The sequence below is a fragment of the Musca domestica genome, unplaced genomic scaffold (genome assembly GCF_030504385.1).
Source record: "Musca domestica strain aabys unplaced genomic scaffold, Musca_domestica.polishedcontigs.V.1.1 11, whole genome shotgun sequence".
Classification (NCBI taxonomy): Eukaryota; Metazoa; Arthropoda; class Insecta; order Diptera; family Muscidae; genus Musca; species Musca domestica.
Window position 1 is genome coordinate 7,139,897 of NW_026712133.1, and position 288,358 is coordinate 7,428,254.

General features: G+C 34.5%; 2 protein-coding genes and 2 long non-coding RNA genes across 13 annotated transcripts; 2 read left to right on the forward strand and 2 right to left on the reverse strand.

Moving 5' to 3' along the window:
• Nucleotides 1-58,687: 58,687 nt before the first annotated feature.
• LOC131805801 (uncharacterized) lies at nucleotides 58,688-59,737 on the forward strand. Its single transcript, XR_009343831.1, has 3 exons — nucleotides 58,688-59,228; nucleotides 59,289-59,507; nucleotides 59,617-59,737. It is a non-coding gene; the product is annotated as an uncharacterized LOC131805801 (long non-coding RNA).
• A 2,229-nt stretch (nucleotides 59,738-61,966) lies between these two features.
• On the reverse strand, nucleotides 61,967-64,334 carry LOC131800372 (uncharacterized). The gene is made up of 4 exons (XM_059130381.1): nucleotides 63,231-64,334; nucleotides 62,952-63,170; nucleotides 62,706-62,853; nucleotides 61,967-62,647 (listed from the first exon to the last, which is right to left on the reverse strand). Exons 1-4 carry the CDS (start codon nucleotides 63,384-63,386, stop codon nucleotides 61,986-61,988), a joined length of 1,185 nt encoding a protein of 394 aa, XP_058986364.1. The 5' UTR covers nucleotides 63,387-64,334; the 3' UTR covers nucleotides 61,967-61,985.
• A 138-nt stretch (nucleotides 64,335-64,472) lies between these two features.
• On the forward strand, nucleotides 64,473-241,780 carry LOC101898679 (nuclear pore complex protein Nup154). 6 transcript variants are annotated; one of them, XM_059130342.1, is made up of 16 exons: nucleotides 64,476-64,715; nucleotides 64,772-64,931; nucleotides 64,998-65,074; nucleotides 65,131-65,287; nucleotides 109,074-109,378; nucleotides 109,431-109,603; nucleotides 158,525-159,218; nucleotides 159,276-159,618; nucleotides 159,683-159,931; nucleotides 160,012-160,167; nucleotides 160,254-160,654; nucleotides 160,719-160,864; nucleotides 160,921-161,428; nucleotides 209,233-209,699; nucleotides 241,372-241,494; nucleotides 241,560-241,780. In XM_059130342.1, the coding sequence occupies exons 1-16, from the start codon at nucleotides 64,620-64,622 to the stop codon at nucleotides 241,690-241,692; spliced, it is 4,188 nt and encodes a 1,395-aa protein (XP_058986325.1). In that variant the 5' UTR covers nucleotides 64,476-64,619; the 3' UTR covers nucleotides 241,693-241,780. The 6 variants fall into 6 exon arrangements, 5 of the variants coding, with proteins under 5 accessions (XP_058986335.1, XP_058986325.1, XP_058986341.1 ...); XR_009344012.1 differs by lacking the exon at nucleotides 209,233-209,699 and having other exon boundaries at nucleotides 64,473-64,715; XM_059130352.1 differs by lacking the exons at nucleotides 241,372-241,494; nucleotides 241,560-241,780 and adding an exon at nucleotides 210,362-211,156 and having other exon boundaries at nucleotides 64,474-64,715.
• LOC101898382 (uncharacterized) lies at nucleotides 73,037-77,077 on the reverse strand. Of its 5 annotated transcripts, none has more exons than XR_009344015.1 (6): nucleotides 76,856-77,076; nucleotides 76,600-76,660; nucleotides 76,464-76,542; nucleotides 76,402-76,416; nucleotides 73,256-73,318; nucleotides 73,037-73,205 (listed from the first exon to the last, which is right to left on the reverse strand). It is a non-coding gene; the product is annotated as an uncharacterized LOC101898382 (long non-coding RNA). The 5 variants fall into 5 exon arrangements; XR_009344017.1 differs by adding an exon at nucleotides 76,720-76,787 and having other exon boundaries at nucleotides 73,256-73,320; nucleotides 76,399-76,542; nucleotides 76,856-77,059; XR_009344016.1 differs by adding an exon at nucleotides 76,720-76,765 and having other exon boundaries at nucleotides 73,256-73,320; nucleotides 76,399-76,542; nucleotides 76,856-77,050.
• Nucleotides 241,781-288,358: the final 46,578 nt, after the last annotated feature.

The window sequence follows — 288,358 nt, forward strand, 5'->3', positions numbered from 1 at the left end:
GTTTTTTCGTATAGAAAAAAGTTCATGGGCATGAACTGTTTTTTCGTATAGAAAAAGTTCATGGGCATGAACTGTTTTTCGTATAGAAAAAAGTTCATGGGCATGAACTGTTTTTTCGTATAGAAAAAAGTTCATGGGCATGAACTGTTTTTTCGTATAGAAAAAAGTTCATGGGCATGAACTGTTTTTTCGTATAGAAAAAAGTTCATGGGCATGAACTGTTTTTTCGTATAGAAAAAAGTTCATGGGCATGAACTGTTTTTCGTATAGAAAAAAGTTCATGGGCATGAACTGTTTTTCGTATAGAAAAAAGTTCATGGGCATGAACTGTTTTTTCGTATAGAAAAAAGTTCATGGGCATGAACTGTTTTTTCGTATAGAAAAAAGTTCATGGGCATGAACTGTTTTTTCGTATAGAAAAAAGTTCATGGGCATGAACTGTTTTTTCGTATAGAAAAAAGTTCATGGGCATGAACTGTTTTTTCGTATAGAAAAAGTTCATGGGCATGAACTGTTTTTTCGTATAGAAAAAAGTTCATGGGCATGAACTGTTTTTTCGTATAGAAAAAAGTTCATGGGCATGAACTGTTTTTTCGTATAGAAAAAAGTTCATGGGCATGAACTGTTTTTTCGTATAGAAAAAAGTTCATGGGCATGAACTGTTTTTTCGTATAGAAAAAGTTCATGGGCATGAACTGTTTTTTCGTATAGAAAAAAGTTCATGGGCATGAACTGTTTTTTCGTATAGAAAAAAGTTCATGGGCATGAACTGTTTTTTCGTATAGAAAAAGTTCATGGGCATGAACTGTTTTTCGTATAGAAAAAAGTTCATGGGCATGAACTGTTTTTTCGTATAGAAAAAAGTTCATGGGCATGAACTGTTTTTTCGTATAGAAAAAAGTTCATGGGCATGAACTGTTTTTTCGTATAGAAAAAAGTTCATGGGCATGAACTGTTTTTCGTATAGAAAAAAGTTCATGGGCATGAACTGTTTTTTCGTATAGAAAAAAGTTCATGGGCATGAACTGTTTTTTCGTATAGAAAAAAGTTCATGGGCATGAACTGTTTTTTCGTATAGAAAAAAGTTCATGGGCATGAACTGTTTTTTCGTATAGAAAAAAGTTCATGGGCATGAACTGTTTTTCGTATAGAAAAAAGTTCATGGGCATGAACTGTTTTTTCGTATAGAAAAAAGTTCATGGGCATGAACTGTTTTTCGTATAGAAAAAAGTTCATGGGCATGAACTGTTTTTCGTATAGAAAAAGTTCATGGGCATGAACTGTTTTTTCGTATAGAAAAAAGTTCATGGGCATGAACTGTTTTTTCGTATAGAAAAAAGTTCATGGGCATGAACTGTTTTTTCGTATAGAAAAAAGTTCATGGGCATGAACTGTTTTTTCGTATAGAAAAAAGTTCATGGGCATGAACTGTTTTTTCGTATAGAAAAAAGTTCATGGGCATGAACTGTTTTTTCGTATAGAAAAAAGTTCATGGGCATGAACTGTTTTTTCGTATAGAAAAAAGTTCATGGGCATGAACTGTTTTTTCGTATAGAAAAAAGTTCATGGGCATGAACTGTTTTTTCGTATAGAAAAAAGTTCATGGGCATGAACTGTTTTTTCGTATAGAAAAAAGTTCATGGGCATGAACTGTTTTTTCGTATAGAAAAAAGTTCATGGGCATGAACTGTTTTTTCGTATAGAAAAAAGTTCATGGGCATGAACTGTTTTTCGTATAGAAAAAAGTTCATGGGCATGAACTGTTTTTTCGTATAGAAAAAAGTTCATGGGCATGAACTGTTTTTTCGTATAGAAAAAAGTTCATGGGCATGAACTGTTTTTTCGTATAGAAAAAAGTTCATGGGCATGAACTGTTTTTTCGTATAGAAAAAAGTTCATGGGCATGAACTGTTTTTTCGTATAGAAAAAGTTCATGGGCATGAACTGTTTTTCGTATAGAAAAAAGTTCATGGGCATGAACTGTTTTTTCGTATAGAAAAAAGTTCATGGGCATGAACTGTTTTTCGTATAGAAAAAAGTTCATGGGCATGAACTGTTTTTTCGTATAGAAAAAAGTTCATGGGCATGAACTGTTTTTTCGTATAGAAAAAAGTTCATGGGCATGAACTGTTTTTTCGTATAGAAAAAAGTTCATGGGCATGAACTGTTTTTTCGTATAGAAAAAAGTTCATGGGCATGAACTGTTTTTTCGTATAGAAAAAAGTTCATGGGCATGAACTGTTTTTTCGTATAGAAAAAAGTTCATGGGCATGAACTGTTTTTTCGTATAGAAAAAAGTTCATGGGCATGAACTGTTTTTTCGTATAGAAAAAAGTTCATGGGCATGAACTGTTTTTTCGTATAGAAAAAAGTTCATGGGCATGAACTGTTTTTTCGTATAGAAAAAAGTTCATGGGCATGAACTGTTTTTTCGTATAGAAAAAAGTTCATGGGCATGAACTGTTTTTCGTATAGAAAAAAGTTCATGGGCATGAACTGTTTTTTCGTATAGAAAAAAGTTCATGGGCATGAACTGTTTTTTCGTATAGAAAAAAGTTCATGGGCATGAACTGTTTTTTCGTATAGAAAAAAGTTCATGGGCATGAACTGTTTTTTCGTATAGAAAAAAGTTCATGGGCATGAACTGTTTTTTCGTATAGAAAAAAGTTCATGGGCATGAACTGTTTTTTCGTATAGAAAAAAGTTCATGGGCATGAACTGTTTTTTCGTATAGAAAAAAGTTCATGGGCATGAACTGTTTTTTCGTATAGAAAAAAGTTCATGGGCATGAACTGTTTTTTCGTATAGAAAAAAGTTCATGGGCATGAACTGTTTTTTCGTATAGAAAAAAGTTCATGGGCATGAACTGTTTTTTCGTATAGAAAAAAGTTCATGGGCATGAACTGTTTTTTCGTATAGAAAAAAGTTCATGGGCATGAACTGTTTTTTCGTATAGAAAAAAGTTCATGGGCATGAACTGTTTTTTCGTATAGAAAAAAGTTCATGGGCATGAACTGTTTTTCGTATAGAAAAAAGTTCATGGGCATGAACTGTTTTTTCGTATAGAAAAAAGTTCATGGGCATGAACTGTTTTTCGTATAGAAAAAAGTTCATGGGCATGAACTGTTTTTTCGTATAGAAAAAAGTTCATGGGCATGAACTGTTTTTTCGTATAGAAAAAAGTTCATGGGCATGAACTGTTTTTTCGTATAGAAAAAGTTCATGGGCATGAACTGTTTTTTCGTATAGAAAAAAGTTCATGGGCATGAACTGTTTTTTCGTATAGAAAAAAGTTCATGGGCATGAACTGTTTTTTCGTATAGAAAAAAGTTCATGGGCATGAACTGTTTTTTCGTATAGAAAAAAGTTCATGGGCATGAACTGTTTTTTCGTATAGAAAAAAGTTCATGGGCATGAACTGTTTTTTCGTATAGAAAAAAGTTCATGGGCATGAACTGTTTTTTCGTATAGAAAAAAGTTCATGGGCATGAACTGTTTTTTCGTATAGAAAAAAGTTCATGGGCATGAACTGTTTTTTCGTATAGAAAAAAGTTCATGGGCATGAACTGTTTTTTCGTATAGAAAAAAGTTCATGGGCATGAACTGTTTTTTCGTATAGAAAAAAGTTCATGGGCATGAACTGTTTTTTCGTATAGAAAAAAGTTCATGGGCATGAACTGTTTTTTCGTATAGAAAAAAGTTCATGGGCATGAACTGTTTTTTCGTATAGAAAAAAGTTCATGGGCATGAACTGTTTTTTCGTATAGAAAAAAGTTCATGGGCATGAACTGTTTTTTCGTATAGAAAAAAGTTCATGGGCATGAACTGTTTTTCGTATAGAAAAAAGTTCATGGGCATGAACTGTTTTTTCGTATAGAAAAAAGTTCATGGGCATGAACTGTTTTTTCGTATAGAAAAAAGTTCATGGGCATGAACTGTTTTTTCGTATAGAAAAAAGTTCATGCCCATGAACTTTTTTCGTATAGAAAAAAGTTCATGGGCATGAACTGTTTTTTCGTATAGAAAAAAGTTCATGGGCATGAACTGTTTTTCGTATAGAAAAAAGTTCATGGGCATGAACTGTTTTTTCGTATAGAAAAAAGTTCATGGGCATGAACTGTTTTTTCGTATAGAAAAAAGTTCATGGGCATGAACTGTTTTTTCGTATAGAAAAAAGTTCATGGGCATGAACTGTTTTTTCGTATAGAAAAAAGTTCATGGGCATGAACTGTTTTTTCGTATAGAAAAAAGTTCATGGGCATGAACTGTTTTTTCGTATAGAAAAAAGTTCATGGGCATGAACTTTTTTCTATACGAAAAAAGTTCATGGGCATGAACTGTTTTTTCGTATAGAAAAAGTTCATGGGCATGAACTGTTTTTTCGTATAGAAAAAAGTTCATGGGCATGAACTGTTTTTTCGTATAGAAAAAGTTCATGGGCATGAACTGTTTTTCGTATAGAAAAAAGTTCATGGGCATGAACTGTTTTTTCGTATAGAAAAAAGTTCATGGGCATGAACTGTTTTTTCGTATAGAAAAAAGTTCATGGGCATGAACTGTTTTTTCGTATAGAAAAAAGTTCATGGGCATGAACTGTTTTTCGTATAGAAAAAAGTTCATGGGCATGAACTGTTTTTCGTATAGAAAAAAGTTCATGGGCATGAACTGTTTTTTCGTATAGAAAAAAGTTCATGGGCATGAACTGTTTTTTCGTATAGAAAAAAGTTCATGGGCATGAACTGTTTTTTCGTATAGAAAAAAGTTCATGGGCATGAACTGTTTTTCGTATAGAAAAAAGTTCATGGGCATGAACTGTATAGAAAAAAGTTCATGGGCATGAACTGTTTTTTCGTATAGAAAAAAGTTCATGGGCATGAACTGTTTTTTCGTATAGAAAAAGTTCATGGGCATGAACTGTTTTTCGTATAGAAAAAAGTTCATGGGCATGAACTGTTTTTTCGTATAGAAAAAGTTCATGGGCATGAACTGTTTTTCGTATAGAAAAAAGTTCATGGGCATGAACTGTTTTTTCGTATAGAAAAAAGTTCATGGGCATGAACTGTTTTTTCGTATAGAAAAAAGTTCATGGGCATGAACTGTTTTTTCGTATAGAAAAAAGTTCATGGGCATGAACTGTTTTTCGTATAGAAAAAAGTTCATGGGCATGAACTGTTTTTCGTATAGAAAAAAGTTCATGGGCATGAACTGTTTTTTCGTATAGAAAAAAGTTCATGGGCATGAACTGTTTTTTCGTATAGAAAAAAGTTCATGGGCATGAACTGTTTTTTCGTATAGAAAAAAGTTCATGGGCATGAACTGTTTTTTCGTATAGAAAAAAGTTCATGGGCATGAACTGTTTTTTCGTATAGAAAAAAGTTCATGGGCATGAACTGTTTTTTCGTATAGAAAAAGTTCATGGGCATGAACTGTTTTTTCGTATAGAAAAAAGTTCATGGGCATGAACTGTTTTTTCGTATAGAAAAAAGTTCATGGGCATGAACTGTTTTTTCGTATAGAAAAAAGTTCATGGGCATGAACTGTTTTTCGTATAGAAAAAGTTCATGGGCATGAACTGTTTTTTCGTATAGAAAAAAGTTCATGGGCATGAACTGTTTTTTCGTATAGAAAAAAGTTCATGGGCATGAACTGTTTTTCGTATAGAAAAAAGTTCATGGGCATGAACTGTTTTTTCGTATAGAAAAAAGTTCATGGGCATGAACTGTTTTTTCGTATAGAAAAAAGTTCATGGGCATGAACTGTTTTTTCGTATAGAAAAAAGTTCATGGGCATGAACTGTTTTTTCGTATAGAAAAAAGTTCATGGGCATGAACTGTTTTTCGTATAGAAAAAAGTTCATGGGCATGAACTGTTTTTCGTATAGAAAAAAGTTCATGGGCATGAACTGTTTTTTCGTATAGAAAAAAGTTCATGGGCATGAACTGTTTTTTCGTATAGAAAAAAGTTCATGGGCATGAACTGTTTTTTCGTATAGAAAAAAGTTCATGGGCATGAACTGTTTTTTCGTATAGAAAAAAGTTCATGGGCATGAACTGTTTTTTCGTATAGAAAAAAGTTCATGGGCATGAACTGTTTTTCGTATAGAAAAAAGTTCATGGGCATGAACTGTTTTTTCGTATAGAAAAAAGTTCATGGGCATGAACTGTTTTTCGTATAGAAAAAAGTTCATGGGCATGAACTGTTTTTTCGTATAGAAAAAAGTTCATGGGCATGAACTGTTTTTTCGTATAGAAAAAGTTCATGGGCATGAACTGTTTTTTCGTATAGAAAAAAGTTCATGGGCATGAACTGTTTTTTCGTATAGAAAAAAGTTCATGGGCATGAACTGTTTTTTCGTATAGAAAAAAGTTCATGGGCATGAACTGTTTTTTCGTATAGAAAAAAGTTCATGGGCATGAACTGTTTTTTCGTATAGAAAAAAGTTCATGGGCATGAACTGTTTTTTCGTATAGAAAAAAGTTCATGGGCATGAACTGTTTTTTCGTATAGAAAAAAGTTCATGGGCATGAACTGTTTTTTCGTATAGAAAAAAGTTCATGGGCATGAACTGTTTTTTCGTATAGAAAAAAGTTCATGGGCATGAACTGTTTTTTCGTATAGAAAAAAGTTCATGGGCATGAACTGTTTTTTCGTATAGAAAAAAGTTCATGGGCATGAACTGTTTTTCGTATAGAAAAAAGTTCATGGGCATGAACTGTTTTTCGTATAGAAAAAAGTTCATGGGCATGAACTGTTTTTTCGTATAGAAAAAAGTTCATGGGCATGAACTGTTTTTCGTATAGAAAAAAGTTCATGGGCATGAACTGTTTTTCGTATAGAAAAAAGTTCATGGGCATGAACTGTTTTTTCGTATAGAAAAAAGTTCATGGGCATGAACTGTTTTTTCGTATAGAAAAAAGTTCATGGGCATGAACTGTTTTTTCGTATAGAAAAAAGTTCATGGGCATGAACTGTTTTTTCGTATAGAAAAAAGTTCATGGGCATGAACTGTTTTTTCGTATAGAAAAAAGTTCATGGGCATGAACTGTTTTTTCGTATAGAAAAAAGTTCATGGGCATGAACTGTTTTTTCGTATAGAAAAAAGTTCATGGGCATGAACTGTTTTTCGTATAGAAAAAAGTTCATGGGCATGAACTGTTTTTCGTATAGAAAAAAGTTCATGGGCATGAACTGTTTTTCGTATAGAAAAAAGTTCATGGGCATGAACTGTTTTTCGTATAGAAAAAAGTTCATGGGCATGAACTGTTTTTCGTATAGAAAAAGTTCATGGGCATGAACTGTTTTTTCGTATAGAAAAAAGTTCATGGGCATGAACTGTTTTTCGTATAGAAAAAAGTTCATGGGCATGAACTGTTTTTTCGTATAGAAAAAAGTTCATGGGCATGAACTGTTTTTTCGTATAGAAAAAAGTTCATGGGCATGAACTGTTTTTTCGTATAGAAAAAAGTTCATGGGCATGAACTGTTTTTCGTATAGAAAAAAGTTCATGGGCATGAACTGTTTTTTCGTATAGAAAAAAGTTCATGGGCATGAACTGTTTTTTCGTATAGAAAAAAGTTCATGGGCATGAACTGTTTTTTCGTATAGAAAAAAGTTCATGGGCATGAACTGTTTTTTCGTATAGAAAAAAGTTCATGGGCATGAACTGTTTTTTCGTATAGAAAAAAGTTCATGGGCATGAACTGTTTTTTCGTATAGAAAAAAGTTCATGGGCATGAACTGTTTTTTCGTATAGAAAAAAGTTCATGGGCATGAACTGTTTTTTCGTATAGAAAAAAGTTCATGGGCATGAACTGTTTTTTCGTATAGAAAAAAGTTCATGGGCATGAACTGTTTTTTCGTATAGAAAAAAGTTCATGGGCATGAACTGTTTTTTCGTATAGAAAAAAGTTCATGGGCATGAACTGTTTTTTCGTATAGAAAAAAGTTCATGGGCATGAACTGTTTTTTCGTATAGAAAAAAGTTCATGGGCATGAACTGTTTTTTCGTATAGAAAAAAGTTCATGGGCATGAACTGTTTTTTCGTATAGAAAAAAGTTCATGGGCATGAACTGTTTTTCGTATAGAAAAAGTTCATGGGCATGAACTGTTTTTTCGTATAGAAAAAAGTTCATGGGCATGAACTGTTTTTTCGTATAGAAAAAAGTTCATGGGCATGAACTGTTTTTTCGTATAGAAAAAAGTTCATGGGCATGAACTGTTTTTTCGTATAGAAAAAAGTTCATGGGCATGAACTGTTTTTCGTATAGAAAAAAGTTCATGGGCATGAACTGTTTTTTCGTATAGAAAAAAGTTCATGGGCATGAACTGTTTTTTCGTATAGAAAAAAGTTCATGGGCATGAACTGTTTTTTCGTATAGAAAAAGTTCATGGGCATGAACTGTTTTTTCGTATAGAAAAAAGTTCATGGGCATGAACTGTTTTTTCGTATAGAAAAAAGTTCATGGGCATGAACTGTTTTTTCGTATAGAAAAAAGTTCATGGGCATGAACTGTTTTTTCGTATAGAAAAAAGTTCATGGGCATGAACTGTTTTTTCGTATAGAAAAAAGTTCATGGGCATGAACTGTTTTTTCGTATAGAAAAAAGTTCATGGGCATGAACTGTTTTTTCGTATAGAAAAAAGTTCATGGGCATGAACTGTTTTTTCGTATAGAAAAAAGTTCATGGGCATGAACTGTTTTTCGTATAGAAAAAAGTTCATGGGCATGAACTGTTTTTTCGTATAGAAAAAAGTTCATGGGCATGAACTGTTTTTTCGTATAGAAAAAAGTTCATGGGCATGAACTGTTTTTTCGTATAGAAAAAAGTTCATGGGCATGAACTGTTTTTTCGTATAGAAAAAAGTTCATGGGCATGAACTGTTTTTTCGTATAGAAAAAAGTTCATGGGCATGAACTGTTTTTTCGTATAGAAAAAAGTTCATGGGCATGAACTGTTTTTCGTATAGAAAAAAGTTCATGGGCATGAACTGTTTTTCGTATAGAAAAAAGTTCATGGGCATGAACTGTTTTTTCGTATAGAAAAAAGTTCATGGGCATGAACTGTTTTTCGTATAGAAAAAAGTTCATGGGCATGAACTGTTTTTTCGTATAGAAAAAAGTTCATGGGCATGAACTGTTTTTTCGTATAGAAAAAAGTTCATGGGCATGAACTGTTTTTTCGTATAGAAAAAAGTTCATGGGCATGAACTGTTTTTTCGTATAGAAAAAAGTTCATGGGCATGAACTGTTTTTTCGTATAGAAAAAAGTTCATGGGCATGAACTGTTTTTTCGTATAGAAAAAAGTTCATGGGCATGAACTGTTTTTTCGTATAGAAAAAAGTTCATGGGCATGAACTGTTTTTTCGTATAGAAAAAAGTTCATGGGCATGAACTGTTTTTTCGTATAGAAAAAAGTTCATGGGCATGAACTGTTTTTTCGTATAGAAAAAAGTTCATGGGCATGAACTGTTTTTTCGTATAGAAAAAAGTTCATGGGCATGAACTGTTTTTTCGTATAGAAAAAAGTTCATGGGCATGAACTGTTTTTTCGTATAGAAAAAAGTTCATGGGCATGAACTGTTTTTTCGTATAGAAAAAAGTTCATGGGCATGAACTGTTTTTTCGTATAGAAAAAAGTTCATGGGCATGAACTGTTTTTCGTATAGAAAAAAGTTCATGGGCATGAACTGTTTTTTCGTATAGAAAAAAGTTCATGGGCATGAACTGTTTTTTCGTATAGAAAAAAGTTCATGGGCATGAACTGTTTTTCGTATAGAAAAAAGTTCATGGGCATGAACTGTTTTTTCGTATAGAAAAAAGTTCATGGGCATGAACTGTTTTTCGTATAGAAAAAAGTTCATGGGCATGAACTGTTTTTCGTATAGAAAAAAGTTCATGGGCATGAACTGTTTTTTCGTATAGAAAAAAGTTCATGGGCATGAACTGTTTTTCGTATAGAAAAAAGTTCATGGGCATGAACTGTTTTTTCGTATAGAAAAAAGTTCATGGGCATGAACTGTTTTTTCGTATAGAAAAAAGTTCATGGGCATGAACTGTTTTTCGTATAGAAAAAAGTTCATGGGCATGAACTGTTTTTCGTATAGAAAAAAGTTCATGGGCATGAACTGTTTTTTCGTATAGAAAAAAGTTCATGGGCATGAACTGTTTTTTCGTATAGAAAAAAGTTCATGGGCATGAACTGTTTTTTCGTATAGAAAAAGTTCATGGGCATGAACTGTTTTTTCGTATAGAAAAAAGTTCATGGGCATGAACTGTTTTTTCGTATAGAAAAAAGTTCATGGGCATGAACTGTTTTTTCGTATAGAAAAAGTTCATGGGCATGAACTGTTTTTCGTATAGAAAAAAGTTCATGGGCATGAACTGTTTTTTCGTATAGAAAAAAGTTCATGGGCATGAACTGTTTTTTCGTATAGAAAAAAGTTCATGGGCATGAACTGTTTTTTCGTATAGAAAAAAGTTCATGGGCATGAACTGTTTTTCGTATAGAAAAAAGTTCATGGGCATGAACTGTTTTTTCGTATAGAAAAAAGTTCATGGGCATGAACTGTTTTTTCGTATAGAAAAAAGTTCATGGGCATGAACTGTTTTTCGTATAGAAAAAAGTTCATGGGCATGAACTGTTTTTTCGTATAGAAAAAAGTTCATGGGCATGAACTGTTTTTCGTATAGAAAAAAGTTCATGGGCATGAACTGTTTTTCGTATAGAAAAAAGTTCATGGGCATGAACTGTTTTTTCGTATAGAAAAAAGTTCATGGGCATGAACTGTTTTTTCGTATAGAAAAAAGTTCATGGGCATGAACTGTTTTTCGTATAGAAAAAAGTTCATGGGCATGAACTGTTTTTTCGTATAGAAAAAAGTTCATGGGCATGAACTGTTTTTTCGTATAGAAAAAAGTTCATGGGCATGAACTGTTTTTCGTATAGAAAAAAGTTCATGGGCATGAACTGTTTTTCGTATAGAAAAAAGTTCATGGGCATGAACTGTTTTTTCGTATAGAAAAAAGTTCATGGGCATGAACTGTTTTTTCGTATAGAAAAAAGTTCATGGGCATGAACTGTTTTTTCGTATAGAAAAAAGTTCATGGGCATGAACTGTTTTTTCGTATAGAAAAAAGTTCATGGGCATGAACTGTTTTTCGTATAGAAAAAAGTTCATGGGCATGAACTGTTTTTCGTATAGAAAAAAGTTCATGGGCATGAACTGGTTTTTCGTATAGAAAAAAGTTCATGGGCATGAACTGTTTTTCGTATAGAAAAAAGTTCATGGGCATGAACTGTTTTTTCGTATAGAAAAAAGTTCATGGGCATGAACTGTTTTTTCGTATAGAAAAAAGTTCATGGGCATGAACTGTTTTTTCGTATAGAAAAAAGTTCATGGGCATGAACTGTTTTTTCGTATAGAAAAAAGTTCATGGGCATGAACTGTTTTTTCGTATAGAAAAAAGTTCATGGGCATGAACTGTTTTTTCGTATAGAAAAAGTTCATGGGCATGAAAAAAGTTTTTTTTTCGTATAGAAAAAAGTTCATGGGCATGAACTGTTTTTTCGTATAGAAAAAAGTTCATGGGCATGAACTGTTTTTTCGTATAGAAAAAAGTTCATGGGCATGAACTGTTTTTTCGTATAGAAAAAAGTTCATGGGCATGAACTGTTTTTTCGTATAGAAAAAAGTTCATGGGCATGAACTGTTTTTCGTATAGAAAAAAGTTCATGGGCATGAACTGTTTTTTCGTATAGAAAAAAGTTCATGGGCATGAACTGGTTTTTCGTATAGAAAAAAGTTCATGGGCATGAACTGTTTTTCGTATAGAAAAAAGTTCATGGGCATGAACTGTTTTTTCGTATAGAAAAAAGTTCATGGGCATGAACTGTTTTTCGTATAGAAAAAAGTTCATGGGCATGAACTGTTTTTCGTATAGAAAAAAGTTCATGGGCATGAACTGTTTTTCGTATAGAAAAAAGTTCATGGGCATGAACTGTTTTTTCGTATAGAAAAAGTTCATGGGCATGAACTGTTTTTTCGTATAGAAAAAAGTTCATGGGCATGAACTGTTTTTCGTATAGAAAAAAGTTCATGGGCATGAACTGTTTTTTCGTATAGAAAAAAGTTCATGGGCATGAACTGTTTTTTCGTATAGAAAAAAGTTCATGGGCATGAACTGTTTTTTCGTATAGAAAAAAGTTCATGGGCATGAACTGTTTTTTCGTATAGAAAAAAGTTCATGGGCATGAACTGTTTTTTCGTATAGAAAAAAGTTCATGGGCATGAACTGTTTTTCGTATAGAAAAAAGTTCATGGGCATGAACTGTTTTTCGTATAGAAAAAAGTTCATGGGCATGAACTGTTTTTCGTATAGAAAAAAGTTCATGGGCATGAACTGTTTTTCGTATAGAAAAAAGTTCATGGGCATGAACTGTTTTTTCGTATAGAAAAAAGTTCATGGGCATGAACTGTTTTTTCGTATAGAAAAAAGTTCATGGGCATGAACTGTTTTTCGTATAGAAAAAAGTTCATGGGCATGAACTGTTTTTCGTATAGAAAAAAGTTCATGGGCATGAACTGTTTTTTCGTATAGAAAAAAGTTCATGGGCATGAACTGTTTTTCGTATAGAAAAAAGTTCATGGGCATGAACTGTTTTTTCGTATAGAAAAAAGTTCATGGGCATGAACTGTTTTTCGTATAGAAAAAAGTTCATGGGCATGAACTGTTTTTTCGTATAGAAAAAAGTTCATGGGCATGAACTGTTTTTCGTATAGAAAAAAGTTCATGGGCATGAACTGGTTTTTCGTATAGAAAAAAGTTCATGGTTTTTCGTATAGAAAAAAGTTCATGGGCATGAACTGGTTTTTCGTATAGAAAAAAGTTCATGGGCATGAACTGGTTTTTCGTATAGAAAAAAGTTCATGGGCATGAACTGGTTTTTCGTATAGAAAAAAGTTCATGGGCATGAACTGTTTTTTCGTATAGAAAAAAGTTCATGGGCATGAACTGTTTTTTCGTATAGAAAAAAGTTCATGGGCATGAACTGGTTTTTCGTATAGAAAAAAGTTCATGGGCATGAACTGTTTTTCGTATAGAAAAAAGTTCATGGGCATGAACTGTTTTTTCGTATAGAAAAAGTTCATGGGCATGAACTGTTTTTTCGTATAGAAAAAAGTTCATGGGCATGAACTGTTTTTTCGTATAGAAAAAAGTTCATGGGCATGAACTGTTTTTCGTATAGAAAAAAGTTCATGGGCATGAACTGTTTTTTCGTATAGAAAAAAGTTCATGGGCATGAACTGTTTTTCGTATAGAAAAAAGTTCATGGGCATGAACTGTTTTTTCGTATAGAAAAAAGTTCATGGGCATGAACTGTTTTTTCGTATAGAAAAAAGTTCATGGGCATGAACTGTTTTTTCGTATAGAAAAAAGTTCATGGGCATGAACTGTTTTTTCGTATAGAAAAAAGTTCATGGGCATGAACTGTTTTTTCGTATAGAAAAAAGTTCATGGGCATGAACTGTTTTTCGTATAGAAAAAAGTTCATGGGCATGAACTGTTTTTCGTATAGAAAAAAGTTCATGGGCATGAACTGTTTTTCGTATAGAAAAAAGTTCATGGGCATGAACTGTTTTTTCGTATAGAAAAAAGTTCATGGGCATGAACTGTTTTTCGTATAGAAAAAAGTTCATGGGCATGAACTGTTTTTCGTATAGAAAAAAGTTCATGGGCATGAACTGTTTTTTCGTATAGAAAAAAGTTCATGGGCATGAACTGTTTTTTCGTATAGAAAAAAGTTCATGGGCATGAACTGTTTTTCGTATAGAAAAAAGTTCATGGGCATGAACTGTTTTTTCGTATAGAAAAAAGTTCATGGGCATGAACTGTTTTTTCGTATAGAAAAAAGTTCATGGGCATGAACTGGTTTTTCGTATAGAAAAAAGTTCATGGGCATGAACTGTTTTTTCGTATAGAAAAAAGTTCATGGGCATGAACTGTTTTTCGTATAGAAAAAAGTTCATGGGCATGAACTGTTTTTCGTATAGAAAAAAGTTCATGGGCATGAACTGTTTTTCGTATAGAAAAAAGTTCATGGGCATGAACTGTTTTTCGTATAGAAAAAAGTTCATGGGCATGAACTGTTTTTCGTATAGAAAAAAGTTCATGGGCATGAACTGTTTTTCGTATAGAAAAAAGTTCATGGGCATGAACTGTTTTTTCGTATAGAAAAAAGTTCATGGGCATGAACTGTTTTTTCGTATAGAAAAAAGTTCATGGGCATGAACTGTTTTTCGTATAGAAAAAAGTTCATGGGCATGAACTGTTTTTTCGTATAGAAAAAAGTTCATGGGCATGAACTGTTTTTTCGTATAGAAAAAAGTTCATGGGCATGAACTGTTTTTTCGTATAGAAAAAAGTTCATGGGCATGAACTGTTTTTTCGTATAGAAAAAAGTTCATGGGCATGAACTGTTTTTTCGTATAGAAAAAAGTTCATGGGCATGAACTGTTTTTTCGTATAGAAAAAAGTTCATGGGCATGAACTGTTTTTTCGTATAGAAAAAAGTTCATGGGCATGAACTGTTTTTCGTATAGAAAAAAGTTCATGGGCATGAACTGTTTTTTCGTATAGAAAAAAGTTCATGGGCATGAACTGTTTTTTCGTATAGAAAAAAGTTCATGGGCATGAACTGTTTTTTCGTATAGAAAAAAGTTCATGGGCATGAACTGTTTTTCGTATAGAAAAAGTTCATGGGCATGAACTGTTTTTCGTATAGAAAAAAGTTCATGGGCATGAACTGTTTTTTCGTATAGAAAAAAGTTCATGGGCATGAACTGTTTTTTCGTATAGAAAAAAGTTCATGGGCATGAACTGTTTTTTCGTATAGAAAAAAGTTCATGGGCATGAACTGTTTTTCGTATAGAAAAAAGTTCATGGGCATGAACTGTTTTTTCGTATAGAAAAAAGTTCATGGGCATGAACTGTTTTTCGTATAGAAAAAAGTTCATGGGCATGAACTGTTTTTTCGTATAGAAAAAAGTTCATGGGCATGAACTGTTTTTCGTATAGAAAAAAGTTCATGGGCATGAACTGTTTTTTCGTATAGAAAAAAGTTCATGGGCATGAACTGTTTTTTCGTATAGAAAAAAGTTCATGGGCATGAACTGTTTTTTCGTATAGAAAAAAGTTCATGGGCATGAACTGTTTTTTCGTATAGAAAAAAGTTCATGGGCATGAACTGTTTTTTCGTATAGAAAAAAGTTCATGGGCATGAACTGTTTTTTCGTATAGAAAAAAGTTCATGGGCATGAACTGGTTTTTCGTATAGAAAAAAGTTCATGGGCATGAACTGGTTTTTCGTATAGAAAAAAGTTCATGGGCATGAACTGGTTTTTCGTATAGAAAAAGTTCATGGGCATGAACTGTTTTTCGTATAGAAAAAAGTTCATGGGCATGAACTGTTTTTCGTATAGAAAAAAGTTCATGGGCATGAACTGGTTTTTCGTATAGAAAAAAGTTCATGGGCATGAACTGTTTTTTCGTATAGAAAAAAGTTCATGGGCATGAACTGTTTTTTCGTATAGAAAAAAGTTCATGGGCATGAACTGTTTTTTCGTATAGAAAAAAGTTCATGGGCATGAACTGTTTTTCGTATAGAAAAAAGTTCATGGGCATGAACTGTTTTTTCGTATAGAAAAAAGTTCATGGGCATGAACTGGTTTTTTCGTATAGAAAAAAGTTCATGGGCATGAACTGGTTTTTCGTATAGAAAAAAGTTCATGGGCATGAACTGGTTTTTCGTATAGAAAAAAGTTCATGGGCATGAACTGTTTTTTCGTATAGAAAAAAGTTCATGGGCATGAACTTTTTTCTGTACAAAAACAGTTTTTCGTATAGAAAAAAGTTCATGGGCATGAACTGGTTTTTCGTATAGAAAAAAGTTCATGGGCATGAACTGGTTTTTCGTATAGAAAAAAGTTCATGGGCATGAACTGTTTTTCGTATAGAAAAAAGTTCATGGGCATGAACTGTTTTTTCGTATAGAAAAAAGTTCATGGGCATGAACTGTTTTTTCGTATAGAAAAAAGTTCATGGGCATGAACTGTTTTTTCGTATAGAAAAAAGTTCATGGGCATGAACTGTTTTTTCGTATAGAAAAAGTTCATGGGCATGAACTGTTTTTTCGTATAGAAAAAGTTCATGGGCATGAACTGTTTTTCGTATAGAAAAAAGTTCATGGGCATGAACTGGTTTTTCGTATAGAAAAAAGTTCATGGGCATGAACTGGTTTTTCGTATAGAAAAAAGTTCATGGGCATGAACTGTTTTTCGTATAGAAAAAAGTTCATGGGCATGAACTGTTTTTTCGTATAGAAAAAAGTTCATGGGCATGAACTGTTTTTCGTATAGAAAAAAGTTCATGGGCATGAACTGTTTTTTCGTATAGAAAAAAGTTCATGGGCATGAACTGTTTTTCGTATAGAAAAAAGTTCATGGGCATGAACTGTTTTTTCGTATAGAAAAAAGTTCATGGGCATGAACTGTTTTTTCGTATAGAAAAAAGTTCATGGGCATGAACTGGTTTTTCGTATAGAAAAAAGTTCATGGGCATGAACTGTTTTTTCGTATAGAAAAAAGTTCATGGGCATGAACTGTTTTTCGTATAGAAAAAAGTTCATGGGCATGAACTGTTTTTTCGTATAGAAAAAAGTTCATGGGCATGAACTGTTTTTTCGTATAGAAAAAAGTTCATGGGCATGAACTGTTTTTTCGTATAGAAAAAAGTTCATGGGCATGAACTGTTTTTTCGTATAGAAAAAAGTTCATGGGCATGAACTGTTTTTTCGTATAGAAAAAAGTTCATGGGCATGAACTGTTTTTTCGTATAGAAAAAAGTTCATGGGCATGAACTGGTTTTTCGTATAGAAAAAAGTTCATGGGCATGAACTGGTTTTTCGTATAGAAAAAAGTTCATGGGCATGAACTGGTTTTTCGTATAGAAAAAAGTTCATGCCCATGAACTTTTTTCTATACGAAAAAAGTTCATGGGCATGAACTGGTTTTTCGTATAGAAAAAAGTTCATGGGCATGAACTGGTTTTTCGTATAGAAAAAAGTTCATGGGCATGAACTGGTTTTTCGTATAGAAAAAAGTTCATGGGCATGAACTGTTTTTTCGTATAGAAAAAAGTTCATGGGCATGAACTGTTTTTCGTATAGAAAAAAGTTCATGGGCATGAACTGTTTTTCGTATAGAAAAAAGTTCATGGGCATGAACTGTTTTTCGTATAGAAAAAAGTTCATGGGCATGAACTGTTTTTTCGTATAGAAAAAAGTTCATGGGCATGAACTGTTTTTTCGTATAGAAAAAAGTTCATGGGCATGAACTGTTTTTTCGTATAGAAAAAAGTTCATGGGCATGAACTGTTTTTCGTATAGAAAAAAGTTCATGGGCATGAACTGGTTTTTCGTATAGAAAAAAGTTCATGGGCATGAACTGGTTTTTCGTATAGAAAAAAGTTCATGGGCATGAACTGGTTTTTCGTATAGAAAAAAGTTCATGGGCATGAACTGGTTTTTCGTATAGAAAAAAGTTCATGGGCATGAACTGTTTTTCGTATAGAAAAAAGTTCATGGGCATGAACTGTTTTTCGTATAGAAAAAAGTTCATGGGCATGAACTGGTTTTTCGTATAGAAAAAAGTTCATGGGCATGAACTGTTTTTCGTATAGAAAAAAGTTCATGGGCATGAACTGTTTTTTCGTATAGAAAAAAGTTCATGGGCATGAACTGTTTTTTCGTATAGAAAAAAGTTCATGGGCATGAACTGTTTTTCGTATAGAAAAAAGTTCATGGGCATGAACTGTTTTTTCGTATAGAAAAAAGTTCATGGGCATGAACTGTTTTTTCGTATAGAAAAAAGTTCATGGGCATGAACTGTTTTTCGTATAGAAAAAAGTTCATGGGCATGAACTGTTTTTTCGTATAGAAAAAAGTTCATGGGCATGAACTGTTTTTTCGTATAGAAAAAAGTTCATGGGCATGAACTGTTTTTTCGTATAGAAAAAAGTTCATGGGCATGAACTGTTTTTCGTATAGAAAAAAGTTCATGGGCATGAACTGTTTTTCGTATAGAAAAAGTTCATGGGCATGAACTGTTTTTCGTATAGAAAAAAGTTCATGGGCATGAACTGTTTTTTCGTATAGAAAAAAGTTCATGGGCATGAACTGTTTTTTCGTATAGAAAAAAGTTCATGGGCATGAACTGTTTTTCGTATAGAAAAAAGTTCATGGGCATGAACTGTTTTTTCGTATAGAAAAAAGTTCATGGGCATGAACTGTTTTTCGTATAGAAAAAAGTTCATGGGCATGAACTGTTTTTTCGTATAGAAAAAAGTTCATGGGCATGAACTGTTTTTCGTATAGAAAAAAGTTCATGGGCATGAACTGTTTTTTCGTATAGAAAAAAGTTCATGGGCATGAACTGTTTTTCGTATAGAAAAAAGTTCATGGGCATGAACTGTTTTTTCGTATAGAAAAAAGTTCATGGGCATGAACTGTTTTTTCGTATAGAAAAAGTTCATGGGCATGAACTGTTTTTTCGTATAGAAAAAAGTTCATGGGCATGAACTGTTTTTTCGTATAGAAAAAAGTTCATGGGCATGAACTGTTTTTCGTATAGAAAAAAGTTCATGGGCATGAACTGTTTTTCGTATAGAAAAAAGTTCATGGGCATGAACTGGTTTTTCGTATAGAAAAAGTTCATGGGCATGAACTGTTTTTCGTATAGAAAAAAGTTCATGGGCATGAACTGTTTTTTCGTATAGAAAAAAGTTCATGGGCATGAACTGGTTTTTCGTATAGAAAAAAGTTCATGGGCATGAACTGTTTTTTCGTATAGAAAAAAGTTCATGGGCATGAACTGTTTTTTCGTATAGAAAAAAGTTCATGGGCATGAACTGTTTTTTCGTATAGAAAAAAGTTCATGGGCATGAACTGTTTTTCGTATAGAAAAAAGTTCATGGGCATGAACTGTTTTTCGTATAGAAAAAGTTCATGGGCATGAACTGTTTTTCGTATAGAAAAAAGTTCATGGGCATGAACTGTTTTTCGTATAGAAAAAAGTTCATGGGCATGAACTGTTTTTCGTATAGAAAAAAGTTCATGGGCATGAACTGTTTTTCGTATAGAAAAAGTTCATGGGCATGAACTGGTTTTTCGTATAGAAAAAAGTTCATGGGCATGAACTGTTTTTCGTATAGAAAAAAGTTCATGGGCATGAACTGTTTTTCGTATAGAAAAAAGTTCATGGGCATGAACTGTTTTTTCGTATAGAAAAAAGTTCATGGGCATGAACTGTTTTTCGTATAGAAAAAAGTTCATGGGCATGAACTGTTTTTCGTATAGAAAAAAGTTCATGGGCATGAACTGTTTTTTCGTATAGAAAAAAGTTCATGGGCATGAACTGTTTTTTCGTATAGAAAAAAGTTCATGGGCATGAACTGTTTTTCGTATAGAAAAAAGTTCATGGGCATGAACTGTTTTTCGTATAGAAAAAAGTTCATGGGCATGAACTGTTTTTTCGTATAGAAAAAAGTTCATGGGCATGAACTGTTTTTTCGTATAGAAAAAAGTTCATGGGCATGAACTGTTTTTTCGTATAGAAAAAAGTTCATGGGCATGAACTGTTTTTCGTATAGAAAAAAGTTCATGGGCATGAACTGTTTTTTCGTATAGAAAAAAGTTCATGGGCATGAACTGTTTTTTCGTATAGAAAAAAGTTCATGGGCATGAACTGGTTTTTCGTATAGAAAAAAGTTCATGGGCATGAACTGTTTTTCGTATAGAAAAAAGTTCATGGGCATGAACTGTTTTTTCGTATAGAAAAAGTTCATGGGCATGAACTGTTTTTCGTATAGAAAAAAGTTCATGGGCATGAACTGTTTTTCGTATAGAAAAAAGTTCATGGGCATGAACTGTTTTTTCGTATAGAAAAAGTTCATGGGCATGAACTGTTTTTCGTATAGAAAAAAGTTCATGGGCATGAACTGTTTTTTCGTATAGAAAAAAGTTCATGGGCATGAACTGTTTTTTCGTATAGAAAAAAGTTCATGGGCATGAACTGTTTTTCGTATAGAAAAAAGTTCATGGGCATGAACTGTTTTTTCGTATAGAAAAAAGTTCATGGGCATGAACTGTTTTTTCGTATAGAAAAAAGTTCATGGGCATGAACTGTTTTTTCGTATAGAAAAAAGTTCATGGGCATGAACTGTTTTTCGTATAGAAAAAAGTTCATGGGCATGAACTGTTTTTTCGTATAGAAAAAAGTTCATGGGCATGAACTGTTTTTTCGTATAGAAAAAAGTTCATGGGCATGAACTGTTTTTTCGTATAGAAAAAAGTTCATGGGCATGAACTGTTTTTTCGTATAGAAAAAAGTTCATGGGCATGAACTGTTTTTTCGTATAGAAAAAAGTTCATGGGCATGAACTGTTTTTTCGTATAGAAAAAAGTTCATGGGCATGAACTGTTTTTTCGTATAGAAAAAAGTTCATGGGCATGAACTGTTTTTTCGTATAGAAAAAAGTTCATGGGCATGAACTGTTTTTCGTATAGAAAAAAGTTCATGGGCATGAACTGTTTTTTCGTATAGAAAAAAGTTCATGGGCATGAACTGTTTTTTCGTATAGAAAAAAGTTCATGGGCATGAACTGTTTTTCGTATAGAAAAAAGTTCATGGGCATGAACTGTTTTTCGTATAGAAAAAAGTTCATGGGCATGAACTGTTTTTTCGTATAGAAAAAAGTTCATGGGCATGAACTGTTTTTCGTATAGAAAAAAGTTCATGGGCATGAACTGTTTTTTCGTATAGAAAAAAGTTCATGGGCATGAACTGTTTTTTCGTATAGAAAAAAGTTCATGGGCATGAACTGTTTTTTCGTATAGAAAAAAGTTCATGGGCATGAACTGTTTTTCGTATAGAAAAAGTTCATGGGCATGAACTGTTTTTTCGTATAGAAAAAAGTTCATGGGCATGAACTGTTTTTTCGTATAGAAAAAAGTTCATGGGCATGAACTGTTTTTTCGTATAGAAAAAAGTTCATGGGCATGAACTGTTTTTTCGTATAGAAAAAAGTTCATGGGCATGAACTGTTTTTTCGTATAGAAAAAAGTTCATGGGCATGAACTGTTTTTCGTATAGAAAAAGTTCATGGGCATGAACTGTTTTTTCGTATAGAAAAAAGTTCATGGGCATGAACTGTTTTTTCGTATAGAAAAAAGTTCATGGGCATGAACTGTTTTTTCGTATAGAAAAAAGTTCATGGGCATGAACTGTTTTTTCGTATAGAAAAAGTTCATGGGCATGAACTGTTTTTTCGTATAGAAAAAAGTTCATGGGCATGAACTGTTTTTCGTATAGAAAAAAGTTCATGGGCATGAACTGTTTTTCGTATAGAAAAAAGTTCATGGGCATGAACTGTTTTTTCGTATAGAAAAAAGTTCATGGGCATGAACTGTTTTTCGTATAGAAAAAAGTTCATGGGCATGAACTGTTTTTCGTATAGAAAAAAGTTCATGGGCATGAACTGTTTTTTCGTATAGAAAAAAGTTCATGGGCATGAACTGTTTTTCGTATAGAAAAAAGTTCATGGGCATGAACTGTTTTTTCGTATAGAAAAAAGTTCATGGGCATGAACTGGTTTTTCGTATAGAAAAAAGTTCATGGGCATGAACTGTTTTTTCGTATAGAAAAAAGTTCATGGGCATGAACTGTTTTTTCGTATAGAAAAAAGTTCATGGGCATGAACTGTTTTTCGTATAGAAAAAAGTTCATGGGCATGAACTGTTTTTTCGTATAGAAAAAAGTTCATGGGCATGAACTGTTTTTTCGTATAGAAAAAAGTTCATGGGCATGAACTGTTTTTCGTATAGAAAAAAGTTCATGGGCATGAACTGTTTTTCGTATAGAAAAAAGTTCATGGGCATGAACTGTTTTTCGTATAGAAAAAAGTTCATGGGCATGAACTGTTTTTCGTATAGAAAAAAGTTCATGGGCATGAACTGTTTTTCGTATAGAAAAAGTTCATGGGCATGAACTGTTTTTTCGTATAGAAAAAAGTTCATGGGCATGAACTGTTTTTTCGTATAGAAAAAAGTTCATGGGCATGAACTGTTTTTTCGTATAGAAAAAAGTTCATGGGCATGAACTGTTTTTCGTATAGAAAAAAGTTCATGGGCATGAACTGTTTTTTCGTATAGAAAAAAGTTCATGGGCATGAACTGTTTTTTCGTATAGAAAAAAGTTCATGGGCATGAACTGTTTTTTCGTATAGAAAAAAGTTCATGGGCATGAACTGTTTTTTCGTATAGAAAAAAGTTCATGGGCATGAACTGTTTTTCGTATAGAAAAAAGTTCATGGGCATGAACTGTTTTTTCGTATAGAAAAAAGTTCATGGGCATGAACTGTTTTTTCGTATAGAAAAAAGTTCATGGGCATGAACTGTTTTTTCGTATAGAAAAAAGTTCATGGGCATGAACTGTTTTTCGTATAGAAAAAAGTTCATGGGCATGAACTGTTTTTTCGTATAGAAAAAAGTTCATGGGCATGAACTGTTTTTTCGTATAGAAAAAGTTCATGGGCATGAACTGTTTTTTCGTATAGAAAAAAGTTCATGGGCATGAACTGTTTTTTCGTATAGAAAAAAGTTCATGGGCATGAACTGTTTTTTCGTATAGAAAAAAGTTCATGGGCATGAACTGTTTTTTCGTATAGAAAAAAGTTCATGGGCATGAACTGTTTTTTCGTATAGAAAAAAGTTCATGGGCATGAACTGTTTTTTCGTATAGAAAAAAGTTCATGGGCATGAACTGTTTTTTCGTATAGAAAAAAGTTCATGGGCATGAACTGTTTTTCGTATAGAAAAAAGTTCATGGGCATGAACTGTTTTTTCGTATAGAAAAAAGTTCATGGGCATGAACTGTTTTTTCGTATAGAAAAAAGTTCATGGGCATGAACTGTTTTTTCGTATAGAAAAAAGTTCATGGGCATGAACTGTTTTTCGTATAGAAAAAGTTCATGGGCATGAACTGTTTTTTCGTATAGAAAAAAGTTCATGGGCATGAACTGTTTTTTCGTATAGAAAAAAGTTCATGGGCATGAACTGTTTTTTCGTATAGAAAAAAGTTCATGGGCATGAACTGTTTTTCGTATAGAAAAAAGTTCATGGGCATGAACTGTTTTTCGTATAGAAAAAAGTTCATGGGCATGAACTGTTTTTCGTATAGAAAAAAGTTCATGGGCATGAACTGTTTTTTCGTATAGAAAAAAGTTCATGGGCATGAACTGGTTTTTCGTATAGAAAAAAGTTCATGGGCATGAACTGTTTTTCGTATAGAAAAAGTTCATGGGCATGAACTGTTTTTTCGTATAGAAAAAAGTTCATGGGCATGAACTGTTTTTTCGTATAGAAAAAAGTTCATGGGCATGAACTGTTTTTCGTATAGAAAAAAGTTCATGGGCATGAACTGTTTTTCGTATAGAAAAAAGTTCATGGGCATGAACTGTTTTTTCGTATAGAAAAAAGTTCATGGGCATGAACTGTTTTTCGTATAGAAAAAAGTTCATGGGCATGAACTGTTTTTTCGTATAGAAAAAAGTTCATGGGCATGAACTGTTTTTTCGTATAGAAAAAAGTTCATGGGCATGAACTGTTTTTCGTATAGAAAAAAGTTCATGGGCATGAACTGGTTTTTCGTATAGAAAAAGTTCATGGGCATGAACTGTTTTTCGTATAGAAAAAGTTCATGGGCATGAACTGTTTTTCGTATAGAAAAAAGTTCATGGGCATGAACTGTTTTTCGTATAGAAAAAAGTTCATGGGCATGAACTGTTTTTTCGTATAGAAAAAGTTCATGGGCATGAACTGTTTTTCGTATAGAAAAAAGTTCATGGGCATGAACTGTTTTTCGTATAGAAAAAAGTTCATGGGCATGAACTGTTTTTCGTATAGAAAAAAGTTCATGGGCATGAACTGTTTTTCGTATAGAAAAAAGTTCATGGGCATGAACTGTTTTTTCGTATAGAAAAAAGTTCATGGGCATGAACTGTTTTTTCGTATAGAAAAAAGTTCATGGGCATGAACTGTTTTTCGTATAGAAAAAAGTTCATGGGCATGAACTGTTTTTTCGTATAGAAAAAAGTTCATGGGCATGAACTGTTTTTCGTATAGAAAAAAGTTCATGGGCATGAACTGTTTTTTCGTATAGAAAAAAGTTCATGGGCATGAACTGTTTTTTCGTATAGAAAAAAGTTCATGGCATGAACTGTTTTTTCGTATAGAAAAAAGTTCATGGGCATGAACTGTTTTTCGTATAGAAAAAAGTTCATGGGCATGAACTGTTTTTTCGTATAGAAAAAAGTTCATGGGCATGAACTGTTTTTTCGTATAGAAAAAAGTTCATGGGCATGAACTGTTTTTCGTATAGAAAAAAGTTCATGGGCATGAACTGTTTTTTCGTATAGAAAAAAGTTCATGGGCATGAACTGTTTTTTCGTATAGAAAAAAGTTCATCCCATGAACTGTTTTCGTATAGAAAAAAGTTCATGGGCATGAACTGTTTTTTCGTATAGAAAAAAGTTCATGGGCATGAACTGTTTTTCGTATAGAAAAAAGTTCATGGGCATGAACTGTTTTTTCGTATAGAAAAAAGTTCATGGGCATGAACTGTTTTTTCGTATAGAAAAAAGTTCATGGGCATGAACTGTTTTTTCGTATAGAAAAAAGTTCATGGGCATGAACTGTTTTTCGTATAGAAAAAGTTCATGGGCATGAACTGTTTTTTCGTATAGAAAAAGTTCATGGGCATGAACTGTTTTTTCGTATAGAAAAAAGTTCATGGGCATGAACTGTTTTTTCGTATAGAAAAAAGTTCATGGGCATGAACTGTTTTTCGTATAGAAAAAAGTTCATGGGCATGAACTGTTTTTTCGTATAGAAAAAAGTTCATGGGCATGAACTGTTTTTTCGTATAGAAAAAGTTCATGGGCATGAACTGTTTTTTCGTATAGAAAAAAGTTCATGGGCATGAACTGTTTTTCGTATAGAAAAAAGTTCATGGGCATGAACTGTTTTTTCGTATAGAAAAAAGTTCATGGGCATGAACTGTTTTTCGTATAGAAAAAAGTTCATGGGCATGAACTGTTTTTCGTATAGAAAAAAGTTCATGGGCATGAACTGTTTTTCGTATAGAAAAAAGTTCATGGGCATGAACTGTTTTTTCGTATAGAAAAAAGTTCATGGGCATGAACTGTTTTTTCGTATAGAAAAAAGTTCATGGGCATGAACTGTTTTTTCGTATAGAAAAAGTTCATGGCATGAACTGTTTTTTCGTATAGAAAAAAGTTCATGGGCATGAACTGTTTTTTCGTATAGAAAAAAGTTCATGGGCATGAACTGTTTTTTCGTATAGAAAAAAGTTCATGGGCATGAACTGTTTTTCGTATAGAAAAAAGTTCATGGGCATGAACTGTTTTTTCGTATAGAAAAAGTTCATGGCATGAACTGTTTTTTCGTATAGAAAAAAGTTCATGGGCATGAACTGGTTTTTCGTATAGAAAAAAGTTCATGGGCATGAACTGTTTTTTCGTATAGAAAAAAGTTCATGGGCATGAACTGTTTTTTCGTATAGAAAAAAGTTCATGGGCATGAACTGTTTTTTCGTATAGAAAAAAGTTCATGGGCATGAACTGTTTTTTCGTATAGAAAAAGTTCATGGGCATGAACTGTTTTTTCGTATAGAAAAAGTTCATGGGCATGAACTGTTTTTCGTATAGAAAAAAGTTCATGGGCATGAACTGTTTTTTCGTATAGAAAAAAGTTCATGGGCATGAACTGTTTTTTCGTATAGAAAAAAGTTCATGGGCATGAACTGTTTTTTCGTATAGAAAAAAGTTCATGGGCATGAACTGTTTTTCGTATAGAAAAAAGTTCATGGGCATGAACTGTTTTTTCGTATAGAAAAAAGTTCATGGGCATGAACTGTTTTTCGTATAGAAAAAGTTCATGGGCATGAACTGTTTTCGTATAGAAAAAAGTTCATGGGCATGAACTGTTTTTCGTATAGAAAAAAGTTCATGGGCATGAACTGTTTTCGTATAGAAAAAAGTTCATGGGCATGAACTGTTTTCGTATAGAAAAAAGTTCATGGGCATGAACTGTTTTTCGTATAGAAAAAAGTTCATGGGCATGAACTGTTTTTTCGTATAGAAAAAGTTCATGGGCATGAACTGTTTTCGTATAGAAAAAGTTCATGGGCATGAACTGTTTTCGTATAGAAAAAAGTTCATGGGCATGAACTGTTTTTCGTATAGAAAAAAGTTCATGGGCATGAACTGTTTTCGTATAGAAAAAGTTCATGGCATGAACTGTTTTCGTATAGAAAAAAGTTCATGGGCATGAACTGTTTTCGTATAGAAAAAAGTTCATGGGCATGAACTGTTTTCGTATAGAAAAAGTTCATGGGCATGAACTGTTTTCGTATAGAAAAAAGTTCATGGGCATGAACTGTTTTCGTATAGAAAAAAGTTCATGGGCATGAACTGTTTTTTCGTATAGAAAAAAGTTCATGGGCATGAACTGTTTTCGTATAGAAAAAAGTTCATGGGCATGAACTGTTTTTTCGTATAGAAAAAGTTCATGGCATGAACTGTTTTTTCGTATAGAAAAAAGTTCATGGGCATGAACTGTTTTTCGTATAGAAAAAGTTCATGGGCATGAACTGTTTTTTCGTATAGAAAAAAGTTCATGGGCATGAACTGTTTTTTCGTATAGAAAAAAGTTCATGGGCATGAACTGTTTTTTCGTATAGAAAAAAAGTTCATGGGCATGAACTGTTTTTTCGTATAGAAAAAAGTTCATGGGCATGAACTGTTTTTTCGTATAGAAAAAAAATTCATGGGCATGAACTGTTTTTTCGTCTAGAAAAAAAGTTCATGGGCATGAACTGTTTTTCGTATAGAAAAAAGTTCATGGCATGAACTGTTTTTTCGTATAGAAAAAAGTTCATGGGCATGAACTGTTTTTTCGTATAGAAAAAAGTCATGGGCATGAACTGTTTTTCGTATAGAAAAAAGTTCAGGGCATGAACTGTTTTTCGTATAGAAAAAAGTTCATGGGCATGAACTGTTTTTTCGTATAGAAAAAAGTTCATGGGCATGAACTGTTTTTCGTATAGAAAAAAGTTCATGGGCATGAACTGTTTTTTTCGTATAGAAAAAAGTTCATGGGCATGAACTGTTTTTTCGTATAGAAAAAAGTTCATGGGCATGAACTGTTTTTCGTATACTGTTTTTTCGTATAGAAAAAGTTCATGGGCATGAACTGTTTTTTCGTATAGAAAAAAGTTCATGGGCATGAACTGTTTTTTCGTATAGAAAAAAGTTCATGGGCATGAACTGTTTTTTCGTATAGAAAAAAGTTCATGGGCATGAACTGTTTTGTCGTATAGAAAAAAGTTCATGGGCATGAACTGTTTTTTCGTATAGAAAAAAGTTCATGGGCATGAACTGTTTTTCGTATAGAAAAAAGTTCATGGGCATGAACTGTTTTTCGTATAGAAAAAAGTTCATGGGCATGAACTGTTTTTCGTATAGAAAAAAGTTCATGGGCATGAACTGTTTTTTCGTATAGAAAAAGTTCATGGGCATGAACTGTTTTTTTCGTATAGAAAAAAGTTCATGGGCATGAACTGTTTTTTCGTATAGAAAAAAGATTCATGGGCATGAACTGTTTTTTCGTATAGAAAAAAGTTCAGGGGCATGAACTGTTTTTTCGTATAGAAAAAAGTTCAGGGGCATGAACTGTTTGTTCGTATAGAAAAAGTTCAGGGGCATGAACTGTTTTTTCGTATAGAAAAAAGTTCAGGGGCATGAACTGTTTTTTCGTATAGAAAAAAGTTCAGGGGCATGAACTGTTTTTTCGTATAGAAAAAAGTTCATGGGCATGAACTGTTTTTTCGTATAGAAAAAAGTTCATGGGCATGAACTGTTTTTTCGTATAGAAAAAAGTTCATCCCATGAACTGTTTTTGTATAGAAAAAAGTTCATCCCATGAACTGTTTTCGTATAGAAAAAAGTTCATCCCATGAACTGTTTTCGTATAGAAAAAAGTTCATCCCATGAACTGTTTTCGTATAGAAAAAAGTTCATCCCATGAACTGTTTTCGTATAGAAAAAAGTTCATCCCATGAACTGTTTTCGTATAGAAAAAAGTTCATCCCATGAACTGTTTTCGTATAGAAAAAAGTTCTGCCCATGAACTGTTTTCGTATAGAAAAAAGTTCTGCCCATGAACTGTTTTTCGTATAGAAAAAAGTTCATGGGCATGAACTGTTTTCGTATAGAAAAATGTTCATCCCATGAACTGTTTTCGTATAGAAAAATGTTCATCCCATGAACTGTTCTCGTATAGAAAAATGTTCATCCCATGAACTGTTTTTTCGTATAGAAAAAGGTTCATCCCATGAACTGTTTTTTCGTATAGAAAAAGGTTCATCCCATGAACTGTTTTCGTATAGAAAAAAGTTCATGGGCATGAACTATTTTTTCGTATAAAAAAAAAGTTCATGGGCATGACGGTACCGACGGTCCAGGCAGAGCATAAGCAGAGCATTATGCAGACCTCCCCAATCTCCCGTAGAGGAGTGTCTGCACCTGCGGTCGAAAGACCTCTGGTTGAGCCCAGGAGCACCTGAGGGGTATCTCCTACCGTTTGGGACGAAGATCCCGGATTAGGTGCAAGCTCTGCGGTGCTATTCTCCCGTAGAGGAGAAGCAGAAGCTTTTAGATCGGCCGTAGAGCTGTTCGATTTGGCTGGCAGTGTCGGTGCAGGTTCCCGTAGAGGAGCGGCAGCATTGCTAACCCCGCGTATGTCGGAGTCTTGGGAGCCCAGAAGAATAATGGCATCCTCGACACATCTCTCTTCATCCGACATTGGGATGTTCTACCGTAGTGTCAAGACTACCATTTATGGTACAGAGCGGACGAGAATTTAAGCATGCTTCAATTCTTGTTAGCAATGTAGAAAACTCTTCAAACGTATATTTGAAATTTTTAGCCATTTTCCAAAAATGAGTTTTAAAGCTTTTAACCGCAGCTTCCCAAAGCTCTTGAGGAAAACTTTGATCGGAGTTTATGACGAATTTCATTTAATGCTTGCTTAAATTCCCGTTCTATCTCTCGAGATGCACCAACGAAGTTAGTGCCGTTGTCCGAGAAGATAATTTGGGTACAAGTGCGTTTCTTTGCTAAAACGCACAATTTGCAATGTCTTATGGTTGACCTAATCAGTGAAGTAGCGCGAGGAATCCAGTACTCCATGCGAAGCATACGGAGCATTAATTGGTTTCCTCCATGAAGCGAATCTATATGAATTTGTTCCAACAACAGTCTTGCGAATTTACTATGATAAGCTAAGAGAATAGGATGCCGTTCAGAATAGGAGAGAGTCGGAGACTGCGATAGGCGTCCATTCAATCTCATTACCCCTTCTTTATCCAGAAATGGATTTAGAGATAAAATAGCACTTTAAGGATTAAGTGGTCGGTTATGAAGTAAGGCATAATTTTCCTCTAAATATTATGCCTTTTGAGCAAGCGCAGCAAGACGGAGCGGAACGCTCATAATGATATTTACCTCTATGAAGAGAATGCGTATTGTGGAAAGATCGAAAGATATATGCAATGGCACGAAATGCCCTATCTATGGAAGAAAATCTATTTAAAACATCATCATAGTCTTTGATAAAAGTGACATGACTTTTAACAGGACGAAGTTCGACTTCAGTGTCAACAGAAACATTTTGAATTTCCCAGTTAGAACTATTAAGGCTTAGCCAATGAGGACCGTGCCACCAAATTTGAGAAGAGGCCAACTCCGAAGGAGAAAGCCCCCTGCTACCTAAATCAGCAGGGTTGTCTTCAGATCGAACATGAAACCATTTATTTTGCCCAACATTCTCTTGAATGCGACATACCTTATTTGCAACGAAAGTAGACCATGTAGATGGAGTCTTTTGAAGCCAAGAAAGGACGATCGTAGAATAGGTCCAACAAAAGATATTATTAAAAGATATGTCAATTTCACTCAAAATACCCTTGACAAGTTCTGATGCTAATACAGCACCGCATAATTCTAAGCGAGGTAGGGAAATGGACTTAAGCGGAGCTACTTTTGTTTTGCAAGTCAGCAAATTTGTGAAAATTTTCCTATTTGAAGCAACGACACGAATGTACGCTACCCCCGCTTATGCCTTTTCCGAGGCATCAGAAAAGACATGAAGTTCGACATGACAAAGAGGTGAATATTGGACCCAACGAGGAATGCATATGGAATTAACACCTTGATAAGAAATAACAAATTTTTCCCATTCGCGTTCTGTCGAAGACGGAAGCGAATCGTTCCAACCAATGTTGTCTAGCCAAATATGCTGCATGATGATTTTTGCTACAACAATTACTTGGCGATGGTTGACAAAACATCCCGTTTAGTATATTTGGACTGGTGTTCCAGCGGGTTTACACTGAAATAGAAATGCCCAGCGGTTTTGAACTATTAGCTTCCACGAATGTAAGAAGCTTAGCATCATATAGGTGATCTAAGGGAAGACAATCTAAAATTTCTCGATTATTGGCTGTCCATTTAGGAAGTTCAAACTTCGCTGAAGAAAGAGCACCAATGAGTTGGTCTCTTGATTTTTGCGCTGTCTCCAAATCGTGATAACCGGCCAAGACGTCATATACGTACATGCACTTGCGAAGGATATGTGCAGCTAGCGGAAATTCATTTTCTGTATCATCGGCCAATTGAAGTAAAGTCCGAATCGCAAGATAAGGAGCACAGTTTACTCCGAAGGTTACTGTTTGAAGTTCAAAGTCTTGAACCGGTTTGTTGGAAGAATCCCGAAATAAAATTCGTTGGAGTATGAGCAGAATCGACCAGAATCTGCCTGTACATTTGCGTTATGTCGCAATTGAATACAAATTAAAAAAGTCTCCATTTTAGAATAAGAAGGACTAGGTCCAACTGAAGAGTTGGACCGACATAGAGAATATCTTAAAACTATTCCCGTTGGAAGTCTTGTTCGAGGCATTGAAAACCACTCGAAATTTTGTTGTTTGTTTATCCGGATTAATAACCGGATGGTCAGGAAGATAGAAAACTGTAGAGCTTGCTGACGAAGTCGAAACCAGTCTCATGTGGTCTAATTCTAAACATTCCCGGACCACCCCATCGTAAATGTTTTTAATTTGCGGTTTTCTTAGGAGTGAAACATCATTTCGAAAGAATTGTCGTAAGCAATTGGTCCTAGAATGACCAAGTTGGCCTGCGAATAGAATTTGCGTGATTTGACATCTCGTGATGTAAAAGTGTGTGATGTCGCTTATTGCATTTCCCACAATTGTGTTTACTTACACATTTCTTAACTTCATGACCAACCGTCAGACAGTTCAGACAACAATTGAAGCGTTTGAGCACTGAAAAACTACCTTCTATGGATAATTTTTTGAACTCTGGACAAAAACGCAATGGATGAACCAATTTAGGACAGAGAACGCAAGATTTAAACGAAGAAGCGCTAGAAGACACAGAAGGTACGGACTTTGTTAGGTGAGTCCGCACTTTTTTCTCAACCTTTTTTGACGAGTCAATGCCACGAATGTCTCGGAGACAATAAGGGTCTGAATCCTTTCCGTAAGAAAACTATCCAAATCCTTCCAATCAGACAAAGCCGACTTGTCTTTGACTGTTTGTTCCCATAGCGAGACCGTGGAATTTCCCACAAAATCATCAAAACACCGAATATCTGGGGGTACCGTTTTATGGGGGATATACGATATCGTGGACCTATATAGACAATTCTTTTTCAGAGGGTAAAGTACTCACAGGGAACTTCTTGTGTGGATTTTCAGAAAATTCCGTTGAAAAATGTTGCTAAAATCATCAAAATACCGAATATCGCGGGGTACCGTAATATGGAGGCTACACGATATCGTGGACCTATATAGATAATTCTTTTCCAAGGAATAAAGAACCCACAAAGAACTCCTTGTGTGGATTTTCAGACAATTCCGTTAAAAAATGTGGCTAAAATCATCAAAATACCGAGCATCGGGGGGTACCGTTATATGGGGGATATACGATATCGCGGACCTATATAGACAATTCTCTGTCAGTGGTAAAGTGCTCACAAAGAACTCCTTGTGTAGATTTTTAGGCAATTCCGTTGAAAAATGTGGCTAAAATTGTCAAAATACCGAATTCGCGGGGTACCGTTATATGGGGGATATACGATATCGTGGACCTATATAGATAATTATTTTTCAATCTATAAAGTACCCACAAGAAACTCCTTGTGTGGATTTTCAGACAATTCCGTTAAAAAATGTGGCTAAAATCATCAAAACACCGAATATCTGGGGGTACCGTTATATGGGGGATATACGATATCGTGGACCTATATAGACAATTATTTTTCAGAGGGTAAAGTACTCACAGGGAACTTCTTGTGTGGATTTTCAGAAAATTCCGTTGAAAAATGTTGCTAAAATCATCAAAATACCGAATATCGCGGGGTACCGTTATATGGAGGCTACACGATATCGTGGACCTATATAGATAATTCTTTTCCAAGGTATAAAGAACCGACAAAGATCTCCTTGTGTGGATTTTCAGACAATTTCGTTAAAAAATGTGGCTAAAATTATTAAAATACCGAACAAAGGGACTTCTTGTGTTGAATTTCAGACAATTCCATTAGAAAATGTGGCTAAAATAATCAAAATGCCGAATATCGGGGGATACCGTTATATGGGGCCTATACGATATCGTGGACCGATATTGCCCTTCTTCGAACTTGACCAGCCTGCAGACAAAAGACAGATCTGTGCAAAATGTTAGCTTCCTATCTAAATTCGTTTTGACTGTAGCGTGATTACAACAGACGGACGGACATGGCTTAGAATTTTACGCTGATCAAGAATGTATATACTTTGTTTGGTCTAAACTGATTATTTCGATGAGCTACAAACGGAATGACGAACTTAATATACCCTCTATGCATGGTGGAGGGTATAAAAATGGATTTTTAGAAAAGACCACAAAAACTACCAACTATTAGATTGTAATGATTTGCTTCCATTTTATAATAAAATCTACAAGACAAATTTTCTTTTTATACCCTTCACCATGGTATGGAGGGTATATTCAGTTTGTCATTCCGTTTGTAACACCTCGAAATATACATATTAGACCCCACAAAGTATATTCTTGATCAGCATAAAGCATATAAAGATATCGATTTAGCGATGTCCGTCTGTGGAAATCACTCTAGCTTCCGAACGAATTGAAGTAGATTGATAAAACTTCACTCAAATGTATATTATATCTACAGGACTTTGGGTATTGAAAATGGGCCATGTAGGTCCACGTTTTGGTATTGCCCCCATATAACGGTATGATTTTAGCGACAATATTCATCCGAATTAATTCAAATTTGATATTTGAAATTCGAAATGGATGCTACAGCTTGTGACAGAAAATTGTCTGTGCAGGTCCACGTCTTCGTATAGCCCCCATATAACGGTACCTGAGGACATTCGGTACTCTGATGCTTTTAGCGACATTAATTAACGGAATTCTTTCAAATTTGGTATTTGAAGTTTGAAATGAATACTACAGCCTATGACAGAAAATTGTCTGTTCAGGTCTAGGTCTTCGTATAGCCCCCATATAACGGTACCACCCGATATTCGATATTTTAATAATTTTAGCGATTTTATTCACCGGAATTGTTTCAAATTTGGTATATGAAGTTCGTAATGGATGCTACAGCCTAAGACAGAAAATTGTCTGTGCAGGTCCACGTCTTCGTATAGCCCCCATATAACGGTACCTGCCGATATTCGGTATTTTGATGATTTTAAAGACATTTTTCACCGCAATTGTTTCAATTTTGGTATTTGGAGTTCATAATGAATACTACAGCCTATGACATAAAATTGTCTGTGCAGGATCACGTCTTCGTATAGCCCCTATATAACTGTACCTCCCGATATTCGGTACTTTGTTGATCCTAGCGACATTATTCACCGGAATTGTTTCAAATTTGGTATTTGAAGTTCGTACGGATACTACTATTTTTAAGATTTTAACAGAATTTTTAACGGATTTTATTGTTTTTGAGAATTGCCAAATTCGTTCCAAATGGTGGAGGGTATTCAGAGTTTGGTCCGGCCGAACCTACAGCTCTTTTTACTTTTTTGCTTTAAGTTTTTTTTTCTTGCTGAAAGTCAATATTTTCTTTGGAAACTTTCCTTGCAAAATTGGCACAAATTCGGTTGTTAACGGATGACAAGACAGGAATAATTGATCAAAATGTCTTAAAATGGCTTTTTTAACCTTGGCTAACTTAATGGGGCAAATAGCTGAACAACATACACAAATGAAAAACAACTTTACTGCCATATTCGCTACTTTTGTTATTTGTATATATGTTCATTCAAATGCAAATCACCTCCAATCTTGGTTCAATGAACACTAAGACTTTGTAAAGGAACTTCGATTTACAATTGGAGACAACAAGCGGATTTGGCGACATAATTCTAAGCAAACAAAATCATAATCCAAAAATTATGTTTTGTGACGAAATTGTACACAGAAATATTTCTCCAAATGATCTTCAAAAATTCAAAAAAAAATGGAAATTTGATTAAAAAATTTCAAATGCGAATCTAATCTAAAATTACCACCAAAAACTAACCCAAAATAAAGAAGAAGAATAAAATTGATTAAAAACCAAGATAATTGTCTTTGTTCAATTAACTAACACAAAGGTCAAATGTGCTGAATAGCTTTGTATCACACGTGTTAATTAACCATAATCGATCGACCCGAGTGGTGTAGCGTACACGTAACTAAGAAGAACGACCTATCAACTTATGTAGGTTTATAACATGTTTCATTAAGCATGTGCTTATGATCGGATGACAAACAACGAGAAAGTAGTAGAATGGAAATATGTCAATAGCATAAATATGTACAAATAATTATATACGATTCTAACACCGAATAATGCAATTTTAAATTATGAAATGAATGCGCATATTTGTTGGTAGATTTTGTTTTAAATTTCTCATACGAACATGAAAAAAAAAAAAACAGTAAAGAAAGTTCCAAAGTCGGGCGAGGCCGACTTTATGATACCCTACACCACTTTGCGAATTTAGTAGAGCTCCACATAACAATTAAAAGTTTTAATGGGAGAATTCAATCATACACGCCATGATTATAATTATAATTTAAAGTTCAAAGGACTAAATGTGCCGAAGCATTTGTATCTTTTAAATTCGGACTTGTATAGACCATTTGGTGCAAAATAATTTGAAATCATATAAAGATATATGTGGGAGCTATATCCAAATCTGAACCGATCTCAATAAAATTTGGCAAAGATATTTCTGAGCTGTATTTGATATATCTCCCTGAATATAGTTGTTACGGAGTGCATATTATGATTGTGGGTAACAAATACAACAAATCGGATAAACAATATATATGGGGGCTACAGCTATATCTTAACCGATTTCGATAAAATTTGGCATACTTATTTATTTTCAGGCCTAATTTGGTTGTATGTGCAAAATGCCATACTATTCGGGCCGATATTACATGTTTGGTGCACAATAAAAGGCAAATCGGACGAAGATATATATGGGAGCTGTATCTAAGTTTTTACCGATTATCTCTAATTTCAATAGGGTTCGTCCTTGGGCCAAACAAATGATTTGATCCTAATCGGATAATAAATGCGACCTGCATTTTGTTCACAAGAATACATGGACAGACGGACGGACTGACATGCATAAATCAACTCAGAAAGTGATTCTATGGAGATCCTCAAAAGTAACTCTCCATGTTACAAACAAATTCACAATGACATAATACCCTGACCACCTTGTGGTGTAAGGTATAACAAATGTGAAAATAGGAATATAAGAAAAATAAAATGCACCAAATTCTCTTTATGTTTTTGTTTCTGGCAATTTTTGGAAAAAATGAAAATTGTCTGTGCAGGTCCACGTCTTCGTATAGCCCCCATATAACGGTACCTGAGGATATTCGGTACTCTGATGCTTTTAGCGACATTAATTAACGGAATTCTTTCAAATTTGGTATTTGAAGTTTGAAATGAATACTACAGCCTATGACAGAAAATTGTCTGTTCAGGTCTAGGTCTTCGTATAGCCCCCATATAACGGTACCACCCGATATTCGATATTTTAATAATTTTAGCGATTTTATTCACCGGAATTGTTTCAAATTTGGTATATGAAGTTCGTAATGGATGCTACAGCCTAAGACAGAAAATTGTCTGTGCAGGTCCACGTCTTCGTATAGCCCCCATATAACGGTACCTGCCGATATTCGGTATTTTGATGATTTTAAAGACATTTTTCACCGCAATTGTTTCAATTTTGGTATTTGGAGTTCATAATGAATACTACAGCCTATGACATAAAATTGTCTGTGCAGGATCACGTCTTCGTATAGCCCCTATATAACTGTACCTCCCGATATTCGGTACTTTGTTGATCCTAGCGACATTATTCACCGGAATTGTTTCAAATTTGGTATTTGAAGTTCGTACGGATACTACTATTTTTAAGATTTTAACAGAATTTTTAACGGATTTTATTGTTTTTGAGAATTGCCAAATTCGTTCCAAATGGTGGAGGGTATTCAGAGTTTGGTCCGGCCGAACCTACAGCTCTTTTTACTTTTTTGCTTTAAGTTTTTTTTTCTTGCTGAAAGTCAATATTTTCTTTGGAAACTTTCCTTGCAAAATTGGCACAAATTCGGTTGTTAACGGATGACAAGACAGGAATAATTGATCAAAATGTCTTAAAATGGCTTTTTTAACCTTGGCTAACTTAATGGGGCAAATAGCTGAACAACATACACAAATGAAAAACAACTTTACTGCCATATTCGCTACTTTTGTTATTTGTATATATGTTCATTCAAATGCAAATCACCTCCAATCTTGGTTCAATGAACACTAAGACTTTGTAAAGGAACTTCGATTTACAATTGGAGACAACAAGCGGATTTGGCGACATAATTCTAAGCAAACAAAATCATAATCCAAAAATTATGTTTTGTGACGAAATTGTACACAGAAATATTTCTCCAAATGATCTTCAAAAATTCAAAAAAAAATGGAAATTTGATTAAAAAATTTCAAATGCGAATCTAATCTAAAATTACCACCAAAAACTAACCCAAAATAAAGAAGAAGAATAAAATTTATTAAAAACCAAGATAATTGTCTTTGTTCAATTAACTAACACAAAGGTCAAATGTGCTGAATAGCTTTGTATCACACGTGTTAATTAACCATAATCGATCGACCCGAGTGGTGTAGCGTACACGTAACTAAGAAGAACGACCTATCAACTTATGTAGGTTTATAACATGTTTCATTAAGCATGTGCTTATGATCGGATGACAAACAACGAGAAAGTAGTAGAATGGAAATATGTCAATAGCATAAATATGTACAAATAATTATATACGATTCTAACACCGAATAATGCAATTTTAAATTATGAAATGAATGCGCATATTTGTTGGTAGATTTTGTTTTAAATTTCTCATACGAACATGAAAAAAAAAAAACAGTAAAGAAAGTTCCAAAGTCGGGCGAGGCCGACTTTATGATACCCTACACCACTTTGCGAATTTAGTAGAGCTCCACATAACAATTAAAAGTTTTAATGGGAGAATTCAATCATACACGCCATGATTATAATTATAATTTAAAGTTCAAAGGACTAAATGTGCCGAAGCATTTGTATCTTTTAAATTCGGACTTGTATAGACCATTTGGTGCAAAATAATTTGAAATCATATAAAGATATATGTGGGAGCTATATCCAAATCTGAACCGATCTCAATAAAATTTGGCAAAGATATTTCTGAGCTGTATTTGATATATCTCCCTGAATATAGTTGTTACGGAGTGCATATTATGATTGTGGGTAACAAATACAACAAATCGGATAAACAATATATATGGGGGCTACAGCTATATCTTAACCGATTTCGATAAAATTTGGCATACTTATTTATTTTCAGGCCTAATTTGGTTGTATGTGCAAAATGCCATACTATTCGGGCCGATATTACATGTTTGGTGCACAATAAAAGGCAAATCGGACGAAGATATATATGGGAGCTGTATCTAAGTTTTTACCGATTATCTCTAATTTCAATAGGGTTCGTCCTTGGGCCAAACAAATGATTTGATCCTAATCGGATAATAAATGCGACCTGCATTTTGTTCACAAGAATACATGGACAGACGGACGGACTGACATGCATAAATCAACTCAGAAAGTGATTCTATGGAGATCCTCAAAAGTAACTCTCCATGTTACAAACAAATTCACAATGACATAATACCCTGACCACCTTGTGGTGTAAGGTATAACAAATGTGAAAATAGGAATATAAGAAAAATAAAATGCACCAAATTCTCTTTATGTTTTTGTTTCTGGCAATTTTTGGAAAAAATGGAACTCCGCAACGCTATGTCAAGTGGATCTTTTGTTATTGTAATATTTTGGTTTGTTATTTGAATCATTAGTAGCTCCAAGTACTACCACCGTTCAGAAACTCCCAACTATTAGATTGTAATGATTTACTTACATTTTATAATAAAATCTAAGAGACAATTTTTCTTTGCTTCAATTTTTTTTTCTTGCCTGTTGGAAGTCAATATTTTTTTGGAAACTTTCCTTGCAAAACTGGCATAAATTCGGTTGTTAACGGATGAAAATCTGAACAACATACACAAATGAAAAATTCCAAAATTCAACATACTTTAATAACTTTATCATTCAAAGAATAATATATATCTATCATTCAAAGAATAAAAACGAGGTCTATGTCTCTACTTATGTAAGAGGAAATTATGGCAACTCAATACACCACCAACTTTAGCAGCTCAATTCGCCGAAACGTGTATAAGGCAAATCACTTCAAATCATGGTTTATAGTCTTTCAGAAAAACAAAATCTAATAAAACAAAATAAAAATATTATTTTCCCACAAAAAAATGCAACCTAACCAGGATCCGAACCCAGGTCTCCAGGTAACGAGTCAACGATGACCACCACCAGGCTACGGCAATCCTGAGTATCGGAGCGACGTACAGGGTATAGAATTGCATGAAACATGCAACTCTGTTATAAGAGCATCTAACAATACAGAATGAGAGTTCTATAAATAAAACAGCATTCATTGTGTTGAAATGCAAATTCGTGAAATGTAATTATACAGCGAACGTTCATAGCTAACAGTGGACTAGCCACACAGGCAATCAGTGGTGTCAAACCTTAGTATTTATAATATACAAAAAATCTACATGCCCACTATATCTTATTGATCCTGACTTCTGACCAAAACATACTATTATAATGGTTACATTTATCAAAATACCGAGAACTTTCCAAAAAGTAAGTACCATTAATAATGATATATTATCCATTGCCTATCAAAATGTCTATGGTATTTGGTCTATAATATCGAAATTACATGCTGACAGTATTAGCTTCGAACATCATATCTTATTAATGAGTGAGACCTGGTTAAACGAACCTATTTTAAACTCTGAAATTCACTTTTTGATTTTGGTTTTTTCGAAATAAATTGCATCCGTAACACCTATTGTTAGAACCTAAAAATCAAAATTAATTTTCCATTTCCGAAAACAAACTATGAGCAGTCATGTGAACTTATGCATAACAGACTGGTATATCCTCTTAACTTACGATTTAAGTGCGATATTTTTTTACAAAAAGTTATACGATTTAGTTGATATTTGCGTGCCGAAACTGTTAGTAAGGACGCTTTCTGGGCCACTATGGAACCCTATAGTTTTGGCGAAGGCTAAAAGAGTGAAAAATAAATAGTAGTAGAAGACAGAATCAGCTATTTACTGCGGAAGATATTCTATAGCACGCTCTGAATATACTATTCTAAATAATATATGCTATTCAAACTTTCCTTGCCAAACTGGCAAAAAATCGGTTGTTAACGGATGAAAAGACAGGAATAATTGATCAAAATGTCTACCGGGTGACTGACTTTTTTAACCTCCGGCTAACTAAATGGGGCAAATAGCTGAACAACTTACACAAATGAAAAATTCCAAAATTCAACATACTTCAATAACTTTACTGCCATATTCGCAACTTTTTTTATTTGTATACCTATCATTCAAAGAATAAAAACGACCATTAATAATGATACATTATCCATTGCCTATCAAAATGTCTATGGTATTCGGTCTAAAATATCGAAATTACATGTTGACAATATTAGCTTCGAACATCATATCTTGTTAATGAGTGAGACCTGGTTAAACGAACGTACTTTAAACTCGAAATTCACTTTTTGATTTTGGTATTTTTGAAATAAATTGCATCCGTAACACCTATTGTTAAAACCTAACAATCAAAATTAATTTTCCATTTCCGAAAACAAACTATGAGCAGTCATGTGAACTTATGCATAACAGACTGGTATATCCTCTTAACTCGCACTTACGATTTAAGTGCAAAATTTTTTTACAAAAAGTTATACGATTTAGTTGATATTTGCGTACCGAAACTGTTAGTAAGAAAGCTTTCTGGGCCACCATGGAACTCCATAGCTTTGGCGAAGGCTAAAAGAGTGAAAAATAAACAGTAGTAGAAGACAGAATCAGCTATTTACTACGGAAAATATTCTATAGCACGATCTGAATATGCTATTCTAAATAATATATGCTATTGAAATTATCTCACTAAACTCAAAAACAACTCTAAACAGAATCCGAAATCTTTCTAAAAATTTGTCTATACGGAACGCAAATCCACTGATGTTCCACCAAATTTAAAGTACGGCAATGTTGAATAATGTGATAAGACTCTTATAATTAACTTGTTTGCAAATTTTTCAGTACTACATATTCTAAAAACAAACAACTGCAGTAACTACTCCTTCAAAATCAACTGTGATCAATCAACATCAACATCAATTGCACTATTAAATATTAATATGTTTTTAAATGGATTGAAAAATTTAATGTATGGCTATCAATGCTTCTATTACTCAAGCTGTTTTTCCTGATGTTTAAAAAACGTCGTTCCACTCATGGCACAATTACAAAAGGTAGAGCTACCCCCTAAATATGATTTTGTTTTGGTGCCCTTAGGGTAGGAAAACATAAAGCGCATATTTGACTGGCTTAAGTCATCGACTGGCTTCTTCGTAGAGGAACAAAGGAGTTTTACGTTGACTTATTTCGATTTTGACCGTAGGCTCCTTTTTTCTTTTCCGAAGAAGCCAGTCAATGACTTAAGCCAGCCAAATGAGCGCTTTATGTATTCCCACCTTTATTCTGTCAAAATATATACACATTTTGTGTATGTGTGTGTATGGTTTTGAATAATAAATACAATAATTTGAATACATAAAACGCTTTTTTGACTGGCTGGCTTCTTCGGAAAAATGTATACTTTTTTTTAAATTAAAATTATTTATTGAAAATTAATTATTTTGTTTACATTTTTGGACACATAACTCTGACACTTACAAAAACAAATTTGTTTGTGGTTGTTGTTACGATTGTTGTACAACAACACTTTTTGTTACTATGATTATTCTACTATGAGCAATTCCAAAGTTTTTAGAAAAATTAATTACTGAAAGCATTAACCACTAAATTCTATTGTTTCTCCCTATCAGTACGGATTTCAAAAAAAGTATTCTACAACAACGAACCTCATTCCATTCATTACCGTAGTAAATAGAGAATTTCAATCCACACAGACTTCAGCAAGACATTCAATAAGTTTAATCATGAACTATTACAAATATCTCTTAAAAACATTGGATTTACAACTGGATTTTCTCATATCTCATTTCATATTTGCATTATGGTGCATTATTAATCTTAGGAAATTAATTATTCGAAATGCAATCTGAGATTTACAAGAAAAAATTATGGGATACTTGTTACACACATGGTGACTATTCTCTGGAAAAATGTGATACCTTCGTTGATCTTGGAGTCGTATTGAATTGTAAACTTAACTTTAATTATCATATTTCTGTTTCTATAAACAAAGCAAAATCAGTTCTAGGTTTTGTAAAACGGTCTTTTCTTTTTTTTTTTGAAAAGTTATACATGTTAATTTTAAGCCAAATTCTAGACTATTCTTCGGTCATATGGGGTCTTATTTATAAAACACACAGCGACCGCATCGGGTCTGTCCAAAAACAATTCCTACTTTTCTGCTTACGATGTTTGAACTTCTTATATGATAATCTTCCACCATACACTGAGAGACTCTCGTTGATCAAGTGCCAACTCTAGAAGCCATAGAAAAATGGTAAATGTCTCATTTCTTTTTAATGTCATTATGGTTGATATTTCAGCTGGTTTTCTTGTTAACAACATCAATGTTCCTCAACGTACCACCCGCCACTATGTACCACTAGCAATTCAATTCTCCAAAATGAGCTATGCAAATGCTGATCCTTTTACATGAATGCAAAAGATTTTAACGCATTTTATAATTTTATTGATATTGCAATGGCTCTTAGTACTATAAAAAGTAAAATAATAATGTTTTTAAATTTTAATTATATAATTATCATTAATACATATATAGTCTGTAAGGAATTATCCATACACTAATTAAATAAATAAAATAAAATTTATCCAGGTGGTTCTCAACACGCTTTTGCATAGTCAACATGCTGATTAAGGCAGCCGACCCACTCGACTTGGAAAACACATTAAATCGTTTTTGAAGAATCCCACTAGAATAATGGCGTATTTTTCGATGTCAACATGTAATGCACACATATATCTTATTATGGAGTAGTTTATAACTGTCAAGTATCTTTCAGTTGATTTTATTTTTATCATTTTAGAATTGAGTGACTTCAATATTTTCACTTATACCTCTGGAACGATATAGACTACATCTGGGGATCTATATTTTTATTAGTCTATGTTACCAATTCACTCTTATTGGTGTTTAAGTTAATAATAACATTTTGTACAAAATATTGGTTATCTTGCACACTTATTATTGTTTTGTCATGGTAGAAGAATAGAGATAGTCACATCGACACAGCAGCTGGGACAATAAACTGTAATATGTTCGAAATGTAAACAATGGGTAAGTTTGTATTTTATTGATTATTTATTTTCTTTATGATAAAAAATTGTTTAGTCAGTTGTTGAGTTGACAATTGTTCAACCTCTAATTGGCGACATTGTTCGAAGTCCATTGCGATTTTCTCTAAAAGGAATCGAAAGTTCAATAGCCTCGACGAAACTTAAAAAATCCCCGGGTAAAGATAGAATTACTCCAAATATGCTCAAGAAATTACCAACACCGGCCGTTAAATTATTGTTATTCATATTTAATAGCATTCTTCGAGTAGGGTACTTCCCGTCTGTATGGAAAGAATCTGAAATAGTTATGATTCCGAAACGTGGAAAAGATCCAACGGAGATCAAATCGTATAGACCCATACTGTCAAAGTTGTTCGAAACAACATTACTAAGAAACTAAACTCCCCATATTATATGTAGCAATATTATCCCCGACCAACAATTCGGCTTCCGTAAGAACAACAGTACTATTGAACAAGTGCACAACATAGTCACAAACATTAGAATGCGTTTATTTATAGAAATTTCCCAAGCCTTTGGCACAGTTTGTCATCTTGAAATTCTATACAAAATTTGCGAAACTACCTAAGAACACTAATAAACTTTGTTGTAGTTATTTGTCAAATCGTACATTTGTTGTTAAATCGATAGACGTACTTTCAAATTCAAGAAAAAATATTGGCTGGCGTCCCATAGGGTAGTATTCAATCGGTCCAATTCTGTATGTGTTACTTATGCCGATATGCCCACAACCAATAAAACTCTCACCTCAACGTTTGCTGATGATACTGCTTTCATTAGCATACACAAGGATTCTATGATAGCTCAGAAAAACTACAAGACCATGCAGATCTTCATTGGTAATTGCAAGCAAGTGCATACACGTTACTTTTCTTCTAAGACGTGAACTTTGCCCCACAATAAAAATCTTCAATACTCAAGTTCCACAGAAAGATAAAATTTCTCGGAACGCACCTGAACCGAAGACTTACATGGAAGCAACACATCGACGCAAAAATCACGCAAATTAAACTAAAAAAGGCCAATCTTGAGTGGTTAATTGGTATACGTTTTCAATTTAATTAGAATACAAAGTCCTCTTATATAAGACTGTAATAAAGCCATTTTGGACTTATGGCATGCAGCTCTGGGGCACAGCTAGTGTCTGTAACGTAAGTAAGCTACAATGAAGACAATCGAATATTCTTCGATATATTACAGATGCAGAAGAAATAAAGAAGCTTTGCCGAAAGTACTTGAGCAAACTATCCGAGCACCCAAATAGCTTGGCCCGCCAACTTCTATTATTCGGAGGACACGATAGACTGCGTAGACGAGACACTCACTCTATCACATAGTTTATGTTTGTCTTACTCTCTTATTATTTTCAGCTCTTGTCTGGTAAATTGAACGTTTTTTTTCGTCGCCCACTGTTATACTTCTATAAATGGAAGCCGCTTCTGTGAAGAAATCGATAAGACTATTACTGTAATCCGCAAGATGATTAGATATAACTGTATCTAAACAAAGTAACATTATATCCGTAAGACTATTCCTGTAGTCCGCGAATCACTTAGATATAACTGTATGAATTACATACTGAATTAATTCACCGATATAACTGTATCCACAAAATATAGGGTGATTGTATTGATTGTATTATAAAAAGCATAGTACGTAATTAAACCCTCCACCTTGGAAAGGAAGGTATATTAACTTTGTCATTCCGTTTGTAACATCCTTAAATATTCACATAGACCCCATAAAGTATATATATTCTTAATCAGCATAAAATTCTAAGTCGATTTAACGATGTCCGTCTGTCTGTCTGTTGAAATCACGATACAGCCCACATTTTTTGACGTAGAGCGCCAAAACTTAGCAGAGCAGTTGGTATTGTGTCTAGGATGGTTGGTATTGAAAATGAGATATATCGGTCCACGTTCTGGTACAGTCCCCATATAGCGGTACCTCCCGATATTCGGTATTTTGATGATTTATGCCACATTCTTCACTGATTTGTCTAAAAATTGGTATTTGTGAGTCATAATGGGTCCTAGTTCGTGTGGCGAAACATTGTATGTATAGGTCCACGTTTTGGTATAGTCCCCATATAACGGTATCTCCCAATATTCGGTATTTTGATGATTTTTGACACATTTTTTACGAATTTCTCTGAAAATTTGGTAGTTGTAGATCATAATGGGTCCCAGTTCGTATGGCGAGTCATTGTAATTATAGGTCCACGGTTTGGTATAGCCCCCATATAACGGTACCTCCCGATATTCGGTAATTTGATGATTTTTGCCACATTTTTTTCACGTATTTGTCTGAAAATTGGTATTTGTAGGTCATAATGGGTTCTAGCTTCGTTGGCGAAACCTTGCATGTGTAGGTCCATGATTTGGTATATCCCCCATATAACGGTACCCTCCGATATTCGGTATTTTGATGGTTTTTGCCACATTTCTTCTAATGTTTCCTTTACCCTAAAGTGGAGGGTATTAAAAGTTTGGCCCGGCCAAACTTAATGTTCTTTTACTTGTTCATATTTTACATTTATTGTTTTAATTATGTATTGTTATTTTCATCAAAATATATGAAAGATTCAATAAATTAAACAAATATAAAAAATACTTTCAAGTTGGATCAGTAACTCCCTACATTCGGTATTTTAACGATTTTAGGTACAATGCTCACCGAAATTGTTTGAGATGTCGTATTTGAAGTTGGTAATGGAAGCTACAACCTGTGACAGAAAATTGCCTATGCAGGTCCAGGTCTTCGTCTAGCTCCGATATAACGGTTCCTACCTAGGTATTTTGATGATTTTAGCTACATTTTTCGCCGTTTATTTCAAGTTTCGAATCTGAATATGGTAACGGCTTGTAACAAAAAAAAAACAACTTCTTGCCTATAATTTTGAATAATTTTGACAGGAAGCGGGCAAAGCCTCAGGGCTGTATGTCTGTAGATTTACGAAGCTGTCCTTATTGCACCATGGCGTTATCTATGTTTAAACATGGATATATGTAAAAAGAATATAAATATTAAGAATATAAATATTGTGCAGCCTCTCCTGCCGATACCACTACCTTTATCTACCGGCTTCATTGTACACGCTACCGAATCAATAGTCCATCGTTGCGTACGGTCATCATCCACTTGGCAAAGGATATTTAAATTATCCTCCAGTTTGTCGTCTTCTGATCTCACGGCAATTGGTGACTTGGTTTTGATTTCTCTCTGGTAACACCCTTGAAGAACTGGAACCAGAGAAATTTCTTCGGCTTTTCCTACTTATTTGGTGCATTCTTTTCCTGCTGATTTACCAAATACCGTGGCTTCTCAAATTCATAATGTTCAAGCACACTTCTTGTACAAGACTTTTTATATTGTAACTACTAACAACCTCTGATGTGTTGATTTTTTCCACTTTGGCTCCCAATTTTCCCCTTTGTTGCTCGAACTTCGCTTCCAGGTATTGAACTTGTTTTTTTAAGATCATGCCGTTGCTTTTCAGCTTCTTGTTTCATGGCCAATAGGGTTCCGTTAACTTAAGTTAGCAATGACTGCACCAAATCTTCCAGCCCCAGTTTTGTATTACCTTCAGGTCGTCTTCAAATAGTTTGATACGGAAAGTTGATTCGGCCAATTGGCATGAAATGTTACACATTTCCGCTTGCTTTTATTCATCATCGTTGTTCGTAGCTCTAACTCTTTCCATCGAATGAGGAAATGTCTGTGGGAATTAATTTAACAAATCATATTAGGATTTCCACCTCCCACAATTTGCATCCAAGCATCGATTTTTTAACATCATTTTGTTCCCCTCTTTTATTTGCTAGTTGTTTCGACCGGTCGTCTCTCTCAGCTTCGACGACTTGTTCATATTATTCTTTCCAAAAAGGGGAGAACTTGAATAATATAGAAAACCTTTAAAGTCTGAAAATTAGGTACGATGTATGAAGTTAGAGTAGAGTACTAAAAAGGTCTAACACAAACCCTTGGAATGAATCTAAATTTTAAGGTGATCTTTTCGCTGATGAAGTTGCGGCTACTTGCTAGTTTATAATAAAAATTTATTCCACTTCTATGGGACAGATCTGCGAATTCTTATGCTTTGAAAATATGCATTAAAGACTAAAACCACAGGCCGACAACGCTGTCCGGGACAGCAAGTTATTTATAATAAAAAAATTGCCCGATCTGGAATTGTTTTGCTTTAAAAATTAAAACTACGTGCCGACAACGCGGACCGGGCCAACTTGTTTTAAATAATCATATCACTCATAGGCCCGTTCTTATATATTTTCTCTATAGTCCACTTTTGTTATACCTTTCTTTAGGAAAAGTGAAGTATAAAGATCACATCATCGCGTTCTCATTATTACATCTTTCCTTTAAAATATATGCATTTTTACACAGATGTGGCAAGCTTTTTTAAAAGTAACTGGTATTCACTGCAATTTTTCACAATGACATTTTTATTTTAGTATAAAAATAATAAAAATGTGAATTTGTAATTAATTTCGTGAAATAAATTTATATTTCAGTTCTTCAATAAAAAAAATAAACGATTTGCGTTATCCATTTCTTAAATAAATAAATTTTGCTGTTGTTGCCAAATTATTAATAAAAATATGGCAACATGAATTCAGTAAACTTTACGTTAAAAGACAAAGGGAAGATGGTCTGACCTTTTGCTTATCGGACAGTTCAAACCTATACCGGCCTATGGCCGGTTATTATATCTTTCCGACACATAAATCGTTTTTCGTTATTACAGCTTTAATTTAAGTATGAACTGCCCGATAAGCAAAAGACCAGACTAACTTCCCTTTATCTTTTAACCATACCATCGTAAACAAATGCAGTGACTTTAGTTACTTTTACAAAAAGCTTGCTTTGTAAAAAATTTATATATTTTAACGGAAATATGTAATAATGAGAACCCGATAATGCGAACTTTATCCTTCACATTTCCTAAAGTAAGGGATAAGAAAAGTGGACTATAAAAGGAAGATATAAGGACGGGCCATAAAATACGAAATAAGCATCAGATTCTTTTCAAAGTTCACATATCCTAATATTTCTATCAACATACAACAAGGTGTTAAGGTGGAATATTTCGGACTAGACATCGGCCTACCCCTTTTGGTACCTTTCCAACAAAGGTTCATGGTTTGAAATACATATATCTCTGATAATGTGCGAAACACCTGATTATTCTTATAATATTGGTTATAAATATTTGATTTTCTTCAAATTTTGAACATTCACATATTTTTGTCAGTATTAGATGAATTGGAATGCTTGGTAAAATATATCTGGCACCTCGTGTATGTTTCAACATTCTCCAAAAAATATCACATATCTCATTGTCGACGAGATATCCATGGTGTCTTATCAATTGTTATGCATGACGCTCGATTAAGTCCAATTAAGAAGAGTAAACGTATTACTTTTCGGTGATCTTTTACAACTGCTTCCTATAAAACACCTGTTTTCTAACAGTCAGATCATCTCCAATCAGCTATACATCTCTGGCGTTTATTCACGCTGTGTGAATTAACTGAAAATATGAGTCAGCAAGGTAACCAGACTTTTATTGATATTTTTAATGCTTTGAGAGTCCGTGAACTAACAACCCAACTTTTTAGTATTTTAGTGGGAAGACTTCTTCAAGACACGAGTGATGAGTTTGCAATAGACAAAGCTTTTAGGCTATACCCAACAAATCAACATTTGTATTTGTACAGAAATAATAGAACAGGATCAGGTAGTACTTGCCACACGAAATGCAGACAATGTGGATATAGCTACTATAATACCTGCTGATATCAATAGCGGAACTGGAAATGTTTGTGGGGGAAAATGTCATGCTACGGTCCAATATTGACGTTTCAAAGGGATTAGTAAATTGCGCTATAGGCAACATCAACGAAATCGTTTGGCCTCAACTTCGTCGAACTCAGATGTATGCAACAGATGTACCTTCCGTCCGAATTGATTTCGCAAACGACAGAGTACATCTTATACACCCGAAAGCCATACAGTTTCGAGCTAAGTACAATTACGGAACGGCTAAAAGAAGAATGATGCGTTTAATACTATCATGGGCTTCTACAATACATACAATGCAGGGCATCACTGTGGATCACGCAGTCGTATACTTAGGTGCGAAACTGTTTAAAGAAGGTCAAGCCTACGTGGCTTTTAGTAGAGTAAGATCTTTGCAGGGACTACGTATAGAAGTGTTTGACTGCAATAAACTAACGGTCAAGAAACTTTGCAATAATGAAGCACTTAATGAATCAAACAGAATGCGAAGTAAAAGCTAAAAACTAAAAAATAACAAGTTAAAAAGCAGTAAGTTCGGCCGGGCCGAACTTTTAATACCCTCCACCATTTGCAACGAATTTGGAAATTTTCAAAAATTTTATCCTTAAAAAATTCTGTTAAATTTTTAAAAATACCGAATATAGCGGTTATTTTGGGGTCTATACGACGTGGACATACATAGGCATTGTTTGTCATGAGCCATTACCATATTCAAATTCGAAACTTGAAATAAACGGTGCCGTTAAATTGGAGCTGTGCGAAGTCCTGGACCAGCATAGACAATTTTCTGTCACAGGCTGTAGCATCCATTACGAACTTCAAATACCACATCTAAAACAATTTCGGTGGGTATTGTACCTAAAATCGTCAAAATACCGAATATAGGGAGGTACTGATATATGGGGCCTATACGAAGACCTGGACCCGCACAGACAGTTTTCTGTCACAGACTGTAATTCCCATAACGAATTTCAAATACCAATTTTGAAACAATTCCGGTGAATAATGTCGCTAAAATCATCAAAATACTGAATATAGGGAGGTACCGTTATACGGGGCTATACGAAGACGTGGACCTGCACAGACCATTTTCTGTCTTAGGGTGTAGTATCCATTTTGAACTTCAAATACTAAATTTTAAATTACTTCCGGGAAAAAGGTCGCTAAAATCATCAAAATACCGAATATCGGGAGGTACCGTTATATGGGGGCTACACGAAGACATGAACTTGCACAGACAATTTTCTGTCTTAGGGTGTAGTATCCATTTTGAACTTCAAATACCAAATTTGAAACAATTCCCGTGAATAATGTCGTTAAAATCATCGAAATACCGAATATCGGGAGGTACTGTTATATGGGGGCTATACGAAGACGTGGACCTGCACAGACAATTTTCTATCTTAGGGTGAAGTATCCATTTGGAACTTCAAATACCAAATTTGAAACAATTCCGTTGAATAATGGCTCTAAAATCATCAAAATACCGAATATAGGGAGGTACCGTTAACATGAAAACGTGGACCTACATGGCCTATTTACGAACTTAACGTGCCTACTGGAACAATAAACATGTGTGCAAAATTTTAGCCACCTATCTCAATTCATTCGAAAGATAGCGTGATTACAACAGACAAACAGACAGATGAACATCGCTAAATCGACTTAGAATTTTACGCTGATCAACAATATATAGTGAAACGATTCCTCGCCAGCCAGCAGTGTGAATGTTCATCGATAAACTAGTTGAAACATCTCTTTTATTTACATGGAGTGTATAACTATTGGAATCTATCGCACATTAAGTCGATAATTTGTAGACAATTGAGGTGACCCACGTTTTTATTTTAGTCTAGTCTATGCATATGTTTATAGTTCCCACGACTGTATCTATTTAACTATTTTATGGTTTTTAGTAAATTTATCAATATATGTTTAACATAAAACCGTTTAACTTAAAAAGTTTTTTTTTGAATTAAAACATTTAGTATTCATTTTCATTACTATATCTGATTCTTCGCCAAAATGTATAACATTCCTTCTTTAATCAAAATTAAAAATACCAAGAATTATTTTTTTTAAACAGGTTAAAAACAGGTTGCCTTGGCTTCTTGTCTTCATTATTATTTTCAAGAATCTACTCGTTTTGCATTTTTTCGAAATCACAGAGGAAAATCAGTTATGTTAGTTATATTTTATTATTTATTCTTGCAACCCGCGTTAAATCATCAGATGATAAGGGTTTTACATATGTAATGTCAAATTTTCCATATGTAGAAGTTGTACATATCAGGGGGCCTGCAACGAGTATGAAAAATTCAATCATACTTGGTTTCTTACACGATTCTTGTTGATGCAGTCGTTTGGTTTGATTTGAATGAAATTATCGTTTTCGCACCGGATCAAATTGAACATTCAGTTCGAATCACTTCACTCACAATCAAACATGAATGTTCAAGAGCGTTTGATGTGTTTAGCAACATGAGTTGATGGAACACGTGAATTGAAGTGAGCATTCACAACAGTGATTATTTTTCTTTCGCTCGAATTTGCCCAACATCATTGTTTATTCAACCATTCATTCAAGTTGAGGCACTTTATTTTAACGTTTATAATATTTGAAATGGAAGAATATTTTGATAGAAAGTAGAAACTGCACATTGTGTAGGTAAATGAAAACGTCGATGATGTGTGTGAAAGATCTTGTCCTACAAAGCAAGAATCTACTAGTTTTGCAATTTTCTTCGATATATATAGGTAAAATGCTTGCAGTTCTGGAACCGACCAATAGGTTGTAGTACTCATTACGAACTTTGGATACGAAATTTTAAACAATTTCGGTGAATAATGTCTCTAAAATCATCGAAATACCGAAAATCGGGAGGTACCGTTGTATGGGGCGTATACGTGCTGTAGTACCCATAGCAACCTTCAAGTACGAAATTTGATACAATTCCGTCGAATAATCCAAATACCAAATATCGGGAGATACCGTTATATGTCATATGCTGCAGTACCCATTACGAACATCAAATACGAAATATGAAACATTTCCGGTGAATAATGTTGCTAAAATTTTAAAAAACACAAATATCGGGTCAGAAACAAAGTTTGCGAGATCACGAAACTGTTTTTATTCAAACATTTTTTTTTATTTTAGGAACTTTTTCCCAAAATAAATTGATATTTAAATCGGAAGAATGATCTGTTTCACATAGTCACAACAAATTCCACTGGGCTATTATTAAATCAGGATCGCATTCTATAAGCTTTGGAAATTTTGAAACGAGGGCAAAGTGGATAAGTCACCATCTGAAATAATTTTATTCGGCGTTATTACAGTAAAAATAAAATCTCTTGTATATTTGATCAAGAAATTCAATATTGAATTTTAAAATATCATCTTAAACAACTACCATTTTTGGTTGTGTCAAGTTATTGTTTGCAAAAAGTAACTTTTGTAACTATAAATATCTTTGAATAATCAATCTGATTATTTTTATATTCTACTTCCATATTGTAATCAGTTAGGTCTTTTTAATATAATTGCTTAAAGTTAAAAGATAATTCGACTTCATGCTCGAGTGTAAAAAGGGTAAACACGTATTCTCGGCTTGAAACCCTTAATTTAGATTGTTACTAGTGGGTAGAATGTAAGCTAAAATAAGAAATAAAATTTGGTTTGGCAATTCATTCTTTCTGCAACAGGTTCAGGTCGTATTCCCAGAACTTAGGTAGGACACTGAAATCAATCAATTTTAATTTTGTTTTCATTTGCCTGGCTTAACTTATAAAATTAATTTGTGCATGTGTTGAATTGTTGAGGAGATATTCAAATTCAGTTCAATCAAAATACGTATTACAACGTAATTGGGGACAAAAATTACCAAAAATCGCCAAACTGTCCAGCCATAAGATTTTCCCCATCTCTTTCTAAATCAATTATATTGCTTAAGATACAGCCATAAATAATGCTCTCCCTATCTGTTGCTAGATCAATTGCATTGCTTAAAGCAAAGTTGAGAAATTTAATTTAAAAATGAGAAAATGTCTAACCCCCTGGTAAATATTGCCATCTTTCACCATTAAAAAATAAAAGAATTTATCTTGAATGCCAAAATTGGGATCAACATAACCCACAACAAGGACCATGTATGATTTATGAATAAGTCCGTTATTTCATCTACAATAAAGGGCTGCAAATGTGACAATTTTCTCTATTTATGCCATGTAGAGAAAACGATCGTCATGTTGTGCCCTGTTTGATCAAACGCATAACATTACGTGACATCCAACTAAATGCTCGATGTCTTGTCATGTCGGTCACACTCAAACCCATCGTCAATGGAAAGGAATGTTGAATAGTGTGTCATACAGAAATATTCTATAAAAAAAAAACAACAACAATTATGAAACAATTGCTAACGAAAAAGACACACACGCGATGAAGACAAAGCGCAATCGCTACCTGCTTTTCCGATATGTGAAAAAATTGTAATAAAGAATTTCTTGCGAATACTAAAATATTAAAGGTACTTCTAGTTGGTCCACACAAAATATTCACATTTCGTGGTTATTGACAAAACAATCTAAAATGTTAATCCTTATAAAAAACAATAATCCCCTAAAAAAATTTCTTATTTTGATTATAACTTCATAATTGTTAATTTTAAAAGAACACTTCATGTAGATACAAAATAGGCAAACAATATTTACCTCTTTTTTATGACCAAAATTTTATGATAATCACCAATAAATTGGGATTGTTCAGTATATATTTCATTTTTATACCCTACACCACATAGTGGTAAGGGTATTATGTCTTTGTGCATTTGTTTGTAACATGGAGAAGGAAACGAGATAGACTCATAGTTACTTTTGAGAACCTTCATAGAATCACTTTCTGAGTCGATTTATGCATGTCAGTCCGTCTGTCCGTCCGTCCGTCTGTCCATGTATTCTTGTGAACAAAATGCAGGTCGCATTTATTATCCGATTGAGATGAAATTTTCCAAACAATATTTTTTTGGCCCAAGGACGAACCCTATTGAAATTGGTGAGAATCGGATCAAATTTAGATATAGCTCCCATATATATCTTCATCCGATTTCGGGTTAAATGTGCACCAAATGTCCACTATCAGTCCAAATTACCTGAATTTTTTCACACCCAACCGAGTTCGGCCTAGAAGTAAGTACATCAAATTTGGAGAAAATCGGTTCAGAAACAGCTATAGCTCCCATATATATGTTTCATCCGATTTGGTGTTTAAGCCTCTCACATTCGTAATATGCACTCCATAAGAATGATATTTGGTATCAGATATAAGATATAGCCCAGAAATAGCTGTTTGTAATTTTATCGAAATCGGTTCAGATTTGGATATAGCTCCCATATATATCTTCATCCGATTTCGGGTTAATTGTGCACCAAATGGCCGATATAAGTCCAAATGGACTGAATTTTAGTACATCGGACCAAATTCAGCCTAGAAGCAAGTATGTCAAATTTAGTGAAAATCGGTTCAGATATAGATATAGCAACCATATATATGTTTCATACGATTTAGTGTTTTAGTCCCTTACATTCGTAATATTCACTCCACAACCGTGATATTTGGTACCAGGTATTAGATGGAGCACAGGAATAGCTGTTTTAAATTTTATCGAAATCGGTTCAGATTTGGATATAGCTCCCATATATATCTTCATCCGATTTCGGGTGATTGACCACCAAATGGCCGTAATAGCATCAATTTTGGCAAATCCGACCGAAACCAGCTTAGAAGCAAGTACACCAATTTTAGTAAAAATCGGTTCAGATATAGCTATAGCTCAGATATAGCTATATATCTTTCATCCGATTTGGTCTTTAAGTCCCTCACATTCGTAATATGCACTCCACAGGAATGATATTTGGTACCAGATATCAGATAAAGCCCAAAAATAGTTGATTTTAATTTTATTAAAATCTGTTCCGATTTGGATATGCCTCCCATATATATCTTCATCCGATTTCGTGTTAATTGTGCATCAAATGGCCAGTATCAGCCCAAATGGCATGAATTTTCGTACATAAGACCGAATTCAGTCTAGAAGCTAATACGTCAAATTTGGAGAAACCCGGTTCAGAGATAGCTATAGTTCGTAAAATGCACGATAGAATTAGATAGATTTTGATTTTGTACCAAATATCTTATAGAGCTCTGAAAAGCCCTGTATAAACTTTTTACGAGAGCTCTACTAAATATGCATAGTGGTGTAGGGTATCATATAGTCGGCCCCGCCCGACTTTTGAGCTTTCCTTACTGGTTTCTATTGATGTTATTTAACTCAATTTTACATTTCCGCCGTGTTTGTTACTTCAAAATTATGGCACACACAAAAACACACCCTCACCGTCGAAAGTAACACACACACACTCTCTCAATTTAAGCACACGTACACAAATGACATACAATTTGACGATGACACGGTTCGATGTCATCGTTGACACCCTGAATTTATGGAGAACACTATGGAAATATTCGAGTCAGCCATACCACGATCGAACCTTAGACAATGGCACACATTAACCCTTTCAGTGTTTTTGTCAAATATATTTGACATTTAAAAGTACTCTCTTTCTTTGCCATTTTTTGTTTTTCTTACAAACCGTTATTTTTGATATTTTTTAATAACAGACACGTTCGCTATTTAAAAATATTGCAGTTCTATTCTATTAGTTTCGTTTTCGAATTTCTGAGCACATTTTAGTAAATTAGTACGGAATTTCAGATTTTTATCTCGACAAAAATTTTCATTGACACTGAAAGGGTTAAAGGGCTGCAAATGTCACAATTTTCTCTATTTATGCCATGGAGAGAAAACGCTCGTCATGTTGTGCCCTGTTTGATCAAACGCATAACAGTACGTGACATCCGACCAAATGCTCGATGTCTCGTCATGTCGGTCACACTCAAACCCATCGTCATAACATGTAATGACCAATAAAAGGGAATGTTGAATAGTGTGTCATACAAAAATGTTCTATCAAAAAAACAACAACAATTATGAAACAATTGCCAACGAAAAAGACACATACGTGATGAAGGCAAAGCGCACTCGCTACCTGCTTTTCTGATATGTGAAAAAATGAATTTTTATACCCTACAACACAATGTGTTGGGGGTATTATAAGTTTGATTGGGCCAGAATTTATGTAACACCTCGAAATATTGGTTTCCCATATAGGAAAGTATATATGGATCTTCCTAGCTCGCCGAGCTGAGTCGATCTAGCTATGTATGTCCGTCCGTCCGTCTGTCCATGTTAATTTGTAATCACGCTACAGGTTGCAATTATGGCCCGATCCTTACAAAATTTTGCACGAAGGTGGGGAAAGGGTCAGAATAGAAGCCTATTTCTTATGGAGATGATCGCCAAATGTTTAGGGGTTGAAATGGACCAAATACTGAAAAATATCGGATTTTACACTAGCTATACAGGTTGCAATTATAGACCAATCGACGCGGTAGCTAGAGTTTAGAGCGGGGAAGAAGCCTACCAATTTGGGTGGTCATCGGATAATATTTAGCGGGTAAAATATACCATATCTTTTGTGCTAAAAAAATTCAAGATTTTTCATTAAACCGCGAATATTTTAAATCCCGGCGAAATCACAAAGCCATGACAAGGTTACTTCTGATCTTTACATTGATGTTAACATCCAACAAAACGGATATATAGCAAAATATGTGCGATATATATGTTTATCAAAGAAGGTTTGCTTGAAAAATCTCTTATATGTCGAGAACGGCTTAACTAATTTCGACAGTTCTCATTAATTCAGAATCGCCTCTTGGCAGGAAAGAAAAAACGTCTAAAAAATCGCATAAAAATATCTCTCTAAAGATGAAAATATTGATTTTCTAACATTTTCTCATATTTTTTCAATTTTGTCACATTTTTGGCATATTTTCATTTTGAATTAAACATTTGGTAACATTTCTACAGCTAACAAAACTAAGTAGTTAGGATATCAGGATATCATATACAGATCGCATTTATGGCCCGATCCATACGAAATTTTGCATGGGGATAAGATGAGGGTCAAAATAGAAGCCTACTCTTTTTGGAGATGATCGCCATATATTTAGAGGTTGAAATGGACCAAAAAGTGCAAAATTGTCTGCAGGTCGTAATTATCGCCCGATCCTCACGCACATTTGAATGGGGGTTACCGGACATTGCAAAAGCCAAGCAGTTTTAGATGGCCATCCAAAAATATTCAATGTGCGAAATAGTTTGCCAATTTTTGTAGACTAAATACGAAAATGTCCATTCCAGTGACTTTTTGGAGAATTCACAAATACAGGAAAGACGCAATACTGACTATTTCGTTAACGCTGATTTCGTTGAAGAATATAGTCAAATGTCTGTATCTCATATAGATGCGTTTCAGTCAAAAACCAATAATAAATGTTAATCTTTTGCCACTTCTGAGAGATTATAGGTCTTTGGGAAATATTGGTTCCAGATCTAGGAAGACCATTTACGTGCAACATCTACCAATAAATTGGAAATGAGCAAATTAGTTAAAGTTGCTATTATTCGAAAATTAGAGAACGAATCCTGATGGTTTTCTTTTATTATTTGTCACAATATCTTGTGGAATTCTTTCGAGTATCTCACCTATATAAACTGTATCATTTATTATAGTGTTGTAGGGTATACAACGGTCGGCCCCGCTCGACTGTAGCCTTTGCTTACTTGTTTATAATAAAGAATTTCTTGGCGAATACTAATACAATAAAACGTAAATCGGTCGAAGTTTTATATGGGAGCTATATCCAAATCTGAACCGATCTCGATAAAATTTGGCGTACTTATTTTGAGGCCTAATTTGGTTGCATGTGCAAAATTTCATACTATTCGGGCTGAAAGTACACATTTTGTGCACAATAAAAATAAAATCGGACGAAGATATATATGGGAGCTATATCTAAATTTTGACCCATTATTTCCAATTTCAATAGGGTTCGTCCTTGGGCCAAACAAATGATTTGTGCAAAATTTCATCTGGATAGGACAATAAATGCGAACTGTACTTTGTTTACAAAAATTCATGGACATACGGACGGACGGATGAACGGACATGCATAAATCGACTAGAATGTGATTCTATGCAGATCATCAAAAGAAACTATGGGTCTATCTCGTTTCCTTTTGCCTGTTACAAACAAATGCACAAAGACATAATACCCTGACCACCTTGTGGTGTAGGGTATAAATAGGCAAACAATTATGACCAAAATTTTATGATAATCACCAATAAATTGGGATTGTTCAGTATATATTTAATTTTTTCTTTTCATTTGTTGATGTCTATGCACATTCTGTTATTAAACTCAATTTTATATTTACGCGGTGTTTGTTACTTCAAAATTACAGCACACACAAAAACACACCCTCACCGTCGAAAGTAACACACACACACTCTCTCAATTTAAGCACACGTACACAAATGACGCACAATTTGACGATGACACCATGCAAATATTCGAGTCAGCCATGCCACGATCGAACCTTAAAGTAAGGTCACATTGAGCAAATATTTGACACAAATATGTTTTATCATATTTTCCCAAAAAAATGTTGTTTTCATACAGAGTTGATTTTGTGTTCACATTGCTCACATTTATTTGACAAATTTTGTTTGTTCAAACACCCATCAAATAGTGGCAAATAAAGCAATGACAAAACAGGTTTGACGTGCGGTCACATTTGAAAAATATATTTGATTAAAAAGCAGTTTGATCAAACTATCAAAAAACAAAAAATTGTTTGGTCGAAATATTTAAAAGAAGCTATGCAGCAAGAATAGGCGCTTTTTATTTTATGTTGTGGTGCAGCATCATATATTGCTGTCAAAGAGGACGAATCCATGAAAAATAGAAAAAAAAAGACCATGGGTTCGAGAATGGTTGCGTCAAAGAAAGGAGGAAGGATGTTGCGTCAAATTGCTGACTCAACTGCGGGCTGAAACACCATCGCTCTATAAAAATTTCTTGAGGATGAACGCGGCAGATTTTGACAATTTGGTGAGTTTGCGTATAATTGAGATGAAATCTATAATGTTTCTATCATGGACTCCTTAATAGCTTAAATTAACTGCACCACTTTTAACCAAGAAGACGACACAATTACGTGAGCCGATTTCAGCTTCAGAACGGTTAATGGTTACACTGCGATACTTGGCAACAGGCGAGAGTTTCTGTTCTCTGCAATTCATATTCCGTATACCTCACAACACTATTTCAACTATCCTTCCAGAGGTTTGCGATGCTATTTATAAGGTTCTACAGCCTGATTATTTAAAGGTAAACTATTAACTACAGCGTAAGTTCGGTCTGGCCGAACTTACAAACGGAATTACAAAGTTAATATAGCTTCCATAGTATAATTGATAAATTTGTATTGCTTATACAGACCCCATCAACGGAAACAGAATGGCTAGCAGTATCGGAAAAATTTTATGAGAAGTGGACGGCAAACATGTCGTTATGACAGCGCCTTCTCATTCCGGAAGCATTTACTTCAACTATAAAGGCAAGTTTATTACTTTACCTATATTGTAATCAATTATTATTATTTTAATTTGTTATAGGAACTCACAGCATTGTACTCATGGCTATTGCAGATGCTTCCTACAAATTTTTATATATTGATGTTGGGTCCAATGGAAGAATATCAGATGGTGGAGTTTTCCGAAAAACGTAATTTAATAAAGGTCTGGTTAACGAAAAACTAAATTTACCACCACCAGAACCATTGCCAGGCAGAACAGTTTCAGTTCCTTATGTTCTTGTTGCGGATGATGCATTCGCTATGACACCCAATATATTAAAACCTTTCAGTGTCCGCAATATGAATGCAATTCAGAGAATTTTTAACTATCGTTTGTCTAGAGCTAGACGAGTTATAGAAAACGCATTTGGAATTCTGTCTGCCCATTTTCGTGTACTACGAACCCCAATAATGGTTGATCCACCAAAAGCAATAAAAATTACTACTGCCTGTTGTGTGTTGCATAACTACCTGATGTGCCGCAATAATTCGATATACTTCAACCCAAATCTAGTGGACCACTATACACAAGATGGAACACTAGTACTAGGTGAATGGCGCAGTGAATGGGCCTCTGATAGTCTTATAAATCTACAACCTCATCGGTCTTATATTGCACCTAATTGTTCTACTGTAAGGGACGAGTTTTCCCAATATTTTGTAGAAGAAGGCGAAGTTCCCTTCCAATACAAACATATATAAAAGTTTAAATAAAATGATATAAAACAATTTAATTGTAAAGATTTTATTTACAAGCTTTTAAAACAAATGAGATCCATAAAACAGAAAAATTAAAAAAAATTCATTAATTATTTTAAAAATTAATTAAGTGATAAGTCAGTCATATAATAAAAAGAAAATAGGGATGTTTTAACACTCAAATAAATGATTGCTTCTCTCCTCTTCCAAACATTGTAAAAAAACAATGTAACTTTATTTCTAACTGAAGCAGATCCACTGTCACTGAGTGTCTTCAGCTCACTTAGGAGATAGTTTGCGAATGACGTGTTGGGATCCAATCTGTTTTGGTTGCGTTCTTTCATTGCAGCAACTGCCTCCCGCATAGTCTCCGCAATTTGTGTTGTTGCAGATTGCACAGTTGGAGCCTGTAACCGCCGTGGTGTTGATGTTGGTGGTGGCGTTGGCAAAGATGGCGATGCACAAACATCAAAATCTGTAGAAATATTGAATTGAAATATTAACAAGGTAGAGATTTTAATATATATATATACAAATACGGAGCAAGGCGAGCGTAGGGGCTAAGCTCGGATTGACCTGAACAAAATGGTTATTATTTGAAAGCTTTTGGAATTACCTATCCAAAAAGTGGTCGGGGATGCTGGAACCGGTTCCGGAGTAATACAAGGAAAATTGTATTTTAGTACCATTACTTTTAGAAAATTCTCTGAACACTCGATAATGGACTCCATATGGGGTATAAAAATGTCCATTCTTCATTATACTATACTAATGCATAATGTAGTATGGACATCTTTATACCCCATATGGAGTCCATTTTCAAGTTTTCAGAGAATTTTCAAAAAGTAATGGTACTAAAATACAATTTTCCTTGTATTACTCCGGAACCGGTTCCAGCATCCCCGACCACTTTTTGGATAGGTAATTCCAAAAGCTTTCAAATAATAACCATTTTGTTCAGGTCAATCCGAGCTTAGCCCCTACGCTCGCCTTGTTCCGTATTTGTATATATATATTAAAATCTCTACCTTGTTAATATTTCAATTCAATATTTCTACAGCTTTTGATGTTTGTGCATCGCCATCTTTGCCAACGCCACCACCAACATCAACACCACGGCGGTTACAGGCTCCAACTGTGCAATCTGCAACAACACAAATTGCGGACACTATGCGGGAGGCAGTTGCTGCAATGAAAGAACGCAACCGAAACAGCTTGGATCCCAACACGTCATTCGCAAACTATCTCCTAAGTGAGCTGAAGACACTCAGTGACAGTGGATCTGCTTCAGTTAGAAATAAAGTTACATTGTTTTTTTTACAATGTTTGGAAGAGGAGAGAAGCAATCATTTATTTGAGTGTTAAAACATCCCTATTTTCTTTTTATTATATGACTGACTTATCACTTAATTAATTTTTAAAATAATTAATGAATTTTTTTAATTTTTCTGTTTTATGGATCTCATTTGTTTTAAAAGCTTGTAAATAAAATCTTTACAATTAAATTGTTTTATATCATTTTATTTAAACTTTTATATATGTTTGTATTGGAAGGGAACTTCGCCTTCTTCTACAAAATATTGGGAAAACTCGTCCCTTACAGTAGAACAATTAGGTGCAATATAAGACCGATGAGGTTGTAGATTTATAAGACTATCAGAGGCCCGTTCACTGCGCCATTCACCTAGTACTAGTGTTCCATCTTGTGTATAGTGGTCCACTAGATTTGGGTTGAAGTATATCGAATTATTGCGGCACATCAGGTAGTTATGCAACACACAACAGGCAGTAGTAATTTTTATTGCTTTTGGTGGATCAACCTTTATTGGGGTTCGTAGTACACGAAAACGGGCAGACAGAATTCCAAATGCGTTTTCTATAACTCGTCTAGCTCTAGACAAACGATAGTTAAAAATTCTCTGAATTGCATTCATATTGCGGACACTGAAAGGTTTTAATATATTGGGTGTCATAGCGAATGCATCATCCGCAACAAGAACATAAGGAACTGAAACTGTTCTGCCTGGCAATGGTTCTGGTGGTGGTAAATTTAGTTTTTCGTTAACCAGACCTTTATTAAATGGCGTTTTTCGGAAAACTCCACCATCTGATATTCTTCCATTGGACCCAACATCAATATATAAAAATTTGTAGGAAGCATCTGCAATAGCCATGAGTACAATGCTGTGAGTTCCTATAACAAATTAAAATAATAATAATTGATTACAATATAGGTAAAGTAATAAACTTGCCTTTATAGTTGAAGTAAATGCTTCCGGAATGAGAAGGCGCTGTCATAACGACATGTTTGCCGTCTATAGACCCAATACAGTTTGGGAAATTCCACTTCTCATAAAATTTTTCCGATACTGCTAGCCATTCTGTTTCCGTTGATGGGGTCTGTATAAGCAATACAAATTTATCAATTATACTATGGAAGCTATATTAACTTTGTAATTCCGTTTGTAAGTTCGGCCAGACCGTAGTTAATAGTTTACCTTTAAATAATCAGGCTGTAGAACCTTATAAATAGCATCGCAAACCTCTGGAATGATAGTTGAAATAGTGTTGTGAGGTATACGGAATATGAATTGCAGAGAACGGAAACTCTCGCCTGTTGCCAAGTATCGCAGTGTAACCATTAACCGTTCTGAAGCTGAAATCGGCTCACGTAATTGTGTCGTCTTCTTGGTTAAAAGTGGTGCAGTTAATTTAAGCTATTAAGGAGTCCATGATAGAAACATTATAGATTTCATCTCAATTATACGCAAACTCACCAAATTGTCAAAATCTGCCGCGTTCATCCTCAAGAAATTTTTATAGAGCGATGGTGTTTCAGCCCGCAGTTGAGTCAGCAATTTGACGCAACATCCTTCCTCCTTTCTTTGACGCAACCATTCTCGAACCCATGGTCTTTTTTTTCTATTTTTCATGGATTCGTCCTCTTTGACAGCAATATATGATGCTGCACCACAACATAAAATAAAAAGCGCCTATTCCTGCTGCATAGCTTCTTTTAAATATTTCGACCAAACAATTTTTTGTTTTTTGATAGTTTGATCAAACTGCTTTTTAATCAAATATATTTTTCAAATGTGACCGCACGTCAAACCTGTTTTGTCATTGCTTTATTTGCCACTATTTGATGGGTGTTTGAACAAACAAAATTTGTCAAATAAATGTGAGCAATGTGAACACAAAATCAACTCTGTATGAAAACAACATTTTTTTGGAAAAATATGATAAAACATATTTGTGTCAAATATTTGCTCAATGTGACCTTACCTTTAGACAATGGCACACATGAATCAAAATGGGGGATGTTGTTGGTTGTCATTGCTTATCAAATACATAGCGCATGATTGAGTAGACAAAGTCAGTGTGTCGAAAAAAGCATAATTCATACAATTCGTCTTGTGCAGGCCTTTAGCACACATGAATCAAAATGGGGGATGTTGTTGGTTGTCATTGCCTATCAAATACATAGCGCATGATTGAATAGACAAAGTCAGTGTGTCGAAAAAAGCATAATTCATACAATTCTTCTTGTGCAGGCCTTTAATCTACAATCAATTATAATTTCCTATTTTGCAATGTAGGTATTATATTGCTTCTTGCTCTCTTACCATTATAATCAGCAATTTGCCTCGATTCCATTAACAATGCCGGCAAATAGTCCATTAGTACAAATGGTAGATTGTGCGGCAAATTTGAACAGGTTTTTGTAGCCCATTATTAAAAAAAATTCTCTATCTTCATATGCCGTTGTTTTTTTCGTGACCCTTTAAAAAAGTTAATTGATTAGTTAATGCAAGCCAAAATCAAATATCGACTTTCGCAAAAACTAAAATTATTACACGTGACAGTTTAAAATTAATGTTTCAACAGAGTGGGAAACCGACCAAAGTGGAATTGGACCATCCTCCGACCTCCGATCAAATTTGGCAACACTTATTTGGTAGTCTGCTTGAGTGGAAGGGAAACCTTAAAATTGGCTTCTAAATTTCGATTACTCGAAAGTCGACTTACATGTCCCTAAACTCCGCATCTGTCAAAAACGCGCGAGGATAGATTTACCGGATATTTCTGTTTTTACCAACAATTTCATACATCGAAGTTGCAGTTTCTTATTTATTTGCTGTTGATTTTTGTTTGAAAGTAATAATATGAGTACGCATATTCAATTGGAGCTCCTTGATGTAGCAGGAAACATGTTTGAAAAATATGATTCCATAGATTTGTCTACACCTGGACTTTTAGAAGTAAGGTTTTTGACTTTGCATGTTTTTTGTTTTTTGTTTATTCGTATTTTTTACAGATTACTGGAATTAATCAGCATGTAATGGCTACCGCAAGTGGTCTGAATGATTACGATTACCAAAATCTTTCAAATCTTACGATGGGACACAAACAAATAAACCAGATACAAACCATAAATAAAATTCCAATTCCCCCAGAAATTCTGGAGCATTTTAAACGTGCGTAGCCATTTTATTAAGATAAAATATAAACTCTTACATATCCTTTTCGACGCCTCGTTTTAGATATTAAATGTCACTGCATGATGGGTTTGTTTCCGGAAATTGGAAGGGCATGGCTAACTATTGATTCTGAGATATATGTATATAAGGAGATGCAATATTTGAACTTAATAATAAATATATTCTATAATTATAGATTTGGACATACGAACAAAGTCGCGATGTTGCCTATTATGATGGTCTCAGTCATTTAATTGTTAGCGTTGGTTTGGTTAAGCCCAAGGCAGGAGTATTTATCAATGATGTGAAATATCTCTTAATTTTGACAACGCCTATAGAAATAATAGTCCTTGGTAAGTTACAGTTTACATATTAATGAATTATGTCTCTTTAAGTCCGAATACAACCCATATTGGTTAATAGATTCTCAATACAATATCCCTTGTGGACATTTTTCAGGAGGATGTTAAATTTTTATTAGTTGTCACTCCTCAGATTACACTGCAATTTTTTCTCGAGCAATCTATGCTTTCCGAGATATATGTATAAAGTTTTTGTTCGTTTATGTTTCAAGTTACATTATGTGTATCATAGTAAAATAATGTATTCTGCTTTCATCAGCCATCCACATCAAAAAAGCTTGATGAGTCGCAGAACCGATGGCGAAACGCCTCGCGTGGCACCATCTGTTGGATTTTTATCTATCAATCTTGTTGGCGTAACAGTGGCATGTCAGATATTCGGAAAGGGACAAAAGCGCTAAATATAAAGTTTATAAAAACGAAATTTAAAACAAATACGTTTGAGCCAAGTGCTCTCTAACACAGTCTAAATTTAATTTAAAACGATACGTTTTCATATAAATGACTTTACCCACTGGAGTTGGATTAAATGTGTAAAATCTATTATATTTACTTCAAATAAATCCTCTTAAAGTAGGTTAACCCTACAGAAAGTTCTAATGTAAACATGGCATACGGTTAAGGGTTAGTTTATTAAGCCTTTTAAAACATGGCATAAAACAAAGCCATCCTACATACATACATGTATGTATGAGGTCTAGCGATATAAGATAGAGTCCCTACATCATGAAGCCTATCAAGCGGGTCTGAATAGCATTCATACTGTTGTAGTCGCAGAGGTAGTTAATAATTACAGTATGAATGCCATCCTCGGAGTCCACACCCATTCATTGCAGCTGAAGAACGTCGTCTGCCTAGGCAAACCCGGGTAGTATTGGGCACGAATTGACGAAGATGTGTGGATAGTCTGCCCAGCGTGCGATACATGCCCGCACAATACGCTGCATCTGTTTAATTATCCCGAGAAATCTACCCAACTCCGTCCAGAGAATCTCTGGCTACAGCCCATAAAGGTGGCAGTATTCCTAAACCTGAACATTGAGGAAAAGCCGGATTAATCAGAACACAAACAACGGAGCATGTTAACACTGCTACCAAAATAACAACTAATCTCACGTTATTGTTGTATTAAGTAACACTATTTGTTGCAACTTTTTGCAACTATTAATATTTGAAAATAATATTAAATTATGTTAACTACTCTTCATTAAAGAAGTGGTGGCAAACAATATCTTTGGGAAACCGCTCGATGTAATGTCAATCCTGTTTTTATGACCCGCGTGACTTTCTCATTTATAAGGTGCAGTGTAGGCCTCACTTCCCACCCCTGCCGGCCTAGTGACCTCCCTCTTCGTAGGGGGATTAAGTAGAAATTGAAAACCAGCTACAAAATCTACTTCATCAGCTAGTCTGTTAAATAATAAAACATGCTTATTTTAATCTTTTAAAAATAAAATCATTCTAGTTTTAATAACTTCTAGGCTCATACTAAAATATACACACACATTTTATTAAGAGGTTCACCCATTAAATAATTTGTGCGCTGAAAATTGGTACATAATAATTGGTAGAATATACAAGATCACAACAGAAGATGAAGAACATTAATGTAATATATTACCATTTAATATATTTAGTATTATAATGGACTTCAACAAAATACGTCTGCGTTTTAGTGTAGGCAATCTACTTAATTTTAGCCTGTAGGCAATCTACTTATTTATACTAGATAAGAAGGCAAAACAAAATTATTGTTCCAATGTAAACCTCTTAAGGGCAATAACAGAAATTGTTTTTGCACTGATTCTATTTTATCTGAGTATATTGCATATAGAGAATTCCATACAACAAAATCATATTCTAATATAGGTACGAGTACGTCTCTTGTTAGTATGGATTGGAAACTATTTTGGCTCATCGTTTTAAATAACCTAGAATACCATTGAATACTGGTGCAAGTTTTTTATTGTTAAACTGCGAGGCTGGTGTTTTGTTTTTTTTTGTTTTGGGAATTTTTTACACCATTTATATGATAAAGAATTATTTGCAAAACAGATTCGATATTGTTTGCTTCGGATGACAAAGAAATTAGAGCTCAGAATCTGGCATTGAAAGCCATCTAAAACCACCAAGAATCAAAATAAAATCAGAATCTTTAACTTTTTTAGATTGAATATTAGAACAAGTTACAAACAATTTAAATTTGTCCAATTCAATGGAAACACTAATATGCTCTATATCGAGGAAACCATTTAGATCAATTAAATTAGCGGAAGATTTGGCATTAACTGAAATATGGACTCCACCGCTGTATTTACAAACACGATAACTTCTAAATGTTTGATATTTCGGACATAAAATTTCAATTCTTAATATAGATGTTCTCAAACAAGTATCGGGTTAGTGCTGATAGCAAAAAAGAAAATACTTCTTTACATCTTTTTGCAATGACAATGCAGATAAAGCTTATAAAACCCCAAAGGCAATATCCCTCAATTTTTTGATTTTATATAATAATTTATATAATCAGTCGTTGTTTCTGGTAAAACCTCGATGCAAATATCATTTTCATGGCAGGAGCCATAGCCTGTCTTTGGACAGGTTGGATTTTGCTGTTTGGGCAGTCTCAGGAGGAACACGAAATGTAGGATAGGATAATTCTTGAATGTAATATGTGGGTTGTGAAGTTTTCTTAATACTCATAACATTACTTACGCCCCTGTACATTACCGGGACTGATTGTGTCACAACACTGTCATACGATTGTTCACGTCTGACCCAAGTTGTATCAGTGATATTAACTAGAATATTTAGTTTTTTTCGAGCAGTCGACAATGATGGTGTCGGATATTTTTATGAATACACCACAGCTGTTTAGAAATAAGTATACTGCCTAAATGCATGCATATGCATATATTGTCGCGAATAACATTTGTATATGATACACCATTTGTATTATAAAAACTATAAATAATTTGCTATTAATCGCGTGTGTGCAGTTACGTAGTATTTGAAAACGCAAATGTAATTTCTAGTAGTTGGACGTTTAAATTCCGCAATTAAATTTTTAATTAATTAAAATAATTATTTTTTATACTTCGTATATTCTATTATCAACATGTATTTTTATGCTTAAATTTCATAATGCCATGTTTTGAAATCAAAATGCTGACAACAATGTTTTTCAGTTGATATTTTTCCTTGTTAGATTTTACAAAACACTTGCACGGTCAAATGAATGTTTCACCAAAAAAAGGAAAATGTTTGATCATAACATTTTCGACGTACTCTGTCGACGCTCTTGGCCACATAAGTAAAACAAATGTATTTATATGAATGTTATTTTGATAATACGGACGTACAAAAAATGTAGCATAGTGGGGAAGTTGAATATTTGTGAACTCAACGTCGAATTTCAGGTAAAGCTGTTTACTGGCAACTAATTTTGTTTTCCCAAAAACAGTTTTTTTGCATTTATTGTCAAACACTAGTGCGCGATAAAATTAATTTTGTTCAATAATTACGGGGAAATCCAGCAGACTATGAAAGAAGACCTAAAAAAGAAGAAGACATTTTTAGATTAAGATTGTCTTTGGCAATATCGCATATAATAATAGGAGGAATATTTTTATGGCGTGGTTTAATCGCAGCTTATATAAAAAGTAACTTTTGTCTTTAAACAAATTGAAGTTTTTTTGTGAATTTTTGGATATCGGTGAAATCTCAATAAACATTATAGACGTGCTTTGGAGCCATTGTTGAAGACATCTTTTTGCTGACATTTATTGAACATACCATAATACTATTGGATTTTATTGTTGCTGAATTTGTTGATGATAAAAAGCTCACAACATGTCATCGAATTAAAACTTCCTTTTTAAAATCGACTAGAAATGTTTATCACATAAGGGTGAACTCAACGCTATCAAAATAACTGTAGACCTTATTTTGGATGATGGAATTCAAAGGGCGATAATCCTAACCAATAGTAAAAATTCCTGTATACTCTCAAGAAATAACACAGCACTCGACAAAAGACAAATGTCAGTAATATAAATATTTCAAACATAAGTCACTTTACGTTCTTGTGGGTTGGTTGTGTCACTTCGTCCACCTTAGTCGTGAAGGATGCACGTGCACAAATATTTGAAGCCCTATGGGATGAATGTAAAAAAATAGTTATGATAACAGGACTGTATATGGTATCAGAGAATTGGACAAGTAATTAAACGAGGAGTAACTTCATAGATCCAGTAGAGTAGATGAGAAAGAAAGTACCTTCGAATATACTCTCACTCTGTCAGAAAAAGTTTCGTGTTTATTTTTCCTTCACAGCAATGTGTGAAGCTATGTATCAAATATTTTTTATATGCATAGGTGATCAAAAGATAAAAATAAAAATAGGTAAAAAACTTTTTAAGTTAAACGGTTTTATGTTAAACATACATTGCAATGTTTAAGATAAATGTATTAAAAACCAAAAAATAATAAAAAAGATTCAGTCGTGGGAATTATAAACATATGCATAGACTAGACTAAAATAAAACCGTGGGGCACGTCAATTGTCGACTTAATGTGCGATAGAAGAATCGTTTAATTCGCAGTTGGCCTGCGGGCGGTGAGGAAATTTCTTACTATTTTATTGCTTATGGAAATTCCAATAGTTATACAATCCATGTAAATAAAAGGGATGTTTCAACTAGTTTATCGTTGGACATTCACACTGCTGGGTGGCGAAGAATCGTTTCACTGCTCGTAGTTTGTCTTTAATCTTAATTATAGTGTAACATTGCAAAACAAACATTTTAATCAACGATTGTAGACAATTGACGTGCTCCACGGCTTTATCTGGCGAGGAATCGTTTCACTGCTCGTAGTTTGTCTTTAATCCTAATTATAGTGTAACATTACAAAACAAACATTTTAATCAACGATTGTAGACAATTGACGTGCCCCACGGCTTATTTTAGTCTAGTCTATGCATGTGTTTATAATTCCCACGACTGTATCTATTTTATTATTTTTTGGTTTTTAATACATTTATCTTAAACATTGCATTGTATGTTTAAAATAAAACCGTTTAACTTAAACATTGCATTGTATGTTTAACATAAAACCGTTTAATTTAAAAAGTTTTTTCCTATTTTTATTTTCAAGTTTTTTTTTACTTCGCATTCTGTTTAGTTCATTAAGTGCTTCATTATTGCAAGGTTTCTTGGCCGTTGGTCTATTGCAGTCCAACTCCTCTATACGTAGTCCCAGCAAAGATCTTGCTCTACTAAGAGCCATGTAGGCTTGACCTTCTTCAAACAGTTTCGCACCAAAGTATACGACTGCGTGATCCACAGTGCTGACCTTCATTTTATGTATGTAGAAGCCTATGATAGTATTAAAGGCAACATTGTTCTTTCAGCCGTCCCGTAATTGTACTTAGCTGAAAACTGTATGGTTTTCGGGGGTTTAAGATGTACTCCGTCTCTTGCGAAATCAATTCGGACGGAAGGTACATCTGTTGCATACATATTAGTTCGGCCAAGCGGTTTCGTTGATGTAGCATATAGCGCCATTTACTAAGTCCGTTGAAACGTCAATATTTGTTGGGTATAGCCTTAAAGCTTTGTCTATTGCAAACTCATCACTCGTGTCTTGAAGAAGTCTTTCCATTAAAATACTAAATTGTTGGGTTGGGGAATAAGAGTCTGGTCACCTTGCTGACGCATATTTTCCGTTAATTCACACAGCGTGAATAAACACCAGAGATGTGTAGCTTGTTGGGGATGTTCTGGCTTTTTGAAAACAGGTGTTCCTAATCGTTTTATAGGAGGCAGTTGTAAAAGATCACCAAAAAGTTATACGTTTACTCCTCCAAAAACCTAATTTTCACAGTCCTTAATCGATCCTCCATCATGCATAACAATTGATAAGACACCATGTATATCTCGTCGACAATTAAAAATTCTGTCTGATGCAATTATTGCCTCATTATTCGCAAATAGTTTCCGGACAGTGGTGACATACTTGTTATGCGACCGTCTTTCTGGATTCAGGTTGGATTAATAAAATACCTTAATTACAGATACAATTTCTAAATTTAAATCTTATTATTATACGCTATTTAGTGGCTGCGCCCATCTTAAATATTGAGGTTATATAGTGCACTGTATTCTTCTTGTCAAGCCCTTTTATTTGATACACATATTGGTGGGATTGATAAAAAAATGTTATCAGCCACTTGGTAGCGACCATCTTAGATTTCAGTTTTGCGAAATAAATTGTATTCTACTTGTTAAGACCTTTCATTTGATACCCATGTTGATGGGGTTAATAAAACATAGGTTATCCGCCATTTTGTAGAGACCGCCATCTTGGATTTTCATTTGATAATCATATTGATGGGATTGATAAAACCTACGTTATCCGCAATTTCGTAGCGGCCGCCATCTTGGATTTATAATGATAATCAATAAACATAATTGTCAGTCGCTACTCAACCCTTGTTGATGCTAGACTGCGCCTTTTTATTATCGTTTTGTTTTTGCGTTGCAATAACACACATACATACAAACATAATCACAAACTAAGTTTTTGTTTGTTTTTCGAGACATTTTGATTTTCTTGTTTTTCTTTTTTCAATAAAAAGAAAATAAATCAGAAAAACTTCTAATTTTTAAAATGGATGCCGACGGGGAACCTCCCCCAACACCTCTCTGGGACCCTAATAAACGCCGAGCACATTTAATGTCAAACCAAAAGCAAATATTCATAAATAATAATGGTGAACCAATCAAAAATACAAATATTTCACAGGCTTCTTCAAATGTATCTGATTTGTCAGAAAAAATTGAATACAATTATAATGCTCTACAATCGAATATTCTTTATCCACAAAATCATCAGGGCCCATTCTATGTCATTGTCACTTCGGAAACCCCAGTTAGCTCCAGGAGGAAAAATTGTGAATTGCATTTATATGCACTTTTTCAAAAGATTAACATTCCCACCACACATTGGGTACAATACCTTCCGCCTTACCTTCAACAACCTTGCTATGGCAAACTCTTTCGTTCAAAACCAACAGCTAAAAGAAATTAAATTGAAAGCTGAGACCCAAGAGCGTTTTATACAAAAGTTTTACGTTATTAAAAATGTTCCAAAATCCATTGATGGTATTACAATAAAAAATTCTATCGAAGACAACAACAATATTGATGTTATATCTGTATACAGATTTACAAGGAAAACCGAAAACAACAAAATAGAAGAGACTGAAACTGTTAAGGTAGGAATAATATGTAATGGAGTTCCTCATTCGATTTTTATGTGCGGTACTAGGGTCAAACCTGACCTATATGTATCCCCAGTACGCCTTTGAAAAACTGTGGCCGTCTTGGTCACATTGCTATACGCTGCAGATCAACTAAACGTTGTCTAGACTGTGGTAAATTCATAATATGTCCAAACCAATGCAAGGAACAAAAATGCAATGATTGCCTTACTAATACAAAATGTAAAAAACAATGCGACACTCCAAAATTTATTTTGTGCAACGGATCACAATGCCACAGAACAAGGAAAATGTTTAAGGTGGAAATCGGAAAAAGAGATTAAATCACTTATGACACTGTCAAATCTAAGCAGGAAAGAAGTTATAAAGGCATACCCTGAATCCCAAAATTATTATAACATCTTAGCTGATGGAAGCTACGACTCTCATTTTCCAACAATTAGCAAATCTACTAATCAAAATATAAGAAATTTTAATGATGAAATAAACAGCAGAATTACAAAAATAAAATATAGCAAAATAGCAGCTTCTCATACTAAAATCAACCATCCAGTAGTTAGCCCCATCACTGTTGCGCCTTCAATTCCTGTTTTTGAACATCCATCTTTTGCCAAGGTATCAGATCTGAAAAAAACCATGTCAATGTTTACAAAACAAATGTCCCAGTTACTTACCTCTCTGAACTGCACGGAAGGCTTAGACATATTGGAAAACTTCAGAAAATCCCTCGTACTAGGTCCTGCAAAAAATACAAAATATAAAATTAATTCAAATTAAAATTCTCAAACTCCAAAATCAAATTCTTATACAAACAATCAAAACTAATCATCTTTTATCATGAATGTTTTACAACATAACATTCAAAGCCTAAATAAGAATAAGAATTATCTTGAATTTTATTTGAATAAATTCAACATCGACATCTGCATGTTAAGTGAAATTTTTAATATCGACGAATCGCAAAACAACACATCTATATCCAACTATAATATTGTTTCAAAAAAGAGAAAAGACAACTACTGTGGAGTTGCCATACTCTTTAAAAAGAATATAAAGTTCAGAAAAGTACACTTCCAAACACCATTGGACATACTCATTTGCCAAACTACAAATATTTCAAACAACATAGCCATATTATCTGTGTATTTCCCTCATTCTATTAGAGCCACTGAAATAAAACACGAACTCGATAAACTATTATGCTTTCTGGATTCACGTCCTGACGTACTGATCTGCTGCGATTTTAATGCAAGACATTCCTGCTATGGAGACACCTTTGATTCACATAGAGGCAATATTGTCAAATCCTTTTTCGATCCAGCTAATTTTTATTCACTTAATGATGGAAATTTCACTTTTAAAAAACGATCTATTGACATCACTGGCTCTGTTCTTGATCTCTCTTTTACGAATACGGAGTTAACCACTTCGTGGAAAGTACAACCATACACAATTGGAGGAAGCCATCACTACCCTATAATAATTAATATTGGTATCAGCAATATCAGAAACAAACGGTTCTTAGCTAAGAAAAAGCTATTAAAATCATTAAATAGTGCAAATATTGTTCCATGCTTTGAGAAAATTAATGAAACTTTCAAAAATGAAATTAAAAAATCGACTTATCTCTTAAAAGATAACCAATGCTCAAAAGTTTGGTGGGATTCTGTGGTAGATAAAACCCACAGACTTTAGCTAGCAGCTCAAAAAACATATAACATGTGCAATAATAACATCAATGCTTTAAAACTCATTGAGGCTAACAAAGCCTTCAACACCGCTGTAAAATTTGCCAAAAGAAAAGCTTTCAAAACAAAACTTCATGATCTTAACAATGAACCAAATTCCAAGGCACTTTTTAAATTTGTTCGGGGATGTAAAAATTCTTCGATGCCAATATATAAAACACAATGGTCGTCTGAAAACGATAAACAATTTTTAATTCATCTTAGGGATCAAGTCCCTAATAATTCCCCAATACAACACATGCATTTAAAGCCACAATCGTCTTCAAGTTTTTCATATGAAGAATTTGTAAAAGTGTTGAAGAAACCATCAGCAGCTGGTGCAGATGGTGTTACTTACGAAATGGTCAACCATTTGTCACACATGGCCAAGCAGAACTTACTAAGATCTATGAATGATACTTGGAAAGATGGCAATTTCATCACAGAATGGAGAAGAATTAAGATTGTTCCCATCCCGAAGATCGGCAAAGATTTGGACATATTTGCTAATTACAGACCAATCGCGTTGATATCTGTTTTTGCGAAATTTATGAACTTAATGGTAAAGGAAAGGCTTGATCAAAATAATATCCTCCCCCAAAACTTATGCTTATAGGAAAAATCTATCTGCATCTATGTGCATAAATGATTTGCTACATAGAATAAACTACCATAAAGAGAAAGGTGATATAGTCATAATTGTATCTTTGGATGTGGAAAAAGCATACGATTGTGAAAAAAGCATACGATTGAACTTCTCGTCAAAATTTTAATTGAGCTCTCTTGTCCCAGCGATATAATACGTGGATCGCAATTTTTTTAAAGAAACGGATTTTAATGATGGGTAACGAAAGTTGAGAGATCTATAATGGCCTTCCACAAGGAAGCTGTCTAAGTCCTACACTGTTTAACATTTATACTCTCGGCTTACATGGTATAAATAACCAATCCATCAAAACTTTTCAGTTTGCGGACGATTTCATTATACTATCAGCAGAAAAGGATTTTGACGCTGCTAACAATATTCTTCTGAACAAGATGAATGAATTCATTAGGATATTAAAATCCCTTAATCTCTCTGCAAACCCTGAAAAAACTGTAGTTATGTATGTAGCAAAAGGTGCAAAAAAAAAATACCACAAATCAGAATTGAAGGAATTCCAATAAACTCTGTGGACAAAATAAAATTTCTGGGAAGACACAAAAAACAGCTTAACTATAAAAAATCATTATGATGAAGTAATTAAGACTTCCAGCACCACCCTAAATGCCTTGAAAATGGTAAATTCGCTTAAAGGTGGAATTCACCCCAATATATCTGTGAACCTTTCCCGATCGCTTTTTTTTTTTCAAAATTTGAGTACTCTATTTCTTCAATGGCTCACATGCCCAACTACGTCAATAAAAAACTAACAACGTGTCAAAACCAAATTCTACGGAAGAACTTGGGATTAACACCTTCAACGCCTGTTCACATAATTTACGTCTTAGCAATCGTTTTGCCTCCGGAACTAAGGTTGCAGTATCTAGCTGCGAAAGAGCTGTTAAAATTCAAGATGTTTCACTGGGACACTTATGAAAAATTCACGTCTTACCCAACTAATAAAACAAGTCTTGGATTGGTATACAACAAATTCAAACACATCTTCGACAAAACCAAAATATGTCCGTCTGAAATTCCAAGCGACAAAATTTCATACGCTATGAACATCTTTAATGCTGGAAAAAACTCAGAATCAAAAGAATTATTTTATAGTATATATCTTGAAAAATTAAACGAGTTCAAATCTAGCGGCACTTCCATATGGGCAACTGATGCCTCTATTATCGGAGACTCGACAGGTTGCGGAGTTTGCAACATATCATCAAATCAAAACTTTCTATTCAAAATTAACGCCAAATGTTCATCACTCATGGGCAACTTCAATGCTATTAACAAGGCTGTTGACCTCATTTTAGAACATGGTATTCAAAGGGCAGTAATCCTGACGGATAGTAAAAATGCCTGTTTGCTCCTAAGAAACAACACATCACATAATTATTTAGTCAACATAATAATCAACAAGATAAACAATTCAACTTTAAGTCACCTTTCCTTCCTGTGGGTTCCATCCCACATTGGAATCCCATCTAATGAACGTGCCGACTATTTTGCCAGACAAGCCGTGGAAGCTGGCTGTGTAATTTCGTCCAATTTAGCCGTTAAGGATGCTCGTGCGGAAATATATGAAGCCCTATGGGATGAATGGGTAAGAAAATATAGACTATTGTCGTTATCAAAAGGCAAATACTTCTCTAATTTCTTTCCATCTCCACCAAAAAAACACTGGCATGCCGAACTGTCTTTAGAACCTGTAGAAATTAAAATTATCAATAGACTCCTAGCGGGTCACTCATACTGCAAAACGTACCTGCATAAAAAGATAGACACTAATTTGTGTGCTGTTTGTAATGTACCTGAAACGGAAAATCATTTGATCTTTGAGTTCAATGAATTTCACCATCTAAGATGTAACTTCAATATTTTCAACGATTTTACCAACTTACCTGCTTTATTGAAACACCGAACAAACACCGTCATCAAGGAACTCTGTAATTTCATTACTTCAGCCAAAATTGAATTGTAAACAAAAATGATGTCATATGTCATATTCACCATGGAACTAGTTCAATTATTTAGTTACTTAAGTATTCACTAATATGTAAGCAAAAACTAGTCTTGCTATATAGGTAATATGGGTACCAATCCAACAATTACTTTTCAATAAACCAAAAAAAAAAAAAAAAAAAAAATTAACATAATTGTATTGTCACCAAATCCATAGTGTATACAAAATATCAAATTAATCGTTTGACAGGAAGAGGGTGAAATTTGAATTACTAAATTTGAACCAAGAATAAATAATAAATAAAACAAACGGGGTGAGCTAAATAAAACCGCTTAAAAGCGAAGACATTGTGATGTTTATTTTAATTTTTTTACAATTATAATTTTTGAAACGAAGTATATTTCAACTTAGAGTAATTTTTCCATTTTATGTTTAGACTTTTGACGGTAATATTAATATTGATGGTATATGCTTATGGAGAATACGGACGAGCCTCCGCTCCAAATAAAAGAAACTGTGCAATTTTTCATTATAAATGGACAATAAATGCGACATGGAACACAGCCCTTAAAAAATATTTTAGTGATACTATACCGGAACACAACGATAATCGTACTGAAAATACTAAATACTCCGTAGTGTAGCACATGACGGTACATGTCTGTCTGTCCGTCCGTCGACACGACACAGCCCAAAATTTGGCACAACAAATTTTTCCACTGATTTGTCTAAAAATTGGTACTTGTAGGTCTTAATAGGTTCTAACTTCGGTGGCGAAACATTGTATTTATAGGATCACGTTTTTATATGGCCCCCGTATAACGGTACCTACCAGAGGGCTGCAATGAGTATGATTGAATAGGCTTGATCACACAGTGGAAATACAATCAAACTCAATCAGTCGGTCAGATGTAACGTGTTCATTCGAGTTGCTCAAGCCAAATGTTGTCATCAAACATGTATTGATCGAAGTTTGGTGTTCGCAATCAAACAGCTCACATGATTTATTTATTTACGAACTTATGTTGAATTGTTCATAAGGGGTCGATCATCTATGATGAGTCTGATCGGTTTGATTCATCCTAGTTAATTAAGTGATGTGATTTGATTAAAACACAAATGTTCGAATCTGAGCGAAATCATGATTGTAACGATTGGTACAAACTATATATAATAAATAGACAATTTTTTCATTATATTTGGTTTTTGGTATGTTAGACTTCAGTGACTTCATTCAGATCAAACTAAACCACAGCATCAACAAAAATCATGTAAGAAACCGAGTGTAGTTGAATTTTTGCATACTCGTTGCAGCACTCTTGTACCTATCGATGTTCGGCATTTCGATGATTTGCCATGAAAAAAAAAATGAAATTTGTCTAAAAATTGTAAAAAATTAAAATAACCATCACAAATATTTCGTTTTTTATATCTTTTGATCACATATGCTTATAAAAAATATTTGCAACATAGTTTCAGATATTGCTGTCAAGGAATGTTAAACACGCAACTTTTTCTGATATAAGAAGTATTCTTCTGTAAGGTATAATTTGTCCTGCGACGGAAAAAATTCTTTCAGAGTGCCAACGCAACCACCTAATGACGGAGTTAGAATATATTCAAGGGTATAAACTTTTTCTTTCTCCACTGCTCTAATGGATCTATGAGTACTTTAAGTACTTGTTCAATTCCCTGATACCATCTACACTGTTGTTATCATAATTAAATATTTTATGAGTTCATCGTCAAAGGTTAATCAATTCTTAAAAATCTTGTCAATCGTTGTCTTTCGGATATTTGTAGATCATCTCCTTCATCGCTTGGCTTGGACCCCATTCTAGTTTTTAGGGTTTAAAGGCGTTGTTATTTGATATATAACTTTTGAAACATCTTGGATTATACATTCTGCATAGATAACATTTTTCCTAGACTCCTTAACGACATTGGAGCTCTGATGCAGATGTATTTTTGGTGTTCGAGGAAATTTTTGCAATCAAGCTCATTAAAATATTGCACATCACCATTTATTTGGAAATTGTCACATTATTTTCTGCCGAAACAGTAATATCATGAACAGGGTGATTGAACAGCGCCATTGACTGTTGCTAAGATACCATTGCAAACTTATGGTAACAAGTTCTTTTGTAGCTTTATTCCTGATGAGAAATAGGACACTTTGGCACATAATTTTGGCTCATCAGAAATTTTTAATACGTGCATACCTTTTGCTACCATTTTTAAGCATACAGTGCACTATACAACTTCAATATTTAAGATGGGCGCAGCCACTTAAAGGCATGGCGTATTACAATAAGATTTAAATTTAGAAATTGCATCTGTTATTTAGGTATCTGATCAATCCAGCCTGAATCCAGAAAGACGGTCGCATAATTTTGGATTGTCGACGAGATACCATGGATATCTTATCAATTGTTATGCATGACGCTTGATTAAGGACAGTGAAAATGAGTGTTTTTGAGGAGTAAACGTATTACTTTTCGGTGATCTTTAAAAATTTCTCCTATAAAACGATCAGGAACACCTGTGTGCAAAAAATTTATTCATGCTGTGTGAATTGACTGAAAATATGCGTCAGCAAGGTGACCAGACTCTTATTGATATTTTGAATGCGTTGAGATTCGGTGAGCTAACAACCCAACTTTTTAGTATTTTAATTGGAAGACTTCTTCAAGACACGAGTGGTGAGTTTGCAATAGACAAAGCGTTAAGGGTATACCCAACAAATCAACAAGTTAACGACCACAACTCTGCTGTATTGAATTTGTAAAGAAATAATGGTGCTCGCATTTGCAAAATAAAAGCGCAGGATCATCTAGTACACTTCACACGAAATGCAGACAATGTGGAAATTTGCTACTATAATACCAGGTGATATCGACAAAACTGGGGCGCCCCACGGTTTTATTTTAGTCTAATCTATGCATATCTTTATAATTCCCACGACTGTTTCTATTTTATTATTTTTTGGTTTTTAGTACCTTTATTTTAACATTTTAAACGTTTTTTACCTATTTTTATTTATGTTTTATGTTATTTAAAGATTATTTTATTGGGTAAGTGGAACTATACGAAGAATATTATTTCAGAAGAGAATAAAAAATAAAGAATTATTTTCACCATCTAAAAGAAAGTGATGTTGGCTACTACGCTTACACTCAAGAACAACGGATTATGACAATTCATACAATTTTGGAATGGTATCAGTGAAATACCGAATGTAAAGGGGGCAAAAATAGTAGAGCGAATCGGACATTCATTTCAAGATACCTGCAATCGCTTTTGCAGGTCATGATATGGGTCATAACCCCCGAATAAGGGTACAACCCGATTTCAAGTATGTTTTACATTTTAACCATATTTTTCATACTAATTTCGGCAAACGTTGGTAATTTGAGAAGAAATCATCCTTTCTAAAAATGATCACTTTTTGATATGATTTAAGCTATTTTGGGGCCTTGGCCACTTTTTTCATTTTTTGCCCTTATTTGGCACCTTTGTTTCTAAGGGGGTAGAAAACCTCTTCTCGTAATATTTTTTAATTTCCGATAGTTTGGTCCGTCTTGGTCTTGACCCCATTCATCAATTGATTTGGGTAAAAAATTGTATTTAGGCTACTGGGGTAGTTAAATATCTTACATATAATTGTTCACATATACAATTATTTAAGTATAATCCCATATTAGTGTACCCCAAGTCCACTTTCCCAACCAATGTGTGGTCTGAAAAAAAGTTGACTCTCTTGAATTTGTAACCCCAAGAAAATATTAGTTGGGAACGTAGGTTTGGGATGTACGTCTATATGAACTAAACTCCGAAAAGTTCAAACTGGGACTCATTCAGTCAGAAATTGTGTCAGAAACATGGAAAAAATTGTGAATATTAGAACATTTAGTTAATTGTCATTGAATTATACTATGATGTAAAATATGGACTATGGGCACAATTTAAACGACAAAAAAATTAATTACCATCTTACATATAAAAAAAGCTTAATAACATTTTCCATGCTTTGCATTGTTTAGTGATTTCAACCTTAGGTTTGTAATTTTGCTGATACCAATATTAATAACTATTCTAAGAGATTGTACTTTCACGAAGTAGTTCATGTTGTATTCATAAATGACAGATCAAGACCTGTACCAGTTGAGCGTTTTTAAAGATCAAGTTTCCATTATTGAGATAGAAAAAATTTTATGATTCGAAAAAAGATCTGACAATATTGCTACGATGTGAATCAAAAGTCTCCACAGCTAGTACATCAGTACTTGATTCCAGAAAGCATAGTAATATTTGGAGTTCATTTTTATTTCACTAGCTGTAACAGAATGAGGTATCTTCCTGAACATAATATTCTTTTCTAATAGCATGGCAACTCTCCCATAGTTGTCTTTTTTAACATATTATAATTGCATATGCTTGAATTGTTTTGCGATTCGGCTATGTTAAAAATTTTACTTAATACGCAGATGTCGATGCTGAATTTATTTAAATAGAATTCAAGAAATTTATTCTCCTTGTTGAGGCTTTCAATGTTGTGTTGTTATATATTCATGACAATATATTATTTGATTTGAATTGAAATTGGAGATTGGCTGTTTTTATTTGAAATAATTTTTTGTGTGTTTATACAGGACTTGGAAAGAGGGATTTTCTGAAGTAGTCCAATATGTCTAAATCTTCCGTGCAGTTCAGCGAGATAAGTAACTGAGACATTTGTTTTTTTGTAAAAATTTACATTGTTTTTTTCCATTTCATACACAGGGATTTAATGTGTAATATTGATGGTACTGGCTACTGAATGGTTGATTATGGTACGAGGAGCTGCTTTTTTGCTTTGTTGTGATTCTTTTTTTTTCTTCGTTAAAGTTTGTTATACTTTGATTAGAAGATTTACTCATTGGAGGAAATTGCGAATTGTAGTTGCCATCCGCTTCAATATTGCAATAATTTTGGGATTCTGGGTACTTTTATAAGACTTTTATAAGAGTCATAAGCGATTTAATTTCATTCACATTTTCCTTCTTCCATAGCATTGTGATCAATCCCATTGCACGAAATATATTTTGGTATGTCACATTGTTCTTGTGGTGGTAAGGCGATATAACATTTTTGTTTCTTATATTGGTTTAGAGAAATTATTAATTTTTCACAGATTACCACAGTAATGTGGTCACGATGCCCACCGTTTTTTAAAAGACATGCCGGCGGTATACATAAATCAGGTTTGATCCTAGTACCCCTCGTAAGATTGAGGAGCTTCATCACAGATTATTCGAACCTTGTCTATTTTAGTCCCTTTTATTTTGTTATTTCGACTTTCGTTGTAAATTTGTATTCAGATATAACATCCATATCATTAATTTGTTCAATAGATTTTTTTATTGTTATACCATCAGTGGATTTAGGAACATTTGTTTGACATAAAACTCTTGTATAAATAGCTTTCGACTTTAAATCCAACTTCTTTAAGTTGTTCAAAATGTCTTGAAAGCAAAACAAATGTTTGTGTGTGTGTGTCTATGTGTGTGTTGTTGCAAAGCAAAACAATTCGAATTGGTCACCTTTGGCACGAGTTATGGCCTTCAAACGGCCAATGAAACCATCACACGCTGCTCGAATGTTGCTCTGCGGTATTTTGGCCCATTCCCATTCTTGGATGGCGCGTGCTGAGTGCGATGGTGCTGAGTCCTGTTGGAATGTTCAAGGTCTGCGGCCAAAATTTTTGCAATTACGATAGAGGTCATTAAATTGAATATTCGTCTTTCAGACTTAGCACATATTATTCTTAGGATTGGGAGGATAATATTTGTCGACTAAATGTGCTCCAATGTGGCATTTTATGATTTCAGTACACTTAAGTCTAGTTCATTAATACTTATTTCCCATATAATCTGTCGATTTGAGGTATTTTGAAGGCCTCAAAAGCATTTTCGAGTTTGTAAATCATTTATTAAAACAATTACGAAAAAGTCTACTTTATGATTTATTTCCTATTCATCAGTACCCTTTTATATTTGTTACATCATCGTATTTAATTAAATTTTCAAACCTCAATTGTCAGTATTATAAAGGTCTTAGCAATATTTTCCAAATCAAAAGTAATTTTGAATTCGTAACTTTTAGAAGACCATGTTTGTGCAAAATCCTATGTCAATTAATCTATATCCGTCTGTGGCCGTTCGTTAAAATCGCAATAAGAAGAAAAATTTAGGTTAATCTTTGAACATTTATACAATATTCTGAGAAAGATAGAGTATATACGTTTCGTTTAGATATAATAATACCGCTAAACATTCGTCATTTGTATGTTTTTGTTATAATTTCTACCGAATTAACTGTAATTTGGCATTTAAAGTTTTCAGTATTGTGAAATCAATACCGGCAATAACTGTTTACTATTGTTCCCAATTATACATAGCCGTAATTTAAAAGTACGTTGAGATTTTAAATGTTTTAATGCTTTGAGAAGTATTTTTTAATCAAAGTTGTATAGAATATATGCAAAATTTAAGAATTTTCAATTCCAAAAGGCATTCTTTAACAATTCTATACAAAATTCCTTATCAAAATAGAAACTTCAAGTTTTTCACTTCCTCGATTTTTCTAGATGCTTTTCTCAAAATGTTTATTCATGAAAACGTTTCCGCTATAATTACAAATAACCAAGAGAAAATTTGAGTCAATTCGGCCTTCTCAACTGATGTGTTACTATATATTTTTTTTTTAATTGTATACATTAAAATTTAAAGAAGTATGTGTGACCAGTTCCTGTGACCCCAAACAGATACCTAGGGTTGGAGGGAGAGTCATATACTAACTATAAGTACGTCATATACTAACTATTTGTTCCATAGTTTTCATTATTTTGGTAAATATTAGAAGGCGTGGTCACTTTTTCTTTGGATAAAAACCAAACTCGAACAAGAATTGATTTATGTATATTGATTAAAATGTAGTTGTGGTCAGTTCCTCTGCCCCAAATAAATAGTTAGGGTTGGATGGAAAGTCAGCAGTATCTCGTGTAATAATTTTCAAACCGATATATTTCGTGCAATGGGATTGATCACAATGCTACGGAAGAAGGAAAATGTGAACGAAATTAAAATGCTTATGACTTTTTGAAATCTAAGCGGATAGGAAGTCTTATAAAAGTACCCAGAATCCCAAAATTATTGCAATATTGTAGCGGATGGCAACTACGATTTACAATTTTCTCCAATGAGTAAATCTTCTAATCAAAGTATAAAAAACTTTAACGAAGAAAAAAATAAAAGAATCACAACAAAGCAAAATAGCACCTCCTCGTACCATAATCAACCATTCAGTAGCCAGTACCATCAATATTACACATTAAATCCCTGTGTATGAACTGGAAAAAACAATGTAAATTTAAAAAAAAAAAAAACAAATGTCTCAGTTACTTATCTCGCTGAACTGCACGGAAGATTTAGACATATTGGACTACTTCAGAAAATCCCTCTTTCCAAGTCCTGTATAAACACACAAAAAATAATTTCAAATAAAAACTGCCAATCTCCAATTTCAATTCAAAAAATCAATTCAAATAAAATATTGTCATGAATATATAACAACACAACACTGAAAGCCTCAACAAGAAGAATAATTATCTTGAATTCTATTTAAATAAATTCAGCATCGACATCTGCGTATTGAGTAAAATTTTTAACATAGCCGAATCGCAAAACAATTCAAGGACATGCAATTATAATATGTTAAAAAAGACAACTATGGGAGAGTTGCCTTGCTATTAGAAAAGAATATTATGATCAGAAAGATACCTCATTCTGTTAGAGCTAGTGAAATATAATATGAACTCCAAAAATTACTATGCTTTCTGGAATCACGTACTGATGTACTAGTCTGCGGTGACTTTAATGCGAGGCATTCATGTTGTGGAGACTTTTGATTCACATCGAAGCAATATTATCAGATCTTCTTTCGACTCATCAATTTTTTTCTCTCTCAATAATGGAAACTTGATCTTTAAAACGCTCAACTGGTACAACTGGTTCTGTTCTTGATCTGTCATTTATGAATACAACATTAACCACTTCGTGGAAAGTACAATCTCTTAGAATAGTTATTAATATTGGTATCAGCAATATTACAAACCTAATGGTTCTAGCTAAAAACAATTGTTAAAATCACTAAACAAAGCAAATATCAATCCCCGCTTTGAATAAAATAACCAATATCCTAACGTTTAGTAGGACTCTGTCGTAGAAAAAAACCCACAGACTTCAGCTAGCAGTTCAAAAAACATACGACGTGTTCAACAACAACATCAATGCTTCTAAACTTATTGAGGTTAACAAATCTTTTAAATTTGCCAAAAGGAAGTCCTTTAAAACAAAAATTCAGGATCCTAAAAACGAGCCAAACTCTAAAGCAGTTATTAAATTTGTTGGAAGATGCCAAAACTCTTCCACGCAGTTTTATAGAACAAAATGGTCTTCTGAAAACGATAAACAATTTTTAATCCATCTTAGAGATCATGTTCCCAATAATTCTTCAATTTATGTCACGAGTACAGGTTGAAATGTATCGTTAATTTTTTCAACAGAAGAATATAAAAATGTTTTAAGAAAAACAAAAAAATAAATAAACCATCAGCAGCGGGTACAGATTGCATAACCTATAAAATGGTTAAACATTTATCGCACGTGGGCAATCTTTCAATTCCTTATAAGTCTGTTGATTTACAATAGCCTACCTCAATAAAGCTGTTTAAGTTTCACTTTGTCTAATATTTACATGGTATTCATAACCAATGCATTAAAGCTATTTGCGATTTCATAGCGATTTCATAGTACTATCCGTACAAAGGATTTTGACACGGCTAAGAATACTCTTCAAAGGAAATGAAACAACATAAACAGCGCAAATCAAAATAGAAGGAGTTTCAATTAACTCTGTAGACAAAATTAAATTTCTTGAAAGGTACATAAAAATAGTTAAGCAATAAAAAATCATTACGATTAAGTAATAAAGACTTGCAACGCCACTTTGAATGGCTAATGATAAATTCTTTGAAGGTGGAATTCACCTATCCCGATCGCTTCTGTAGTCTAACTTCGAATACTCTATTTCTTCAGTGGCTTATATGCCCAACTATTCAATAAAAAATCCACAACAAATCTAAACTTCCTTTTAAAAATCGACAACAAATGTTCATCACATATGGGTGAACTCAACACTATCAAAATGACTTTAGACCTTATTTTAGATGATGGAATTCAAAGAGCGATAATCCTGACCAATAATAAAAATGCCTGTTTACTCTTAAGAAATAACACATCACTCAACTAAAGGCAATTATCAGTAATATACATAATTCGAACATAAGTCACCTTATGTCATTTCGTCCAACTTAGAAGAGAAAGATGCATGTGCAGAAATATATGAAGCCCTATGGTACGAATATAAACAAATTATGATAACAACACTGTAGATGGTATCAGAGAATTGGGCAAGTAATTAAACGAGGAGTACCTTCATAGATCCAGTAGAGTAGAGGAGAAAGAAAGAGTTTATATCCTCGAATATATTCTCACTCTTTTAAACGCCTTTGGTTGGTTGCGTTGGCACTCTGCGAAAGAAATTTTTCCGTCGCAGGAAAATTATACGTTACAGATGAATACTCATTATGTCAGAAAAAGTTTCGTGTTTAACTTTCCTTCACAGCAATATGTGAAGCTATGTTTCAAATATTTTTATATGCATAGGTGATAAAAAGATAAAAAACGAACTATTTGTGATGTCCATTTCATTTTTTTTTAACATTATAGTTTTTCGAAACGAAATATATTTTATGTGTTTGTTTTCTCTATATGATCTTCGCCTTATCAAGGCAAAACTCGAAATATATTTTAATTTTGAGTAATTTTTTTATTAATAGTTTAGACTTTTGACGATGACATTAATATTGATGGTATATGTTTATGAAGAATACGGACTAGCAAGAAACTAGCAATTTTTCATTATAAATGGACAATAAATGCGACATCTTTGTATATAATCTAAAATTTGGTATTTGTAGTTTATAATGGGTTCTAGATCCGGTGGCGGATCATAGTATATATGGGTCAACGTTTTGTTGATTTTGTAACATTTTTGTCTAAAAATTGCTATTTGTAGTTCGTAATGGCTTCTAGCTTTGGTGGCAGAACATTGTATGTATAGGTCCACGTTTTAGTATAGCCCCCATATATCGGTACCTCCCGATATTCGACATTTTGATGATTTTTGCCACATTTTTTTGCGGATTTGTCTAAAAATTGGTATTTGTGGGTCATGGGTTCTAGCTTCGGTAGCAAAACATTGTATGTATAGCTCCACGTTTTTTATAGCCCCATATAACGGTACCTCCCTATATTCGGTATATTTATGATTTTTGTCTAAAAATTGGTTTTTGTGTGTCGTAATGAGTTGTAGTTCGTATCGCGAAACATTGTATGTAAAGGTTCATGTTGTGGTATAGGGTCCATATAACGGTACCTCCCGATATTCGGTATGCTGATGATTATTGCCATATTTTTCCACGGATTTGTGTGAATATTGGTATTTGTAGTTTGTAATGGGTTCTAGATCCAGTGGCGGATCGTAGTATATGTGGCTCAACATTTTGTTATAGCCCCCATAATATGGTACCTCCGATACTCGGTGTTTTGATGACTTGCCACATCTTTTCACGGATTTGTCTAAAACACCCCACAAAGTATATATATTCTTGATCAGCATAAAATTCTATGTCGATTTAGCGATGTTCGTCCGTCTATCCGTCTGTCCGTCTGTGGAAATCATTCTAGCTTCCGAACGAAATGAAGTAGGTTGATAAAATTTTACTCAAATGTGTATTATGTCTGCAGGACTTTTGGTATTGAAAATTTGTCCACGTTTTGGTATAGCCCCCATAAATTTGGTATTTGAAGTTCGTAATGGATACTACAGCATATAACATCAGGTCCACGTCTTCGTATAGCCTCCATGTAACCATACGGGGGATACCCCGATATTCGGTATTTTGATGATTTTAGTGACATTATTCGGCGGAATTGTTTCAAATGTGGAGTTTGAAGTTCGTAATGGATACTACAGCCTAAGACAGAAAATTGTCTGTGCACGTTTTCGTATAGCCCCCATATATCAGTACCTCTCTATATTCGGTATTTTGACGATTTTAGGTATAATACTCACCGAAATTGTTTTAGATGTCGTATTTGAAGTTCGTAATGGATACTACAGCCTGTGACAGAAAATTTTTCGTGCAGTTCCACGTCTTCGTATAGCCCTCATATAACGGTATCTCCCTATATTCGGTATTTTGACAATTTCAGCTATATTATTCACCGCTTATTTCAAGTTTCGTATTTTAATATTGTAATGGCTTATGACAAAAGTTGCCTATGCATGTCCACGTCGTATAGACCCTAATATAACGGCTACATTTGGTATTTTTAAGATTTTAACGGAATTTTTAACATATTTTATTCCTTTGAAAATTGCCAAATTCGTTCCAAACGGTATAGGTGGAATAAAATTGTGAAACTAGTAGATTTTTGCAGGTACTGGAACAGAGCACATATGTACTTGTTAGACATTCCGGGCAATAAAAAACTATGGCGTGGGAACTTAAAGCCCTTTTGGGATTTTGATTTACTAGCGGAATACTCTCACCTCCACTTGGACATTTTTTACCGGAATTGTTTCGAATTTCATCTTTAAAGTTCGTTATGGGTCGTACAGTCTATGACAAAAAATTTTATAGCCCCCATATAACGATTTTCCTTTGAGCGGATGGTATTAAAAGTTCGGCCCAACTGAACTTAGGTGCTTGTTTACTTGTTAATATTGAAAATGAGATCCATGTTTTGGTATAGTTCCCATATAACTGCACCCATAATAGGTTCTAGCTCCATGGTCCATGTCCATGTTTTGGTATAGCCCCCATATATCGGTACCATCCGATATTCGGTATTTTGTTGATTTTCCACATTTTTCACGGATTTATCTACAAATTGGTATTGATAGTTCATAATAGGTTCTAGCTCCGGTGGCAGAACATTAAATATTTAGTTCCAGTTTTCCTATAGCGCACATATAACGAAACCCACCTGTATTCGGTATTTTGATAATCCTAGTCACATTTACCAACGAAATTGTTTTAAATTTGGTATTTTAAAAGATTTTGTAGATGAAAATCCTTGAAGCATAAAATTTTCTATCTATTTTCTAACGGCCTTACCCACTTAATGATTTTCTTTAATGTGGTACATGTGATACACTATGATTTTTTAGTGCCTCGATTGCGGAAAACTACGTTTTTTAGTGCTCCGACTGTGGTACACTACGATATTTAGCGCTCCGACTGCGGTACAGCATGATTATCATTGTGTTCTGGTACAGTATCAATAAAATGTTTTTTATGGGCAGCGTACCGGTACACTACCGCTAAAAATTGTTAGCGATACTATCCGGTACAGTACACTATTTTTGTGTACTGTTTATTTTTTATCCGATCCGCGAGGGGCCCTAAACCCTACTAGTTCACTTAAAGGAAGTGAACTGAAAGGAGCAAACTGCCAAAAAAAACTAGAAAGTGCAACACTAGTTTGCAGATCTTTGTCGCGCTTTTTCTAGAACTGAGTTCTGCATAGTTGTTTGCTGCACAATAAGTTACTCTCAAAGCCTAACGACAGTAGCATTTTATGTTTCCTGTGTAAGAGTTAAGAGTTACGAAAGACCAACATTCCTTTCCTAATAAAATCAAACGGTTTTTATTCAAGTGGCCTAAATGTGCGAACAAATCAGAGATAAAAAAACTATCAGGGAAACAACAGGGGTTTGTCTAAAAATACAAAGGGATTCTGCGATAAATGACGTACCAGATTTGCAAAATGCTTGTCCTCCCTTGAAAAAGAGTACTCAATGTTGACTGTCAAATAATCTATATAACAAATAAAATGGACGAACTTTTTTATTTTACAAATCTTTTGCTGTAACCAACCAATTAGAAGCAATGTATTTCAGGGACTGTAGTGTGGCAAATTATAAAAATGGTTCCACTGTATACCCTCGACATTCTGGACGGTGCTGTAAAAGTATGATCGCAATGTGCAAATATTTGACAAATATTTTACTGTGAAACTCAAATACTTTAGTCGAAAATCATAACCTTTTTATACCCCACCCTATGTCTTTGTGCATTTGTTTGTAACAGGCAAAAGGAAACGAGATAGACCCATACTTCCTTTTGCTGATCTCCATAGAATCACATTCTAAGTCGATTTATGCGTTTGACCCAAGGACGAACCCTTTTGAAATTGGAGATATTCTGTTAGAATTAAGTTATAGCTCCCATATATCTTCGTCCGTTTTGCCTTTTATTGTGCACCAAACGTTTGTCTAAAAATACAAAGGGATTCTGCGATAAATGACGTACCAGATTTGAAAAATGTTCGTCCTCCCTTGAAAAAGAGTATTCAATGTTGACTGTCAAATAATCTATATAACGAATAAAATGGACGAACTTTTTTATTTTACAAATCTTTTGCTGTAACCAACCAATTAGAAGCAATGTATTTCAGGGACTGTAGTGTGGCAAATTATAAAAATGGTTCCACTTTATACCCTCGACATTCTGGACGGTGCTGTAAAGGTATGATCGCAATGTGCAAATATTTGACGAAAAATGTCAAATGTATCTCTGCCGCAATCTGACCCACAAATATTTTACTGTGAAACTCAAATACTTTAGTCGAAAATCATAACCTTTTTATACCCCACCCTATGTCTTTGTGCATTTGATTGTAACAGGCAAAAAGAAACGAGATAGACCCATACTTCCTTTTGCTGATCTCCATAGAATCACATTCTAAGTCGATTTATGCGTTTGACCCAAGGACGAACCCTTTTGAAATTGGAGATATTCTGTTAGAATTAAGTTATAGCTCCCATATATCTTCGTCCGTTTTGCCTTTTATTGTGCACCAAACGTGTAATATCAGCCCAAATAGTATGGAATAGGTATGCCAAATATGATCGAAATCGGTTCAGATATAGATATAGCTCCCATATATATTGTTCATCCGATTTGTTATTTTTGTCCTCCGCAGGCGTAATATGCACTCTGTAACAACGATATTTGGGGAAATATATAAAATACAGCTCAGAAATACCTTTGCCAAATTTTATCGTGATCGTTTACGACCAAATTGAGCCTAAAAACAAGTATGTCAAAATTGGTAAAAATCGTTTTAGATATAGCTATAGCTCCCATATATTTTGTTCATCTGATTTGTTATATTTCTTCTCCACAGCCGTAATATGCACTCTTTAACGACGATAATCGAGGATATATATACAATATAGATCTAAAACACCTTCGATAAATTTTATCGAATTATTAACATATAAGCCCGAGTTGAAAAGTCACAAATACCTCGGCAAATTTAGTAGAAATCGATTCAGAGGAGGATATTCCTCTCATATAAGTTCCTTTGGACTTTAAATTTTAACTTTAACCATAGTTGGTATGATTTAATTTAATTTAAATTCCCCACAAAAACTTTTATTTGTTATGTGAAGCTCTACAATATATGCAAATGGTATAGGGCATCATAAAGTCGGCCCCGCCCGACTTTTAAACTTGTATATGCGTATTATTTTCAAAAATAAAGAAAATAATTTCAATTTCAGTTGCAACAGAATACATCTTTTCTTTGTTAGTGGGCAACAATTGTACAATTTCGGGATAAAACAATATGGTGCATCTATATTGAACTCAGTTTTGAGCTAAGGCAGTGGTTCTCATAGTTTACTAAATTGCGACCCACCTAAACTAAAAATTTTCAAAATTTGCTCTGTTCCAGTACCTGCAAGAATCTACTAGTTTTGCAATTTTTTCGATATCATAAATGAAAAATCGGTTATCGTAGTAAAAATTTACATTCTTGCAGTTCTGAAACAGACCAATTGTTACTCACAATATGTAATAGTTACATATATGGCACAATAAAAAGGTAAGATTAAGGTTGCATTTGTTTTTTTCTGATTGCCAATTTTGTTTTTGTTTTGAACAATAAAAACAATCTTCCAATTAATGTTATTAGAAGTCCATTGCATGTTTCGTTCAGTTCGTTTAGTTCAGTATATCGTTACCCTTATTTTTCCACGGATTTGTGTGAATATTGGTATTTGTAGTTCGTAATGGGTTCTAGATCCAGTGGCGGATCGTAGTATATGTGGCTCAACATTTTGTTATAGCCCCCATATTATGGTACCTCCGATACTCGGTGTTTTGATGACTTGCCACATTTTTTCACGGATTTGTCTAAAACACCCCACAAAGTATATATATTCTTGATCAGCATAAAATTCTATGTCGATTTAGCGATGTTCGTCCGTCTATCCGTCTGTCCGTCTGTGGAAATCATTCTAGCTTCCGAACGAAATGAAGTAGGTTGATAAAATTTTACTCAAATGTGTATTATGTCTGCAGGACTTTTGGTATTGAAAATTTGTCCACGTTTTGGTATAGCCCCCATAAATGGTGACTGTATTTTGGTGATTTAAGCGACATTATTTATCGTAAATGTTTTAAATTTGGTATTTGAAGTTCGTAATGGATACTACAGCATATAACATCAGGTCCACGTATTCGTAATCACACGGGGGGATACCCCGATATTCGGTATTTTGATGATTTTAGTGACATTATTCGGCGGAATTGTTCAAATGTGGAGTTTGAAGTTCTTAATGGATACTACAGCCTAAGACAGAAAATTGTCTGTGCACGTCTTCGTATAGCCCCCATATATCAGTACCTCTCTATATTCGGTATTTTGACGATTTTAGGTATAATACTCACCGAAATTGTTTTAGATGTCGTATTTGAAGTTCGTAATGGATACTACAGCCTGTGACAGAAAATTTTTCGTGCAGTTCCACGTCTTCGTATAGCCCTCATATAACGGTATCTCCCTATATTCGGTATTTTGATGATTTTAGCTATATTATTCACCGCTTATTTCAAGTTTCGTATTTTAATATTGTAATGGCTTATGACAAAAGTTGCCTATGCATGTCCACGTCGTATAGACCCTAATATAACGGCTACATTTGGTATTTTTAAGATTTTAACGGAATTTTTAACATATTTTATTCCTTTGAAAATTGCCAAATTCGTTCCAAACGGTATAGGTGGAAGAAAATTGTGAAACTAGTAGATTTTTGCAGGTACTGGAACAGAGCTTTGGCTTTGGGCTTAACAATACCCAAATGAGACTTATGAAGTTCATCTAAAATTTTCATCCTTAGGGTTTTAGGAACTATTGTCCTATATCCTCACAAAAGACATTCATATTCAACTGAAAGTTGGGTGTACTTTTCACGAAAAGGCGAAAGATTTTCGTCTTGACAATTTACTAACGTGCCATCCAAAACACAACTTGCGACTTTAGATAAAATTGGGTCACGCCTCGTTTCACGAGATATATCTTTAAAATTTAAACTCAATAAAATTGACATAAGAGTTTTCAATATATTTAGAATTATTACATTTTTGAGACATTCTAGAAATGCAATCAGCTTCATTTTTAACACCTTTGACGTGTTCGATGGTGTAAACAAATCCTGAAAGGATTAATGCCCAACGCTGCATCCGGGCCGACGCCATAATAGGCAAACCTTTGTCGCTACCAAAAATAGCCAAAAGTGGACGATGGTCCGTTCGTAATACGAATGGATTTCCCAACAAATACTGGCGAAGTTTTGTAACACAAAACACAATAGACAAAGCCTCTTTCTCAAGAGTACTATAATTTTTCTCACTTTTGGACAAAGCTCTTGAAACAAAAGCAATTGGTCTTAGACCATCAGGAAACTTATGAGATAAAATACCTCCTACAGCGTTATTAGAAGCATCAGTGGTCAAAACGATTGGCAGATCAGCGTTAAAATGAACCAAAACTTGGTCTGAGGTTATAGCCTTCTTAATATCCTCATAGGACTTATTGCATCTTTCTGACCAATCGAATTTCACATCTTTACTCAACAGGTTATAAAAAGGCGACATAAAATGCGCAAAATTGTTAATAAATTTAGAATAATAGTTTGCCATACCGACAAAAGCTCTCAACTCAGAAACATTTTTTGGAACAGGAGCAGAAATCACACTCGAAATTCGTTCATTATTCTTACGGAGTCCATTTTTATCAATATTAAATCCTAAATAGGATATCTCAGTTTGTAAAAACAACGACTTTTTAACATTAAGTTTCAATCCTGACTATTGAAGCTTTTGGAGGACTAACCGTAAGGTTCTTATATGCTCTTGCATATTCCTACCAGTGACTGTTATGTCATCTTGGTAAACTACAACATATGGGATATCTCTAAAAAGATTCTCCATAGTTTTCTGAAATATAGCTGCAGCTGTTTTAACACCAAAAGGCAAACGTTTGACTTTTAAAGTCCCTATGTGTGTACTCCAAGAGCAAAGTAGTTGGGAATCGTGAAAAGTTCACCTCCCTCCAATGATGCGAAAATCTCATCAATTCTGGGTAACGGATATTTAAAATCCAACAAACATTTATTTAGGGTAACTTTATAGTCACCACAAATTCTCAAATCGCCATTAGGCTTCAAAATTGGAACTAATGGAGTTCCCCAATCCGAATTATCGACAGGTTCCAAAACACCAGATTTAATTAAATCGCGTAATTTAGTTTCGACTTTACTTTTCCAAGCCAGCGGTAAGGGTCTTGGTTTGCAAAAAATAGGAATCGAAGTTTCTTCAACTCTCAGAGAAATTTTATTAATATTAAACTCTCCCAATTTTTCCTCAAAAACACTCGAAAATTCATTTTTAATTTGATTAATAATCGTTGAATTTGAATTTTGGCAATCTATTTTGTTGACTTGCAACAATTCAAAGTCAAATGAACGTAAAAACGTACGACCTAATAAAGGTGGATTCGATGAATCTACAACAACAACAACAATCGACTTTGTTTTACCTTGAAAAGTAACCGAGGCATCATACTCACCCACTAGGTTCAACTTATCTCCACTATAATCAACATATGGCACAAGGCATGGACGAAGCATCTTCTTAATATTATTCTTCTCAAGGAACGACTTAGGCAACAAAGTACACGGAGCACCTGTATCACAAACTGCTCTCAATTCGACACCATCAATGACAACTGGAAGAGAATATACTCCACTAGATTTGTACTCCGACACACTAAAAATTGAATAATTAAAAACATCATTATCATCATCATAATTATCGTGATCATTAGAAACATAATTGACACTCCAGCGCCATTTGCATTAGCAAAATTTTTCTTCACAAATTTTTGCTTGTTTAAATAGTTCACTGAACTATGCTCAGCCTCTGCTGCCCTTGACACCATTTTGGTTTCCATTATCATGGCTTTCCTCAATGCCATTTGTATTGTTAAATTTTCGTCCTCTTCACACAGCCTTTCAAAAATTTGACTTGGCAAGCCCATCACAAATTGGTTTAAAACAAAGTCTTCCAAATGAGTACCAAATTTAAACTTGTATATGTGTATTATTTTCAAAAATAAAGAAAATAATTTCAATTTCAGTTGCAACAGAATACATCTTTTCTTTGTTAGTGGGCAACAATTGTACAATTTCGGGATAAAACAATATGGTGCATCTATATTGAACTCAGTTTTGAGCTAAGGCAGTGGTTCTCATAGTTTACTAAATTGCGACCCACCTAAACTAAAAATTTTCAAAATTTGCTCTGTTCCAGTACCTGCAAGAATCTACTAGTTTTGCAATTTTTTCGATATCATAAATGAAAAATCGGTTATCGTAGTAAAAATTTACATTCTTGCAGTTCTGGAACAGACCTATTTTTACTCACAATATGTAATAGTTACATATATGGTACAATAAAAAGGTAAGATTAAGGTTGCATCTGGTTTTTTCTGAATGCCAATTTTGTTTTTGTTTTGAAAAATAAAAAATCTTCCAATTAATGTTATTAGAAGTCCATTGCATGTTTCGTTCAGTTCGTTTAGTTCAGTATATCGTTACCCTTAGTAGTAGACCCTCTTTTGAGTTACGTAAACCCTTTTTAAAGAAAACGATGCAAATGATTTTAATGAAAAATGACAATCGCACAAGAACAGATGTATGCAATGGAAGCAACATAGTTATTGTTGGCAAAAAAAACAGCACAACAAAAACAAACTTTGGTGGGAAAAAGAGTTGCTAAGTGTTTAATTCGCATGTGCTTAATCGTAAAATTTCCTTGTAGCATTGCATAGTGTCTCTCTTTAAGCTCTTCTCGAAAGAATATATATTTTTTCGAATGATTATATTTTTTTCCAATTATTCTCCATGCATCCCTGAACCAACATAACTTATTTTGCTCTCTTTATAAGTATTGTAATTTGATCAAGCTTCGTTATTGTGTCATACATTATCAGGCATGTTGAGAAACGGATTCCGATCGAAAGTGGAATTAGTTTCAATTTACATGCATTTCACAGAAACGAATAACTTCCTGGTAGACCATCTTCCACACCAAAAAAGTGTGATGAGCCGCTTAACCAACGACGAAACGCATTGCATAGTGGTAAGTGTGTAATAGTGTCTCTCTTTAAGCTCGTCTCGAAAGAATATATATTTTTTCCAATGATTATATTTTTTCCAATTATTTACCATGCATCCCTGAACCAACATAACTTATTTTGCTCTCTTTATAAGTGTTGTAATTTGATCAAGCTTTGTTATTGTGCCATATATTATCAGGCATGTTACAGAAACGGATTCCGATTGAAAGTGGAATTAGTTTCAATTTACATGCATTTCACAGAAACGAATTCCGATCGAAAGTGGAATTAATTCAGAAAATAAAAAATAAAAACTTTCATTGGAACGAAGCCACTTTTGAACTATTTATTTTAATTACAACTTTAAAATTTTTGTTAAAATAACAAGTGCGCGTTAAAATTTTTTGTCTTTTATTTCATATTGTTTCTCAATTGACGAAACCAGCTATTAACAAGATGTTGCCACATCATTTTGAAAACTAAAAAATATGTCATTGCGAATGATAAACTTAATGAAATCAGGCATTACGAATGATAAAAATAACTAAATACTGAGATTGTCGAAATTTACCAAATCGATCGGAATCTAATTTTTTAATGGTTATTTATTGTTTTAAATTTGTTGTTTCAAAGAAGTCAGTCTTAATCCTATTATAGTTGAAAAGGGTATTGTTAAGAGAATAACATCGTTCACCTTTGTCCGTAGAGTTAATATGTTCTCGTTGGCTTTCGCATTGTCTCATTCTCACCATGCTGTGAAATTACCGTTTCACAAAATTCTGGCAAACCTGCTCTTCATATCTTCTTTCACTTCTTTATCACATGGTTCCACATTCTTCGAATAAAAGGGGAAAATACAATTAAAATTTGCGAAATACTCGATATGGCCTTCTTGCAGAGCTATAGCTGCAAACTAAAGGGCTGCAAGTGTGACATATTTCTCTATTTATGCCATGGAAAGAAAACGCTCGTCATGTTGTGCCCTGTTTGGTCAAACGCATAACAGTACGTGACATCCAACCAAATGCTCGATGTCTCGTCATGTCCGTCAGACTCAAACCCATCGTCATAACATGTAATGACCAATAAAAGGGGATGTTGAATAGTGTGTCATACAAAAATGTTCTACCACAAAAATTTCAACAATAATGAAACAATTGCCAACGAAAAAGACACACACGTAATGAAGGCAAAGCGCAATCGCTACCTGTTTTTCCGATATGTGAAAAAATACATTTTTTGTAATAAAGTATTTCTTGGCGAATAATAACATATTTCAGGTACTTCTAATTGGTCCACACAAAATTTTCACATTTCGGTTATTGACGAAACAATCCCAAATGTCAATCCTTATTAAAAAAAAACTGATAAATTTTCTTTATATCTCTGCCCTCAACTACGTCATAAAAAATATTTTTTAATTATTGATTTCGTACTCACTTTTATATGTATGCCGTGTTTGTTAGTTCAAAATTACAGCACACACAAAAACACATCCTCACCGTCGAAAGTAACACACACACTCTCTCAATTTAAGCACACGTACACAAATGACATACAATTTGACGATAACATGGTTCGATGTAATCGTCGACACCCTGCATTTATGGAGAACACCATGAACACCTTAGACAATGGCACACATGAATCAAAATGGGGGATGTTGTTGGTTGTCATTGTCTATCAAATACATAGCACATGATTGAATAGACAAAGTCAGTGTGTCAAAAAAGCATAATTCATACAATTCGTCATTTTTTAATGCAAAAATAAATTACCACAAGAAAACCATAAACATTTTTACAAGCATGAAAATTGATTAAAATGAGCATATAATTTGCGCGCATAACATTTAAAGGAAGAATTAAATGTATTAGCTGTGGGCGGCAGATTGTTAAAAATACGAGCAATTTTTATGAAGGAGGATTTTCCAGTAGATGAATCAAGCGTGGTAAAAGGATTTGCGGGTTATTTGCGGATCTAGAATACTTAAAGAGATTCGAAATAGAAGAAGGTGTCGGCATTTTAAATATTTGTAGAAGATCAACATTGACCTTAGATTCACAAGCGAACAACCAAGAAACTCTTTAAGAGATAAATGATTACGTTTAACACAAAAAACATATCGCCTAACCCTATGAAAGAATAGTTTCATGAATGAAAAGAGAAGAGAAACACTCTCACTTCGTTTCGGTGCAGTTTGAAATATTATTTGGAAATGTTTTCTCTTACTTAAACTAATCTATTCGCACCATTAATTTTGTTTGCACAAATGCACGTTTTTAGATTTTGAAATCAACATGGTGAAGCAGGCTCAATTCGTTTTTATACCGAATTGGCAGCAGTGCGCAGAACATCTACCTAGCGTGTGGCACAGGCACACATGACACGCTGCACCTCATTAACAGCCCAAACAAACAGTTTCGCCACTATAGCATGGAGGGTATATTAAGTTTGTCCATTTGTAAAGCCTCGAAATATACATTTTATACTACACAAAGTATATATATTTCCAATCAGCATAAAATTCGATGTTGATAGAGTGATGTCCGCCTGTATGTCAGTTTGTGATAATCACAAGCTTCCGAAATGAAGTAGGTTAATCAATTTCTACACAGATGTATTTTTTTGCAGGACTTTTGGTATTGAAAAAATTTCGGTATTTTAAGGATTTTAGCTACTTTTTTCAACAGAATTATATCATTCGTCATTTTAAGCATTTTTATTTTATCAAATTTGGTATTTGGACTAAAAGTCTACAGTGTCAATATGACATTCCATGAAAAGAAATACTGACGAAACTAAAAGTAATGATGTAGTTTCATCACAAAGTGAAACGGGGCAACTAACGAAAATGAAACTGCCACAAAGAGTTATTGTTGTGGATTGTTATGTTGTTGTTAAGGGCCACACTATCTTCTTGTACTTTTATCCGTGGATTGATGGAAACTCAATTTTTTAAAACTAACTAAACAAAAATAACATAAATGGACTCACATGACTAACGCATGCCTGGCATGTTTCCAACAAAACACTGTCTTGTTGATAAGAAAAACCATTACGAAACAATTTTTAATGCAAAACTTTAAAACGTCAATGTAAGGCCGTATATAGGAACGGATATTGAAAATTCGTCGAAAAGTAGCAGAAAAATAAGGTTCAATTGAGAGAAGGTTAAAACCGTGGTTTAATGGAACCTCAATACAAGATTATGGTAAAAATCGGTCTTAGACGTTAGGAGTCAAATAAAGTTACGAAGTGACAAAATTCTGACCCTATGTGGGGCTGATGGACTTGACTCTCATAACTGACTACGCTAGGCCCATTGGTCATTAAGCATAGGAAGGGCAAAGTGGTTGCAGACTTCCAACTTCCAAAGTGGTTATGTCGACTTCCAACAATCGAGGTAATATAACGTAGTCAGGGTCTTGGGTTTATATGTATACAGACATAAGAAAAAAGATATTGAAGATAACCCCTAAACATGCCTTATAGAATAAATGATTGATGAAAAGATGAAATGAAATTTTGTTCTGGCGGAAATACGTACATATATAGAGAAGGATTACAGAAATTGGGATCTCGATCCGTCTGTGAAAGAATGTGAATGTGCTTCGCACCCCGATCCATTATACGGCAGGAAAAATAAAATCAACACCCTGCGGAAGAGGCTTTTTTCTGTTACCACATGCTTAGTGATTTTTAAAAAGGAAAATTGAATACGAAATTTACAAGAAGTTTTACGGAACTGCAATGTCGACAGGTAAATTTTGTATTAAGATTTTTATAAGAATCCCACTGTAATATAACTAAAATACGTATAAAAAATTCAAGTCTATTTTGAATGTCTGTTCCATTATTCCAACATCATGTGCTCTTTGAAAGCTGCATTTTTTGACTAATTGAAAGTCGTTATTAATAAAAAAACTCAGATGGCACAAACAGGTGGCACAGTTTCACCAGCTGTCCATTTAACTTTGCTTCTTCAGGACAGATCATTCTATTCCAGCCCAGCCCAATCTGTTAGTCTGTCAAGCACCACGATTGCCCCATTAGCCACCATAACCCCCTTCTGGAGATAGATTTCTTTATAGAGTTCATTCCAATGCAGGGGAAGTCACTGCAACCAATGATTCTGATTGTGATCCATAGATCTCTATAAATTTTTTTTTTTAAAGCTCTATCTTATATGTCGTGGGCAATACCAAATCGTACCTATAACGACAACCTATAACGACAATTATCTTCTACATGGATTGTTATCCATTGCGAGTCTCAATACCAAATTTAAAATTACTTCTTTGAAAGAATGCGGCTAGAATCAAAAAAAAATTTAATTTCGGTCGGTACAGTTATATGGAATCCGTGGACAATGTTTTTTTTTTTAACAAATTTTAAACAAATCCAATAGAAAATGTGACTTAAATCGTCAAAAGAAACAAATACAATGTTCTGCTACCGGAGCTTGAATCCTTTACATACTCCAAAGGCCGTAGAAAATGTATCAAAAATGATCAAAAACAGAATGTCGGGTGTTACCGTTATATTGGGGCTATATGAAATTTTGGAACAATATATATCTCGTTTTAAATACCTACCATCCTAGACACAATGTAAACTATTTTGTCATTTCAAAAAATGTGGGCTGTATATTGATCTCAGCAGGAGGGCATCGTTTAATCTACTTATAATTTTATGCTGATCATAAATATTTATGCTTTATGGAGCTTCCGACAACTATTTAGAGGTGTTTTTTATTTTATTTATTTTCTCTGGCTACTTATAGTAAAAAGTTGACGACAAATATTTAGAGGTGTTACAGACTTAATTTTTAATTTAATTTAAATTTTTTTTTGGTAACTCATAGTAAAAATTTGATGAAAAATATTTTTGTCTTCGACGTCATCCTTCTAAAATGCTGCCTTATAAGAGATTTTTGCATTAATTCACATAAAGTACGGCTTTAACCCATCAAAACTATTTTTAATATAAATAAATTCCTGGCGTTTAGGTAAAATTTAGACATTTCTAGAACGCATCTTAAAATTTTATGGCAAATAATTTTGTAGAATGTTTTAACTTCCTACAATCCCGTTTAAATGACGTTTTCGATCAAAATGCATACCTAAAATTACATACCTAAAATTAACGTATTCCAAAGAAACTTAATCCGAAAATGTAAAAAAAATTGGAAGAGGGGAAACTTGCCCTCACTATTTAGGTTACTATGCGATGTAAACTTTGAAAATTATTGATAAAAAAATTAATTTTGCCGCACGTTATTATAGATTATAAAACCAAGGCTCCCCAGCCGCCTATGTGTTTAAGACACTTACAAATGATAATAAAAGGTATCGCAAGACCAAACGGTTCAGGTTTCACAATCTCGAAGCTCTTACCACAAAAGATATTCCACCAGATGTGATCTTCAAAACCTAAATTTCCTCAAAAGAGGTAGGTCTCTGTTCATAGATTCAATTTTCTTTGAATTGAATTCCGGTGTCAAGTGTGAAACAAATTATACGACTACCGAATATATGGACAGTTCTATGTAAGGACGCTTGCTAAATACTGAGAACACAAACCACTTTAATTTGCCGGTACAGTTATTTGGTCCTATATGACAATTTTTCAGTACCAAAGTTATACGAGCCTAAAATACATTTGAGTAAAATGTTATCAACCTAGTACGTTTGGTTCGGAAAATATAGTGATTTCCACTGACGAACATGACTTAATCGACATGAAATTGTGTGCTCGCCAAGAATACAAAATTTGCGTTACAAGGGATAGAGATGGAGGTGTTACTGTGGTGGAGGGTATAACAAGGGGTCCAGCACTGAACGTTGCGGCACCCCACACTGATTCTACGAATATTAGAATCGACCCAACATTGTCTATAAAGGTCCATGATTTCGTATATCCCCCATACAATTGTACCTACCCATATTTGTTATTTTGATGATTTTAGCAACAGTTTCCGACGGTATAGTTTAAAATTTGGTATTTACAGCTCATAATAAGTTTTACCTCCTGTGTGGCAGAACATTGTCTATATGGGTACACGATTTCGTATAAATAGTGAACATACAATTGTACATCACTATATTATCACATCACTATATTATCACATCACGGTATTTTTAAGATTTTATGTACAGTTTTTACGGGAATAGTTTAAAATTCGGTATTTAAATTCCCTAAAGTGTTCTATTCCAGTAGCTGAATATTTTCTATAAAGGTTACTTTTTTATACCCCTCATAATGCCGATATACCTTATTTAGATGATTTCAGCCACATTTTTAATATATCTGTTTGAAATTTGGATAGTATTTTCCTAATGACAGAAGCCACACACACCTCGAATACTGCAATTTCGTCATTTATGCAAACATTTTTACAAGATTTATTTTTTTAATGGTATAAAAAGTTCGTTCCTGTTAAAATTATCTGGTTTTTTAAGTCTATTTTTTTAATGGCCGCAACATGCCAACACAGCAATATCATACTAAACATCATATCCGACCGAAAGTCGGATGAAACTACCGATGACGGATACATATTCGGTCCGATTTCTGACCGAACGTAATATGGATTGGTTGACGTGTTATCGGACCGAAGAGTCGGACGAAAGTCTGAAGTTTTAGCCGACTTTCATGGGAAATTCAAAAGGGAAAGAATAGTTATCGGACCGAACTCGGAAGTAAAATCGTGCGCATTTTTGTTTTTTTTTTTTTTTTTTTTGTCGACTTTCTTACAGTTTACGGACCGAATTCGGAAGACTGGTCTCATGAAATTCTAATGTACATATAACAATTTTCATAATGACAAAAGCAAATAGCAATAACAGTCTACTATTCTTCAGAAATAACTCTTGAATATGTAAAAAATGCAAAGTATGATCATATCATATACATTTTCTGGAGAAAAATGATGCCACTGTTAATCTTTGAACACTAATTGGCGAACGCATTGTTTCCCCGACTGCCTGACAACAACTTCGCATTTATTTCACAAACAACGTATAAACACAAACAAAAAAAACTCTCAAAGAGAGAGAAACATACTAACTTTTTATACCCTCCACCATACTATGGAGGGTATATTAACTTTGTCATTCCGTTTGTAACTCCTCGAAATACTCATGTCAGACCCAACAAAGTATATATATTCTTGATCAGCGTAAAATTCTAAGTCGATATAGCCATTTCCATCTGTCTGTCTGTTGTTATCATGCTATCTTTCGAACGAATTGAGATAGAAGGCTAAAATTTTGCACACGTGCTTATTTTTCCAGTAGGCAGGTTAAGTTCGTAAATGGGCCATGTAGGTCCACGTTTTCATATAGCCCCCATATATAAGTATCTCCCGATATTCGGTATTTTGATGATTTTAGCGACATTATTCACAGGAATTGTTTCAAATTCGGTATTTGAAGTTCGAAATGGATACTACAGCCTGTGACAGAAAATTGTCTGTGCAGGTCCACGTCTTCGTATAGCCCCCATGTAACGGTACCTCCAGATATTCGGTATTTTGATGATTTTAGCGACATTATTCACCGGAATTGTTTCAAATGTTGTATTTGAGATTCGTAATGGATACTACAGCCTATGAAAGAAAATTGTCTGTATAGGTCCACGTCTTCGTATAGCGCCCATATAACGGTACCTCCCAAACTTTAGTATTTTGATGATTTTAGCGTCATTATTTAACAGAATTGTTTCAAATTACGCATTTAGAGTTCGTAATGGAAATTACAGTCTGTGACAGAAAATTGTCTGAATTTTGAATTGAATTTATCAGTACCTCTCTATATTCGGTAGGTACAATACCCACCGAAATTTTTTGAAATGTCGTATTTGACGTTCGTAATGGATGCTATAGCCTGTGACAGAAAATTGTCTATGTTGGTCTAGGTCTTCGCACTGCTCCGATATAACTGTACCTCCCTATATACTATATTTTGATGATTTTAACTACATTATTCACCGTTTATTTCAAGATTCGAATTTGGATATGGTAATGGCTTATGACAAACAAGGACTACGTAGGTCCACGTCGTATAGACCCCAATATAACGGCTATATTCGGTATTTTTAAAATTTTAACAGAATTTTTTAAGGACTTTATTTTTTGAAAACTTCCAAATTCGTTCCAAATGGTGGAGAGTATTCAAAGTTCGGCCCGGCCGAACTTACTGATTTTTAACTTGTTTTTTTTGCTTGTTTAGAACAAATGTTACCGCACAAGCAGAAGAGAAAGAATAAATTGTTTTAATAATCTGGTTGTGTTGTCAATGTTTAATCGTCTTTTTATGTGACATTTTAAAATATACATCAATCTATTTAATATTGATCTGCTATTTGTCTTGATGTTTGCTTGTCATTTTTGAATTATTCAACCTTTTTTTTAAATAATTGTATCTCATTAATTTTCTGGTATGATTTACTCAGCCAGTTATGTTTGGAGAGATATTATTAATAACGCTACAGGTCGCAATTGTTTTAATGTCAAAATAGAAGCCTATTGTTTTTGGAGATGATGGCAAAATATTTAAGGGGTGAAATGTACCAAAACCAAAAATATTTCTAGATTTTACATTCGCTCTAGAGGTTATAATTATCAACAAATCGACTTTGTACATTTAATTGATCCAAAAGTTGCAATAGTATTCTGAATTTATTGTTTTACCCTTTTGCATATAGCCAATCAATAAAATACCTTTGGAGTCCAAAAAAGCCGATCGAATTGTTTTTGCCTCGTTTGGATTGTTCTTTTGTCTCTGGAGTATAGTGGTGTATCCATGTCTCACTAACAGTTATGAAACGACGTTTAAAATTTCGCCTAAAACGATCCAAAACAAGCTTGTTCATTTTTATGCGTTTTTGATCGACTATTAACAAATGCGGCAGCCTTCTTGCAGAAAGCTTTTTCATATGTAGTTCTTCATGTAAAATTAAATGGACTCGATCATTTGAGATGCCCATGATATTAGTAATTTCACGCATAAAAATTCGTCGACCATTTAATATCATATCATGTACTTCGGCTACAATTTCTGTTGTTGTTGCTGTTTTAGGACGTTCACTGCGTGGTTCATATTCAATGCTTTTACGACCTCGTTTAAAATCAGCAACCCAATTTTTTACTGTTGCTTATGAAGGAGCACTTTCACCTAACACATTCACCATACTATTATAAAGGGTGTTTTCTGAAGCTAGATAGAACTTTAAATTGTAAAAAGTAACACAAAAAATTAAATTTTGATGAAACTTTTTTTATTTGTTTCAGTATACTCTGACAAATCATCATGAATAGACTCACGCTTGAACAACACTACGAAATTATCCAAATTTACTTTGAAAATCAGGCTCTAGAGCAGTTGGCAAATGACCCGTTGTTTTATCGCAAAATTGTGTTCAGCGATGAGGCGCATTTTTGGCTTAACGGGTTTGTTAATAAGCTAAATTGCCGCATATGGAGTAAGACCAATCCACAAGACACCCAACAGACTCCATTACATCCAGAAAAATTCACCGTATGGTGTGGTTTTCACGTTGGTGGCATCATCGGACCATATTTCTTCAAAAATGAAGCCGGAGCTCGCGTTACGGTCAATGGAGATCGTTACCGCACCATGATCAATGATTTTTTGTTTAAAAATATGGATGACATTGATCCCGAGGAGATGTGGTTTCAACAGGATGGCGCTACGTGCCATACGTCGAACGAAACCATCGACTTATTGAAATCAAAATTTGGCGATAAGTTGATTTCGCGAAGTGGACCTGTCAATTGGCCTCCAAGGTCGTGCGATTTGACACCTCTCGATTATTTCCTGTGGGGTTACGTGGTTACGTGAAGTCACCAGCAACAATTGACGCCTTGGAGGCCAGCATTGTTCGTGTTATTCGTGACATACGGCCAGCAGTGCTCGAAAAAGTGGCCAAAAATTGGACGTCCAGAATGCACTTCGTCAAGAACAACCGCGGTGCCCATATGTTCGAAATGTTAATGTCAAGTACAGGGTTGCCCATATTCGACGGACCCATCTGGCAACGCCATAACTTTTGACAGAGATGTCACATCGCTTAATGACATACCGCGTTTGAAGCGTCAGTCGAAGCAGATTTTTACCATGAACCAATAAACGCCATGCGAGCGCTCTGAAATAGTTGAAATTTACATTCAACAGAAGAAGACAATTGTGGAAACTCAACGTGCTTTTAAAAAAATGTGAGAAGTGCGCCTTCTAAGAACACCATTAAGTGTTTATACGAAAAATTTTCGACTGGTAGGGCTCTTTCTAATCCGAAGAGGCCATATAAAAGTCGACCAAGGCGATCGGCCGAGAATATCTCTGCCGTACGAGCCAGTGTTGAGAGGTCCCCAAGAACATCCCAAAAACACCGTTCTCAGCAGTTGGGCATGGCTCGGTCCACTTTACAACGGATTATTCGCATTGATTTGCATGACATCGATTGGAATGGACCCAAAGGGCCCAAAGGTCCGTCGAATATGGGCAACCCTGTATTGATCTTTCAAATAAAAAAAATTTATTACAATTTACATTTTTTACAATTTCAAGTTCTATCGGGCTTTATATTTATATTAATTAACGACACGCCTTTCTAATATTTTCATTGTAAAAAAATTGCGGATGCGTCTTTTTTGAAAAACTGTTTCTATATGAAGGAGTTGCCAGATCGAAACAAAATTTAACATGTGTCCATAACAGAGATAGAAATTTCCAAAACACTTAACTTTTTTCTGTTTATACCGCGCTTTTTGTGCTAGGCTAAGAAGTTTCCGAATTGCCCTCGTAGCGGGCGAAATAGATTTTAACTTTAATACTAGATGCTAATAAAAATCAGGCACTCGGGAGCAAAATTTTGTACAGAAAAAAATACATATACATAGAAATACAACAATGGGTTGACAAAAACTAAAAGAATGTTCGGCAGAATCGAATTTGAACTAATTTTGACCTCACTCAAAAAAGAGAAAATATTCGATCGACATAGAAAAATTGAGTCAGCACGATTTGTTTCTGCTCCCAGGAGCCCATTCACTTGAATTCGTGCGAGTTTAACTCTTTATGTAAATTCGAGCGGGGTTTTCGGAGGCCTGATAAAAAAGTGAATATTTTTCTGTAATATTTTGTGATATTGTTTTTTTGTCATTATTTTTATAGTATAATATTTTTTAATTTGATTTACAACATTGAATTCAACATTTTGCAATAATTTTTTCACATTGCAACACTATGTGTTGATAGCATTAAATTCAGGTCGTAATTATCGCCTGAACCTCACGAAATTTTGCATGGGTTTAAGGTTAGGACCAGAATAGAAGCCTATCGTTTTGGAAGATGTTCGCACAATATTTAGGGTTTAAAATGGACAAAAATTCTAAAAATTTTCTAGATTTTGCAGTCGCACAAAAACTAAAAGAATGTTTGGCAGAATCGAATTTGAACGAATTTTGCCCTCACTCAAAAAAGAGAAAATATTCGACCGACATAGAAAAATTGAGTCAGCACGATTTGTTTCTGTTCCCAGGAGCCCATTCACTTAAATTCGAGTGAGTTTAACTCTTTATGTAAATTCGAGCGGGGTTTTCGGAGGCCTGATAAAAATGTGAATATTTTTCTGTAATATTTTGTGATATTGTTTTTTTTGTCATTATTTTTATAGTATAATATTTTTTAATTTGATTTACAACATTGAATTCAACATTTTGCAATAATTTTTTCATATTACAACACTATGTGTTGATAGCATTAAATTCAAGTCGTAATTATCGCCTGAACCACACGAAATTTTGCATGGGTTTAAGGTTAGGACCAGAATAGAAGCCTATGTTCGCACAATATTTAGGGTTTAAAATGGACAAAAATTCTAAAAATTTTCTTTTGCAGTCGACATGAAGTTAGAGGATAATATTTAGCTGATGAAATATACCATAATTTTGTGTGAACATAATAACAAAATTGCCGAAATCACAAATATATGAGATAAGACAAAACTTTTGTAGGCCTATGTAACATTATTTCAAGAATGAAATGAAAATAAAATATTCAACATGCATGGAAAAAAATGTTTGAATGGGAAATTCATGTTCTTTCCGAAGGAGCTAACTAGGCATTTGCGTAGTCAATTTTGTTTCGTCAAATACAGATGCTTTTTTAAAGATCGTTTCTTGTTTTTAGAAAATATTGGTTTCAGATCTATGGTCATTATTCGAAAAGGGGAACAATTAGATTCAATATTTGCTTTTATTATGTAGTAGATACGGGAATGTTTCTTAGTGAAATCTTCATTCTAATAACATGGGGTTAAGATCTGCAAAAATGTATACCGCAAATTGTGATGTTGAAGGGTATCAAATGGTCGGCCCGCCCGACTGTAGCCTTTACTTATTTGTTTTTATTTTTCATTGTAGGAATTAATACAAATTCAGAAAACTCTTGTTGGATGACTAAAAATTTAACATTGCGTTTATCTTTTCAGGAGTTACGTTTGGAGACACAACAAAAACTATTTCGTCGCCAATGCGTAATATACAAAATACTGCAACATTTGAAGAGATGCAGTTAATGAGCAAGCCTATATTTGTACTAAGCACAGATAATGTTTCCATTAACATTGTTATGGGTACGGAAAACGGTCGAATTTTCCTCGGAGGAAGGGATGGCTGTTTGTATGAAATATTTTACCAAGCTGAGTCAAGCTGGTTTGGGAAACGCTGCAAAAAAATTAATCACTCTCAGGGCATTGTATCATATATTGTTCCGAGTTTTCTCAAAGTCTTTTCGGTATGTGTGTATTAAAAACTTCAAAATTTTTCTATAATTTTTTACTTTTAAGGAAAACGACCCAATCGTCCGCTTGGCTACTGATAAAAGTCGAAACATGATATATGTTTTAACAGAAAAGGGTTGCATTGAAGTTTGGGATATAGGACAAGATTTCAATTCAATGCGGCGTTTGACAAGAGTGACTCAAAATGAAATTGCTCAAAATGCGAGTAATATAATTAAGTAAGTACTAAAACATACGAAATACTCAGCATTGACGAAAGGACTTTTATGTTTTCATCTAATTTTTATTATTATTAAATAAGAGACCTCACAATTAAAAAAATATAATATTTTGGGAAAAATAAGACGACATTCAAAAAAAAAAAAAAAACTCCCTTAATTTGTAACAAGCCTTTGAACTTGATGTTTTTATTTTTCGCAAAATGGAAAACGTGTTTTTGTACCCACGATTGGTCATTTCTTTGTAACTCTTCGAAATACTCATGTTAGACGCGACCGACCTTAACTCGTTTTTACTTGGTTTTTTTTTTTTTAGATTGAAAGTAATAATAGCAATTTCTTATGAAAAATACAACTCTGAAGCTAGTGTCTTGTAATTTCAAATTTACTAAAACAAATTACACTTTTTACAATACACCTATTCCTCGATTTGCACGATACTTTTTTACACGATTTCACTTTTACACGATTTTTTTTTTGGATTTCGTGTAAATTGAGGGATTTAGGAAATACCTCGATTTACACGAATTTTCACGGTTTTATTGAATATTTTAATCGCTTTTAGCACTTTGAAGTAAATTGTCAACACTTTTCTTAAATCAATGTGTTCTCACATAAATTTTAAAATATGTATCGTAGATTACTAAGATTTATGTGGCAACACCGAAGTTGGCGTTAGCAGGGGAAATCCCATCTTATTGCAAACAACATAACATGTAAACATCAAAACGAAATTGGGAAATAACAACAGACTTGTGAGTGCGGTTTTCTAAAATTCATCGATACAAAGATGCCGAAAGAGAAAATAGGAAAACAAAAGAAAAGAAAAGTTATATCTTTGGAAACGAAAATACAAATCTTGGATCGATTGCGTAAGGGTGAAACTGTTACAAGAGTTTCCAATGCATATTCTATCCACGAAGCTACGATAAGAACAATAAGAAAAAACGAAGACTCAATCAGAAAGTGTGTTGCAGCTGGAACTGAGGGAAGTATGAGTACAACTTTTTACGTGAGGAATAATGAAATTGAAAAAAAAAGCATTGATGATATGGATAGAAGATAAAACACAAAAGCGAATACATACCAATTGACACAAATGCAATCACCATAAAAGCAATCCAGATTTTTGAAAAACTAAATGACCAGCTACCTTCCACGTCAAAATCAAAACAAGTTTTTTGTGCTAGCCATGGTTGGTTTGAAAAGTTTAAACAAAGAAATTCTTTACACAATTTAAAGCTAAAAGGCGAGCAATCGTTAGACGATATAAATGCTGCTCAAGGTTATCCAGAAAAGATTCCTGAGTTGATTTTAGCTCATTCTTACACTCATGATCAAGTACACTCACCATCAAATCTGCTAGTGGCTATAAGACTGCAAAAGATCGAATTACAATTCTTTTCTGTTCCAAAATGAATATTTTTTTTTTGTTTAATGATCTCATGTTTATTTTAATGCGTTTATATTGTTTAAACTAACTGTATATCAAATACATTTATAATAACTTGATAAAATCCAGTTTTTATGCACTGCTGCGTTAATTTTCGATTTACACGATTTTTCATATAAAAATTTAAAATTTCGATTTACACGATTTATTCCGGAACGTATCAATCGTGTAAATCGAGGGATAGGTGTATTTTAATTTAAGAAAAATCTAGTAAAATGAAAGGAACGTAACGGGTTTTCACCATATCGAGTTCTTAATATGACTAAGTTGTTTTTTCACCCAAAACACAAAATGCAATATTTGCTCAGTTCATTTATAAAAGACTTCAATTGATATGAATGTATATTGGATGCAGTGGCAAATGTGTAGACCGCTTCAAAACGTCAGTGTAATCAATACTTCGTATTTCAGCGATGATACGTCGAATATTGGTTCCCAAAGTGTCAATCGTTGCTGATTTATCCACGTAAACCAATGCCTTTAGATATCCCCACAAAAAGTAATCAATTGTCGTCAAATCATACGAATGTTCAAAAATGTTGTCGTTGAAATGTTCTTTCAATGAGTCCATTGATTCGCCCGCAGTATGATAAGTTGCACCATCCTGACAAATTGCACATTTCGTTTACATCCATATTTTAAAGTTTTGGCAACAAAAATCCATTGATCATGATTCTCCATCTATTTCTATTTGCTTCATTCTTAATAATTTAAAAAATAAGGAACGATGATTCCGCCAGCCCATAGACCGTACCAAACAGTGCATTTATCTGGATGCATTGGCATTTCTTAAACGGCACAAAAGATAATACACAATCTTTGCATCACTGAAGAGAATTTTGGCACCATACTATTCACAAAAAAACTATTTTTGAAATAATGCTTCGGAAGCATTGTTCTAGAGCTAACCTGTTCATAATAATTTGCAAAACAATAGTGAGAAAGGTGTAATTTTAAACTGTCAAAAGAGCTGTCAGGCGACAGAGTGATTCATATTTAAAAAAAATCAAAGAAAACACCCTGTATAAAAAAACTTCAATTTCATTTTGTATGGTTGATTTACTTTAGTAAACTAAATTACCAAATTGTAAAGACTTTTCATTGCGACACTTGTGATGTATTGAATGACACAAACAATCCCTTTTGTATAGAAAAGTCCAAACTAATTTTTTATTCACTTTCGCCTTTAAAGGCTTTTAATTTACCTCTATCCTTGTTATTATGAATCGAATAAATGTAAAATACTTAGGGGTTCCATGTTAAAAATAACTAACTATAACATTAAGTGTAAAAGAGAGAGATATCAAATGTACACATCTCTATGCACCATGACGCCAGATCTTAATAGGAGGTTATAAACACATATAGCTATCTCACAATTGGCAAGAAATTGAATGCTGCATTTGCTTATCAGCCTTAGTAAAGTTACATCCTGTAATCTAACTCCAATTATTATTTATTTCTAATGACTCAAAGGTCTGATCACCACATCTCTTGTTTAAGGTGGACTGTATTAAAAAGATCACTGTTAATCAAATTCCTTTGACTTAATATATGTAACTATCTCTATAATATCTGAGCAAATTTAAAAATATAAGTCAAGTCTTTCAATCATTAAACCTGAAACTCTGGTGACAACACATGGATATCTCGAAATTCGTGGGAGTTAGATATAATAAAAATTCTGAAAGAATATACTGGGACACCTTAAAAAAAATTATGTCTCTAAAAGTAAAATAAATTATGTACGGATCGCCCAAGAGCACAGTCAAAGAGTCACGATGTAATGTCAATCCCAAAGGTCGTTACAAAATGCAAATAAAAATTACGGCTCAAAAAGACATTTGAAAGCATACGTTATATTTTTGTGTATTTGAAGGAAATATTTTGCTTAGATTGTGTTCCCGTGGAGAAACGAGTACAATAATTTAGGAGGATGTGGCAAAAAAGGAAATTTCACCCTGCCACTAGTGCAGCATAAGCCGGAGGTTTCTTTGAAACTTCGATGTATTCAAATTCTGGAATACGACAGGCGATGAAACGACATCAACGCAGCGAAGACCTCTGTAAGCAATTACGGAATCTTATTCGATATCGGGGAGATTCAAGTCCGCATTTACGACACGTTATTTCTTACCCAAAATTCACGTAAACCGTTTTGTATCATAAATTTTATAATTATCCGAAATTTGCCTAGTTGTAGAACGAATTTTAAAATTTACATCGACCGAAATCAATTTCAAAATGTTCGGGATTATACTAATTTTCCACTGAGAATTTTTAATTTTTCCATTCGAAAAGCCACTGTATAACAATTCCACTCAAATTCCATATGAAAAAGCAAATTTCGATTTTTCTAGATTCTTAGTCTGAAATTTTTCTCAAATTTTAAAATAAAAACCTTTCAAAATACCGAAAAAAAATAATGAGCCAAATTGTACAATTCCAAACAAATCCTTTGAATAATGTTATCAAAGTCATAGGTTAGGTTAGGTTAAAGGATGTGTGGCTGTGTAAAAACAACCACTCCACTCGGAGACCTATTGGCCCATTGTGATCATCCTAATTTGGAAAAAATGAAAGTGAAATGAGTTGGGAGGTTAGAGTAGAATATAGATAGGAAATATAAGAGTTAGTTGGTTTGCTCCACGGTTTAGTCAGCGTGTCGCCCTTAGCCATTTTAGTCTTCTGGCTAACTGAAGAATAACTATTGGCTCGATTTCGGAGAGGCATGACAAATCGGGCAGAATTTGCTTACCTAGAAGACTATGTCTTACTCCGATCAGGGTAGGACAGTGACAGAGTAAGTGTTCCACCGTTTCTGTTTCTTCCTCATCTTGTCAAAGCCTGCAGTATTCAGTGTCGTCACCCCCCATTTTGAAGTCATGACCTTTATGTTGCAATGGCCTGTCCAACGGCTTCAAGTCCAACTTCGTCATGGATGTGAGTGACCGTGATCTCCTTTCTGAGTTCACTGGCCAATTCTTTTTGGAGATGTTACATCCCCTTCCAGACAGCCAGTTCTGTTGAAATCTTCCAAGATAGTGATTATGAAGTACTTGAAAGAAGTGGCATAAAGGTGGCTTCACTGAGGTCTTAATCTCTTGATCTACTGACTCAGATCCGCGTCTGGCCAATTCATCGGCAGATTCATTGCCAGATATGTTGCAGTGTCCAGGAACCCAACAGAGCTTGACAAACGACTTTACCTTTTCCAGGGCAATCTTGCACTCCAGAACAGCCATAGATTTGATTATAAAAGAATTTAGAGCTTTTAGGGTTGCTTGACTATCGACATATATAGTCACCGGTCCATCCCGTTCATTGATTCTGTTTTCCAACAGCTCTATGGCCATTCTGACAGCAAAAATCTCTGCCTGAAAAACGCTACAATCGCTGTTTAGCCTGAAAGATCTTTGGATACATAAACTTTTACAGTAGACTCCAGCCCCCGTTCGACTTTCCATCTTTGAACCATCAGTATAGACAGCTATACCGTTAAAAGGTGGAGTGCCACGGGACCAGATATCCCTGTTTGGTATGCGGATGTCGAGTAATTCAAAGCTGTGCCTAGGGAGTATATAGTCACTAGCTATAGCCTTATTACTTACGTTCTCCACATACTTAAGAATGACAGAGTGTCCGATGGATTGACTCCGCCATTGTCCCAGTTCATTGAGTCGCAGGGCACACCTAGCAGCTAGTTCCTCTACAAATAAGCCTAGCGGCTTTAAATTAAGTAGGGTATCTAGAGCGGATTGTGGCGTGCTCCTGTGATTACTAGCGATGCAACTCTTTGAACTTTATCAATATTCTTGCTGAGGGTGGTTTTCCTTAAGGAATGCCACCAAACAAGTCTCCCATAGGTTAGGATTGGTCGGACGACTGACTCATATATCCATCGGATAATATGGGGTTTAAGCCCCCAACTCCTTCCTATGGAGTTTTTGCAGGAGTAATGTGCATTTAAGCCCTTCTTCGCTCGCTCCTCGATATTCCTCTTCCAGCTTAGTTTCTGGTCTAGGATAGTACCGAGATATTTTGCTTCCGAAGAAAGGCTTAGAATTACACCGTCCAGCATTGGCAGAGAGAAGACAGGTATTTTTCGCCTCCTTGTAAAGAGTACGAGCTCAGTTTTGGATGGGTTCACGCCTAAACCATTGCAGCGCGCCCATCTGGATAGTTTAACTAGAGCTCCCTGCATAAGATTCGAAACATTTTGCGGAAATTTCCCAGCAATCAGCAGGACCACATCGTCGGCGTAAGCCACGACTTTTGTTCCGCCGGGTTCCAGATCGAGTAAAATGCTGTTTATCACCAGAAGCCAAAGCAGTGGTGACAAAACGCCTCCTTGTGGAGTACCCCTAGTGACCGTTTTCCTAACAGAACACTCCCCGATGCTTGAGTTGATGATTCTGCTGCTAAACATAACATCAATCAAATCAATGAGAAGTGGTGGCACACTAAGTCTTTCGAGAGAACTATGAATTGCCTCAATTGTAACATTGTTGAATGCCCCCTCGATATCGAGGAAGACCGCCAACGTGAAGCATGAGCTGTTCAGGTTCTTCTCTATATAACCCACAACGTCGTGTTGCGCTGATTCAAGGGATTTGCCTTTCATATAGGCATGCTGAGCAGTGCTTAGCGATGTCAAGGGTATTAGAGATCTGGTCTCTATGTCTATTAGTCTCTCTAACGTTTTCAATAGAAAGGACGAGAGATTGATAGGCCTGTAGTCCTTTGGAAGTCCATGGCTTGGCTTCCTAGCTTTGGGAATGTAAGTGACTGTTACTTCCCTCCACAATAATGGAATGTGAGAAAGACGCAAACAAGCCTTAAAAATCACTTCCAGGAATGGTATTATCACCGTCGACGCATGCGGTAGCATAGTGGGAAAAATGCCATCTGGACCCGGTGACTTGAAAGGTTTGAATGAGTTTATGGCCCACAAGATCTTGGGAGCGTTTACAATTCTATCAGCCAGACTTACGTCTTCCGTCCCACGATGCTGACTAGGGCGATCTACCAATCGGTCATATACCGCATCAGAGCAGTTCGGAAAGTGAGTATTGGCTATTAGATTGAGAGTCTCTAGACCTGAGTCAGTCGAGCTACCGTCAGCCCGCTTTATGCTTCCAATGGATTTTGGATCCTATGCGGTTTTTGTTGCAATCCCTCTACCGAAATTTGGAATGTTATTTTCCGGTGATCCGAGAAGGAGCACTCAGTCGAAACTTTCCAGTTCAGTATGGACGATTCATCCATGTTAGTGAGAGTGAGATCTATGACCTCCTCTCTATCCTTGTTACAAAAAGTTGCCTCCTTTCCCCGGTTACAAATTTTGAGATTATGTGTTAAAATAAAATCAAAAATGGACTCACCTCTGGCATTAGTGTTGCTGCTGCCCCATTGAGAGTGGTGAGCGTTGGCATCACATCCAACGATGAGACCGCCTTTTCCACCCAATTCTGTGACCAGCTCCTCTACCACTTGGCCTGGCGGGTCGCGGTATTTGAAGGGTAGGTACAGGGAGACGAGGAAGATGATTTTGCCCGTCCGAGTCTCCAGTCTGACCCCCGTGGCGTCTCCTCCGCTGAAATTATTGAGGAAGATTAAGTTCAAGTTTTTTCTAGCAACGATACACGTTCTAACCTTTTCCCCGTTGGAGGTGGCATAGGTGATGTACCGCTCACTCCCTAGCCCAATTACCTTATTCTTAAAGATGTAAGGTTCCTGGACCAGGGCTATGTCAACTTCAAGCTTGGAGAGGGATAGGAGAAGCTCAGCCCCAGCTGCCTTACAGTGATGCAGATTGATCTGCACGATGTTAAGCAGCTGTGGCTTCGTTCTTCCTACTGCGGCAGCGGCGTTAGACGGAACCGAATCCATCCTGTGTCGAAGTGCAGTTTCCCTCCACGCGCCTGAAGGTATTCCTGGCCAGCAGTATCAACAGATACCTTTATGACCAGGCCTCCTCCCTCCGTACTTGAGCCAACTAAGCGCCAACTGTCCTTACAGGGATTGGGATTTTGTTTCCCCAATATTGTCAGCACGCGTGACGGGTCCACAGAGGGCGGCGGCACCCATGCTGTCAATATCCTCCTGCAAAGTCATAAGAACGCCGAATATCGCGAGGTACCGATATAAGAGGGCTATATGAAAACGTCGACATACGCAGATCATTATATGCTACAGTGATTGGAAACTGTTGTAAAGTTAGCGTAAATAGCGTGATTAACGTACACTAGGGTCCGAATTGCGTCGTTTTTTTAACTATCAAAATTCGACTTACGTCGAGTCCGTTGAAAAAAAAAACTACAACAGAGAGACAGGCCGACGAACAACGCATAGAATTTTACGCCGACCAAGACTTAGATATACTTTGATTAGATTAATATGAGGAATTGCAATCGGGACGACAATGTTAATATGCCCTCCATTGTATGGTATATAGGTGGAATATTTGCAAAATTATTTTCAGATTTAATACTGGAAACTATGTTATATTTAGCTTTATTAATGCCTATTTTTCTAACTTAAATAAAAAAATTCGCATTGTTTGGTTGTCATTATAGAGAACAGAAAAAAAAGAAGATTTAAAAATTTGAGCTGTGACAATATTATACTTTGTCATTCCGTTTGTAACTTCTCGTAAAAATACGTTAGTCCTTACAAAGTACATACGTTGTTATCTAAGTAATGTCTGTCGGTATTTACATTGTTATCACTCTAAAAGGCTAAAATTTTTCACATGTGTATTTTGTCAGTGGTCATTCGAAGTTCGTAAATGTATTGCAACATTTTCCAAAGCAATTGTTTAAAATCCGGTATTTCAAGTAATGGTATTAATTCCTGTGGCCATTATGGTCATGTGGGCCTTACTTTTCCTATAGCCCCCATATAACTCTACCTCCCGATATTCGGTATTCTTAAGATTATAACCTAATTCCCCGTAGTCCCCGTTTAACAGTTCTTTAGTTATTCAGTATTTTGTCCACATTTCTTGATGAAAGTGATTCAAATTTGGTTTTTGATGTTTGCAATAGATAACAACCTAAGTGGCATAGAATTGTCTACTTTGGGCGACGTTTTCATATCGCCACCTAATAGCCTTAGGGACTTTCTTTACGTCTTGGTGGAGCTTTTTTACTTGTTTTGTTTTATTTTCCAAAACTGTGTGGCTTCTTTGTCTCCGTAGAACGGTATTTTTCGACGAAATTTATTTTAAAGTTCTTCAAGTTCCTTCCAAATGGTGGAAGGTATTAATAGTTCGGCCACGCCCAATTTAGGTGCTTCTTTACTTGATCTGGTCAAATTTTGTCTTATACAACTTTCGATAAATTTTTTATGGGATAAACTCCGTTGTCCACCGTTGACCACTTTTCTAAATACCGTTGTTGTTGTTGTTGTAGCAGTTTTACACGTTCTGTTGTTTTTTCCGACTAATCTGGTTCTTCCTCAATGTCCAGGTTTAGGAATTCTGCTACCTTTATGGGCTGTAGCCATAGATCCTCTGGACGGAGTTGGGTAGGTTTGGCAGGACAATTAAACAAGTGCAGCGTGTCGTGCGGGCCTGTATCGCACGCTGGGCAGGCGTTCCGCACATCCTCATCAATTCGTGCCCAATACGAATTGAGGCGGCTGCACCATCCTGAACGTAGTTGGGCCAAAACTACTCTGGTTTGCCTAGGCAGCCGACGTTCTTCAGCTGCAATGGATGGGGGGTGGACTCCGAGTATGGCATTCATACTGTAATTATTAACTACATCTGTGACTGCATCAGTATGAATGCTATTCAGACCCGCTTGATAGGCTTCATGATCTAGAGGCTCTCTCTTATATCGCTGGACCTCTCTCTCTAGATCGTGCAGGTCCTTCCTGACACGCCTGGGTGGAGGAGTTCTATCCACCATATGGTGGTTAGGGTGACTCCCGCGATAACACCCAAGCAGGTACTGCAACGAAAGCATATGATTATGCTGACGTAAGGGAAGAACCTTCGTCTCCTCATGTAAGTGGTCCACAGGTGTCATGAGGAGGCACCCTGTTGCAGTTCTCAGGGCGGCATTCTGGCAGGTCTGAATACATTTCCACTGCGTTGCACTTGTATTCGCCGACCACACTGGAGCCGCATAGCTAACCACAGACCGACCTATCGCTTTATAAGAGGTCAACAAGGTTTCCTTATCCGCACCCCAAGTGCTGCCGGCTAGCGCCTTGAGGACCTTGTTCCTACTTTTCATTTTATCGCAAATAGCTGTGGCTTGCGCGGAAGACTTGAACATGCTATCGAATGTGACCCCAAGGATTTTGGGGTAGTTGGTGGTCGGAATTATATGCCCCTCGACCTGCACATTCAGCTGTGTTCTCATCTCCGCCGTCCATGTGGTAAATAGTGTGGCCGTCGATTTAGTGGCGGATATTTTCATATTCCTCGCGTGGAAGAAGGCGGCAAGCTCCGCGAGATAGTTATTCACCCTGACACATATGTCATCAACTACAGGACCCGACGCCATGATCGTACAATCATCCGCATAAGTTACGATCTCGATGCCGTCTGGAGGGCGCGGAATTCCGGAAAGGTAGAGGTTAAACAGTTCCGGAGATATCACCCCACCTTGGGGAACTCCCTGTTTCACTCTACGAGGCTTGGACTTCTTATTCCGGAATTCCACGTACGACTGGCGTCCACACATATAGTTGACTATCCAACGTTTCAAACTTGGCCGGAGGGTAGTGTTCTCAACGTCCTCGAACAGCGTGGCATGGTTGACCGTATCAAAGGCCTTTGATAGGTCAAGAGCCACCACTACTGTTCTGTGGCACGGCCTGTTCTGGTTGAGTCCTCGACTGATATGTGTGGATATGGCGTGCAATGCTGTTGTAGTGCTGTGTAGTGGACGGAAACCGTGTTGATGGTTAGCAACTGAATAGCTTCCTCTAATGCTGGGGAGGAGTAAGGCCTCGAGAGTCTTTGCTACTGGCGACAAAAGCGAAATTGGCCTGTATGATTCGCCTTTGCTGGCATCCTTGCCAGGCTTCAGTAGCGGGACCACCCTGCCCATTTTCCAGGCTTCGGGAAGTATGTGGGTGGCTAACGACAAGTTAAGGACTTTGGTTAAATACTCAACTCCCGGCGTATCCAGTTGCTTCAACATTACCATTGATATTCCGTCCGGGCCCAACGCTTTAGATGACTTAGCGTTTCGGATGACATTCGCAACATCACCCATCGTAAACTGTGGAGGCACATCCTCGGCGGGAAGAGCTCTTATACGACGTAGTACTCTTCGCCTCGCCCTATCACTCTCGGGGTGCTCGACAAATTGGCGGTTAAAACAGCCAGCGCACCTCTTCGGATCAGTCACAGTTACGTCGTTAAATGTGACTGCTGTCCTATCATCCTTTTTTCCAGGGTTCGAGAGTGACTTTACCGTTACCCACAGTTTACTCAAATCGGTTCCAATGTTGCAACACTTCAGATGGTCTAGCCACTTTTTCCGCTTATGCTCCTGTACCAACCGGTTGACTTCCACTGTCAGTTCACTGACTCTGGGATCAGTAGGGTTGGTACGTCGGAGCTCATCACGCTCATTCGCTAATCCCGCTGCCTCTGCTGGGAAATTTGGTCTTACTTCGGGTATTCGACCAGCAGGTATGTAGCGAGCGGCTGCAGCTTTGATGATGTCCCGGAAAATCCTTTCAGCTACCCGAACATCGGAAGGATTGGGCAGTTCTCTGAAGCGAAGGTTGGTGAACTCTCTGAACTCGGGCCAGTGGGCTTTCCCATGGTTAAGGAAAGTGCGGCGTTCAGAGGTTATGAAATCGGGCGATCTGCTGATGGAGACGATTATCGGGAGATGGTCTGAGCCAAGAGAAATGACGGGTTGCCAAGTCACGTCATTTATCAGACCGGGTGACACGATGGTTAAATCTGGCGAACTGTGACACTCTCCTCTTATTCGGGTGGGGGCATCCTCGTTTACCGTGCAAAATGTGGAGCAGTCAATCTGCTCTGCCAACGCTGATCCCCTCTGGTCATTACCTAGGACGGAATGCCACAACTCATGGTGGGCATTGAAGTCCCCTAGTACCAGGCGGTTATTGCCTTCCAAAAGTGGGCTTATATTAGGCAAGTAACGCGGTTCACAGCTATTAACCGGCGGGATATACACATTAAGCACCTCTACCTCGGCAGTACCACACTTGACTGCTACCCCCATACACTCCATGTACGGGTCACTAGAGACTAGCTCAAGCGAGATAGGTCTGTATTGAACAGAATGGTGTATCAGGAACGCTAATCCCCCACCTCCACTTCTGGTGCGATCTTTCCTCAATACGTTGTAACCATTGCAACGTTGTAAGCTACAATTTTCATTGAGCTTGGTTTCCTGCACCGCTGCGATCTTAATGTTCCTCCGATTCATAAAGTCCACTATCTCATCAATTTTACCTCGGAGTCCGTTGCAATTGAACTGCAAGAACGATGCATTGTCCGGAATTGGAACAGCAACATGTGGCGTTAAGTGCTGCGGTAGTGGTTGCTGTTCTGGTGACTGCGGGGGAGTTCCATACTCCGACGACGACTCGGAAGTTGACGACGAGGTCGTGGACTCACTGGGGACTGTGTTGGTGCAGCACGAAGCAACATAGTCCCTATCGCTATAGTCTCGCAACCGGGTTAAACCGGAACAATTTCTGAAATGCACCCATCCTCTGCATCCATTACATCGCACCGAGACTGATCTATGGTGGATGGTGTTTTGGCAAACCGTACAGAACCATGGTCCGGGGTTTTCCTCAAGCCCGGCACGGACCAAAAGAATCCGGAGCAAGCATTCCGGGATGTGCTGCTCCCAAAACAGAAAAATAAACAAACACGAACATGTATACACTGGGTTGGCAGCCGCTGGCCGAAACTGGAGTGTTGTTGTTTCGGGTCGTAGAACCCGCTGCCGTGGGATTGTCTAAAAAAGAAAAGGCTCCATATTTCAAAGAAAACTGTTGGACGGTGTATAGAGAAAAAACATTTAGCAGAGAGACCAAACGACATAGACAAAATCATGTTGCATTTGCAAAAACACACATAAATTGGCAAGAGATGCTGTACGGAAAAATGGCGACATTTGCTATTGCCACATACAAAAAAAAAAATAATTGGGTTGTTACGGTGGCAAACTAAGCTCTAGAATCCAAAATAGAGAATAACTTCCCCCATTATGGTTTGGGGATGGCAAAGTGGATCAACATTTGTGCTGATCACGAAATACTACCCTGCGTCAGAATTCTACTGATATGTCGTTTCAACAATGAAACGAAACCCACTACGGTATTTAGACACAACGTGATCGTCTAGTGGTTAGGACCCTACGTTGTGTCTAAATACCGTAGTGGGTTTCGTTTCATTGTTGAAACGACATATCAGTAGAATTCTGACGCAGGGTAGTATTTCGTGATCAGCACAAATGTTGATCCACTTTGCCATCCCCAAACCATAATGGGGGAAGTTATTCTCTATTTTGGATTCTAGAGCTTAGTTTGCCACCGTAACAACCCAATTATTTTTTTGTATGTGGCAATAGCAAATGTCGCCATTTTTCCGTACAGCATCTCTTGCCAATTTATGTGTGTTTTTGCAAATGCAACATGATTTTGTCTATGTCGTTTGGTCTCTCTGCTAAATGTTTTTTCTCTATACACCGTCCAACAGTTTTCTTTGAAATATGGAGCCTTTTCTTTTTCAAATTGAACTACCAACGGTTATCGTTATTTTATATCAGTAGCCTAAATGAATTGTTTAATCCACACTAACTGATCACGTTAAACGTTCATAACTTTTTAATTTAACAGTTATTGCATGTTGTTCTTGTAATTAACAGTTAGCACTATTTTTGTTTATCGGATCCCTTTATTATACCCTCCACCTTGGAAAGGAGGGTATATTAACTTTGTCATTCCGTTTGTAACATCCTTAAATATTCGTCTTAGACCCCATAAAGTATATATATTCATAATCAGCATAAAATTCTAAGTCGATTTAACGATGTCCGTCTGTCTGTCCGTCTGTCTGTCTGTCTGTCTGTCTGTCTGTCCGTCTGTCTGTCTGTCCGTCTGTTGAAATCACGATACAGCCCACATTATTTGACGTAGAGCTCCAAAATTTAGCAGAGCTATTTGCATTGTGTCTAGGATGGTTGGTATTGAAAATGAGATATATCGGTCCACGTTCTGGTATAGTCCCCATATAACGGTACCTCCCGATATTCGGTATTTTGATGATTTATGCCACGTTTTTTCACAGATTTGTCTTAAAATTGGTATTTGTAGGTCATAGCAGGTCCCTGAGCGTGTGGCAAAACATTGCATGTATGGGTCCAAAATTTGGTATAGCCCCCATATAACGGTACCTCCAGATATTCGGTAATTTGATGATTTTTGCAACATTTTTTCACGGATTTGTCTGAAAATCGGTATTTGTTGGTCATAATGGGTTCCAGCTCCGGTGGCGAAACATTGCATGTATGGGTCCATGATTTGGTATAGCCCTCATATAACGGTACCTCCCGATATTCGGTATTTTGATGGTTTTTGTCACATTTTTTCACCGATTTGCCTAAAAATTGGTATTTGTGGGTCATAATGGGTCCTAGTTCGTGTGGCGAAACATTGTAATTATAGGTCCACGTTTTGGTATAGCCCCCATATAACGGGACCTCCCGATATTCGGTAATTTGATGATTTTTGCCACATTTTTTTCACGGATTTGTCTGAAATTTGGTATTTGTTGGTCATAATTGGTTCCAGCTTCGGTAGCGAAACATTGCATGCGTGGGTCCATTATTTGATATAGCCCCCATATAAAGGTACCTCCCGATATTCGGTATTTTGATGGTTTTTGCCACATTTTTTCACTGATTTGTCTAAAAATTGGTATTTGTGGGCCATAATGGGTCCTAGTTCGTGTGGCGAAACATTGTAATTATAGGTCCACGTTTTGGTGTAGCCCCCATATTACGGTACCTCCCCATAATCGGCATTTTAATGGTTTTTGCCACATTTCTTCTAATGTTTATTTTACCCTAAGGTGGAGGGTATTAAAAGTTTGGCCCGGCCGAACTTAATGTTTTTTTTTACTTGTTTTTAAATAAAGGAGCAAAAACTAAAAGAACGAAAACTTTATAGAGGCCTATAAAATGTCTGTCAATAAGCTCATTTGATTAATAAGTTTGTTGTCAAAATACATTATTGCGATTTAAAATTCAAATACAATATTGTAGCAGTCAAAATGTTTATTGCTTTTTTGGCCGACCTTATATATCGTTAGCCAAAATGCAAAAATACGTAACTAACAAAAACATAATTGCGAAAGAGTAGCAAAAAAACTTTTTTAAATGTAAACTATAAACATGTCGAATTAAGATTTTTCTATGTTAATAAAAGTGCGTTTTTGATCGCAGACGTTTAAAATTTTGTCAATACCTGTAGTTTGATGACATTCACAATATTACTTCAAAAACTCAATTTTAAATGTCTTGTTTGTTCCGCCTTTTTGCATTTAAGCTAACGATATGCCTTTCTCTTTATGTAATATAATAACATTAATTCTCATCATTAAATTGTATTAAAATATCTATGGCATAATTTTGTATCATAAATCATAATGCTCTTAGTCATAGTACAAGGGTATGGTCGAAATGGGCTTTAGGTAGGGACACTTAGTAACCAGAAGCGACTTTATTCTTGATGATTGAAGATTTTACTTCGAGCTGCGAATCAAATGCTCATATATGTCGTAAGAACTGGAGAAGGAAAAAATGTCAGCTGTTTGAGTTGCTGATTAATAAAACAGATTCTGATTTCATGAATGTATCAATATGCATGAAATTGGTGTGAATAAAGTCGAAACGGCACTTTTCTAATTTGTAATTTTTTGAGCAGTAAGTTACAGTTAGTCTTTTCACAGATTTTAAATTTGTTGAGGAAATCCATTATTGTATTTATTAATTATCTACCATATTTTCTACATATCTAGGAGGCATTTGTTAGTGATAGTCTGTTTGAAGTGTTACCGTTTATGTTGCCAGTTTTTTTGTAATTACATGTACATAGACTTGGGGTTTTATGAAAGTAAATTTATTTTAAGTAGACTTAGATAGGTTTTTATTAACGAGTTTAGGGGATATTGTAGTTTTAATTAGTACATCGATTTGGGCTATTGAAATTATTGTATTTATTCGAACTGAAGGTTAATTTTTATTTTCAATATAAAATATTTACAATAGATGACAATGGTAGTTACTCTACCCTAGTTTTTAACAAATATGTGTCAAGTGATCGTTTGAAGATTATCCAGAGATCCATAGACCCAAATGAAGAACAGCGGCCATTTAGATAATTAACAAATAAACTTTCATTAAGAAAAATTATTCAGAGATCAAATCTACTCGTGTTGTCAGGTTGGCTTCTTTTGTTCTGCTCTCTTACAATCTCAAAATACGCTACATTCTCAAATTACAAGGTTGCATATTCTAGTATTTAAAATAACTTCACAACATGAATGCAAACAGGTATCTACTACTACTATTTTAACTTTAACTCCTCTTCGCTTGAGATATCCAATTCGGAAGAGTATTCACAGAATTTTTTCGTCTTATCGGAACTTAATACGGAACAGAACTTCCTATTCGTGACGTTGATTCCAGTGCAATCATGTACGGTCCCTTTTATTTGGGTTTTAACTTTCGGAATTCACCTGTCGCTGATGGTTCATTCATTCTGCAGTAATACATGCATGTGTTTGCGTTCTTTAATGGGCTGTGGCCAGAGATCTTCTGGAGTGAGTTGGGTAGGTTTGGCTGTACAATTAAAGAGGTGCAGCGTATTGTGCGGCCCTGTATCGCACGCCGGGCAGGCGTTACGCACATTTTCATCAATTCGTGCCAAATACACCATCCTGAACACTGGACCTCCCTCTATATATCATGTATGTCTTTCCTGACACGCTTGGGTGGGGTAGATTTATCCACCATATGATGGTTGGGATGACTCTTACGGTAACACCCAAGCAGGTACTGCAACCAAAGCATATGATTATGCTGACGTAAGGGAAGGACTTTCGCCTCCTCATGTAGATGGTCCACTGGTGTCATGAGAAGGCACCCTGTCGCAGTTCTCAGGGCAGCGTTCTGGCAGGTCTGGATATGCTTCCACTGCGTAACACTAGTATTCGCAGACCACACTGGAGCCGCATAGCTGACCACAGACCGACCTATCGCGTTATAAGAGATCAACAAGGTTTCTTTGTCCGCACCCCAAGTTCTGCCGGCTAGCGCCTTGAGGACCTTGTTCCTACTTTTCATCTTGTCGCAGATAGCTGTGGCTTGCGCGAACCACTTGAACATGCTGTCGAATGTGACCCCTAGAATCTGGGGTAGTTCGTCGGTATAAGATTCCCCTCGACCTGCACATTCAGCTGTGTTCTCATCTACGCAGACCATGTTGTAAAGAGTGTAGCCGTTGATTTCGTGGGGGATATTTTCATATTCCTCGCGTGGAAGTATGCGGCAAGCTCCGCGAGATTGGGGTTCAGCCTTTCACATATGTCATCGACCACTGGTCCCGACGCCATGATCGTACAATCATCCGCATACGTTACGATCTCAATGCCGTCTGGAGCGCGAGGAATTCTGGAAAGGTCGAGGTTAAACAGTTCCGGAGATATCACCACACCTTGGGGAACTCCCTGCTTCACTCTACGGGCTTTGGACTTCTTGTTCCGGAATTCCACGTACGACTGGCGTCCACACATATAGTTGATTATCCAACGTTTCAAACTTGTCCGCAGGGTAGTTCTCAGCACATCCACAAACAGTATGACATGATTGACCGTATCAAATGCCTTTGGGGTATTCGACCAGCAGTATATAGCGAGCGGCTGCAGCTTTGATGATGTTTCGGGGAATCCTTTCTGCTACCCGAACATCAGAAGGGTTGGGCAGTTCTCTGAAGCGGCGGTTGGTGAATTCTCTGAACTCTGGCCAGTGAGCTTTCCCATGGTTAAGGAAAGTGCGGCGTTCAGACCTGCTTATGGAGACGATTATCGGGAGATGGTCTGAGCCAAGAGAAATGATGGGTTGCCAAGTCACGTTATTTATCAAACGGGGTCACACTATGGTTAAGTCTGGCGAACTGTGACACTCTCCTCTTATTCGGGTGGAGGAATCCTCGTCAAACGTGCAGAATGTGGAGCAGTCAATCTGCTCTGCCAGCGCTGATGCCCTCTGGTCATTACCTAGGACGGAATGCCACAATTCATGGTGGGCATTAAACAATGAGCTAATATCAGCATTAAACAATGAGCTAATATCAGGCAAATAACGTTGTTCGCAGCTATTAATCGGCGGGATATACACCTTAAGCACCTCTACCTCGTCAGTTACACACTTGACTGCTACCCCCATACATTCCATGTATGGGTCACTAGAGACTAGCTCAAGCATGATAGGTCTGTAGTGAACAGAATGGTGTAACAGGAACGCTAACCCCCCACATCCACTTCTGGTGCGATCCTTCCTTAGACGTGCCGTGGGACATCGGTTGTGAATGCTTGCTGTCGAATCGCGTTTTCCATGGTTCATGTTCACTTTTGATATTTTCTGCTGCCAAAATACGGTTTTCGTTAATGGAAATTTCTTTGTTTTGTATATCATTCTGTACCGCTGCTAATAGTCGGTTCTGAATCAAATCGGTGTGCTTGTAATTCATTCAGACTTAAACCGGTGGTCGAATGGTTCGTTGTATTTATTGACCATTGTAAATCGAGACGGGCTAGGTCCCAATCCTTCGGTGATCTTTCATAAATAAGATAGGATAAATTGATTGACCCATTCTTGACGTTTTGGATGTTGTTTCGATAGCAGTATTTTCAAATATTACTCATTGTAGTAGTTCCTTCGTTGTTTTTATACCCTCCATTATACTATGGAGGTTATATTAACTTTGTCAATCCGTTTGCAACTCCTCTGTATACTCTTTCGTGTCAACATCGTGAGTGGTTTCGTTATGACAGCATAGTCTTTTACAATTTTTCGGAAATAGTTTGTTAAGTCAAGGGATCGTCGCATTTTGGTTACATTCGTTGGTATTTCAAAATTTCTACTACTACTACCTACTTGTGTAACTATATGCCCAAATTAGACATCTTCTCGGCTAGGAACGAAGATTTTGCCAGTCTTCGCTTCTTCGATTTACCATCAATCTATCTGTTCATCCAGTACTACAGTTATACGTATACGTTGTATGACTACGTTGATTGAACATAACCATTGTTCTGCTGCATGAACATTCCTGTCGACGGTGTTGCTTTTGCGAAATTTACATGCGTCGTTGTTTGTGTCGATGTGACATAAGTTTGTGCTATGGAGTTGCAATAAAGTGATTTTTAAGTAGTGTAGTTTATTATATGTTCTATGTAAACTCGTCTTAAAAATTATATACGAATTCCCCAGAAGAAGTCGTCAAAACAGCGACGAAACGTCGTGATAAAAATAAAATAATTTTGTTTTAATTTGTATATGAAACCAGAGGTCAAAAAGTCAATGGTCAACCACAGTCGTCACTACATTTTGCGTTGTATTTCGTGGAAGTTGAGCATGTCCGTACAATAACGACGTGAACGTTGGTAAACCAGCCGAAGCATTCGTTTGGACGTTAGCATTATATCGGTAATATTGTCACAACGTTTGCCGTGTGCCTTGCGGAGACATATTACCATCCGGTGTAGTAAACGTGTTCAAGGAGGATGATACGTTATTCGGCTCAAAATTTGATTGTCCACGTTGCTCTATAAATGAACGTAATCCAGTGACCATATCTTCCTATTGCGAATCCGTGCAAATCAATCTCTTTTTGTTGCCATAATGATAAACGCCAATTTTTGTTTTGCTTGCATTTGCTTTACCGTGCACTTGTGCAAATTTTCCATAGTTTCTTAGTAGACGCTTCTTAGAGCAATATTGTCCGTATCCCATTTCAGAGAAAAATGTCAAGTGATCTATTAAAGATTATCTAGAGATCCGTAGACCTAAATGAAATTCAACGACCGATTAAATAATTAAATGAGGCACATAAACGTTTATTATAAAAATTTTTAGGAGATCAAATCTTCTCGTGTTGTCAAGTTAGCTTCTTCTGATCAACTCCCTCTTACAATCTCAAAATACGTTACATTCTCAAATTATATATCCATATCCTAGTACTCAGAATAACTTCTCTACATGATGCAATAAAATATAGATTTTTTTAATATAGATTTTTTTATTGCAAATCATTGAGTTTTACAATTCTAAAACTCGCGAGCTATGAAAATATTTTTATTAAAAACTATTATTAAATCTTGTAATATTAGCAGTTTCGAAATGAAGCACGCAAATTATAGATCTATGCTTAAAGAGGGATTAGAACTACACCCTTTGGGGAGTTTGGGTCTAATGTATGGCTTTTGAATACATCTATTGTATGCATCTAAAATATATGCTGACATTTTGATGCCGGAATGCTTTGCTAATCGTGCTCTGCACAGTTTCTTAGTAATTGTAGCGCAAAGTCCAAAATTTGTGTGTACAGTTTTTTAAAAACTTATTTTTGTGAGTAATATTAGCAAAGATGGTATAATTTTCTTTGAACCCCGCGTGATTTTAGCTTTTATTGTTTTTCAGGAACAATCTAATAAAGTTGTTCAAAGTAGTGCAAACATAGGAAAACCAGCAATAGCGCATGTTTGGTAAAATCCGCGTATTAAATCATGTGAACTTTTTTAACATCAATACAATTCTTTACACGCGATTTGTATATGCGATACGTGAATATTTTGCGTTCTTTCTCAAAAGTAGAGTGTGGTGGCATATCCGCAGCTCTTTACGATAGTTTTTTATTTTTATTTATTGGCGTATTTTTTCTTGAAGTACGCAAGTTTTAACCATTTTAAAGTTTTATGCAAAGTTGGACACTAAATGAATCCTACATATATGTAGGAATGCATATGCATAGGAAAATATGTAATCGAAAATCGCCTGGGCCTCAAATGATTTTAACGATTGATTGTAATTTCCATATCAATTACTACTTTTAAGCCCTATCACTTATCATAGTGTAATAATAAAAAATAATTTCCAAATTAAATGAAACTTTTCGAAATTAAATGAAACTTTTTCCAAATTAAACCCTTTACAACTGAACTTTTTTCAAATTAAATGGTGTAGTAACAATATGTTTTTAATTCGTTTCATATGAAATATATTTAATAGTTGACGCTAAAAAAGAAATTGAAACAAATTTTGGGCCTCATTACTATAAATTGTGTGGACATGTCTGAAATTCGCGTCGTATAAAAAAACATAAAAATCTACATATTTTTGACAAAACATTTTTCAAATTTTGACATATCAATGTTCCCAGCGTTGATGCATCTACCTATATTCTTCTACCATGGGTTTTGCGATCAAAATAAGTTATTTCTGAGAAATTTATATTGGTTCTGTGTGTTTAAATACATATGTACAAATATATTATGAATGCAAGTGTTTTTTCGTTTTCCTCGTTTTCGGACTCAGAGCATGAGTACAAAGTGGCATCAATAAGGAAAAATATTCGCGACAAATTTAGTCCCATAACATTGCCTGAAGTGGCGTAAGTGATTCTATTTAAAATAGAATAAAACTGACACTTTCACCAACTACTTGTTTCTTTTTGTTTGCCTTTTTTCCGCATAAAAATCACTACATACCTTGTTTTCGATAGCATACTACCCATCGTGTACAATTTCGAGAAAAAAACAATTGGGTAACGACTGCGGTGATCTGCGTAAACTATATTACGATGCTGAAGTACTCGATTTCGACTGCAGTGATTTGGCCCCTGATTTGGGTATAATTTTATCCAAAACACATTGAAAAAACATTTGTATTTTTTCTGATAAAAAATATTTAATACTTGTTATACCCTTCACCTTTTAAAGAATGCCATATAAAACACGTTTGTAACACCTCTAAATATTCGGTGTGGACCATATAAAGTATATATATTCATGATCAGCATAAAATTCGATTAAATGATGTGCGTCTGTTTGTCTGCCTGTGAAATCACAATACAGCACACATTATTTGACGTAGAACTTTAAAATTTGGTACAATAACTTGTGTTGTGTCTAGGATGGTTGGTATTAAAGGCCTGCACAAGACGAATTGTATGAATTATGATTTTTTTGACACACTGACTTTGTCTATTCAATCATGTGATATGTATTTGATAGACAATGACAACCAACAACATCCCCCATTTTGATTCATGTGTGCCATTGTCTAAGGTTCGATCGTGGCATGGCTGACTCGAATATTTGCATTGTGTTTTCCATAAATGGAGGGAGTCGACGGTGACATTGAACCGTGTCATCGTCAAATTGTGTGTCATTTGTGTACGTGTGCTTAAATTGAGAGAGTGTGTGTGAGTTACTTTCGACGGTGAGGATGTGTTTTTGTGTGTGCTACAATTTTGAAGTAACAAACACGGCATGCATATAAAAGTGAGTACGAAATCAATAATTAAAAAATATTCTTTATGACGTAGTTGAGGGCAGAGATATTAAGAAAATTTATCAGTTATTTTAATAAGGATTGACATTTGGGATTGTTTCGTCAATAACCGAAATGTGAAAATTTTGAGTGGACCAATTAAAAGTACCTGAAATGTGTTATTTTTCGCCAAGAAATACTTTATTACAAAAAATATATTTTTTACATATCGGAAAAACAGGTAGCGATTGCGGTTTGCCTGCATCGTCTCGTCGTCTTTTTCGTTGGCAATTGTTTCATTATTGTTGTAATTTTTGTGGTAGAACATTTTTGTATGACACACTATTCAACATCCCCTTTTATTGGTCACTACATGTTATGACGATGGGTTTGAGTCTGACCGACATGACGAGACATCGAGCATTTGGTTGGATGTCACGTGCTGTTATGCGTTTGATCAAACAGGGCACAACATGACGAGCGTTTTCTTTCCATGGCATAAATAGAGAAATATGTCACACTTGCAGCTCTTTAGTTGGTATTGAAGATGAGATATATCGGTCCACTTATTTGTAAAAACTAAATTGTGCTAAATGTGTGCTAAATTTGATAAATGTTTGTCTTTTTCGCAAGAAGAGGAAAAAACTAGTCTTTGGTTTTTTGAAGTGTAATGATTTTGTTTCTCTTCTCATCAAAAGTACTAATTTTAAATAGGAAATATCGACTACAGGTATTTATTAGCGTTTAAGAATAAAAACTTTTGAAAAACAGTGCTGTACAAGTATTTTAAAAATTAATTCAAAGTATATCCATATCAGAAATTATATGTAGTCTGCAAAAAAATAATATCGAGAAGGTCCTAAAATATTTTTTGTTTTAGTATGGAATGACATCTTTCATAATCAACAAAAAAATCGTGCCCTTTTTGTTTTATTAAAAAAAAGTTTAAAGATAGTCGTGAATGTCGGGCGCAGCATCCATGTATTTTGCTTAATGCATTTTGAAAATGCGAACAGTTTTGAAACTAGCATTTTTTATCAATACATGTGCCGAAAACAATTGATAAGCTCACAAGTTTTGTTTTTAGATTTTTTAAAATGAAATTTCCTTGTATTTATACCCTACACCACAAGGTGGTCAGGGTATTATGTCTTTGTGCATTTGTTTGTAACAGGCAAAAGGAAACGAGATAGACCCATAGTTCCTTTTGATGATCTGCATAGAATCACATTTTGAGTCGATTTATGCATGTCCGTCCGTCCGTCCGTCTGTCCATGTATTTTTGTAAACAAAGTACGGTTCGAATTTATTGCCCGATCCAGATGAAATTTTGCACAAATCATTTGTTTGGCCCAAGGACGAACCCTATTGAAATTGGAGATAATCGGTCAAAATTTGGATATAGCTCCCATATATATCTTCGTCCGATTTGACTTTTATTGTGCACCAAACGTGTAATATCAGCCCGAATTGTATGGAATTTTGCACATACACCCATATTATATGTATGCCAAATTTGATCGAAATCGGTTCAGATATAGCTATAGCTCCCATATATATTGTTCATCCGATTTGTTATTTTTGTCCACCGCCACCGTAATATGCACTATGCAACAACAATATTTGGGGAAATATATCAAATACAGCTCAGAAATACATTTGCTAAATTTTATCGAGATCGGTTCAGATTTGGATATAGCTCCCATATATAACATCGTCCCATTTACCTTTTATTGTGCACCAAACGTCTAATATTTGTCCAAATGGGATGGAATTTGGCACTTACGACCGAATTGAGTCTAGTAGCTAGTATGTCAAATTTGGTTCAGATCGGTTCAGATATAGTTATAGCTTCCATATATATTATTCATCCGATTTGTTATATTTGGTACCCACAACCGTAATATGCACTCTGTAACAACGATATTCAGGGAAATATATCAAATACAGCTCAGAAATATCGTTGCCAAAGTTTATCGAGATCGGTTCAGATTTGGATATAACTCCCATATATATCTTTATCCGATTTCAAATTAATTGTGCACCAAATGGACAATACAATTCCGAATTTAGTCCTTTGAACTTTAAATTATAATTATAATCATAGCGTGTATGATTGAATTCTCCCATAGAAACTTTTAATTGTTATGTGGAGCTCTACTTAATTAGCAAAGTGGTGTAGGGTATCATAAAGTCGGCGCCGCCCGACTTTAAGACTTTCTTTACTGGTTTTTATTTGTTTTATTGTCAATTCCATGTTTTTTTTTATTTTTATTCGATTACATATATCGTTAGCTAAAATGGAAAAAGGCGGAACAAACAAGAAATTGAAAATTGAGTTTTTGAATGATATTGTGAATGTCGTTAAACTACAGGTCTTGACAAAATATTAAACGTCTGCGATCGAAAAAGGCAATTTTATTAACATAGAAAAATCTTCCTTCGACATGTTTATAGTTTACATTTAAAAAAGTTTTTTGCTTCTTCTACGCAATTATGTTTTTGTTGATTACGCCTTTTTGAATTTTAGCTAACGATATATAGATGTAGCTTTTATTTAGTTAAATTTATTTTAAGTAGCTTTAGGTAGGTTTTTATTAAGCAGTTTTATGGGTTTCTGTAGGTCTAATTAGCACAAAATTTTAGGCTATTGACATTATTAGATTTAATCTATCTCAAGGTCAATTCTTGTTTACTTATATTAAATATGCAATATTTACAATAGATTATAAGATACTTATCTTGTTGTGTGGAAAAAACTATCGTCGATTCTACCCAGGTTTCTAAGAAAATATGTTAGATATGTTAGTTAGATAAATATCTTATTACAGTGTAGATTTATAAGTTATATGAAATACACGACTTAAATAAGGCCACATAAAAAGAAACATAAAAGAAAAAATAAATATATTTTAATTACAAAAGAAATAATATATAATACGAATATCGCGATTAATAAGTTGGTATAATTTGACTACTATAGTATTGAAAAGTCCGTTTTTTTATGGATGATTGATGCATTGGATGTCGACCGTAAACAATTCAAAAGACGTTACGACATGTTCTGAAATATTATGAGACATATGCAAGTCATATATGTGACGAATAACGCTGTTCAAAGTGACATTTAACTTGCGTGTGCTCAAAGTTGGCAAAGAGTTCGCAACCATAAAGAAGGCTTGGAACCAAAAAAGCTTTAACAAAAAGGATACAAATATTTTCGAAGTTTTTCAAAGTTTTGTCCGGGTGCAATTTCAATAATTTGAAATTTTGTACAGATATTCGAGTTTGGTAAACTAATTTTAAAGCCTCCAATGCCAACGTAGTATTAATAATGTGAGTATGCTCCTAATTAAAAAATATAAGTAATAAATGAAGGGCCTGATAGATATTAGTTTACTAAGTTGAATTGAAAAGTTAAATGAAAATAAATTTATATTATTATTATATATTATATTATTATATTTTCATAGGTACTGGCCAGTTATCTATGTTTTATGTAAGTTTTATAATTTATTGTATGTATATGCTAAATTAGAGTTAGTAGAGTTATATTTAAGTGGCAGTTAAAAAATAGTATTTTCAATATTTTTGTTCTTCATTCAAGTTATTGCTTAATGCATTGAACAATTTTAAACGGTTTTTATGTACTTCTATACTTTTTCTGTCCGACAATGACAATGAGCAATTCCCATTAGAATAAATCCTCATTTAATGAGAGTTGCAATTTGAATATTCCCTTATTACCGGTTATTTTCTCCAACCTAGGAATGAATTGACTTAGATCAAAACTTCCATTAGCAATCTTTACATTTTCTAAAGTTTTTCTCCCATTATTAAGGGTACACTTTGGAGTTGTACCAGAGGGAGAGAAATCTTTAGGCGAACACTTTTCTTTACCTCCTTTGCATTTAGTGGTTCGTAGACCCTAGGAATGTCTGACACGCTTGTTAATTTTTCTCTTTTTGTGTTTGGCCTTTCTTTGATTTAGACCGCGTTGTTACCATATAGAGTTTCTTTATATTCTTAATATGGTCAAAATCAATTCTGGAGAGGGCATCGGCTCCACAGTTGTCCTTTCCTTTTATGTACTGTATTTCAAAGTCATATTCTTCTAAGTCTAATCTCATCCGGGTTAATTTTGAAGATGGATTCTTCCAAGAGAACAAGTAGGTCAATCACTACTCACCAAAAATTTTGTACCATATATGTATAGTCTGAAGTATTTTATTGCCCAATGTACAACTGCGAGTTCTTGTTCAATTACAGATCTGTTGCTTTCACCTTTGGTAAAGGATCTTGATGCATATGCCACGGGTAATTGTACACCCTTATGCTCTTGGCTTAGAACGGCACCGCATGCATATTTACTTGCATCGGAAGTAATGCAAAATTGTTTATTGAAATCGGGGTACTGAAGTATTCTTGGGGTTAAAAGTGAATTCTTTAAATACTCAAAGTATTTTTGGCACTCTTCAGTCCAAATAAACTTTGCATTTTTATACCCTCCACCATAGTCTGGAGGGCATATTAAGTCATTCCGTTTGTAACACCCGAAATATACATTTTAGACCCCAAAAAGTTTATATATTCTTGATCAGCATAAAATTCTATGTCGATTTATCAATGTCCGTCCGTCTGTCCGTCTGTGGAAATCACTCTAGCTTCCGAACGAAATGAAGTAGGTTGATAAAATTTTACTCAAATGTGTACTATGTCTGCAGGACTTTTGGTATTGAAAATGGGCCATATTGGTCTACGTCTTCGGATAGCTCCCATATAACTGTACCTCCCGATATTCGGTATTTTGATGATTTTAGCTACATTATTTACCGGAATTGTTTCAAATTTGGTATTTGAAGTTTTTAATAGATACTACAGCATAAAACAGAAAATGGGCAATGTAGGTCCACGTCTTCGTATAGCCTCCATGTAACGGTATCCCGCGATATTCGGTATTTTGATCATTTTAGCCACATTATTTACCGGAATGGCTTCAATTTTGGTATTTGAAGTTCGTAATGGATACTACATCCTAAGACAGAAAATAATCCATGTAGGTCTACGTCTTCGTATAGCCCCCATATAACGGTACCCCCCAATATTCAGTATTATTTACCGGAACTATTTCAAATTTAGTATTTGAAGTTCGTAATGGATGCTACAGCCTATCACAGAAAAATGTTTGTGCAGGACCACGCCTTCGTATAGCCCCCATATAACGGTACACCCCGATATTCGGTATTTTGATGATTTTAGCGACATTATTTATCGGAATTGTTTCAAATTTAGCATTTGAAGTTCGTGAAGTTCGATATAACATCCTATGACAAAAAATTTTCTGTGCAGATCCACGTTTTATAACCACCATGGTACCTCCCTATATTTGACGATTTTGACGATTTTAGCTACATTATAAACAGATTTTTTTCAAGTTTCGCATTTGAATATTGTGATATAAGTTGCCTTGTGACAAAAGTTGACTATGCAGGTCCACGTCGCCATATAGACTCTAATATACGGCTACATGATTTTAACAGAATTTTAAAATCCTTTTATTTATTTATTTTTTTTTTTTTTTTTGAAAATTGTTAAATTCTTACCAAATGGAGGAGGGTATTCAAAGTTCGGCCTGGTCGAACTTACAGCTTTTTTACTTGTCCAAGTTAGTTTTATTAATGGCAGAGAGTATTCTGCAAAATTCGGTATAAATCTTCTGTAGTGATTACAAAAGGCAACAAACCTTTTAGTTTCGTCCGCGCTTATCGGGAAGAATTCCCGTCCGTCCGTCCGTCCGTCTGTCCGTCCGTCCGTCTGTCCATGTATTTTTGTAAACAAAGTACAGGTCGCATTTATTGCCCGATCCAGATGAAATTTTGCAAAGGTCTTTTGTTTGGCCTAAGGACGAACCCTATTGAAATTGGAGATAATCGGTCAAAATTTGGATATAGCTCCCATATATATCTTCGTCCGATTTGACTTTTATTGTGCACCAAACGTGTAATATCAGCCCGAATTGTATGGAATTTTGCACATACACCCATATTATATGTATGCCAAATTTGATCGAAATCGGTTCAGATATAGCTATAGCTCCCATATATATTGTTCATCCGATTTGTTATTTTTGTCCACCGCCACCGTAATATGCACTATGCAACAACAATATTTGGGGAAATATATCAAATACAGCTCAGAAATACATTTGCTAAATTTTATCGAGATCGGTTCAGATTTGGATATAGCTCCCATATATAACATCGTCCCATTTACCTTTTATTGTGCACCAAACGTCTAATATTTGTCCAAATGGGATGGAATTTGGCACTTACGACCGAATTGAGTCTAGTAGCTAGTATGTCAAATTTGGTTCAGATCGGTTCAGATATAGTTATAGCTTCCATATATATTATTCATCCGATTTGTTATATTTGGTACCCACAACCGTAATATGCACTCTGTAACAACGATATTCAGGGAAATATATCAAATACAGCTCAGAAATATCGTTGCCAAAGTTTATCGAGATCGGTTCAGATTTGGATATAACTCCCATATATATCTTTATCCGATTTCAAATTAATTGTGCACCAAATGGACAATACAATTCCGAATTTAGTCCTTTGAACTTTAAATTATAATTATAATCATAGCGTGTATGATTGAATTCTCCCATAGAAACTTTTAATTGTTATGTGGAGCTCTACTTAATTAGCAAAGTGGTGTAGGGTATCATAAAGTCGGCGCCGCCCGACTTTAAGACTTTCTTTACTGGTTTTTATTTGTTTTATTGTCAATTCCATGTTTTTTTTATTTTTATTCGATTACATATATCGTTAGCTAAAATGGAAAAAGGCGGAACAAACAAGAAATTGAAAATTGAGTTTTTGAATGATATTGTGAATGTCGTTAAACTACAGGTCTTGACAAAATATTAAACGTCTGCGATCGAAAAAGGCAATTTTATTAACATAGAAAAATCTTCCTTCGACATGTTTATAGTTTACATTTAAAAAAGTTTTTTGCTTCTTCTACGCAATTATGTTTTTGTTGATTACGCCTTTTTGAATTTTAGCTAACGATATATAGATGTAGCTTTTATTTAGTTAAATTTATTTTAAGTAGCTTTAGGTAGGTTTTTATTAAGCAGTTTTATGGGTTTCTGTAGGTCTAATTAGCACAAAATTTTAGGCTATTGACATTATTAGATTTAATCTATCTCAAGGTCAATTCTTGTTTACTTATATTAAATATGCAATATTTACAATAGATTATAAGATACTTATCTTGTTGTGTGGAAAAAACTATCGTCGATTCTACCCAGGTTTCTAAGAAAATATGTTAGATATGTTAGTTAGATAAATATCTTATTACAGTGTAGATTTATAAGTTATATGAAATACACGACTTAAATAAGGCCACATAAAAAGAAACATAAAAGAAAAAATAAATATATTTTAATTACAAAAGAAATAATATATAATACGAATATCTTAAAACTTTATTTAAGCGTTTAATAAGTTGGTATAATTTGACTACTATAGTATTGAAAAGTCCGTTTTTTTATGGATGATTGATGCATTGGATGTCGACCGTAAACAATTCAAAAGACGTTACGACATGTTCTGAAATATTATGAGACATATGCAAGTCATATATGTGACGAATAACGCTGTTCAAAGTGACATTTAACTTGCGTGTGCTCAAAGTTGGCAAAGAGTTCGCAACCATAAAGAAGGCTTGGAACCAAAAAAGCTTTAACAAAAAGGATACAAATATTTTCGAAGTTTTTCAAAGTTTTGTCCGGGTGCAATTTCAATAATTTGAAATTTTGTACAGATATTCGAGTTTGGTAAACTAATTTTAAAGCCTCCAATGCCAACGTAGTATTAATAATGTGAGTATGCTCCTAATTAAAAAATATAAGTAATAAATGAAGGGCCTGATAGATATTAGTTTACTAAGTTGAATTGAAAAGTTAAATGAAAATAAATTTATATTATTATTATATATTATATTATTATATTTTCATAGGTACTGGCCAGTTATCTATGTTTTATGTAAGTTTTATAATTTATTGTATGTATATGCTAAATTAGAGTTAGTAGAGTTATATTTAAGTGGCAGTTAAAAAATAGTATTTTCAATATTTTTGTTCTTCATTCAAGTTATTGCTTAATGCATTGAACAATTTTAAACGGTTTTTATGTACTTCTATACTTTTTCTGTCCGACAATGACAATGAGCAATTCCCATTAGAATAAATCCTCATTTAATGAGAGTTGCAATTTGAATATTCCCTTATTACCGGTTATTTTCTCCAACCTAGGAATGAATTGACTTAGATCAAAACTTCCATTAGCAATCTTTACATTTTCTAAAGTTTTTCTCCCATTATTAAGGGTACACTTTGGAGTTGTACCAGAGGGAGAGAAATCTTTAGGCGAACACTTTTCTTTACCTCCTTTGCATTTAGTGGTTCGTAGACCCTAGGAATGTCTGACACGCTTGTTAATTTTTCTCTTTTTGTGTTTGGCCTTTCTTTGATTTAGACCGCGTTGTTACCATATAGAGTTTCTTTATATTCTTAATATGGTCAAAATCAATTCTGGAGAGGGCATCGGCTCCACAGTTGTCCTTTCCTTTTATGTACTGTATTTCAAAGTCATATTCTTCTAAGTCTAATCTCATCCGGGTTAATTTTGAAGATGGATTCTTCCAAGAGAACAAGTAGGTCAATCACTACTCACCAAAAATTTTGTACCATATATGTATAGTCTGAAGTATTTTATTGCCCAATGTACAACTGCGAGTTCTTGTTCAATTACAGATCTGTTGCTTTCACCTTTGGTAAAGGATCTTGATGCATATGCCACGGGTAATTGTACACCCTTATGCTCTTGGCTTAGAACGGCACCGCATGCATATTTACTTGCATCGGAAGTAATGCAAAATTGTTTATTGAAATCGGGGTACTGAAGTATTCTTGGGGTTAAAAGTGAATTCTTTAAATACTCAAAGTATTTTTGGCACTCTTCAGTCCAAATAAACTTTGCATTTTTATACCCTCCACCATAGTCTGGAGGGCATATTAAGTCATTCCGTTTGTAACACCCGAAATATACATTTTAGACCCCAAAAAGTTTATATATTCTTGATCAGCATAAAATTCTATGTCGATTTATCAATGTCCGTCCGTCTGTCCGTCTGTGGAAATCACTCTAGCTTCCGAACGAAATGAAGTAGGTTGATAAAATTTTACTCAAATGTGTACTATGTCTGCAGGACTTTTGGTATTGAAAATGGGCCATATTGGTCTACGTCTTCGGATAGCTCCCATATAACTGTACCTCCCGATATTCGGTATTTTGATGATTTTAGCTACATTATTTACCGGAATTGTTTCAAATTTGGTATTTGAAGTTTTTAATAGATACTACAGCATAAAACAGAAAATGGGCAATGTAGGTCCACGTCTTCGTATAGCCTCCATGTAACGGTATCCCGCGATATTCGGTATTTTGATCATTTTAGCCACATTATTTACCGGAATGGCTTCAATTTTGGTATTTGAAGTTCGTAATGGATACTACATCCTAAGACAGAAAATAATCCATGTAGGTCTACGTCTTCGTATAGCCCCCATATAACGGTACCCCCCAATATTCAGTATTATTTACCGGAACTATTTCAAATTTAGTATTTGAAGTTCGTAATGGATGCTACAGCCTATCACAGAAAAATGTTTGTGCAGGACCACGCCTTCGTATAGCCCCCATATAACGGTACACCCCGATATTCGGTATTTTGATGATTTTAGCGACATTATTTATCGGAATTGTTTCAAATTTAGCATTTGAAGTTCGTGAAGTTCGATATAACATCCTATGACAAAAAATTTTCTGTGCAGATCCACGTTTTATAACCACCATGGTACCTCCCTATATTTGACGATTTTGACGATTTTAGCTACATTATAAACAGATTTTTTTTCAAGTTTCGCATTTGAATATTGTGATATAAGTTGCCTTGTGACAAAAGTTGACTATGCAGGTCCACGTCGCCATATAGACTCTAATATACGGCTACATGATTTTAACAGAATTTTAAAATCCTTTTATTTATTTATTTATTTTTTTTTTTTTTTGAAAATTGTTAAATTCTTACCAAATGGAGGAGGGTATTCAAAGTTCGGCCTGGTCGAACTTACAGCTTTTTTACTTGTCCAAGTTAGTTTTATTAATGGCAGAGAGTATTCTGCAAAATTCGGTATAAATCTTCTGTAGTGATTACAAAAGGCAACAAACCTTTTAGTTTCGTCCGCGCTTATCGGGAAGAATTCCCTTGTCAGTGCATTTACAACCCAAAAAGTTTACTTCATGTCTGAAAAAGATTTCACTTTTCAGGATTCAGCTTCAGATTATATTTTCTGCACGTCGTGAAGACATCCCGCAAATTTTGAATCATATGTTTTTCTGAGCATTCAAATACGATGAGATCATCCATATTCAGGAATGCCTGTTCAGGCTTAAGACCAGAAAATGCTATTGACATCATTCATTGGAAGGAGTTCGGCGCTACCTTGATTCCGTAAGGGAGACGTTTAAAGCGAAATAATCCTTCATTCGTGGAGAATGAAGTTATAACCCTAGACTCCTCTTTTAATTCTATTTGATGAAATCCAGACATTAGATACAGACAGGAAAAATATTTTGCTCGACCTAGTTGGTCTAGACTATCTTCGATTCTTGGTAAGGGATATTTGTCCGCAATTAACCTTTTATTAATTTTTCTGTAGTCTACAACTATCCGCCATCTCTTTGCTGAGTTACCTGGAAGGGATTTCTTTGGGACTAGTAATACCGGACTGTTGTGACTGAAAATGATGGCTCTATAATATCATCTTGTATTACTTTTTCAACCTGAGCTTTGATTTCCTGTTTTTGACTATGTGGAATTCTATAATTTTTTATATAAACAGGGGTATCATTCATTACTCGGAACTGTTGTTTATAAAAATTATTAGTTGAGATTTTATCGGTTTCCACAGCAACAATGTCTGAGAATTCAGTACATAAGTCAGTTAAACGTTTTTTTTGCAAAATCAGGAAGAATGTTTTTTTTTGCCTTTTCAATACTTGTTCGCTACGATCGTCCCGGGGGCATTGTATCTGTATAAAACTATAATCGGATCAGTTTTCCGTTACAATGTGATACAATGATACCTCTGATACAATAGATGACTGCTGCAGCTGCTGATATTGTTGTAAGGATTTGTTCTGTTAATGCGGTTCCGACCCTAACTCCAAGTTTAAAAGTTCCGCTACTTCGTTGAGCTGTAGCCAGGAATATTTGGGATTAAGTTGGGTACATTTGAGATTACCGAACTACGAGGACGGAATTCCAAATGTATTGATTTGCGAGCTTGAGGTCTTTGTTGTTGTATTTATTTTAATATTCCAATATTTCGAAATTCAATGAATTTCATCTTCAGGGAAATAGTCCTCCAATAAAAAATAAACAAAGTACGACTTATTTACTATATCACAGTTTTTTCTAATACTAACAGGTATATTAACACAGAACAAAGATCGCTTACATGTGTATAAATACTAAATTGAATTTTTATAATTACCTTAAAGCTAGCGTAGCGTTTCTACTCCGTCAAGTTACATTATTGCACTGATTAGTATTTATTTATTGCACGATCTCTACCCCGTGTGAGATGCCTGTAGCAGTAGGCTGTGTTGTCAGTGTCTGTTTTGCTGTTTATTCTTGTTGTTGTTGGGAGACTGTTTATGTGGAGCATCTCTAGTGTTAGTCTCTTCTTGTAATGATTCTCCGTTTGCAGTATTTTCACATCGTCAATGTTAGGGGTATGATTGTGTATTTTACAGTGTTCGGACAGTGCTGTTTTTTGTATTATGTTGGTATTTCTTAATTTTATGTCCGACTTGTGTCCTGACATTCGAGTTTTTAATTTGTTTTTCGTCGTGCCGACGTATAATTTTCCACAGCCTTCCTCATTATTACCACCACATTCAATTTGGTAAATCAAAAAGTTCTAACAACACAACAAAATCAATATTTAGCAAATTGAAAAGTAAAATACCAAAATTGGAAAAACATAACGTGATTTACCAAATTGAATATGGTGGTAATAATGAGGAAGGCTGTGAAAAATTATACGTCGGCACGACGAAAAACAAATTAAAAACTCGAATGTCAGGACACAAGTCGGACATAAAATTAAGAAATACCAACATAATACAAAAAACACTGTAAAATACACAATCATACCCCTAACATTGACGATGTAAAAATACTGCAAACGGAGAATCATTACAACAAGAGACTAACACTAGAGATGCTCCACATAAACAGTCTCCCAACAACAACAAGAATAAATAGCAAAACAGACACTGACAACACAGCCTACTGCTACAGGCATCTCACACGGGGTAGAGATCGTGCAATAAATAAATACTAATCAGTGCAATAATGTAACTTGACGGAGTAGAAACGCTACGCTAGCTTTAAGTTAATTATAAAAATTCAATTTAGTATTTATACACATGTAAGCGATCTTTGTTCTGTGTTAATATACCTGTTAGTATTAGAAAAAACTGTGATATAGTAAATAAGTCGTACTTTGTTTATTTTTTATTGTAGGACTATTTCCCTGAAGATGAAATTCATTGAATTTCGAAATATTGGAATATTAAATAAATACAACAACAAAGACCTCAAGCTCGAAAAAACACTTGTTTCATTAAAATATAAAAAGGTCGAATAAAAAGGAAAAACATTAATTGTATTGATTTGCGATAATGTATTGATGTTTTGCCATTAGTACGCTTTAGGCTCCATTTTTTACTGTTTTGTTACTTGAAAATTGTATTATTATAATTGTTGTTGATATATAATTTCATTAGTTGTTTTCTAGAGCCGTTTCTGTCTGTATCAGTCACGTGTTTCTTTGACTTTTTTTAACAAACCCGACGCCTTTTTCTTTCTCTTTTCTATTTATAATTTACGAGCTGACCCGGTCCGTATTGCCGGCCCATAGTTTAAGTGTTTAATATATATAGATTATCCGAAATCAAATTATACATGGTGCAGCACTTTTGTAGATTCTAGAGTTTTTTTTTTGTTTGGCATTATCGCCATGAAATGAAAACTCTTGGGTTTCAAATTAGAACTGGACAAATATTATCTTACAAAAATTAACTTAAGCTTAATGAAAAATAAAGTGAGCGTGGGAAACGCTTAGTAAGCATAATGCATGCTTACTATCTCGGAGTAGTTCGGACAACACACCTCAATAAAGTGAGTGTGTAAAGCAACGTACTGAAGGTATTGTAACTTGAGTAAAAGCATACTATTAGTTGGATACAGAAGGTATGCCAACTTGGACAAATGTGTCAACCAGTATGATACGTTGTCGTACGGAAGGTATGACAACATGGATGAATCAAACACACTACACTTTTATGAGCGTCTGAAGGACACTAAATGTATTTATTAAAAATATTTCTTATGAACTAGTTATGATAATATGACCTAACCTAACTTAGCATTAATTGCAAATGAAAGAGAGAGTCTGAGCAAAGATTACATTTCGTAATCTAACTCCACCATAAGAAAGACCAGTTTAGCTTCTGTTCCGCAATTTTCTGCCAACGGATCGAATACAGGGTAGTATAGATTAAAGGGCTGCAAACGCGACATATGTCTCTATTTATGCCATGGAGAGAAAACGCTCGTCATGTTATGCCCGGTTTGATCAAACGCATAACAGAACGTGACATCCAACGCAATGCTCGATGTCTCGTCATGTCGGTCAGACTCACACTTATTGTCATAACATGCAATGACCAATAAAAGGGGGTGTTGAATGGAAAAGTGCAATCGCTACCAGTTTTCCGATATATGAAAAAATACATTTTTTGTAATAAAGTATTTCTTGGCGAATACTAACATAGTTCAAGTACTTCTAATTGGTCCACACAATATTTTCAGATTTCGTGGTTATTGACGAAGCAATCCAAAATGTTAATCCTTAATAAAAAACAATAATGCCCTGACATTTTTTCCTAATAAAAACACGGGGTTGTTTCTCTTATTTGATTAAAATTTCATACATTTGCCTGCGGTACTGAGGTATAAATGAGTGCTACTTTAATATTAAACAACACTATACAAATAATGTCATATCTCTGTCCACATACTTTAATTTGAAAGGAACACTATATGCAGTCAGAAAATAGGCAAACAATATTATTTTATTACCATTATTATAATTTTATGACCAAAAATTTATTCTTCTGTATTTTGATGATTTTAGCGACATTATTCACCGGAATTGTTTCAAATTCGGTATTTAAAGTTCGAAATGGATACTACACCCTAAGAGAGAAAATTGTCTGTGCAGGTCCACGTCTTCGTATAGCCCCCATATAACGGTACCTCCCAATATTCGGTACTTTGACGATTTTAGGTACAATACCCACCGAAATTGTTTGAGATGTGGTATTTGAAGTTCGTTATGGATGCTACAGCCTGTGACAGAAAATTGTTTATGCAGGTCCAGGTCTTCGCACAGCTCCGATATAACGGTACCTCCCTATATACGATATTTTGATGATTTTAGCTACATTATTCACCGTTTATTTCAAGTTTCGAATTCGAATATGGTAATGGCTTATGACAAACAATGTCTATGTAGGCCCACGTCGTATAGACCCCCATATAACGGCTGTATTTCGTATTTTTAAAATTTTAACAGAATGTTTTAAGGATTTTATTGTTTGAAAATTTCCAAATTAGTTCCAAATGGTGGAAGGTATTCAAAGTTCGACCCGGCCGAACTTACTGCTTTTTAACTTTTTTATTCATTTGTTGATGTCTATACCTGTCCTCATCTAAAATTTTAAAAGGGCATTATACTAGGTCATTTTAAAGAATCATTTTTAATTATTGGTTTGGCACTCAATTTTATATTTATGCCGTGTCGTGTTTGTTACTTCAAAATTACAGCACACAAAAACACATACTGACCGTCGTAGTAACACACATACACTCACACACAATTATGACGACGACATGGTTCGATGTCATCGTCGAACACCATACAAATATTCGAGTCGGCCATGCCACAATCGAACCATAGACAATGGCACACATGAATCAAAATGAGATGTTGTTGGTTGTCATTGCCTATCAAATATATACCACATGATTGAGTTGACAATGTCAGTGTGTCAAAAAAAAAACGTAATTCATACAATTCGTCTTGTGCTGACCTTTAGTATGGATAGATGGGTCAATAAAGACATTCTGGAAAACGTTATCTTACCATATGGTGAATGGTAAATGTCATTACGGTGGACGTTTCAGCACAGCATTGGTTAAAGAAAAAAGTAGGCCACCACAGTCACCGGACATTAATCCAATTGAAAACCTCTGGTCAATTGTGAAACAGAAAATTGATCGCAATAACGTAAGAATACGGATGAATTTTTCAGTCGGGTCCAAGATGCATGGTATGGAATTCCACATGATACAATAAACAATTTAATAGAGTCCATGCAGCTCCGATGTAAGGCTATTATAGAAAATAATGGTTTCGCTACGAAATATTGAAAAAAATTTGATCCATGAATTACTTTAAGTTGCTTTGTCTTCTTCAAATTATGACTTTCCTCATAATAAAAAAAGAAGAAAATCTATCGCCGTATAAAATTGTGGCGATATTGTTGTATTTTTTAGTCGATATTGATATTGTAACTTTTTTGTATTTGATATTTGACCGCGAAAATAACAACAGCAAAACAATTTGAAATGTTGCTTTCCGAATTGGAAAAAACCCATGTTTGGTAAGGGGGTTTACCAAAGGTCATTTTCCAGCTAATTTGAAATCAGATTGGAATCCATTGCCACAAGATTAAATGTAAACGGTTCACCGATTAGAGACTGGCAAAAAGTATGTTGAAATTAAAATTATTTTTGTATATTTTTATTAGTTAGTTTTCTAAAGTTCTTCTAGGTTTGGAAAGATTTTAAATTTAAAACTAAAAACAATTGTGCACAATAAGGGTGAAGCTAGCAGCACTGGAGGTGGTATTTTTAAGCAAATGACTTTGTCGCTTTGGGAGGAGTCCTTCGCGAATGTAATGCAGTTTCAAAAATTACTGAATCCACCAGGTCGTGCACTTGGAGTAAAAAATACGGAAAACATAATTGTAACAGACGTTATAGATCATGAAAATGAGCCAGTGGACAATCCTGATGACGAGACTGATGCAACTACTTTGCTGCCTTAGCACTCGCCGCTGCACTACTAATACATTCTCCGCTTCATCCTCCCTTGAACTTAAGATATGTAATGCATTTATAATATCCATTTTTTCACTATATTTTTTATTTTTCCGAAATTTAAAATACAAACAAATTTTTGTCTTATTTTGTCAATAACAAGGGAATGTTGCCAACGTTTTTTTTAATTGTTGCCAACTTTTATTTTAAACTGTCGATGTCGCTCCCATCCCTTACCGTAATACTATTTTTGAATCGAAGCGGCGGTCGAGGCGACTTGCACATAAAGTCGACGACTATAGAAACGACAACCGTAATTGGCCCGATTATTTAAAAATCCGCTGACATTAACAATATTACATAAATGCAAATAAAATTTGAATAGCATTACCCCACAGGTTTTATTATTTATGAGTTTTATGAAATTTGTATACTAGTTGCGAATGTTTTGTCCGATACTGTATATTCCAACTCCACCTCCCCTTTCGTATCTACAACCATACCTTGGAAATTCATGCCCAAGTACTTTAACAATACGAGTAGATACGTCCAATTTGCCATGTTAGCCTTGTTTCAGAAACATCAAGAACGTTTACACGAAATCGGCATAAGAACTTTGTAGAAATAGTAGAAGGAACTTTGTAGAAATAGTACTTTGGCAGTTTAAGTGAGTGACGTGAAGCTTTCCACTGCATGATTCAAAACCCGAGTTAATATGTGTACTGTTGCTAATGACTGGTCCAATATTAAAAAAAAAAAAAAGATTGCTTAAGTTAATACCTACAGCATCCAATATGTTAGAAACTTTTATGTTAGAGTTTAGAAGTCTGAACTACTTACTTTTTACGATTAATATAGCTGATTTGTTTATTATCAAGGCTTGTAATTTCCATCTAAAAATTAGCTTATTGCTACAACAGGCTTCCAAACTTTCCAACAACACAAGAACGAACTTCATTCTTTATATCTTCCTTTTTATTTAAACTATTTATCTTATCACTGACACCAAAATTGCTGCAATTTTTACTCAGGATGGATTCACAAGAGGCACAATACAAACAAAATGATCAGCTGCGATTAAAATGACCGTCTACTCTGGCATAGGTTTGTCATGTAATAATAAGCACAATTGTGTACGCGAAGGAGATCTTTATTGAATTTGTTCATGCATTCAATTATATTTCTGTATACAATCAACAAACATTAATTGTCGGAGTAAGTCGCTAACGAATAAACTAACAATACATTCGATTCTGTATTCCCCGCATAAAAAGATTGCTGTTAAATTTGCAAACTGGTTATGTTTATAATAGCTCTGTTAATTTAATTTACATCTCCTTTGTAGCCAGTTTCTGATTTGACTTTCCAACCTCGATATCGTGAACTTGAGGTCTTGAACCGTTTCCATCTGTTACATGCCAAGTCCCTATTCACGGCAATACATTTGATTCTTGAATTAAATAAGTGGATCTATACGAATAACATAATTTCAGAAGAGGAACAAAATAAAGAATTATTTTCACCATATAAAAGAAAATTATGTTAGTAACTACGCTCATAACTCAAGAACGGCTTAACGAATTATGACAATTCCTACAATTTCGGAACGGTATCAGTGAAATACCGAATGTAAAGGGTGCAAAAATAGTAGAGGGAATTGGACATATAGTAAGAAAAGGATTTATGTCATTCCAGAAATTCTTCCTAAACTTTCAAGATACCTGAAATGGGTTTTGCAGGTCATGATATTAGTCATATTTTTCATACAAATTTCGGCAAATGTTGGTAATTTGAGAAGAAATTATCCTTGCCAAAAATCATCTTGGTCTTGACCCCATTCATCAATTGATTTGGCCAAAAAAATTGTATTTAGGCTACTGGGGTAGATAACCATCTTACAGATAATCGTCCACATATGCAATTATTTAAGTATAATCCCATATTAGTGTATCTCCAAGTCCACATTCAGTCCCAACTAATGTGTGGTCTGAAAAAATTGTATTCTATTGAATTTGTAACCCTCAAGATAGTATTGGTTGTGGGAACGTAGGTTTGGTATGTACATCTATATGAAATGTATTCCGAAATGTCAAAGTGGGACTCATTCAGTCAGAAATTGTAATAGAAACATGAAAAAATTGCGAATATTAGAAAGTAGCACGGGGCCGAACATTTGTTTAATCGTCGCTGAATTATACTATGATGAAAATATGGACTTTATGAGGCCTTCAACGCACAATTTAAATTACAAAAAAATTAATTCCATTCTTACGGAACAAACATCAGACTGTGCACAACAAACTGAGATCTTCCATTCAAATACTACGATATCAATCTACATAGAAAGAGAGAAACCAAATTTGTCTCTCAGCTTACAGAGCAGAAGCGAATGATCCACCGAATCAAAGGCCTTAGACAAATCAAGGCCAACAAGCAAACAGACATCAGAACCATTGAACACATCACGAATGAGATCAGTGAGGACTTAAAGAACCACGCCGAACCCCAAACCGAGAACTACTGAAATACTTACGGTCATCCAGGAACTCAGCAATAGCATCCTTAATATCAATAAATCAAACAACGCCAACTGTTGGTCAACATAACTCGTAAGATACAGAGAACAAAAATCAAAATTGCAAACATAATCTTCCAATCAGTCAGTCCCTCGAAAATCCAGGAACTCAATAACCTTTTCCTCGGCATGAACCGGGAGTTCAACCCCTCCAAAAATCAACGCTTGGTGAGAAATACCAGGGCACTGCCCCGGCAAGGAAAAATTCACAGCCAAGGCATCAGAGACCAGGCAAAAGTCAATTAATGAGGTAGTGCTACGAGCAACATCAAGGTGAGTCGGAATGGAATTGTGCACAACAGAAAGCCCAAGAGATCTACACAGTCTTCGCATTGCTAAAGAGCTCAACTTTTTAAACATATAGTTAAAATCACCACCGACAACAATGTTCGCATATGAGTCAAAAATGCCCTCATGAATAAGACGAAATGAGTCAACATCCCCACGAGGTAAGTAAAGAGCATTGTAGTGCCGCCCAGGAAATACTCAGCAGACAACGACTCACACACCATAATTATCCGAACGATAAACCATCTTATATGACAAATTATCACGTACATATAGCAGAACACCTCCACCAATGCGGCCAACACGGTCATTACGCAGAACGTTTTACCCCGGATTAAGCCAAGATTCAGTCACTGAAAAAACATCAGTACCACTACCAACAAGCAGACATTTCAACTCATCAACTTTATGATTATATCTAGACGGTCACAAACTTTGACAATTCAAGTGGCCATACGTAATTTTACCAAGGAAGCAAGAAGAGACATGGATGAAAGATTGAGCATCTCTTATCACAGGTCCAAAATTCCCATCAAGGGACATAATCATAGTTATAGAAGTTAGAAAAATAATGGAAAACAATAAAATAAGAATAAATACTATATAATAGAAATATAATAAGTTAAATATATAATAAAGGGAAAACAAAGGCAACAAATTTTATATATTGCCTCAAGAAAACAAAAATCAAAAAGTAGTGAGATCAACAAAAACCAGCATACTTAATGTCTAATACTAGCATACTTAATGTCATACTAATGTCTAAACAAACAACTATAATACAACTTTACCATCACCAACCAGCAAACCAGGAGCATTTACTGCACACCGAGATCGATTAGCCAATTCAAACAGCTCACACTGCTCGAACATAGTTTTCATTCCATCAGGGAGAACCATTTCAACTAATGTGTTTCTACTTCAGCAAACCACAACAAGCTTCGAAGTTGACTTAATCAGGTGATCATTTATGTACATCCGGGATTCAAGAAGACAATCCTCCATTACTTCCTTCAAAAGTATACGCCCCTTTTTTGGCAAAATTCCGCATCAAAGCATCTCTGTCCTGAATGGAGTTAAACTTTACTAGAACTCTACGATCAGAGATGTAACAGCAATGATGCAAGTCACGAGGCCCCAGATGCAATCCACAAACCTTAGCAATATTTACAACTTGCGCTCTAAGGTTCTTAACATTATTAGCAGGCCTCTGATAATTACATCTGAATGGTTCAGTCTGCGCTAGAGCATAGAATTATACAATTCCAACTCACCAATTCTACCCAATAATCTCACCTCCAAACTTGCAGCAATGCTCTTCACCTCACTGACAGCTGACTTCAATTCATCCACTGATCTGTTGAGTATATTCAAATTGCTTTTCACCTCAGAAATTTGAGCACTATACAACTCAATAGTGCATCAGCTTTGGCTTTAAACTCACGCACACACTGGTCCATGTATATATCCATCTGTTTCTTCCTAGTTAAAAGCAAGTCATCTTGCCAACTGCGCACAGTATCAGAACTGCAAACAACAACATATTCAACCACAGAGGCACAAATTCGGCGCCGAATTAATAAAATTGCCACGATCAACAACCCCAGACACACCAGCAGAACGCACATAGTTACTACAAGTGTATATAACCCAGCAAGCATTTGGAAGTGAGTCACTCACTCCCTTTTTAAGATGCCACTTCTGCGACGCTTTTAATCGTAATAAATGCGATAGTATGTATATTTACAATAACAAAACTACTGTTGTCTACTTTCTATCGCCACGGAGTTACTACGTAGTGGCGCCAAGGAATATAAGATAAGGTGTCGCGTGTGCAGCCACTTTCTTGTTACTTCCACCGGACAAAACAGCGATAGTTTGCAGTTAGTTACTAATTGAACATAAATATGACTTTGTTCTTTCTGAGGTGCAGTGGTACGCATGCCAGCTTTGCTCTCTGAACACCCAGGATCGATTCCCAAGACAGACATCACATTTTTCTAACGAAACAAAAAATAATGTGTGAGTATTTTAGCTAATAAATAAAAGTTCTATGCAAGTGTACATTGGAAAAAGTATCAATAGCAATAGAAAATAACTGCTTAAGCTTTATATAAAAAAAATTTGTTTCCCTTACAAAAAATGTTGAGGAAGCGACTTCCACTATTGTTAGAAGTAACGCTGTAAACGCTATTTTGTCATGCTTAAAACTATCGCAGGCGTGGTTCATTTTTTCCCGAAGGATGCTCCTTCCGGGATGAGAAAGCGATATAAAATGATGATCAAAGCGATAGTGATGATTTCTATCGCTTTGTTGATTTTTTTAGTAATACAGCGGATAGTTTTTTAATTGCTGGAAAAAGCCTTATTAACTCTAGCCTCAGCTTCAGACACACCCACACAATCCAAATGAAAAAAATCACACAACCAGTGCATCCCATTTTATATTTAGATTTTGCAATATGCTCATTGCAAACATTGCAGATTAATTAAGACGGCATTTTTGTACCCTACACCACATAGTGGTTAGGAGAAGGAAGCGAAATAGACCCATAGTTACTTTTGAAGATCTCCATAGAATCACTTTCTGAGTTGATTTATGCATGTCCGTCTGTCCATGTATTCTTGTGAACAAAATGCAGGTCGCATTTATTATCCGATTGAGATGAAATTTTGCACAAGCCATTTCTTTAGCCCAAGGACGAACCCTATTGAAATTGGAGATAATCGGTAAAAATTTAGATATAGCTCCCATATATATCTTCGTCCGATTTGCCTTTTATTGTGCACCAAACGTGTTATATCAGCCCAAATAGTATGAAATTTTGCACATACAACCAAATTAGGCCTGAAAATAAGAATGCCAAATTTGATCGAAATCGGTTCAGATATAGCTATAGCTCCCATGTATATTGTTCATCCGATTTGTTATTTTTGTACTCCGCAGCCGTAATATGCACTCTGTAACAACAATTTTTGGGGAAATATATCAAATGCAGCTCATAAATACCTTTGCTAAATTTTATCGAGATCGGTTCGGATTTGGATATATCTCCCATATATAACTTCGTCCGATTTACCTTTTATTGTGCACCAAACGTCTAATGGGATGGAATTTGGCACATACGATCGAATTGAGTCTAGAAACTAGTATGCCAAAATTGATATATTGTTCATCCGATTTGTTGTATTTGTTACCCACAACCGTAATATGCACTCCGTTACAACGACATTCAGGGAAATATATCAAATACAGCTTAGAAATATATTTGCCAAATTTTATCGAGATCGGTTTAGATTTGGATATAGCTCCCATATATATCTTTATCTGATTTCAAATTAATTTTGCACCAAATGGGCAATACAAGTCCGAATTTAAAAGATACAAATGCTTCCGTATATTTAGTCCTTTGAACTTTAAATTATAATTATAATCATAGCGTGTATGATTGTATTCTTCCATAAAAACTTTTAATTGTTATGTGGAGCTCTACTAAATTAGCAAAGTGGTGCAGGGTATCATAAAGTCGGCCCCGCCCGACTTTAGGACTTTCTTTACTAGTTTAATATGTAGAACTATGCGCATTTCCAGGCCAAACAAAGCAGCAAAAATATTTTGTTGTGGCACTCCAGAAAAACAGCAATTAGTACGTAACTCCAACAACGGTGAATGGCAAGGAATTCCAAAAATAGTTTTCAAAATACAAATAACCTATTACTACTGCACAAACTTCGAAATTTGAATTAAAATTATTTTTCTTGGCACAGCAATGTTTGGAGAAACCAGTGGCAGATATTTGGTCATACAAACACGCATTTAAAGGAATATTAACAATGAAGAAAAAAAATTAAAGGAATATTAACAATGAAGAAATCGAGTAGTGTATTGGAAATGGGTAGGGTTCGTATAATTTATAGCAAAAAGACCAAGACTCAACAAACTTTCTGAGAGGACGGAATCAACCAACATCATATTCGAGTTGTAATAACTTGTATGTACATATCGCCCATTTACTCAAAGAGCGGTATAAATCAGCCAATGAGTTTTTCAGCTATTAACTTTTTTTCACAATTCTAACCTAATCTTTCTATCAAATTTTGTTGGTATCTGTAGAATTCAAGAAATTACAAAGTTTATTCTTTGAGTTTGACATTAATCAACAAATAGTATATTAAGTTTATTAATCCCTTACATACTTCAAACCAGAAACTTAACACTGATATCTGGGGACCTCTTTGCTAAAAATTGTCTGTATAGTTGAATTACTTTTTGTGTACGAAGTTGTATGTCAAGTTCTCCCTAATAATTAGACCAATTTGACTTAAAAGATAAAAGGTAGTAACAACTACATAACTTTTGCGGACGGGAAATTGGAAGACAACCCAAATTATACTTCCGGGAAACTTTACCCGCCATTTTTTGATGTTTAAAACCATATAGCTGGTGTACCATATTACTTTTGGGGGCCGAAACAATTTTCATTGCATATAAGAGAAAATCTTGGAAGAAATCAGCTATCTGCGATTACTGTGAATATTACATTCCCAATGAATAACTATTTGAAAATTCTAAAGAAAATTGGCGTCTATGAAAATACATTCGATTTTTAATAAAATGTGTTTAATATTTCTTTTAATTTCTAATTTAAAATGGCACATATGGAATATTTTACTAAGATTTTAATTTTTTAATATTTTGTAATTGTATGTTTTTGGTTAAAAATTAGATTTTTATAGTTAATATATTATTATGCCACATTTTCAACCGTGATGTTCGCTAAATATACCAATTCCTGCAGCCAACAGTTGTCTGCAAAGGTCCACGTTTTCATATAGCTCATATAACGTGGAAAAGGTAAATAATATTTTTTGTCACAAACCTCTGCAGATGGGGCCTTTAGGTACTCCATTTTCTTAACTCAATCAGTAAATAATGTCGATATGTACTTTTACACAATTTTTAAATTTGCTAAAAAAGTGATGAATTTGTACTACTCGTTTGGATAACGGTAAATAACATTTGAACAGTATTTTCAAGCAAACAAAATTGGAGCCAGGCTTATTACATCTTAAGAAAGTTTACTAATTATTTTTTTAGTGATTTTTTTAACAATAATAGGACAAAAATGCTGATTATCTACGGATTAATACCAATTTTTAAAGTTTTTTCTGTAAATTTTACGTATGTTCCGTTATGAAAAACTTACCTTCATTTATTCCATAATTATATTTTTAAATACATAAATACATGCCTTTGCTATAATCTGGAACTGACAGAGACAATAAAGTGGAGTTTACTTATCTTTCTAGTTCTAAACCATATTGACATTGTCTGCAAACACAAATAAAATGAATATATTTTTTTATCTGATATTGAATCCACAATCTCATTAACAAAAAGTAGTTTACACAAGTAAAAAAACCTTAAGTTCGGCTGAACTCTTAATACTTTCCACCATTGGGTAAAGAAAACATTTTCAGAAGAGTAGTGTGGCTTGTTTGTTCGGGATACCGTAGTATTTTGTTGTTGCAAAATGGTTAGGCTTATCCCTTTATTGTTGTTTTTATAAAAACAACGTTTGTTTATTAGTGGAGAACGATGGTAAAGTTTACCAGGGGGTAAGGCAGGGAAAACCTAAGTTTCGGAAAGAGCCACCAATCCTCATCAGTTTCCTTGCTTTTTGTCTGGGATATTCTCCCCAGAAGTTATTTTAAAAATAACTTCTATGACGACTAACTAAAATTCTTTTGGAAAGTCTTCTAAATCTTACAACCGCACCTATAAACATTTATATCTTTCTCTACTTGTTATGCTTTCGTTCAACCTGAACGAAGTAGCATAACCATGTAAGTTGGTTTTGTCTGTTACAACAGGCTTTATCCAGATTGATGGCTCTTTCCGAAACCTAGGTATTCCCTTTCCGAAACCTAGGTATTCCCTGCCTTACCCCCTGGTAAACATTACCATCGTTCTCCACTAGTAAACAAACGTTGTTTTTATAAAAACAACAATACTACAGTATTCTACAGTACTACAGTATTCCGAACAAACAAGCCAACACTGTTCTATTATATAGACAAGGCACGATCGACGAAGGGGTTTTTGTTGTAACAGACAAAACCAACTTACATGGTTATGCTACTTCGTTCAGGTTGAACGAAAGCATAACAAGTGGAGAAATATGTATTGGTGGCTCTTTCCGAAACCTAGGTATTCCCTGCCTTACCCCCTGGTAAACATTACCATCGTTCTCCACTAATAAACAAACGTTGTTTTTATAAAAACAACAATAAAGGGATAAGCCTAACCATTTTGCAACAATGATAACATTTTCATATGAAAGTATCTGAATTCAAACGTGTTCCACTTCAAACAACAAATACCAGCAAGACCTTTGGAAAATGCTGTTAAACCATAAAGTGGAAAAAATGGAAACCTCTATAGAAAATTTTATACCAAGTTTATATAAACACCAAGTTTGAAACAATTTCGTGGAAAAATGTGACTGGGATTAACAAAACACCGAATATCGGTGGTTATATTTATAAGTGCGCTATATATACTAACAGGATCTAGAACCCATTATGACCTACAAATACCAATTTTTAGACAAATCCGTGGAAAATGTGGTATAAATCATCAAAATACCCAATATTGGGAGGTACCGTTATATGGGATCTATACAAAAACGTGGACCTATACATACAATGTTTCCCCACCGGAGCTAGAACACATTTTGACCTACAAATAACAATTTTTAGACAAATCCGTGGAAAATGTGTCAAAAAATATGGCGGCTATACCAAAACGTGGTATGGTCCATTTCATCCGCTGTGCTGTGTCGATCCCAATCGGAAAATCTCTTGTTGGACCATTGCATTGCTAACCCTGACTCAACGCCTAATTTCGTGAGGTTTGCGTCATAATTGTGACGTGTAGCGTGACTACAAATAAAAAAGTGAAAGACGGACACACATAGCTTAATCGACCCAGCTCGGAGATATAGGTATATACATATGTAAAATCGTGGGTCTAGAACTAATATTTCGAGGTTTGTGGCATCACCTAACGTTTGGCGGATTAGGTTGATATTTCCGACAACCCCATTTACACTTTTATTTGAAATGGAAAATCCAAAACCGGCACCCGGACATAATTCCCACGGTCTCAATCCCCATTGCAATTATGGGGATTATGCCCGGTTTGTTTTTGGTTATAATCCCCTGGTTTATGTCCGGGCACCGACACGCCACCTCTAAAACCAACGGACGTAATAATTTAAACAAATAAATAAATAAACAAATTTTCTTTTTGGAAACAAACAATTTTTGACAGTAGGGCAATGGGTAAAATGAGCTTTTACTCCCAGACGAAAAAAGTAAATGAACTGAAATAAAAACTTGATTGTCTGGGTAGCAATTGCTTGTCTGTATAAACAAAAGTTCTGTGAACAGGCTTTAAAGCTCCAAATCCAGCTCGCCTCAATTATCAACTACACTTATAAAAAAGTAATCATTTTTGTCTCAGTTTTTTTATGAACTAAAGATATAAAAATAAGAAAGAAATTACTAAAGAATACATAAATAATACTTGTCTAGTACAGAAGGTATAAAAAGTGTTTATGCAAACAAAATAATAAAAAACCAAAACGCGCCTTTCATGCATTTAATTTTTGCAAAACTTAATTATTTCACTGAACGAACTTTGTTTTTAGAACTATAGATCCAGCAGTTTTAAAACCAATAAAATCTATATGTCCATTGTCGGTGGATGATGATTACAACCTTAACTTATTAGCGGTGACCCAATGTGGCGTTCGATTATTTTTTGCTACAACGCCAATAAGCAACCAAAATGCAAATCAAAATCATCAAGGCACTCTAGTTACAGCACAAAATTGTTCCCCTACTAGAAACACAACAGAATCGACAGCAAAGTTAGGCTCACCGGTGAACCCAATGCCATTCGAACAAAAACAGCAAGGTTTGTACTTATTGCATGTGCGTCTTCCACCTGGCTATACTCCGAACACAACAATAAATAAGCCTAAACAAGTTCATTCTGCTCTCTACAATGAGGGTACACTACTTCTGGTGTCAACTCCTCAGCAAGATCAAGATATTTTATGGTCAGTAAGTTCCGCTCCCTTCCCAAAACGAGCTCACCTCACGGAGTCTACAACTGTTATACCTTTGGATGGAATTGTTTGGAGCTTGGCTGAAATACCTAATCGTTGCAACGCAACTTTAAAATCCATTCTTCGTAAAGCTCAAAAACCAAATAAAGTAGTGCTATTAACAAATCAAGGTGCACATATCATAGCATTACTGAAACCAATCGATATCCTACAACAATTACTGATAGCTTGCCATGGACCCCATCATGAGGCCGTCAAGGCATTCTTCCAGGTAAGTAAAATTGTTATTTGCTAAGAATCATATTTTTAAACATAGCAATTAATATAGGTTCAGGGAGAGAGAGAGGCATGTATTACTGCCTTACTTTTGACTTGTTGTGAACAATACCGTGGTACTGATTTGGCTATGTGGGCTGCCCAATCCTTTTTATTGTATGGCGGAGAACCGACATTGTCTAATCAAATACCGATAATCAATCGAGGAGGCGTGGATTCGCAGGGTAATCGTTCCTATTTGGGAAAATCCGGCGCTCAGGAATCCCACCAAATGCCACAAATGTTCATATCTACCCCCATGCCAAACGCAGTTGGTGGAAATGGAGTTAATCGACTCATCGAAAATAGCGCTATTCAAAGACCCTTTGCGGGAGCACAATACCCCTTAAGTCCAAGTAAGATCTCCGTAATTTCCATTATAACATTATTCTCAGTTTCCCTTTATAATTTGTTTTCCAGTTTACAACCCTTCCTATTCCGTTGGACCTGGAATTTCCCCATTAAATGACGTGAATGTGATTATATATTCTTCTAAACACGATAGTTTGTATATTTATATAGCCCGTCTTTTGCGACCGATTTGGAAAATACGTTGCGTCGATGACAAACTCAATAGCAGATTAAGTCAGGTCGATTGCACTGTTATATTAGAAGATCTGTATGCAGTCAGACAATTTTTGGAATATAACTCCGTTAACGATCTATCCTGTAAGAAGATATCGTAGTATATATATATATTCATATATTTGTTTATTTATTTATTTTTACTTCTTCCATTGTTCCAAAAGTTACTATACGTCCTTTACACAACCAACACAGCATGACTGCAGGCTACAGCGCGTTACCTCGCATAAGTACCCAAACAAACGATATTCAAGCGAATGCTACTGAACAGGCACAAGCCGAGGAAAAAAGATCCCTTACAGCCTTGATATATTTTATAAGTGAGTAGAGATCATTATTATAGAAGAAAGAATGACTGCACTAGGGTATTAAATATTTCTTCATTTCATTCACAATATCTTTTCAGAACATGCATGTGAAGTATTAGCCTTATGGAAAATTTTGTGTGAGCATCAATTTCACATATTAGCTTCTCAGTTAATGAAGGATCAACAGTCTTCATTAACTACATGTTCCTTCAGAGATTTGATATTATCACGCTCAGAGTTGTGTGCTTTCTTAATTGTTGCACTAATTAACAGTTACTTGAAAGATAATGCGTCAGTTAGTACAATATCATCAAAATTACGAGATGTTTGCCCGAATCTATACCGTCATGAGGACGCTGTCTCTTTTAAAGCAACAGAAATTTTAATGAATTCCAAAAATTGCACTGTTTTGGAAGAAAAACAAGAAAAGTTACGAACAGCATTGCAGCTGTGCAAAGACGCGGCACCTAATTTGCCATTACAAAATATATGCCAGCAGGTATGTGCAAAATAAATTTATTAAATTCATTTACAGGTTTGTAACAAATATTTTAACATTTCAGTTTACGCTTTGTGGTTTTTATGAAGGCGTTATAGAACTAACATCGACATGTGCATCAAAAATAGATCACGAAGAATATGGAATACATTTTTACTTAAATGGAGAACCCGATGATGACAGGGAAGGTTATGCAACATATGCAGCTCGGTAAGACATAAAATCGTATAATATGTAACCGGTTTGATTTACATTTTTGTTTTTAGTTTAAATTGTTATAAAGAAGTAAGGCTTATGCTCGATCACGTTTATCAATCAGTTTGCAACAACAACACCAACCAAGATATTTTGAATATTTCTTGCACCAAGTCAAATATAAACTCAAATGCGCAAATTATGGAAATTGTTGGTATGGCAGTGCAAGTGAAAGATCCGCTTTTACATGTGTGTGTTTATGAATGGTTATTGGTCCATGATATGCTATCTGAATTGTTATCATTAGCAGAACAGTCATTAGGAGAATTTTTGCGTCGAAATGTTGTTCGAAATCCTAATAATATAAATTTAATTGACCTCCTTTGGAAGTATTACGAAAAGAATGGACATCATGCTCAAGCTGCCCGTATTTTAGATAACCTTGCATCAACTGTTGGGGATGAAATACCCCTGCAACAAAGAATCGAGTATTTGGCCAGAGCTGTGATGTGCATGCGCAATGATGGAGTTGGATATTCAATTACAAATGGTGTCTTGCTTAAAGAGTTGGAAGACAAGGTAGTATATTTATTTCTTTATACATATGTATGTGTAAGCCTATTAAAGCAATATTAAATAATGATTTCGGGAACTTATACTAAGTGATATTTTAGTAATACTGTATAATTTTATATTTTTGTGGGGTCTTATAGATATTTCGAAATTATTTGAATTTTATTTCTATTTTTTTTAACTTATTTTTATTTTTAATTGTCCCCTTCTTGACACCACTTATTCCACACCTTTCGATCGTTGGATGATAACTATGCGAAATGTGAATGATTCCTGACATTTAAATTTGAAAGTTCAATCAAAATTTCTGTATTCTGTACGCATTTAAAGAATGCTTGCATAATTTCATTAGCAATAATTTCTAAATAGAAATAAATATTAATGGCAAAAATTATTAGATATTTTGAATAGCTTGATTTAATTTTCAGCCATAGGCTTTAATTTGAGTTTTAAAAACCTATATAATAAAGAATATCTATAATAGCCCCATGTAAAAACTCAGCACAATTTTTGGTATTGTAAAGAGCTTAGCAACATTTTCCATTCAAATGAGCTGCACTTTGGAATTTGTATTTCCAACGTTTTGAATACCGTGCTGCGTGGTATTTAGTTTTGTCCACCTCATAATTGAGGGCAGAATTATTTCATAGTCAAAGATAATTACTCTTACACCCATTACCATAAGATGGGAATTCATTTTCCCCCCATAAAGTCCATATTTATCATCACAGTATAATTCAATGACGATTTAACAAATGTTCAGTCCCGTATAACTTTCTAATATTCGTATTTATACCCTACAACACTATGTGTTTAATAATACCCCCATTATTAGTTTGATTGGGCCAAACATTATGTAACACCTCGAAATATTGGTTTCCCACATAGGAACGTATATATGGATTTTCCTATCTCGCCGAGCTGAGTCGATCTAGCTATGTATGTCCGTCCGTCTGTCCATCTTAATTTTTAATCACTCTACAGCCCGATCTTCACTAAATTTAGAATGGAGGTGGAGCTAGAGCCAGAATAGAAGCCTATTGCTTTTAGAGATGATCGCATAATATTTAGGGGTAGAAATGGACCAAAAACTGGAACATTTCTCTACAGGTCACAATTATAGACCGATCGAAGCGGAAGTTATCATGGGGCTGGAGCTTAGGGCTAGGAAGAATCCTTCCAATTTTGATGGTCATCGGGCAATATTTAGTGATTGCACGTACGCACGATAACTCTCGAAGGGAGTAACCGATTTGGTCCAAACTGGGTACATCGTAATATTTTTGTCGAGTTCGGAGATGGGTAATATCGGTCCACTCCTTCTGGTAACCCCAGTGCTAGGTCAGGTGTAAAAATGCACAATATCGGCCCACTCCATCAAGTACCTTCCCCACAAATGGTCACAATTTTGAATAGTTACAACTCTTATAAAATGAGATGTAAGGTCCGATTGTCATCAAATTTCACACAAACCAATAATTTTATTAGCCCACGGTCTGGTGTTAAGATGGAGTATATCGGTCCACTCCTTCTGGTACCTCCCCCACAAAAGTTCCACAATTTTCAAATAAAAAATATATTTGCTGCACAGAAAGGAAAGCAATAATGTAATTTTGCTTTAATTTTGCAAATCCTAATATTTGCGTCAGTTCTAGGTCAGGTAACAAAATTAGGAAAGCAATCAACATCCGATTCTATTCCAGACATGGTAAATCTCATTATTTCCATCAACACAAGGTCTGTTATATAGATGGAGAAATTTCTTTTGATACCTACTCCGCATAGGGTTCAAGATTTTGAAAAACATAACGCTCAAAGTAAGCGACATAAGCATCCAACTCTCTTCAGATTTCACACATTACAACATTTTGCTAACACAAGATTTGTTGTAAAGATACTATATATATATACCAACCCCTTCTCATATCTCTATATATATATATATATCATATTTATTTAGGTCCGATACGAAATGGATAATATTGAACCATTCCTTCAAAACCACCTACCATAGAGGGTCAAGAGGGCTGAGGGTATACATATTTTTTTTAATTTTATTGAATGAAAGCAAAAAATGTCGGAAATAGCATCAAATTTTAGAATAAATTTAGAATTGGTCACCTTTGGCACGAATTATGGCCTTCAATCGGCCAATGAAACCGTTACACGCTGCCCGAATGTTGCACTGCGGTATTTTGGCCCATTACCGGCGAAGCGCTCGCTTGAGGTGATCGACACTTTGGTATTTTTTAGTGCCAAAATTGCTTTCCAAAATACTCCAACGGATTGGTATCCGGAGATTTTCGTGGCTATTGTGTGCTGGAAAAGAAGCGAGGAACCTCATTTTGTAACCATTCTTCGGTGGCGCGTGTTGAGTGCGATGGTGCTGAGTCCTATTGGAATGTCCAAGGACTGCGGCCTCGGTCGATTAATACGAGCGGATAGCGGCTGTTATCGCGTCCCACACCATCACCATGCCCTTGATGGCGCTTGAGTTCTGGTGGCCAACCGAAGGTGCACATTTTCAGCTGACCTCTTTGGCAAGTAAAGCCGAACCAAATTCGGCAGTTCACGACTTTAGGCAACTCTTTAGCACTTTTAAGTTTTTTTCTTTCTGTTCTTGCATTTTTGTAAGTTCTTGCACTTTTTAGAATTTCAATGGCTTTACCCTGAGCTCAATTTTCAATGTTTGCCCAATGGAATATTGCGATATGTTAAGCGCACGTGCCATTTTTCGGCCACTGCGACGCGGTTTTTGATCAAGTCGCTTTTTTACTTTCGAACCATTTCTGCTGATGTTGCTGTTTTCTTCCGTCCAGTTCCTTGACGTCGGGCAACGCTACCAGTATTACGGTAACGAGCGATGGTACGAGACACAAAAGATTTATTCACAGTTAAATACTGGAGTGCTCTAACGACAGCCACTTGTGGTTTTCCAGCCAAATATAAAGAAATCACGCTATCACACCTGAATTCCATCACGAATAACTTTTTTTTCTGAAAAATTCTCACCAAAATTTTTTTGTACGCTTGTTAACAATATAATGAACTGTACTGGAATAATTTTAACAGCTGCCGGACGAGTGACTTAGAAATGGTAGCAGTCTGAAGTAGGTTGCAGTTTTTTCATCTCACTCTGTATATAGCGAAATATATAAAAAAGGAAGGGGTTGTTAGCTAGAATGCTTATATCTCAAGATTGGCTGGACCTATTTTGACAAATTTTGTCAATTCATAATTAGCTTTTGGCATAAAAATATAAAATGTAAAAGATGCCAATAATGATGTTAATATAGATTTTGTAGTATTTTGTGACATCTTTTTATTTTTCAAATATTTTTTTTCACCATACAACACAGGTTGGGGTTATATACAGACTGTAATTTTTATGCTGATTTCATTGACGAATATAGCCAAAGCAAATCATATAGATGAGTCTAAATTTGGAGATATGAGAGGCCTCTTGCTTTTGGAGATGATCGCAAAATATCAAGGGGTTCAATTGAACTAAAAACAGAAAAAATTTCCTGATCACACAATTGAAGCCAATCGACACGTCTGAGAAGAGAGTTAAGGGCAGGGAAAAATTCTAGCATTTTGGATGATTATTGTAAAATTTAGCTGTAAAATGACGACGACGGAGTGCGTAAATATTGGGCAAATGTCCCTGGTCAAAATGGTCTGATCACAGATTGGTTAGGAACGAGGACTTGGGGGTGCACATAATTTGGGGACTATACTTAAATAAATGCCTATGTGGACAATTAACTGTAAGATGGTTCTCTACTCCAGAATAGCCTAAATACAATTTTTTAGTCAAATCAATTGATATTGTGGTCTAGACCAATTGTAAGTTGTATTCGAATAGGGTTTTGAAACTCCTTTAGATAACCCAAATTGGAAACAAATCGTACATTATATAAAAATAACAGAAAAGAAAAATCAAATGTTTAAAAGTCCTTACGAGGTTGTCAAAAGAATGTACTATTATTTTGAAATTAGATTCCATTGAAAAAAATTTCACTATTTTTTCCGGCTTTAGAATTTTTACAATTTTTGGCGATTTTAAAAAAGTAATTATCTATTCAGTTTCGCCACCGCATAATTCGATACTACAATATAGCCCGCCTGCAATTTCAGTTGTTAAAAAATCGAGTCAATTAAATAAAATTAATCAAATTGAAAAAAAAAAGTTCGTACACGGTAAAGTATTGTAAAGATCATAAAAGAATTAAAAAACTACAAATGTACATTTGAAAATTGTAAGTCAAAATGAAAAAAAAAAAACATACAACATAACATATATATATATATATATAATATATATATAATATATATAATATATATATATATAATATATATATAAAAGAGGAAAATGTTTGTTTGTTTGTAATTTGTGGACTCGAAAACCGCTGAACAGATTTTCCTTAAAATTTCCATATATACAGCAACATCGCCTGAAAGTAACATAGGCTATATACATTTTTGAATTTCCACTTGGAACTGGAGATATAGCATCAGAATCGGAGGTACCTCCCAAAAATTTAGATTTTATATGCACATATTTATTGATTGGTTGAAGATACAGTCTCCAAATTTGGAATACGTAACGGAATTTGGAACAAAAATAAGTTTGAAAAATTATATTGTAATCGGTTCAGATTTGGATATAGCTCCCATATATATTTTCGACCGATTTCGTTCATTTGATGCCTCAAACACAATATGAATGTTCGATTCCCATGAAATTTGGAATGTGTGACGGGATTTAATCCGAAAATAAATTTGTCAAATTATATTGAAATCGGTTCAGATTTGGATATAGCTCCCATATACATTTTCGGCCGATTTCATGTATTTGGTGGACCAAACACGATATGTATTTCCAATTGTAATGAAATTTAAAATAAGTAACGGAATTGGGAGCCAAAATGAATTTGTCAAATTAAATTGAAATCGGTTCAGATTTGGATATAGCTCCCATATATATTTTGAGGTTTGGATATAGCTAACATATATATTTCGGCCGATTTCATACATGTTATGCACCAAACATGATATATATGACCGATATCGATGAAATTCAGAATGTGTGGCAGAATTTGGCTACAATAATAAATGTGACAAATTAATTGCAAATTAGTTAAGATTTGGATATAGCTCCCATATATATATTATCGGCCGTTTTCACATATTTGACGCACCAAATTCAATGAACTATGAAAGGTGTGGCGGAATTTGGTGTAAAAGTAATTTTTTTAAAATTATATTTAAACCGGATCAGATTTAATAAGAACCATTGACCCACAACGCCTTAGGCTAACACTAAAAAACAACACAACAATTGATTTGAAATACGCTTATTACGGCCAAGTATGTTGCTATCTCGAATTCACTAATTGCAATAGAAATGCCACTAAACTTCAAAAGATTGCAGTTTACTGCACGCTTGGTATTTGCTATGAAATAAATAAATCCGAAGGACAAACCCCTCGTCTGTGTATGTCATGTTACTGCTTTTCTAATGGGTTTGGTTATTTACGCATTAAAGTAGTGCAATATTTTTTTTTTAATTTTTAAATTAGTTTTTTTTTTTAACCAACATATATTCGTAAATAAAATTTTGAATGCATATAAAATCAAAAGGGGTAGCGAAGCGCACCGGGTTCAGCTAGTATATATATATAACGCCTGAACCGATTTGCTTAATTTTTTTTGTATATATCTACATCTATATATATCTATATATAAACCAATTGTTGTTCGTTTTTTAAATGTTCGTCCTACTCCGATTTAGGTTTTTATGCAATGAAAAAGTGACCACGCCCAATTTTGCGCCCATTTATTCCATTTATCTAAAATACTAATATTTGCTAAAATCATGAAGATATCTGTTCCACTATCTGTTAGTATACGACGTAATCTTGACTCTCCCCTCCAACCCTAGGTATCTGTTTGGGGTCAGAGGAACTGCCCACACCTACATCTTTAAATTTTTAAATAATTTGAAAAAGTATAGTAACACATCAGTTGACAACGGCTGGGCCGATTTGACTCAATTTTTCTTTTGGTTATTTGTAATTACAGTGGAAACGTTTTCATGAAAGAAAATGTTGAGAAAAGCCTCTATAAAAATCGCAGAACTGAAAAAATTTAATTTTTTCTATTTTGATATGGAGTTTTGTGTAGAATTGTTTTAAAATGCCTTTTGGAATTTAAAATTCTTATTAGAAAAAACCGAAAAAATCGAGAAATTTTGCATATCTTCAATTCATTCTTCAATTTTCAATTTTGACTAAAAATTACTTTTCAAAGCATCAAAACATTAAAAATCTCAACGTACTTTTAAATTGGGGCTATGTCTAATGGGGCTATCACACCTGAATTCCATCACGAATAACTTTTTTTTCTGAAAAATTCTCACCAAAATTTTTTTGTACGCTTGTTAACAATATAATGAACTGTACTGGAATAATTTTAACAGCTGCCGGACGAGTGACTTAGAAATGGTAGCAGTCTGAAGTAGGTTGCAGTTTTTTCATCTCACTCTGTATATAGCGAAATATATAAAAAAGGAAGGGGTTGTTAGCTAGAATGCTTATATCTCAAGATTGGCTGGACCTATTTTGACAAATTTTGTCAATTCATAATTAGCTTTTGGCATAAAAATATAAAATGTAAAAGATGCCAATAATGATGTTAATATAGATTTTGTAGTATTTTGTGACATCTTTTTATTTTTCAAATATTTTTTTTTCACCATACAACACAGGTTGGGGTTATATACAGACTGTAATTTTTATGCTGATTTCATTGACGAATATAGCCAAAGCAAATCATATAGATGAGTCTAAATTTGGAGATATGAGAGGCCTCTTGCTTTTGGAGATGATCGCAAAATATCAAGGGGTTCAATTGAACTAAAAACAGAAAAAATTTCCTGATCACACAATTGAAGCCAATCGACACGTCTGAGAAGAGAGTTAAGGGCAGGGAAAAATTCTAGCATTTTGGATGATTATTGTAAAATTTAGCTGTAAAATGACGACGACGGAGTGCGTAAATATTGGGCAAATGTCCCTGGTCAAAATGGTCTGATCACAGATTGGTTAGGAACGAGGACTTGGGGGTGCACATAATTTGGGGACTATACTTAAATAAATGCCTATGTGGACAATTAACTGTAAGATGGTTCTCTACTCCAGAATAGCCTAAATACAATTTTTTAGTCAAATCAATTGATATTGTGGTCTAGACCAATTGTAAGTTGTATTCGAATAGGGTTTTGAAACTCCTTTAGATAACCCAAATTGGAAACAAATCGTACATTATATAAAAATAACAGAAAAGAAAAATCAAATGTTTAAAAGTCCTTACGAGGTTGTCAAAAGAATGTACTATTATTTTGAAATTAGATTCCATTGAAAAAAATTTCACTATTTTTTCCGGCTTTAGAATTTTTACAATTTTTGGCGATTTTAAAAAAGTAATTATCTATTCAGTTTCGCCACCGCATAATTCGATACTACAATATAGCCCGCCTGCAATTTCAGTTGTTAAAAAATCGAGTCAATTAAATAAAATTAATCAAATTGAAAAAAAAAAGTTCGTACACGGTAAAGTATTGTAAAGATCATAAAAGAATTAAAAAACTACAAATGTACATTTGAAAATTGTAAGTCAAAATGAAAAAAAAAAACATACAACATAACATATATATATATATATATATATATATATATATATATATATATATATATATATATATACATATATATATATATATATATATATATATATATATATATATATATATATATATATATATATATATATATATATATATAATATATATAATATATATAATATATATATATAATATATATATAAAAGAGGAAAATGTTTGTTTGTTTGTAATTTGTGGACTCGAAAACCGCTGAACAGATTTTCCTTAAAATTTCCATATATACAGCAACATCGCCTGAAAGTAACATAGGCTATATACATTTTTGAATTTCCACTTGGAACTGGAGATATAGCATCAGAATCGGAGGTACCTCCCAAAAATTTAGATTTTATATGCACATATTTATTGATTGGTTGAAGATACAGTCTCCAAATTTGGAATACGTAACGGAATTTGGAACAAAAATAAGTTTGAAAAATTATATTGTAATCGGTTCAGATTTGGATATAGCTCCCATATATATTTTCGACCGATTTCGTTCATTTGATGCCTCAAACACAATATGAATGTTCGATTCCCATGAAATTTGGAATGTGTGACGGGATTTAATCCGAAAATAAATTTGTCAAATTATATTGAAATCGGTTCAGATTTGGATATAGCTCCCATATACATTTTCGGCCGATTTCATGTATTTGGTGGACCAAACACGATATGTATTTCCAATTGTAATGAAATTTAAAATAAGTAACGGAATTGGGAGCCAAAATGAATTTGTCAAATTAAATTGAAATCGGTTCAGATTTGGATATAGCTCCCATATATATTTTGAGGTTTGGATATAGCTAACATATATATTTCGGCCGATTTCATACATGTTATGCACCAAACATGATATATATGACCGATATCGATGAAATTCAGAATGTGTGGCAGAATTTGGCTACAATAATAAATGTGACAAATTAATTGCAAATTAGTTAAGATTTGGATATAGCTCCCATATATATATATTATCGGCCGTTTTCACATATTTGACGCACCAAATTCAATGAACTATGAAAGGTGTGGCGGAATTTGGTGTAAAAGTAATTTTTTTAAAATTATATTTAAACCGGATCAGATTTAATAAGAACCATTGACCCACAACGCCTTAGGCTAACACTAAAAAACAACACAACAATTGATTTGAAATACGCTTATTACGGCCAAGTATGTTGCTATCTCGAATTCACTAATTGCAATAGAAATGCCACTAAACTTCAAAAGATTGCAGTTTACTGCACGCTTGGTATTTGCTATGAAATAAATAAATCCGAAGGACAAACCCCTCGTCTGTGTATGTCATGTTACTGCTTTTCTAATGGGTTTGGTTATTTACGCATTAAAGTAGTGCAATATTTTTTTTTTAATTTTTAAATTAGTTTTTTTTTTTAACCAACATATATTCGTAAATAAAATTTTGAATGCATATAAAATCAAAAGGGGTAGCGAAGCGCACCGGGTTCAGCTAGTATATATATATAACGCCTGAACCGATTTGCTTAATTTTTTTTGTATATATCTACATCTATATATATCTATATATAAACCAATTGTTGTTCGTTTTTTAAATGTTCGTCCTACTCCGATTTAGGTTTTTATGCAATGAAAAAGTGACCACGCCCAATTTTGCGCCCATTTATTCCATTTATCTAAAATACTAATATTTGCTAAAATCATGAAGATATCTGTTCCACTATCTGTTAGTATACGACGTAATCTTGACTCTCCCCTCCAACCCTAGGTATCTGTTTGGGGTCAGAGGAACTGCCCACACCTACATCTTTAAATTTTTAAATAATTTGAAAAAGTATAGTAACACATCAGTTGACAACGGCTGGGCCGATTTGACTCAATTTTTCTTTTGGTTATTTGTAATTACAGTGGAAACGTTTTCATGAAAGAAAATGTTGAGAAAAGCCTCTATAAAAATCGCAGAACTGAAAAAATTTAATTTTTTCTATTTTGATATGGAGTTTTGTGTAGAATTGTTTTAAAATGCCTTTTGGAATTTAAAATTCTTATTAGAAAAAACCGAAAAAATCGAGAAATTTTGCATATCTTCAATTCATTCTTCAATTTTCAATTTTGACTAAAAATTACTTTTCAAAGCATCAAAACATTAAAAATCTCAACGTACTTTTAAATTGGGGCTATGTCTAATGGGGCTATCACACCTGAATTCCATCACGAATAACTTTTTTTTCTGAAAAATTCTCACCAAAATTTTTTTGTACGCTTGTTAACAATATAATGAACTGTACTGGAATAATTTTAACAGCTGCCGGACGAGTGACTTAGAAATGGTAGCAGTCTGAAGTAGGTTGCAGTTTTTTCATCCCATCTGTATATAGCGAAATATATAAAAAAGGAAGGGGTTGTTAGCTAGAATGCTTATATCTCAAGATTGGCTGGACCTATTTTGACAAATTTTGTCAATTCATAATTAGCTTTTGGCATAAAAATATAAAATGTAAAAGATGCCAATAATGATGTTAATATAGATTTTGTAGTATTTTGTGACATCTTTTTATTTTTCAAATATTTTTTTTCACCATACAACACAGGTTGGGGTTATATACAGACTGTAATTTTTATGCTGATTTCATTGACGAATATAGCCAAAGCAAATCATATAGATGAGTCTAAATTTGGAGATATGAGAGGCCTCTTGCTTTTGGAGATGATCGCAAAATATCAAGGGGTTCAATTGAACTAAAAACAGAAAAAATTTCCTGATCACACAATTGAAGCCAATCGACACGTCTGAGAAGAGATTTAAGGGCAGGGAAAAATTCTAGCATTTTGGATGATTATTGTAAAATTTAGCTGTAAAATGACGACGACGGAGTGCGTAAATATTGGGCAAATGTCCCTGGTCAAAATGGTCTGATCACAGATTGGTTAGGAACGAGGACTTGGGGGTGCACATAATTTGGGGACTATACTTAAATAAATGCCTATGTGGACAATTAACTGTAAGATGGTTCTCTACTCCAGAATAGCCTAAATACAATTTTTTAGTCAAATCAATTGATATTGTGGTCTAGACCAATTGTAAGTTGTATTCGAATAGGGTTTTGAAACTCCTTTAGATAACCCAAATTGGAAACAAATCGTACATTATATAAAAATAACAGAAAAGAAAAATCAAATGTTTAAAAGTCCTTACGAGGTTGTCAAAAGAATGTACTATTATTTTGAAATTAGATTCCATTGAAAAAAATTTCACTATTTTTTCCGGCTTTAGAATTTTTACAATTTTTGGCGATTTTAAAAAAGTAATTATCTATTCAGTTTCGCCACCGCATAATTCGATACTACAATATAGCCCGCCTGCAATTTCAGTTGTTAAAAAATCGAGTCAATTAAATAAAATTAATCAAATTGAAAAAAAAGTTCGTACACGGTAAAGTATTGTAAAGATCATAAAAGAATTAAAAAACTACAAATGTACATTTGAAAATTGTAAGTCAAAATGAAAAAAAAAAACATACAACATAACATATATATATATATATATATATATATATATATACATATATATATATATATATATATATATATATATATATATATATATATATATATAATATATATATAATATATAAGTTAACGTTAATTTCTTTATTTCTGTTTCTGTTGCGCGTGCAAGTTCGATGGCACTTAAATATGCTTGCAAAATGCTTACAATGCATTCATGTCATTCATTCGTATAAACAACAGATAAATGCTTACATTTTAAGAAACCTAACTCTAAGAAATAATAAAATCAAAAGTGCTAACGTTGCACTAAATACATTGTCCAACAAAACTTAATTTTAAGAATAAAGGAAAAATAAAGTTAGTCCCATTTTGTCACTCGAAAAAGAACGTTATGTTTAATTGGCGCCCAACGAAAAATTAAAAGCACCCAAACGGCTGCAAAGTTAATAAAGGCACCTCATGAAGCTGCAAACTGTCAACTAAAAATTAAAGCACCCAAACGGCTGCAAATTAATAAAGGCACCTCATAAGCTGCAAACTGCTAACTAAAAACATCAAAACCTGTGGAAGAAGGCACCTCATAAAGCTGCGTACTGGTAACTAAAAACATCAATAACCTGTTGAAGAAGACACCCTATAAAGGCTGTAAATCAACACTAAATCCCCAAAAGCTGTGGAAAAACTTGTGGAGTACGAGAGAGTCAACGACATCCAACCGGCTCAAAAGATTGAAGACACCCCCTTAGTAGCAGAAGCAAAAAGGAATACGGAGAATCAACAGGAGACGGCATGCTCTACAAAGTTTTATTGTAAGTTTAGAAAGAAAAGTGATAGTGTTTAAGTGAAGAAAAAAAACTAAAAACATTGATAAAAACAATTTCCCTATTATTAATTTTGAAAAGTTAAAACAAAACAGACGGCATGCTCTATAAAGTTGTATTGTAAATTTAGAGATAAAAAGTGATAGCGTTTAAGAAAAAAAAAAAACCCAAAAACTAAAAACATTGATAAAACAATTTTCCTATTATTAATTCTGAAAAGTTAAAACAAAACAAAATTGTAAAAATATAATTTGTGTTCTAAAAGGTTAACAACTAAATAGTGATCGTTTAAAATGTCCAACCCAAATAACCTTATCCGACCACCCATCCTTAACGTCAATAACTCCGACGGACAAAATAATAACGGACAGAATAATAATAACAATAATAGCGCAATAAATTCAGCAAACATGGAACAAACCATTGCCAGAATCTGTGCACAGCAATGCCAAATTGCCATAGCCCAATTTTTAAGACCTAGTTCTGACATAGCAGGCGAAGACGAAACTATCGACGTCAGATATAGAGAAAACTTGACAGATTTAGATAAAGTACCCGACGTAGTGAGAAGCTTGAGAGAATTTTCAGGAAAAGCATCGGAATTCAGCTCTTGGAAAAAGAGTGTCGAAAGGATCCTTAAGTTATACGAATCTACAAAAGGTACCCCAAAATACTTTGCCATCCTTAACACCATAAGGAATAAAATCATCGGTAATGCCGATGCGGCCTTAGAGTCTTACAATACACCCCTTAATTGGAGTAGTATTTCAAAGTGTCTAACGCTTCACTACGCAGATAAGCGTGATCTTACGACACTAGAATATCAAATGACAACCTTAATACAAGGTAACAACAGTATCCAAGATTTTTATCAAGAAGTGTATTCACACCTTACGCTTATTATGAACAAATTGTCATGTCTCGATGTAGGTAAAGAAGCTCTAGATATCCTAGCCCAAACTTATAGGGATAAAGCTTTAGACATTTTCATAAGAGGACTAAAAGGACAAATGTCAATTCATCTTGGCATGAAAGAACCGACGGATCTCCCACAAGCACTACAATTATGTCTCAAAATGGAAAATCAATTCGCTAGAGCACAATTTGCTAACTCACACAATCCAACAGTTAAAAATAATAGACTAAATTTTCAGAAACCACCCCATCCAAAAACTCATTTTCAAAATACGAATCAGATGCCATTTTACCCACAATTGGCATATTTGCCACAACACTCTGGTGTTCGACAAAATAATTCTAATCCTCCTATTTATCCTCGTAATAATTATAATCAACATAATTACCCCCAAAATCAAAATTTGCAACCACCAAGACCAACAGCACCAAAACCTCAGCCCAAGCCTGAGCCGATGGAAATAGATGCTTCCATGCAATCCCGAGCTGTTAACTACATGAATAGGCCAGCACAAAATAATAGATTTTATGGAAAGAGACCATCAGAACATTCTGACCAATTTAGGAGACCTGATAAGGCACAAAGAAATTTTCATGTAGACACAGATGAATTAGGTCCCACCGCTGAAGAATACGAAACAATGTTAGAGCAGTATGAAAATCAAGAACAATTATCTGATCTCAATGATTACATAAAAAATCAATATGATGTTCTTGACAACGATGACAAAGAAGATACACAAGAATTCGTAGATATTCATTTTTTAGATTAACGAATTCGTCCTTACCTTATTTTGAATGTAGGACGAATTCAGGGCAAATTCTTAAAATCTTGATTGATACGGGTTCAAATAAAAACTATATCCAACCTGGACTTATAAAAAATCCTTTAGAAAATAAAACCCCGTTTTTTGCAAACTCAGTAGGAGGAAAAACAGCAATAACACAACACACCTTTATTAATCTTTTTGACAAAAATTGTTGCCCTCTACAATTCTTCCTTTTACCAACCCTTAAATCTTTTGACGGAATTTTAGGAAACGATAGCTTAAAAAAATTATCTGCTGTCATTTATACGTCAAAAGACTACATGCTTATAGACAATAGAATAAAAGTGAAAATAAAGCAGAAATTATCTAGATCTGTGAACACTATCGACCTTAGGACAGACCATTTAACCCCACAAGAGAAACAAAAATTAGATCTAGTGATCCAAAGGCATAAATCACTCTTTGGGGAACCAAATCAAAAACTTACTTACACTACGACAGTAGTCGCCGATATTCAGACTACCAATGTCGAACCAGTTTATTCAAAATTTTATCCCTACCCTATGCATTTGAAAGGAGAAGTAGAAAAACAGATAAAGGAACTCCTCGATCAAGGTATAATTAGACCTTCACGGTCACCATACAATTCACCCATCTGGATCGTGCCAAAAAAATCGGATGCATCAGGCAAAGTGAAATACAGAATGGTGATAGACTATAGAAAATTAAATAAGGAGACAATTCGAGATAGATATCCCATCCCAGAAATAAATGAAATCCTACCACAAATAGGAAAAAATAAACTGTTTAGTGTATTAGATTTAAAAAGTGGATTTCACCAAATATTACTTAGGGAAAGTGATAGAGAAAAAACTGCCTTTTCTATTAATAATGCAAAATACGAATTCACTCGACTTCCATTTGGTTTGAAAAATGCTCCGTCCATATTCCAACGAGCCTTGGACGACATTCTTAGGGAGCACATTGGCAAAATATGTTTCATCTATATGGATGATATAATAATATTCGCAGAGGATGAAGATTCACATCTCAAGAATATTTCAACCATATTCGAGACATTAGAGAAAGCCAATATAAAGGTACAACTCGACAAATGTGAATTTTTGAAAAAAGAAGTTGAATTCCTAGGTTTCATAATATCCGATTCCGGTATAAAAACAAACCCAAAAAGGGTTGAAGCAATAGAAAAATTTCCACTTCCGTTAACACTAAAAGACTTAAGATCATTTTTAGGACTTTGTAATTTCTACAGACGCTTTATTAGAGATTATGCCAAAATTTCTAAACCTCTGACAATATATTTAAGGGGGGAGGCAGGACGTGCGTCCAAATACGTTTCCAATAAAATGGCCATAGATCTCGATCAAGAAGCAGTAGAAGCTTTTAATAAATTAAAGAGAATATTGTCATCGGAAGACGTAATATTGGCATATCCCGATTTTAATAAAGAATTTGAACTTACTACTGACGCTTCGCACTATGCAATGGGCGCAGTGCTTTCACAAGATAATAAACCAATTGTATTTTTGTCTAAAACTTTCAAAAAGGAAGAGGAACATTATGCAACAAACGAAAAGGAGATGCTTGCAATTACTTGGGCTCTCAAATCCCTCAGAAACTACCTTTACGGTTCTGCCAAACTTAAAATTTATACCGATCACCTTCCACTGACATACGCATTGAATAATAAAACAGCTAATTTCAAGCTAAGAAGATGGAAAGCCTTCCTTGAGGAATTCAATTACGAATTACTATACAAACCCGGTAGTACAAATGTAGTTGCCGATACACTATCAAGACCTCCTAAAGAACCAGAAGAGATAAATGCTCTGACTTCGACCCAACACAGTCATGAAAGCTCATCTCATAATTTAATACAATACACTGACGCTCCGATAAACGCATTTAAGAATCAAATTCTCATCTCTTCAGAAGATGATGAAACATCTTATAAATTTGAAATTGTCTTTCCAACTTATCACAGACATACTATAAATGAACGAAATATTACACCAGAATTTCTCAGAGACATTTTGAAGAAATATTTAAACCCATCGGTAACAAACTGCTTAAAGACTAATGACGAAATCTTGGGAGTATTGCAAGAAGTGTTCCGTGACAATTTCACACAATACAAAGTCAAATATTCAAGACAAATGGTAACCGACTTGAAAAATGATGAAGACCAAGAAAACAAGATTATTGCTGAACATAATAGAGCACACCGAAATAGCGTAGAAAATAAAGCACAGTTATTGACAAAGTACTACTTTCCCAGAATGCAAGCTAAAATTAAGAAAATAGTCGATCAATGTAAAGTTTGCAAAGAAAACAAATACGATAGACATCCTAATAAGATAGGCCTACAGGAAACACCTATCCCACAAAATCCTGGACAGATTGTTCACATAGACATTTACATAACCGAAAAGACATCCGTATTGACGGCTATAGACAAGTTTTCTAAATACGCTCAAGCAAAAATTCTGAAATCAAGATCAGCAGAAGACATTAAAGAACCACTTAGGGAATTAGTCATATCCTTTGGAATTCCTGAAATAATAGTTATCGACAACGAAAGATCTTTTAATTCCAAAGCAATAGTTTTCATGTTAGAAAATCAGTACAACATCAAATTGTTCAAAATCCCGCCGTACAGTAGTACTGTAAATGGGCAAATTGAGCGGTTCCACTCTACACTGTCAGAGATAATGCGATGTCTAAAAGCACAGAACTTACACAAATCCTTCTCAGAGCTTTTACATAGATCCATTTACGAATATAATAACACAATACACTCAAGCATTCAAAAGAAACCAGTTGAAGCATTTCTTGGAAAAAGGGCAAACATGAGTCAGGATGATATAGAGAAAGAAAGATCCGAAATTGCCCAAAGGCTTAAAGAAAAACAAGCAGAAGATATTAACTACCACAATAAGAAAAGGACTCAACCAAAAACCTATACGCCAGGAGAAATCATATTCGTAAAAGAGAATAGGAGACTTGGGACAAAGTTAAGTAAGGCATACAGACAAGAAATAGTAAAAGAAAACCAAAATACAACTGTTATTACAGAATCAGGAAAAACCGTACACAAAAACAATATCAGAAATTAAGAAATCAAATATTTTCAGATTTTTATTCGCCACGGCGACCGCCTATGTCAAGATTTTGGACTATACAAACTCTCAAATTGTTGCGTTTGATTCCGGTTTGGCAAAAATTCAAGATGGTAACTTCAGGATAATTCATATCATTGACATCGACAAATATCAAGAAACAATAAATTCCCTACAAAACATCCCTTCCCAGAACATAACCAAACACCATTTCCTTCATCCCTTCCTAACCCATGAGCTGACAGAGATTCAAGGATACTTGGACCGTTTGAAGCCAAACGTGAAAAATAAACGATCATTGAATTTTATAGGTTCAGCGTGGAAATGGATTGCTGGAAATCCAGACCACGATGATTTTGAAATAATAACTCAGAAAACTAATGAAGTTCTAGAAAACAATAATAAACAAGTTGTAATTAACAAATTGTCATTGAGAAAAATTAATGAGTTAACACAAATAACTAATGAAATAATAAAAAGTATAAATTACAGTGATGTAAACAGAGATAGATTAAGTTCAAAATTAAAATTTAAAATAGAAATATTAAAACAAGAAATTGTAAATATTCAATACGCTATCCATTGGGCAAAAATAGGAATTGTAAACTCATTCATACTTTCATCTGACGAGATAAATATTATTAAAAATATAATTGAAAAAGATTCAATACCGTTTGTTAATGTAGAAGAAATCTTTGAATTTGCTCAAATAAAAATCGCAACTAATAATCAATCTATCATTTATATTATTAGAATACCAATGACAGACAACAAAGTTTGTAATAGATTATTACTGAAACCTATAAAATTTGAGAAGTTCGTCAATAAATTAAAATTCGAAAATGTAATAATGTGCAAACAAGATTTAAAATTATACGGAATCAAGAGTGAATGCATGAAATACAATAATATAAGTATCTGTAATAGCATAAACTTAGAAGCTATAGAGAATAACACCTGTATTTCTAATTTGTTAAATAGCAAGACATCGAATTGCACGGTAACTGATAACAAAACAGTACCAACAGTTGAAGAAGTTTCTCCAGGGGTAATCCTGTTAAATAATTTCAATGAAACAATCCTAATAAATAATGTTGCACAAAGACTTATTGGATCGTATGTCATCCAATATAGCAACACTACACTAAGTATTTCCGACAAATCATATTCCCTTTTTGAAATAAGCCATATTCAACCATTACCGGCGATTCTGCAACCTAGGGAGTCTGTTCTCAGTATAGAAGAGACGCTCTCTTTAGAGTCAATTAAAGAAATTCAAATTAGTAACACAAAAGCCATAAATTTATTGGGAGGCAAATACGAGTGGGGTCAAACCACAAATTTTGGACTTACCTCCTTCGCGATAATATTGATAATCGTTTTCATTATAAGGTCCAAGATCTGCAAAAGGGGAAAAGAAATTATACTCACCCCGTCTATAGCAGATTCATGTCCGTATGACGCACGTAATCGTGTTCCTATGCCGGAAGTAGTGGAATTGCCGGGAATACGAAGAATTTCTCATATTCCCTATTTTTGACCGATCGAGGACGCTCGGTTTAAAGAGGGGAGGAGTTAACGTTAATTTCTTTATTTCTGTTTCTGTTGCGCGTGCAAGTTCGATGGCACTTAAATATGCTTGCAAAATGCTTACAATGCATTCATGTCATTCATTCGTATAAACAACAGATAAATGCTTACATTTTAAGAAACCTAACTCTAAGAAATAATAAAATCAAAAGTGCTAACGTTGCACTAAATACATTGTCCAACAAAACTTAATTTTAAGAATAAAGGAAAAATAAAGTTAGTCCCATTTTGTCACTCGAAAAAGAACGTTATGTTTAATTTATATAATATATATATATATAATATATATATAAAAGAGGAAAATGTTTGTTTGTTTGTAATTTGTGGACTCGAAAACCGCTGAACAGATTTTCCTTAAAATTTCCATATATACAGCAACATCGCCTGAAAGTAACATAGGCTATATACATTTTTGAATTTCCACTTGGAACTGGAGATATAGCATCAGAATCGGAGGTACCTCCCAAAAATTTAGATTTTATATGCACATATTTATTGATTGGTTGAAGATACAGTCTCCAAATTTGGAATACGTAACGGAATTTGGAACAAAAATAAGTTTGAAAAATTATATTGTAATCGGTTCAGATTTGGATATAGCTCCCATATATATTTTCGACCGATTTCGTTCATTTGATGCCTCAAACACAATATGAATGTTCGATTCCCATGAAATTTGGAATGTGTGACGGGATTTAATCCGAAAATAAATTTGTCAAATTATATTGAAATCGGTTCAGATTTGGATATAGCTCCCATATACATTTTCGGCCGATTTCATGTATTTGGTGGACCAAACACGATATGTATTTCCAATTGTAATGAAATTTAAAATAAGTAACGGAATTGGGAGCCAAAATGAATTTGTCAAATTAAATTGAAATCGGTTCAGATTTGGATATAGCTCCCATATATATTTTGAGGTTTGGATATAGCTAACATATATATTTCGGCCGATTTCATACATGTTATGCACCAAACATGATATATATGACCGATATCGATGAAATTCAGAATGTGTGGCAGAATTTGGCTACAATAATAAATGTGACAAATTAATTGCAAATTAGTTAAGATTTGGATATAGCTCCCATATATATATATTATCGGCCGTTTTCACATATTTGACGCACCAAATTCAATGAACTATGAAAGGTGTGGCGGAATTTGGTGTAAAAGTAATTTTTTTAAAATTATATTTAAACCGGATCAGATTTAATAAGAACCATTGACCCACAACGCCTTAGGCTAACACTAAAAAACAACACAACAATTGATTTGAAATACGCTTATTACGGCCAAGTATGTTGCTATCTCGAATTCACTAATTGCAATAGAAATGCCACTAAACTTCAAAAGATTGCAGTTTACTGCACGCTTGGTATTTGCTATGAAATAAATAAATCCGAAGGACAAACCCCTCGTCTGTGTATGTCATGTTACTGCTTTTCTAATGGGTTTGGTTATTTACGCATTAAAGTAGTGCAATATTTTTTTTTTAATTTTTAAATTAGTTTTTTTTTTTTAACCAACATATATTCGTAAATAAAATTTTGAATGCATATAAAATCAAAAGGGGTAGCGAAGCGCACCGGGTTCAGCTAGTATATATATATAACGCCTGAACCGATTTGCTTAATTTTTTTTGTATATATCTACATCTATATATATCTATATATAAACCAATTGTTGTTCGTTTTTTAAATGTTCGTCCTACTCCGATTTAGGTTTTTATGCAATGAAAAAGTGACCACGCCCAATTTTGCGCCCATTTATTCCATTTATCTAAAATACTAATATTTGCTAAAATCATGAAGATATCTGTTCCACTATCTGTTAGTATACGACGTAATCTTGACTCTCCCCTCCAACCCTAGGTATCTGTTTGGGGTCAGAGGAACTGCCCACACCTACATCTTTAAATTTTTAAATAATTTGAAAAAGTATAGTAACACATCAGTTGACAACGGCTGGGCCGATTTGACTCAATTTTTTTTTGGTTATTTGTAATTACAGTGGAAACGTTTTCATGAAAGAAAATGTTGAGAAAAGCCTCTATAAAAATCGCAGAACTGAAAAAATTTAATTTTTTCTATTTTGATATGGAGTTTTGTGTAGAATTGTTTTAAAATGCCTTTTGGAATTTAAAATTCTTATTAGAAAAAACCGAAAAAATCGAGAAATTTTGCATATCTTCAATTCATTCTTCAATTTTCAATTTTGACTAAAAATTACTTTTCAAAGCATCAAAACATTAAAAATCTCAACGTACTTTTAAATTGGGGCTATGTCTAATGGGGAACCAATAGCAGCCAGTTATTTCGCATATTGATTTCACAATACTGAAAACTTTAAATGTCAAGTTACAAAAAATTTGGTAGAAATTGTAACAAAAACATGCAAAAAGACGAATTTTTAGTTGCATTATTATAGCTGATGGAAATATATGGAAACCCTCATTAAGCAACATGAATGTTGTTGTAACTTTTTTATTTTCTCTTGCAGTCATTCTCTCGTTAAACTTCAGTGTGTAAAGAAGCATAAAATATTACTTTTAATTTCAATAAATCTTTGGATATATTTAAAGAATAAAAACAAAGTTTTATCAGGTTATGGGCCCAGTCCACCCAACACTGGCAATTTGATTGAAAATTAAAAGATAAAAGGAAAGGAGAGAAAAATGAGTGCACCCGTTCTTCAAATAGATAAATTGGATGAGAACAATTATGACCTATGATCAATCCAGATGCGGAGTGTTCTTATCCATGTTGGTTCTTGGAAGATAGTAAATGGAACAATCAGGAAGGAAGGCGATGAAGCGGCAAAGGCGAAACGGGATGCCGAAGACGAAAAGGCCCTAGCATCCATTTTCCTGGGAGTTAAACCAACACAGTTGGCTTATATACAGAATTCTAAAACATCAAATGAAGCTTGAAAAAAACTGGAGGAGGTCTATATGCCGAAAGGTCCCATACAAAAAGTTTCCTTATACAAAAGATTGTTAAATTTGAAGATGACGCCAAATGGTAATGTAGTGCAACATTTAAATAAGTTATCGGAAGTACACGATAAATTGTATGAAACCGAAATTAAGATTAAGGATGAGCTTCTGACAATTATGCCTATGTCTAGCCTTCCCGAAGAATTCGACAATTTTGTGATCGCAATGGAAACCCGCGATGATCTTCCCACTTTGTCATCCCTAAGACAAAAGCTGCTCGAGGAGGGAAAGAGAAGACAAGAAAAAGAGGAAGAGACAACAAATCAAAAGGCATTTGTCGCACAACCTGAAAACTCCAAAACGGGCAAGAAGAAGCAAAGCAGCAGAAAAGGTTTTAAAGAAAAATGTTTCAAATGTGGATTAACGGGACATTATGCGAATAAGTGCGAAAAGGAAAAGAATAAAACGCAGGCGATGACGATGCTAGCGGTGTGCAGAGACAGCGGCATTAAACAGCGAGAAGTGGTATATAGACAGCGGTGCGACGTCACATGTGTAGAAAAAGAGAAATGTTTGTAAACTTCAAGGTACACAATGAAAGAATTACACTTGCTGGTGACAAATACATCAATGCCATTGGTAAAGGCGACGTGAATATATACACCATCGATAATGAAATTAGACTTCAAAATGTTTTATACTCTCCTAAGTTGCAAGCTAATTTCATATCTGTTAACAAAGCAATTGACAGAGGTTTGACGGTGAATTTCCATGAGAACAGAGCATCAGTTAAGAAACCAGATGGTGATATTCTATTGCAAGCAGAAAGAAAAGACAATATGTTTGTATTTAACAGCAACTCGTGTGAGAAATTGTTCGCTATGGATAACAACAATTTGGTGTGGCACAATAGATATGGCCATCTAAATTTCAGGAGCCTGAATGACTTGTCCAGAAAATGTATGGTAAATGGCATGAGGATAAATGGAAACGTTATGGCAAATTGTGACACATGTATGGTCTGTAAAGTTCACGTATTACCATTCCCTAACCGGTCTTAGATGATTTCGAAGGAATTCTTGGAACTTGTCCATTCAGACGTGTGCGGTCCATTCAGAACTACTTCGGTAGGAGGATCGAAATATTTTGTTGTTGTCGTTGTAGCAGTAGTACATGTGTGTGTTTGTGTTCTGCTAATCTGGTTCCAGCTCCAGGTTTAGAAATTCGGCTACTTTAACGGGCTGTAGCCAGAGATCCTCTGGAGTGAGTTGGGTAGGTTTGGCTGAGCAATTAAAAAGGTGTAGCGTATTGTGCGGGCCTGTATCACACGCCGGGCAGGCGTCACGCACATCTTCATCAATTCGTGCCCAATACGAATTGAGGCGACTACACCATCCTGAACGTAATTGCGCCAAAACTACCCTGGTTTGTCTAGGCAGCTGACGTTCTTCGGCTGCAATGGATGGGGGGTGGACTCCGAGGACGGCATTCACTTTATAACTGCTAATAGCATCCGCGACTGCATCGGTGTGAATGCCACTCAGACCTGCCTGATAGGCTTCTTGATCTAGAGGCTCTCTCTTGTAGCGCTGGACCTCCCTCTCTAGATCATGTATGTCCTTCCTGACACGCCTGGGTGGGGGAGAGTTATCCACCATATGATGGTTGGGATGGCTCTCACGGTAACACCCAAGCAGGTACTGCAACGAAAGCATATGATTATGCTGACGTAAGGGAAGGACTTTCGCCTCCTCATGTAGAGGAGGCACCTTGTCGCAGTTCTCAGGGCAGCGTTCTGGCAGGTCTGGATATTCTTCCACTGCGTAGCACTAGTATTCGCAGACCACACTGGAGCCGCATAGTTGACCACAGACCGACCTATCGCGTTATAAGAGGTCAACAAGGTTTCTTTGTCCGCACCCCAAGAGCTGCCGGCTAGCGCCTTGAGGACCTTGTTCCTACTTTTCATCTTGTCGCAGATAGCTGTGGCTTGCGCGGACGACTTGAACATGCTGTCGAACGTTACCCCAAGAATCTTGGGGTAGTTCGTGGTCGGTATTAAATTCCCCTCGACCTGAACATTCAGCTGTGTTCTCATCTCCGCAGACCATGTGGTAAAGAGTGTGGCCGTTGATTTCGTGGCGGATATTTTCATATTCCTCGCGTGGAAGTATGCGGCAAGCTCCGCGAGATAGGGGTTCAACCTTTCGCATATGTCATCGACCACTGGACCCGACGCCATGATCGTACAATCATCCGCATACGTTACGATCTCAATGCCGTCTGGAGGGCGAGGAATTCCGGAAAGGTAGAGGTTAAACAGTTCCGGAGATATCACCCCACCTTGGGGAACTCCCTGTTTCACTCTACGGGCTTTGGACTTCTTGTTCCGGAATTCCACGTACGACTGGCGTCCACACATATAGTTGATTATCCAACGTTTCAAACTTGGCCGGAGGGTAGTTCTCTGTACGTCCTCAAACTGTGTGGCATGATTGACCGTATCAAATGCCTTTGATAGGTCAAGGGCTACCAACACTGTTCTGTCACACGGCCTGTTCTGGTTTAGTCCTCTACTAATATGTGTGGAAATGGCGTGTAATGCTGTTGTGGTACTATGTTGTGGACGGAATCCATGCTGGTGGTTGGCAACTGCATAGCTTCCTCTAATGCTGGGGAGGAGTAAAGTATGTACATGTTTGTGTTTGTTTATTTTTCTGCATTGGGAGCAGCATATCCCGGAATGCTTGCTCCGGATTTTATTGGTCCGTGCCGGGATTGAGGAAAACCCCGGACCTTGGTTCTGCTCGGTTTGTCAGAACGTCATCCACCACAGATCTGTCTCGGTGCGATGTAATGGATGCAGAGAGTGGGTGCACTTCAAGAACTGTTCCGGATTAAGGCGTTTGCGAGACTACAGCGAAAGGGATTATGTTGCGACTTGCTGCAGTAACGTAGTCCCCAGCGAGTCCTCTTCTTCGTCGTCCTCGTCAGAGACGTCGTCGGAGTATGGCACTCCACCGCAGTCTCCAGAACAGCAACCAACACCGCAGCACCTAACGCCACATGTTGCTGTTCCAACTCCGGATTGTGCATCATTCTTGCAATTCAATTGCAACGGACTTCGAGGCAAAATAGATGAGATAGTGGAATTTATGAGTCGGAGGAATATTAAGATCGCAGCGGTGCAGGAAACCAAGCTGAATGAAAATTGCAGCCTACAACGTTGTTATGGTTACAACATACTAAGGAAGGATCGCACCAGAAGTGGAGGTGGGGGATTAGCGTTCCTGTTACACCATTCTGTTCAGTACAGACCTATCTCGCTTGAGCTAGTCTCTAGTGACCCATACATGGAATGTATGGGGGTAGCAGTCAAGTGTGGAACTGCCGAGGTAGAGGTGCTTAATGTGTATATCCCGCCGATTAATAGCTGTGAACCACGTTATTTGCCTGATATTAGCCCATTATTGGTAGGCAATAACCGCCTGGTACTAGGGGATTTTAATGCCCACCATGAGTTGTGGCATTCCGTCCTAGGTAATGACCAGAGGGGATCAGCGCTGGCAGAGCAGATTGACTGCTCCACATTCTGCACGGTTAACGAGGATGCCCCCACCCGAATAAGAGGAGAGTGTCACAGTTCGCCAGACTTAACCATAGTGTCACCCGGTCTGATAAATGACGTGACTTGGCAACCCGTCATTTCTCTTGGCTCAGACCATCTCCCGATAATCGTCTCCATAAGCAGGTCGCCCGATTTCATAACCTCTGAACGCCGCACTTTCCTTAACCATGGGAAAGCTCACTGGCCAGAGTTCAGAGAATTCACCAACCGCCACTTCAGAGAACTGCCCAACCCTTCTGATGTTCGGGTAGCAGAAAGGATTTTCCGAAACATCATCAGAGCTGCAGCCGCTCGCTATATACCTGCTGGTCGAATACCCGAGATAAGACCAAACTTCCCAGCAGAGGCAGCGGGATTAGCAAACGAGCGTGATGATCTCCGTCGTACCAACCCTACTGATCCTAGAATCAGTGATTTGACAGTGGAAGTCAACCGGTTGGTACAGGAGCATAAGAGGAAAAAGTGGCTAGACCATCTGAAGTGCTGCAACATTGGAACCGATATGAGTAAGCTGTGGGTAACGGTTAAGTCGCTCTCGAACCCTGGAAAAAAGGATGATAGGACCTCAGTCACTTTTAACGACGTAACGGTGACCGATCCGAAGAGGTGCGCGGAATATTTTAACCGACAACCGAGCACCCCGAGAGTGATAGGACGAAGCGAAGAGTACTACGTCGTATCAGATCTCTTCCCGCCGAGGAGGAACCACCACAGTTTACGATGGGTGATGTTGCAAATGTCATCCGTAACGCTAAGTCATCCAAAGCGTTGGGCCCGGACGGAATCTCAATGGTAATGTTGAAGCAGCTGGATACGCCGGGAGTCGAGTACTTAACGAAAGTTCTCAATTTGTCGCTAGCCACCCACATAGTGCCCGAAATATTTTGTAACATTTATCGACGACAAGTCCAGAAGAATATTTGTTTGCTTTATGCGGTCGAAATCGGAAGTATTTGAAAAATTTAAGATATTTAAAGCTCAAGTAGAGAATCAGACTGGCTGTAAGATAAAATCACTGCGTTCGGACAATGGGCGGGAGTATGTTAACTCAAATTTCGATTTATATCTTGAGAAATAAGGCATTACACGGCAGTTGACGGGTCCCCACACACCACAACAAAACGGGGTAGCGGAGAGGGCCAACCATACCCTCGTTGAAATGGCCAGATCGATGATGGTGTACTCTAATGTGATACCAACTTTGTGGGCAGAGACACTGAACACGGCTGTCGATATTAGGAATAGGTGTCCTACCAAGCAGCTGGAAAACAAAACTCTTTATGAAGAATGGTGTGGAAGAAAGCCCAACGTGCAACATTTCAGGATCTTTGAGGCATGTGCTGTTGTCTTGGATAAGTCTGAGAATAAATCTAAATTTGATACTAAATGCAGACGATACATAATGATTGGTTACTCTTTAACATCTAAGGCGTACCGTCTGTATGATGTGGATAAAAATAAGGTCATCGAACGTCGGGATGTACTTTTTGACGAAAATAGTTTTGGCAAAAGCAGTGAGTCAACTTATCCTGAAGGATTTTCTCCGACCGATACACTTTTTGATTATCTACTGTCAGACCAAAATAATTCTGATGGCAATGGAAGTGTCACAGGTGGTAATTTACAACAAAGCCAAATTAGACCTGACAGTGAAAATGATGATAATTCCGAGGATGATATGAGTGACTTTTAAGGTTTCACTGATGGGTTTGAAACAGTTGAAAATGATGGCGAGTCCAGTAATGAAGTTATATACCATTCCTAATACGTTTGAACATGCATTGTCTGATGTTAATAAAGACAAATGGCTCAAGGCGATGGAAGATGAATATAATGCTCTTCGCAAGAACAAAACTTGGTCGGTGGTGGATCTTCCAAGGTGACAAAAAGCTATTCCATGTAAGTGGGTCTATGCCATAAAAAGGAATGTAAATGGTGCAATAGAGAGGTGTAAAGCCCGCCTAGTAGCCAAAGGCTGCCACCAAAGACTTGGAATTGATTTCCAAAAGATATTTTCCCCTGTTGCTGGCTACTCAACAATCCGTATTTTGTTGGCTTTGGCTGTGAAAGAAAAATTGTTTTTACATCAAATCGATGTCAGTACTGCATATTTCAACAGTGAACTCCAAGATGAAGTTTTTTTTTTTTTTTTTTTTTTTTTTTTTTTTTTTTTTTCTGCATTGATAATATAATAATTATTACAATTCATTATTTACATAGTTCCACGAAGCTATTGTAGGCTTGTATGTGGAATAAGAAGTGATTCAATTTTCATTGATTGACTAAAATTAGCTGTAGACTTCAAATATTATTATTTTATTGCTTATAATTATTAATTACTTATTTAAATAATGATTTTTGAGTAATTTTATCCTAATTTTTTTATTGCATTCCTGCATTATCGCATTTGGTAGTTCATTTAAGATGGTAGGCAGACTAACAGATAGTGCATGTTTTCCATAGTCATTTTTAAATGCTGGGACTATATATCGGCCTTCAATTCTGCGTCTAGTGTTTTGTTCATGGTTTAGTTTCTTCGCTAAGTTTGCGTCTTCCATGAATTATTTTATGATTGAAATCGAATATAAATCCTTTATATTAAGAATTTTTTGAGTTGCGTACAGTTGTGTGGTTGGCCTGTTGTTATTAGTTCTGTGTTGTGTGCTGGCTGGTTGTTTTTTGCTTAATGATTTGACAATTTTGTTCTGTGCAGATTGCAGAACACTGCATATTTTTGCATTACCCCAGGCAGTAATCCCATGTCTGAGATGAGATTCCACTAACGAAAAATATGCTTGTTTAATAACATAATAAGGTGCGCAATTTCCGAGGTGGTATAGAGCGTATGATGATTGCCTCAATTTTGTTTGAACATGGTGAATATGAGACTTCCATTTAAAATTATCATCTAGATGAACGCCTAGATATTTATAAGTTTCAACTATTTCTAGATGATAGTCGCAGTTGTCGTTCTGCGATTGATTGAACACTATATTTTTTTTATGTAGACATTCCGTATTGTGAAATGTTATTCTAAAGGTAGTTTTAGGTACGGTTCTCGGTCTAATATGCATGACTTTAGTTTTTTTAGCATTTATGATTAGGCCGCTGTCATGACACCATCTCGTCACTTTATTTAAGTCATATTGAAGGGAACATACAGCATCATTTAATGACTTATTGCTGACGATTATTGCTGTGTCGTCGGCGTATGTGTATGCTGTGCTGTATTTCAGTTGTAATATCATTTCATTTGCGTATATGATATATAATATTGGGCCCAATTTAGTTCCTTGTGGAACTCCAAATTCACTCGGCATTATACTGCTCTTTGTGTCTCCTATATTTACGCAAAAAGACCTGCAGGTGAGGTAATTGGCGAACCAATTCAAGATTTTTCCTCGTATACCGACTTTTTCTAGGACGTTTAATAGTTTCTCGTGTGGTAGAGTGTCAAATGCTTTGCTAAAGTCAATGAATAAAGCTAAGCAGTTTTTATTTTGGCTCAAAGACGTGTTGATGTTATTAGCGAATAGTCCTAGAAGCTGATTTATGTTTTTACCCTTTTGAAAACCATATTGTTCTTTGTTAATTACCTTATATTTTTTTAGAAAGCTGTTTAGTCTTCTCGCAACTATTTCTTCTAAAACTTTCTCTATTACCGGTAGAATTGCTATAGGTCTGTAGTTATTGTAGTCTGATTTGTTACCACTTTTGTGTATAGGTTTGATTAGGGATTGCTTCATTAAATCAGGAATTATGGCGTTATGAATGCTATCGTTCACAAGTTTTGTGATTATAGGTGTTAGTACGTTTGCATTATTTTTTAGGTCTATTGACCTTATATTGTCTATTCCAGGACTTTTTCTTGGGTTCAATGCATATAGTATATTATATATTTCTTGTTCACTTGCATATTCTGTAAACATTGAGTTTTGAAAAATTTTTTCTACTTTTAAGTTTAAAGTTATTATTGAACATTGATGAACGATATTAAGAACATTTTGATTAAAGTTTCTAGCGAAGTTTTCGGTGATGTTCAAGAGTGATTCATTTTTAAAGCTTTTTAGTAGAGTATCGTTATTATTTTCAGATTTTGACCCGGTAATTTTGTTTATCAATTTCCATGTTTCTCTAATGTTATTTCTGTTTTCTATAAATTGTTTATGAAAATAATTGTTTTTTGCATTTTTTATAATTTTATTTAGCCTATTATTAAATCGCTTATATATGGTTTCATTGGTTTTGTTGTTTTTGTTACGAGTCCATTTTTTATATAAATTGTCTCTCATATTGCAGCATCTCAAAATGTATTCATTAAGCCAAGGGAATTCATTTCTCTTTTTGAACTTAGATTCTTTAACTTCCGATTTTTTGTATATTTCGTTGAAAGTGTTATAAATATTATTATAAAGCTCGCTGGTGTTACTGGATTTGTTTAATATTTCCTCCCAGTTTGTGTTAATTATTTGAATGTTGACTTTATTTGTGTATATTTTACGTTTTTCTTCTATTTGTTCCTTTCTGGATTCAACCTTTTTCTCATTATTTAAAAATCCGAAAACTGCAAAATGATCTGATATTTGTAATCTCACTGTGCCTGCATGTCCATGTATTAAATTTTTATCCATTCTTGAAAATAAATGGTCAATACATGTTCGAGTTTGGACCGTATTGTCCTCTCTTGTTGCCATATTGATCATGCAATGTAAACCATATGAAGATAGAATATTTAAATAATTTGTTGCTAAACGATTGCGCTTTATTAAGTCAATATTAATGTCACCCGACATAATTAATTTTTGTTTTCTGTTTACATTGGCAATTAGATTTTCTAATTCCTATAAGAACACTTTGATATTTTGGTTTGGTGGTCTATAGATTGCTATGATGATGATTTCTTGGTTGTTTATTGGTTTTATTATTAATTTCATTGTTTCGGCTGATGACATTTCAGTTTCCAATTGGTCAAATTGTAATTCATTTCTGATGAAGACAGCTAGCCCTCCACCCCTGCCATGTCTGTTCTGAAATATTGCATTAAAGCCATTTATATTATAAAATCTATTTTCATCATCTGTTATATTTGTTTCGCACAATATAATGATTTTTATTTGATGTATAATTTTTGATAAACTGGCTATAAAAGCCAAAAAGTTTTTCCTTAAAGATCGAATGTTTAGGTGTATTATTGACATATCATAGTCCAAATATTTCGTTTGTATGTCGTTGAAGATATCAAGTGTTTCCTCCGTATAATTCATATTTTTTTTTAATTTCAGTTTTTTTATTTGAGAAATAAAGGTTTTAATTATTTTTTAAACTTCAGTATTTTTTTTTTTTATTTTTATTTGAAAAAGAGTTTTTAAATTTCGTTATAATTTGATATTTGAATAGAGTTTGCACACAGGGAGTCTTTTATAAGAAAAATGTTATTGATTCTAATTATTTTAATTTGATGAAATAATATTTTCCAAATCTGCTGTGTTATTGATGTTTGTTAATGGTGAATTTTCGTTTTTCCGAGCATATATATTTCCATTTTTCACCCATATAAATTTCCATCCCGATTCCTTTGCTTTCGTCTTTGCCATCCATAGAAGTTTTCTGTTGTATGGTGTAAGCTCATCGTTTAAGAATATAAAATTACTCGACCCATCTGATTGTGCGATTTCCACTCTGTGGTTCTTGATTTTATCCATAATCTCTCTTTTTTTGGTTACTATGGTGAATTCAACGATGATTTTGTTGTTTCTTTTTATTTTGTAGGCTCTCTCAATTTCGCTTTCTTTTATTTCTACCCCCGCTCTTTCGCATATCATGTTTATTACCTCAGTAATTTCCATGTTTGCATCGCTCACGTTGCCTATTTCTATATTTTTGTTTATCGCTCTCTGCTCCAATTTGTTCACTCTGGTGCTGAGTTCATTTATATGCTCGTTTTTTTGTTTGTCTCTCAATTGGAGTTCATATATTTGTTCGCTTTTTTCTTTATCTCTCATTTGGAGTTCGGTGATTTGATTAGTAATCGTTGTTACGTTTTTGTTAATCTCAGCGATGTGTTGTTGTATGTTGGAGATATTTGCGTTCATTGTACTCATGTTCAAAGAGAGTTGTTTTATGCAATTTTGAATGTCTTGCATGCCTGCTTTTAACTCAGCGGAGTCTTTTTGCTGCGATATGATCTCATGATTGTTTCGTGTAGTAGTTGGTGTCGCAGTATTTTTAAATCGTTTACTTGCATTATTCTCATCATCATCTCTTTCACGTTGTTTGGATTGCAATTGTTGTAGATTGGTATTTTCCTCGGAGAGTTTTGTTTCATTTTCATTACTGCTTATTAGAATATACGCGTTATTTGGTGATTTCACTCTTGGATTGCATAAATGACATTTCCAATCTGCTTTCTTCTGCTGTCCCATACTCTTATATGAACTCTCTAATAGAGAGCAACAAGGACTGAAGTGGAATTGGCGGTTGCACTGAAAGCATCGTACAAAGTTCAACGATTTTATATTGGTACTGCATTGGCCACAAATATTGTTTGAAACTTGCAAAAGTGACATATTTAAGGAATTCGTAGTTTACGGTTTGTTTAGAAAACTTTATTGGTATATATTAATAATAAATTTATATTTTTCTGGATGTTTAACACTGGGAAATGACAAACTTTTTGTGCGTATGCGAAATTGCGTCCGATCGTTTTGATGACTACAGCGAAACTGCAATGACTACTACATGCAACAGCCACAAAATTTTAGGGAAAATATTCGCCGTCCAAGGTTTTACGTCTCCATAAGGCTATTTATGGATTGAAACAAAGCGCGGAAGGGAATGGAATTCCAAACTAGATAACACATTGCGTAAGATGAATTTTAAACCATGCGATAACGAACCCTGTCTTAACAAAGGCATGAGGAGAAACAAACAAGTGTTGATCGCCGTTTACGTGGACGATATTATTATAGGGTGCAAAGAAAATTGATTGTTTTGGATATCAAAAAGGAATTGGCAAGTGAGTTCGACGTCAGTGATAAAGGTCAGTTACGCCACTTTCTGGGTATGGAAATCGAAAGAGAAGGTGAGATGGGTATGATAAAATTAGGGCAAAGCCAATATATATGTGACATGGAAGATTGTAAATTACTGCAAGTACCCTTGGAACCCGGTTATCAGATAAATTGTAATAATAATGACGAACGTGTAGATCAAACCGCTTACCAATCCCTTGTCGGAGCCCTGATATATTTAGCCACTTCTACGAGACCTGACATCTTGCATTCAGTATCAAAACTGGCTCAGAAAAATTCTGACCCTCGAATCATAAATAAAGTTTAATCGATTTATAGAAGCTAGAGACATCATAAAGTATGTTAAAAAGTTGAAATCTTTGTTGGTTAAATTATGTCCGTGAGCCTCTTCACCATTTGCAATTACGATAGAGGTCACCAAATTTAATATGCGTCTTTCAGACTTAGCACATATTATTCTTGGGATGATTGATGTTACAAAAGATATATATTTGTTCTCATTTAAATATATCCCTCATTTAATATTATCTCCCAATATTCGTCGACCAAATGTGCTCTAAATTTTAGGTATTTTGAAGGGCTCAGAAGCATTTTTGAGGTTATAAATCATTTGTCAGAAAAGTAAAAGAAAAGTCCACTTTATGATTTATTTTGTATTCCCTAGTACCTCTTTATATTCGTTATATCACCGTATTTAATTAAATTATCAGTATTATAAAGGTCTTAGCAATATTTTCCAAATCAAAAGTAATTTTAGAATTCGTAACTTTCAGGAGATCATGTTATAAGGTATTTAGTTTTTACCATTCGATTAAACTATATCTGTCTGTGTATGCGACAGTTCGTTGAAATCGCAATAAAGGCGAAATATTTAGGTTAATCTTTGAACTACAATATTGCTAGGAAATTAGAATATATCAATTTAGTTTAGGTATAATAATACCAATAAATATTCGTCCTTTTGCATGTTTTTGTTACAATTTCTACCGAATTATCTGTAACTTAACATTTAAAGTTTTCGGTATTGTGAAATCAATACGCGAAATAACTGGCAACTATTGGTTCCCCATTAGGCATAGCCTTAATTTAAAAGTATTTCGTATTTCAAGTTCTTAATGGGTACTACAGGCTATTTGTGTATGCATACACGTCTTCGTATAGCCCCCATATAACGGTACCTACCGATAATCGGAACTTTAATGATTTTTGCAACATTATTCACTAGAATCGTTTCAAATTTCGTATTTGAAGTTCGCTTGAGAAATTTATTTTTATATGTTTTTGATCGGCTGTTAACAAATGCGGCACACATCTGTAGTTCTTCATGCTAAATTAAATGGACCCGATCATTTGAGATTTGATATTAGTAATTTCACGCATAAAAATTCGTAGATCATTTAATACCATATCATGAATACTGCATCATTTTATTTGTCCTACCAGATCTATCAACTCACTAAAGAGGATAATTGGCTACACCCCATCAGAGTTATTAGCATCCTAATCTGCATGTAGTAGCAGAACCAGATTAGCGGTCTATTAACTGACTGCTACAATAACTCATGGAATACAGAATACTCATAGAAAGAAATGTTATTTACATTTTAAAATTTGTTTTGGATCTTAATATAATTTTATCCGGTGTACCACCGTTTTGAAATACATCTCATAACTGATACGTTTTTAAATGAAAGTAAACATTGCATAATCATGAATGCATTTTAAAAGTCAAAAAATGGAATTTACTGCTAGTAGACAATAATCGAAATAAGAAGGCTATGTTTGTGCGAAACTAAGAGATTACGCTGACTTAACACAAGCATAAGGTTACACTATTTTCTTGTATTAAAAATGCAATATCTGACACTGTTCCAACACCTTATTGTGCATCAATTTTGTAATTTAATTGCAAATGACCTCGAGAAAATATTGATAATATATTGTATTTCATAAATCGGATAAATATTTTGGTCGGAGCAGTGCAGGAAATCTAGCTTAATGAAAATTGCGGTTTATAACAGACTTATCACGCTGTTGAGAGTCTCTAGTGACCCGTTCATGCATTGCAGCAGTAAAGTTTGGAGTTGCCGAAGTAGAGAAGTTTAATATGTATATCTCTCTGGTTAATAGTTATTTGCCAGACATTAGCCCATTTTTGGGAAGCAATAACTGGTACTAAGTGAAATAGCCAAAGGAAATCAGCGTTGGTAGAGCAGATCTATTGCTTTACATTCTGCATTCTAATTAGTGTACCATACGCCAGACTTAACCATAGTGTCACCTGATGTGAAAAGGCAGACCATCTTACCATCTTAGCTTATAGTGGATGAGTTCGGTCGTTTCTACCCAGAGTCAATGAATTGACATTGGAGATTAACCGACGATACAGGAACATAAGAGTGGAAAAGTGGATAGACCATCTGACACGTTGAAACATTAGAACTTCTATGAATAAACTGTGGCTAATGGTTAAATACTTTCTCGAACTCTGTGAAGAAGTATAATAGGACCACCATCACGTTTGAGGACGTAACGGTAACTGATCCGTAGACTGCGTTGGCTATATCAACCGCCAATATTATTATTAAATAATGTTAATAAAGAAAGCAACCTTTTTTTAAATTAAGAAAATTTAAATAATAAATAACGAAACGATCGTGTGTTTTCTCTTCCCTTTTTATTGGAGCGCAGTTTTGGCACAATAACACTCGGGTCACTCGAGCCGCGATTTAGCTAACAACAAATACAGTCCTATCGATGAATTTATGTTTGTCTTCTTTGGTCGTGTAGAAGAAGTAACCATAACCATAATATTAATTTGAAAACAAAAGGTAAATACAGCGCAGTGTGGTTATTCAGCCCACAAAAAAATATTACAATAACAAAACGGCAACTTTTCAACGCGTCTTTGAATTTCTTAATTTAATTGCGGCCAAAGTCCAATTGTTGTGGACAAACATTGACAGGTGCATTATAAAATGAAAATAGGCCACAAATCATTATATGGACAACAAAAACAAAACTATGGGAGCCTGGGTCTTTTTATACCCTCATTCATATGGCTAGAGAGGGTATATATTATTTTATACGGTCAAAACGTGCCTAATCGAAATAACGTTTTAGACCCTAGGTCTTTTTGGACCAAATCCGTTCCAGGACATTTGGAGTCGATCTAGCTATGTCCGTCTGTCTGGCTGGCTGATGTGCACGATAACTCTTGAAGGAATATCCGATTTGGTCTAAATTTTGTACATCGTAAAATTTTTGTCAAACTTAAATCGAGTTCGGAGATGAGTAATATCGGTCCCTCCTTCTGGTACCTCCCCCACAAATAGTCGAAATTTTCAAAAAATATATTTTCTGCAGAGAAATAGATTTTGCTCAAACTTTGCAAATCCTAATATTTGGGCATTGCTAGATCAGGTGTTAAGATGGGTAATATCGGTCCACTCCATTAATTACCTCTCCCACAAAGGGCCAAAATTTTGAATAATTACAACTCTTATAAAATGTGACGTAAGAGCCAAAGTTTTGAATAACCAAAACGTTTATAAAATCCGAAATAAGCATCAGGTTATATTTATATTTCACACATTCCATTATTTCTGCTAACACAAGATCTGTTGTGAAGAAGGAAACAAGGGCTCAAAATTTTGAATATCCATGAATCTCATAAAAAGCGAAATTAATATCCGATTGCATTTACACTTTGCTTATCACAATATTTCCATCAACACAAGATCTGTTATAAAAGTGGTAGAGATCGGGCCATTTTTACCGGAACCTCCTCCACAAAACGCTAAGGAAGAAAGCGAAATAAGAAGTCAACTCTCTTCAAATTTCACACATCCAAACATTTTTGCTAACACAAGATCTGTTGTGATGATGATATGTATATATCCCAAAAAGAGTCACCATTTTCAATACTTTTATCTGTCATATCTTGCGAAACAAGTCAGCAATTAGTTTACAACATGCTATGCCTAAATATTTCTCTTAACCAGAAACCTAAAATGAATATGAAATTTATCGGAATTTATGATATAAATGTTCGATTTTCTTGTAATTTTGCCCATATTAATATTTTTATCTGTATTAGATAAAGTATAAAAATGGAATACTTCGGTAGACTATATCTGGTAACTCACGCACATTTTAACATTTTCTAAAAACTATAAGTGATGGAGGAAGCCGAAAAAATGTGACGTGCCAGATATGGACTATAATACCTGGCACGTCGCAATATGTATATAATATTAATCATACGGCAAAATATATTTGAATAATCGAACATAGGCTGACTGATACAATTTAACTTGTTTTCTTTATCTGTTACGGCCAATTTATATCCACAACATGTAAATCGAGAATATAAAAATTAAAATGGGGTAAATAGTATTGGGGTGCATTTGATATTTTATTTAGGGCCTTTTTACAAATTTGGGGTTCAAACTAATTTAATTTCTTATTAAGGAATTTATAGGAATTAAGGTTAATTTCAAAAATTGTATTTAGGAAAAAAAAAAAGAAAAAGGTTTAAAGTATGCAACAAGAAACTATTTTCAACATTAATTACAAAGAAAGTTCCAAGTTACTTCTTATAATAAAAAATAACTATGTCTAATTTATAACATGCATGTGCATGTCACAGCAACGAATTCCGAACGTGAGTGGTTTTAATTCCGTATTTCGTTTCTTCAAAATACGAAATATTTTACGGTTTCAAATCACTTTGGATTTTGCAAGTGAGATTGTATTTATATGGGAACTTTTAACATTAAAAAACCCAAGTAACAAAAATGTTATTTTGATAACAAATACACAATTCAATTTACATTTTTATTTAAAATTATTAGCCAATTTTTATTGTTTTTCAATTGCCGAAGAAATTATTAGTAAAAAACAGTTTTTTCTTAAAAAAATATATATTAATTTGTGAAAACTTAACAATCTGTCCTTACGAATGATAAATTGAAGCAAATATAAAGAACAAAACAATGAAAGTCAATACAATATATAACTTTCTTTAAGCCCAAAAACTCTTAAACTGAATATTTTCACAATTTCACCTTCCATCATGTGGTTTGTTTTGATTCCTCATTTATTCGTTTTTTCATTCCTTTAATGTTGCCATATTTACACCGAATAATGAGGTTATCGTAGTTTACCAAATGGTTCGGAATCTGAAAAAGCTGAAACAAAAACGGCACGAAGCATCTCTGAAATGTCTCCGGCTTATTTTTTCAGTATTGTGCTCATTACTTTGCCCACAGAAACAATCAAAACTGTCGGCATTGTGTAAAAATTAACAAAATCAACACAAAAACTCTTAAACTGAATATTTTCACAATTTCACCTTCCATCATGTGGCTTGTCTTGATTCCTTATTTATTCGTTCTTTCGTTCCTCTCATGTTGCCATATTTACACCGAATAATGAGGTTATTGTAGTTTACCAAATCGTTCGGAATCTGAAGAAGCAAAAACAAAAACGATCCATTTTGAATTGGGGAATTGAAAACATTCCGAATCGATTTTTTTGACATGCCATAATATTTTGCTCTTTCAGAACTTCCGCCGCATATCAAATTAATAAGCGATTTGCATTCTGCAACATAGAAATTGCATTTAATCAAATTATAATATTTTGATTTTTTTAACAGTATTTTTTCTTCTTTTTTGCCGGTAATAATACACACTCCATTATGAATCACTTTTTAAATTTATTTTACAATGTTGTACAATGTTTCAATTGACAAACTTCAAATATGATTTGCACGTAATACATTATGTACAGTGAATAGACCAACAAGACGACGTTACGAACAGTTTTTCTAAAAATTTTTAAATCGTGCATATCGTTTTTTCGCATTTTGGTACTTATCGCAATGTTGGACGTCTTCCTGTAGTATTTCAATTCAGGTATGTTTGGAGAGAATAACTTGTTTCTAGGTGGATGTGATATTTTACATTCATAAAGAAAATGTTGAACTAAAGAACATCATTTTTTTATTACATCGCATGTTCCTTTTTGTTCTCACATCTTTTCTGAGAAAAGGGCAAGTTAATTTGGCACGGTCGCCATGCAATGATTTTAGCACTGCTAATTGCAGTTGGTAATAAGATCTTTATTTTCCTATTTCAGCTTTTATTCAAACATACATAAGTCTTTAGGTTAGGTTAAAGGATGCGTGCTTGTTTGGACAAGCACTTGACTCGTCTATTATGTTCATCCTATTTAAAGGATTTTTTTTAAATAAGGGAAGAAGGATAAACAAGAATATAAAGAAGAAGGAAGGAATTAGAAGATAGAGACAAATAATTTATAGGAGTATATCAACGTCATTTTAATCTTCTGGCTAACAGAAACATAACTGCTGGTTCAGTCTCAGAGAAAGAGAACAAGTCGAGCAGGATTTGCTAACCCAGTAGCCTTTATCTGGCTCCAAAGAGAGTTGGACAGTGGCAGATTAAGTGCTCCGTCTTGGTTTCCTCATCGTCCTGACAGACGACTTTCTGCTTTCCAGAACAGCCATAGATTTGACTGTAAAAGAACTAAGGGCCTGACTATCGACATTCACCGGTCCATTCAGCTCATTGAGTCTGTTTTTCAGCAGCTCCATTGCTTTCCTGATAGCAGATTTCTGCCTGAAAAACGATACAGTCGTTGTTTAATTTAAAGGATCTGCGGACTTATGAGTTTTAAGTTGAGTAGCTACTCTTTGGACTATGTCAATGATTTTGTTGAGGGTAGTTATACATAAAGATTGCCACCATAAGTTAGAATTCTCCGAACTACTGATTCATGTAGAGATTTGATTATATGTGGCTTAAGTACGCAGCTCTTTTCTATGGAATTTCTGCAACAGTAGAGTGCGATTAAGCCTCTCCTCGCTCGCTCCTCGATATTCTTTTTCCAACTTAATTTTTTGTCAAGGATAGTACCGAGGTACTTAACTTCCGTTGACAGGCTTAACCTACCTCCATCCATCATAGGTAGCGACAAATCTGGGATTTTCCGCTTCCTTGTGAAAAGTACAAGCTCAGTTTTACACAGATCCACGACTAACCCGTTGCATCTTGCCCATCTAGTAAGTTTAACAAGAACTCCCTGCGTGAGATCTGAAACAGTTTACAGGAGGTTTCCCGCATTCAGCAGAACCACATCGTCAGCGTAAGCTACTACTTTTGTTCCGTTATGTTCCAGGTTTTTATTATATCGTTTATCACCAGAAGCCGGAGCAATGCTGATAGAAGAACCCCTCCTTGTGGGGTGCCCCTAGTAACCGATTTCCTGACAGAGCACTTCCCGATGCTTGAGTTGATGATTCTGCTACTAAGTACAACATCCATCCATTTAATTAGGAGTGGTGGTAAACTAAGTTTTGTAAGGAAACCATGAATTGCCTCAAGTGTGACATTGTAGTCTTTTGGAAATACATGACTCGGTTTCCCCATATCCATAGCATAGCATTCAATTATAAATCTTTTTTATTATATTAACGGAGTCATCTATGGTTATGGTGGTAGCCTCTGTAGATCTCAGCCTCAATTCAGTATACTCCGAGAATTTATCCCATCGAGGTTTTTTGGATTTCTATGAGGTTTCTGTCCCTCTACTGAAATTTGGTATATTATCCTCCGGTGATCCGAGAAGGAGCATTCGGTGGAAACTTTCCAATTCAGTATGAGCAATGTTTGTAAGGGTCATATCAATGACATCCTCCCTATCAATTTTTTTAATTAGCCTCATTTCCCCGGCTACATATCTTGAGATTGCGTTATAACATCAAAAATGGACTCACCGCTGGCCCATTGAGAGTGGTGGGCGTTGGATTCGCATCATACGACGTTCTTGACGCTCTTGCTTTCCACCTGGCCTGGCGGGTCGGGGTGCTCAATGGGTAGATAGAGGAAGACAAAAATGAAGGTTATTCCAGATAACCGCCGTGGCGCCTCCTCCGCTGAAATTATTAAGGAAAATAAAGTTTAAACTCTTTTTGGCGACTCCCCATCCCAGTCACCTTATTTATATATAGGGCTCCTGAACCAGGGCTATGTCAACTTCAGGCATAGTGAGAAGTTCAGCTGCGGCTGCTTTGCAGTGGTGTAGACTAATCTGCATTATGCTGAGCAGCTGCTGTTTTCTTTCCTTCCTCCTACTGCAGCGACGTTAGACGGAAATGAAATCATATTTGACAATCGCTCACCAAAAATCTGTCGTATAAAGTAAAAGGCCCATCATCATCTGATACTCTGTTTTATAGTTTTACAAGAAATTTTATCGTAAAATTTTGTCGAAACAGGAGTAAATATACTTTGGAGGTGTTTTCCAAACTCAATGCAGCAATCAACCTAGCACGCCTAACTACGATATTTCTACGTCCCCATACGGGGAATGTAACATGCTCTCATTATTGAGTACACTGTAGTTCTTCAGTTCAACATTTGTTCTATAGTGTGTAATAAGTGAGGTGAAGAAGAAGATACACGCGTTTGTAAACGACCTGTAAGAAACGTATAAAAACACACTTACAAAGCTGCGATAAGAAGAACATTTGAACAACAAAGAGACAGAGAAAGCGGCAATCGATTAAAATTGAAGTGCAGTCAAATGTTGGTGACGTATTTATTTTCTAAATTATTTATTTTCACACTTTTTATAAAATCCATTGGAAATACAAAACACTAAATTTATTTGAACACTAACAACGCCAGATGATCTCTTTCTATGAAAATAATGGTTGGATTTGTTTATAATTTCAACTGGTAGGAAGTATAGAGGTTTCAGATTTAATGAATATGATGCAAAAGTCAATGGAAGCTATTATGGATGAAAAACTTAAAAATCTGGCTACAAAGAGCGATGTTGAGGATATTAAAACTAACGTCGCAGAAATCGATAAGAAATGTGAAAATCTGAAAAATGAAATATTACGATCTGAAATCAACAAGCTAAAAGCAGAACTCGATTTTAAGATGTCGAGATTAAGATGTCTAGTTGATCTAAGTAAACTCAAAAATGTGATTTTCAAAGGCATCAAGAAACAAGGCTCACCGAAAAATTCTGTTGAAAATGTCTGTAAAAACCGTTAGAAATTTAATGATGTGGATGTTGAAATGGCAAGAACTTTATATTCAAACAATGGAAAAATTGGAATCGTAGCTGAAATGCAGACTGAGAAAATGACATAAAATATTAAAAAATACCAAGAACTTAGCGGGGACTACCATAGACAAGAAAGACAACAAGATCGCAAAGTTCTCTTGCAAATAAAATAAGCCATACTTCAGACTGATAAAACGCAAAACGCGGTATTTATTATAAATGATTCCCTCAAAATAGGAAATAAATGGTTGCATTTTTCAAAAAACCTTGAACTGATGTCGGGAAGTAATAAAGCCGAAACAGTACTCAAAGAACTCTTTGGTAATAAACTAGCTGATTTGAATATAGATTATATGCATTTACTAAAAAATGTAATCCGAAAAAACTAATTAAACGCAATATATGTAAAACCAACCCTTCACAGACGATCAAAATCTAAAAATAATTTCATGGAACATTCATGGACTTAAAAATAAAACATTATATCCAGATTTTTTCAAATATCTAGCCGATTTTTATATTATTGCCCTTTTTGAGACACATATCTGTCAAGATAACATAGATTTTTTTGAAAAGTACGTTGGTGACTTCTATACATCTTGGTATCCGGCAACAAGAAATAGCAGAGGAATAGGAGGTAATGTTATTGGTGTAAAAAAATCTTTAAAAACATTGTTTTAGAATACAGCTTTGAATACAGATATGGCATAAATTACGTCAAATTCAAAATCAACCAAAATAGTTTTTATGTAATGCCACTATATATGAGGTCAGCAACCTGGAATGAAGATTTTCAAGAATTGGAATTATTCTTAAAGGAGTATTATATAGAAAATCCAATAGTAATTGGTGACTTAAATATAAGAATTGGCAATATACAGATTGAAATTGAGGAAGTCCAGAAATCAACTTTTTATGCGCGTTTGGAGGAAAGAAAGTCCAAGGATGTAGAAATAAACTCCAGGGGAAAGAATTTCATCAGCTTATGCTATGATCATGGTTTGCTGATAGCAAATGGCATGACTAAAGGGGATGAATGTGGAGAATTTACGCATGTGCGCACAGTTGGAGAACTAGTAAATGATATATGCGCAGTTTTGCATAATCTTCTTTCTGGCCATAATATTATCATTTCAAACTGCAAAACGAAAAAGAAAGCTTAAATACACTTCTGCCAAAGCTAAAATGGAATGCAAATAAAGCATCAGATTATCAGAGAAAGGTATTGGAACTCCTTGAAATAAGTGGTAAGCAAGGTACTTTTACCTTTTCAGATGTAACGAATCTGATTAAATATGCATCAAAAATCTGCTTCAAAACACACTTCATTTCGGGAAAAAATAAAAAATGGCTCAATACAAAATGCTACAATGCTAGAAAAACTTCCATAAAGAAAATTAACAGATTCCGGAAAGACTCAAAAATAGAGAACAAACACAAATATCTAGAAAGTAATCGTATATATAAAGATGGATGCCGAGTTGCTAAACTGCAATATTTCAGTAGTTTAGAAAGAAAACTAGATAATGTGAAAGATAGAAAAGATTGGTGGAAGATAGCTAAGGAGATTCGAAATGATACAAATTATCAAATACTTTTTCTACCAGCATAATCTATTTAAAAGGGAGACACTACACAAGCTGAGAACTATTGAGGAATCTCTTTTATGAACTGCTTGCCAAAAATTATAATAATTACGGAGTAACAAAAAGATCAACAAATATCATGCCGTTTTTATTAAGTACTATTCGAAGAATGATGATATATTTACCCTCACTTCGATGGTACATATTAACTGGCATGAAAACAAGAAAACATATGCGTTCTTTGTAGATTTTAAAGCGATATTCGACAATGTGTGCAGAAAATCTACGGTATATAAACTAAGTTTTCTTGTTGTGTCAACGAAACGATTTATAGAAAGAGTAAAAACAATACAAACTTCATGGTATGGACAGGACATGATCTCTCTGATAAATTTTCGACGTCAGCAGGAGTAAAACAGAACGTACCATGTTTACTGTCCCCATTGCTATTTGCCTTATAGACGACTTACATGAATTCATCGGCGGCGGTAACGAGATTGATGACCTAAATATAAGAATATTACTTTATGCAGATGATAAATGGCTTTACAAAAAAGAACCAATTACTTCGGAATTTGCCTATCTTGGGATATTATTAACACCAAAGCTCATTTCAAAATCCATATACTTACAAGAAATAACTCATCCAAAAATAGTATAAACCCTGCATGGAAATCCTTTTTGATAAGCCAGATGTATCAATTACGTCAAAATGGAAAGTGTTCTTAGCACTTTGCAGATCAATACAACAATATGCCACAAATATGGAGATACACAAATTTTGAGGACGTAGACAAATTATAAATTTACTTCTGGAAGAAAATCTTAAAATTCCCAAATTTTACACCAGCATACATATTAAGATTAGAAACCGACATGGAACATAGGCAAATCCTCTCCATGAAAACCCATTTGGATTATATCATTCGAGCCATATTTAATTACAATAGCGGCGAATTACTTCACAAACTGGCGAAAATAGTTTTGCAAAAAGAGATTTACTGGGCAAAAGACATTCGTGCACTCTTAATGCAAAACAATATTGAACCATTTGATCTGAATAGTACCAAAAGCAAAGTTGTCGAAAAAAGGTTCACCTCTTAAAAAATTAGATTACAAATATTGGTGCGATGCCATAAATAGAGCCAATCAAACGACCCGAATGTACTCGAAGCTAGATCCATCAGTAGGTCAAACTTACATCAAGTCGCTGTTAATATCAGAGGAGCAAATTTGGATATTCAAAGCCAGAAATGATATTCTCATTTGTAAATTGGAAATATGTCGCAAGTTTTATTCAAATTTGTACACAATATAGAAATCAGCTATTATCTGAATTTAACTTTTGAATCCAAATTTGTATCTTTAAACAATGTCTTAAAAAGCGTAAGCTACAGACATACAGCCTGGATTAAAATACTACAGAAAGACGTCGAACAATATGATAAATGCCAACATGCGCAAAAACGATATGCACAGTTTAAAAATGTTAGAAAAACTGTTCATAACTTCGTCTTGTTGGTCTGTTTCCTGTACATAATGCATTGGGTACAAATCATATTTAAAGTATGACAATTGAAAGAAGTGGATAGTGTAACATTGTAAAATTAATTTTAAAAGTGATTCATAATGGAGTGTGTTATTATTACCGCAAAAAAAGAAGAAAAAATATTGTTAAAAAAAATTGAAATATAATAATGTGATTAAATACGGTTTCTATGTTGCAGAATGCAAATCGCATATTAATTTGATGCGCTATGGAAGCTTTGGAAGAGCAAAATATTTAGGCATGTCAAAATAAATCGATTGGGAATGGTTTCAATTCTTTAATTCAAAATCGATCGTTTTTGTTTTAGCTTCTTCAGATTCCGAACTCTTTCATTTTGACGAATATTACCACATTGCGCACAATAAAATGAAATAGGTCAAAAATATATATCGAAGGCATATTTAAATCTGAACCAATATTCACCAAAATTACCAGATACATTTCTGAATTGAACCTGGCCTTATGTGCTAAAATCATTTGATTTGGACTGATATAACGCATTTCGCGCCCAAAAAAATTTAAATCGAACGACAATATATATGGGAGTTATATATAAATCTGATAATGATCCGATCATTACCAATATCAATAGGATTCGTTCTTGGACAACCAAATGATTTGTGGAAAATTTCATCTCAATCAGGCGGACACGCATAAATCGACTCAGAATGTGAATTGGCTTTATGAAGATCATCAGAAGGAACTATGGGTCTACATCATTTATTTCTGTATGCAAATGCACACACCACAGTTTGTCGTAGGGTATAACAATGAATACAGTGAAGTTAATTTTTAAAGTAAAATATTTATGGGATTGCATTAAATTAGACATTAAGCACGAAAGCATTAGTGCGTACTATTTATTTGAAATTTTGAAGACGTTCGTTTTACTGCTAATATAAATTGAACAGTGTTGGCTTGTTTGTTCGGAATACCATAGTATTTTGTTGTCGCAAAATGGTCAGGCTTAATCCCTTTATTGTTGTTTTTATAAAAACAACGTTTGTTTATTACCCCCTTACCAGGGGGTAAGGCAGGGAATACCTTGGTTTCGGAAAGAGCCACCAATCCTCTTCAGTTTCCTTGTTTTTTGTCTGGGATATTTTAAAAATAACTTCTATGACAAAAAAACATTTTTTACCCAAGTGGCGAGATCGTAAGCTCAATAGAAGAGGAACCAAAGAATTAAATACAACTAAAATTCTTTTACAACCGCACTTATAAACATTTATATCTTTCTCCACTTTTTACGCTTTCGTTCTATCTGAACGAAGTAGCATAACCATGAAAGTTGGTTTTGTCTGTTACAACAAAAACCCTTTCGTAGTGTTGGCTTCTTTGTTCGGGATACCAGTACTTTGTTGTTGCAAAATGGTCAGGCTTAATCCCTTTATTGTCGTTTTATAAAAACAACATTTGCTTATTAAACAAATGATTAACATTACCATCGTTCTCCACTAATAAACAAACGTTGATTTTATAAAAACAACAATAAAGGGACTAAGCCTGAGCATTTTGCAACAACAAAAAAGCTAATATTTTTAAAACAAAATATTTTTGGAATTGCAATAAATTAGACATTAAGCACGAAAGCATTCGTGCGTACTAATTATTTTAACCTTCGGTAACCTTACAGAAGGGGTTTACTGCTAATATAAACACCGAAAGAGACAGACGTTCAGCAATCTTCCAGCAGCTGTAGTCATACAGTTACATATTACTTTACAGACTCTGAACAATTCACATTTTTCAGAATAATTGTTAAGATTTCACAATTTTTGCCGTAAAATTGCTTGTTTTTTTTTTTTGCATTGTTCTAATTTTGGATAATGTGATCTAAAATGTAATGCTGAAAAATTCAAACTTTTGTAAATAAGACACTAAATTACAACAAAAATAACGGCCATTAAAATTCTCAGGTGTCGCTCAACTCTTTACACAAATTACATTTTTATTTATTTTGTCATAAATTCCTCGAATATAGGTACTTTACTATTTGTTAAGCTCCGTATTACTTTTCTATAGTTTTTCCAAGAACTTTTGTAAATTATTGGATGGGTAAAAATAGGATGTTTTTAAAACAGGGTCTCAATTAGTCGTTGGAGGAGTTTTACACACAAATTGCAGCAACACAGGAGGTAAAGTATTTCCTAAAAAAACAGATGGTCTGCAATGACATTATGTAAAAGAAATATGATATGAAGGCGTTTAACAATCAAATCTTTAAAATATGGACTGGAAGAGCTTCTAAGTAAGACGAAATTTATTAAAAGTGATTGAGAAATAAAAGTATAAACCATGTAGGATTCAGTACAAACTCTTTATACCGTGAGAAATACGAAATATAATACATCGACATCTGTCAGCCCTTACTGTACACTCTCTTATTTTTTTTTTCTTTGTTATTTTTCACGACCACCCGAATTTGTTCACTCAAAGCTATAACTCTAAATCTTTATTAGTAGTCCCTGATTTGCGTGACTATAAACATTTGTTGGATTTCCTTTTAAAAACCATGATTACATCGACATTGTACACCCATTTTCGTGTTACGGAAACATTTCTCGATATATATTTTTTACACTTTTCTCTAAATGTTGCTGCAATTTTTATAGAATACCCTCCATACTATAATATTTAGTCACTCCCGTATAACAACCTACCCATACAACGATAATTTACGATAAATGTTATTGTACAACTATTAAAGAGAGTAATACAAAGTTTAACAAGCGGTAATACCGTTATTCGACGAATTTTTTACAAAATAAATGAAAAATGTGATTTGTTATTTTTGCATATATAGAACTCAAATTTGTTCAAATTAAGTATTACGCAGAGTTTTGATGAACTATTGCCAACTCAAATCCGTTCGCGATCCTAGAATTAAAAAAAAGAAAATGTGTAAAAATTCTTTAAACTTTACGGAGCATCAAATGAAATAAAAGTGTATGTATTGGATTAATTTTTTACATCAAATAACTAAAATATATTTTATGGTGCTTGTAGAATTAAAGGTATTATGTTGTTTGGTGCGCATCCCATTTAAGTATTCACTTTGAATCAATGTATACCTATACCTATGTATCCACATGATCCGTGGATGTAGAATCACACACTGTTTTCGGGTTGAAAGGCAAAGTTTCTTTATTTAAGTGGAAATTAACCAGAGAAAACGGTAATATTTTGAAAAATATTTTAGTTGTTGTTACTTGATCCGATATATATAATATATCTAAGTTATCGCCCGGTACGATCGAATGGCAGATGTGTTGTAAATAAATTTTAAGGGTGAGGCGTTTTGTACAAACCTTCAAATATCAGACTGCAATTGATTGTTGGCTACCTTTTTTACGGCATCAAGTACATATTAATTTAATTTATTATATTATATATTAATTTATCATGTAGGGTTTAAGTGTAGTGGGTTTGAGCTTAATGGGGAATGTTTTTAGCATTATTATTTACTTAAAACAAATATCGCATTTCACAAAAAGTAAATGTTTTTAATTTCAGTTAGAAATAGCCCGCGTTCAAAAAAATGTGTTAGATGCAGTTTCTGAAAATGCCGCCAAAAATCCTGAAGCCATTAAAGCTGCTAACGAACTTAACAAGAGCTTATTTGATATTACACAACTATATGAAAATTATGCAGATCGGTTCAGTTTATGGGAGTGTAAGCTGACCATTTTAAACTGTTCTCACCACAATGACCCTTTACTTATTGAATCCGTGTGGAGTCATATAATCGAGAATGTTATAAATAGTGCCAACTCAGTACAAGAAAAAGCAACATGTTTGTTTGCTAAAATTGAAGCACTTTTTAAAGAGTTTGGGGAGTCTGGACACTGTTTCCCCCTTGCTTTCATAATACGTGAATTAGAATTAAAGGCATGTCAGCTTAAGCTCCCTGAGGGTATAGTGCCTGAGAAATTGGCAGCACTTAATATTGATCTTGAACTTCTAATGGAATACTACTCAAGGTAAGAATGTTTATAATTGTTTTAAATTGTTTAATTTTGTAAATTCCTACATATTATTTATACGTATCTTGATAATAAATAAATGATCATGGCTTAAAATGTAAATTATACTTGAAATCGGGTTGTACCCTTATCCGGGGTTATGACCCATATCGTGACCTGCAAAAACGATTTAAGGTATCTTGAAAATTAAAGAAGAAATCCAATTCGCTCTACTATTTTGCACCCTTTATATTCGGTATTTCACTGATTGCAGTCCCAATGTTCTTGTTGCGGAGCAGTGTAACAAGAAAGTAAAGAAAAAATAAAATAAAACACAAGAAATTTAGTATTTTTAAATTAAAAAATTGCCACGCAAAATGACAGATAATACTTGTTAGAATTTGCCATCTCTAACTTTGGTGGTATGATGGCAAATAATTAGAAATAATGACGAGTTGCATTTTAGGTTTGTAATTTAATTGTAAATTAAACATTACCGCCGCCCTTGAAACATCTATGTATGTTACAACTATAATACTTAAATCTAAATCTAATGATTAAAAATACAAATAAATGAAAGATGTAACGTCAATTTTTTTGAGCATTCTTTATTCAGTTTATTTATTTATTTATTTATTTTTTTTTTTCAAAAAACATGTGATGGTCGATGAACCATCTAGGCAATAGAAGACTGCCTTCTACAAGCTGTAGACCATGGGTCTCGATTTAGGCCGATCATCTCGGGCAACCTCACAGTAGGCAAGGACCGGATACCACCCAACCAAAGATAGTAAGTTGAGCCCAGGGGACTCAAATGGGTTTTGAGATTTAATAACCTTCGGGTACACATCGGGACCAAGAATTAGACGATGTGAGCGGACTTGTAGAATTCGCGATCTGCTAGTTGCATCCCAGCATAGTTGTCCTTTATTAGGTCTGGAGCAGATTGCGCAGATGTGTCCACATGTCTCAAGGGCATGCTAAGTGCGGATACACGGAGCAGCTTCGTCTGGTCGTGACAGGATTGTAAAGTCAGTTGGCAGAATAAATCCTGGCCAACGTTTAAGGAGCTAAGCTGGAGTTAACTAGTCAGCGTGGAGCGAACGTGGAGCACAAGGATCCAATAGCGCTCGAACTGGTACTTTTCGGTCCGGAAGAACAATTTTTACCACCATTGTCGAGGTCGTATGGGAACAGCGGCCAAAAATACTTTCAGTGCAGATATCAATATGAATCTTTGGTTATGGTACCTTGATGGAATAAAAATAAAAAATGTGACAAAATGGATATGGTCGAGGCATGTTTTGGCATGGTCCCCTTACAACGTACCTCCCGAATAAGGGTTATTTGTCCACTTTTCGTCACATTTCTACACTAGATTGTTCTGTTATTTGACATTTTACGTTCTAAAGACCTAAAAAATAGTCTTACTGAATTATTTGGAACGGCCCGCCTTCAGGTAGAGTCCCTCTGTAAAGGTACCTCCAAAAATAGAAGTATTTTTAAACAAATCAATTCCAAATTTGATGATTTTTTTGTAAACAAAAGAGACAATGTTTTTGTAAACAAAATAAACAATTCAATATAAAATTAAATCAAAGTTACTAATGGATATATATAAATTTCAGTGTTATTCAAGTAAATCAAATGCAGATTTTAATAATATATGTTATTGCTTGGTAACGTTCACTGTCCCGTTATAAAAGGGTCAGAGCTCAGAAGAAGACGGTTAATAAGATCTGTGTTTGTTGAAACACGAGAATTTTTTCGGGTATGATTTAGTCGAAACTTTTTTATATCTTTGTTGCCAGACTTCGCGGCCTCCCTATAATTCTCCAATCGATACAATGACATATTTTATAATGTCGGGAACATGTATTAAAATTTTATGAACTGTGGGTGTAAGATAGTGTCATGGGTATATATTTGTTAACTCTTTAGCAGTTTCCAGTGTAAAGTAATTAAATTTTTCGACATTAATATGGCATCCGGAAGTCAATCCTTGTAACAATATTGAACACCTCTCATTTACATCTTACATGTCATTAGCACCATAGAATTGACAAAATTGCAGCGAAGTCACTTCAGTATATTGGGCATAACATACAAATGTGACAAAATCTGAAAGTTAAATTAGCACTTCAAGAATCTTAGGACCATTACTAATGGCGTGAAAAAAATCACATTGGAGGATTCAGGGGGGAAAAGAATTAAAACTTTAACTGAAATCCAATTTTATTTTCAAAATTAATCTTAAAGGCAACTCAGAACACTCACATCGTCTATGTTATACCCAACTACTAAACACAGAAATTACTGCACTAAAAATAAGTCAATACCTTACTTTTCAATAATTATGCTAAGAATTTCCATTTTAAAATGCATTTAATTTTGTAAAACAGATCTATTTTTACTCCACTTTTTCACTGATCCCACTGAAAAAAGCAACTAACTACATTTCCTCTTTTTTGATGCTATTCTCGAAGTGGGCCGTTAGAATGAAGCCAAGATTACTATGTTTTCTAAAAAGCTTAACCTCTTAAGAGTTCATGTGTACACATTTGATAATAAATATCTGATTTTCATTTTTTGAATTTTGGCCAATGGCAGCGACCACTGTGCATTGTAGGCACCAGAGTCACAATGGGCTGTATGGACCGATCTATCGGACGGACGGCGCCCGAAGGGGCGGACGATATCGGATGACAGCGAACGGACGGACGTTTAGTCTTCCTTTTAGCGGACGAAATTGAATTGGACGAGGGCGACGAATTAAATGCACGAGACGTATAGTCTCTACTACCCGAAGGGCGGACATTTCGATTGAGTATTTGGTTGGAATGGAGAAGTGTGTGGTGGTTATTGACACACTTCTTTCATCGTCGAAAACTGAAGCAATCTCTAAGAATGTGGGAACGGGTCAGACAATTTGAACAAAACTTATTTTGTACCACAAATCAAATTTTTTTCTCACAAGGAAGCTTATGAAAATCTGGATAATCCTTCAAGAAATGCCTCTGCATGCACATTGAGCAATTCGGACCCTGTGGACGATTAGATCCTGCCACTGGTCGATCACCACAAGGAATTGTTGCCTTACTATTTGTTGTTTTTTCATCATTGGCGTGTGCAAGCTCCCGATGGGGAGACGCCGAAGGAATAGTCCAAGTTGAGGCAGAACGCACCTGTACAATCTCCCGATGAGGAGAAGCAACCAGGTTGTTGTCAGCCAATGGGCTGGTTCGGTCGGCTTGAAGACCCGGAGCAGAGTCCTGATTAGCAGCTTCGGTGATTTTTCTTATGTCAGAATCTTGTGATCCTAATGAAGCCACATTGCTATCTTCAAACTCTCTTTCTTCATCTGACATAGGGATGTTGTCATCCACAATTGGGGAGAAGGGCCATCGTGCCCAAGTTTTCCATATCTGCGAAAAATTGGAGATGGCTTGGTAAAGAGAGAATAACTATCTATTCTTGGTCGGTCAGAATGACTAGCTTAACTACGGGTCGTTTTACTATACCGTTTTCCATTTTCACATCAGAGACTCTAACATGACCGACGATTCCCGGATAGACTTTTGCGACGCGATCCAGTTTCCACGAAGTGGGAGGTCGTGTCGAAGAACTACTAAATCATCCGTTTGAATATCACGTTGTGGAAATTTCCACTTGTAGCGATGGTGGAGGCTCTTTAAATATTCGTCTTTCCAACGATGGCAGAATTGTTGAGAGAGCGCTTTCAATTTTCGATACCGGCTCATGATATCTAAAGGAGAATCGTTTATGATGGGCTCTGGGGGAGCAAGGATTGGAGACCCGACAAGAAAATGTCTAAGCGCCACCGTATCATCAAGACTATCATTCATAGGACAGAGAGGACGAGAATTTAAACAAGCTTCTATTTTTGTTAGTATTGTTGAAAACTCTTCAAAGGTAAATTAAAGATTTTTTTAGTCATTTTTCGGAAATGAGTTTTGAAGCTTTTGACTACAGCTTCCCAGAGTCCACTCATATGTGGAGCTCCGCAGGGTTAAACTTCCTGGAAAGCTCCTGGTATTGAAACTTAAAACGGAGTTTTTTACGGATGTCATTTAATACCAGTTTAAATTCTCATTCTAACTCTCGAGATGCACCAATGAAATTTATACCATTATCCGAGAATATAGTCTTGGGACATCCACGGCGTGAAATATATCTGTAAAAGGCTGCTAAAATGTTTCCGTGGATAAATCGGAAGATGGTTCTAAATGAATTGCTTTCGTAGAAAAGCACACAAAAACGCAAACATAACCTTTTGTAATTTTGCAATATCTACCTTTAAAGGATTTGATATCAAATGGTACGGCGAAATCGATACCTTTAGTAGAGAAAGTTCTGGACAAAATAGTTCTCTCTGTAGGAAGAGATATCATGATTTATGTACATGTACGTTTTTTGCTAAAATGCTTAGTTTACAATGTCTTATTGTTTTTCTAATCAACGAAGTGGCACGAGGAATCCAATATTCTAGACGAAGAATGCCAAGCATTAATTGGTTTTCCCCGTGCATTGACTCTATGTGAATCTGTTCCAACAAAAGTTTTGCGAATCTATTATGGTATAGTAACAAAATTGGCTGACGTTGGAATTGAGTGGCTTTTTATGTAGTAACGCATAGTAAAAAATGATTTTTGAGCTTAAGCAGCCAGACGGAATTTGACTGCTTGGATTTCAGAATTAGCGGGGGTGGAACCTTCAAACTTGTATTTGACTCAATGAGCAGAATGTGTATTATAGAAAAACCTTAGAATGAATGCAATGGCGCCGAACGCGGTATCTATGGAAGAAAATCGATTTAAGATATCTTCATAGTTTAGACTTTTAACTGGGCGAAGTTCTACAACAGTATCAAGCGAAACGTTTTGAATATTCCAATTTGAACTATCAAGACTCAGTTATTGTGGCCCATGCCACCAAATTTGTGATGAAGTCAACTCCGAAGGAGAAAGCTCCCGACTGCCTAAGTCTGCCGGATTGTCCTCAGACCGAACGTGGAACCACGAATACGACAGACCCTATTAGCTACGAAGGTATACCATGTTGATGGCGTTTTTTGAAGCACAATTGTTGAATGTGTCCAGCAATAAGTTTTGTTAAAAGAAATATCCATCTATTTTAGAATGCCTTTTAGAAGTTCGGATGCCAGTACTGCACCGCATAATTCTAATCGAGGTAAGGAAATAGATTTGAGCGGTGCCATTCGAATTTATAACACGAATGTAAGCTACCCCCGCGTATTGACGTCAAGATAGGATTCAATGAACTTTTGCCATTCGTGTTCTGTCGAAGACGGAAGCGAATCATCCCAACCAATGTTGTTGAGCCAAATACGTTGCATAATTATTTTTGCGACCACTATAACTGGTCCTAGCCATCCAACTGGATCAAATAATTTTGCGATAGTTGAAAAAACTCCGCGTTTAGTATTGTTACGAATATAACTTTAGATTTAAGTTAATTTAGATGAATTCCGTTAAAGAATTTGAATTGTAACGTAAATTTCTACTACGCAGTTTATTTGAATAACTTAACAACAACAACTACTGTATAGATTTTTCTACATCCTTCCATTTCCTCTTTCATTTTCTATTTTGTTGCTGACGTACAATTCTTGTTAAACGTCATCATTGATGATCGCTTAATTCCTCTTTCTTTGTTACCCCCTCGCCTGTGTATGTGTTGTTGTTATTGTTCACTCAATGTAAGTTTGTATGTGTTGTTGTTATTGTTCACTCAATGTAAGTTTGTATGTGTTCGTTGCATTGGTAGATTGTTCGTAATCTAGGCGTTACCAGATCGTCTAGAAACTTCTGTAGCGACAGGCGAGGCTCGTATAAATAGGGGAAATGGAAAGGCAGTTAGTCAGTTGTGAATCAGATCGCGAATTGAAACCGTCGAGTAAAGTAAAGTGCAAAGTAACGTTGTGTGAATAAAATCATTGTAATAATCGTAATCCGAAAGAACCCGCGTTTTATTTGGTACGAGCTGTATTGGGAAATAAAACAACGTCTACACGGGATTAAGTAAAATCCAAGAACGTAACAATTGGTGTCGGAAGTGAGATTACGATAATACTACGATGAAGTTTAAGGATCTACGAGTGGAAGACTTGAAGAAGGAACTTAATAAATTGGAATTGTCCTCTACTGGCAACAAGGCTGAACTACAAAAACGTCTGTTGGATGAGTTCGAGCGCCGTGGTATGAACATCGATACATATGAGTTTGACAGTAAGGATGAAGTGGATTTATCGGAAATGGGCGAATCCAACGGTGGGGAAGTCTCGTCAGTAGCTGCCAGGCGTGACGATTTCAGAGAAATGCTAGCCAAAATGTTTGAGGAAAATTTCAGAAGGTTCGAAGAAAATTCAAGAATAACGAACGAGAAACTCGAGTACATTGCAGAAGTTATTGGAAGGAGAGTGGAAACCGTGGAGGTCGAAATTAAAGAGTTGGATAAGAAAGTGCAGTCGGTTGACGAGAAATTTCTGTCCCACGACCATAGGGTTACAAATCTGGAGAAGAAAATTTCGGAACTGGAAATCAAAGGTGGTCCGGTGCGAGTTCCTGATAACACACTAAAAATCAAACCTCCTGTATTCGACGGCTCTACGTCATTCAATGTTTTCAAGTTACAGTTCGAGACAGTGGCTTCTAGAAATTCGTGGAACGACAGCGACAAAGCGGTTGCACTACTTCTGGCATTGAAGGGCAGTGCTGCTGATGTTATACAGAGTATTCCTGTCGCTTATAGAAACAACTATGAAGATGTTATTGCTGCACTGGAACGTAAGTACAGTGGCGAACATAAACGAAACATCTACCTTTTGGAATTAAGGGGAAGAGTACAGAGGGCAAACGAGACGTTACAAGACTTTGCAGCTGAGGTGGAACGTTTGGTGCTAATGACGTATCCAGGAGAGGATCACCCATTGCTGGACCGTATGAAAATCGAAACCTTTGTGAATGGCATACGTGACCCTGAGATTAAGTATGCAACATATGCGTCACCAAAAGCATCATTTTCCGAAACTGTGTCGTTTGCCCTTGCCCAAGAGACGGCAAGAATAGTTGTTAAGCCCCAGACCCACAAGATTCGCCAACTGGAGACCGAAGGTTGCGAACCCAAATCTCTCGTTAACTCGATCGAAGACGCCATGAGGCGGGTAATAGAAGAGACAAAGTTAGTTGGGATGACTAAGCCCAGGGTTAGATGCTACAACTGCGATAAAGCAGGTCATATTGCGCGCGAATGCAGAGCTAAGCGCAAACGATCCAGGTCATCGTCACCACCTCCAACGAAAGATGGTAGAAGAATGGCCCAACAGTCCACCAATGAGTCACAGTTAAACTAAATCGAGCCAGTTCAGCGGGGCATGAACTGGCTCCCATCGACGATGGCCCCACAATCTCCATAGCAATAGTACAACAGGAAAGTCACAACCTAACAACAACTGGGTACATCAATGGTGATAAGCGAGTTCTGACGTTAGATACTGGCGCATCAAAGTCCATCGTAAGATCAGATCTGGTAAAGGGAAAAATAACGCAACTTAATGGAGTCAGACTGCGCACAGCAACGGGGGAGCCCGCGGCAGTACACGGCAAGATTACCCTGAGACTAACTATTGCCAATAAATCGGAGAATTACGAGTTTATAGTTGCCGATATCGTAGACGAAGTGATAATAGGCGCAGATTTTATGATTGCCTTTGGTATCAATCTGGATATGAAAGAACGTGTGATGACCTGGTCTAACGTCGAAATTCCGTTAAACGTGGGCTACGATGAAAGTACACCCATTAGACGTCTGACCACGGACCATCCAGAGATAATACCGCCCTGTGCCGAAGCAATAATATGGGTATCAATGAATGGAGATTGTGGAGCCGAGAAGTTGTGGGTGGTGGAACCAGCAGAAAACAGAAACAGTAACATCCTAATAGCGAATGCCCTGGTGAAAAGCAACAAGGACGGATTAATTCCTGTTAGAGTTTTGAACCTGTCAAACAAGCAAGAGCAAATTTGCCAATTTTCCGATGTTGGACAATGCACACCAGCTGAAGCTGTAGTTAATTTGGAAACTAGCACCGAAAAGCCAGCTGCCATGGAGAAGAAGCACCTCGACGGCTACATAAAAGAGTGGACACACCAATTATCACCTTCCGAGAGGAACAAGGCTAAGCAGCTATTATGGAAATATGCCTCTTCCTTTGCGTTGACAAAAGAGCACCAAGGAAGAACATCAGTGGTGAAGCATGAAATCAATACAGCAGACCCGAGACCCATTAAACAGCCTCCAAGAAGTGTTCCCCTGGCAAAAAGAGACGAGGTTTAGAAGCTGATAAGTGAAATGGAAAAGAGTGGTGTAATAGAACCATCGTCAAGTCCATGGTGCTCCCCAGTGGTCTTGGTCAAGAAGAAAGACGGAAGCACCCGATTTTGTGTGGACTACAGAAAGTTGAATGATGTCACCAAGAAAGACAGCTATCCGCTCCCAAGAATCGACGACACATTGGACACATTAGCCGTGACGTCATGGTTCTCCACCCTCGACCTGCAGAGTGGGTACTGGCAAGTAGAGATCGCCGAGAAAGATAAGGAGAAAACAGCGTTTGGCGTAAATGGGGGTCTCTGGCAGTTCAATGTCATGCCATTCGGACTCTGCAACGCCCCGGCTACATTTGAAAGGCTGATGGAGCGTGTGTTAAAAGGGCTGCAGTGGAAGTCGTGCCTCATATACCTGGATGACATCATAGTCACGGGACGCAACTTCGACGAACACATCAAGAACTTAAAGGATGTTCTACAGCAGCTTTCGTCTTCAGGCCTCAAGCTGAACCCAAAGAAGTGCAGTCTCTTCCAACGAGAGGCGAAGTTCCTGGGGCACCACGTGACGCCGGAGGGCATATCGACGGATAAGGAGAAAATTCAAGCCGTCAGAGATTGGCCGCAGCCCCGAAATCTCCATGAGCTGCGAAGCTTTCTGGGTCTCTGCACATACTACCGTCGATTTGTCCAAAATTTTGCCAACATCGCCGCCTGTCTACACCGTTTGACGCAAAAAGGCCAGAGGTTTCAGTGGGGCAACGACCAGGAGGAGGCATTCAGAAAGCTCAAAGACATGCTATGCAGAGCCCCCATTTTGGCATACCCTATACCTGGCGGCAAGTTTGTCCTGGACACAGACGCAAGTGCGTGCGGCATCGGTGGCGTCCTTTCCCAGGAAATCGACGGACAGGAAAAAGTCATCGGGTACTACAGCCGGACATTGTCGAAACCTGAGAGGAATTACTGTGTGACGAGGAGAGAGCTGCTTGCTGTCCTTGAGTGCGTTAAACACTTCCACAAATACCTATATGGCCAGCATTTCCTGCTGAGGACCGACCACGCTGCTCTCCAATGGTTGCTGCAGTTTAAGAATCCGGAAGGTCAACTAGCCCGTTGGATCGAGAGGCTTCAGAGTTATGACTTCAGAATCGAGCACAGAAAAGGCGGAAAACACGGTAATGCTGATGCCCTGTCTCGTCGGCCATGCAAAGTAGAATGCAAGCACTGCTCAAAGGCTGAGAATAAAGAGAATATCGTTGATGTCCGACTATTGCAATTTGAGTCGGGTGAAGATTGGTCGACGGAACAACGAAGAGATCCCATTCTGGGCAAAGTAATTTCGGCCATAGAAACGGGCAAACGACCTAGTCGCAAAGAAATTACCTCCAAAAGCCCTCTTTTAAAATCCTATTGGGCCCAGTGGGACAGTCTACTTATAATAGATGGTTGCCTATATCGCAAATGGGAAAGTGAGGACGGTAAATCTCACCGGAACTTGATCGTCGTCCCAGACTCCAAAATAATAGATGTCTTGTCGGAGTTTCACGATGGGCCAAGTGGAGGACATCTTGGCATAGCGAAAACCGCTGAAAAGGTAAAGCAGAGATTCTACTGGGTCGGCTGTCAAAAATCCATTGCCGACTGGATCGCCAATTGTGAAAGGTGCATAAGAGCTAAAGGTCCAACACGGAAGAGTCGAGGCTACATGCAGCAGTATAATTCAGGAGCCCCTTTTGAAAGAATCGCAATGGATGTAGCTGGACCGTTCCCAACAAGCGACTCTGGGAACCGGTATGTCTTAGTGGTCATGGATTACTTCAGTAAATGGCCAGAGGTTTATGCTATCCCAAATCAAGAAGCCAGGACAATTGTGGATGTGTTCAGCAAAAATTGGATTTGTCGCTATGGTGTTCCATCTGAGGTTCATTCCGATCAAGGGAGGAATTTTGAATCAGCGATCTTCAAGGAAATGTGTGACTCCTACGGAATCAAGAAAACCAGAACGACGCCCCTACATCCACAATCAGATGGCATGGTGGAAAGATTCAATCGCACCCTGGAAGAACATCTACGGAAAGTGGTGGACAGTGGCCAACGAGACTGGGATGAGCATATTCCCAAGTTTTTACTGGCTTATAGATCGGCCATTCATGATTCCACATCCCGGACCCCAGCCAAAGTTCTGTTCGGAAATGAATTAAAGCTACCTGGCGATTTGATATTCGGTGCTACCCCAAACGACGATGTGAACCAAGATGAAGACAGTCAAAACTCTTTTAGTAAAGTCCACGATGCAGTCCGACATCGAATAAAAATGGTTAGCAACCGCATGAAGGCAAGGTACGATCGAGCGGCAAATACCGATGGGTTTCAAGAAGGGCAACTGGTACTATTGTTCAACCCACAACGAAAGAAAGGACTATGCCCCAAATTACAAACGCACTGGGAAGGACCCTACAAGATTGTCACGAAAATAAATGACGTCGTTTATCGCATCCAGAGGAGCGACAGTCCCAGGTCGAAGATGAAAGTTGTACATTTGGAGCGGCTGACCCCCTACGGAACGGGAACTGTGCCTATTCGGGACGAACAGGCTTAAGCGGGGGGCAATGTTACGAATATAACTTTAGATTTAAGTTAATTTAGATGAATTCCGTTAAAGAATTTGAATTGTAACGTAAATTTCTACTACGCAGTTTATTTGAATAACTTAACAACAACAACTACTGTATAGATTTTTCTACATCCTTCCATTTCCTCTTTCATTTTCTATTTTGTTGCTGACGTACAATTCTTGTTAAACGTCATCATTGATGATCGCTTAATTCCTCTTTCTTTGTTACCCCCTCGCCTGTGTATGTGTTGTTGTTATTGTTCACTCAATGTAAGTTTGTATGTGTTCGTTGCATTGGTAGATTGTTCGTAATCTAGGCGTTACCAGATCGTCTAGAAACTTCTGTAGCGACAGGCGAGGCTCATATAAATAGGGGAAATGGAAAGGCAGTTAGTCAGTTGTGAATCAGATCGCGAATTGAAACCGTCGAGTAAAGTAAAGTGCAAAGTAACGTTGTGTGAATAAAATCATTGTAATAATCGTAATCCGAAAGAACCCGCGTTTTATTTGGTACGAGCTGTATTGGGAAATAAAACAACGTCTACACGGGATTAAGTAAAATCCAAGAACGTAACAGTATTTTTGGACCGATGTTCCAGCGCGTTTACACTGAAATAAAAATGGTGCAGCTGTGCATTCCAACGAATACCCAGCTTCGTAAAGATGATCTGAAGGAAGTGGTTCGTAAAGATGATCTGAAGGAAGTGGTCGTAAAATACTGCGATCATTGGCTGTCCATTTACGTAATTCAAATTTGCGGAAGATAGAGCAACAATTTGTTGGTCTCTAGATTTGTGCGCTGTCTCCAAACCGTGAAGACGTCATGTACGTACATGCACTTCCGAAGGATATGTTGTTGTTTGTTTATCCGGATTAATAACTGGATGGTGAGGTAGGTAGTAAACCGTAGAGCTGGCGGACGAATTCGAAACCAGTCTCATGTGGTCTAATTCTAAATATTCCCGGATGTCAGTTTGACTAGGTTGACCTGAGAATTCTGGTATAATGAAAAGTTATATATATATATATATATATATATATATATATATATATATATATATATATATATATATATATATATATATATATATATATATATATATATATATATATATATATATATATATATATAACTTTTCATTATACCAGAATTCTCAGGAATATATATATATATATATATATATATATATATATATATATATATATATATCGAAGAAGTGTCTTGATACGATTATCTTCGGAGTAATTTATTGTGGTAGTTAATACCGTTATTTTGGAAGAAAGAATTGGACCAGTAATGATCCAGCCATTTTTTTTAAGCCATTAATGACCTTAAAATGATGGATTGAATTCCTCGAAGAAGAATTCTAGGATATAAATCAGCGCCTAGGAGTAGATCAACTGATCTAGATTCAAAGAAATTTCTATCAGCCAAACGAATATTTGACAAACGGGAAATTAAGTCACCACCAAGTGAAAAAGATGGTAAATTGCCAGAAATAGCAGGAACCACTAAGGCTGACAATTCCATGAATATTGATGTATCGATAACAAATGCAATTTGCTTGATGTAATGGACCAGGTTTGGTTAATGCCAGATATATTAGCTTGTGTCGACGTAGTAAAAATACCAAGACGTCGTTGTAAGGTTTCAGTAATGAAGGAAGCTTCAGAAGCTGGGTCAATTAAGGCACGCTGGGTCAATTAAGCAGGGTATGTGATACCTTGATGAATTAAATGAACCATTGCTGTACCTAAAATAACATTTTTGTTGTGCGAAATATGATACACCTGACGAAGTCGATGGAAGATTTGAATTCGCATTGATAGATTGGGAAGAAGGTTGGTTTGAAATCGACCTCGAAGATGTCGTTGATGGAACGGGTACTACAGGATTGGACATCGCCCGATGTTAAAGGGTGTGATGCCGTTTTTTGCATTTACCGCAGTTATGTTTACTCACACATTTTTTGACCTCATGACAATTAATACAACAATTAAAAAGTGTGAGTACTTAATGGCGACCTTCTACTGATAATTGGTTGAATTCTGGACTCAAACGCAAAGGATGAATAGATTTCGGGCAAAGAACGCACACTCTAACTGAAGGACCATGAGAAGAATTACCAGAAGGAACTGGCTTCGTAAAATGCGCTCGCACCTTCTTTAAATTTTCTAGAGGAATCTATGCCACTAATATCTCGAAGGCACGTAAGAGTTTGAATCCGTTCCGTAAGGAAATGATCCAATTCCTTCCAAGGTGACAATGCCGATTTGTTTTTGACCGTATGTTCCCACAATGAAACTGTGTTTTTAGGTAATCTTTGTATGCATAAAAAGACTAATATGGGATCCCAATCGTTCTTAGAAATGTCGTAGATCGCCATAGCCGATATACATCCATTAATTGCCCGCTGAAGATTTTTTACCCCGTAGATGACTCATTGTCAAGAACCGGAAGATCAAAAAGTAATTTTAGTTGATTGTTAACTAATATGTCATAAGCCTCCCTAAATCAAAACTTCTGTACGTCAAAGGGAACTTTGATGTTACATCTTTTGCTTCACCACTAGTTTTTTCAGCAAGTAACATAGTTTTACAATGTTACTAAGGCGCCTGTTGTTGATATAAACCGCCGAGAAAAAATCCCTGAATAAGAAAATCACCATTAAAACATCAATATCGCACGGCGGAAGATTTAAACTATGTATAACATTGTCATTTGAAGCGAAAACTTCAATTAACCTTCCCGTTTGGTGTGAAACACCAGACAACGAGAGAATATCATCAGGATGGGGGGTATCTCTTCCAGGGGTACTAGAAGTTGTTTATATGTATCGAAGAATACTGAAAATTAGGTTATGTGTATCGAATAATACACGAGAAAATTATTTCCGAAAAGAAATAATTTTAAAACCAAGAAAAAATGACCAACAATTTTTGATTTGATTTTTTCTTCAATTTATGGCCAAATGTAGGGTGCACGGACTGTAAAATGCACGCTACAAACCAGAGTTAATAAAAAATAAAAAAATATGTTTAAAATCATTTTTACATAAATAATAACGAATAATATTATGATGCAAAACGACCGAATGTAGGGTGTATTCAATAACGATATAATTAATTTCCAACAGAACCGTTAAAACTTTTAAGAACAATTAAAATTTTAGAAAAAAAATATTTTATAATTTTGGTCCGAACAGACCTAGTAAACAATTTTCACTTTTTGTAATGAACACACCTATTACACGGCTACTGACTACCTAACACAAGACAGTCAACCACAAGCATACAGCACTGATAAGTGATAGTATTGTTTTTGTTGCATTAACCACTAGTATCACTGCCTTTACACGGTGGCTTTTTTTAACCATGCCATTTTTTTGTTGGTAAAAGGTGTAGAGAAACAAGGATAGAAGAAAAAATGGCACGATAAGCCAACGCACAGGGTTGCATGCCATTTTCTTTGCATTTGTCTTTTTGCTTCTTCCGAATTTTTTATGATTTTGACATTTCATATCGTTTCTTTATTGTAATTTTTGATGCGTTTCTTTTATTGTGATGTGATGTGTTTTTGAATTGTATAGTGAATTATAGGTGTGTCTGGTTACTATTCCTGCAGGAATTGTCCAGCAACATCTTTCTGAAACAGTGAGGTAGTTTTATTCTCTTTTGCAAGGAAATTGCGAAAAGTAAACAGACGGTATTCCTGCAGAAGCTTGCAACTAATCAACTGATTTGTCAAAACAAACAAATTTGTCCCCCATTGAAAGATTTAAACGAAAGGAACCACCACCAATTTCACTAGATTTATAAATAAAAAGGAAATGACAATAAAATAAAAATATATGCAATAAAAGGAAGATAGATTTGATGTGTTCCGCGGAATCCTTTAAACCTGTTGCTAACGGCATTTGTCTAAAAATGTTGGAAATAGTCGTTTATTTTCTTATTACATATTAATATTTATGTTTTTCACATTTGTAACAACTGTTACAAATTTTAGGGTAACCAGACACACCTTATATGAAAATTAATTGGAAGTTTTAAAAAGTAAAAAAAGAAAGTTAAAATAAAAGTTAAAAATTTTAATAAATATGTGGACCAGATCGACAATAACTTTTTCCATAATTTCTTTTTTAGATTCACACATTTAATTTTAAATCACTTCTTCATAAATATCTGTTACAAACAATTAGCACAACAATACAGCTCTATACGAAATACTGAATAAAATAAAATGTCAGACAAAATACCAAGCACTAATATAATAAAATGCCACCGTGTAAAGGCGCGAAGATTTACGCAGAAATGTTAAAAGAGAATTGATAAAAATGCCACCGTGTAAAGGGAGTGTATGTTCTTATTGTTATTTGAATTCTCTTTTGTGTTGAAAAACAACACAAAACTCTTGTCCCCAAAATCAAAAATTTTTCCCCAAATTTGATTCAATTTCCCCAAAAAAATCCCCAAGCATTTAACAAAAAACGAACAGAGTAATTTTATTTGAAACAAGTAAAAAAGCTGTAAGTTCGCCTGGGCCGAACTTTGAATACGCTCCACCATTTGGAACGAATTTGGAATAAATTCTGTTAAAAATTCTTAAAAATAAATAAAAAATATTAGGATCTATGCGACGACATGGACCTGCATATGTAACCTGCATAAGCCATTACAATATTCAAATGCGAAACATAAAAAAATCGTGAATAATGTCGCTAAAATCATCAAAATGCCGAACATCGGGGGGTACAGTTATATGGGGGCTGAAAGTTCTGCAGACATAATATACATTTGAGTAAAATTTTATCAACCTACTTCATTTCATTCGGAAGCTAGAGTGATTTCCACAGACGGATAGACGGACGGACATCGCTAAATCGACATAGAATTTTATGCTGATCAAGAATATATATACTTTGTGGGGTCTAAAATGTATATGTTGAGGTGTTACAAAGGAAATGACAAACTTAACTTAAATATTTGTACATAGAATTCAATTCGTAGACTAGTTTATCTTGCATATTTTTCGTCCCCAATAACATAAATATGGAAAATATCTAATAAATAGAACATTTTAATTCCATATACTAGACTTTTCAAAGTTGCATTTCATTACTAGGAATAACCACGTCAAAAACTTCATATTGCAAATCGTCAGCATTTTCAGTCTCATTTTGTTTATATAAATTCTTATTATTAAAAAGCTTTATCATTTCTTTGGTGGGCTCAAAATTTTTGCATGCAAAAATCCTCGCAAATTCCGCAATTTTTTAAAAAGATCCCCACTAAATCCTTAAGCCCCCAACTTGAATTTTTCGTTCCAAAAAAAAAAATATATCCCCTTTTTGGGGAAAATCCTCAATACTAGCAACACTGATCACAGATCACTGCTTATTTATTTCCACCACACTTTTTATTTCGCTTTACGCGTATATCGTAAATAAGAGCGAATATGTGCAAATGTGTTATGAGTGTAATATTCTTGAAGAGAATTATTACGCACAATAAGAAATCGACACTGTTGCAAATTACGAAAAAGCGAATTATTGACGGACGGACACTTAAGCAAACGAAACGAACGACCGTAGTTAAGCACTGTATTTGTTTTTGTATCGTATTAAATATTTTTTAGAGAATATTTTTATTCAAACACTCGCGTTTCTGCTCCCTAAAAATGACGGTACGTAAATTTAAGTGATGAATGGATGAATTTATTTAAATAAATGATGATGATGGGAAGATTGGCGAGAGTTGATGATGGTTGTTTGCTGTATTGACTATGTCAAAACCCTTTGAAATAAAAAAGGAACCAGATTAGTTGCGGAGCAGTGTAAAGAGAAAAAAGGGTGAAATAAAACACAAGAAATTTAGTATTTTTAAATTAAAATATTGGCGGTTTTATTAGATTCTTATATTAGTCGAAAAACTAATATAATTTTACCTTTGTTGTACAGGGTTGCCCATATTCGACGGCAACGCCATAACTTTTGACAGAGATGTCACATCGCTTAATGACATACCGCGTTTGAAGCGCCAGTGCAAGCAGATTTTTATCATGAACCAATACACGCCACGCGAGCGTTTTGAAATTTACATTCAACAGAAGAAGTCAATTGTGAAATCTCAACTTGCTTTTAAAACATTAAAAAATGTGAGAAGTGCGCCTTCTAAGAACACCATTAAGCGTTTATACGAAGAAATTTCGACTGGTAAGGCTCTTTCTAATCCGAAGAGGCCATATAAAAGTCGACCAAGGCGATCGGCCGAGAATATCGCTGCCGTACGAGCCAGTGTTGAGAGGTCCCCAAGAAAATCCCCAAAACGCCGTTCTCAGCAGTTGGGCATGGCTCGGTCCACTTTACAACGGATTATTCGCATTGATTTGCATTTGTTCCCGTACAAAATTCAATTGACGTAAAGAATGTTGCCTGCGGACAAGCCTCGTCGATTGGAATGGGCCCAAAGAGTCATCGGGTCCGTCGAATATGGGCAACCCTGTACAATGGTGATGCAGCGATGTTGCTAGGACGAATATCCGTGAAACAAGTGAAGTAAAAGCAAGGAGAAAGCCAAGATGTCTCAAGAGCCACGCAAATTGACAGATAATACTCGTTAGAATTTGTCATCGCTAAGTTTGAACGAAAGTTCAAAGTTGAATAAAATGGTGTGATGGCAAATAACTAGAAATGATGACGAGTTGCATTTTAGGTTTGTAATTTAATTTACAATTAAACAGTTCTTATGAAGGGATTATTGTCATGTGAAAGAAGTAGGTTCACGTTTTGAAATGAGGTCCATAACGCTTTGTCGGTCAATAGTGTTTGTTAAAATGTGTTCGGTAGTTGAAAGCTAGATGCCTATTTTAGACAATAGATCGCTATTTAATACCGTATTCCGCACTCATTTTATTTTTGATATTATTCATTCAGAATTTCAAACAATAAAAAACAATAAATAATGTACTATATCATTTTGAAAAAATTTCACGCCAAGATTTTTATCATTCACATTGTATATCCAAATATATATCATTCAATCATTTGCTATAAAAAAACAAGTAAAAAAGCTGTAAGTAATACCCTCCACCATTTCATACAAATTTGACAATTTCCAAAAAAAAAAAAATAATAAATAAATAAATAAAGTCCGTTAAAAATTCTGTTAAAATATTAAAAATACCGATTGCCTATACGACGACGTGGACCTGCATAGGCAACTTTTGTCATAAGTTATCACAATATTTAAATGCGAAACTTGAAGAAAAATCTGTTTATAATGTAGCTAAAAGCATCAAAATACCGAATATGGGGGGTACCGTTATATGGGGGCTATACGAAGACGTGGACCTGCACAGACAATTTTCTGGCATTGGCTGAAGTATCCATTACGAACTTCACATGCGAAATTTGAAACAATCACGGTAAATAATGTCGCTAAAATCATCAAAATACCGAATATCGGGGGGTGCGGTATATGGGGGCTATACGAAGACGTGGACCTACGCGGCCCATTTACGAACTTAACCTGCTTACTGGCAAAATATACATGTCTGCAAAAATTTAGCCTTCTATCTCAATTTGTTCGAAAGATAGCGTGATTACAACAGACAGACAGGCGAACAGACAGACAGACAGACACACAGACAGACGGAACGGGCTAAATCGTCTTAGAATTTTTCGCTGATCAAGAATATATATACTTTGTTGGGTCTGACATGAGTATTTCGAGGAGTTACAAACGGAATGACAAAATTAATATACCCTCCATAGTATGGTGGAGGGTATAAAAACAATATAGATTTACAGGAAAGTAAAGTTGAGAAGAAAAAAATCTTAAACTTGTTCGCTGAAATTGTTTTCAATAGAATTCGAATATCATGACAAACTCTTAAGGACCTTTAAACATTTGATATAAAAAAACCCAGCAAACAAATTGAAGATTTTTTTCTTTTTCAATTGGTTTTTTTTTCTGTCAATTTTATATGATGTACGATTTGTTTTCAATCTATGCCACGAATATCTCGAAGGCACGTAAGGGTTTGAATCCGTTCCGTAAGGAAATGATCCAATTCCTTCCAAGGTGACAATGCCGATTTGTTTTTGACCGTATGTTTCCACAATGAAACTGTGTTTTTAGGTAATCTTTGTATGCATAAAAAGACTAATATGGGATCCCAATCGTTCGTAGAAACGTCGTAGATCGCCATAGCCGATATAAATCCATTAATTGCCCGCTGAAGATTTTTTAACCCCGTAGATGAACCATTGTCAAGAACCGGAAGATCAAAAAGTAATTTTAGTTGATTGTTAACTAATATGCGGACATTGTCATAAGCCTCCCTAAATCAAAACTTCTATACGTCAAAGGGAACTTTGATGTTACATCTTTTGCTTCACCACTAGTTTTTTCAGCAAGTAATATATTTTTTCAATGTTACTAAGCCGCTTGTTGTTGATATAATCCTCCGAGAAAAGATCCCCGAATAAGAAAATCACCGTTAAAACATCAATATCGCAAGGCGGAAGATTTAAACTATATATAACATTGTGTTTTGAAGCGAAAACTTCAATTGACCTTCCCGTTTGATGTGAAACACCAGAAAACGAGAGAATATCATCAGGATGGGGGGTATCTCTTCCAGGAGTACTAGAAAAGTTGAAATTAAAATTCGATGGAGGATTTGTTTGGGATAAATGATCAGAGTTCGAAAGAACCGATTGAATTGAAGACGTATTGGATGGCTTTTGCGAAGCACGAAGCTGCTCCAATTTTCTAATGGTTGATGCAATTACGTTGACATATGCCTTAAATGCAGCGTAAGGACCTTTAAACATTTGATATAAAAAAACCCAGCTAACAAATTGAAGATTTTTTTCTTTGTCAATTGGTTTTTCTTTTCTGTTAATTTTATATAATGTACGATTTGTTTTCATTTTGGGCCAAACAAATAATTTGTGCAAAATTTCATCTGGATCGGGCAATAAATGCGAACTATTATTACGAATGTGAGGGACTTAAACACCAAATCAGATGAAACATATATATGGGAGCTACAGCTATATCTGAACCGATTTTCCAAATTTAATGTCCTTGCTTCTAGACTGAAGTCGATGGGATATGCCAAAACTCAGTTTATTTCGACTGATATTGGCTATTTGGTGCACAACTCACCCGAAATCGATTGAGGATATATATGGGAGCTATATCCATATCTGAACCGATCTTGACAACATCGTACTGTTTTAAGGGACTAAAATATATACCTACACTTTACACTTTTATACACATTTTAAGCCAAATCTAATTTAAACATGAGGTCAAGACCCCCGAAATAGGTTAAATCGGGACGTATCTTTATAATGGCACTACTCCAAAACATTGACCTACACTGCGAAGAGGTTTTCTAACACCCTTAGAGACCAATATGCCAAATATGGGGCAATCTATTTAAAAATATGGCCAAGGACCTGGAAAGCTAAAATCAGGGGATGCCTTCATATGACGGTTATACCAAACGTTGGCCCAAACTTATAGTTTTTTGAAAGGGTATTTTCTTCTTTCTAAATTCTCAAGTTACCAAAATGTATCAAAATAAGGTTGAAAAATGTAAAAAATACTTTAAATCGTGATAAATCCTTATATGTGGGCAATATTATAACGTAGACCGACATGACCCATATTTTGTACAACTACATGTAACCCATTGGATTGTATCAAATCTAAAACTCTATCGTATATTTTGCGAAGGCTATATATGAATGGTCTCTAAAAAATTTTAGCCTGGTAACTAGAGTATCCAATTAATCGGGTTTAGATTTTGTTCGATTAAAAAATTGGTCGATTTTGGGGTGTTTCATTTCTTCCATTAATGGATTAACAGTATTAAATTGCTCGAATAATTCGATCAACCGAATAAGTCGAACAACTCGAATAATTTCTGTATACCTTACGTGAAACAAAAACAAGTTTAATGTTGGCGTGAAAATTTATTTATAGAAAACAACAAAATTATATTAAAACATAAAAACAAACGCAAAATAATAATTCATATGAATTGAAAAACGCTTAATAAAATAATTAGGTACATACAAAATGAGATCTCTTTTGCTTAAAATGTTTCTAATCAGATCTTGTAAACTTAATATGCATTTTTATATATATTTAGTCATAGGCCCAGTTGTGACTTTAGCAGATGTTATTGGTTCTTCATCTAAAATGGCACATAAGTTGCATTTTGTATTGTTTCCATCTTTTGTTAAATGTTGACAAATCAAACACATTTTTAAAGAAACAACTATTTTTATTTGCACCATTTTTGTATGTTATATTAAAAGCTTTGACAATGTGTTTTCCTTAACAAAGGTTTAAATTAAAGTTATATTTATTTCATATAGAAATTCTGAAATTTAACCATAAACTTATATGTAAACAAAACAAACACACTTGAACAAAAATGGGTTGAATGTGTTTAAAAACAAGTGTTAATCAGAATTCGGCGCTAGTATTCGTTTACGCCTTTCGCGTTTTTGCAAGCCGCCATCGGCTAGACCAGGCCAACAGCGCCGGTATTACATTTATATAAAAATAAGAATTTATTTGAAATATATTAATTTGAAATTCTCCGATTAATCGAACAACGATAATCAATTGGATACTCTACTGGTAACCCAAAACCCTTTTTTAAATTTTGTTATACTAATCAAATACTATCCACTTAGAATTTTCCCACCCCCAAATTAGCTGTTCCCCAATATCGTTACTAGCTATTGCATAAAACAATACCAGTAGTTAACGTATATTAAAGGTTTCCGATAAATTTTCAGAGGATATGAGTCCTTTTCTTACTAGATTTCAAATTCGCTCTACCATTTTGTATAGCTCGCATATTGCAGTGCCTCTTTATATTCGGTACTGCAGTGATAGCAGTCCCAATGAAAAAATCTGCGAATACATCAATTTTTTTGCTATGTGACGATTCATACAAAATCGGAATGGCATCTTGGCAAAAAAAATTCGCGAGAAAATATGACACTATATATATATATATATATATATATATATATATATATATATATATATATATATATATATATATATATATATATATATTTTTTTTTTTTTTTTTTATATATATTATTATATATTATTTTTTTATATAAAAATGAATTTTGTTTTTATGTTTTAGGTTTTTAAAAAGTGAATAAAGTACCTAATTTAAAACAAGAAAAACTTTCTCATTTTCTTAATTTTTGAAAAAGTTACAGGGCATTCATTCTCCTTGTAATTTCAGTTGCTTTAGTTTTGGCCACCAGTGTATATATAGAGTATCATGTATTCACGCGATTTGTCAAATTTTCAATTGTCAATTTCAATTGTCTAAATACATTTTTTTAGTCAAATTAATTGATAATGTGGTCAAGACCAATTGCAAATTGTAGGCGAAGAGGTTTTGTAACCCCCTTAGATCACCAAAAATAAAAACAAATCTTCTACTTGTTCGCTGGATTTTTTTATATCAAATGTTTAAAGATCCTTACGAAGTTTGTCAATAGAATGTACTATTATTTTGATATTCGAATATATATATATATATATATATATATATATATATATATATATATATATATATATATATATATATATATATATATATATATATAGTGTCATATTTTCTCGCGAATTTTTTTTGCCAAGATGCCATTCCGATTTTGTATGAATCGTCAGATAGCAAAAAAATTGATGTATTCGCAGATTTTTTCATTGGGACTGCTATCAATGCAGTACCGAATATAAAGAGGCACTGCAATATGCGAGCTATACAAAATGGTAGAGCGAATTTGAAATCTAGTAAGAAAAGGACTCATATCCTCTGAAAATTTATCGGAAACCTTTAATATACGTTAACTACTGGTATTGTTTTATGCAATAGCTAGTAACGATATTGGGGAACAGCTAATTTGGGGGTGGGAAAATTCTAAGTGGATAGTATTTGATTAGTATAACAAAATTTAAAAAAGGGTTTTGGGTTACCAGTAGAGTATCCAATTGATTAATCGTTGTTCGATTAATCGGAGAATTTCAAATTAATATATTTCAAATAAATTCTTATTTTTATATAAATGTAATACCGGCGCTGTTGGCCTGGTCTAGCCGATGGCGGCTTGCAAAAACGCGAAAGGCGTAAACGAATACTAGCGCCGAATTCTGATTAACACTTGTTTTTAAACACATTCAACCCATTTTTGTTCAAGTGTGTTTGTTTTGTTTACACATAAGTTTATGGTTAAATTTCAGAATTTCTATATGAAATAAATATAACTTTAATTTAAACCTTTGTTAAGGAAAACACATTGTCAAAGCTTTTAATATAACATACAAAAATGGTGCAAATAAAAATAGTTTTTTCTTTAAAAATGTGTTTGATTTGGCAACATTTAACAAAAGATGGAAACAATACAAAATGCAACTTATGTGCCATTTTAGATGAAGAACCAATAACATCTGCTAAAGTCACAACTGGGCCTATGACTAAATATATATAAAAATGCATATTAAGTTTACAAGATCTGATTAGAAACATTTTAAGCAAAAGAGATCTCATTTTGTATGTACCTAATTATTTTATTAAGCGTTTTTTAATTCATATGAATTATTATTTTGCGTTTGTTTTTATGTTTTAATATAATTTTGTTGTTTTTTGTAAATAAATTTTCACGCCAACATTAAACTTGTTTTTGTTTCACGTAAGGTATACAGAAATTATTCGAGTTGTTCGACTTATTCGGTTGATCGAATTATTCGAGCAATTTAATACTCTTAATCCATTAATGGAAGAAATGAAACACCCCAAAATCGATCAATTTTTTTATCGAACAAAATCTAAACCCGATTAATTGAATACTCTAGTTACCAGGCTAAACTTTTTTAGGGACCATTCATACATAGCCTTCGCAAAATTTACGATAGATATGGGTCATGTCGGTCTACGTTTTAATATTGCCCACATATAAGGATTTACCACGATTTCAAGTATTTTTTTTTAATTTTTCAAACTTATTTTGATACATTTTGGTAACTTGAGAATTTAGAAAGAAGAAAATACCCTTTCAAAAAATTATAAGTTTGGGCCCACGTTTGGTATAACCGTCATATGAAGGTATCCCCAGAAGCGTAATATGCATTCCACAAAAATGATTTTTGGTACCATATATCATATACAGCTCTAAAATAAGTGTATCAAATGTTGTCAAGATCGGTTTAGATATTGATATAGCTACCATATATATCCTCAATCGATTTCGGGTGAGTTGTGCACCAAATAGCCAATATCAGTCGAAATAAGCTGAGTTTTGGCATATCCCATCGACTACCGTCTAGAAGCAAGGACATTAAATTTGGAAAATCGGTTCAGATATAGCTGTAGCTCCCATATATGTTTCATCTGATTTGGTGTTTAAATCCCTCGCATTCGTAATAATAGTTCGCATTTATGAAATTTTGCACAAATCCAGATGAAATTTTGCACAAATTATTTGTTTGGCCCAAGGACGAACCCTATTGAAATTGGAGATAATCGGTAAAAATTTACATATAGCTCCCATAGATATATTCGTCCGACTTGCCTTTTATTGTGCACCAAACGTGTTATATCAGCCCGTATAGTATGGAATTTTGCACATACAACCAAATTAGGCCTGAAAATTAATGTGCCACAAATTTGATCGAAATCGGTTCAGATATAGCTATAGCTCCCATATACATTGTTCATCCGATTTGTTATTTTTGTCCTCCGCAGCCGTAATATGCACTCTGTAACAACAATATTTGGGGAAATATATGAAATACAGCTCAGAAATACCTTTGCTACATTTTATCGAGATAGGTTCAGATTTTACTTTTTATTGTGCACTAAACGTCTAATATTTGCCCAAATGGGATGGAATTTGGCACTTACGACCGAATTGAGTCTAGAAGCTAGTATGTCAAATTTGAAAATCGGTTCAGATATAGCTATAGCTCCCATATATATTGTTCATCCGATATGTTACATTTGTTACCCACAGCCAGGTTATGAGGTTATTAATCTCGCCTCTAAAGGAGAGAAATATATTAATTAATTAACAAATAAACTTAGCAATCCTCTTCGATCTTTATGTAAGGAATATAAGGAATTATATAATAAACTACTATTTTGAATTATTTACAGTTTTCAGTCATATATTAAATTTTAACGCATTTTTTGTGTAATAAATATTTTGAAATAACCTTGGGAAGATGCGTGGATATTTATTGTAGCTGGTTTTCCCTAGCTTACTAATGCCCCAGACAGGCGGCATACTTAACTTGAATAAAGTGACTTAATGCAAATAGATTTGTGCATTCTTCCCTTTGTTAATGCACGAAATTCAGTTTATATAGTATTAAGCTAATTTAACATGGCAAAGTTTCTAAAAATCAGGAAAATAAGCGAAGCTTATGCCGCTAAAGAAACACTAAGTTTTTAATAGATCTACGTGGGGAACGAAGCGTAAATACAGATACTGCCATCTATCAGGGTAAAAATGAAATGTGCCTGGACCGATTTGGATATTTTTTTTTCAATGTTCAGCCTACCCCGAGTTAGATTTTTATGCAAAGAAGAAGTGACCACGCCTACTTTTACGCCCATTCTTTCGATTTACCTAAAATCCTAATATTTTCCAAAAATAATAAAGTTACCTGTTCCAAAAGTTACCTGTTCCAAATGACGTATTCTTTACTCTCGCTCCAACCCTAGGTAACTGTTTGGGGTCAGAGGAACTGGCCACACATACTTCTTTAAACCTTTATATATAATTTAAAAAAGTATAGTAACACATCAGTTGAGAACTGCATGGCCGATTTGTTTCAAATTTTCTTTTGGTTATTTGTAATTACAGTGGAAACGTTTTCACTAAAGAAAATATTGAGAAAAGCCTCTAAAAAATCGCGGAACTGAAAATTTGACTGTTATATTCTGATATGGAATTTTTATCGAGTTGTTTCAGAATGCCTCTTGGAATTAAAAATTTTTAATGGAAAAAAAATCGAAAAATTTTTTCATATTTTCTATACATTTTTGATTAAAAAATACTTCTCAATGCATCAAAAAGTTTAAAATCTCAACGTACTTTTAAATTTGGGCTATGCCTAATGAGGAACCAATAGTAAACAGTTATAACAAAAATATGCAAAATGGCGAATGTTTATTATACCTAAACGAAATGTATATATTCCAACTTCCTAGGAATCTTTATATATATAATAAAAATAAAATAATAAATAAAAAAATATATATATTATTTAGTTACAGCTCTCATATATTATCTCCTAATATTCGTCGACCAAATGTGCTCTAATTTAGCAATCGATGATCTCAGTACAGTTAAATCCAGGTTCGACCCATGTAACCTTCCGATTTGAGGTATTTTGAAAAATTCAAAAGTATTTTCGATGTTAAGAATCCCTTGTCAGAAAAAATGCAACAAAAGTAAAATTAATGATTTATTTCCTATTCACCAGTACCTCTTTATATTCATTATATCATCGTAAATGAAATTCGTAAGTGCCAAATTCCATCCCATTTGTGCAAATATTAGACGTTTGGTGCACAATAAAAAGTAAATCGGACGAAGTTATATATGGGAGCTATATACAAATCTGAACCTATCTCGATAAAATGTAGCAAAGGCATTTCTGAGCTGTATTTCATATATTTCCCCAAATATTGTTGTTACAGAGTGCATATTACGGCTGCGGAGGACAAAAATAACAAATCGGATGAACAATGTATATGGGAGCTATAGCTATATCTGAACCGATTTCGATCAAATTTGTGGCACATTAATTTTCAGGCCTAATTTGGTTGTATGTGCAAAATTCCATACTATACGGGCTGATATAACACGTTTGGTGCACAATAAAAGGCAAATCGGACGAATATATCTATGGGAGCTATATGTACATTTTTACCGATTATCTCCAATTTCAATAATAATTTGTGCAAAATTTCATCTGGATCGGGCAATAAATGCGAACTATTATTACGAATGCGAGGGATTTAAACACCAAATCATATGAAACATATATATGGGAGCTACAGCTATATCTGAACCGATTTTCCAAATTTAATGTCCTTGCTTCTAGACTGTAGTCGATGGGATATGCCAAAACTCAGCTTATTTCGACTGATATTGGCTATTTGGTGCACAACTCACCCGAAATCGATTGAGGATATATATGGTAGCTATATCAATATCTAAACCGATCTTGACAACATTTGATACACTTATTTAAGAGCTGTATATGATATATGGTACCAAAAATCATTTTTGTGGAATGCATATTACGCTTTTAGGGATACCTTCATATGACGGTTATACCAAACGTGGGCCCAAACTTATAATTTTTTGAAAGGGTATTTTCTTCTTTCTAAATTCTCAAGTTACCAAAATGTATCAAAATAAGTTTGAAAAATGTAAAAAATACTTTAAATCGTGATAAATCCTTATATGTGGGCAATATTAAAACGTAGACCGACATGACCCATATTTTGTACAACTATTGGATTGTATCAAATCTAAAACTCTATCGTCAGTTTTGCGAAGGCTATGTATGAATGGTCCCTAAAAAAGTTTAGCCTGGTAACTAGAGTATTCAATTAATCGGGTTTAGATTTTGTTCGATTAAAAAATTGATCGATTTTAAATTGCTCGAATAATTCGATCAACCGAATAAGTCGAACAACTCGAATAATTTCTGTATACCTTACGTGAAACAAAAACAAGTTTAATGTTGGGTTGAAAATTTATTTATAAAAAACATCAAAATTATATCTATATATATAAAAATCAATTGTTTTTCTTTGGTAATGGAATCAGTTGAGAACGGCTGGACCGATTGCATAATTTTTTATACAAACGTTCGTGATACCCCGAGTTAGGTTTTTAAAGAAAAAAGTATTGACCACGCCTAATTTTACGCTCACTATTTCGATTTATTTAAAATCCTTATATTTGCCAAAATAATGAAGATATCGGTTTAAAGATGATTACACGAGATGCTGTTGACTTCTCATCCAACCCTAAGTACTTATTTGGCGGCTGAAGAACTAACCACGCCTACTTTTAATCTAAATATATCTATCTATATATATAAAAGAAAGTTGTGTTAGTTACTAAGCTAATAAATTAAGAAACGCTGGACTGATAACATCCAAAAAAATCGCATACAAATTTAAAATTTTGAACATTTTCATTTTGACTTTTGAAATGTACAATCGTAATGTTTTATTTAGCATGATTTTTTTTCCATTTGACTTACTTTTTTCGAATGTACATTTGAAGTGTTTTTTATACTTTATTTCTGAATTCGAATATTAATACCAATTTGACGTGATTTCTTGAGAACCGAAATTAAAGGAAAGTTACATTGAAGTATAGTACCGAATTATGTGATGGTGAAACGGAATAGATGATATCGAAATAATTTAACGCGGTAACACAAAGATAAAAGATAATTACTTTTTCAAAATCGCTAAAAAATCACGAAAAAAGAGATCTCATTGCAAAAATTATAAAATCGGGAAAAAATGGAGAAAAATCGAAAAAAAATTCAATGGAATCGAATTTTAAATTAATAGTACATTCTATAGAAAGACCTATAAACTTTTGCTGTAAAAACTCTTCGAACAAGTTGAATGACTTGGCGGATTTTGACAATTCATACAATTAAAATATGCCAATAAAAATGTAAATGAATAAATCTTTTTGCTGGATTTTTTTTCAATTTGACATATTATATCTCTTCTATTTTGAATTCTGAATGAATAATATTAAAAATATAATGAGTGACCTACTTGGACCTACTTCTTTCATATGACAATAATCCGTCCAATGAGAACTCAAAATGCAAGATACCTTAAATCGCTTTTGCAGGTCATGATATATGACAGCCGGATAAGGTTACAATCCGATTTCAAGTATAGTTTACATTTTAAGCATATTTTGCATACTCATTTTAGCAAAACTTGGTAATTTGAGAAGAAACCAGCCTCGCAAAAAATGATCACGTTTTGGTATAACCATCACATGATTTAAACTATTTTCGTGGTCTTCGACATTTAATTTTTAGGCCTTTATTTGGCATCTTTGTTTCTAAGGGTGTAGAAAACCTCGTCTCATAAAATTTTCAACTTTCGGAGTAGTCCATCTTGGACTTGACCACATTTAGCAATTGATTTGGCTAAAAAATTGTATTTTGGCTATTCTGGGGTAGGGAATCTTCTTACAGATAATTGTCCATATAGGCATTTATTTGAGAATAGGTCCCACATTAGTGTACCTCCAAGTCTACTTTCCCAACCAATGTGTGGTCAAAAAGGAAATTTTGTATTCTATTGATCTATTGAATTTGTAATCCCCAAGAGAATATTGGTTGGGAACGTAGGTGGGATGTATGTCTATATGACATAAACTCCGAAATGGGACTCATTCTGTCGGAAATTTTGGCAGAAACATGAAAAAATCACAAATATTAATTTCTTTGATCGTCATTGAATTATACTATGATGAACAATATGGACTTTAAAATACACGGTACAAGAATAATTTTGTTTGTGTAATAAATACTTTGAAATAACTTTGGGAAGATGCGTGCCCTAGACAGGCGGCAGACTTAATTTGAATAAAGTGTCTTAATGCTAATTGATTCGTGCATTATCCCAATTGTTAATGCACGAAATTCAGTTTATACAGCATTGGGCAAATTTAACATAGCAAAGTTTCTAAAAACCAGGAAAATAAGCGAAGCATATGCGGCTAAAGAGATACTGAGTTTTTAATAGATCTGTGGGTGGAACTAAACGGAAATACAGATCTGCCATCAATCAGGGTAAAAATGGAAAGGGGATTTTTCAACGTTTATGTGGTTTGTTTGATGCTGAGACTGATATTAATGGAGAACAACCGACCGAGAATTGAGCCTGGCGATGTTGAAAAACATTTTAAAATGTGTATCCAATGGGTTCCAAAAAATAATATAGATTCCACCAAATCTATAATATTAAGAGAAATTCAAGAAGAGGCCATACAAAAAACACTACAAGTTCCTACAATACAAGCCGAAAACTAATATGTTTTCCGTTGAAGTCTTTAAAAATAAAAAGTATTGTTGTAAAAAGTATTGTTGTAAATAATATTAGGTTAATAATTTATCAATTTAACGTACAGGGCTGACATATATATTCATCGGAAAAATATATTTTAATCAAAAGTTTTGCTTATTCTTTATCCGAAAATGTATAAATTTGCGGTAAAAATTAATCATAAAATATAAAAAAGTTGTTATACAATTTAAATTAATTTAGATTTCCTGCCAGAAACTATGACGTTTATAAAGAAAAAAAAAAATTATTTCATAGAAAATAAATCCAACATAGTGTAACTTTGCTAAATATGAAAAGAATACACAAAGTGCCAATTACGATCAGCGTACATTCAATCATACGATTTAAATCTATAAAAAAACTAAATCTATGTGGGATATTACAATAATTTAAATGTTGATAACGTTTTCTACTTTTTCGACGTTGTGTACATGTATATGACGTTTTCGACGTTTATAAATGTTCAACAGTTGAATACCTAAAAAACTATCAAACGGAACATGTATGGTTAAAATAAAAAAAAATTCTATTTGCGCAACAAATAGAAAACTATTATCATTGTAATTGTAGAATATTGTATTGAAAATAGCAATTTAATAAATGTTATTTCACTGGTTATTCATATTTCCTATCTCCTGTTGTCTTGACACTAGATCACTTTATATTTCTTATTTTTAGACCATGTGCCTCCTTTATAAATATTTCGCTTCATTCGTCGCTTTAATGAACGTCGATAGAATTTCTCCAGACATTTTTCACAAAAATACAAAACAAAACTTGAGGAAAGTTTACGCTTCACAATTGCTTTGCAAGCGTTGTTTGTTTGTAAGACGATTTTGATTACATTGTAGACCAAACTGAAGATATTTAACTGTGCAAAAAACACGTAACGTTCGTAAGGCAGAGTTGCCCTATATTAGGATCAATGTGAGTGGATTTGGAAATGATTAGTAAATCCAAATAAATAAAAATAATTCAAATTGTGTTAGTAATTGATTTTCCCGGATTGTCGATTTTGTCTCTGGTGCATGTGTTACAGCTATTTTAGTGAACACTGCATTCATTTCGAAACATAAACTTGAAAATTTTCAGTCAATGTAATTTCCTTAATGCATTTTTATCGCTAGTTTCTTTTCGCCTGTTTTCACACAACAAACAGAACTTATGTTTCCATTAAGTTTGTTAGATGAAAATAGGGCACACTCAAATCGAAAAAAGTCAAAGGACAAAGATCATCCTACTTGTGAATTAGTTGTATGAAAGCATTGACATAAATATTAACAGAACTTCAATCATTTTTACGCGACCTTACTAATAGCCCTTGCATCATATGGTAGTGCAACTTCTAACCATAAAAAATTGGTAATACATAATTCTAAATGGTGCCAATGATAAAGAATTAAAATGAAGATTAATGAGTGTATTGTATTGAAAGAAATTAACCATATAAACATATTAATAAGCACTTAAACATTTTCAGTATTTGAACCTTGTCATTTATTATTTTGTTCTTTATAGGATGATCTCCATTAATGAACGGATTTGGGCTAATGAAGGAAATGAATGGCATTTGGTCCAGTCGTCAATAAGAGTTATATCTTTATTATCAAATAACGCACATACGTTATGGTCCCGATCAAGGTATTAATAGAACAGTAAATCTTTTATATTGTTTAGTAATTAAATTTAATTCACTTTAAAAACAGGAGACGGATCATTGGAAAAGCTCAGGATATGGTGTCTGTTTGTTTAAATATTTGTTATCAAAAACCAGGCACTGAACGTATGCAGCAAACTCTGAAAGAACTTCAATGTAATTTTCAGAGAAATCTACCATAAAATATCTTGTGTTCAAAAATTATATGAAAATAATAAACATAATTTTTAAAAATAAAGCTCTAAGTTAATATATTGCAAGTAACCTGAATTCTGTAATAAGAGATTTCATTTTACACTTGGTTCTTGTTTAAAACACTGGATGTGGTCTCGGATTTTGGTAGATGGTATAGATGATCAAAACATTTAGCATGACTGCTTCTCCTGTGATTTAAAACAAGTAAGAAAGCTGTAAGTTCGTCCGGGCCGAACTTTGAATACCCTCCAACATATGGAACAAATTCGGAAATTTTCAAAAAAAAAAAAAAAAAAAAAAATCCGTTAAAAATTCTGTTAAAATCTTAAAAATGCCGAATGTAGCCGTTATATTAGGGTCAATACGACGACGTGACGTGCATAGGCAACTTTTGTCATAAGTCATTACAATATTCAAATGCGAATCTTGGAAAAAAATCGGTGAATAATGTATAATGTAAAATCATCTAAATACCGAATATAGGGAGGTACCATGTTGGCAATACCAAGACGTGGACCTACACAGAAACTTTTCTGTCTTAGGCAGTAGTAACTATTACGAACTTCAAATACCAAATTTGAAACAACTGCGGTGAATAATGTCGCTCAAATCATCAACATACCGAATATCGGGAGGTAACGTTATATGGGGGCTATACGAAGACGTGGACCTGCACAGATAATTTTCTGTCATAGGCTGTAGTATCTACTTCGAGTTTCAAATGAAACAATTCCGGTGAATAATGTCGCTAAAATCATCAAAATACCGAATATCGGGAGGTACTTATATGTATGGGGGCTATATGAAAACGTGGACCTACATGGCCCATTTTCAATACCAAAAGACATAACATACATTTTAGTAAAATTTTATCAATCTTATTCAGTTCGTTCGGAAGATAGAGTGATTTCCACAGACGGACGGACATCGCTAAATCAACAAGTGTTAAACACGAAGTTTTAAATACGACTCCTAACTTCGTTGTGAGTCGATCGGATTTTATCTAAGCGTGATGTGGTAGATAAAAATTAGTTTTTTCTTCAGTCTGTTGAATTGAGCTGAGCGATGTTTCGGGAAAACCCCAATTCTTTGCATTCTTTAAATTTGAGAATCACCACATATCTTCCACCCTTGTTCTGTACTGTTGTTTCAGTGTGATTTCATTCACAAAATTTAACCGTAAAACTTTTTTATGGGTCTCCTCCATATCCCAAAAACGTGTAAGTACTTTCTCTATTGAAGTTTTGTTTAGAAGAGATATTTTATTTCGCTAAAGAGTGCGTCCCGGTGTAGATCCTCCAACTATCTATCCATCCAAATTTGGTTTTTCGAACTAAAATTGATTTAAATGTTTTTATCTGAGTTACAGTTATTAATATTAATTGTCCTATGTCCATTCCAATAAGTAAATCTATCTGTTGACTGACATAAAATTTCGGGTCAGCCAATTCTAATGATGTTACATCTCGAAGTTGTGATTTATCTAAGTATTGTGGTGGTAAATTCGAAGGAAAGATCTTTAAATCTGGAGCTCAGCCTTCCAGTTTAAAGCTAGAGCTCATGGTAAACAAGGAAGATTTGTTGAAGTATCAGAATTGTGTCGATGACACTATTTTTCAAAGATTCTCTGCAATCTCTGATGAAGTGATTTGATTTGCAGACCTGGCATGTTTGAGTATTTCAGTTTATTTTGTTGAGGTTGAGTTGCATTGTTTGCATATTTGGGACATTTTTTTGAAATGTTTTCAAAAATCTAGGTGTGTGACTGTTATTTTGCTTTTTTTGCAAATTTTTATATATAAGGCTTTACATTTACCAATTATATTACAAATTACGCTATCTTGTCCAAAAATTGTATATGCTATGCAATATGGCGTTTATGTGTTAGCTTGGTGACGACACTTTTCCAGAAGTAACAAGTTATAAAGCAGTAAGTTCGGCCGGGCCGAACTTTTAATACCCTCCACCATTTGCAACGAATTTGGAAATTTTCAAAAAATAATACCGAATATAGCCGTTATTTTGGGGTCTATACGACGTGAACATACATAGGCATTGTTTGTCATAAGCCATTACCATATTGAAATTCGAAACTTGAAATAAACGGTGAATAATGTAGCTACAATCATCAAAATATCGTATATAGGGAGGTGCCTTTAAATTGGAGCTGTGCGAAAACTGGACCAGCATAGACAATTTTCTGTCACAGGCTGTAGCATCCATTACGAACTTCAAATACCACATCTAAAACAATTTCGGTGGGTATTGTACCTAAAATCGTCAAAATACCGAATATAGGGAGGTACTGATATATGGGGCCTATACGAAGACCTGGACCCGCACAGACAATTTTCTGTCACAGACTGTAGTTCCCATAACGAACTTCAAATACCAATTTTGAAACAATTCCGGTGACTAATGTCGCTAAAATCATCAAAATACTTAATATAGGGAGGTACCGTTATACGGGGGCTATACGAAGACGTGGACCTGCACAGACAATTTTCTGTCTTAGGGTGTAGTATCCATTTTAAACTTCAAGTACCAAATTTAAAACAATTCCCGTGAATAATGTCGTTAAAATCATTGAAATACCGAATATCGGGAGGTACTGTTATATGGGGGCTATACGAAGACGTGGACCTGTACAGACAATTTTCTGTCTTAGGGTGTAGTATCCATTTTGAATTTCAAATACTAAATTTTAAATTACTTCCGGGAAAAAGGTCGCTAAAATCATCAAAATACCGAATATCGGGAGGTACCGTTATATGGGGGCTATACGAAGACATGGACTTGCACAGACAATTTTCTATCTTAGGGTAATGTATCCATTTGGAACTTCAAATACCAAATTTGAAACAATTCCGTTGAATAATGGCTCTAAAATCATCAAAATACCGAATATAGGGAGGCACCGTTATATGGGGCTATATGAAAACGTGGACCTACATGGGCCATTTACGAACTTAACGTGCCTACTGGAAAAATAAACATGTGTGCAAAATTTTAGCGATCTATCTCAATTCATTCGAAAGATAGCGTGATTACAACAGACAGACAGACAGACAGACGAGGAGTTACAAACGGAATGACAAAGTTAATATACCCTCCATAGCATGGTGGAGGGTATAAAAAGGTAATGTTTTTGGGTCAATATAGCGCTTATGTATTTAGCAGAACTGCACGTTCAGATATATATATATATATATATATATATATATATATATATATATATATATATATATATATATATATATATATATATATATATATATATATATATATATATAATGTATATATATAATATATATCTGTGGAAATCACTCTATCTTCCGAACGGATTGAATAAGATTGATAAAATTTTACTCAAATGTATGTTATGTCTGCAGGACTTTTGGTGAATACCAGTGCAGAATTCTAATAAGTATTATCAACAGCCAAAAACTGGTTTGCTGTCACGAAGCAAATTGGACATTAGTTAGTTCGCAATCGCAAGTCCTCCGTGTGACAAGTACAAGAGAAAGTGACGAAAATAAATATCAATTAACAAGTTACATACTGTAGTAACATCAAAAAACCTTGAAATATCAAACACACAAGAATATTGTACAAATCGTGGACAACAATTGTGAACTTAAATAACAACACAGTTACGAAATTTACAAACAAGAAAGAAACTCGTTGTACTTGTAAATATAAAATTTGTGATAGAACATAACACTTACTTTGAAACTTGCGTGCTAAATTCTCTATATAAAACATATAAATTACTAAATTAAAACTTATTATCTATCTAAACAATCGTCCATCTGTGGAAATCACTCTATCTTCCGAACGGATTGAATAAGATTGATAAAATTTTACTCAAATGTATGTTATGTCTGCAGGACTTTTGGTGAATACCAGTGCAGAATTCTAATAAGTATTATCAACAGCCAAAAACTGGTTTGCTGTCACGAAGCAAATTGGACATTAGTTAGTTCGCAATCGCAAGTCCTCCGTGTGACAAGTACAAGAGAAAGTGACGAAAATAAATATCAATTAACAAGTTACATACTGTAGTAACATCAAAAAACCTTGAAATATCAAACACACAAGAATATTGTACAAATCGTGGACAACAATTGTGAACTTAAATAACAACACAGTTACGAAATTTACAAACAAGAAAGAAACTACTTGTACTTGTAAATATAAAATTTGTGATAGAACATAACACTTACTTTGAAACTTGCGTGCTAAATTCTCTATATAAAACATATAAATTACTAAATTAAAACTTATTATCTATCTAAACAATATAAATTATATAAAACTAAAAACTACTTCTACATCTAAATCACACTAAAAACCCTCTTGAAGAACAAGCTTAAATAAAACAGGTTGAATAAAAAACTTGGACTAAAAATATACATATATTTTTTCTTTCTTAAAAAGGCAAAGGTGACGTTAAAAAGTGCTACAAGAAAGACAATCCACAGTGGTAGAAAGAGCAGCAACACGGACAATTGCGGAAGCAGCAGGGAGAGACGGACGGATACACGTAGAATAACTACAAACAAAGTACAATAACAGAGACCCAAAAACCCAGATTCCAAAAACCCGCATATTCCTATATTTTGTAATAGACATTTGGCTATAGACTCACACAGACATATTTTTTTATAATAGTCATATATAACCATTATATATATATACATATATATATATATATATATATATATGTATATATATATATATATATATATATATATATATATATATATATATATATATATATATATATATATATATATATATATATATATATATATACATACATACATAAATTATTGGATTTTTCTGAACGTGCAGTTCTGCTAAATACATAAGCGCTATATTAACCCAACAACATTAGCTTTTTATACCCTCCACCATACTATGGAGGGTATATTAACTTTGTCATTCCGTTTGTAACTCCTCGTCTGTCTGTCTGTATGTCCGTCTGTCTGTCTGTTGTAATCACGCTATCTTTCGAATGAATTGAGATAGATCGCTAAAATTTTGCACACATGTTTATTTTTCCAGTAGGCACGTTAAGTACGTAAATGGCCCATGTAGGTCCACGTTTTCATATAGCCCCATATAACGGTGCCTCCCTATATTCGGTATTTTGATGATTTTAGAGCCATTATTCAACGGAATTGTTTCAAATTTGGTATTTGAAGTTCCAAATGGATACTTTACCCTAAGATAGAAAATTGTCTGTGCAAGTCCATGTCTTCGTATAGCCCCCATATAACGGTACCTCCCGATATTCGGTATTTTGATGATTTTAGCGACCTTTTTCCCGGAAGTAATTTAAAATTTAGTATTTGAAATTCAAAATGGATACTACACCCTAAGACAGAAAATTGTCTGTACAGGTCCACGTCTTCGTATAGCCCCCATATAACAGTACCTCCCGATATTCGGTATTTCAATGATTTTAACGACATTATTCACGGGAATTGTTTTAAATTTGGTACTTGAAGTTTAAAATGGATACTACACCCTAAGACAGAAAATTGTCTGTGCAGGTCCACGTCTTCGTATAGCCCCCGTATAACGGTACCTCCCTATATTAAGTATTTTGATGATTTTAGCGACATTAGTCACCGGAATTGTTTCAAAATTGGTATTTGAAGTTCGTTATGGGAACTACAGTCTGTGACAGAAAATTGTCTGTGCGGGTCCAGGTCTTCGTATAGGCCCCATATATCAGTACCTCCCTATATTCGGTATTTTGACGATTTTAGGTACAATACCCACCGAAATTGTTTTAGATGTGGTATTTGAAGTTCGTAATGGATGCTACAGCCTGTGACAGAAAATTGTCTATGCTGGTCCAGTTTTCGCACAGCTCCAATTTAAAGGCACCTCCCTATATACGATATTTTGATGATTGTAGCTACATTATTCACCGTTTATTTCAAGTTTCGAATTTCAATATGGTAATGGCTTATGACAAACAATGCCTATGTATGTTCACGTCGTATAGACCCCAAAATAACGGCTATATTCGGTATTATTTTTTGAAAATTTCCAAATTCGTTGCAAATGGTGGAGGGTATTAAAAGTTCGGCCCGGGCGAACTTACTGCTTTATAACTTGTTACTTCTGGAAAAGTGTCGTCACCAAGCTAACACATAAACGCCATATTGCATAGCATATACAATTTTTGGACAAGATAGCGTAATTTGTAATATAATTGGTAAATGTAAAGCCTTATATATAAAAATTTGCAAAAAAAAGCAAAATAACAGTCACACACCTAGATTTTTGAAAACATTTCAAAAAAATGTCCCAAATATGCAAACAATGCAACTCAACCTCAACAAAATAAACTGAAATACTCAAATATGCCAGGTCTGCAAATCAAATCACTTCATCAGAGATTGCAGAGAATTTTTGAAAAATAGTGTCAACGACAGAATTCTGATACTTCAAGGAAATCTTCCTTGTTTACCATAAGCTCTAGCTTTAAACTGGAAGGCTGAGCTCCAGATTTAAAGATCTTTCCTTCGAATTTGCCACCACAATACTTAGATAAATCACAACTTCGAGATGTAACATCATTAGAATTGGCTGACCCGAAATTTTATGTCAGTCAACCGATAGATTTACTTATTGGAATGGAAATAGGACAATTAATATTAATAACTGTAACTCCGATGAAAACATTTAAATCAATTTTAGTTCGAAAAACCAAATGTGGGTGGATAGATAGTTGGAGGATCTACACCGGGACGCACTCTTTAGCGAAATAAAATAGCTCTTCTAAACAAAACTTCAATAGAAAAAGTACTTACACGTTTTTGGGATGTGGAGAGACCCATAGAAAAGTTTTGCGGTTAAATTTTGTGAATGAAATCACACTGAAACAACAGTACGAAACAAGGGTGGAAGATATGTGGTGATTCTCCCATTTAAAGAATGCAAAGAATTGGGGATTTCCCGAAACATCGCTCAGCTCAATTCAACAGACTGAGGGAAAAACTTATAAAAACACCCGAAATAAAAGAACTATACAATGCCTCAATACTAGAATACTTAAAACTTGGTCATATAAGAAAAATCAATACGAATGAAATAGATAAGAGGCCAAATTATTATCTACCACATCACGCTTACAACAATGAAGTTAGGAGTCGTATTTTACACTTCGTATTTAACACTTGTTGATTTAGCGATGTCCGTCCGTCTGGGGAAATTACTCTATCTTCCGAACGAATTGAATAAGATTGATAAAATTTTACTCAAATGTATGTTATGTCTGCAGGACTTTTGGTGAATTCCACTGCAGAATTCTAATAAGTATTATCAACAGCCAAAAACTGGTTTGCTGTGACGAAGCAAATTGGACATTAGTTAGTTCGCAATCGCAAGTCCTCCGTGTGACAAGTACAAGAGAAAGTGACGAAAATAAATATCAATTAACAAGTTACATACTGTAGTAACAGCAAAAAACCTTGAAATATCAAAAACACAAGAATATTGTACACATCGTGGACAACAATTGTGAATTTAAATAACAACATATTTACGAAATTTACAAACAAGGAAGAAACTACTTGTACTTGTAAATATAAAATTTGTGATAAAACATAACACTTACTTTGAAGCTTGCGTGCTAAATTCTCTATATGAAACATATAAATTACTAAATTAAAACTTATTATCTATCTAAACTATATAAATTATATAAAACTAAAAACTACTTCTACATCTAAATCACACTAAAAACCCTCTTGAAGAACAATCTGAAATAAAACAGGTTGAATAAAAAACTTGGACTAAAAATATACATATATTTTTTCTTTCTTTAAAAGGCAAAGGTGACGTTAAAAAGTGCTACAAAAAGACAATCCACAGTGGTACAAAGAGCAGCAACACGGACAATTGTGGAAGCAGCAGGGAGAGACGAACGGATAATAACTACAAACAAAGTACAATAACAGAGAACCAAAAACCCAGAGACCAAAAACCCGCATATTCCTATATTTTGTAATAGACATACTCAAATATATATATATATATATATATATATATATATATATATATATATATATATATATATATATATATATATATATATAAATTATTGGATTTTTCTGAACCTGCTGTTCCGCTAAATACATAAGCGCCACATTGACCCAAAAACATTACCTTTTTACTTCTGGAAAAGTGTCGTCACCAAGCTAACACATAAACCCTATATTGCATAACATTTACAATTTCTTGATAATAAAGCGTCATTAGTAATATAATTGGTAATATAAAACCCTGTATATCAAAATTTGCTAAAAAAAGTGAAATAAAAATCACACCCCTAGATTTTTGAAAACATTTCAAACAAATGTCCCAAATATGCAAAAAAATGTGGAGAAAGACCTAATGATGTAACTCAACCTCAACAAAATAAACTGAAAATACTCAAATATGCCAGGTCTGCAAATCAAATCACTTCATCAGAGATTGCAGAGAATTTTTGAAAAATAGTGTCAACGACAGAATTCTGATACTTCAAGGAAATCTTCCTTGTTTACCATAAGCTCTAGCTTTAAACTGGAAGGCTGAGCTCCAGATTTAAAGATCTTTCCTTCGAATTTGCCACCACAATACTTAGATAAATCACAACTTCGAGATGTAACATCATTAGAATTGGCTGACCCGAAATTTTATGTCAGTCAACCGATAGATTTACTTATTGGAATGGAAATAGGACAATTAATATTAATAACTGTAACTCCGATGAAAACATTTAAATCAATTTTAGTTCGAAAAACCAAATGTGGGTGGATGGATAGTTGGAGGATCTACACCGGGACGCACTCTTTAGCGAAATAAAATATCTCTTCTAAACAAAACTTCAATAGAAAAAGTACTTACACGTTTTTGGGATGTGGAGAGACCCATAGAAAAGTTTTGCGGTTAAATTTTGTGAATGAAATCACACTGAAACAACAGTACGAAACAAGGGTGGAAGATATGTGGTGATTCTCCCATTTAAAGAATGCAAAGAATTGGGGATTTCCCGAAACATCGCTCAGCTCAATTCAACAGACTGAGGGAAAAACTTATAAAAACACCCGAGATAAAAGAACTATACAATGCCTCAATACTAGAATACTTAAAACTTGGTCATATAAGAAAAATCAATACGAATGAAATAGATAAGAGGCCAAATTATACGCTTACGACAATGAAGTTAGGAGTCGTATTTTACACTTCGTATTTAACACTTGTTGATTTAGCGATGTCCGTCCGTCTGGGGAAATTACTCTATCTTCCGAACGAATTGAATAAGATTGATAAAATTTTACTCAAATGTATGTTATGTCTGCAGGACTTTTGGTGAATTCCAGTGCAGAATTCTAATAAGTATTATCAACAGCCAAAAACTGGTTTGCTGTGACGAAGCAAATTGGACATTAGTTAGTTCGCAATCGCAAGTCCTCCGTATGACAAGTACAAGAGAAAGTGACGAAAATAAATATCAATTAACAAGTTACATACTGTAGTAACAGCAAAAAACCTTGAAATATCAAAAACACAAGAATATTGTACACATCGTGGACAACAATTGTGAACTTAAATAACAACATATTTACGAAATTTACAAACAAGGAAGAAACTACTTGTACTTGTAAATATAAAATTTGTGATAAAACATAACACTTACTTTGAAGCTTGCGTGCTAAATTCTCTATATGAAACATATAAATTACTAAATTAAAACTTATTATCTATCTAAACTATATAAATTATATAAAACTAAAAACTACTTCTACATCTAAATCACACTAAAAACCCTCTTGAAGAACAATCTGAAATAAAACAGGTTGAATAAAAAACTTGGACTAAAAATATACATATATTTTTTCTTTCTTTAAAAGGCAAAGGTGACGTTAAAAAGTGCTACAAAAAGACAATCCACAGTGGTACAAAGAGCAGCAACACGGACAATTGTGGAAGCAGCAGGGAGAGACGAACGGATAATAACTACAAACAAAGTACAATAACAGAGACCCAAAAACCCAGAGACCAAAAACCCGCATATTCCTATATTTTGTAATAGACATTTGGCTATATATATAAATATATATATATATATTATTACTAATTACGCTTTCTTGTCCAAAAATTGTATATGTTATGCAATATGGCGTAATAGATTTTTGAAAACATTTCAAAAAAATGTTCCAAATATCCAAACAATTTTGGAGAAAGACCTACTAATCAACCTCAACAAAATAAACTGAAAATACTCAAACATGCCAGATCTGCAAAGCAAATCACTTCATCAGAGATTGCAGAGAATTTTTGAAAAATAGTGTCAACGACAGAATTCTTTAACGAAATCTTGCTTGTTTACAATGAGCTGCACCTTTAAACTGGAAGGCTGAGCTCCAGATTTAAAGATCTTTCCTTCGAATTCACCACCACAATACATAGATAAATCACAACTTCGAGATGTAACATCATTAGAATTGGCTGACACGAAATTTTATGTCAGTCGACCAGTAGATTTACTTATTGGAATGGACATAGGACAGTTAATATTAATAACTGTAACTCCGATGAAAACATTTAAATCAATTTTAGTTTGAAAAACCAAATTTGGGTGGATAGATAGTTGGAGGATCTACACCGGGACGCACTCTTTAACGAAATAAAATATCTCTTCTAAACAAAACTTCAATATAGAAAGTACTTACACGTTTTTGGGATTTGGAGGAGACCCATAAAAAAGTTTACTCCTTCGAACTGTCAAAAAATTTTTTGAAGCGAAAAATATTTCGCCTTCTTTTTCTTCTTTTTGTGGCGAATTTGCAAACAAACATAAACAAAGCACCGTTTCATAAGTTGATTTTTATTAATTTTTTTGTAGCCCATTATACGCTGTTTTGCTTTTTGGACTTTAAGTCGTTTATTTAAATGTCGAACTCTAAAATGTATACGATAAAAGTGTCTCCCGAATTTTCGATGAATGGGATATTGCTATCCCATTCATTGCATGAAAAAATATTTCAAGTTTTTTATTTTTGAAATGAAAAACTCGGTGGGTTTTTTCAGCGAACCTTTTGAAACCTGGTCAACCCATGTAAACGAACATTCCTCATTTTCGTATTCTTCTAGATTTCGTTTTCGTATCATGTAGACAGAAATGTATTCCAATGCGTCTTCTTGAAGAATACCAATATCATCTATATCCGTTTCTTCTATTTCGGGGACCTCAGAAGCTTGTGTCGTTGCAGTCGTTTCGTAGCCATAGTCTTGTGAAAGTTGTGAAAGACTTTTATCAAACAGGGATGTATCATCCCCACTTATCCATTCTGTGGTATCAGCGTCTACATTACCTGTGCCAGAAAGTAATTCTGTGTTGCGTGCTGAAAAGAAGAACAAATTTATTCATTGCTCAAAATAACAAAATGCAATAAGTTACCTAATATGTATTTCCTTATTCGATACTTGAACTCTTGCGGCGAAGGGTGATCATTTAGACCACCTTTACTTCGGATTGCCCCGAAGAAATGCTCTAGAACGTCTTGATTGAGGCGCCGGGTAGGGATATATTTAACGTCGTATTTTTTTAGGTACTTATGTAATAATACCAAGGCGTTATTCGAAACGAGAATACCTTTCTGGAAGATTTCCAGACTCTTTTTGTTAGGCGAGATGGACACAGACATTATTTCATTAATTTTATGTAATATTTCCATCTGTTTTTCTATATTAATTCCAAAAGGTTCCTAGCAATTTCATAGTTGTATATTATTATGTAAACATTAAGGTTATTTCAAAGCCATTGACTTACCTTTCCCATTAGTCCAAAAGTGCTTGATGATGAATTGTGTACACCAAACCAATCGCTGATTAATTGAAAAAACTCCGCCGTATTAAGAGCATTATATAAATCAAATCCTAATGAATAACAACGTTTAATGGCGTTTGCTGTTGAATGGGAAAACAACTGTGTTGCCAATTTGACTTTCTGTCTCCCTGAAATCGGAACCTTTAATAAAAGCAAACTTCATGTTTCCATATTCTTGTGTTTACCTGCGCCTCTAACCGTAAGGTGCTCTTCACTTAATTTGATAGATTAATAGATTGTGATAGATACATCAGACTTATTGGTATGCTTCAATAGGTCGCTTATGGTCCTCGAGGTTATGAGCTGGTTATTAATACAAAGGCCTGTATCTAAGAAGTGATTTCTTACCAGCTTTAGTAGGTGAGGTACATCCGCAAAAGTAAACACCCTTTCTTCCGAATTTGAAGGATGTTTAAAATATGGTTTCTCTGCATAAAATAAATTTATATAACACTTAATTTATATTATTTTTATTGGATGATAAAAAGTTAGTAAAGTTTTTTGAAGCGGTATTAAAACTACAAAATTATGTAAATGAAGTCATGCAAAATGATAATTTTTTCTATAACATATTTTTGTAAATTATTCTATAACGTATATTAAGCATATTTAATTTACCGATGGTACGTTACAGAGAAATCCGTTCCAATAAAAAGTTACGACTCCATATTTCGCAACATGTGTGATAAGGGATTTTAGAGACGTCCGGTACCGAATACTTACCAGGTGTTATGCCCAGATCTCGCCACAACTTACGGTTTGATGGACCCATATCACAAACTACAGCTACGACTGTATATCCGTTATCCTTTAAAACAGATATTATTTTGAAGATAACTTCTTTGGACATCTTAAGCTCAAAATCGTAGAAAACAGGTTGTTTCCACGACTTTATTATACCGCTAGCCATTACAACTTGTACATAATTTGCCGGTTTCCGTACAAAATCGTTGTGCAAGTCATATTCAAATGTTTCTGTCACTTTCATTTCGTCGAATGAAAGCAGGCATATTTTTTCTTCTGTGGTCATGTAATTGACCTGCCGCATTAACTCAATTGATGTCCACAATATACCCTCCTTCGTGTCGATTTTGTTGTACCATTTATGTAAGGTTGATATGCTAGGTACCGGATAGTCTTTTTGGTATAAGTGCTTATAAGCTCTGGGACCAGCAGCATGTAAGCAAATAGCATTCGAAATGTCTTCCCACTTCCACATAATTTTGGTAAATGACTTTAATTTTTAGATTTGACCATCCGTTAAAAAATTCTTTAAGGATACCATTGCCTGATTTAATTCTGAAACCTCTTTTCTCAGCTCCCTGTTTTCATTTTCCAGCCTCTTTACCAATTCCACATATTTTTCGTATTCGGGCGCAAATATGACTGGACTATAAGAAAATATATATATCACATGAATCATTATATGTTAGACAAAAGTACCTGGTCTGTGTTTCCTGATTTTTACATTTTTTAACTGGTCTTTTCTGTGTTGTTTGGTTTGAATTATTTTTAGTCATTTCAACATCAATACATAAATTAAGTGCAATATTTTCCCGAGCAGGAACTGGTATGAAGGACGAATAGCTTAAGAACTTCAATGGCTGCATAATTTTAGGCTGAGCAATGGGCATGAGCCTAAATTGCTTGCCTGATTTAATAATGTCAGTCATTTTAAAATGATCTGAACACACGAACGATGTGGGCATAAGTTTTATCTGGCAATTTGTGCACCATTTGACTCTTTCGTCTACGTCCTTTGGAACGGAGAAAAAATGTACATTGCCATTCAAACTATTTTTCTTGCAAACCTTGCAGACTTTCATTTTTATATGTTATATTTAAAATCCGGAGAAATCAATTGTGCATTATTACAAAACCAAATTTGAATTGTGTATACAAATATTTTAATCCAAATGGAGTGGGTTAACCCCTTATATGTAAACGTACTGTAACTTTATATAATGGACTCGTTTTCTTGAGAAATGAAATTGCAGGCGGGCTCCATTGAAGTGTAGTACCGAATTATGTGGTGGCGAAACTGAATAGATGATGTCGAAATAATTAAAAGATAATTACTTTTTCAAAATCGCTAAAAAATCAAAAATCAAATTTATAAAATTTTAATTGTTTTGAATTCTTACATCTAACTTTCAACTCCAGGACCTACCGTCGAGCTCCAGCTGGAATATGCGAACACATTTTAACAAACAAAAATGACCGACAAAGTGTTATGGGGTTCATTTCAAAACGTGGACCTACTTCTTTTGTATGACAAGAATCCGTCCAATGACAAGAATCCGTGCGTCAAAATGTAAAATTCATTAAGACTGCAATCAGTGAAATACCGAATATTAATGGTGCAAAATAGTAGAACGAATTGGACATTTAGTAATAAAAAGATTTCTTCCTAAACGTACAAGATAATTTAAATCGCATTTGCAGGTCATGATATGGGCCTCCTGATAAGGGTACAACCCGATTTCAAGTATATTTTATATTTTAACCATATTTTTTATATTAATTTCGGCAGATGTTGGTAATTTGAGAAGAAACCATCCTTGCAAAAAATCACGTTTTTATAACCATCATATTATTTAAGCTATTTTCGGGGTCTTGGACACATTTTTATTTTTTTGGCCCTTATTTGGAATCTTTGTTTCTAAGGGGGCAGAAATCTCTTCGCATACAATTTTTAATTTTCGGAGTATGGTCCATCTTGGTCAAGACCAACCATTCATCAATTGATATGGCTTAAAAATTGTATTAGGGTATTGTAGGGTAGAGAACCATCTTACAGATAATTGTCCACATAGGCATTTATTTATGTATAGAACCCACATTATATGTATCCCCAAACCCACTTTCCCAACCAATGTGTGGTTAGAAAAGAAAATTTTGTATTTTCTTGAATTTTCAACCCTCATGATAATATTGGTTAGGAGCGTAGATTTTGGATGTACGTCTATATGAAATAAACTCTGAAGTGTCAAACTAGCACTCATTCAGTCGGAAATTGTGACAGAAAAAAAATCGTCATTGAATTATACTATTAATTAAAATATGGACGTTAAATTGAAAGATATAGGCAAAACAAATGAATTCCATCTTACGGAAATGGTTTTAAAAGAGTAATTATCTTTGACTATTTTGAAATCGTTCTGCTATTATAGATGTTCTATATCATATAGGTTTTTAACACTCAAATTAAAGCCTATGGCTATTCAAAATATCTAACACCGACGGCAGGTGAACATCTATTATAATTTTATTTCCATTTAGAATATTTATGAATATTAATTTCTATTTAGAAATTACTATGGAATCATTACCTATTATAAAAATGTTGACCTAAAGTCAGATATGTGATTTCTTGTGATTCAAAAAATATGCATTAATGACTAAAAGTACGGACCGGGACAGCTAGTATTTGATATTGATAATATGGCAATAACAGCAAAAAATGTATTCAAATAAAAGAAAAAATAACGGATCGGAATCGTTTATTTTATATTGAAGAACTGAATTGAAGACTTATCTCACGAAATTAATTACAAATTCGTTTTTATACCCTCCACCATAGTATGGAGTCTGTCATTCCGTTTGTAACACCTCGAAATATATGGTAATGGTTTATGACAAACAATGTCTATGTACCTACATAGACATTGTTTGTCATAAACCACGTCGTATAGACCCCAATATAACGGTTATATTTGGTATTTTTAAAATTTTAACAGAACTTTTTAAGAATTTAATTTTTTTGAAAATTTCCAAATTCGTTTTAAATGGTGGAGGGTATTCAAAGTTCGGCCCGACCGAACTTACAGCTTTGTAACTTCTTTAAGTATTGGTTTAGTATTCAATTTTCTATTTACGCGGTGTTTGTTACTGCAAAATTACAGCACACACAAAAACACATCCTCACCATCGAAAGTAAGACACACACTCTCTCTCTCAATTTAAGCACACGTACACAAATGACACACAATTTGACGATGACATGGTTCGATGTCGTCGTTGACACCCTGCATTTATGGAGAACACCATGCAAATACTCGAGTCAGCCATGCCACGATCGAATCTTAGACAATGGCACACGTGAATCAAAATGGGGGATGTTGTTGGTTATCATTGCCTTTCAAATACATAGCGCATGATTTAATAGACAAAGTCTGTGGGTCATAAAAGGCTTATTCATACAATTCGTCTTGTGCTGGCCATTAGTGTAAACCAAAAAAAAAAAAAAAGGCAAGTAAAAAAGCTATAAATTCGACCGGGCCGAACCTTGAATACCCTCCACCATATGTGAGAAATTTGGCAATTTCCAAAAAATAAAATCCGTTAAAAATTCTGTTAAAATCTTAAAAATACCTTATTGGCAACTCTGCTCGCTTACAAGTGTTTTTCTGTGCGTCGATTAACCATCTAATTTTAGATATATTAATTTTACCGTGTTTTTGTGTCTCTACAAGTGCTAAACAGTGAAATTCCAAATAATTGAATTTATTTAAATTCCAATTGTGTGAAGTTTTCGCGTTTCATTCAGTTTTTTCCCATTTTTTGTTATAATTACTATTTTGCGCCTAGTTTACATTGGTGTTTACATTCTTCTTTTTGATTGCTATCCTTTGTTGCTTCCATTGTGTTATTTTGTGTTTTGACGTTTGTGGCTAGTTGCCCTTAACATCTTTGTACGTAAACAATTAGCTATTCTTAGCATACTTTTAGGCAGTTACAGTAAATTACTTACCACACCATTTCCAAAATTACACTATTTCCTTGGTTATTTTAATTAATAAAAAATAACAATAATAATAATTCTTTATTACTTGTGTTCATTACCCTATTTTTGATATTTAATACTCTACTTATGGCTTGCTCAAATAACGATTGTGCTGTTAGAGACATCAATGAGCGCTTAATATCTTGCTTTATCTGCGATAAATTTTGGCATCTTAAATGCGTTGGCTTCAACGGTAGACAGTTTGATTTTATTACAGACAAGGCTAAAGGTCTGCGTTGGTCTTGTTTTGAATGTAGAGATTTACAAGTTGATTATCATTGCATATTTAAAGAAACTAAGGCTGAAATTGAAAAGTTAAAGAAAAGCTTTAATTTAACATTTAAAAAATTTGAAAAAATTGAAAAATTGGTCAGCAGGTTTGAATTTTCTGATGACTCTCCTAAAAGAAAAAAGACTTTAGTTGAAGCAAACAATCTTGGCCCAAATACCTTGGTTCTTGATAACTTAATAAGTTTAAATTCTCCAATATCGCCAATTCCCCCACCTAATAATAATCCATCAATCGATAACGGCAATGGCATAGACCCAACTTCTAATGCTTCCACTTCGACTGCAAGCATTAACTCTTCAAAAGGCGTGCAGGCACCAACTATAACTCCTACAAACTCTTCCGCGGTTGTAAATGGCGTTGATCCCTCTACTTCTAACACTCTTATCGTTGTAGAACGGCGTAAAACAGTATTTGTATCTAGACTTCACCCTGATACTTCCACTGACAACATTCGCAGCTATATAAAATCAAATCTAAACGGTGTAACTGATCAAGATTTAAACATCTTTAAATTTCGTTCCTCTCAACAGCGTGATATTTCGTCATTCAAAATAACTGTTCCCCCCAAATTATTTAACATTATTGTTAGTAGCTCATTCTGGCCCAAATATACCTTGGTAAAAGAATTTTTGTTCAGAGAACGCTCTACTAGATCTGTGAATACCTTACCAGCGTCAAAAAAACTAATTGATGTCTGTGGGATCCTCTACCAAAATGTTAGAGGATTAAATACTAAACTGAGAAACGTATTCCTTAAAAGCTTCTTTTGTGAATTTAAAATAATCGCTTTTACTGAAACATGGTTAAAATCGGATGTTCTTGACACTGAGGTGTTCTCTGATAATTATCAAGTTTACAGAAAGGATCGAGTAATGAAAAAAGGAGGAGGCGTTTTGATAGCAGTTCATAATTCGATTCCTTCTGAAATTGATTGATGTCTCAGCTGACCCCTGTAGTGAATTTGTCTGCGCTAAACTAAATGTCACAGGTAATACCGTATTCTTAACTTGTTCTTATATTGCTCCTAATTCTGGCCTTGAAATTTATATAAACCATGCTAGTCTAATTTCTAAAGTTTCTTCTTTACTTACGGATAATTCTTCGTTAATATGTATGGGCGACTTTAACCTTTCTGGTGTTTCTTGGATCTCAGGAGAGAATATTGTAGATTATGTTCCCTCGTCATACCCAATTGGTTTTGATGCCTTTTGGGATATTATATTTGAATCCTGCTTGTACGAAGTGAATGATGTTTTAAATATCAAAGACAAATTATTGGATTTAGTCTTCTCTTCGTCGTTGAATATATCGATTTCCAGATTCTCTCCCTTTGTACTTCCTGAGGATAGCTATCATCCGACGCTGTTGATAAATCTCGAATTCACCTAAATTTTTATCTACTAATGCTTTAATTAAAAGGCGTAACTTTGGAAAAACAAACCTTATTGAACTTCGCACTCTTCTATCAAACACTATATGGCGTATAAGTGACGACATTGACTCCAGTGTCTCAACATTCTACGAGCAACTTAATTCTGCTTTATCTAATTCGGTACCTACTGTTAAGCAAACTATAGACCAGGGTCCCGCTTGGTTTACGCCTGCACTGAGACGTTTGCGCAATTTAAAAAGTAGATTGTTTAAAAAATTTAAAAAATCGAATACGGCATTGAACTATTCAAAGTATTCTTCTGCAAGGCATTAATACAACTCTGAAAATTCCAAATGTTATTCTCAACATTTAATAAAAATGAGACAGAACTTGTTGCATAATCCCAAAAACTTTTTCAAATTTGTAAATTCTAAAAAGCCGCTCACTAAAATTTTTAATTTTTCCCTAATGAAAGGTTATTTTCCATGTTACTGGAGGCCGAGCTTTGTCATTCCTCTTCATAAATCAGGAAATAGGAGTTTAGTCGATAATTATAGATGTATCGCTAAATTAAGCGCTATTCCCAAACTCTTCGAACTTTTAGTTTCGCGTAGGATATCACACTACCTAAAATCTTCGCCTTTGAGCACCAGTTGTACATGTTATATAATGTTTGTTTTACTTCATCAAGCTGCTTGATCATCTGACATCTGATCTACAATCCCTATGCGGAATAGTAGACGTGGCCAATGCGCAGTGCTTGTAGATTGTTGCTTTGTAAATTTATGTTTACTAATCTGTGTGTGACTTTTAAAATGTCTTTTGTATTTTAACCACTGGCTGATGTAGTTTCTGTAGCCGGTGTAAAACCATTGCTAACCCGCCTTGGTCCCGCCCTTGGCCTTGGTCCCCGCCTTTCTGGCATAGACTTTAGTGTTAATTACGAACTTCGAATACTAATTTTGAAACAATTCCGGTAAATAATGTCGCTAAAATCATCAAAGTACCGAATATCGGGGAGTACCGTTATATGGGGGCTATACGAAGAAGGTGACCTGCACAGACAATTTTCTGCCATAGGCTGTAGTATTCATTACGAACTTCAAATACCAAATGTAAAACAATTCCGCTAAATAATGTCTCTGAAATCATAAAAAGACCCAATATCGGGAGGTACAGTTATATGAGGGTATACGAAGACGTGGACTTACATGGCTCATTTTCTTCTTGAAGGATGTTTAAAATATGGTTTCTCTGCATAAAATAAATTTATATAACACTTAATTAATATTATTTTTATTGGATGATAAAAAGTTAGTAAAGTTTTTTGAAGCGGTATTAAAACTACAAAATTATGTAAATGAAGTCATGCAAAATGATAATTTTTTCTATAACATATTTTTGTAAATTATTCTATAACGTATATTAAGCATATTTAATTTACCGATGGTACGTTACAGAGAAATCCGTTCCAATAAAAAGTTACGACTCCATATTTCGCAACATGTGTGATAAGGGATTTTAGAGACGTCCGGTACCGAATACTTACCAGGTGTTATGCCCAGATCTCGCCACAACTTACGGTTTGATGGACCCATATCACAAACTACAGCTACGACTGTATATCCGTTATCCTTTAAAACAGATATTATTTTGAAGATAACTTCTTTGGACATCTTAAGCTCAAAATCGTAGAAAACAGGTTGTTTCCACGACTTTATTATACCGCTAGCCATTACAACTTGTACATAATTTGCCGGTTTCCGTACAAAATCGTTGTGCAAGTCATATTCAAATGTTTCTGTCACTTTCATTTCGTCGAATGAAAGCAGGCATATTTTTTCTTCTGTGGTCATGTAATTGACCTGCCGCATTAACTCAATTGATGTCCACAATATACCCTCCTTCGTGTCGATTTTGTTGTACCATTTATGTAAGGTTGATATGCTAGGTACCGGATAGTCTTTTTGGTATAAGTGCTTATAAGCTCTGGGACCAGCAGCATGTAAGCAAATAGCATTCGAAATGTCTTCCCACTTCCACATAATTTTGGTAAATGACTTTAATTTTTTGATTTGACCATCCGTTAAAAAATTCTTTAAGGATACCATTGCCTGATTTAATTCTGAAACCTCTTTTCTCAGCTCCCTGTTTTCATTTTCCAGCCTCTTTACCAATTCCACATATTTTTCGTATTCGGGCGCAAATATGACTGGACTATAAGAAAATATATATATCACATGAATCATTATATGTTAGACAAAAGTACCTGGTCTGTGTTTCCTGATTTTTACATTTTTTAACTGGTCTTTTCTGTGTTGTTTGGTTTGAATTATTTTTAGTCATTTCAACATCAATACATAAATTAAGTGCAATATTTTCCCGAGCAGGAACTGGTATGAAGGACGAATAGCTTAAGAACTTCAATGGCTGCATAATTTTAGGCTGAGCAATGGGCATGAGCCTAAATTGCTTGCCTGATTTAATAATGTCAGTCATTTTAAAATGATCTGAACACACGAACGATGTGGGCATAAGTTTTATCTGGCAATTTGTGCTCCATTTGGCTCTTTCGTCTACGTCCTTTGGAACGGAGAAAAAATGTACATTGCCATTCAAACTATTTTTCTTGCAAACCTTGCAGACTTTCATTTTTATATGTTATATTTAAAATCCGGAGAAATCAATTGTGCAGTATTACAAAACCAAATTTGAATTGTGTATACAAATATTTTCTGCATAACTGTAAAAATTCTTTGATGACAGTTTGTCATATTTTGCAGCGAATTCAAGATATAAACAGAATGGGTGAAATCAGCTGGGCTAATCGGACGACCTAATAATTGGACCATGATTTATTTGAAGTATAAGTAATGGTTATGACAATTTTAATCCAAATGGAGTGGGTTAACCCCTTATATGTAAACGTACTGTAACTTTATATAATGGACTCGTTTTCTTGAGAAATGAAATTGCAGGCGAGCTCCATTGAAGTGTAGTACCGAATTATGTGGTGGCGAAACTGAATAGATGATGTCGAAATAATTAAAAGATAATTACTTTTTCAAAATCGCTAAAAAATCAAAAATCAAATTTATAAAATTTTAATTGTTTTGAATTCTTACATCTAACTTTCAACTCCAGGACCTACCGTCGAGCTTCAGCTGGAAGATGCGAACACATTTTAACAAACAAAAATGACCGACAAAGTGTTATGGGGTTCATTTCAAAACGTGGACCTACTTCTTTTGTATGACAAGAATCCGTCCAATGACAAGAATCCGTGCGTCAAAATGTAAAATTCATTAAGACTGCAATCAGTGAAATACCGAATATTAATGGTGCAAAATAGTAGAACGAATTGGACATTTAGTAATAAAAAGATTTCTTCCTAAACTTACAAGATAATTTAAATCGCATTTGCAGGTCATGATATGGGCCTCCTGATAAGGGTACAACCCGATTTCAAGTATATTTTATATTTTAACCATATTTTTTATATTAATTTCGGCAGATGTTGGTAATTTGAAAAGAAACCATCCTTGCAAAAAATCACGTTTTTATAACCATCATATTATTTAAGCTATTTTCGGGGTCTTGGACACATTTTTATTTTTTTGGCCCTTATTTGGAATCTTTGTTTCTAAGGGGGCAGAAATCTCTTCGCATACAATTTTTAATTTTCGGAGTATGGTCCATCTTGGTCTTGACCACATTCATCAATTGATATGGCTTAAAAATTGTATTAGGGTATTGTAGGGTAGAGAACCATCTTACAGATAATTGTCCACATAGGCATTTATTTATGTATAGAACCCACATTATATGTATCCCCAAACCCACTTTCCCAACCAATGTGTGGTTAGAAAAGAAAATTTTGTATTTTCAACCCTCATGATAATATTGGTTAGGAGCGTAGATTTTGGATGTACGTCTATATGAAATAAACTCTGAAGTGTCAAACTAGCACTCATTCAGTCGGAAATTGTGACAGAAAAAAAATCGTCATTGAATTATACTATTATTTAAAATATGGACGTTAAATTGAAAGATATGGGCAAAACAAATGAATTCCATCTTACGGAAATTGTTCTAAAAGAGTAATTATCTTTGACTATTTTGAAATCGTTCTGCTATTATAGATGTTCTATATCATATAGGTTTTTAACACTCAAATTAAAGCCTATGGCTATTCAAAATATCTAACACCGACGGCAGGTGAACATCTATTATAATTTTATTTCCATTTAGAATATTTATGAATATTAATTTCTATTTAGAAATTACTATGGAATAATTACCTATTATAAAAATGTTGACCTAAAGTCAGATATGTGATTTCTTGTGATTCAAAAAATATGCATTTATGACTAAAAGTACGGACCGGGACAGCTAGTATTTGATATTGATAATATGGCAATAACAGCAAAAAATGTATTCAAATAAAAGAAAAAATAACGGATCGGAATCGTTTATTTTATATTGAAGAACTGAATTGAAGACTTATCTCACGAAATTAATTACAAATTCGTTTTTATATCCTCCACCATAGTATGGAGTCTGTCATTCCGTTTGTAACACCTCGAAATATATGGTAATGGTTTATGACAAACAATGTCTATGTAGGTCCACGTCGTATAGACCCCAATATAACGGTTATATTTGGTATTTTTAAAATTTTAACAGAACTTTTTAAGAATTTAATTTTTTTGAAAATTTCCAAATTCGTTTTAAATGGTGGAGGGTATTGTAAGTTCGGCCCGACCGAACTTACAGCTTTGTAACTTCTTTAAGTATTGGTTTAGTATTCAATTTTCTATTTACGCGGTGTTTGTTACTGCAAAATTACAGCACACAAAAAAACACATCCTCACCATCGAAAGTAAGACACACACTCTCTCTCAATTTAAGCACACGTACACAAATGACACACAATTTGACGATGACATGGTTCGATGTCGTCGTTGACACCCTGCATTTATGGAGAACACCATGCAAATACTCGAGTCAGCCATGCCACGATCGAATCTTAGACAATGGCACACGTGAATCAAAATGGGGGATGTTGTTGGTTATCATTACCTTTCAAACACATAGCGCATGATTTAATAGACAAAGTCTGTGGGTCATAAAAGGCTTATTCATACAATTCGTCTTGTGCTGGCCATTAGTGTAAACCAAAAAAAAAAAAGGCAAGTAAAAAAGCTATAAATTCGACCGGGCCGAACCTTGAATACCCTCCATATGTGAGAAATTTGGCAATTTCCAAAAAATAAAATCCGTTAAAAATTCTGTTAAAATCTTAAAAATACCGAATGTAACCGTATTATTATTGGCAACTCTGCTCGCTTACAAGTGTTTTTCTGTGCGTCGATTAACCATCTAATTTTATATATATTAATTTTACCGTGTTTTTGTGTCTCTACAGGTGCTAAACAGTGAAATTCCAAATAATTGAATTTATTTAAATTCCAATTGTGTGAAGTTTTCGCGTTTCATTCAGTTTTTTTCCCATTTTTTGTTATATTTATTATTTTGCGCCTAGTTTACATTGGTGTTTACATTCTTCTTTTTGATTGCTATCCTTTGTTGCTTCCATTGTGTTATTTTGTGTTTTGACGTTTGTGGTTAGTTGCCCTTAACATCTTTGTACGTAAACATTTAGCTATTCTTAGCATACTTTTAGGCAGTTACAGTAAATTACTTACCACACCATTTCCAAAATTACACTATTTCCTTAGTTATTTTAATTAATAAAAAATAACAATAATAATAATTCTTTTTTACTTGTGTTCATTACCCTATTTTTGATATTTAATACTCTCATTATGGCTTGCTCAAATAACGATTGTGCTGTTAGAGACATCAATGAGCGCTTAATATCTTGCTTTATCTGTGATAAATTTTGGCATCTTAAATGCGTTGGCTTCAACGGTAGACAGTTTGATTTTATTACAGACAAGGCTAAAGGTCTGCGTTGGTCTTGTTTTGAATGTAGAGATTTACAAGTTGATTATCATTGCATATTTAAAGAAACTAAGGCTGAAATTGAAAAGTTAAAGAAAAGCTTTAATTTAACATTGAAAAAATTGAAAAATTGGTCAGCAGGTTTGAATTTTCTGATGACTCTCCTAAAAGAAAAAAGACTTTAGTTGAAGCAAACAATCTTGGCCCAAATACCTTGGTTCTTGATAACTTAATAAGTTTAAATTCTCCAATATCGCCAATTCCCCCACCTAATAATAATCCATCAATCGATAACGGCAATGGCATAGACCCAACTTCTAATGCTTCCACTTCGACTGCAAGCATTAACTCTTCAAAAGGCGTGCAGGCACCAACTATAACTCCTACAAACTCTTCCGCGGTTGTAAATGGCGTTGATCCCTCTACTTCTAACACTCTTATCGTTGTAGAACGGCGTAAAACAGTATTTGTATCTAGACTTCACCCTGATACTTCTACTGACAACATTCGCAGCTATATAAAATGAAATCTAAACGGTGTAACTGATCAAGATTTAAACATCTTTAAATTTCGTTCCTCTCAACAGCGTGATATTTCGTCATTCAAAATAACTGTTCCCCCCAAATTATTTAACATTATTGTTAGTAGTTCATTCTGGCCCAAAGATACCTTGGTAAAAGAATTTTTGTTCAGAGAACGCTCTACTAGATCTGTGAATACCTTACCAGCGTCAAAAAAAAACTAATTGATGTCTGTGGGATCCTCTACCAAAATGTTAGAGGATTAAATACTAAACTGAGAAACGTATTCCTTAAAAGCTTCTTTTGTGAATTTAAAATAATCGCTTTTACTGAAACATGGTTAAAATCGGATGTTCTTGACACTGAGGTGTTCTCTGATAATTATCAAGTTTACAGAAAGGATCGAGTAATGAAAAAAGGAGGAGGCGTTTTGATAGCAGTTCATAATTCGATTCCTTCTGAAATTGATTGATGTCTCAGCTGACCCCTGTAGTGAATTTGTCTGCGCTAAACTAAATATCACAGGTAATACCGTATTCTTAACTTGTACTTATATTGCTCCTAATTCTGGCCTTGAAATTTATGTAAACCATGCTAGTCTAATTTCTAAAGTTTCTTCTTTACTTACGGATAATTCTTCGTTAATATGTATGGGCGACTTTAACCTTTCTGGTGTTTCTTGGATCTCAGGAGAGAATATTGTAGATTATGTTCCCTCGTCATACCCAATTGGTTTTGATGCCTTTTGGGATATTATATTTGAATCCTGCTTGTACGAAGTGAATGATGTTTTAAATATCAAAGACAAATTATTGGATTTAGTCTTCTCTTCGTCGTTGAATATATCGATTTCCAGATTCTCTCCCTTTGTACTTCCTGAGGATAGCTATCATCCGACGCTGTTGATAAATCTCGAATTCACCTAAATTTTTATCTACTAATGCTTTAATTAAAAGGCGTAACTTTGGAAAAACAAACCTTATTGAACTTCGCACTCTTCTATCAAACACTATATGGCGTATAAGTGACGACATTGACTCCAGTGTCTCAACATTCTACGAGCAACTTAATTCTGCTTTATCTAATTCGGTACCTACTGTTAAGCAAACTATAGACCAGGGTCCCGCTTGGTTTACGCCTGCACTGAGACGTTTGCGCAATTTAAAAAGTAGATTGTTTAAAAAATTTAAAAAATCGAATACGGCATTGAACTATTCAAAGTATTCTTCTGCAAGGCATAAATACAACTCTGAAAATTCCAAATGTTATTCTCAACATTTAATAAAAATGAGACAGAACTTGTTGCATAATCCCAAAAACTTTTTCAAATTTGTAAATTCTAAAAAGCCGCTCACTAAAATTTTTAATTTTTCCCTAATGAAAGGTTATTTTCCATGTTACTGGAGGCCGAGCTTTGTCATTCCTCTTCATAAATCAGGAAATAGGAGTTTAGTCGATAATTATAGATGTATCGCTAAATTAAGCGCTATTCCCAAACTCTTCGAACTTTTAGTTTCGCGTAGGATATCACACTACCTAAAATCTATAATTTCACCTTTTCAACATGGATTCATGAAAGGTAGATCTACAATAACTAATCTCTTAGAATTTGTTTGTCATGTACATAGCGGTTTTGTTAGTAAACAGCAGACTGATGTAATTTATACGGATTTTAGCAAAGCTTTTGATATGGTAGTGCACAAGTTATTGCTCCTTAAATTAGATCTAATGGGTTTCCCAACATCACTGTTAAACTGGATATCCTCCTATTTAAAATGTCGCACCCAAAAGGTTCTCTTTAATGATACATCTTCGAAAAATATTTATGTTTCATCTGGTGTACCGCAGGGAAGTCACTTGGGTCCACTACTATTTGTTCTTTACCTGAACAATCTTCCGAAAATTATTCGTTTTTCTAAAATTCTGATGGACGCTGATGATGTGAAACTCTTTCTTCACATTAACTCACTTAACGATGCAATTTCATTACAATATGATTTAGACACCTTCGTAAATTGGTGTAGAGCGAATGGTATGTCTCTTAATGTAAAAAAATGCAAAAATTGTCGCTATTTCGAAATCAGCCATTATATTGGCTCTTATAAATTGGATAATGTTGAATCTTTCGTTGATTTGGGCGTAATCTTAGATCCTAAGCTACGGTTTCATTTACACATTGATTCTTGTGTTAATAAAGCTAAATCTTTACTAGGCTTTATCAAGCGTTGGTCAAAAGAGTTTAATGACCCTTACGTAACCAAAAGATTGTTTGTTAGTCTAGTTCGTCCAGTATTAGAATATGGTTGTATATTATGGAGTAAATATTATTCTGATAAAATTGAATCGGTACAAATTCAGTTTTTAATTTTCGCTTTGCGTGGTTTAAATTGGAACCCCTCTGAACTTCTTCCGCCATACGAGAGTCGTTTAATGTTAATAGATCTTCCATCTCTTGAAAAAAAGACGTTTTATGTTAAGAGCATTATTTATCATAAAATTAATACGTGGATTGATTGATTCCCTTTTCTCACTGGTGAAATAATCAATAATGTTCCCTTTCGTAGAACTCACAATTTTGAACCGCTAAAATTGTCCATAGCAAGAAGAAATTATGAACTTGATAGACCACTGAGATCACTTTGTGTAATTTATAACAGTTTATGTAACACTATTTGCTTATATAGTCCCTTGAACACAATAAAAAATTGTATTCTGCATATGTAATTTATGTTGTGCTATGTCTATGCTAATATTTTGTTTATGTAACCTTATATTTATGTCTTCTTAACTCTATAAGCTCATTTTTACGGCATATTATCTACAGTTCCCTCCGCGGAACCAGTAGAACTTCGCCTTTGAGCACCAGTTGTACATGTTATATAATGTTTGTTTTACTTCATCAAGCTGCTTGATCATCTGGCATCTGATCTACAATCCCTATGCGGAATAGTAGACGTGGCCAATGCGCAGTGCTTGTAGATTGTTGCTTTGTAAATTTATGTTTACTAATCTGTGTGTGACTTTTAAAATGTCTTTTGTATTTTAACCACTGGCTGATGTAGTTTCTGTAGCCGGTGTAAAACCATTGCTAACCCGCCTTGGTCCCGCCCTTGGCCTTGGTCCCCGCCTTTCTGGCATAGACTTTAGTGTTAATTACGAACTTCGAATACTAATTTTGAAACAATTCCGGTAAATAATGTCGCTAAAATCATCAAAGTACCGAATATCGGGGAGTACCGTTATATGGGGGCTATACGAAGAAGGTGACCTGCACAGACAATTTTCTGCCATAGGCTGTAGTATTCATTACGAACTTCAAATACCAAATGTAAAACAATTCCGCTAAATAATGTCTCTGAAATCATAAAAAGACCCAATATCGGGAGGTACAGTTATATGAGGGTATACGAAGACGTGGACTTACATGGCTCATTTTCTGCCTTAGGCTGTAGTATCCATTCGAGGGATATTGCTAGGTGTTACAAACGGAATGACAAACTTAATATACCCTCCATACTATGGTGTAGGGTACATTAGGGTCTATACGACATAGGCAACTTTTGTCATAAGCTAATCCAATATTCAAATACGAAGAATGAAAAAAAAATTGTTTATTTATGGGACTCTACGCCGCTGTGCATAAATAAACATTTTAAAGGGAATTTATGAGAATATATATATATATATATATATATATATATATATATATATATATATATATATATATATATATATATATATAGGTTTAATAATAAGTATAAAAATGCCAACTGCATAGAACTTTAATTTGGGATACTTCCATAAGGTCAGTAACCGTAATATTGTTCATTTACAATTTTCTCCAAATCATTAGAGTCTAGGATTGCCGGATTAATTATTCCGATTTTTGTAAGAGTAACTGGTAACATCAGGGTTTCAAGCTCGGCTTTCGTATTCTTCTAGATTTAGTTTTCGTATCATGTAGCCAGAAATGTATTCCAATACGTCCTCTTGAAGAATACCAATATCATCTATATCCGTTTCTTCTATTTCGGGGACATCAGAAGCTTGTGTCGTTGCAGTCGTTTCGTAGCCATAGTCTTGTGAAAGTTGAACTCTTGCGACGAAGGGTGGTCATTTAGACAACCTTTACTTCGGATTGCCCCGAAGAAATGCTCTAGAACGTCTTGATTGAGGCGCCGGGTAGGGATATATTTAACGTCGTATTTTTTTAGGTACTTATGTAATAATACCAAGGCGTTATTCGAAACGAGAATACCTTTCTGGAAGATATTCAGACTCTTTTTGTTAGGCGAGATGGACACAGACATTATTACATTAATTTTATGTAATATTTCGTTCTGTTTTTCTATATTAATTCCTAAAGGTTCCTAGCAATTTCATAGCCATTGACTTACCTTTCCCATTAGTCCAAAAGTGCTTGATGATGAATTGTGTACACCAAACCAATCGCTGATTAATTGATAAAACTCCGCCGTATTAAGAGCATTATATAAATCAAATCCTAATGAATAACAACGTTTAATGACGTTTGCTGTTGAATGGGAAAACAACTGTGTTGCCAATTTGACTTTCTGTCTCCCTGAAATCAGAACCTTTAATAAAAACGAACTCCATATTTCCATATTCTTGTGTTTACCTGCGCCTCTAACCGTAAGGTGCTCTTCACTTAATTTGATAGATTAATAGATTGTGATAGATACATCAGACTTATTGGTATGCTTCAATAGGTCGCTTATGGTCCTCGAGGTTATGAGCTGGTTATTAATACAAAGGCCTGTATCTAAGAAGTGATTTTTTACCAGCTTTAGTAGGTGAGGTACATCCGCAAAAGTAAACACCCTTTCTTCCGAATTTGAAGGATGTTTAAAATATGGTTTCTCTGCATAAAATAAATTTATATAACATTTAATTAATATTATTTTTATTGGTTGATAAAAAGTTAGTAAAGTTTTTTGAAGCGGTATTAAAACTACAAAATTATGTAAATGAAGTCATGCAAAATGATAATTTTTTCTATAACATATTTTTGTAAATTATTCTATAACGTATATTAAGCATATTTAATTTACCGATGGTACGTTACAGAGAAATCCGTTCCAATAAAAAGTTACGACTCCACATTTCGCAACATGTGTGATAAGGGATTTTAGAGACGTCCGGTACCGAATACTTACCAGGTGTTATGCCCAGATCTCGCCACAATTTACGGTTTGATGGACCCATATCACAAACTACAGCTACGACTGTATGTCCGTTATCCTTTAAAACAGATATTATTTTGAAGATAATTTCTTTGGACTTCTTACACTCAAAATCGTAGAAAACAGGTTGTTTCCAGGACTTTATTATACCGCTAGCCATTACAACTTGTACATAATTTACCGTTTTTCGTATAAAAAACGGTGTGCAAGTTATATTCAAATGTTTCTGTCACTTTCATTTCGTCGAATGAAAGCAGGCATATTTTTTCTTCTGTGGTCATGTAATTGACCTGCCGCATTAACTCAATTGATGTCCACAATATACCCTCCTTCGTGTCTATTTTGTTGCACCATTTATGTAAGGTTGATATGCTAGGTACCGGATAGCCTTTTTCCACATAATTTTGGTAAATGACTTTAATTTTTTGATTTGACCATCCGTTAAAAATTTCTTTAAGGATACCATTGCCTGATTTAATTCTGAAACCTCTTTTCTCAACTCCTTGTTTTCATTTTCCAGCCTCTTTACCAATTCCACATATTTTTCGTAATCGGGCGCAAATATGACTGGACTATAAGAAAATATATATATCACATGAATCATTATATGTTAGACAAAAGTACCTGGTCTGTGTTTCCTGATTTTTACATTTTTTAACTGGTCTTTTCTGTGTTGTTTCGTTTGAATTATTTTTAGTCATTTCAACATCAATACGTAAATTAAGTGCAATATTTTCCCTAGCAGGAACTGGTATGAAGGACGAATAGCTTAAGAACTTCAATGGCTGCCGAATTTTAGGCTGAGCAATGGGCATGAGCCTACATTGCTTGCCTGATTTAATAATGTCAGTCATTTTAAAATGATCTGAACACACGAACGATGTGGGCATAAGTTTTATCTGGCAGTTTGTGCTCCATTTGGCTCTTTCGTCTACGTCCTTTGGAACGGAGAAAAAATGTACATTGCCATTCAAACTATTTTTCTTGCAAACCTTGCAGACTTTCATTTTTATATGTTATATTTAAAATCCGGAGAAATCAATTGTGCAGTATTACAAAACCAAATTTGAATTGTGTATACAAATATTTTCTGCATAACTGTAAAAATTCTTTGATGACAGTTTGTCATATTTTGCAGCGAACTCAAGATATAAACAGAATGGGTGAAATCAGCTGGGCTAATCGGACGACCTAATAATTGGGCCATGATTTGTTTGAAGTATTAGTAATGGATATGACAATTTTAATCCAAATGGAGTGGGTTAACCCCTTATATGTAAACGTACTGTAACTTTATATAATTGACTCGATTTCTTGAGAAATGAAATTGCAGGCGGGCTCCATTGAAGTGTAGTACCGAATTATGTGGTGGCGAAAATTAATAGATGATGTCGAAATAATTAAATGCGGTCACAGGGAAATATGACTCTTCTGCAGTACTATGACGAAGTTGAGAAAAAACTGACTCTGCCCATCAATAAAACTGTAATGACGTATGACAGCAAAGTCGCCGCGTCCCTGAACGAAAAATACAGAGCAGATGTACTGCGAGTATTCATTTCAGGGACAAATAAGTCTTTAAGTGATGTCCTTTTTTCCGCTAGACTATCTGATCTTCCTTCAGCTTTGGCATTAGCGCAAGAAGTTGAAGCTAATCATGAGCGCTACACGTTTGCAACTAACTTTGCACGAAGCATCGGACAAAGATAGAAAATTTCCTATTTGGCACTAACTTCAAAACAGAAGTAAAAAATCCCCATTTTGTTAAAATACAAGGGCAACACGTCCAACAAGAACCAATGGAAATAGACAGCTCATCAAGATTTAGGAAAACTACTCAATACCGACAATACAGTTCGCCTTATGGACAACCGCAAAATAGTCAGGTGCATGTTCAAAGGCAGAACACACAAAATAATGAGTATGCCAATCAGGGACAAGTGGGTAAAAGAGCAAGCAATGGTAGTGCTAGGTACACCGGACCAAAACTACAAAGAATTAACCAATTAGTCTCAGACAACACCGCGCCTGAATTCGAATATCAAGCGTTTGCTGAAAAGCAAGTCGAAGAAGTAGATGACGAGCTTTTAGAATTCGACGAACTCAATTTTTTAGGAATAACTCCCTACCGTTCATAGAAAAGGAAATTGCAGGGAGAAATATAACATTTTTGAAAGACACGGGAGCGTCCAAAAATTATATAAAACCATTTAATGAATTGAACAATATTGTGCCTGTGAATAAACCATTCCACGTAAAGTCAATTCATGGTCATACTACAGTGGACAGAAAGTGCATTTTAAATATTTTCTGTACCGATACTACCTTCTTTTTATTACCAACCCTGACAACATTTGACGGTATACTTGGTCTAAATCTTCTTAAGCGGACAGATACTGTACTTGATTTAAAAAATCAAAAACTGGCAAATGTGAGTGGTTTTGAAACTATAATTTTTTTAAATGCCCGTATGTAAATTTTACATGCGTAAGCGACACGTACTACCCCAGGATATAAAAGAAAAATTTTAGATAAACGAATGGGTGCATTCGCAGAATCGGACAAAGCTCTGCCATACAACACCAACATCGTTGCAACTATTCGTACAGTGAACGAAGAACCCATTTATTCAAAATTATATCCCTACCCAATGGGAGTATCAGACTTTGTTAATTCTGAAACACAGGCTATGTTAAATAAGACAAGACAAAATAGAATTTTCAAAGTAAGAGAAAAAGTTCTGGTTAAATCAAATCGAAGATTAGAAAATAAAATGTCAAATTTGTACACAGAGGAAACTGTCGAAGCTGACTTGGGGACCACAGTCCTAATAAAAGGGAGGGTGGTCCATAAAGACAATTTAAGGTAACCAAAATAAAGTTTTTTGTCTTTTTTATTACTAGGATTTAGACAACGCTACTTCTCACAGTATCGATATCGGCAAAAATTACCGACTACACTAATTCAAACTACATACCAATAACAGACGGAAATGCCTTAATTTGGGAGGATTTCGATTACGTTAAACACTCAACTAACTTATCTATATACTCAGCGATTATAAAAGAAACAGAAGACATGAGAATTCATTTTCCTAGGTCACATATGAAACAGATACTGGACTCTGACATACGACACATGAAGACACTCTTAGAAACGGTAAACATTCATCAAAGGCATGCTAGAAGCCAACATTTTCTAAGGACCGCGCTAAAGGTTGTAGCCGGCACTCCAGATTATGACGACTTCCAAAATATAAAATTTACCCAAAAAGAGCTCATTGAGTCAGAGCATATGCAAATAACAATAAATACAAGGACGCAGGAAAAAATAAACGAATTAACAGACACTGTAAATAATTTAGTAAGGAACACAAAACCGGAACACATGAACGCAAGAAGTTGAAGCTAATCATGAGCGCTACACGTTTGCAACTAACTTTGCGCGAAGCATCGGGCAAAGACAGAAAATTTCCGAACAAAGACAACACAGCAAGGAGTGTAACCCAACATTGAACACTAACTTCAAAACAGAAGTAACAAATCCCCATTTTGTTAAAAGACAAGGAAAACACGTCCAACAAGAACCAATGGAAATAGACAGTTCATCAAGATTTAGGAAACCTATTAAATACCGACAATACAGTTCGCCTTATGGACAACCGCAAAATAGTCAGATGCATGTTCAAAGGCAGAACACACAAAATAATGAGTATGCCAATCAGGGACAAGTGGGTGAAAGAGCAAGCAATTGTAGTGCTAGGTACACCGGACCAAAACTACAAAGAATTAACCAATTAGTCTCAGACAACATCGCGCCTGACCAAGAGGAATTCGAATATCGAGCGTTTGCTGAAAAGCAAGTCGAAGAAGTAGATGACGAGCTTTTAGAATTCGACGAACTCAATTTTTTAGGAATAACTCCCTACCGTTCATAGAAAAGGAAATTGCAGGGAGAAATATAACATTTTTGATAGACACGGGAGCGTCCAAAAATTATATAAAACCATTTAATGAATTGAACAATATTGTGCCTGTGAATAAACCATTCCACGTAAAGTCAATTCATGGTCATACTACAGTGGACAGAAAGTGCATTTTAAATATTTTCTGTACCGATACTACCTTCTTTTTATTACCAACCATGACAACATTTGACGATATACTTGGTCTAGATCTTCTTAAGCGGACAGATACTGTACTTAATTTAAACCAAAAACTAGCAAATGTGAGTGGTTTCGAAACTAAATTTTTTTAAATGCCCCGATGTAAATTTTACATGCATCAGCGACACTGTACTACCCCAGGATATAAAAGAAAAATTTTAGAAAAACGAATGGGTGCATTCGCAGAATCGGACAAAGCTCTGCCATACAACACCAACTATTCGTACTGTGAACGAAGAACCCATTTATTCAAAATTATATCCCTACCCAATGGGAGTATCAGACTTTGTTAATTCTGAAACACAGTATATGTTAAATAAGACAAGACAAAATAGATTTTTCAAAGTAAGAGAAAAAGTTCTGGTTAAATCAAATCGAAGATTAGGAATTAAAATGTCAAATTTGTACACAGAGGAAACTGTCGAAGCTGACTTGGGGACCACAGTCCTAATAAAATGGAGGGTGGTCCATAAAGACAATTTAAGGTAACCAAAATAAAGTTTTTTGTCTTTTTTATTACTAGGATTTGGACAACGCTACTTCTCACAGTATCGATATCGGTAAAAATTACCGACTACACTAATTCAAACTACATACCAATAACAGACGGAAATGCCTTAATTTGGGAGGATTTCGATTACCTTAAACACTCAACTAACTTATCTATATACTCAGCGATTATAAAAGAAACAGAAGACATGAGAATTCATTTTCCTACGACATACGACACATGAAGACACTCTTAGAAACGGTAAAAATTCATCAAAGGCATGCTAGAAGCCTACATTTTCTAGGGACCGCGCTAAAGGTTGTAGCCGGCACTCCAGATTATGACGACTTCCAAAATATAAAATTTACCCAAAAAGAGCTCATTGAGTCAGAGCATATGCAAATAACAATAAATACAAGGACGCAGGAAAAAATAAACGAATTAACAGACGCTGTGAATAATTTAGTAAGGAACACAAAACCGGAACACATGAACACAGAAAATCTATATGAATCTTTGATTTTCCGAAATAGAATCATTATTGCCGAGCTTGAAACCCTGATGTTACCAGTTACTCTTACAAAAATCGAAATAATTAATCAGGCAATCCTAGACTCTAATGATTTAGAGAAAATTGTAAATGAACACTACCAATATTACGGTTACTGACCTTATGGAAGTATCCCAAATTAAAGTTCTATTAAATAATGATTCTGTATATTTTATAATTAAATGACCTAAAGTTGAGTTAGTTTGTAAGAAGATGATCATACATCCAGTTCACAACAATACTATCCTTAACTTTGCTAATAATAACAACATAGCTGAATGTGGCGACCAGATTATACCCATCATAAACTGCATAGGTACACTTACAAGAACATTTTGTAAAAAACTACAAAACACGACAACTTGCGCTCAACAACTCCACTCAGGGGGTATCGCACATTGTACCACACTTCCCAGCCATCTCGAATCGTTATCGATTATTGATGACGGCATCATCATCATTAACGACAGAAGGGTTACCATCAATGGCCAACTACTAATCGGGAATTTCCTCATTACTTTTGAAAATGAGGTTATGATCAATAACTCCATATACCGGAACATAAGAAGTTATGTTAGAAAATCTCCAGAATCGGCCGTGTCAACACTCGTTAACATAACAGGCCATGAAGAAATTTTGAGTTTGCCATATTTGCAGAGATTAAATATACAGAACCTGCAATATGTTGACGACATGGAGAAACAGTTCATAAAATGGACTGTAATATGCGGAATTGTGATAATAGCATTCTTGGTTATATGTTATGTTTTCATTAAAACCTACCAGAACCGCCAAAAGACCAAACACCGACAAAATCTTGAAGTAGGGAGTCCAGGGACGTCTTTGTACATACGTTCAAATTTGTGTAAGATTTTCACCCCCCAAATACACGTTTTCAGCCAAATCCTTTGAAATATAGTAAAATCAGGAAGTACCTTTATATGGACACTACTGCGAAACATCGACCTACATTGAAAACTTTCTTCCCCCCTTATAATCCAATATGACAAATAGAGGCCAAATCAAAAATATAGCAGAACAACATAGCATGTCAAACGGAAAAAAATTCACGTGATTTAAATAAGTAAAAATAGTTTTATCCACCTCATAATTGAGAGCAGACTGATTTCAGAATAGTCAAATATAATTACTATTTTACACCCATTACCGTAGGATGGGAACTAATTTTATTTGTCATTTAAATCGTAAATTGGAGACTCCATAAAGTCCATATTTTTCATCATGACGATTCAACAAATATTCGGTCCCGTGCTACTTTCTTATATTTGTAATTTGTTCATGTTTTCACAATTTATTTCATATAGATGTACATCCCAAATCTACGTTCCCAACCAATATTCTCTTTTTTTTTTTTTTTTTTTTTTTTTTTTTCGATCGGTCCCAACGCCACACTCACCCGCCCCTGCCGACCGAGGGGGCCACCTCCCAATTACGTAGGGAGCGCGTACACCCCATAGTCCGAACTATGGAGGGTTAGTACGTTAGGGAAACCAGCTACAGTTATACATCAGCCGGTTGTTTAAATTCACAAATAAAGAGAACACACAGGAAATAAAACAACATATAATAGATAAGAGTAGAGAATCTGGCAACTACTTGCTTTAATACTAAAGATGTAAAATAGTATGTTTAATGACATGCAAAGGGTCTGTCAATGATATCTCATTATATAATTTGTTGTAGATATCACATAAAGACCTCATAGGATTATACGATTCATAATTGGATTTAGCCAAGCAAAGTTTAAGTGGTATGTAATTTCGAGTATTACGAGCAGGAATATTAAAATTTAATTCACCGGTTAAAAACTGTGAATCGATTTCGCCACGCAAAAGTTTTATAATAAATAAAGCTCTTAGCATTAAACGTCTCTTTTCCAGTGTCGGAAGATCAATTAGTTTTAGGCGATTCTCATATGGTGGAAGTGTATCATTTATGTCCCATCCTAATCCTCTGAGAGCAAATAAAAGAAATTGGGTTTGTACTGATTCCAATTTAGCAGAATATGTTTTGTAAAAAGGACTCCACAATACGCAACCGTATTCTAAAGTGGGCCGAACCAAACTAATAAATAAACGCTTAGTCACATAAGGATCGTCAAATTCTTTTGACCATCTTTTTATAAAACCCAGCAATGACTTGGCTTTATTTATACATGAATCAATATGCAAATTAAAACGCAATTTATTGTCTAAAATTACACCAAGATCAACGAATGAGTCTACATTGTCCAATTTGTAAGAACCAATGAGGTAATCATTTTTAAAAGGTTGTGTTCTAAACAAAGACAAATTAAATAGAATACAAAATTTTCTTTTCTGACCACAGAGTAAATGTGAAAGTGGACTTGGGTATACTCCAATGTGGGGACTTCACTTAAATAAATTTTAAATTTTTAGGAAAATCAATTGATGAATGTGGTCAAGACCAATATGGGCCTACTCCGAAAATTTTAGGCGAAGAGGTTCTCTACCCCCTTAGAAACAAAGATGCCAAATAAGGGCCAAAAGTAGAAGAAAGTCACCCCAAAAATAGCGTATGATTTACGATGGTTATATATGATCGATATCATGACCTGCAAAAGGGATTTAAGGTATCTTGAATGTTCGGGAAGAATTTCTGGAAAGATAAAAATTCTTTTCTTACTAAAAATCCCATTCGCTCTACTATTTTGCACCCTTTATATATGGTATTTTACTGATTGTACTTCCAAAAATTTTTGCATTTTGAGCTCTCATTGGACGGATTATTGTCACATGAAAGAAGTAGGTCCACGCTTTGAAGTGAGCCCCATTAGACTTTTTCGGTCATTTTTGTTTGTTTAAATATGTTCGCATTTTCCAGCTGAACCACGATGTAGGCCTTGGAGTGGAAAGGTAGATGTCAGTTAACATCCTACTTCGCACTTATTTAATTTTTTTTGGGTATTATCCTTTTCGGATAGGAGACAATTCTGAATTAAGTTATAAGCGTAGTAACTAACACAACTTTGTTTTATATATATAGATGTATAGATTAAAAAGTAGGCGTGGTCAGTTCCTCAGTCCCCAAACAAATACTTTGGATTGGAGGGAAGGTCAACAGTATCTCGTGTAATAATTTTTAAAACAATATCTTCATTATTTGGGAAATATAAGGATTTTAGATAAATCGAAATAGTGGGCGTAAAAGGAGGCGTGGTCAGGAACAACAAAAAATATATATATATATATATATATATATATATATATATATATATATATATATATATATACATATATATATATATATATATATATATATATATATATATACATATATATATATATATATATATATATATACATATATATATATATATATATATATATATATATATATATGCTCCATCTTTCTTTGTGTGTAATCAGATTAGAGTATCAGATTTAGTCGAAACTATACATCCAGCCATTGCTACCAAAATTATATCTTCTTTACCACCAAAGCAGTCACCCGTTCTTCCTGAGACATAGGGTCCCGAAAATTCATCGGACTCTTCCGGTTCTCCTTCCTTTTTCTTTTAACGGCGCGGCAAAAATGTCAAGGACCGAAGAGCGATGGCCTAATTAATTTTCATATTAATAAAAACTTGGGTTCTCTTTGGGATTGTTGGACACAATTCAGAGCAGAAGATTTCAAGCTTCGGAAGTCCTGCTACTTAAAAAGAGTATAAAATATTAAAAAACAATAACACATATTGTGTGCAATTATTGAAATATATATATGTGCACTGCCTCAAAATAAATATTTGCCAATATCATGAATTCATTCCAGGGAAGAGATTCATCACTTAGCTTTTTGATTGGACGATTTTGGTGAAAAGCAAGCACATTAAGTGTCGAACATTCTCCAGTAAATGAGAATCGTACTCACTTTCAGCCTTCCCCAAAATCATCAACTAAATATTCTTTCTGCAGTAGCATTTGAGAAGATAAGGATTATGAAAAGTATTAAGAATAGTAAAACTATAAATAACACATGACAATTGGGCTACACATGCAACAAAAAATTGCACACAATAGTTGTGTTCCAGTACTCTTTTAGTAATAAAACTAGCAGAAGAAAGAACAGTTTGAAATGTCATTCTCATATAGGTGTGTTCAAAAATAAGGGAACGGAAAATTAGCAGAAATACGATAAAATGTCAAAATTCAAAATTCCAAAAGTAAACAGTCTAAATCGGACTGGTGAAACCTTACTGAAAAGGACGCCAAAACATTAAAATGTATCAATATATTTTTCAACCTTGTTAGCCCTGCCAATTAAATGTCAAATTTACAATATGCACATTTCTGCTCGGCGAAATTCATGTAGCTAAAACAAGCAGAAATGTTCACCACTCAGCGCCATTTTTTTCTCGAGAGTGCTGCAAGTTTTGCTAGTTTTTGGAGTACGGGAACGCGTTGTAGCAGAATTAGTACTAATTAGTACTAATTTGTAGGTTCTGGAACACAACTAATATGTGTAATTACACATAAGGTGGCAACACTGTGTCGGACACAAATCGTTTTTTATTATTACAAGTTTCATTCAAGTATCAATTGTTCGATAAGCAAAAGGTCAGACCATCTTCTCTTTATCTTTTAACGTAAAGTTTATTCAATTTTTGTTGCCATCTATATATAAAAGAAAGTTGTGTTAGTTACTACGCTTATAACCCAAGAACCGCTGATCTGATTTTAACGATTCAGACAAACTCGGAAATTTGTTTTTGAATGTACATTTGCAATGTTTTTTTTTTTTTTTTTTTTTTGAATTCTAATATGATGTACATTCTTATTTATAGATTTTATGAATATTATTTTAGAAGTTGATAAGCTATGAACAAAAATTTATATTTTATCGTGTGCGAACAGTTTTTTCAATTTGATTAACTTTATATAATTGACTCGATTTCTTGCGAAATGAAATTGCAGGCGGGCTCCATTGAAGTGTAGTACCGAATTATGTGGTGGCGAAACTGAATAGATGATGTCGAAATAACTAAACGCGGTCACACCAAACTTAAAGGATAATTACTTTTTCAAAATCGCTAAAAAATCAAAAATCAAAGTTATAAATTTTTAATTGTTTTGAATTCTGAATGAATAATATCAAAAATGAAATGAGTGCGAATTTCATGTCTAAATTGACATCTAACTTTCAACTCCAGGACCTACCGTCGAAGATGCTGGAAGATGCAAACAACGACTATTATAAAAATTTTTACCTAAATCAGATATGTAATTTATTGTGATTCAAAAAATATGACAGCTAGTACGTTAAATTGATAATATGGCAATAACAGCAAAAAATGTATTCAAATAAAAGAAAAAATAACGGATTGGAATCGTTTATTTTATATTGAAGAACTGAATTGAAGACTTATCTCACGAAATTAATTACAAATTCGTTGTTATACCCTCCACCATAGTAAGGAGTTTGCCATTCCGTTTGCAACAACTCGAAATATACATTTTAGACCCCACAAAGTATGTATATCTTTGATCAGCATAAAATTGTGTGTCGATTTAGCGATATCCGTCGTTCCGTCTGTGGAAATCACTCTAGCTTCCGAACGAAATGGAGTAGGTGGATAAAATATTACTCAAATGTATATTATGTCTGTAGGACTTTTGGTATGTAGGTCCACGTTTTGGTATAGTCCCCATAAGTTCGTAATGGATACTACAGTCTAAGACAGATATTCAGTATTATGATGATCTTAGCGACTTTATTCACCGGAATCGTTTCAAATTTGGTATTTAAATGAATATATATTGAAGTCGACAAATCACCATTCAACCAAGTTTCCGTAAAGACCATAATATCAAAATTACATAACATTGACAATTGAAGCATGTTGTCAGCTTTGGAACGCATACCGGACATATTTCAATTTTAAATTTTTACTGTTACATTATACCTTCGATCCCTTCTGTTTTATTTTTTCAAAAACAGAAAGGGCCGAACCTTTGTATTACGTGGCCTTAAAGAAGGTTTTATTATGTCATCATAAAAAACGATTGCCAGATGGTGACTGGCTATAATGCTAGATTATTTTATTCGCAACGTGGAAAATGTGTAAAGAATTTTTTGATTATTCAAACTTTTAATGTTTAAGTGATGTTGTCAATGGCATTATAGGGTCATCTTGACATGTTCTTAACACAATCATTGGAAAAAGTATTTCAATAATTCTAAAATTGAACAATGTGTGAGCATTTCAGCTAATTAGTATAAGATCTATGCAAATGTACATTGGAAAAAGTACCAATAATAATAGAAAAAGGTATTATCTTAATATGAAGTCTGTCTATGAAGTGACTTCCGCGATTATTAGAAGTGATGCTGTATACGCTATATAGTCACGTTCACTACTATCGTGGGAAGGATGCAACTTACGCGGTGAGAAAGCGATATCAAACGCCATGATTTCTATCGCTTAGACGTTACTTCTAAGTCATTTTCAGGCTATTTTGTGCTTCCAGGGTAGTATCAAAAGAGAATGATGTAACCAATGTAAACACATGCACATATACATTTATGCAGCCGCCGGTGAATTCCAGTGCAGAATTTTAATAAGTATTATCAACAGCCAAAAACTGGTTTGCTGTGACGATGCAAATTGGACATTAGTTAGTTCGCAATCGCAAGTCCTTCGTGTGACAAGTGCAAGAGAAAGTGACAAAAACAAATATCAATTAACAAGTTACACACTGTAGTAACATCAAAAAGCATTGAAATATCAAACACACAAGAATATTGTACAAATCGTGGACAACAATTGTGAACTTAAATAACAACACATTTACGAAATTTACAAACAAGGAAGAAACTACTTGTACTTGTCAATATAAAATTTGTGATAAAACATAACACTTACTTTGAAACTTGCGTGCTAAATTCTCTATATAAAACATATAAAATACTAAATTAAAACTTATTATCTACTTAAACAATATAAATTATATAAAACTAAAAACTACTTCTACATCTAAATCACACTAAACACCGTCTTGAAGAACAATCTTAAATAAAACAGGTTGAAGAAAACAAAATAAAAAAACTTGGACTAAAAATATACATACATTTTTTCTTTCTTAAAAAGGCAAAGGTGACGCTAAAAAGTGCTACAAGAAAGACAATCCACAATGGTACAAAGAGCAGCAACACAAACAATTGTGGAAGCAGCAGGGAGAGAGGGACGGATACACGCAGAATAACTACAAACAAAGTACAATAACAGAGACCCAAAAACCCAAAGCGAGTACTTGTAAAATCCTTTTTTGACACAACAGGCATATAGGGAGCAGTCAATCATCAACATTTGCATTGACAAAGTTAACAAATAGGAGCCAGTTGTTCGTTGGTAATGGAATCAGTAGAGAACGGCTGGACCGATTTGCATAAATTTTGGCACAAACGTTCGTCATACCCCGAGTTAGGTTTTGAAAGAAAAAATATTAACCACGACTATTTTTACGCCCGCTATTTCGATTTATCTAAAATCCTTATATTTTCCAAAATAATGAAGATATCGGTTTGAAAATTATTACACGAGATACTGTTGACTTCCCATCCAACCCTGCGAGTTTATTTGGCGGCTGAGGAACTAACCACGCCTATTTTTTGGTCTAAATATATCTATACATCCAAAAGAAAGTTGTGTTAGTTACTACGCTTATAACTTAAGATTTTAGCGACCAAAACAAATTCAGAATTGTCTCTTAGTTGAAAAGGAAAAATTCAAAAAAAAAAAAAAAAAAAAAACGGAAAAATGTGAAACATTATTTTTTTCATTTTGACTGTTGAAATGTACAATAGTAATGTTTTATTTTTCGTGATTTTTTCCATTTTGACTTACTATTTTCGAATGTACATTTGTAGTGTTTTTTGTTATACCCTCCACCATACTATGGAGGGTACATTAATTTTGTCATTCCGTTTGTAACTCCTCGAAATATTCATGTCAGACCCAACAAAGTATATATATTCTTGATCAGCGTAAAATTCTAAGACGATTTAGCCATGTCCGTCTGTCTGTCTGTGTGTCTGTCTGTCTGTCTGTCTGTCTGTCTGTCCGTCTGTCTGTCTGTTGTAATCACGCTATCTTTCGAACAAATTGAGATAGAAGAAGAAGCACACATGTATTTTTTACCAGTAGGCAGGTTAAGTTCGTAAATGGGCCATGTAGGTCCAAGTAATCATATAGCCCCCATATAACGGTACCTCCCGATATTCGGTATTTTGATGATTTTAGCGACATTATTCACCGGAATTATTTCAAATTTGGCATTTGAAGTTTGTAATGGATGCTACAGCCTAAGACAGAAAATTATCTGTGTAGGTCCACGTCTTCCTGTAGCCCCCATATAACGGTACCCCCCGATATTCGGTTTTTTGATGATTTTAGCGACATTGTTTACCGGAATCGTTTCAAATTTGGTATTTGAAGTTCGTAATGGATACTACATCCTAAATCAAAAAATGAGCCATGTAGGTCCACGTCTTCATATAGCCCCCATATAACGGTACCCCCCGATATTCGGTATTTTAATGATTTTAGCGACGTTATTTACAGGGATTGTTTCAAATTTCGTATGTGAAGTTCGTAATGGATACTTCAGCCCATGCCAGAAAATTGTCTGTGCAGGTCCACGTCTTCGTATAGCCCCCATATAACGGTACCCCCCATATTCGGTATTTTGATTTTAGCTACATTATAAACAGATTTTTCTTCAAGTTTCGCATTTAAATATTGTAATAATTTATGACAAAAGTTACCTATGCAGGCCCACGTCGTCGTATAAGCATTCGGTATTTTTAAGATTTTAACAGAATTTTTAACGGGTTTTATTTTTTGGAAATTGCCAAATTTGTACCAAATGGTGGAGGGTATTAAAAGTTCGGCCCGGCCGAACTTACAGCTTTTTAACTTGTTTTTTAATTCTAATATGGTTTGTAGTCTTTTTGGGGAGCATAAAGCGACAACTGACAAAACTGTTATTTATAGATTTTATAGAAGATAAAAATCTATGAACACAAAAATCTATATTTAAATTACTTTTCTAAAATCGCAAAGAATTATTTTCGCCATATAAAAGAAAGTTATGTCATTTACTACGTTTATAACTTAAGAACGGCTTGACGGATTTTAAGAATTCATACAATTTCGGATGGTACGCAATACGATATTAAATGGCGATCTTTCATGCCTAAAATTGGCATCTTGCTTTCAACTCCAGGACCTACATCGTGCTTCAGCTGGAAAATGCGAACACATTCAAGCAAACAAAATTGTGACTGCAATCAGTGAAATGCCCAATATAAGTGGTGCAAAATAGTAGATCGATAAAGATACCTTAAATCGCTCTTGCAGGTCATGTTATGGGTTATAAGTAATGTAATTTAAAACAATAATAAAAATTGTGCCGTTTACATAACTCAGCTTTGTGATTTATTATGCTGTAAAAAAGTATGAATTATCTTATATATATATATATATATATATATATATATATATATATATATATATATATATATATATGTAGATATATATATATATATACTTTTAGTCTGTAATTCATATTTTTACAGCATAATAAATCACAAAGCTGAGTTATGTGAACGGCACAATTTTTATTATTGTTTATTTATATATATATATATATATATGTATATATATATATATATATATATATATATATATATATATATATATATATATATATATATATATATATATATATTTGAAAATTTAATAAAAAAAATACGATGAAATAATGAATATAAAGAGGCACATTTGGTCAACGAATATTAAAAGATAATATTATGCGAGGGCTATTTCTAAATGAGAACAAATATATACCTTTTGTAACATCAATAATCCTAACAATAATAAAAAAACAACAAAAATTAACAAAGATTTCTACTCTTTAATATACTTTATGGGGTCCCTAACTTTTATAAATCGATGAAACTTTATTTATGATAGCTAAATTAAAGTCATATTGCCATCATTGAAATCCAACAATTTGGAAAGTACTATCGATTCTGAGATCCAAAACTCCAAGAACTAGATATGGAAAAAATCCGTCCAATGAGAACAAAAATGCAAAATTCATTGGCACTGCAATCAGTGAAATGCCGAGTATTAAGAGGCACTGTAATATGCGTATGTCCAGGTCCACGTCTTCGTACAGTCCCCATATAACGGTACCTCCCGATATTCGGTATTTTGATGATTTTAGCGACATTATTCACCGGAATTATTTAAATATTTCGTAATGGATATTACAGCCTATGACATAAAATTGTGTATATAGGTCCACGTATTCGTATAGCCCTCATATAACGGTACCTCCCGATATTCGTTATTTTGTCGATTTTAGCGACATTGTTCACTAGAATTATTTCAAATTTGGCATTTTATGTTCGTAATGGATACTACAGTCTAAGACAGAAAATTGTATGTGCAGGTCCACGTCTTCATACAGTCCCCTCCCGATATTCGGTATTCTAATGATTTTCGACATTATTCACCGGAATTTTGTCAAATTTGGCATTTGATGCTCGTAATGGATATTACAGCCTATGACAGAAAAGTGTTTGTGAAGGTCCAAATCTTCGTATAGCCCCCATATAACGGTGCTCCCCCGATTGTCGGTATTTTTATGATTTTAGCGACATTATTCAACGGAATTATTTCAAGTTTGAAGTTCGTAATGGATACTACAGTCTAAGACAGAAAATTGTATGTGCAGTTCCACGTTTTGGTATACCAAACATATAATATGGTATCTCCCTGTATTCGTTATTTTGATGATTATAGCTACAATATTCACCGATTTTTTTAAGTTTCGTATTTAAATATTGTGATTGCTTATGACAAAAGTTGTCTATGCAGGTCCACGTCGTCGTATACACCGTAATAAAAGGCTACATTCGGTATTTTTAAAATTTTAACCGATTTTTTCGGATTTTATTTTATTTATTTTTTATTTATTTATTTTTTTTTTTTTGAAAAGTGTCAAATTCGTTCTATATGGTGTAGGGTATTCCAAGTTCGGCCCGTTCGAGCTTACAGCTTTTTTACTTGTTTTTTGTTTAACTAAAATGGAGATGCCACTATAAAAATGCAGTGACTACCAGTTACATATATAAATGATTAGTAATTTTATTGCCATACCTCTGATAAGTGGACTATATAGAAAATATATAAGAACGGACCTATACTCTTTGCCTGAAATGAAATTGAACCCCACCATATATGCTTAGCATTGAAGTCGCCGACGACCATAAATTTATTTCCGGGGCTTTTGAATAAATTGTCACATTGGCTATTATAATAAATGCTGTTCCAGCATGAGCGCGATCGTCTAGGTGA

Bases quoted from the DNA above. Each gene is read 5' to 3' on its own strand.
- LOC131800372 (XM_059130381.1), bottom strand. From the start codon at position 63,386: ATGAAAAATAGAAAAAAAAGACCATGGGTTCGAGAATGGTTGCGTCAA. The intron at 62,854-62,951 runs GTAAACTATTAA...TTGCTTATACAG, and splicing joins TACAGCCTGATTATTTAAAG to ACCCCATCAACGGAAACAGA. The intron at 62,648-62,705 runs GCAAGTTTATTA...AATTTGTTATAG, and splicing joins CATTTACTTCAACTATAAAG to GAACTCACAGCATTGTACTC.
- LOC101898679 (XM_059130342.1), top strand. From the start codon at position 64,620: ATGAGTACGCATATTCAATTGGAGCTCCTTGATGTAGCAGGAAACATG. The intron at 160,655-160,718 runs GTATGTGCAAAA...TTAACATTTCAG, and splicing joins TACAAAATATATGCCAGCAG to TTTACGCTTTGTGGTTTTTA. The intron at 209,700-241,371 runs GTAAGAATGTTT...TGTTCTTTATAG, and splicing joins CTAATGGAATACTACTCAAG to GATGATCTCCATTAATGAAC.